Source organism: Pantherophis guttatus, chromosome 7, assembly GCF_059756535.1.
Source record: "Pantherophis guttatus breed Tessera chromosome 7, ASM5975653v1, whole genome shotgun sequence".
Classification (NCBI taxonomy): Eukaryota; Metazoa; Chordata; class Lepidosauria; order Squamata; family Colubridae; genus Pantherophis; species Pantherophis guttatus.
Genome location: NC_142069.1, coordinates 82,391,169 through 82,679,526, shown reverse-complemented (window position 1 = coordinate 82,679,526; position 288,358 = coordinate 82,391,169). Strand labels below are relative to the sequence as shown.

The following is a 288,358-nucleotide window of genomic DNA, read 5'->3' as shown; positions in this document are numbered from 1 at the left end:
TAATTATAGATAGATAGATGATAGATAGATAATTATAGATTGATTGATAAATAGATAGAGAGATATAGATAATGATAGATAGATAGATAATGATAGATAGATAAATATAGATAGATAGATAGATAACTATAGATAGATGATATAGATAGATAGATAGATATAGATAGATAATTATAGATAGATGATAGATAGATAGATAGATAGATAGATAGATAGATAGATAGATTGATTGATAATTATAGATAGATAGATAGATAGATAATTATAGATAGATAGATAGATAGATAGATATAGATAGATAATTATAGATAGATAGATAGATAGATAGATAGATAGATAGACAGAAAAACAGACAGACAGACTGACGCAGAAACTTAACAGGTTCAGCAACCAGCCTTAGAATTAAGATTGATGTAGTTGATAGTTTTTAGGATCAACTATCAACAATTAAGGACTAGCAATGAAGAAATATGCCACAGACTAGCAGCTGGTAGAGCAGCAATGAAGGAAAAGATACACAGGAGCCGTTTTATGCCCCTGTCTGCAAAAAAATATCATAATCGTGCAAGCAGGCATAAGGGGATTTTTTTTTGTTTGTTTGTTTCCTGAGATACCCGATGGAAGCAAATGTCAGGCTTGAAGAAGCAAAATAGAAACAGCATTGACACTTCTGATGGTTGAGTTTGGAGAAGATTCCTGGGCAGGCAGCCCAGAAAATGAACCTTTGAACAAATCAACTCAAAGTTCTCACTCACTTGGATGGCCAGGCTCTCTCTCTCCCTCTCCCTCTCTCTCTCTTCTCTCTCTCCCTCCGTTTCTCTCTCTCCCTCTCTCCTTCCCTTCTTCCCTCCCTCCCTCTCTCCCTCCCTCTCTCTCTCCTTCCCTCCTTCCCTCCCTCTCTCTCCCTCCTCCCTCTCTCTGTCCTTCCCTCCCTCTCTCTCCCTCCCTTTCTCTCCCCTCCCTCCCTCCCTGTCTCTCTTCCTCTCTCGCTCCCTCCCTCTCTCTCCCTCCCTCTCTCTCTTCTTCCCTCCCTCCCTCCCTGTCTCTCTCCCTCTCTCTCTCTCCTTCTCTTCCTCCTCTCCCTCCCTCCCTCTCTCTCTCCCTCTCCCCCCTCTCATTTATTTCCACCTATCTCACAAACAAGGAGCCCTGAGAAGCATAAAAAAGACCAAAAAGCTAAAATTCTGCCAGAACTGATGAAGCTTCCTGGATAAATCATCGGGGGTGGGGGGGAGTCCTCACTCAGTATTGCAGGCTAATTCTGCTACCAGCAGTTCAGCAGTTCAATTCTCACCAGGCTGAAGGTTGACTCAGCCTTCCATCCTTCCGAGTTCGGTAAAATGAGGACTCAGATTGTTGGAGGACAATAAGCTGACTCTGTAAACCGCTTAGAGAGAGCTGTAAAGCGGTATATAAGTCTAAGCACTAGTGCTAGTGCTATTGCAGCAACCCCGTGGACATGTGATCAAACGGAGCAACTGTGTTTATGACGGTTGCAGTGTCCCGGGGTCATGTGATTACCTTTTGTGACCTTCTGACAAAAGCAAGATCAATGGGGAAGAAAGAATTCATTTAACAACCCTGTTACTAAATGTAACAACTGCAGTGATGCATTTAACAACTGTGGCAAGAAAAGTCGTAAAAAGGAGGGGGTAAAAATCACTTGGCAACTGTTTCAGCTAGCGACAGAAATTTTGGGCTCAGTCGTGGTCCTAAATCAAGGGTTTAATTCAGGGGTTGGGTTCTATTTACCTTTACTACCGGTTCGCAATGGGATTGCGCGTGTGCTCTCGCTTTGCTTGTGCGCCTTGATTCTCTGCATGCGCAGATCGCTGATGATGACATCCGGGGCGGTGGGCGGGACCTCCTGCCGGTTTTTACTCCCGGTTCTTGCGAACCGGTCCGAACCGGGGGCAACCCACCACTGGTTTAATAGCAATCTGTTATTGATTAATTTATTAATTAGATAAATTTATATAGCTGCCCAACTCACACACCGTGACTCCGGATGGCATAACCATTAACTAAGCTTCCTTCCGTAAAGCCGTGACAGACTCTTCTTTGGCAATTCCATTGTGTGACCTGCCCGCCATTTTAAGATTTTCACCTCCTCCTCTTACCCTTCCTACTTCTTCCTCCCCAAATATTTTGGAGAACGGCCCTGTCTTTATTCATGTCAGAAAGGATTAAAAAGAAAGAATCTGCTGGGTTTTTTGCTTTGGGTGAGGCATCTGAGTGTACGGATATCAGGGGAATATTTTCTGCTATTCGGTATCTCTATATTTAGCCAGCACAGAATATATTTTACATTTGATGGTTGACTGCCTGACTGACTGCATTTGGCAAAAATACGCATCCTAGTCATTTCTTATCTGAAAACGTATGAACAATAGCTTGAGAGGTTTTATTTAGTTCCTTGCTAAAACTAAATACGTTCAGAGATGTCCAAATCCAAATTAATTGGACTGGATCTATAAAGTACTTTCAAATTTGTGTTATAATAGGCCAAACGGAACTCCTTCTTTAAAGATGGGCACTGAATATGATTGGATTTATTGCCTCTAAATTCCTTTTTTATGATTATTATTATTTCTTGTAAGAGTCTCTTTTGAAAATGATATTGACCATTCAATTCATGAGTGGGCACTAAAAGGTAATGGCTAATTTAATGAAAATATGCCAGGAATTTTATTTAATGAGTTCTAGTAGAATCACTTAAATATAGAATATAGAATAACAGAGTTGGAAGGGACCTTGGAGGTCTTCTAGTCCAACCCCCTGCTTAGGCAGGAAACCCTACATCACTTCAGACAAATGGTTATCCAACATCTTCTTAAAAATTTCCAGTGTTGGAGCATTCACAACTTCTGGAGGCAAGTAGTTCCACTGATTAATTGTTCTCACTGTCAGGAAATTTCTCCTTAGTTCTAAGTTGCTTCTCTCCTTGATTAGTTTCCACCCGTTGCTTCTTGTCCTGCCTTCAGGTGCTTTGGAGAATAGCTTGACTCCCTCTTCTTTGGGGCAGCCCCTGAGATATTGGAACATTGCTATCATGTCTCCCCTAGTCCTTCTCTTCATTAAACTAGACATACCCAGTTCCTGCAACCGTTCTTCATATGTTTTAGCCTCCAGTTCCCAAATCATTGTTGCTCTTCTCTGCACTCTTTCTAGAGTCTCAACATCTTTTTTACATCGTGGCAACCAAAACTAGATGCCGTATTCCAAATGTGGCCTTACCAAGGCATTATAAAGTGGTATTAACACTTCACGTGATCTTGATTCTATCCTTCTGTTTATGCAGCCTAGAACTGTGTTGGTATTTTGGCCGCTGCTGCACACGGCTGGCTGATATTTAAATGGTTGTCCACTAGGACTCCAAGATCCCTCTCACAGTTACTGCTATTGAGCAAGGTACCACATATACTGTACCTGTGCATTTGGTTTTTCTTGCCTAAATGTAGTACCTTATGTTTTTCATCATTGAATTTCATTTTGTTATGAAATTATGAACTATTGTTATGAAATATGAGCCAGGCTTGTGCTGCAGTCACCAAAAAAGCCAATGCAATTCTAGGTTGCAGGAGCCTGGATAGCTCTGCAGACTAAGCACTGTAATTTAACACCAGCTGTCTGCAATTAAAGTAAGTTTGAATCTTGCCAGGCTCAAGGTTGACTCAGCCTTCCATCCTTTCTAAGGTAGGTAAATTGAGGACCCAGTTTGTGGGGGCAATAAGCTGACTTTGTATAAATATACAGAAGGATGAAGGCTATTGCTTAATGCATTGTAAGCCGCCCTGAGTCTCCGGAGAAGGGCGGCATATAAATCAAAATTAAAAAAAGAGAGAGAGAGAGGGAGAGAATCAAGATCATTTAACGTGTTAGTACCATTTTATAAGGCCTTGGTATGGTGACACTGGGAATACTGCATCCAATTTTGGATATAAAAATGCTGTTGAGACTCTGAAAAGGGTGCAAAGAAGAACAATTAAGATGATTAGGGAGATGGAGGCTAAAACATATGAAGAATGGTAGCAGGAATTGGGTATGTCTAGTCTAGTCAAAAGAAGGACTAGGGGTGAGATGATAGCAGTGTTCCAATATTTGAGGGGATGCCACAAAAAAGAGTATTCTCCAAAGCTCCTGAAGGCAAGGCAAGAAGCAATGAATAGAAACTAATCAAGGAGAGAAGCAACCTAGAACTAAGGAGAAATTTCCTGACAGTGAGAACAATCAACCAGTGGAACAGTTTGCCTTCAGAAGTTGTGGGTGCTCCATTGCTGGAGGTTTTCAAGAAAAGACTGGACAGCCTGTCAGCATTTCAACCTGCATTTACTCTAGTGCTGACATAAGAAGGAGAAGAGGGGGCAGCTGGCAAGAGGACGCTTGACATTTCACCTACTTATTTTCCTTGAAGATAATATCCCCTAGGAGATGAGAGGGAGGGGGGGACATTCCTGGGAGCTTAAGTAGTAGATATGGGGAGAGTGATTTGGAAGAAGGCCAATGAGACGCAGAGCTTTGGGGAACGGAAAGGGAGGGTTTGGGGTCAGGAAGTCAGAGTTGGCTACGCCACGATCGGGGGCAGATTGTCGTGCTTAATAAAATGAAAGATTTCTTCAAAGACTATCTGTTTGGAGATGCAATTAATTTTATTTGAGACGATATCGAAACCTGACACAGCCATTTGTCTAGAATGGTATAGGATCTCTTGCTTGAACAGGGGGTGTACTAGATCTCTAAGGCCACTTCCAATGCTATCATTCTATGTTCTGTGATCTGGTAAACCCTGGGCTTCCACTGAGCTGCAATATGGGACAGGGAGACAAGTGTGCAATTTCCCAATCTGCACCAGTTGTATCCTTGTGGTCTACATGTTGCATGTTACAAAAAGAGAAGAGAGTGACGCGTTCCAATTTCATAGAAACTGGAGGGGAGAAAAAGGAAGAGAAATGTATTTCTACATTAGTCCTTCTTTTTTTTTGCTTAGTCTTGTCCTTCCTCCTGCCGGCCTGTCTCTGCTGCTTCCAGAAATTTGGATCTTTGCTTCATCTTTATCCTTCCAATCTTGCCCATTTCTTCCCCATCTCTCCGTCTGGCTCACTTTCTTTTACCAATTCAACTTCACAATTTTCAATCCTTGCTCTCCTCCACCAAACTAGAGTGCAGAGAAGAGCAATCAAGAGCCTGATTCGCCAGTTGCAGCCCTTTCTGGACCGGGATGCCCTGCGCACGGTCACTCACGCCCTTGTCACCTCCCAGCTGGACTATTGTAATGCTCTCTACATGGGGCTCCCCTGGAAGAGCACTCGGAGGCTCCAGCTGGTCCAGAATGCAGCCGCGCGGGTGGTTATGGGCGCAACCCATTGTGCCCACGTGACACCCCTCCTGCGTGAGCTGCACTGGCTCCCAGTGGTCTTCCGGGTGCAATTCAAGGTGTTGGTTACCACCTTTAAAGCGCTCCATGGCATAGGACCCGGGTACCTTCAAGACCGACTTCTGCCACCAACAGCCTCCCACCGGCCAGTTCGCTCCCACAGAGAGGGTCTCCTCAGGGTGCCATCGGCCAAGTTATGTCGGCTGGCGACACCCAGGGGGAGGGCCTTCTCTGTGGGAGCCCCTGCCCTGTGGAATGAACTGCCTCCGAAAATACGTAAGACCTCCGACCTCCGTGTATTTCGCTGTGCCCTCAAGACCCTGCTGTTCTGCCAAGCCGAGCTATCAATGTAATGATTTTTAAATTGGGTTTTAAATTTTGGGGTTTTAAATTTGAGCCGAAATTATGTAATAATTTTAATTATTTTTAACTGATGTTTGTCTTTGTGTTTTTAATAGGTTGTACACTACCCTGAGTCCTTCGGGAGAAGGGCAGTATAGAAATAAAATTATTTATTTATTTATTAGGGGCCTGGAGGCTAAAACTCATGCAGAATGCTTACAAGAACTGGACATGGCTAGTCTAGTGAAGAGAAGGACCATGGGTGACATCATAGCAGTCTTCCAATATTTGAGGGGCTGCCACAGAGAGGAAGGAGTCAAGCTATTTTCCAAAGCACATGAAGGCCAGACAAGGAATAATGGATGGAAACTGATCAAGGAGAAATTCAACCTGGAAATTAGGAAAAATTGAGAACAATCAACCAATGGAACAGAAGTTGCCTTCAGAAGTTGTGGGTCCTTCATCACTGGAGGCTTACAAGAAGAGACTGGACAGCAACCTGTCAGAAATGGTATAGTGATGAGTGACGTCGAGCTGGCCACACCCATCCTGGCCATGGCCACCCCAGTCCCCCAAGATCAAACACAACCCTGATGTGGCCCTCAATGAAATCGAGTTTGACACCCTTGATGTAGGATCTCCTGCCATGGGCAGAGGGTTGGACTAGATGACCTGCAATGTCCTTTCCAACTCTGTTATCCTAAATTCCCAAAATTACTTTTTGAAGATTTAAGTGATTTATCAGTAGGGCAGTTATGTGTAAATGCTTAAACCCTGGGTAGGATCTAAGCAGGCTTGGAAAATTAATTTGGGGCAGCGACGTTTCGGCAGAATCCGATCTGCCATCATCAGGCTTATGCCAGTAGTCATTTGACTACAGTAGTCAAATGACTACTGGCATAAGCCTGATGATGGCAGATCGGATTCTGCCGAAACGTCGCTTCTACCCTTTTAGGGATATATATGTATATATAGATATATACAATTACACGGGAAGAAACCCGAAATATTAACTATACACATATATATATATATGACGAAGTCTCATTCGTCATCTTCAGGCTGGTGTCTTCAGCTTCGTGCTTCTAGGAGCAATTGCTCCTAGAAGCACGAAGCCGAAGTCACCAGCCTGAAGATGACGAATGAGACTTCGTCGAAACGTTACCAAGAAACCTCCAATTTTACGCAGGAGAAAACCCGAATAACCAAAGACCTATATAGATATAGATATAGATATAGATATAGATATAGATATAGATATAGATATAGATATAGATATAGATATAGATATAGATATAGATATAGATATATAGATATATAGATATATAGATATATAGATATATAGATATACAGTGACACTGTGTTTTTTGAAAGTTTGTTTTGGTACAAACGTTTTCATTTAAGCGCGGCCTTCCAAGCGTGCAAAAAGGCTCTGTGAGAACCTACAGATTTGGAATTACTGAACTTCTGCACAGAAGCCATGGTGTGTCTGACATCTGGGAAGGGCCCAAGATGCTATACAGACTTACATTTTCCATGCTGTGGTGAATTTGGAACCTGTACACAGCCAAGGCGGAATAAATGTGGACTTCAACATAAGCCCGTTGATCGTTCCTGTTTCACATGGCGAAAGGAGTTGGGCGAATGTGTGGAGCACATCATAAATCCAGGGATACAGGAACTCAGAAAGCTGCATAAGGCACACACGGCCTGTTATAAAAGAAAGCACTGTGCCTTAATATTATTTTCTGTTTAAAATCTACATGTGTGGTTTGGGACAAAGGCCTTTTGGTGTGGAAATCAGAAGGTTCAGTGTGGTTTCTCCTTCCCTCCCCACTTTTTACCTATTACCCCACCTCCACTTCCAGGACCTGTTAGAACCAGTGAAAAACATATGTAGATAAACGAAATGTGATTCTCTGTGAAAATTTGCGTCCCACTGGAACTATGCATAGGATTGCAGCTTAGGTTAATTTTTTTTAAAAAAGAAAGAAAACAAACTCAAATAAAAACAGAACTTTTCGTATATTCTGTATGTCCTGCTGTTCTTCTCAAATCGATCTTCTGGTCAAGAGTCAACTTTTCAAGCAAAGTGACTAAAATAGTGAATGGCTTGCCTATCAAAACTTTTCTGGTGTCTTGTGTAGTCGTTATTCCTAAATTGGTGTGGCCTGTCAGCAGCCTATGCAGTTAGTAGCTGATTCCAACAGTGAGGAGGCTGGTGTGGTGCTGCACCAGCAGCCTGTGCACTCGAGTCAGACAATGAGGAGGCTGGAGAAGATGTGGTGCCAGAGGCGGGGATTCAGCCAGGGCCTTCAGAACTTCCAGAAGCTCCCTTAAGTGAAGAGAATGAAGAGGAGGAGCCTCTTCTCGATGCACAAGTGCACAGAGCTGCAAAAAGGCAGGAGTGGCTCCTCAGGAGGAGGTCTCCTCGAGAGTAAGGGTTGGGGCTAATTGGCCACTTCCCTAGCCTATTTAAGGAAGGACGAGGACTGATGCAATTTGCAGGAAACAACTTCATTCACACTCCTTCGCGTCTTGATTCCAGAAAACGTTTGATTCGGCTCTTGTTTCTCTCTTATCAGTTTTCCTGCAAATTGCTTCTGGGCATTCTGCCAACCACAGTAAGATTACAGTTATCTGAAATATTGTGCCTCAGAATTGATTTATTATTCTTTGGATTCTTGTCGGCTGTTAATGAAGTTAAATTAACAGCCTTTGTTCAGAAAAGACTGATTTAAATTAGTAAAGTAAGGTTTGTATGGACTTTGGGGTCCGTAGCTGGGGCAGAACATAAATGGATAGACCAGTTGCAGCCTTCCAACTCTTAGCTCAGGTGGCAGTGCCATTGTAAATATCAAACGGTCACTAATTAAATGATCCTGAGTCGAGGAATACCTGTAATCACCACACTGAAAAGAGTGCTTAAAATGACGTTGAAATTGTACAGCATTTTGCATTAGTATGTCTTCTAACTGTTGTCTTATCTGGTGCCAAAATATAGAAGCAAAACCAGAATTCTTTTTACTGGGCATTATAGAGGGCAAATACAACAAGGGTACAATTTATCTAACGTTACATATTCTAACAGCAGCAAGATTGGCTTTTGCACAAAAATGGAAAAATAAAGAGAACCCACACAGAAGAAGAAGTGTTAGCTAAACGATTAATTTGTGTGGAAATGGACAGACTGACTTTGGAACATAAAGATAAGAATGAATCAGAGTATTATGAAATCTGGAACAAATTTTACTATTGGCTGGACAGGAGAAGAAATGCTGGGATAAAGGACTATTGACGAGTTAAATGTTTAGAAGTTTTTATGCTAATTTTCTATGTTAGATACGATTGAATTGGATATCAATGTAACCTTCATAGATGAAAGAATCTATATATTTGAAATGTGATAATTAGTGTAAACTTGTATAGAGATTTATTTATTTATTATTTATTATTCGTATTTCTATGCCGCTCACTCTCCGAGGACTCTGGGTGGCTTACACCAAAGACAGTATACTAAATAGCATACTGCCCCCAATAATCTGGGTCCTCATTTTACCCACCTCAGAAGGATGGAAGGCTGAGTCAACCTTAAGATAAGGAAGTGTATCAATTATAAGGTAAAATTTGATGAAAATGTTTAAACTGGAGACGTCACACTATGTCCACTGTTTTTACTTTGTATTGTTAAGAAAAAAACTTTTTTAAAAAAATTGTACAGCATTTATGCATGCAAATCAGCAGTCGGTTTCATATTATGTTACTACTGGTTTGACGCACATGTGCATCAGTGGTGGGTTGCTCGCGGTTCGCACCGGTTCGCAAGAACCGGTAATAAAAATTTGTAGTAGTTTGGAGAACCGGTAATAACATTGACTGGCCACGCCCCCGAACCAGTCCCCGGCCCAGTCGCTGCTCGCTTACCCAGCCCACCTCATCAGAGGCTTTTTTTATTATTATTTTTAAAAGCATTTTTTCTACAACCTCTTCAGCTGAAGAGGTTATAGGGAAAAAAATGCCTTTAAAAGCCTCTGACAATCCCAGCTGAGTTGCCTGATCGCCAGAGGCTTTTAAAAGCATTTTTTTCTGCAAGCTCTTAAGGTTGTAGAAAAAAAAATGCTTTTAAAAGTTAAAAAAAAAAGTTGGGCATGCCCACCCAGTCACATTACCCTCCACCAAGCCACGCCCACAAAATAAGCCACGCCCACAGAACAGGTAGTAAAAAAATTTAGAACCCACCCCTGATGTGCATGCTCGCTCCATGTGCGTGCACACCCGGTTTCCACATGCGCCTGACTTCTGCGCCTGTGCCTGGCCTCAAAAACGTGCCTAAATAGGATGGCATAGACTGGGTGGCCGATCCGCTACTGGTTCGGGCGAACCCATCCAAACCGGCTGAATACCACCTCTGATGCAAATGGATCACCATCTGTAACACAACATACCATATAGAACAACAATGGAAAGAAAAGGGAGATACGTTTGTAGATGCAGCCCAACCTAAGGACACAATTAAAGAAAGAGAATTATTTTTTAAAAATGTACAATATAACAAGGATAACAGAGTTGGAAGGGACATTGGAGGTCATCTAATGCAATCCCCTGCTCAAGGAGACCTCATACCAGTCCAGTCTCTTCTCGGGCAATATCCTGCAATTAATATCTTGCCTACCAAAGTTGTGGGTATTTCATCATTGGAGATTTTCAAAAAGAGATTGGACAACTGTTGAGGATATTGTTGTGTTACCAACCAGCAGAGTGTAGAACACAGAGAAACGTTGCTGAGAGCAATGAATAAGAGATGTGCAAACTGGTTTATCAAAAGTTTACTTTATAGTGAAAAAACAATCTCATAATCTTTAAATCAATCCAAGTCTTTGCCAGTTAATTCAGTCCAGTGATACAAAAACTCTTCTTACCATGCAAACAGTAGTTGGTTAGAATAACGAGCTCACTCTGGTTCACAAACCACGATGGCAGCAGATCCATCCAACGATGATAGCACAATGGTAGCAACTCCTCACACACTGGTAGCTTATCATCAACTGAATACGTTACAGTACCTTTCTTAAATACGTTTACAACTAGTGATTATCTAATTACAGCATGACTCAGCATTACAATGAATCAGCAGTAAAACTTTAAAGTCACACAATACATATTTATGTTAAAGTCACAGAACACATATATTGCCTGGACAACTTGTTAGGCTCAAATCATATCCTAACAACAACCACTCAACCAGAATAGAATAGAATAACAGAGTTGGAAGGGACCTTGGAGGTCTTCTAGTCCAACCCTCTGCTTAGGCAGGAAACCCTACACCACTTCAGACAAATTGTTATCCAACATCTTCTTAAAAACTTCCTTAAAAGTGTTGGAGCATTCACAACTTCTGGAGGCAAGTTGTTCCACTGATTAATTGTTCTCACTGTCAGGAAATTTCTCCTTAGTTCTAAGTTGTTTCTCTCCTTGATTAGTTTCCACCCATTGTTTCTTGTCCTGCCCTCAGGGGCTTTGGAGAATAGCTTGACTGCCTCTTCTTTGTGGCGGCCCCTGAGATATTGGAACACTCCTATCATGTCTCCCCTAGTCCTTCTTTTCATCAGGCTGGACACAGTATAAGATCTCCTGCCTTCACTATTATTCTATAAGATATGGCCAGGACGCTTAAGTTCCTCTGAAGTTTCCTACAGGAATGTATCTTCCATTGGGTGATGGAGGTGGAACCAGATCCTGTCCATGAATTCAAGAGATTGTTCCTTGAATGTCCTGGTGAGATAACATCACTCCTGATTTCTTTCCTATTTCATGTACTGTATATCTACAAGCATTGTTTTTATGTGCCATTTATAACCACGGAGTATCACTTTGATAATTTCATACGCCCATAAATCAAAATATGTTATGACTTTTTTTTCCTGCCTCACCAAGATATATCATGGCTCATTTATTTTTATCCACCCATAGTAAGGCTTCTAAGAGTGACGTGTCTTCTAATAAAAACAAATAGAAGGTTTCTTCCCAAAATCTAAGATTAGACTTTCCTTCTGCACTTTCTTACAGGATTCTCTCAGAAATAACTTTAATATCAGCTTTTGACTTGGGGGGGAAAAAAAGAAGAATAAATTACTGCTAATACAAAGCAGTGAAATAACCCATATATGTTCCTTATCTGAATCCTCCTTTTTTAAGGAATTCCTACATATCTTTAAAAGTTTAAAAATTCTCTGGCGTGATCAAAATCACACACTAAAAAATGTTTACTTGGTTTCTGCAAATCAGTAATTCATTTGTCCAAGGCTTTTGATTTCAGATTGCCTTCCAATTATACATTTAGGAATTAATACAATGGTGGAATTTAATTTTTTTTTCACTACCGCTTCTGTGGGTGTGGCTTGGTGGGCGTGGCAGAGGAATTTCCATTCCCACCCCACTCCAGGGGAAGGATACTTTAAAATCCCCATTCCCACCCCACTCCAGGGGAAGGATACTGCAAAATCTCTATTCCCACCCCACTCCAGGGGAAGAATACTGCAAAATCCCCATTCCCACCCCACTCCTGGGGTAAGGATATTGCAAAATCTCCATTCCCATCCAACTCTGGGGCCAGCCAGAGGTGGTATTTGCCGATTCTCCAAAGTACTCAAAATTTCCGCTACCAGTTCTCCAGAATCTACTGACTAACAGACCTGAATTAATATCTTACTGAGGAGTCCTTGATGCTCTCTGAGCTTGTTTGTTTTCTTGCAATGTTTTATTAACCAATCTAGGTAACATCATCTGTGCTAGTCAAGACATCATCAAGACTAACACTGATGATGTTACTTAGTTGGGTAATGAAACGTTTGCAAGAAAAGAGAGCACTAAGGACCCCTCATTTTAACTATGCTATGAATATTCTCTTTTACTGGTAGCATCTTCCTTTTCACAAAATAAATACTTTAAAGCTTGAGTACTTTTGCCGGATTCAACAGACTGAAAGAATGTATTTCCAACTGCCTCTTTCCTTATATTCTGGTGGTTGTCTCTGTAACATTATTCATTTTATTCTTTCCCTCTTTTCATTCTTTCATTCTTTACATGCTTGCCCAATTTAGCTCTTTACATAACATGATGTTATATATGTTAATGACATGGCAGGCTTAAAGCCAGCATCTCTCTTACTATTAGCAAGTGACTAACTGCACCGTCCAAACAATTTGCTTTGATATTTTTGTTTTCCAACCAGAAGCTGGATTTATCCCAATACCTCGCTGACTCTTTTGATCTTCTAAGCAGGACATATCATGCTAATTTATGACCGTCCTAATTTATGATGAAAAGCTTCCATACTCTGCAACATTTGATCTATTCCATACCCAGAGCACTGGGCCCAGACCTGAGATATCCATGGAATATATATTATATCTATATTCCAAGTATATATATTGGAATATATATTCTCCAAGATCCTCGACAGAGGATATATCCTCTGTCAAGGACCTTGGAGTACTCATATCAAATGATCTAAGTGCCAAAGCCCACTGCAACAACATCACCAAAAAGGCATTAAGAGTTGTAAACCTAATCTTGCGTAGCTTCTTCTCTGGTAATATTACAGTACTAACCAGAGCATACAAAACATTTGCTAGACCAATTCTCGAATACAGCTCATCTGTCTGGAACCCGCACTGCATATCGGACATCAATACAATTGAGCGCATCCAGAAATATTTCACAAGAAGAGTCCTCCACTCCTCTGCTCGCAACAAAATACCTTATGCCACCAGACTTGAAATTTGGGGCTTAGAAAATTTAGAACTACACCGCCTTCGGTATGACCTAAGCATAGCTCATAAAATCATCTGCTACAATGTCCTACCTGTCAATGACTACTTCAGCTTCAACCACAACAATACACGAGCACACAATAGATAGAAACTTAAAGTGAAACGTTCCAAACTCGATTGCAGAAAATACGACTTCAGCAACAGAGTGGTCAATGCCTGGAATGCACTACAGACTCTGTAGTCTCATCCCAAAACCCCCCAAATTTTAACCTAAGACTGTCTACTGTTGACCTCACCCCATTCCTAAGAGGTCTGTAAGGGGCGTGCATAATTGCACCAGCATGCTTACCGTCCCTGTCCTAATGTTCCCTTTAATTGTACTCATTTTATCTATTCATTTCATGCTTATATATATTATCTAATATGTACTCAACAAAATAAATAAATTAAAATAAAATAAAATAAAATAAATATGGGCAAAAGAATCAGGATGGGGACACAAGATTGTGAACCAAAGCATAAAAAAAATTGGCAAGCTTTGATTGCAATCTCCTTGATTATCATTTGGTGTTCTTTTACCATAACTTGTACTCTGAGTCAGATATAAAAGCTGTCGCTTCAGGATTAAATTCAGGGACACCCAGGACTACAAAGGAATAAATACTTGACTTAATGTACATTTATTCAGTATCCTAAAGCTTCTCCCTTTGCAACCAAAACTAGGATTGCAATTGTCCCAAAGGTGCTTTTTCAGGAGGCCACTGGACTTTATTGTTTTTTCTTTGAAGATGTTTTGCTTCTCATCCAAGAAGCTTCTTCAGCTCTGACAGGATAGTGAGGAATGGAAGGATTTATATTCCTTGCAGACAGCCGGTCATTTCCCTCCTTTTATGCAAGTGAAGCACTTGGAGAAAAAATTGCAAACTATAGGAATCAGGAGCACTAACTCAGGGGACCCTGAGGACAAGGATAAAACCTCCAAGAGCTTCAATGACCCTCTAAAAGGATGCAAATGACCAGCTGTCTGCAAGGAATATAAATCCTTCCATTCCTCCACCGTCCAGTCAGAGTTGAAGAAGCTTCTTGGATGAAAAGGGAAACATCTTCAAAGAAAAAACGAAGAAAGTCCAGTGGCCTCCTGAAAAAGCACCTTTGGGACAATCATGACCCGGATGACTGAGAATCTCTACAGACTTTTAGGATCGTAATTGAAAATAATCAGGATGACCAACGAACATCAATTAAAAGGCAAAGATCCCTGCATGTATGCGTTTATCAGTGTTTACAACCTGTCTTAATCTCAAAAGATTTTTTTTTTTAAATTTGACTTATATGCCGCCCTTCTCCGGAGACTCAGGGCGGCTTACAATGCGTTAAGCAATAGCCTTCATCCTTTTGTATGTTTTATACAAAGTCAGCTTATTGCCCCCACAAACCGGGTCCTCAGTTTACCTACCTTAGAAAGGATGGAAGGCTGAGTCAACCTTGAGCCTGGCGAGATTCGAACTTACAGTAATTGCAGACAGCTGGTGTTAATCACAATGCTATTAGTCTGCTGAGCCACCAGGCCCTTTTTGAGTGACATGCAACTACAGAAAATGACATTCATACTATCAGCTATTCAAATCAGTACTGTACCTTTTATGCTGAAAGGAAAAGGATTTTGAGGGAATGAGGGACCCACAAGAACGCGGTGGGACAGCAGCAACGCTGAATTTGAGCGGGATAATTTTCCGCAGGCGGATTGCGGAAAAAAGCCAAGTTTGCGATCGTAAAGCAGAAAGAGTGGTAGCTTTTCTGCAGGTTTATCCATATCCAAAGAATAGCCAAGGATGTTGGCTTATTTAATGTGAATTAACGCTAACAAACCAAGCCAAGCCATTCGCATTTCTAAGAATGGCCTTGGATCCCGTAAAAAGCAGTGTTTCTCAACCTTGGTAGCTTGAAGATGGGTGGACTTCAATTCCCAGAATCCCCCAGCCAGCGCTGCTGGCTGGGGGATTGTGGGAGTTGAAGTCCACCCATCTTCAAGCTACCAAGGTTGAGAAACACTGCCGTATAGGGTTGGAAGGGATCTTGAAGTTCTTCTAGTCTACTCCTAGGCCGTGGCAGGAGATCCTACACCATTTCAGACTTTCTCTGGGCTTGCTGGGATGGATACACACGATTATAGAAAGAATAGCTGAATAACAGAACAGAATGATAGAGTTGGAAGGGATGGCAGAAATCCTCTGGTCCAACCCCCTGTTCATGCAAGAGATCCTATACCCGTGATGGCGAACCTATGGCACACGTGCCACAAGTGGCACGTGGAGCCATATGGGTGGGCACGCGAGCATTGCCCTAGTTCAGCTCCGGCATGGCAGCTGATTTTCGGGCCTCCTAGGCCCACTGGAAGTCAGGAAACAGGCTGTTTTCAGCCCCCGGAGTACCTCCAGGGGGATGGGGAAGGCCCATTTTTCGCTCTCCCCAGGCTCTAGAGGTTTTCTAGGAGCCTGGGGAGGGTGAAAACTGCCTTCCCCACCCCCCCTGGAGGCCCTCTGTGTTTCCCGACTTCCGGTCCCACTAGAAGTCAGGAAATGGTCTGTTTCCAGCCCCCGGAGGGCCTCCGGGGTGGATGGGTGGGGAAGGCCATTTTCACCCTCCCCAGGCTCCAAAAAAACCTCTGGAGCCTGGGGAGGGCAAAAAACGGGCCTACCGGGCCCACTGTGCCATCATGTGCCAAAAGCAGGGGGAGTGTGAGGGGGGGTCGTGTGCACATTTGCGGGGCACAGGGTGCATTGAATTATGGGTCTGGGCGTGTGAGAGACCACCCACGCCAAGGTTAGCCATCACTGCCCTATACCATTCCAGACAAGTGACTGTCCAGTCGCTTCTTAAAAGCCTCCGGTGAGGGAGCACCCACAACTTCTGAAGACAAACTGTCCCACTGGATAATTGGTTAGGGGTGGGGAATTTTTGGTGGGTGGGAGTGTGTCTGGGGATTGTCATGTGAGTTGGGTCTGGTCTCTGAGTGTTATGTGAATTTCGTTGTATGAATATACTGTGTATACACGTACAATGACACTAAACTTTATTGATTGATTTAATTGTTCTCACTGTGCGGAGGTTTCTCCTTTTTTCTAGGTTTGCTTCTTGTCCTGCCTTCTGGTGCTTTGGAGAACAGGTTGACTCCTTCTTCTTTGTGGCAGCCCCTCCAATATTGGAACACTGCTATCATATCACCCCTAGTCCTTCTTTTCACTAGACTAAGGTAAAGGTAAAGGTTCCCCTCACACATATGTGCTAGTCGTTCCCGACTCTAGAGGGCGGTGCTCATCTCCGTTTCAAAGCCAAAGAGCCAGCGCTGTCTGAAGACATCTCCGTGGTCATGTGGCCAGCATGACTCAACGCCAAAGGCGCATGGAATGCTGTTACCTTCCCACCAAAGGTGGTTCCTATTTTTTCTACTTGCATTTTTTACGTGCTTTCAAACTGCTAGGTTGGCAGAAGCTGGGACAAGTAACAGGAACTGACCCCGTTACGCGGTGCTAGGGATTCGAACCACTGAACTGCCAACCTTTCAATTGACAATCTCAGTGCCTTAGCCACTGAGCCACTCAATTTGCAAGCTACAGTTTAGGCACCTGGAACAAACCAATGAATGGGGCCCTACCAAAAAGCATTTGGAGGTGTTGGAAGAAATATCCCGGTCCAGGTCCAAGCCAGGAGAAAGGCACTGGAGACAAAATGGAGGCCGATATGCTGATTGGAAAGAGGGTCCATTTCTTGATGAAGCAGAAGCACATGGGTGGTTCTGGGCAGCTGGCCACATGGAGTTGAAAGTAGGGGGTATTTATACCTTCTCTTTTCACTTGAACTTACTGTTCAAGAACATGTATTCTATTGGCTGTTGTCAGACTCTCATGGGGCCATGTACAAATTCTAAGAGTTTGTCTGAGCTACGTTTGGTTGAAGTTCGGGCTGCTGATGCAATGAAGGGGCTTGTTGGGCAATTCCAATTGTGGCTGAGGGCTAATCCTACCTTTGTTCAGACCTTGCAGCAGGGAATTTTTGCCTATAAATAGAGTCTGACATCTGCTTTCCAAGAACATGTTTCTCCATTCCTCATCCAGGAGAAATATAATATTCTGTCTTTTTCATATTTCTCAAAATATTTCATTCTTCTAGAAGTGGGGTGGGTGCTAACTTTCTACAGGGGGGAAGGGTTCTAAAGGGGGCGGGGGAGAAAGATCTCCAACTCTCCTGCCCGTGTCTTCTAACGCTGTCATATTTTGAACAACAGGACCTGCCGACGATCAAACGGATCAAGCGGAGCTTCTTGGTCTGCGAGATTCCCACCTCTCGCAGGCTTGGCCCCCACGTTATCGAGGGCCTACCTTGATGACGGATTTTGGAATCCCGAGAGGTGGCATGCCGCAAAGAGGGGGCTGAGGGGTTTTTTAAAATTGTCTTTGTGTAAATTTTTAAGGGGTTTGGGGAGGGGGGTGGGGAGGGAGGCCAGTCTGGCTGTTAATGGTGCCATAGGGGGTACGGACTCTGGGGGAAAGGGGACTGTTAGAATGCCCTCTATTGAGGGCTTTTCCATCAATACGCTGAGTGGGAGGGGCAGGTATGGCGGGAGCAGGGGGCCGCATCATGTGGTGGGGGCACGCGCTCGCTATCTCCGAGCGATTGCGTGCCCCAGTCCCCTTAGCTCTTCCCGTTCCTCAGGCTGCTTAGAGTCTCAGGGCCCGAGTTTCCGGCTGATGTTGTGTAATGCCAGGTCCGTAGTAAATAAAGCCCCCCTCATTTGTGATCTTATTCAGGAGGGGGGAGCGGACCTGGCAGGTATTACGGAGACCTGGTTGGGCCATGAGGGGGGGTTCCCCTCGTGGAGATGTGCCCATCAGGCTTCCGTGCATTTCATCAGCCGAGAGCTCAGGGCAGGGGCGGGGGGGTGGCGGTCATTATAAGAGAGGGTCTTGATCAGAGGGAGACCACTGTGCCTCAGATAGCCGGATGTGAGTCCCTTTTCGTGAAGTGGGGTTGTGGGGTGCAGATAGGTCTGTTGATCACGTACCTGGCTCCCTGCCACGTGGCGACGACCCTGCCCAAACTCCTCAATGTTATAGCCGAGGTGGCGGCTGATACCCCCAGACTTCTGGTCATGGGGGATTTCAACTTGCCATCCACTGGTGAAACTTCTGAGGTAGCTCAGGAGTTCATGGCTTCCATGACGGCCATGGACCTGACCCAAGTAATTCACGGCCCTACTCACATGGGGGGACACACTCTGGACTTAGTTTTTGTCTCTGGTCAGTGGTTGAGTGGCCTTGATATAGGGGATATAGATACTGAACCCTTGTCATGGTCTGACCACTCGCTCCTTCGACTTGACTTTCTGACCGCCGCACCCCGTCGCAGGGAGGCGGAGCCGACCAGGTGGTTCCGCCCCAGGCGCCTGATGGATCCTGATAGGTTCCAGATGGAGCTTGGGCCATTTCCTGAAACTCTAGCTCACGACTCGGCTGATGACCTGGTGGCCGCCTGGGATAGTGCGGCTGCCGGGGCTTTGGACCGGGTCGTGCCTTTGCGGCCTCTGACCCGGCACCGAACTCACTTAGCTCCTTGGTTCTCCGAGGAGCTGAGAGAGATGAAGCGCCGGAAAAGACGCCTAGAGAGCGGTTGGAGGGCCAGTTGTTCCGAATCCGACTTGACACTGGTAAGGTCTCATATTAAGACCTACCTAGTGGCGATAAAAGCGGCGAAATCTAGCTATTTTGCCGCTCTTATCGCGTCATCAGATAACCGCCCAGCCGCCCTGTTCAGGGTGACCCGCTCTCTTCTCCATCTGGGAGCGCGGGAGGACCCCTTGCAGGGCCGAGCTGAGGATTTTGTACAGTATCTGGATGATAAAATAATTCAGATTCGGGAAAACTTGGCCACTGACTGGGTTAGTTCAGACGAGATGACTGAGGCAGGCCTTGAGAATGTTATCTGGGAGGAGTTCGATCCTGTGGCTCCCAAGGACGTGGACAGGATCTTGGGACGGCTGAACGCCACCACATGTTTATTGGACCCGTGTCCCTCCTGGTTGGTGCTGGCTTCCCGGGAGGTTACACGAGGCTGGCTCCAGGGAATTATCAATGCTTCTTTGAGTGAGGGTGTCCTGCCGGCCGCCTTGAAAGAGGCGGTGGTGAGGCCTCTCCTCAAGAAGCCATCCCTGGATCCAGCTGTTTTGGCTAACTATCGTCCAGTCTCCAACCTTCGCTTTATTGCGAAGGTTGTTGAGAGTGTGGTGGCGCGACAGCTTCCACAGTACCTGGATGAAGCTGTCTATTTGGATCCGCTCCAGTCTGGTTTCAGACCTGGGTACAGCACGGAAACGGCATTGGTCGCGTTGGTGGATGATCTCTGGAGGGCTCGGGATAGGGGTTACTCCTCTATCCTGGTCCTGTTAGACCTCTCAGCGGCTTTTGATACCATCGACCATGGTATCATGTTGCGCCGGCTGAAGGGACTGGGAGTGGGGGGCACCGTTTTGCGGTGGTTCTCCTCCTATCTCTCCGACCGGTCGCAATCCGTGTTGACAGGGGGGCAGTGGTCGACCCCGAGGTGCCTTGTTTGTGGGGTGCCACAAGGGTCGGTCCTCTCGCCCCTCCTGTTCAACATTTATGTGAAGCCTCTGGGTGAGATCATCCGTGGTTTTGGGGTGGAGTTCCATCAGTATGCTGATGATACTTAGCTGTACATCTCCACCCCAGACCATCCCAACGATGCCTTGGAAGTGATGTCCCAGTGCCTGGAGGCCGTGCGGGTCTGGATGGGGAGAAACAGGCTTCGACTCAACCCTTCCAAGACCGAGTGGCTGTGGCTGCCGGCGTCCCGGTACAGCCAGCTGACGCCATCACTGGTTATTGGGGGTGAATCATTGGCCCCCACGGAAAGGGCCCGCAACTTGGGCGTCCTCCTGGATGCACGGCTGTCCTTAGAAGGGCATATGACGGCCGTGGCCAGGGGGGCTTTTTATCAGGTTCGCCTGATACGCCAGTTGCGCCCCTTTCTGGATCGGGACTCCCTACGCACAGTCACTCAAGCACTCGTCACTTCTCGTCTGGACTATTGTAACGCTCTCTACATGGGGCTCCCCTTGGGGTACACCCGGAGGCTCCAACTGGTGCAGAATGCGGCCGCGCGGGAGATTATGGGAGCGACTGGGCGCTCCCATGTGACTCCTCTCCTGCGCGAGCTGCATTGGCTTCCGGTGGACTTCCGGGTGCGCTTCAAGGTGTTGGTGATCACCTTTAAAGCGCTCCATGGCTTAGGGCCAGGGTACTTACAGGACCGCCTTCTGCCACCAATAGCCTCCCACCGGCCAGTTCGCTCCCACAGAGAGGGCCTCCTCAGGGTGCCGTCGGCTAGACAATGCCGGCTGGCGACCCCCAGGAGGAGAGCCTTCTCTGTGGTGGCACCTACCCTTTGGAACAATTTACCCCCAGAGATACGAGTGATCTCCGACCTCCGGACCTTTCGTCGAGCCCTAAAAACTCATCTCTTTCAGTTAGCCGGTCTCTCTTGATTTTATGATTTTATGGTTGGTTTTAAATTTTGATATGGATTTTAAATTGATAAATTTTAAACTATGGGCCAAATTTAATTATTTTAAATCTATTTTTAATCGTATTTATGTATAAATGTTTTTATTTTGGCTGTTCACCGCCCTGAGTCCGAAAGGAGAAGGGCGGTATAGAAATTCGAATAATAAATAAATAAATAAATAAACGAACCGAGTACACAATGCGACGTTCATCACAACAGCTTTGTTGTTTCTCGGCTATTAGCGGTAATTCTTGAAGCACCAAATTACACCAGACATAAATGTTTTCTCTGTTTTTTTGTTTTTTCATTTTTGAACCTGAGCTTGTCTAGATGCATGTTAATCTTTGCAAGAACGAACATACAGAAATACCAGACGCGGCTTAGAAGTTTGGTGTTTGGTTTGTGTGTGTGTGTGTTTTTTTAAAGGCCTGTCTTGTAAGCAAGCTTAAATAGACACTTTGGTGCCAAACCGTGTCAGTCAAATTATTATTGGCTCAAGACGTACTTCGCAGAGGCTGTTACATTCTTTACCTGCAGCAGAGTGGCATTTGGGGGGGAAAAAAGGTGCAAAATTCTTCTACAGCTTGGATTTCTTTTTTTGGTCTGTTTTCAAAGAAATTGCCTTCAGTCTCCTCACTGAGCTCTACTGGGAAGGGCCAAGCCTCAAGTCCCCCCGGGAAGCCGATTCCAAAAAAAATTAAAAACTGATCCACCAGAGAGCCTGAATTAAAAAAGCAATTTCAGTGATTCCCAGCAGAATGCAAGCGAAATCCAAAGTAAACAAAAATAGGCCAAAACACAACTGTCTATGAATTTCTGTCTCTCTTACACACTCAGATGCACACAGATGCTCACTCTGTCTGCTCTGCGATGCTGCCCCGTTTTGTATGCTAGAGCCCCTAATCCAGGGGTGAAATCCAGCAGGTTCTAACAGGTTCTGGAGAACCGGTTGCGGGAAATTTTGAGTAGTTTGGAGAACTGGCAAATATTACCTCTGGCTGGCCCCAGAGTAGGATGGGAATGGAGATTTTGCAGTATCCTTCCCCTGGAGTGGGGTGGGAATGGAGATTTTATAGTATTCTTCCCCTGCCATGCCCACCAAGCCACACCAAGCCTCGCCAGGGGTGAAATCCAGCAGGTTCTGACAGGTTCTGGAGAACCAGTAGCGGAAATTTTGAGTAGTTCGGAGAACTGGCAAATATCACCTCTGGCTGGCCCCAGAGTTTTTGTTTGTTTGTTTTGTTTTTTATTAAATTTGTATACCGCCCTACTCCCGAAGGACTCAGGGTGGTGAACAGCCATAAAATAAAACATATAAATACAAAATTTAAAATAGAGATAAAACAAATTAAATAAATTTGGCTGAACCATTTTAAAACCCCAGTGATTTAAAACCAAATTTAAAATTCCCATTTAAAAGAGGAAAAGTTTAGGTCAGGCCGGCTTGCTGGAATAGGAACGTCTTAAGCGTGCGACGGAAGGTACGCAGATCCAGAATCCTCCGTATCTCAAGGGGGAGCTCGTTCCAGATAGTAGGTGCCCCCACAGAGAAGGCTCTCCCCCTGGGGGCCGCCAGTCAACATTGTTTGGCCGACGGCACCCGGAGGAGCCCCTCTCTGTGGGAGCGTACTGGTCGGTGGGAGGCTGTTGGTGGTAGCAGGCGGTCCCGTAAATAACCAGGTCCTAAGCCATGGAGCGCTCTAAAGGTGATGACCAAAACCTTGAAGCGCACTCGGAAGACCACCGGGAGCCAGTGCAGCTCGCGCAGGAGAGGCGTTATATGGGAGCGCCACGTCACTCCCATCACCACCGCGTGGCCGCACTCTGCGCCAGTTGGAGCCTCCAAGTGCTCCTCAAGGGGAGCCCCATGTAGAGAGCGTTACAATAGTCCAGACGGGAGGTGACGAGGGCATGAGTGACCGTGCGTAACGAGTCCCGATCCAGAAAGGGACGCAACTGGCGGATCAGGCGGACCTGATGAAAAATCCTCCCGGTCACGGCTGTCAAGTGCTCTTCTAAAGACAGCCGTGAATCCAGGAGGACACCCAAGTTGCGAGCCCTCTCCGTGGGGGCCAATGCTTCGCCCCCAATAGTCAGCGATGGCACCAGCTGACTATATCGGGACGTCAGAAACCACAGCCACTCAGTCTTGGATAGGTTGAATCTGAGCCTGTTTCTCCCCATCCAGATCCGTACGGCCTCCAGGCACCGGGACATTACTTCAAGGGCATCGTTGGGGTGGTCTGGGGTGGGAATGGAGATTTTGCAGTAGCCTTCCCCCTGGAGTGGGGTGGGAATGTGGATTTTGCAGTATCCTTCCCCCAGGGGTGGGGTGGGAATGGAGATTTTGCAGTAGCCTTCCCCCAGGAGTGGATAGAATGGAGATTTTGCAGTAGCCTTCCCCTGCCACTCCCACCAAGCCACATCAAGCCACGCTCACAGAACCGGTAGTAAAAAAAATTGATTTCCACCACTGCCCTACTCATTAGGGCAAGAATGCCTATGTATGAATAGGTATTAATGAATGCTTTATTGTAAAAATATCTATCAGAAATTCGAAGGAGAGGCTCTAAGCCAGGAGTTTTGGTTGATGCGAGGGATGGGTGCGTGCAGTGGTGGGATTCAAATAATTTAATAACCGGTTCTCTGCCCTAATGATTTCTTCCAACACCCACTTTGCCAAACTGCTCAGAAAGTTAACAACCGGTTCTCCCAAAGTGGTGCGAACCGGCTGAATCCCCCACCAGGTGCGTGCATGTTTGTTTTCCCGATTGTTCTTCTCAACGAACATGAATAGCTTTCATGAAGATACTAGAACTAATTTCAAGGCAGTGCTGAACGCCTCTCTTCCCTCAGTGTCTGCAGCATTGGAAGATGGAGCTGATTCGTTTCTGCTTCACCTGAAAATGTAGGTGCTGGAAGATGGGAAAAACAGATTTTGTTTCTGAACCTCTTCATTTCCTTTCTTAGATAGGGATGTTCTATTTTCCTCCCAGAAACCTACTTACCTACTACCTCCCTCCTACTTACTTACTTACTCCCCCTCCCTCCCATCTTCCTTTCCTCTCCTTCCTTTACTTCTCTGTCTCATTCTCCTTTCTTTCTTTCCCCTCCTTTCCCTTCCCTTTCTTCCACTTTTGTTTCTCATATCTTCCTTCCTTCCTCCCTCCCTCTTCTTTCTCTTGCCTTCCTTCACCTTCTGATATTCCTTCCTTCCTTCCTCCTTCCTCCTTCCTCGCTTCCTTTTCTTTCTCTTCCCTTCCTTCACCTTCTTATTCCTTCCTTCCTCCTTCCTTCCTCCCTCTTCTTTCTCTTCCCTTCCTTCACCTTCTGATATTCCTTCCTTCCTTCCTCCTTCCTCCCTCCCTCCCTTTTCTTTCTCTTCCCTTCCTTCACCTTCTTATTCCTTCCTTCCTCCTTCCTTCCTCTCTTTTCTTTCTCTTCCCTTCCTTCCCCTTCTGATATTCCTTCCTTCCTTCCTCCCTCCCTTTTCTTTCTCTTCCCTTCCTTCACCTTCTTATTCCTTCCTTCCTCCTCTCTCCCTCCCTCTTCTTTCTCTTCCCTTCCTTCCCCTTCTGATATTCCTTCCTTCCTTCCTACTTCCCTTTTCTTTCTCTTCCCTTCCTTCACCTTCTTATTCCTTCCTTCCTACCTCCCTTTTCTTTCTCTTCCCTTCCTTCCCCTTCTGATATTCCCTCCTTCCTCCCTCCCTCCCTTTTCTTTCTCTTCCCTTCCTTCACCTTCTTATTCCTTCCTTCCTCCTCCCTCCCTCCCTCTTCTTTCTCTTCCCTTCCTTCCCCTTCTGATATTCCTTCCTTCCTACCTCCCTTTTCTTTCTTCCCTTCCTTCACCTTCTAATATTCCTTCCTTCCTTCCTTCCTTCCTTCCTTCCTTCCTCCCTCCCTCCCTCCCTCCCTCCCTCCCTCCCTCCACAAAGAGGAGGCTGCCACAAAGAGGAGAGGGTCAATTTATTTCCCAAAGCACCTGAAGGCAGGACAAGAAACAATGGATGGAAACTAATCAAGGACAGAAGCAACCTGGAATTAAGGAGAAACTTCCTAACAGTGAAGACAATTAACCAGTGGAAGGGCTCGCCTCCAGATGTTGTGGGCGCTTCATCACTGGAGATTTTTAAGAAGAAACTAGACAGCCACTTGTCTGAAACGGCACAGGACTGGAAGACCTCCAAGGTCCCTTCCAGCTCGGCTCTGATTCTGATTCTCCCTCCCTCTGAACAACCTGCAGCAGCTGAGAGCATCTATCCTCAGCATGTCAAGTCCGTAGAAGCGAAGATGTTCCCGGATTACTTCTTCCAAACTGCTTCTAAGAATTTGGAGAGGGGAAAATTATAATGGCGGGAATCTGGCACCTATCCAATGCAGCACCCGGGAAGTCAGCCTGTTACCCTCTCCTGCAGTGGGGTGGGGGGGGCACCATTCCATGGGGAGGATCTAGATAAGATCCAACTGGTTTTTGCAGGAGGGACGATGGGGGTTAGTGGTCTGTCATGGCTTCCCTCCAGTAGCAAAACATCTCAGACTGCTCCCAAATGGGTTATCAATCTATCCTTCAGTCCGCTTCAAGTCAACATTCGCCACCACAAATAAAATAAACCAACCCACTTTGCTACCCTCAGTCAGGCAATATATAAAATATTCATTTGCATGTCTAGATCCTCCTGAATACACTGGCTCTTTCTCTCACTTTGAGCTATTCCTCAAAGCAGGGAGTTTATTGATTTATTTAGCCGAAAGGTCATGCAATGACTAAAGCAGGGAGTGAGGACCAAAGAACTGTTGGGCACCTGATCTTCATTCTGCCCTTAGCAGTGGTTCCATGCAGGTTTCATGAGCCAGGTGTCCAGGTAAATTAGGGAAAAGCAGTTTTTTTTAAAATTTGATTTATATGCCACCCTTCTCCGGAGACTCAGGGCGGCTTACAATGCATTAAGCAATAGCCTTCATCCTTTTGTATATTTTATATAAAGTCAGCTTATTGCCCCCACAATCCGGGTCCTCATTTTACCTACCTTAGAAAGGATGGAAGGCTGAGTCAACCTTGAGCCTGGGGAGATTTGAACTTGCAGTAATTGCAGGCAGCTGATGTTAATAACAGTGCTTTAGTCTGCTGCGCCACCAGGGCTCTTATTATTTGGGAATACTACAGTGTTGTTGATTGAAGGCCAATCCGTATGACCGGTTTGATCTGATCCTGACAGTCTGGCGAACCAAGCATTCAATTTTTACGGCACCAAAATCATCAGATTCTTGGCTGAGAGAACCGTATCTTGTGAACGAAAGTGGGAATCCGTCTTTGCTCAAATGACCCTTTTCTAGAGTTCATGTTCAAACAGGGATGCGGTGGCTCAGTGGCTAAGATGCTGAGCTTGTCGATCAAAAGGTTGGCAGTTCAGTGGTTCGAATCCCTAGTGCCGTGTAAAGGGGTGAGCTCCCATTACTTGTCCCAGCTTCTACCAACCTAGCAGTTCGGAAGCATGTAAAAAATGCAAGTAGAAAAATAGGAACCACATAGGGAAAGTAACAGCATTCTGTGCGTCTTTGGCGTTTAGTCATGCCGGCCACATGACCACAGAGATGTCTTCAGACAGTGCTGGCTCTTTGGCTTTGAAACGGAGATGAGCACCGCCCCCTAGAGTCAGGAACGACTAGCACATATATGCAAGGGGAACCTTTACCTTTAGAGTTCATGTGTAAATGAAGCTTCTAAATAACTCAAGTGTTTGTTGGAACTAAGGAGATAATGTGGACTGAAGCAATCATTGATGAAGACTGAAGTGTGCTGAGAACTATGGAATGCAAGATTTCCCAAATTGCAATTAGATTGCAAACCAAGGACAATTACTAAAATGATTTCTAAATAAACTTAACCATCCATGAAAAAGTCATTCCCGGTCATGCATACAATTCTAATTCAATTTCGCTCTCCGAGATTTCACCATAAGTCCCTTCTTTCCAACCATCAAAACCATCAGTCACAAAATCACAAGTCACCAAAACATAAGGGATTTCCAGTCATTGATGAAGGTCAATGACGACTTTCCTCTAATCCAAGAAGTCAGTTTCACCATCTCAGAAAGCTCTGTCAATTTCACCAACTACTCCTCCATGATGAGTAATGAGGAATCTTTCCATTTCAATTAACGGATTAACAGAGTTGGAAGGGACCTTATAGGTCATCTAGTCCAACCTCCCGCTCAAGTAGGAGAGCCTACATCATTTCTGACAAATGGCAGTCCAATCTTTTCTTGAAAGTCTCAAGTGATGAAGCTCCCACAACTTCCGAAGGCAACTTCTGTTCCACGGGTTGATTGTTCTCACTGTTAGAAAGTTCCTCCTCATTTCTAGGTTGAATCTCTCTTTGGTCAGTTTCCATCCATTATTCCTTGTCTGGCCTTCAGGTGCTTTGGAAAATAGCTTTATTTATTTATTTTATTTTATTATTCATATTTCTATGCTGCCCACTCTCCGAGGACTCTGGGCGGCTTACACCAAAGACAGTATACTAAATAGCATATTGTCCCCAAACAATCTGGGTCCTCATTTTACCCACCTCGGAAGGATGGAAGGTTGAGTCAACCTTGAGCCGGTGAGATTTGATCTGCTGATCTGCTGAACTAGCAGTCATCTGAAGTAGCTGCAGTAGTGCACTCTAACCACTGCACCACCTCCGCTCAATGGAAGCTTGACCTCCTCCTTTCTGTGGTAGCCCCTCAAGTATTGGAAGACTGCTATCATGTCTCTCCTGGTCCTTCTCTTCACTAGACTAGCCGTGCCCAGTTCCTGCAACCGTTCATCGTATGTTTTAGCCTCCAGTCTCCTAATCATCCTGGTTGCTCTCTTCTGCACTTTTTCTAGAGTGTCATCTTTGTGGATAAATTCATCTTGTCTGATAATCATGAAACAGTCTTCCATTGCTCTTTTCTAACTCTTTATTCATCAATCCTAAAAGGCTGTAGAGATTCTCAGTCAGCCAGGTCATGGTTATCCCAAAGGTGCTTTTTTCAAGAGGCAACTGGACTTTCTTGGGTTTTTTTCTTTGAAGATGTTTCGCTTCTCATCCAGGAAGCATCTTCAGCTCTGACTGGATGGTGTGGGAATAGAAGGATTTATATTCCTTTATATTTATATCCCTTGCAGACAGCTGTTCATTTTGAGGGTGGTTGAAGCACTTGGAGGTTTATCTGTGTCCTCAGGGTCACCTGAGTAGTGCTAATGGTTCCTGTAGTCTGCAATTTTTCCTCCAGAAGTCAAGAGGTGTCCATCCCAAATTAAATAGCCAAAAGTCTATAGCAGTGATGGCTAACCTTTTTGCCATTGCGTGCCAGGAGAGGGGGGGTGGGGGAGGGTCGCGCACGCGTGTGCCCACACTGATAATTCTATGCACCCTGCCCAGCGCATGCGCGCGCAACCCCCCCCGCTCCTGGCATGCGATGGCCTGATAGAGGGGCTCCTAGAGACTCTCAGAGAGGCTCCTAGAGACTCCTAGAGAGGCTCTGGAGGCTGGGGACAGCAAAATACGTCACTTCCTGTCCCACCGGGAGTTGGGAAATGGGCCGTTTCAGGCCTCCGGAGGGCCTCTGAGGGGGTGGGGAAGGCTGTTTTCACCCTCCCTAGATGCATAGAGAGGATCTGGAGCCAGATAAGAAAGAAAAATGGGCCTTCCCCCCACCTCCAGGCTCTCCGGAGGCAGGAAACAGACTGTTTCTCTACTTTGGGGGGGCCCAGAAGGCCCGAAAATCACCTGGCCAGCACGCCTATGTGTGCCGGAGCTGAGCTGGTGTACCCACTGATATGGCTACGCGTGCCACCTGTGGCACGCATGCCATTGGTTCACCATCACGGGTCTATAGAAACGGCTTCAAAGAGAGACAAGTAAGTCCGTTTGCCTCCTGAAAAAATACCTTTGGGACAATACTAAAAGGAAAAGAGAGTACGATTAGAAGCCACTTGTTTATATCTTTCTACAGATAGTCCTTGACATACGACCACAACTGAGCCCAAAATTTCCTTTGCTAAGTGAAACATTTGTTAAGCGAATTTTGCCTCATTTTAAGACCTTTCCTGCCACCGTTGTTAAGGGAATCACTGTCGTTGTTAAATTAGTGACACATTGTTAATGGAATCTGGCTTCCCCGTTGACATCGCTCGTCAGAAGGTCACAAAAAGGGATCACATGACCCCAGGAGACCTGCAACCGTCATAAAACCATGCCAGTTGCCAAGCATCCACATTTTAATCACGTGAAGATGGGGATGCTGCAACGGTCATGGGAAAAAAGGGTCATAAATCACATTTTTCAGTGGCGCTGTAATTTCAAACAGTCATGAAAGGAGCTGAAGGAGCTTCTTGGATGAGAAGCGAAACGTCTTCAAAGAAAAACCAGAAAGTCCAGTTGCTTTCTGGAAAAAAGCACCTTTGGGACAACCAGGACCTGGATGGACTGAGAATCTCCATAGACACTAAAGAAGTTGTTGTAAGTGAAGGACTTCCTACTTAGATAGATATACAGTAGGGGCCAAAATTGTGGAAACCTTTTGGGAAAAGTGTATTTTCTAAAACTAGCTAATAACATCGCTTTTCTTTGGAGTACCACCATAAAATTATATATCAATGGGAAGATAATTTAATCAAGAATGTAATGCAATAATTCTTTATAATTTTGAAAAAAAACAGGCCAATTGTTTTGTAGATAATTAAAAGAACCTGATTGTATTGAAATGTTTGGTTAGGATGATATTAGTTAATATTAATTGGAGAGTGAGTTTAACTCTCGGTTAGTCATGTTTGTTGTTTTATTTTAGTCTTGTGTTTATGTGTTCCTACATTTCATTTCTTATTTTGTTTTCCAATCATTATTATGTGTTAATTTTACTGTAAATATTTAATAAAGATATTTAAAAAAACAAAGAATGTAATGCAATAACTTTTATGGAGGATTTGCTATTAGAATAGCAGTTACAGTACAAAGAAAAAAAGTGAAACACATAGAAAAAACAAGATATACAAAAATGATCACCGTGTCAGTTAATCCTTAGTTGAGTCACCTTTAGCATGAATTATGGCCTTACAACATCTTCCCATGGAGTGAATCAAGTCTTTGAGTTCTCAGCTGTTCTAACAACAGAACAGTGAAACCAAGATTGAATGGTTGCTTCTATTAACTGGGTTTTATTGCTGGGTCACTTCTAACTAACAAGTTTGTTTCATCGGCTCCCTAGATTTTCAACTGGTGAAGGCCATTCCAGCAGTGGAATAGGATTATCTTGAAACTCAAAAATAAAAAATAAAAAAGTGGTGTTATTAGCCATCAAACCTCAATAATACACTTTCCCCAAAAGGTTTCCACAATTTTGGCCACTACTGTATTTTTCCCATGTTTTCTAGGGATATTTTTTCTTCTTTTCCCTGTCTTCTTTTTTCTGCTTTTTTCCTTCTCTTTTCTTTCTCATATTTGCATTCCTATAGCATTTGCTTTTTTTTAATGATCTTATCATTACCTGGGTACCCTTGGCTTATTTAAAAAAAAAAAAAAAACTCCATAAAATCTTTTAATTGAAACCTATTTCAGAAAAAAGAAAAAATGCATTCCTTATTCAGAAGCATCAAAGAAAAAGTTGCAGCCTTCCTTGCCATCCTCCTCATCATCATCCTCATCAACTTTCAAATGTTTCTGATGCTGATGGAATATATTCTCCCTGCTGACTACCCCAAAGGCCGGCTCCGAGGCTGACCACTTGAACCAAGAAAGCAAATAAACAGATTTCACATGACCTCATGCCAGCACGCCTAACACACCCAACGTGTTACAAAAAAAGGAGCACAAAACTCTTTCAATGAAGCTGAAAGCCTAATCATAAAAAGCAACAATGGACAAACCCCATTTCTCTCCGGGATACGGGTAATTGGAGCTTCCTGTCTCCAGGCGCAAATGACAGATGTCAACTGGCAAGATTGCCATAAGGCGCCACCCCAACAACTTTCATTATCATTTCCTTCTCAGATCTTAAAAGCCGAATTCTATGAACTTTGCACCAAGCAGACTGAGAGAGCCTCTCTGCCAGGGAACGAAGCCAAAAGCCAGCTGGGTCCAAGACGGAGGAGTAATCTGGCCCGGGGAATTTTTGGAAACTTACATTTAAAGTAAGTATTTAAAGAAATTCAACCAATTTCCCATTGGTGTATACTCTTTCATCCCTCACTAGCCTCATGCTTCCTACATGCTCTTCCCAAGCTCTGTCAAAAGACTGTGGTGGGTTGCTACGGGTTCATCCCGGTTCGGGCGAAACGGTAGCAGCAGCGGTGGGAAGCTCCGCCCATCCACCGGGACGTCATCAAATACACTCTGTGCATGCGCAGAAGTGGTGCACACACGTGCGAGCAAACTGGTAGCAAAGGTAAGTGAAATCCACCACTGCTGTTGACCCTAAAAACTGGATGCATGCAGTCCCATCCAGATGTTCGATGCTGCTAGTTCACTAAAATTACAGGTAATCCTCAATTTACGACTGTAACTGAGCCTGGAGCAAAGTGGTCATTAAGTGAGTAGCACCCAAGTTTGCAACATATTTGTTGCGATGGTTAATCGTGAATCGTGTGGTCATGACGTGGAAAGGTGGCCCAAATTTTCCCATTAATGCTGTCATTAAGCGAAGCCAGTTTTCCACATGGACTTTACTTGTCAGAAGCCCCAGGACGGTCACACAATGGAGATTGTGTGATCTTGGATGCAACCAGTGTCAATATATGCTGGTTGCCAAGTGACCAAATTCTGATTATGCAATGGACATAATAGCACTTAGCAGTAGCACTTAGACTTATATACTGCTTCACAGTGCTTTACAGCCCTCTCTAAGTGGTTTACAGAGTCAGCATATTGCCCCCCAACAATCTGGGTCCTCATTTTACCAAACTTGGAAGGATGGAAGCAGTGGTGGGATTCAAATAATTTAACAACTGGTTCTCTGCCCTAATGACCAGCTGGGTAGGCGTGGCTTGGTGGTCATGTGACCGTGTGGGTGTGGCCAACTCAACGTCACTCACATCGATGGGCGCTTCGCCTTAGCTGTTACAATGTAATAAGGGTTAACCAGAGAGGCAGTTTCTGTAAACAGGGCAATAAAAATTAGGCTAGAAACACCACCAGAATGTTCCCTTCCTGCCTTCCTTACAGGATTAGTCCTGTAAAGTGGAAAAAAACAAAATAAGATTTCTTCCAACAACTGATTCGCCAAACTGCTTAGAAAGTTAACAACCGGTTCTCCCGAAAAGGTGCGAACTGACTGAATCCCACCACTGGATGGAAGGCTGATTCAACCTTGAGCCAGTGAGAATCGAACTGCTGAACTGCAGTCAGCTGGCAGTCAGCAGAAATAGCCTGCAATACTGCATTCTCACCACTGCACTACCACGGCTCTTAAGTGCAAGGACCAGTTGCAAGTTGCTTTTTCCAACACAATTATAACTTCAAACAGTGGTTGAAGGAATGGTCCTAAATCAAGGACTCTCTGAATATCAAATTACTTAGGAAGAAGAGAATATAGAGTATTTTGCTATGCCAATCACAAGATCCCATCTAAAGGATAGTGCTAGCAAGCTGATCATAATCCTAGGATGAAGAATCATCTTGATTTCCACAGATCATTTATCTGCAAAAACAAAATCATCTGGGAAGTTTCCTACAGCAAGATATAAGAATGCTTATTTAGATTGACAATTTTACAGGAGCAAAGAAATTTTTGGCAAAGGCCAATAATTATTAGTTATGGGAATGAATAAAGCCCTAATATCTGGCAGCATATTTTTGACGTGATTGAGTGAAGTCATTTATCCATGCTATTAGACTAAAGACAGAAGATAGGATAGAAAATCTGGATCAGGAGTGTCCAACCTTGGAAACTTTAAAACTTGTAGACTTCAACTCCCAGAATTCCTCAGCCGGCCATGCTAGCTGGGGAATTCTAGGAGTTGAAATCCACAGGTCTTAAAAATTGCCGAAGTTGCATACTCCTAATAGAATAACAGAGCTGGAAGGGATTTTGGAAGTCTTATAGTCCAACCCCCTGCTCAGACAGGAAACACTATGTCATTTCAGATAAATGGTTGACTAATCTCTTCTTCAGAAACCTCCAATGTTAGAGCATCCACAACTTCTGGAGGCAAGCTGATCCACGAATTAATTATTCTAACTGTCAGGAAATTTCTCCTTAGTTCTAGGTTGGTTCTCTCCTTGATTAGTTTCCATCCGTTGTTTCTTGTCCTGCCTTCAGGTGCTTTGGAGAATAGTTTCATCCCACTCTTCTTTGTGGCAGCCCCTAAAATACTGGAAGACAGCTATTATGTCACCCCAGTCCTTCTTTTCATTAAACTAAAGGTAAAGGTTCCCCTCGCACATATGTGCTAGTCGTTCCCAACTCTAGGGGGCGGTGCTCATCTCCGTTTCAAAGCTGAAGAGCCAGCGCTGTCCGAAGACGTCTCCATGGACATGTGGCCAGCATGACTCAACGCCAAAGGCGCACGGAACGCTGTTACCTTCCCACCAAAGGTGGTCCCTATTTTTCTACTTGAATTTTTTACGTGCTTTCGAACTGCTAGGTTGGCAGAAGCTGGGACAAGTCACGGGAGCTCACCCCGTTACGCGGCACTAGGGATTCGAACCGCTGAACTGCCGACCTTTCGATCGACAAGCTCAGCGTCTTAGCCACTGAGCATCCCCTTCATTAATCTAGACATAACCAATTCCTACAACCACCGTTCTCAGCCAAACACCTATGAACAATGGTATTAATGCAGATGCTTCTGGATGAGCACAAATCTCTGAGCCACCGATTGTCAGTCACAAGAAATTGTCCACTAACACATGGACAAGAGCCACAGCTGCATCTCCCTGGATGAAACAGTGGCTGGTTTTGCCATAAGGCCAGACTCCTGCCTGGAAAGGTAGCCCAATTTCTCCCATCTCAACTCCACCAATTGCCACTCCCACTTTGCTGCATTCCTGGCTTATTACACGAAGCTCAGTGAGGTTTACCAAGTTGAGCTTGTAATCGGTTTATGCCTTGAAGGCAACATTTCAATCAAAGGCATTTTCCAAGGCCAGGGAAAGAGAGGCTTCCCAATCGGAGGATCTTACTCAATTACTCGCTGCCTGCAGCAGTAAATTCCAGAGGCTGATTAAATGCTATGTCAAGAAGAACATGTTAGTCAGGCTTCCTCCAAACGGGCGCCTTCAGGTGTGTTCCACCATCTCTGGAGAAGGTTGAGTTACCTTTGAAGAACGCCTGCATGATTTGGGCCCCTGGAAGCCAAGCTTAGAAGATTAAACCTGGCTTTGCCCAACAGCCGAGGCTACAATGTTCTTAGCCAGTTTTTATCTCCATGTGCTGTACAAATCCAAGAAAGTAGATTAACTCAGTTAATTTACCATGGTTCTGCAGGTTTTGAAACACGAGTAGATTAACTCAGTCTGGAGACGACCCCAGATGATGGAGGCTACACGATATGATGAACAATTGAGGGAATTAGGTAGGTCTAGTCTTAGTGAAGAGAAGGGTTAGGATTAGGGTGATATTATAGCAGTCTTCTGGTACTTGAGGGGCTGTGACAGAGAAGAAAAGGTTGACCTATTGTCCAAAGCACCTGAGGGCAGGATGAGAAGGAATAGATGGAAGATCATTAAAGATCATTAAAGAGAGAGAGAGAGATCCTACCTAGAATTAAGGAGAAATTTCCCCTCAATGAGAACAATTAATCAGTGGAATGGCTTGCCTTCAGAAGTTGTGGAAGTTCCATCAACAGAGGTTTTCAAGATGACATTGGACAACTATTTGACAAGGATGGTATAGGGCAGAGGTCTTCAAACCTGGCAGCTTTAAGACTTGTGGACTTCAACTCCCAGCATAGCTGGCTGGAGAATTCTGGGAGTTGAAGTCCACAAGTCTTAAAGCTGCCAGGTTTGAAGACCTCTGGTATAGGGTCTCTTCCTTGAGCATGGGATTGGACTAGAACAGGGGTGGGCAAATGTGGCCCTTTTACAACCCGTGGACTTCAACTCCCAGAATTCCTGAGACAGCCAAGCTCAGGAATTCTGGGAGTTGAAGTCCACACGTTGTAAAAGGGCCACATTTGCCCACCGCTGGACTAGAAGATCTCCCAGGTGCCTTCCAACCCTATTATTCCATGTTGAATTAGCTCAGTTAATCTACCATGGTTCTTCGGGTTTTGAAACACAGCTACTGTCATTTCCTGCCCCCTATATGTTAAAAGGCTGCCGGATATATTGCACCTGGCACCCTTGGCTTATTTCATAGAAAAATCAATGAGTCAGGTGTGTCTCATACTTCAATGGAAATCCCAAGACTTTCCAGAAATCCCAAGACTGGAACATTGACAAGCATCCTGGAAGATGGCAATGGCCATTCCACGTCAGTCACGTTGCCAGGGAAATTGTTATTAGATGTTACAAGGAACTAATTTTGACTTGCCCTGTTATGGCTCTTGTTTTTACACCACTTTAGCTCCTCTCAACATGCCTGGTACGTGTTCTTGAGCCATTACTGTCTCTGTGTTTGCCATGCCTGTGATTCCCCCACTCTTTTCTTTTTTGAGAAGTTGTAACTTTAGAACATAGAAGAATAGGGTTGGGAGGGAGGGAGGGAGGGAGGAAGGGTATGAGAAGGAGAAGTATGGGAAGGGAAAGAAGAGGAAGGGAGGAAGGAAGGAAGAGTGAGAAGGAGAAGCATGGGAAGGGAAAGAAGAGGAAGGAAGGAAGGAAGGAAGAGTGAGAAGGAGAAGTATGGGAAGGGAAAGAAGAGGGAGGGAGGAAGGAAGGGTACGAGAAGGAGAAGTATGGAAAGGGAAAGAAGAGGGAGGGAGGAAGAGTATAAGAAGGAGAAGTATGGGAAGGGAAAGAAGAGGGAGGAAGGAAGGAAGGAAGAGTATGAGAAGGAGAAGTATGGGAAGGGAAAGAAGAGGGAGGGAGGGAGGAAGGGTATGAGAAGGAGAAGTATGGGAAGAGAAAGAAGAGGGAGGGAGGGAGGAAGAATATGAGAAGGAGAAGTATGGAAAGGGAAAGAAGATGGAGGGAGGAAGGAAGGAAGAGTATGAGAAGGAGAAGTATGGGAAGGGAAAGAAGAGGGAGAGAGGAAGGAAGGGTATGAGAAGGAGAAGTATGGGAAGGGAAAGAAGAGGGAGGGAGGAAGGAAGGGTACGAGAAGGAGAAGTATGGAAAGGGAAAGAAGAGGGAGGGAGGAAGAGTATAAGAAGGAGAAGTATGGGAAGGGAAAGAAGACGGAGGAAGGAAGGAAGGAAGAGTATGAGAAGGAGAAGTATGGGAAGGGAAAGAAGAGGGAGGGAGGGAGGAAGGGTATGAGAAGGAGAAGTATGGGAAGAGAAAGAAGAGGGAGGGAGGGAGGAAGAATATGAGAAGGAGAAGTATGGAAAGGGAAAGAAGATGGAGGGAGGAAGGAAGGAAGAGTATGAGAAGGAGAAGTATGGGAAGGGAAAGAAGAGGGAGAGAGGAAGGAAGGGTATGAGAAGGAGAAGTATGGGAAGGGAAAGAAGAGGGAGGGAGGAAGGAAGGGTACGAGAAGGAGAAGTATGGAAAGGGAAAGAAGAGGAAGGGAGGAAGAGTATAAGAAGGAGAAGTATGGGAAGGGAAAGAAGAGGGAGGAAGGAAGGAAGGAAGAGTATGAGAAGGAGAAGTATGGGAAGGGAAAGAAGAGGGAGGGAGGGAGGAAGGGTATGAGAAGGAGAAGTATGGGAAGGGAAAGAAGAGGGAGAGAGGAAGGAAGGGTATGAGAAGGAGAAGTATGGGAAGGGAAAGAAGAGGGAGGGAGGAAGAATATGAGAAGGAGAAGTATGGGAAGGGAAAGAAGAGGGAGGGAGGAAGAGTATAAGAAGGAGAAGTATGGGAAGGGAAAGAAGAGGGAGGAAGGAAGGAAGGAAGAGTATGAGAAGGAGAAGTATGGGAAGGGAAAGAAGAGGGAGGGAGGGAGGAAGGGTATGAGAAGGAGAAGTATGGGAAGAGAAAGAAGAGGGAGGGAGGGAGGAAGAATATGAGAAGGAGAAGTATGGAAAGGGAAAGAAGATGGAGGGAGGAAGGAAGGAAGAGTATGAGAAGGAGAAGTATGGGAAGGGAAAGAAGAGGGAGAGAGGAAGGAAGGGTATGAGAAGGAGAAGTATGGGAAGGGAAAGAAGAGGGAGGGAGGAAGGAAGGGTACGAGAAGGAGAAGTATGGAAAGGGAAAGAAGAGGGAGGGAGGAAGAGTATAAGAAGGAGAAGTATGGGAAGGGAAAGAAGAGGGAGGAAGGAAGGAAGGAAGAGTATGAGAAGGAGAAGTATGGGAAGGGAAAGAAGAGGGAGGGAGGGAGGAAGGGTATGAGAAGGAGAAGTATGGGAAGGGAAAGAAGAGGGAGAGAGGAAGGAAGGGTATGAGAAGGAGAAGTATGGGAAGGGAAAGAAGAGGGAGGGAGGAAGGAGAAGTATGGGAAGGGAAAGAAGAGGGAGGGAGGAAGAATATGAGAAGGAGAAGTATGGGAAGGGAAAGAAGAGGGAGGGAGGAAGGAGAAGTATGGGAAGAGAAAGAAGAGGGAGGGAGGAAGAGTATTGGAAGGAGAAGTATGGGAAGGGAAAGAAGAGGGAGGAAGGCATATGAGAAGATGAAGGAAGGGAAGGGAAAAAGGGAGGGAGGGAGGGAGGGAGGGAGGGAGGGAAGGAAGGAAGGAAGGAAGGAAGGAAGGAAGGAAGGAAGGAAGGAAGGAAGGAAGGAAGGAAGCTGTCTCAGATTAAATATTTCTTTGATGAAGTAAATGAAAGTAGATATTTTTCCAAGTGTGTTTCAGGGGTATCTGTGGGGAAGGAGAGTAAAAATAAAATGTTAAGAAGGTAGCCAAAACTGACTGATTTTAAACATGCGCTCCACATGCAACATTAAAAAAAGGGGTGCAGTTTTAATCATGTAATCCATCTTGCCCTTTTTTATTCCCCCTCTGGACACTCCGGTGTTCCTTTTCTGAATTCTCTGCTCCATTTAAGTTCAGTTGGCCAGAGGTTCATTAGGTAGCGAAAGTTTCCGGTTGAAGATGAGGAACCACCCAACTAAAAGTGATGGGTAGAAATGCACCACAAAATAATTTTTCTCTACGAAATGAAGTTCTTGAAAAAAAAAAACAACCCATGATGTGTTTATATCTACAAAGATCAGAATAGAGCAAACAAATGTATTCCCTGTGACGTTCTAGGGAAATGAAAGTTGGACTTGGAATAAGCAAGAATATTGACACTTTAGAACTTCGGGGTTGGAGAAGATTCCGAAGAATATCTCATTCAGAGTTCTCATTCAAGGCACAAATGACCAGGTTCAAATGATCCTACTTGGGTCCAGGGGTGGATTCATAAATTTTAGCAACCGGTTCTCCTCGGCCTCCTGCACCATGGCAGGGGTTTTCACCTTCCCCAAATTCCGGTGGCTTTTCTCGAACCTCTGGGAGGCGAAAACAGCCTCCCCTGGGCTCCAGAGGCCCTCCGGAGGCCGGAAATAAGTCCATTTCCAGACTTCCGGAACTTCTGGGAGATCTGTTTTTTGCCCTCCCAGAGCCTCCGCACAGGCCCTGCACTTACCTGGCATCCAAAACGGGCTGCGTGGAGACTCCTGAGAGGGGAGGGGTTGGGTGGGCAGGGCCAGCCAGTTCTTGCAACTACCAGTTCGGCAAACCAGATGTAAAATTAGCATCCAGTTCGTTCAAACCGGTCCGAGCCAGCTGAATCACACCCCGGCTTGGGACGTATTATGGAAAGTCATAGCTCTTTGGAGAAGGCTCTAATGGTGGGAAATGTGGAAGAGAAGAAAAGATAACCATCTCATCTCATGGGGATTAGCCCGCACTGTTGTGATCTAGGCTTCCTGAGTCATTAAAACATATGAGTAGTTCCAAAAACCTCTTTTATTGCAAGAGCTGTGAATTACGTTCATTCACAGCTGAGTCCCAATTAGTTACAAAAAGTCCTTCGGGAGAAGTCCTTCAGGATAATCACCAACCTTTATCTCCCTTGACATTCTGCCAAAGATCTACTTGGCAAAGCCACACAGAGTCTAGAATCAAACAGAGATGCTGACTGGAAACAGAATTAACAACGTTGCTTTCCTGAAAAGGGCCCACATGCCTTTGCTCCTCTTTTAAGCCTTATGGGAGGGGCCAATCATCTCCAGGCCTTACTCTCAAGTTGTCCCTTTTGTTTTAACTGTTCTTGCCTTCTGGCAGCTCTGCGCATGCGCACATTAGGAACAGGCTGCTCCTGTTCCTCTGCCTCTCTGATGTCTGACACTGGAGGCTCTGGAGTCCGTGCATAACTCCCAGATGGCCCTGGTCCCATCTCTGCCTCCAATGCAGAGCCCTTGTCCGAGCCTTCTCCAGACTCCAGGACTGGCCCAAGTTCCTCCCCAGCCTCCCCACTGTCTGACTCCGCTGCCAGTTCCACAGGCTGCTGGTGGACCACAACACTCTTCACCTGTGCCAGCAGAGGAGGCATGCTGCAGCAGATCCTATTGGCCAGGTAATCCTGGCTGGTGGAAGAGCCTTCTCTGCCATGGCTCCTGTCCTTTGGAACATCTTGTACCACCTCCTAGTGAGGTCAGCTCCCACTCTCTTGACCTTCACCAAGAATTTAATGACCTGGTTCTTCCAGTTGGCTTTGGGGGAGGGGGGGGTCTCATGGATGTGTTTGATAGGTTAAAAAGAGATCCCACCTGCTCAGCCTACTCCCTCCCTCCCCATCTTTTAGTTATAGCCGATCATTTGTATTTCTGTAGTGTTTTATTCTTACTGTATAGATGTTTTTTTTTATTTTGCTTTATTCTTTCTAACACTGTAAGCCACCCAGAATCATCTTGTGGTGGCATGGGCGGCAAACACGTTAAATAAATAAATAAATAAATAAATAAATAAATAAATAAATAAATAAACAAACAAACAAACAAACAAACAAACAAACAAACAAACAAACCAACCAACCAACCAACCAACCAACCAACCAACCAACCAACCAACCAACCAACCAGCCGCAAGGTCTCTCTCTCTCTTGTGTTCCTGGTAGGAGATAGATTGTCCTTCTCCCTTCCCTAATGTCATTAAATTTACAAGGAAGATAAGGAGTCTACTATATTCAGTGGATTAAGCACCTCAGTTTCACCAGGGATAAATATGTTCCAGTGGGCTCAATTACAGTGATGGTGGGTACACCATTGGAAGAGCTAAAGTACCAGATTATGAACAGATCTTAATGGAGATCCCAAAGATGGGATCCCAGAGATCCCTTTTTCAGAAAGCAGATGGACTTTCTTTGTTTTTCCTTGAAGACATTTTGCTTCTCATCCAAGAAACTTCTTCAGTTCTTGAATGAGAAGCCAGACGTCTTGAAAGAAAAAAATAAAGAAAATCCAGTTGCCTTTTGAAAAAGCACCTTTGAGACAACCATGTCCTGAGAATCTCCATAGACATCATCATGGAGAAAATATATCTCTGGGGTCACTACTAGTTGACCCTGACTTGATCAAACAATCAACCTCTAAATCAAGACACATGGACAATAAGATAAACGCAATTATGAAATCGTATATATTTTTGAGTTATACATAATGAAGAGTTCGTCTTCAAGAATATTAAATAGGTTATTGAGAGTGGTGGGATTCAATTTTTTTTACTATTGGTTCTGTAGTAAAAAACTACTGGCTTGGTGGGTGTGGCATGGCTTGGTGGGTGTGGCTTGGTGGGCATGGCAGGGGAAGGATACTGTAAAATCTCCATTACCACCCCCCTCCAGGGGAAGGATACTGTAAAATCTCCAGTACTGCAAAATCCCCGTTTCCTCCTGATCAGCTGGGACTCGGGAGGGAGAGAATAGATGGGGGTGGGGCCAGTTAGAATTTTTACTACTGGTTCTCCAAACTACTCAAAATTTCTGCTACCGGTTCTCCAGAACTGGTCAGAACCTGCTGAAACCCACCTCTGGTTATTGAGTGCTTTTGATTTCTGTATGCAGGAACGATGACATTCATTCATTCATTCATTCATTCATTCATTCATTTATTCAGGGAGGCTTTTCTAACTGACTAGTTCTAAATCAGATTTTGAGCTTCAATTGGCACTCAACACGGCTCCTTCTGAGTAACCTCCCACCAGGGGAGACCCTGTCAGGTTGATGTCAAGTCAAAGCAATCTTTATTATGATCATAAGCCAGCCTAACTCCATGTCAGTATTTCCAGAACAGAGAGAGGGGGGAGGGAAAGAGAGAGAGGCAAAGAGAAGAAAGAAACAGATTTTATCTAATGAGGAACTCTGACAGCCCTTCATCCATTGGGGGATAGGATTAAGGTTTTGCGTTGCTTTTATTCAAACAAAACAAATGGATGGAATTCGAAAAGATATTTAAGCGATAACCATTTCTCCTTTTTTGCCATTACTTTGCAAGTTCAAACACATTTCTGTAGCATACAATGATTATGAGAGCCGACCGAAAGCATTCCAGAAAAGGTGGGAGTGGACCATTGTTTTAAATATATTACAAGTTGAAAACATTTCCGTTTTCTGGGCTGCCAAATGGAAGGAGCTGAAATCCATGACAGCTGAAACCCAGATTTTCTATAGGGGTTTAACCCACCGAGTCTCGTTTTCAGCATCAGAATTCTTCAGGGTTCTTCCTTTCACTTGACTATTTTTATTTTTTATTTTATTTTTTTTGCATTCTGTCTTTTTCATTTTTCTCTGCTTGCACTTTTATTCTGCTCTTTCGCCCATGAGGTGTTCAGAGTGACTTTCATGCAGCAAGGGGAAAAAAAGACCAACCCTGGCCTTAGGCTGGTAACCAAAAAAAACCACGAGGCAAAACGAAAATTGGATGGGGAAGGAAATGGAAGGGGGAAGCAAGTTCAGACACCAAATCTTAAAATTAAAGGTTAGTTCTAAAATCACGACCAGCTGGATTTTGTTCACGGAGAGGTAAAACTGGAGGCCTGGGGGACTGTCTCCTTTCCCTGATTCTTGTTTTGCCTCCAGGGGACAAAATGGACAGTCTGTTTTTCAGATAGTGGTGGAATTTTAGACTGAGAACTTCTGGTGAGCTCCATGACTCCATACCTATATTAATGACTTTGGAGAAATCATTCTTCTTCTTCTTCTTCTTCTTCTTCTTCTTCTTCTTCTTCTTCTTCTTCTTCTTCTTCTTCTTCTTCTTCTTCTTCTTCTTCTTCTTCTTCTTCTTCTTCTTCCTTTTCCTCTTCTTCCTCCTCCTCCTCCGCTTCTTCTTCTTCTTCCTTTTCCTAATCTTCCTCTTCTTCTTCTTCCTTTTCCTCATCTTCCTCTTCCTCCTCCTCCTCTCCTTCTCCTTCTCCTTCTCCTTCTTCTTCTTTTCTTCTTCTTCTTCCTTTTCCTCATCTTCCTCCTCCTCATCATCTTCCTCTTCTTCTTCCTTTTCCTCATCTTCCTCTTCCTCCTCCTCTTCTTCTCCTTCTCCTTCTCCTTCTCCTTCTCCTTCTCCTTCTCCTTCTCCTTCTCCTTCTCCTTCTTCTTCTTCTTCTTCTTCTTCTTCTTCTTCTTCTTCTTCTTCTTCTTCTTCTTCTTCCTTTTCCTCTTCGTCCTCCTCCTCCGCTTCTTCTTCTTCTTCCTTTTCCTCATCTTCTTCTTCTTCTTCTTCTTCTTCTTCTTCTTCTTCTTCTTCTTCTTCTTCTTCTTCTTCTTCTTCTTCCTTTTCCTCTTCTTTCTCTTCCTCTTCTTCTTCTTCTTCCTTTTCCTCCTCTTCCTCCTCCTCCTCTTCTTCTTCTCCACCTCCTCCTCCTCCCCCCTGCCCTCTCCTCCTTTTCCTCCTACCCCTACCCTTACCCTTCCCTTTACCCCTACCTTCTCTCTCCCCCTCCTCCTTCTCCAACTGTAAGATCATACTGCATCCAGTTCTGGTCACCATAGTATAAAAAAGATGTTGCGAAGTCCAGAGAAGAGCAAGAAGAATGATTAAAGGGATGGAGGCTAAAACATATAAAGAACAGTTACAGGAATTGGGTAAGTCTTGTCTAATGAAAAGAAGGACCAAGGGAGACACGATAGCAGTGTTCCAATATTTTAGGGGCTCTTACAAAGATAAGGGAATCAATGTATTTTTCGAAGCACCAAAAGGCAAGGCAAGATGGGAACTAACCAAGGAGAGAAGCAACCTAGAACTAAGAAGTTTCCTAACAATGAGAGTAATCAACTAGTAACATAGCTTGTCTTTAGAAGTTGTAGGTGCTCCATCACTGGAGACTTTCAAAATGTCTCCATCCCATCTTTCAAGATCTGCAGTTTTTGCACACTAATGGCAAAAGTAGGCACCAATGACTGGCTTTTATTATGTGGTGGCTCAGTGGCTAAGATGCTGAGCTTGTCGATCGAAAGGTCAGAAGTTCAGCGGTTCGAATCCCTAGTGCTGCGTAATGGGGTGAGCTCCCGTTACTTGTCCCAGCTTTTGCCAACCTAGCAGTTTGAAAGCACATAAAAAATGCAAGTAGAAAAATAGGAACCACCTTTGGTGGGAAGGTAACAGCGTTCCGGGCACCTTTGGCATTTAGTCATGCCGGCCACATGACCATGGAGACGTCTTCGGACAGCGCTGGCTCTTCGACTTTGAAACTGAGATGAGCACCGCCCCCTAGAGTCGGGAACGACTAGCACATACGCTCGAGGGGAATCTTTACTTTTACTGCTTATTTTAATCCAGAGGTTGTCTTTACTTAGCCATTTTCATTCATACGGATTTCTGAGCAATTTTAGGTGTTTCTACCACAATGTCACTCTTCCTCCTTTCTATCACTTCATTACCTTTGAACAGATCATTTGTGTTATTTCATAGCATCATTTTCTAAAAAAACTTTAGCAATAAAACAAAGGATATCCTTCAACTGCTCCCACCAAGTCTCCCTTATACCTCTTAAATCGTATTTTCTCTCCCTCAAGTTTCTTTTGTTTATTTCCCTTACACTGTATTGAGTTTGAGGGTAGAGGAAATTGAAGACACAGTCTTTGGGAGCCAGCCTTCGTTCTGATTTTATACTGAGTGGTTGAAGAGGCCCCATGTCAGCAAGAGACTCTGCAGTGCACAAACTTGAGATGTTTATGTCAGAATGTTGGTTTCTACTCCCCACAGGCCTCCTCAGCAAAATGCTATGCTTTGGCCAAACATCTCAGCAGTTCCATTATGTAGATAATTCAGCCACAGTTCTAGAAATCAAATCTCTCTCATCATTCACCATTTGCATTCAGTTAAGTCAGTCGCTATCTTAAAACATTTTTCTTTCTCTTTCTGTTTCTCTTCCATGGACTAAAAATAAAGGTTTATGAGCTGAGGTGGCGCAGTGGTTAGAGTGCAGCACTGCAGGCTACTTCAGCTGACTGCTAGCTGCAGTTCGGCAGTTCAAATCTCACCGGCTCAAGGTTGACTCCACCTTCCATCCTTCCGAGGTGGGTAAAATGAGGACCCAGATTGTTGGGGGCAATAGGCTGACTCTGTAAACCGCTTAGAGAGGGCTGTAAAGGACTGTGAAGCGGTATTTAAGTCTAAGTGCTATCGCTATTGATATTTCCCTTGTCCACTCGTGTTCAACTCTAAGGGATGGTTCTCATCTTCATTTCTTAGGCAAGGGGGACAGCATTGTTCAAAGATGCTTCCATGGTCATGTGACCAGCGTGACTTATACACTGAGGCTGTTACCTTCCCACCAAAGTGGCACCTATTAATCTACTCGCTTTTGCATGCTTTTGAAATGCTATGAGCTTTATAGCGAAGGTTGTTGAGTCCGTTGTGGCATACCAACTTCCACGATTCCTGGAGGAAACAGACTATCTAGACCCGTACCAATCGGGCTTCAGGCGCGGACACAGCACAGAAACAGCATTGGTCGCCCTGGTGAATGATCTCTGGTGGGCCCGGGACAGGGGTTATTCCTCTGCTCTGGTCCTACTTGACCTCTCAGCGGCTTTTGATACCATCGACCATGGTATCCTACTGCGACGACTCAGGGGGTTGGTTGTGGAGGGCACTGTCCTACGGTGGTTCTCCTCCTACCTCTCGGGTCGTACGCAGTTTGTTTGGGCGGAGAGACTGAGATCCTCCTCTAGGCCCCTCATTTGTGGGGTGCCTCAGGGTTCGGTTCTCTCCCCCTGCTCTTTAACATTTATATGAAGCCGCTGGGTGAGATCATTCATAGTTTCGGGGTGAGTTACCACCAGTATGCTGATGATACTCAGCTTTACATCTCCACCCAGGACCAATCCAGGGATGTTCTTTCCATGATGTCTCAGTGCCTGGAGGTGGTGCAGGTTTGGATGGGTAGGAACAGGCTCAGACTCAACCCCTCCAAGACGGAGTGGCTGTGGATGCCGGCATCCTAGGATCTAGTGGCCCCATCACTTTTGATGGGGCGGGGGGGTTGCTTGCTCCCTCTGAAAAGGCTCGCAATCTTGGCGTCCTCCTGGAGTCACGGCTGTCCCTAGTTGACCATCTGACGGCCGTGACCAGGTGGGCCTTTGCACAGGTTCACCTGGTGCGCCAGTTGCGACCTTTCCTAGATAGAGATGCCCTCCATACAGTCACTTAGGCTCTCGTTATTTCCCGTCTGGACTACTGCAATGCCCTCTACATGGGGCTGCTCTTGGGGTGCACCCGGAGGCTCCAACTGGTCCAGAATGCGGCCGCGCGGGTTGTTATGGGAGTTTTCTGTTATTCCCATGTTACACCTCTCCTGCACGAGCTGCACTGGTTGCCAGTGGTCCTCTGGATCCACTTCAAGGTGCTGGTATTGACCTATAAAGCCCTTAATGGCATAGGCCCGAGGTACTTGGAGGATCACTTCCTATTAGCCTCCCACCATCCGGTGCCCGCACATAGGATTGCCCTCCTCCGGGTGCCATCGACCAGACAATGCCAGCTGGTGGCGCCCAGGATGAGGGCGTTCTCCGTGGCCACACCGACCCTCTGGAATGAGCTACCCACTGGGCTCCGGACGGCCCCTGACCTCCGTTCCTTCCGCAAGGACCTGAAGACATGGCTTTTTAATCAAATCGCCTGATCTTTTAGGAGTTTTATTTTAATTGTGGGGGTTTTTACTGATTTTTATTGGATATTGATTGTTGTTTTTATCCTGTGAGCTGCCCCGAGTCCTTCAGGAGAAGGACGGCATATAAATATTATAATAAATAAATAAATAAGCATACCGTGTTTCCCCAAAAATAAGACATCCCCTGATAATAAGCCCAATTTTGAGCGGATGCGCTAAAATAAGCCCTCCCTGAAAATATTTAAATGCATGAGCAACTGGTCCCTGCCATTTCCTCTGATTAGGGTTAGGGAGGGAGAGCTGGAAATCATGTAAGATGGCAAGAGGAGCCCCATCTTGCTCCACGCGCCCTAAAATAATAAGACCTCTCCGTAAATAAGACCAAGCACTTATTTCAGGGTTCAAAAAAATATAAGACAGGGTCTTATTTTCAGGGAAACACAGTAGCAGGACACAAAGATTCCCCAATCCTGTTAACCTTCTCGGTTTAATTTCCTTATGTTCAATCTTAACATTTTCTTTTGTGTTCATGTGTCTGCTTTTCCTCGGTAAAGCAGAGGGAGGGATAAAATGAGGCTGACTAGAACGAACTTCAAACTAGTGCAAACTTCATAACTGCCGGCTGTAAATTTCACACAGCAACCTCACTAAGTGTAAAATGCATATCTGAAAACATTTTCTGCTCATTACTGTGTACGATTCCCACATCAAGCCAACTTATTTATATTGCAGCTATCAACATTTCTGTTTCCTCTCTTCTCACCCGATATCGGCTGTCCTGTCTGATATTCTGTAATACCAATAACAAAATAGGCACCATTGCTAACTTCCTTCGTCTGTTATTCCTCAAGCTACTTACATGAGATAACTATAATGAAATATGTCCAGCTGTCAAAAGGAATCAAGGCAAAACAAGGCAGATGGACCAAATCTTTGCTCTTTCACAGAAAATCAAATGGTTAAAAAACTATCTAGATTGAACAGCCAAGAAGTAGATGCAGACAGAGATAAAGATCCAAGAGAGGAATATGGGAGGCAAGTCAAAAAAAGCATAGCAGTTAAAGTACTAAAGTGGGCAAGAGATGATGGATAGATGATTTCTCCTTTTCGTTGTTGTTCTGATTTGCTTTTCTTTTTCTCTCGCTTTCTTTTCTTTTTTTAGGTAGGTGACATGACTAGAAGTTAGGTAGGATAGAAAAAAATGTTATTTTTAATAAAGGATGACATGATTAAAAGTTAGAATAAGAGATAGAAATAAGAGAAGGGGGAATATTAGTATATACACTTTTATATACCGTATTTTTTGGAGTAAAAGGGGGTGAAAATTTAGGTGCATCTTATACACCGAATGTAGCCCCGCCCACCCACTGGCCCCCACCCTTTGGCCTCTGCCTCCCAGCAATTACCTCCTTGCAGCAAGCACCAAGATGAAACAGCTCCTTTCAGCTTCAGCACAGCCTAATTAGCACAAGTTGATTGGATCGGCCTCCCGACTCTCAGCTGTTTTGCTCTCAGCTGTTTTGCATGGGCCTCTGCTGCTTGCTGCAAGGAGGTAAATTGCTGGAGCAGATTTTTTTTTTTCCTCCCTGTGCTAATCAAGCTATGCTGAAAACGAAAACGAAAGTAAAGCAGGCTGTTTGCTGTTTGCTGCAACAAGGCAAAATTGCTGGGAGGCAGAGGCAGATTTCTTTTTTTTTTTTTTTTGTTTTCCTCACCAAAAAAGATAGGTGCGTCTTATAGTCCAGTGCGATTTATACTCCAAAAAATACGGTAATAAAATAAAAGCAATAACAAGAAAACAAGGAATAATTGGATAATGACAGACTGCAACTTAATATAAATGTGTATTATTAATAGAAATATGTAAGTTTATTGAATGTAATAACTACGATTAGTTTTATTCGTATTAGAATGAATGACACTCAGTGCCATACTGTTTATGTATTGATATGTTTGTAAAAAAATAAAAAACTTGGGGGAAAAAACCCTGATCTGTTAAAACTTGTTTAGCATTTTAAACAAGTTAGCTAAAAGAGAGACTGACAGATATCCCTGGTGCAATAGGAAAGGCAGCGGGAGAGGGGTTTCCAAAAGATTGGAAAAGCAAGCTTGATTTTTGCTCAAAATTTAATAAAGGCTTCATGCAATTCAGGCTCGGGCATAAGCTACAGATGTATTTCCACAACCGACTCGTACAAAACAAACACAAATAATTTTATTTTAAACCGAAAAGTATTTCTCTCCTCCCGACATTCTTCGAAAAACCTCCAGTTTTGGGGAAATGAATGCCGATTTACTGTAAAGGCTTGGTTCATTTACGCTCCTTGGGATTACAATTGGCCGCTTTTGTTTGATGCTGTTATTTGTTTGAATGTTTTAATAAATATTGCCTCTCATGGAACATTCTTCTCCGCTCCATACGATATGGCTGAATTCACCCCGCACTGCGAAAAGCAGGAGTGAGTGGTCGCTCCACTGGAAAAAAAAAAATGAGAGAGGAAAATCTCTAAAGGAATACAATTTAAAGCTTTGGCTAGAAAAATTCCTAGAGGTGCCCAAAGGAGGAAGTGAAGGCACCAAGTTATTGTTTTTTTCCCCCTCATTTATAATGCTTAAAACTGCTTATCCAAAGTTTTGCTAAGCAGACCTTTCCTTTGGGGCATTACACTCTATAGGCATGTTTTAAATAAATACTGCGTACTTTAGGAATACTTAGCACTAAGTGTATAAGCTTCTCTGAGGTTTACCCCAGTGGAACCAGAAGGAAGTTAATTCATAATTCAGACATCAGCCCAGCTCCACGCCACAAACCTATAGTTGCCCACGAGACGCCCACTAATACCAAGACTCGTAACATAACCTCAGCGTGGTTACTACATTTACTATACAAACATCCTTTTTCAAGGAGGAACGTGTTTTGCCCATGGAAGCAACCTATCATTTGGAGAAATGAGGTCTTGCAAGATACTTTGGAGAGGAGATTCTTGGGGCTTCGTCTGGCTCGATGCTGGAGACAGGAGGAGGGGGGGTCATTGACAGGGTGAGAAAAGGAACTGGGTTCTGCGAAGTCTTTAGCAATGGGAATCGGCGAATTTCCCACAATGCTTTGCTATGTAAAAGGAGACCGAGTCTGAAGTGGCTTCCTATTTTTGGACTCAGAGAGCTATTCTTTTCTCTTTTTTTTTAACTGTAATTTTATTAGAACACATAATTAGACATTTACACAACATACAACATATAAATAACTTATCATATTTAAGCATTGTTTCTTCGTGGCCTTCCAGTTATTACTTTATTCTTCTTCCCCTTTATCTTAATCTATTACTCCCATCTTATGTATAGTTTATTGAATAGCCCGAAGGCCTTTTCAAACAAAACAGAAAAGAAAAAGGGAAAAAGATAAAACAGTTACAAAAATAGCAATCTAAAAATATATGATAGATGACATCAAAATTTTACCATATCAAATTTCAATAGCAAGGAAGGTTGTAAAATGGGGCAAAACTCACTTAACAAATGTTTCACTTAACAACAGAAAATTTGGGCTCAATTGTGGTCGTAAGTCAATGACTATCTGTATTTACCTAAGAGTAAGGAAGTCCTCAGGAGTATCCTCAGAAGGGGCCAAAGCACTAGGCCTCTTCACATGTATCTGGGATGCCCCTGGATGTCCTGGACAGGCCCTATGAAAATGGGGCATCTCAAAAAACATTTTTTCTCCTTTGCTCTCCCTTCATAAGACTGTTCTAGACCTACATTACCATTTCCATAAGATTCCCATTTCAAACGACGGGGAACAAAGCTCCGTCAAACAGGGCGGGGGAATCAATATTGCCTAACTGTCAGTCCTGCCCCAGCTTGGTCCTTTAAACAAGAAAGACCCTCGACTCCATTCGGATTGAAAGGCGTATTTTACCCAAAGTCAAGTGGAATACACGATAGCAAAGCCAGAACTGATATTCACACGCCAAAGTTTCCCGGTTAACTTTCCCCATCCAGTTCTCTCTCTCTACTGGTCTCTTATTGTTTAATTATATTTGAATAAATTCTTTTGGGAATGGTCTCTTCAACAGCGGACTGGTTGATGAGCTGTTGCATTCCTTTCCCAGGGCTTTGACCTCAAGATGGTGCCTCTGGAAGGTACAATGAATTGTTAGCCTTCCCTCCCCTCCCATCCGGCTCCATCTCGCCATAGTTCTGGCAGTTAGTCAATGCGAAGCTCAAGCATATGATGCAGGGATGCTATTCAGCAGGTTCCAGGTTTCAGCCTGGATAGCTCTGCAGACTAAAAGCACTGTAATTTAACACCAGCTGTCTGCAATTAAAGTAAGTTCGAATCTTGCCAGGCTCAAGGTTGACTCAGCCTTCCATCCTTTCTAAGGTAGGTAAATTGAGGACCCAGTTTGTGTTGGCAATAAACTGACTTTGTATAAAATATACAAAAGTATGAAGGCTATTGCTTAACGCACTGTAAGCCGCCCTGAGTCTCCGGAGAAGGGCAGCATATAAATCAAATTAAAAAAAAAAAAAAAGTTCTGGAGAACCGGTAGCAAAAATTTTGAGTAGTTTGGAGAACCGGCAAATACCACCTCTGCCTGGCCCCAGAGTGGGATGGAAATGGAGATTTTGCAGTATCCTTCCCCTGGAGTGGGGTGGGAATGGAGATTTTGCAGTATCCTTCCCCTGCCACGCCCACCAAGCCACACCACACCCACCAAGCACCTGTAGTAAAAAAAAATTTGAATTCCACCACTGGTATGATGGCAGTTCTGACATTACCCTTCGATCTAGAGGCTCCCAGACACATTATGCAGGAAAAATACAGGGACAATTTGATTCAAGAGTCATACGCAAGCCAGATTTCATTAAACGCTGGTGCCATTAAAAATGAGCCAACTGAACTAATCTTAACATTATCAATTTTCTTTTTTAGTAGATACCAGACAATCCCTACGTCAACGTCCATCTGCCAGATCAGATTGCAGCAGATTTCCTTCCTCCGTCGACACCTTTTCTACTTTGCTCACAACTGCGTACAACCGGGAGAGCTGGGAGTGTGGAAAGCAACTGCCTGGCTTCGGATTAAACCGAACCCTAGAAATATATTTTTTTTTTTTCTGACAGGATTTTAAGTTCGAAAACCACAAGAATGTGTGTTCCCTCTTACGGCAGAGCTTGGCATCCAAGGAGCAATTGGTGTCATCTGGAAAGTTGCAGTATTGGAACGAACGTCCCTCTCTCTCTCTCTTTTTTTTTTGGTGATTTAGGGTTCCTTAAAATAGAAAAAGCTACAAGAGGCATCAATGAAGTCCAAGGAAGCCCCCCGGGGCCATGCCCTCTGACTGCAGACAAAACACAGCGGAGACATTGGTTTAAAATGTTATTCTGAGCGAGAGAGAACAATCTTTTCAAATTAAGCGATGATGGAAAGAGAGAAGAGGGAGGAGGGCTTGCCAAATGGATATCCTGGGTGAATGGGATGGCTGTTCTTTTTATTATTATTATTATTATTATTATTATTATTATTATTATTATTTTCTCAAGCCACAAGGAAGATCAGCTGCCCTCCTTCAGCAGTGGCATTTTGGATTGACGCATTTTCTTGAGAAGGTTCCGAGTTCCGTTTTCTCACAAAGCCTTAATTGTGAGAGTGGCAAGACTTGTGCAAGGTGCTGGTTACCACCTTTAAAGTGCTCCATGGCATCGGACCCGGGTACCTTCGAGACCGACTTCTGCCACCAATAGCCTCCCACCGACCAGTCCGCTCCCACAGAGAGGGTCTCCTCAGGGTGCCATCGGCCAAGTTATGCCGGCTGGCGACACCCAGGGGGAGGGCCTTCTCTGTGGGAGCCCCAGCCCTGTGGAATGAACTGCCCCCGGAAATGCGTAAGATCTCCGACCTCCGGGTGTTTCGCTGCGCTTTGAAGACCCTGTTGTTCCGCCAGGCAGGGCTATCAACATAATAATTTTAAATTGGGGTATTTTAAATTCTTGGGGTTTTAAATCGGCCAAATCCATTTAATTATTTTAATTTTTAATCATTGTTGTGTCCTGTGTTTTTAAATTGGCTGTACACTGCCCTGAGTCCTTCGGGAGAAGGGTGGTATAGAAATAAATTAAAATTAAAATTAAAATTAAAATTAAAATTAAAATTAAAATTAAAATTAAAATTAAAATTAAAATTAAAATTATTATTATTATTATTATTATTATTATTATTATTATTATTATTATTATTATTATTATTATTATTATTAAGATACCAGCCAGCTATTTTGCCTTCATTTCCCCGCCTTAACAAAATAATAGAAAAACACCATTGGAAGGGATCCTGTAGGTCGGTGATGGGTAACCTTTTCCAGATCGAGTGCCCAAAGTGCACGCACATGCGTGAATCCGCATGCACATGCCCGAACCCCCAAAATGCAATGCGTGTCTGCCCTCCTCCGTGCATGCGCCCTGGCCCTCCTGCAGGCATGTGCGACCCCCCACCATGCACCCCACCCTCACACACATGTGTGTACGGCCCCCTGCGTGCACTCTGCGCCCCCATGCATACATGCGTGCCCCCTCACATGCCCCCCACTCACGCAGAGACCCAATGACCAGCTGGCCGGCAGGAGGCATGCACACATGCACAGCGGAGCTGAACTGGGGCAACGGCTCGCGTGCCCACAGAGAATGCGCTGAGTGCCATCTCTGACACGCACGCCATAGGTTCACCATCACGGTTATAGGTCATTGGTCCAACCCTCTGCTCAAGCAGGTGACCCAATACCAGGGGTGAAATGCTCCTGGTTCGGACCGGATCGCCCAATCCGGTAGCGATGGCGGCGTGTAGTTCGGAGAACCGGTAGCAAAAATCCCTGCCCCCCCCATGCCCAGTTGAGCCGCACAATCATCAGAGGTGTTTTTTTTTTTTTACTTTTAAAAGCATTTTTTCTACAACCTCTTCCGACGAAAAAAATACTTTGAAAAGTTAAAAAAAAAAAGCCTCTGATGATCCACGCGACTCAGCTGGGATCATCAGAGGCTTTTCAAAGCATTTTTTTCTGCAACCTCTTGGCTGAAGAGGTGGTAAAAAAAAGGCTTTGAAAAGTCTCTGACGATCCCAGCTGAGTTGCCTGATCGTCAGAGAGGCTTTTTAAAAAATATCTCTCTGCCGATCAGGCAACTCAGCTGGGATCGTCAGAGAGGTATTTTTTTAAAAAAGCCTCTCTGACGATCCCAGCTGAGTTGCCTGATCGGCAGAGGCTTTTCAAAGCATTAGAAAAAATGCTTTGAAAAGTTAAAAAAAAAATAAAGTTGGCCACACCCACCCAGTCACATTACCATCACCAAGCCACGCCCACAGAACCGGTAGTAACAAATTTTACATTTCACCCCTGCCCAATACCATTTCTGATAAGTTGCTGTCCAGTTTCTTCTTGAAAGCCTCCAGTGATGAAGCACCTACAACTTCTGGAGGCAACTTCTGTTCTGTTAGTTGATTGTTCTCACCGTCCAAAAATTTCTCCTTATTTCTAGGTTGAATCTCTCCTTGTTCAGTTTCCACCCATTGTTTCTTGTCTGGCCCTCAGGTGCTTTGGAAAATAGATTGTCCCCGTGTTTTCTGTGACAGCCCCTCAATAATTGGAACCCTGCTATCATGTCACTCCTAGTCCTTCTCTTCATTAGAGTAGCCATGCCCAGTTCCTGCAACGGTTCTTCGTATGTTTTAGCCTCCAGACCCATAACCATTTTTGCCTTCCTCGTTCTCTTTTCCACAGATGGCACCGATCAACAATCTGGGGACAATGAGTGTGTTGAGTCTTCAGTGAACACACAACTATCCATTGCACTGCTGGGTGAGACAGTGAGTTGCGAAGCCTCATTTGGTACTTCCGATTGTTTTGATTTATGCGTGTTTTTACAAACTGCTGATGGAGCCGTCCTAAGGACAGAGGGCATCAGTCTGTGTTGCACACAGTTTTATTGACGATTATTATGTAAAAGATTAGGCTCCTAATCAGCATGGCTGCCATTTGATCTCGCTTGACCTCAGCACAAATGATAGGAGCCTTGAACATGATAAGACTATCTCGCTCACAAACGTGCTGGTGTGATGGTTTTTCTCCTTTATCCAGGCAACTGCTTGTACTAAGCTAGCAATTTTCAGAGCACACACTGGTACCGAGTGAAGAATATTGCTTAAAAGACTTGATCTTGGTGCACGTCAAGGGATCCTTGTTGGGCTGTGATGAAGCAGATTGGAACAGATTGCTTAACGCATTGTAAGCCACCCTGAGTCTCCGGAGAAGGGAGGCATATAAATCGAACCAATTAATTAATTAATTAATTAATTAATAAACAGAACATCTCTAGAAGGAATCTCCTCTGCTGAAGACTAAATGAAATGGGTCCAGGAATTGCAAATAACTATTTTGAAGAATGTTGTTTCTCTGCATGATTTATGGGTCATTCTAGCAACTTTGCTGCATCCAGACTGCTTACCTTCTGCGAAAGCCACCTGTTATGCCCATTTAGTTAGGTCGGGTGTCGGCAACCTGTGGCTGTGGAGCCGCATGCGGCTCTTTCAGCCCTCTGCTGTGGCTCCCGACACCGCTGCTGCCACCACTTCCGTGGCTTGCCCACACAGTGAAAGTTAGCGCGCTTCACAACGGGGGAGACGGTGTCCCCTCCTCCTCCTGGAGGCCATTATGACGCGGAGCCACAATCTGACCCTCCCCACTCACCCCTGGCAACAGCAGTGGTATTGGCTGTGGGGCAGTGTGGGGCAGGCCAGTGTCTCAGGGCGGAGAGCAGGTCGCATGTCCAGCACCAACCAAGGCCGGAAGTAGCCACCCGCCATTTCATGCTGCAATCGGGCAGCGAGAGAGAGACAGAGAGAGAGAGAGAGAGAGAAAGAGAGAGAGAGAGAAATAGAGAGAGGGGAGGGAAAGAGAGAGAGGGAGAGGGAAAGAGAAAGAGACAGAGAGAGAGGGAGGGAGGGAGAGAGCGACGAGAAACACAGAGACAGAGAGAGACAGAGAGAGACAGTCATGTGACTGGGTGGGAGTGAGTGACGTCAAGCTGGCCACGCCCACCCAGTTTTGTGGCTCCCGGTGTTTTCTTTTCTGTGGAAAATGGGTCCAAATGGCTCTTTGGGTGTTTAAGGTTGCAGACCCCTGAGGTAGGTCATAGAACATAGAATAATAGGGTTGGAAGAGACCCCGGGAGCGACAAAACCTAAGTGGGCATGGCCAGCTTGACGTCACTCACTCCTGCTTGTGGCAGGAGATTATGGATTTTCTTTGGGCTTCCAGATATTGCTTTCTAGAGACAAAGCCTCTATAAATGTCAGACAAACAGAATCTCACTCTTTCCCCAAGAAATCATATGAGAGAGATCCTATGAGATTAAAGAGAAACTTGCCCTGCCAATGAAACTAAGGAAAAATTTCCTGACAGTCCGAACAATTTATTTATTTATTTTATTTTATTTCAAATTTATATACAGCACCTTCTCTTCGAAAGACTCAGGGCGGTGTACAGCCAGATAAAAACATACAATACAAACATTAAAAAACAATTAAAAGGATATATATTAATTTGGCCCCAGTTTAAGATAACAAACCAATTAAAAATTAAAAATATGTTAAAAAATATGTTAAGCCAGCCCGGCTTTCTGGAAAAAGAAGGTTTTAAGGGCACGGCGGAAGGCACCAAGGTCTTGGATTCTCCTTATCTCTGGGGGCAGCTGATTCCAGAGGGTAGGTGCCCCCACAGAGAAGGCCCTCCCCCTGGGGGTCACCAGCCTACATTGTTTGGCTGATGGCACCCCGAGGAGGCCCTCTCTGTGGGAGCGCACATGTTGGTGGGAGGTCATCGGTAGCAGCAGGCGGTCTCGAAGATAACTAGGTCCTATGCCATGGAGCGCTTTAAAGGTGGTAACCAACACCTTGAAGCGCACCCGGAAGACCACTGGGAGCCAGTGCAGCTCACGCAGGAGCGGTGTTATGTGGGAGTGCCAGGCGGAATTAAGGAATGGAACAGCTTGCTTCCCAGAATGGTGGTTGCTCCATCACTGGAGGTTTTAAGAAGAGATTGGACAATCCCATTTGTCTGGGATGGTGATAACCAAATCTTTCTTTGGAGAAATTGTGGGTGCTCCATCCCTGGACGTTTTCAAGAAGAGATTGGTGGGTGTCCTGCTTGAACAGGGCATTAATCTAGAAGACTCCAAAGTCCCTTCCAACTCTGTTATTCTCTTAAGTTCCCAGCAACACCACTTGTATCATGAATACCCAGTAGACTTATTTTCCTACTGGTTCCTCTTCCATGGATTGGAAGAATGGATGAGATCCTTGCGTCTTCAGAGTCCATGGTTGTGTTGAAAGTTTGTAGTATTACTTGCCCTGCCTTTCTGCCTTACCTTGACATTGCGGTTGTCATATCTCTTGTCACTTACTCCTGGCAAGCAGCAGAATTGAAGATCTGGCCAGAGAACTCAGTCTGTGTTCTCATTGCTCAACGACCACAGTTCTTCTCTTGGTCTTCTCATAGTCCTTTAGGTGTCCACAGTCAGCTCCAAATCCTTTTTATCTGCAAGAGTTTGAACTCTCTGAGTTCCGGTGAAGCAAAATATCTTTTCTGCCTCTGGTTTCTGGTTGTCTTGTTGTTTATTTACAGTCAATGAGCAGCAAAGTAGTTTACACAATATTTACAACTCTAAAACAACACACTTCTGGTTCTCATTCTCATGGTCTCAGCCGGATTTTCTGTTTGATTCTATTCCTTATGCAGAGTGGTTTTCATCTGTCAGTTTCTGCTGTAGTGCCCTATTTTTTTTTTAATTTTCCTTTTCATCTAATAAATCTTCATTCTTTCTGAAGTGTGGCCACTCTGGGCTCCAGAACTTTGCTTGTTTCTTCAAGTACTGTTTCAAGTGCTGTTACACTTATTGCAAATGTTGTTTTCAGGACATAATCACTGCAGGACATAGCTGTAGACTCACGCCCACTCAACTTTTCTTAAATTCTTAGATGGAGTAATCTTCTCCTTCTCCTTCTCCTTCTCCTTCTCCTTCTCCTTCTCCTTCTCCTTCTCCTTCTCCTTCTCCTTCTCCTTCTCCTTCTCCTTCTTCTTCTTCTTCTTCTTCTTCTTCTTCTTCTTCTTCTTCTTCTCCTCCTCCTCCTCCTCCTCCTCCTCCTCCTCCTCCTCCTCCTCCTTCTCCTCCGTCTCCTTCTCCTTCTCCTTCTCCTTCTCCTTCTCCTCCTTCTAAATACCACCTCTGACTGGCCCCGCCCCCATCTATTCTCTGCCTCCCGAGTCCCAGCTGATCGGGAGGAAATGGGGATTTTGCAGTATCCTTCCCCTGGAATGGGGTGGGAATGTTTACAGTTTCCTTCCCTGCCATGCCCACCAAGCCACGCCCACCAAGCCATGCCACGCCCACCAAGCCACACCCACAGAACTGGTAGTAAAAAAAATTTGAAACCCACCCTGAATTAAGTGTGTAGGTGTGTAATACATGAAAACACCATGACAAAAAAAGAAAAGAAGAAGAAAAGAAATAAGGGAAAATGAAGCAACAACAAAAAATGTTGCATTGTTGAGGACTTCTGATCATGGACCAGTTAATTCACTTCACTTCCACCCAGGGCTCCTGTGGTAATTTTTTTTCCTCCAACAGTTCAGGACTTCATGCCAACTGAGCATCTTAATCCTTTCTTGGCCTCTTTCAGTTTTTTTCCACATCTGAATTTTGGCCAGCATGGTGGCACGATGTAGTGTAATGTGAGCCTAATCACTGTTCTTTTCTAGAAGGGCCAACAGTAGCTGAGAGCAAGGCCTACTACTCAGTGAAGCAGATCAAGATGCCTAGTCTCTGTATCGGCCTAATCCTGAATAAAATGAACAACTGTTGTCGAATTGAAGGTCTTCAGCCATTATTTGATTTGGATTATCTGCTGCTCCAGTCAAATGAGAATCTTATTTCCAGTATATAATCTACTCAGGCAGGGGTGGGTTCTAAATTTTTTTACTACCGGTTCTGTGGGCGTGGCTTATTTTGGGGCATGGTTTGATGGTCATGTGACAATTCTTTAGGATTTAGCAGAGGTACTAGTCTACCAGGCTTTTAACTGCTTGCAGAGCTGTACCGGTCTACCCATTTGTTCTTGGAGCATTCCGGTCTACCCATTTGTTTTTGGAGGCACCGGTCTACTCATTTGTTTTTGGAGGCCCTGGTCTACTCATTTGTTTTTGGAGGCACTGGTCTACCCATTTGTTTTTAGAATCACCGCTCTACCCATTTGTTTTTGGAGGCACCGGTCTACCCATTTGTTTTTAGAATCACCGCTCTACCCATTTGTTTTTGGAGGCACCGGTCTACCCATTTGTTTTTAGAATCACCGCTCTACCCATTTGTTTTTGGAGGCACTGGTCTACCCATTTGTTTTTGGAGGCACCGGTCTACCCATTTGTTTTTGGAGGCACCGGTCTACTCATTTGTTTTTGGAGGCACCGGTCTACCCATTTGTTTTTGGAGGCACCGGTCTACCCATTTGTTTTTGGAGGCACCGGTCTACCCATTTGTTTTTGGAGGCACTGGTCTACTCATTTGTTTTTGGAGGCACCGGTCTACCCATTTGTTTTTGGAGGCACCGGTCTACCCATTTGTTTTTGGAGGCACTGGTCTACTCATTTGTTTTTGGAGGCACCGGTCTACCCATTTGTTTTTGGAGGCACCGGTCTACCCATTTGTTTTTGGAGGCACCGGTCTACTCATTTGTTTTTGGAGGCACCGGTCTACCCATTTGTTTTTGGAGGCACCGGTCTACCCATTTGTTTTTGGAGGCACTGGTCTACCCATTTGTTTTTGGAGGCACTGGTCTACCCATTTGTTTTTGGAGGCACCGGTCTACCCATTTGTTTTTGGAGGCACCGGTCTACCCATTTGTTTTTGGAGGCACCGGTCTACCCATTTGTTTTTGGAGGCACCGGTCTACTCATTTGTTTTTGGAGGCACCGGTCTACCGATTTGTTTTTGGAGGCACCGGTCTACCCATTTGTTTTTGGAGGCACCGGTCTACCCATTTGTTTTTGGAGGCACCGGTCTACCCATTTGTTTTTAGAATCACCGCTCTACCCATTTGTTTTTGGAGGCACCGGTCTACCCATTTGTTTTTAGAATCACCGCTCTACCCATTTGTTTTTGGAGGCACCGGTCTACCCATTTGTTTTTAGAATCACCGCTCTACCCATTTGTTTTTGGAGGCACCGGTCTACCCATTTGTTTTTAGAATCACCGCTCTACCCATTTGTTTTTGGAGGCACCGGTCTACCCATTTGTTTTTAGAATCACCGCTCTACCCATTTGTTTTTGGAGGCACTGGTCTACCCATTTGTTTTTGGAGGCACCGGTTTACTCATTTGTTTTTGAAGGCCCTGGTCTACTCATTTGTTTTTGGAGGCACCGGTCTACCCATTTGTTTTTGGAGGCACTGGTCTACTCATTTGTTTTTGGAGGCACCGGTCTACCCATTTGTTTTTGGAGGCACCGGTCTACCCATTTGTTTTTGGAGGCACCGGTCTACTCATTTGTTTTTGGAGGCACCGGTCTACCCATTTGTTTTTGGAGGCACCGGTCTACCCATTTGTTTTTGGAGGCACCGGTCTACTCATTTGTTTTTGGAGGCACCGGTCTACACATTTATTTTCCGAGCGCACTGGTCTACCACCACACTGCCGTTTAACACTGATCAGCTGTAGGGCGGCCTTTTGAAGCCCCGTGGCAAGAATTTAAACAGTTTTTTTCCTTCTAGCCAATCAGCTGGGACTCAGGAGGCAGCAAATAGATTGGGGGTGGAGCCAAATAAAAGGTAAGAATAACGTGGGGGGGCAGGAGGACCCAGCTCTCAAACAAAGAGAACCAGTTCGGTGACGTCATAATAATAATTCTAGTCTAATACTACACATTTGTCTCAGCTATCCTCCTTTTATTTAACCATTCATAGGATTTTTCCCAGATTTTATAGTACAATGTTTCACTTTTATCCTTGAGTTCCAAGGTGAGTCTATCCATTTCTGTGCAGTTGAAAATTTTTAGTAGTATTTCCTTTTTAGTTGGGGTATTTTTCTCTTTCCACTTCTGTGCAAAGGCTATCCGTGCCGCTGTAAGTATATACAGTAGTAGATAATTTATGTCTTTCTTGTATTTGCCCTCTGTCAATCCCAAAAGGAAAAATTCCAGTTTGATTTCTATGTTTATTAACAAAATTTCTTCCAACCAACTCTTTATCGGATTCCAGTATTTCTTTGCCTTTGGGCATTCCCACCACATATGTTAGAGGTTTTCTGGAGCCACCTCACACTTCCAACATGCTGAAGAATTTCCCTTACTGATTCATGCTAGTCTTGTGGTGGGGAGGTGCCACTTATAAAACATCTTATATAAATTTTCCTTATATGACGTTGCTATTCAGAGATTCAGAGATTCAGAGGATTTAACTGGTCATGATTTCAAGAATTATCTAATAGGTTGAATAAAACTTGGGCACCTTGGGCTTAGTGATCTGAATAACAATTAATATTATGAGTTACAGGTAGTCCTCGATTTATGACCACAAGTGAGTGCAGACTTTCTTTTGCTAAGCAAGAGAGTTAAGTGAATTTTGCCCCCTTTAAGCAAATCACCACAATTGGTCAGTTAGTAATGTGGTTGTTAAGTGAATCTGGCTTCTCCATGGACTGCTCTGCCAGAAGGTCTCAAAAGATGATGACATGACCCCGGGACATTGCAACCGTCATAAATATGAGTCAGTTGCCCAGCGTCTGAATTTGGATCATGTGACCACAGAGATGCTGCAGCAATTCTAAGTGTGAAAAATAGTGATAACTCACTTTTTTCAGTGCTTTTGTAACTTTGATCACTGAAGGAACTATTGTAAGTTGAGGACTGCCTGTACTGTAATCCATTATGTGAACACAGGCAGTGGTAGGATTCAAATGATTTAACAACCGATTTTCTGCCCTAATGACCGGCTGGGTGGGCGTGGCCATGATGGGCGGGTCCATGGGGTATAACAGGCAGCACTCGGCCTCCTGCACCCCCCTGGGAGTAAAAACAGGCCGTGTGGGGGCAGCCCCGCCCCCGGCGCTCTGTTTTGGGCCTAGTAGGCCTCCCGGCAGCCTCCTGGGAGCAAAAATGGGCTGTGAGGGAGCACACCACACCCCCATGCCCTGTTTTGGGCCTAGTAGGCCTCCCTGCAGCCTTCTGGGAGCCAAACTGGGTGCATGGAGACTTCTGGAAGGGGAGGGGGGGCAGCTAGCAATTTAACAACTGGTTCGGCTGAAGTGGTGCGAACCGGTTGAATCCCACCACTGAACACAGGTGTTGTGGCCACTTTATAATGGGCCCTACTTTCCATTACTTGTCCATCTACAAGAACTTTTCCAATTCATTTTAAAACTGCTCGTTTTACACCTTTTTTGTATTTGATTTTGTTCTGGGCTTCCTCAAATACGAAGTTTGATGAGAAGCATTTTTTGTCATGGTGGCCATGGGCATCCAGAGAAGCAAAAGTGACATTCTTTGCACCAGACTGCAAAGGACACGAATTCAATGTTTTGCAACTGAAGCAAATGATAGAATTTGGTATCTTTTGCATGATCTCCTGGAATCAGATCTGGCTCAAAACATCTGACAACTTCCAAGGAGAATGAAACTAATTGTGTACTGCCACCTGGTGGTCAGTGCAATGTAATGCAATACATTCCTCCTGGTGGTCAATGCAATGTAATGCATTACATTGCAGTGCAAGTACATTGGAGTTAAATACAGGTAGTTCGCAACTTACGACCACAATTGAGCTCAGAATTTCTGTTGCTAAGCGAGAGTGAGTTTTGCCCCATTTTTCTACCTTTCTTGCCACAGTTGTTAAGTGAACCACTGCGGCTGTTAAGTTAGTAACCTGGTTGTTAAGTGAATTCGGGCTTCCCCATTAACTTCGCTGGTCACAAAAGGGGATCACATGACCCCAGGACACTGCGACCGTCATAAAGATAAACCAGTTGCCAAAGGTCTGAATTTTGATCACCTGGCTACGGGGATGCTGCAATGGGTCTTAAATGTGAAAAATGGTCATAAAAGTCACTTTTTTCAGTACCATTGTAAGTTTGAATGGTCACTAAATAAATTGGTTGTAAGCCAAGGCAGAGGTGGATTTCAGCAGGTTCTGACCAGTTCTGGAGAATCAGTAGTGGAAATTTTGAGTAGTTTGGAGAACCGGTAAATACCACCTCTGACTGGCCCTGTCCCCATCTATTCTCTGCCTCCCGAATCCCAGCTGATTGGGAGGAAATGGGGATTTAGCAGTAACCTTCCCCTGGAGTGGGGTGGGAATGGAGATTTTACAGTATCTTTCCCCTGCCATGTCCACCAAGCCACACCGACAGAACCGGTAGTAAAAATTTTTGAAACCCACCACTGAGCCAAGGGTGTCAAACTCGCGGCCCGCAGGCTGGATGCGTCACGCACTGGCCATGCCTACACCCGGTTTAGCGAAGGGGGGAAAAGTTGCGATACATCACGTGACGCCACCGTCCCTTCCAGCTCTATTCTATTCTAAGGTGGTTATTTATTATTTATTTATTTATTTATTTATTTATTTATTTATTTATTTATTTATTATTTAGACTTATATGCCGCCCTATCTCCGATAGGACTCAGGGCGGCTCACAACAATAAAACACACAAAGTTCAATTTTTTAAAAAAATACCCAATAAAACTATAACAACCATTAAAATCCCCTCTAAAACCCCTTCAGTCCAAGCCGGCCAGGCAGAATAGCCATGTTTTAAGGCCACGGCGGAAAGAGCGAAGGTCAGGGGCCACCCAGAGCCCCAGGGGGAGCTGATTCCACAGGGTAGGTGCGCCCACAGAGAAGGCCCGCTCCCTAGGGGTCGCCAACTGACATTGTCTGGCCGACGGCACCCCAAGGAGGCCCTCCCTGTAAGAACGCACCAGGCAATGGGAAGCTGTCACTGGCCACAGATGGTCCGCCAAATACTCCGGGCCTAAGCCATGTAGGGAGGGCTTAGCATCCAGAATTGGTTATACCCCAATTCTGGATGCTAATATTCCCTGTGATGAAAATCTTGCTATTTCAAAGTATTTTTCCTCTCATCAAACCCATCCAGACCAAGAGCTCTTTCTTTCTTTCTTTTTTCCCCATCTCCATCTGTTGTTACGAGATTTTATTTTCTAGGAGGGGGCAGAGAAAGTGAGAGAGCACAGAATCCTGTGGACAGTTTTATGACAAATAAAATACTCTGTGGGCATCATTTCACATTTTATCGTGGGAACGCAATATTGCCTCTTCTTTCTGAGCCGCTTAATGTCTGCGACTCTTGATTTTAAGAAAATATAAACTGCATATACGTGAAAGATTCCTACAGGCTCCAAAGAGTCTTTACAAAATTACATATCTTTGAAAAGAGAGGAAATGGAAAAGTTCAGCTTTTCGTGGGACACTAAAGAAACAAAATGCTAATCTCAACAGGGAGAGAGACTTCTGATGAGAAAATAATCCAATGATTTTGATGATTGTTGATAGGTGGGAAAGGAAATGGAAGGCAGGGCAAGTTTAGCAATAACTTTTCAAGGAAGAACACAGGGGAACCCCAAACAAACAATATTTCATTGCTACTCTTTGAGGGGAAAAAAAAAAACAAGCATAAACCTGAAAGGGACACAAAGCCAATATTCCATTTTTAAGACTGCACATTATGGTATAACTCAGTATGTCGATGAAGATTTTCAATTATCCAGCTAAAATTGTCTGAAGGTTGAATTGGTTCTGGTTTGTCTAGGATTAACACCCGTTTCTCCATTCCTCCTTTGACAGCTTTGTGAGTTTGTCTAGGACCATGATGGCAAACCTATGGCACGTGTGCCCAAAGTGGCACGCATGGGCTTGCCTGTTTCGCTTCCGGGTTTCTGGCGCACACACGCAAGGAACAATCAGCTGTCCTTCACACCCGCGGCAGTGCTGAAAACTGGTGTGCGCATGCACGCTGGCCAGCTGATTGTCAGGTGCACATGCGTGCCAGAACCCGGAAGTTCAGCTTTTATGGAGCACAATCCCTTTGCGCACATGGCAGTGTCAAAAACTGGACTGTGCATGCACGCCAACCAGCTGATCATCGGGCGTGCATGTGCGCTAGAATCTAGAAGTTTGGCTTTTCTGGAGTGTGGCCCCGATGAGCGAGTGCGTGCACAACATTTCCGCATGACCTTTTCAGCACTTGGTGCTGAAAAGGTTCGCCATCACTGGTCTAGGAGTAACACCCGTTTCTCCATTCTCCAACATTCTCTTTTGCTTGTTAGTTTGAGACATTTCACTGCTGATCCAACGAGCTTCATCAGTCAGAGTAAGCTAGTTAGGCAGAGAGCCAGTGGTGGGATTCAGCCAGTTCGCACTACTTCGGGAGAACCAGTTGTTAACTTTCTGAACAGTTTGGCAAACTGGTTGTTGGAAGAAATCATTAGGGCAGAGAACCGGTTGTTAAATTACTTGAATCCCACCACTGCAGAGAGGTATTGGAATGTACCAACAACTTCCACATCAACCTCGGGGGTGGGGGATTCCTCCCCAAAATGTGTTGCAATATATCAATGAAGATTGAGTATAGCTTACTGTTTGCCAAATTTGGTAACTTTATGGTGTGTTATACCTTTCCTTTTTATTTGAAATTTAACTCACCAGTTGTTGTTTTGCTATACATTAAAAAAAATTAAAAATACAATAGTCTGGGCATCTTGAGTACTGAAAGCTTGAGTACTGAATGTCTGAAATAAATACAGTCAAAAAGAAACCATGATCTCACATGCATTTGTGGTTCTTGTGTCACACTCCTCACGTAACCAGACTATTTTTCCTCCCAGTTTGGCCGTGGTCAGCAAAATCACACTCCCGTGTGGGGAGTAATTTCCTTAAGATCGTTCACCCAATTTCATATCTGGATGGTCTGACGCTCTTAACTCTTAAGTCCTGTTGTTCCTACTCTTCCCTCAGTAGCTAAAACAAGCTTCTCATTTTTTTTTTTTAATTTGATTTATATGCCGCCCTTCTCCAGAGACTCAGGGCGGCTTACAATGCGTTAAGCAATAGCCTTCATACTTTTGTATATTTATACAAAGTCAGCTTATTGCCCCCACAAACCGGGTCCTCATTTTACCTACCTTAGAAAGGATGGAAGGCTGAGTCAACCTTGAGCCTGGCAAGATTCGAACTTACTTTAATTGCAGGCAGCTGGTCTTACTAACCAGCTTAATAACAGGGTGCCTTAGACCACTGTACTACCAAGGCACTTTTAGTACCAAGGATAGTTTCCTTTTAAAAGTCAACATTGTCCCAAATTCTTCCTCTAATTTAAAGTCCTGACAATACAATTATACATTGCTGAATCTCCCAGCAGGTGCCTGTAACATAAATGAAAGAGTTGCAAATGAAAGAGTCCATTATGCACTCAGTGAATACATAGAGTAAATTGGAGGCCCAGCTGACTGGTTTGACTTTTGTCTGATCCATGAATTTCATCCACTCTTCTTCTGAAATAAGGATATTTTTAAAAGCGCCTAGGTCTAAGAAAGGGTCCTTCCTATCTGCTACTCCTTACAGAGAATGTCTAATGTTGGCATGAGGAGAAGAAAGTCCTACAAGAGTTCCTCAAAGGAGGAAACTAATTAAATGACACTCTAAGGCAGAAGTCTCCAGAAGTTGCAAACGCTCCAACATTGGAAGTTTTTAAGAAGAGGCTGGATAACCATTTGTTTGAAGTGGTGTAGGGTTTCCTGCCTAGGCAGGGGGTTGGACTAGAAGACCTCTAAGGTCCCTTCCAACTCTGTTATTCTATTCTATTCTATTCTATTCTATTCTATTCTATTCTATTCTATTCTATTCTATTCTATTATCAGTGGGGGGCACTGTTCTACAGTGGTTCTCCTCCTATCTCTTGTTTGGGCGGGGGGTCAGAGATCCTCTCCGAAACCCCTCACTTGTGGGGTACCACATGGGTCGGTTCTCTCCCCCCCCTGCTCTTTAACATCTATATGAAGCCGCTGGGTGAGATCATTCATAGTTTCGGGGTGAGGTATCATCAGTACACTGATGATACCCAATTGTACATCTCCACCCCGGATCAACCCAGGGGTGCCCTTTCCATGATGTCTAAGTGCCTGAAGGCGGTACAGGTCTGGATGGGTAGAAACGTATATACCTGCTTAGTTGGACTTTTGGCCCCTCCTAAGCGGTGTTCTTTTTTATACAAAGTCAGCTTATTGCCCCCACAATCTGGGTCCTCATTTTACCTACCTCGAAAGGATGGAAGGCTGAGTCAACCTTGAGCCTGGTGAGATTCGAACTTGCAGTAATTGCAGGCAGCTGGTGCTAGTTAACAGCACTTTAGTCTGCTGCGCCACCAAGGCTCTGCAAAAATACATGCTTGATGAAAATAAAAATAAATAAAATAAATAAAATGTCGTAGAGAAGAATTAAGCCTCTATGCTGGTTTTTGAAGGGCACTTTTTAACCCTGAACGACGGGGTTGATTTCCCTCAACCCCATCATCTATCTGGAGCAAATCAACCCTCCTTTGAAGAAAGAAGTTGCTGGAAGGCTGAAGGTTTCAAGAGAATGGAAAAAGTCGAGGTCTCAGACCTTCCTGTAACCTTAGTGCCAGAAACGAAGACGGCACTAACAATATGAAAGGTCAGGTGCCCTGGCCTACAAGATCTCTGGGGTAGCTGACTCTGGAGGAAGGTCACGGTATGTCAACAGCCTCAACATCATCAATGGTTCACTTTTCCCCCAGTCAAAATATTTCACTGCCATGGAAGATCTCCGACAAGAAGATGCCGAAGGGCAATGAAAACTTCTTGTGTCTCCTGGAATTGCTCTCCACCACAATGGAGTGACAGAAATCAGATTGTCAGACTGGGGCTACTGCAGCTATCACCCCGTTTTTACGTTCAGATGCCTTAAATCTTCCTCAGTCGGTAGCGTTTTTTGGGGGGGGAGCCATCTCCCAGGGGTGTCGAGATGCAAACACAAGCCTAAAAGGCCCCACGTCTCACCCTCCCTGCTGAATTTGGGGTGGGGGGGAGAGAGCCTTGCTTTGAGAATGGATTCATCAGATCCCTTAGCTTGATCGCACCCTCCAAAGGAGCCAAACGCAAGAAAGCTTCGCCTCGCTCAGGAGATCTTCCCCAAACTGAAAGAACAGCCACCTACAGCCTTGGTGGAAAAATTGTGCAATGTACGACAAATGCTGTTGTGTTTGGGAAGATTATAACAAGAGAACTGTGTGGGTCTGTGGTGGCCTAAAGTCTGAGGTTTCTGTAGCATCTATATCTATCTATCTATCTATCTATCTATCTATCTATCTATCTATCTATCTATCATCTATCTATCTATCTATCTATCTATCTATCTATCTATCTATGTTTTTCCTCTAGCCAGCTTTTTCCTACGTAACCAAGGTTTTTCTGCAGCCCTAGCTCAGTAGAATCACATCCGCTCGATTCTGGGCTTTTTTCCTTTTTGGCAGACTTATATAGTTTTTGAGAGACTTATATAGATCTATTTCTGGCTTGTTAGCCTTCATCAGTAAGCCACACCCACATCTCATATATCCTACAGTATATCCTATCTATCTATCTATCTATCTATCTATCTATCCATCTATCCATCCATCATCCATCTTTCTTTCTTTCTTTCTTTCTTTCTCTTTCTTTTCTTTTCTTTTCTTTCTTTCTATCATCTATCTATCTACCTATCTACCTATCATCTATCTATATCTATCATCCATCCATCCATCCATCCATTCATCCATCCATATCTGTCTGTCTGTCTGTCTGTCTGTCTATCTATCTGTTCCACCCCAGCTACGGACCCCAAAGAACGCAGCAACACAAAGTCCGTTCAAACCTTAGTTTACTAAATAAACCAGTTTTTTACAACAATGGCTGTTAATTAACTGCATTAACAGCTGCTAAGAATTCAAAGAATAATACTGAAAGCTTACTGTGATTGGCAGACTGCCCAGGAGCAATTTGCAGAAAGCTGATAAGATAAGCAAGACAAGACACGAAGATATGTCAACGAAGTTGTTCCCTGCAAATTGCTTTAGTCGGCGTTCCTCCTTAAATAGGCTAAGGGAGTTGCCAATGAGCCCCAAGCCTTATTCTCGAGGAGACCTCCTCCTGAGGAGCCACTCCTGCCTTTTGACAGCTCTGCGCGCCTGTGCATCGAGAAGAGGCTCCTCCTCTTCGTCCTCTTCACTTAAGGGAGGTTCTGCAGGTTCTGAAGGCCCTGGCTGAATCCCCGCCTCTGGCACTACATCTTCTCCAGCCTCCTCATTGTCCGATTCGAGTGCCAGCTGCACAGGCTGCTGGTGCAGCCCCACACCAGCCTCCTCGCTGTCTGAATCAGCTACTAGCTGCACAGGCCACGTACGGGCCACAACACTATCTAATAATCGATCTCTATCATCTATCTTAATCTATTTGTCTTGTCTATTTGTCTATATCCATCCATCCATTCTTCCTATCATTTTTCCATCCATCCATCCATTCATCCTATCTGTTATCCATCCATGTCTGTCTCTCCGTCCATCCATCCATCCATCCATCCGTCCATCCATCTAATCTATCTATCTATCTATCTATCTATCTATCTATCTATCTATCTATCTATCTATCATCTATCATCTATATCATCTATCTATATCAATCATCTATCTTTCTATCTATCCATCCATCCATCCATCCATCATCTTTCTTTCTTTCTTTCTTTCTTTCTTTCTTTCTTTCTTTCTTTCTTTCCTTTTCTTTTCTTTTCTTTCCTTTCCTTTTCTTTTCTTTTTCTTTCTTCCTTTCTTTCTATCATCTATCTATCTACCTATCTATCTATCATCTATCTATCTATATCTATTTATCTATCTATCATTATTAAACAAATTTATATAGCTATCCAACTTACATATTGGTGTTTCCAGGCAGCTTACAACATTTAAAAAATCCACCGTATTACAACATTCACTTAACAGTTGTGGCAAGAAAGGTCATAAAATGGAGCAAAGATCACTTAACAAAAGTCTCATTTAGCAATAGAAATTTTACGTCATTGTGGTCATAAGTCAAGGACTACCTGTAATAAATTAGCCAGAGACACACAGAATAAGATACTGCAGGGTCTGATCTATGCTTAACACTTAAAAATGGTATGGTCATCTTTAAGTCCAATACCTGTAAATGAAAGTTCTGATCAATGCAACAAAAAATATTGCTTTATGTAGGCCTGGATAGCATTAAAAGTATAACAGAATAACAAAGATGGAAGGGACCCTGGAGGTCTTCTAGTCCAACCCCCTGCTCAAGAAAGAAACCTATTGTTGTGGCTCCATTACCTGAGCCTGTGTCATTGGCAGGAGAGGACTCCGAGAGTGAAGGAGAGGAGTTGGCAAGGCCTCCCTCTCCAGGACCCTCCTCTCTGGCAATGCCTTTGGTGTCCGCCGAAGGGCAAGAGATAGGGCCGGGGCCAAGCACGTCCATGCAGCCACAGGTGGACAGTGATGAGGGTAATGAGTCTTGGCTGGATCCACGCCAGCATCGCAGAGATAAGCGCGCACAACAGAAGAAAAGGCCCGAGATTAGGGCCTTTTCTTTTAGGCTGAGTCACTGGACCACACCCCACAAGATATAAAAGGGAGCGTGGTGGCCAGTCAAACCTTGTGATGAACAAAGCTGAAAGCTTCCACGCCATTCTGCATTGCTGGACTTTTGCTATAGACTTTGCTGGATTATCTCTGGACTTGATTGACTCTGTAATTATTGAGCTGTTTCCTTTGATGTACCAGAAGTGGGGAGAAGTTATCTCTCCTCTTCGTAAGTAATAAACTCTTGGCAGGCAGCCACTAGGTTGTTGCCAAGTTCCGTTATCGTAAGGAAAAGGATTTTGCCGGCTGGTTTGGTCTTTAACTCTTAAACGTCTGTTGGTGTGTGTGCGTGTGTGACGGGGGCAGAACACCTATACCATTTCAGACAAATGTTTGTCCAATCTCTTCATAAGGGGGAAAAAAACCAATGGTTTGGTTTCCTTGTGCCATATATCGCCCTAATCTCCCATGTTAAATATATTTGTGAAGAACAGTTGGTCAATTTCTTTGGAACTGCGCTGAAAAAATAGCCAGAGGTTAAAGGAAATAGAAGTGGCATGTTCTTACAACTGCAAAAGATTTGCGAGTACATAAATGCACCACAAGGATTGATAGGCACACCTTCTCCACCGATTCTGCCCCAGTCTGAAGGATTTAGTTCTTTCTGTGTTTGAACAAACTTGCTAGCACCAGGTGTTTCAACTGGTGGAATATTTTGAAATGTGATCTGCTTAAACTATTACAGTTTAATTATCTATTTTCCCCATCTTCTAAAGTCAGGTGAACCGGCTTATTTTTATTAAATTTAATTATGATCAATGGCTAGCTAGACAGATCAGCTAACGTAAACATAAATTAAGTGGCTGGCAAGATATGAAGATGCACGTAAAACTTAACTGAGTAATGCCGTAAGTGATGGTGGGGGGGTTGATAACATTTCTCTGTTATTACTTTTTTAAAAAATTGAAAGGGACAATCTGGTTGCAGTGTTCTCTAGGCTGGCAAACTGTATAGTGGGAGTTCTCTAAGAGAGTGGAAATTGGGTGGTTTTGGGCACAAAGAGATACGGCGGCATCTTCTTGAACTCCTTGACTTGATCTCTAGCCTTCCACTTCTTCTGGGGATGGTCAAGGGTCTTGCAAGCCACACAAGAACCTGTGGTATCTGTATGGTCTGACCTCCTGCTCAAGCAGGAGTCCTATAGCGTTTCAAACAAATGGCTGCCCAATCTCTTCTTAAAAACTTCCAGTGTTGGAGCATTCACAACTTCTGAAGGCAAGTCTTTCCACTGATTGATTGTTCTAACAGTCAGGAAATTTCTCCTTGGTTGGTTCTCTCCTTGCTTAGTTTCCATCCATTGCTTCTTGTCCTACCTTCTTGTCCATTGCCTTGTCCACGGTATATATCACTGTATTTTCAATCAATCAGAATTAAAGGGACCTGGAGGTTTCTAGTCCAACTCCCGACTCAAGCAGGAGACCTTATATCATTTTAGATAGGTAGATATCCAGTCTTTGCTTTAAAAGCGCCAGTAATGAAGCACCCACAACTTCTGAAGGCAACTTCTGTTCCACTGGTTAATTGTCCTCACTGTTAGGAAGTTTGTCCTGAATTACAGGTTGCTTCTCTCCTCAGTTAGTTTCCATCCATTGCTTCTTGTCTTGTTTTGGAGAATAGGTTGACCCTTTCTTCTTTGTGACAGCCCCTCTCAAATATTGGAACATGGCTATCGTATCTCCCCTAGTCCTTCTTTTCAGTAGACTAGAATGAAGAAATAGAGAAAGCGGGACAAGTGAAACACATCCTTATTCATTCCTCCAGGCCACATCTATCTATCTATCTATATAAATGGTTGTATGTGTGTGTGTGTTCCAGCATAACTCTGGAACGCCTTGAACAATTTCAACCAAACTTGGTACACAGATGACTTACTCTCTGGAAAGAAATACTGTGGGGGTAAGACACCCCTAACACCAGTCGGGGTGTGTGTTCCGTTAAGATACAGCCTGTTGTGCCTTAAAATGGCTTCTACTGTACTGCCTTAAAATGGCTTCTACAGTGCAGCACAGTGGAGTTGCCATGGTAACGGCTTCACAGTACTCCACAAGGGGGCTCCCTCTGGTAAGGGGGAATTGACGCTTCTGGGGACACAGGGAAAACATTTTTAACTAATTTAATTCTCGCCAAAATCAGGGCTCAAGGTGAAGTTGCTCTTCCTGTCTAATACAGGACTGGGATAAATAAATACCCGGGCAACACCGGGTTATCAGCTAGTGTTACATATGACAGAGGAAGTGAAGAGGGAGCTATTTTTTTTCTTCCTGCAGTTCAAGAAAGATTGTGGAATTATTTATTTCACTTATTGGGTCTCAAGAAAGACTCAGTGATGACCTATCGTTGGGAACAAAGGAATTGAAGCTTCTCCCTTGTACCTCTGCCCTATCCTGGGACAGCTCCTGATTCGTACCCTTGTCTGTGTCCAGCTGATTCAAGTGTTTTACACAGAGAAGAGGCAAGAGGATCTTTCACACTTGCTCACCTCCTCGAGTCGGTAGCAGTTTTCCACAAATGTGGAGATGACTTCATCCAGTGGGGGAAAATCTCAACAGGGTGGGGTGGCAGTTAGTCACTGCCCAGGGATGGAGAACTGTCTGGAAAACGTTCAAGCCTAGGGCTTGTTTGGTTTCATCCATAACGTCTCAATATAGAGATAGGATTTCCCCTCCTGACAGAGGCTCCTCTTCCTTTCATAGCTCTGCATTCCGGTGGCTGTTGGGAAGATTATTTTCAAAAATTAAGAGTCTGTGTTTCACCACCATTTGGAATGTCCCAAAAGTGCTTTTTCTTTTTTTCTTTTTAAACAGTTTTTATTAGTTTATAACAGGGTGGATTTGATTTAAATCGAGTTGATTTAAATCACAATTTAAATCATGATTTAAATCACAATTTAAATCATGATTTAAATCACAATTTAAATCATGATTTAAATCACTAGTAAAAAGGCTTGATTTAAATCAACTTGATTTAAATCATAATTTTTAAAGAGCGACTGTCATCTCTGCTACTCCTTTGACCCGCTGTTGACTCACCGATAGTCCCAGTGTTGCAGAATATACAGCCTCATGCTCCATAACTAAGCTCCATTTCATGCTGAATAAACTAAATTATTTATGTATCTTAAATAGAAAAATATCTTACGGTAGATTTTTACCCCAAAAGTTTTTTATTAAAATAAATTTGATAAAAATCAAAAAAATCCGATTTAAATAAAAAAAAATCCAATTTAAATAAAAAAAATCCGATTTAAATCAAAAAAATCTGGGTTTTTTTTATTTTTATCCACCCTGGTTTATAATGTAGCATACAAAGAAAATACAGAAGTAAATACCCGTACTTTTCAGAATATAAGACACACTTTTTCCCCCCTAAAAGAGAGAACTCTGGGAGATGAAGTCCACAAGTCTTAAAGTTGCCAAGGTTGGAGACCCTTGTTTTAGAAGACCCTTCTCTCTCTCTCTCTTCCCCACCCCCCACCCACTCCGGTCAGTGGTGGCAGCTCATGAAGTTATCAGAAAATAGTTCAACTCAGAGGAAATGTTGCTACTTGTACTTTCTTAAAATGGTTTTAGGTGCAGCAGTGAAATTAAACATGTCCATTGTGGTACTCCCAACTCTCTGCGCTGAAGGAACTTTTTGTAGGTTTTCTACAAAAAGTTCTAGCTCTAGTAAGTTTGAGACTTTATGGCTGAATTTAATAACCGGTTGGGTTCAGGCCCAAGGAAGGACACCTAGATTCAAAACTCAGCTCTGGCCAACAGCACACAGCACCCAACCTTGACTCAGATTTAACAACAAGCGATATTTAAGATTTCCCCTTTCTGGTTTCTTCTCAGCTTCTTCACTGCGCTATCGTGGGGATTGGGAGCCATCTTTTGGATATTGTCGGAACTGCGGGCATCTTAAACCCTTCTTAACTCAGACTAGTGTTTCGTGCGTTGAGTTTCCTTTTTCCAAATCTGCTCTGTGTTAATTTGACACATTTTGGACGGCTTTAAAAGAATCCCCCATCCCCAGGGTACAGCATGGCATAGATAGATAGATAGATAGATAGATAGATAGATAGATAGATAGATAGATAGATAGATAGATAGATAGATAGATAGATAGATGATAGACAGACAGACAGACAAATTAGAGAGAGAGAAATTAGATAGACAAGACAGACAGAAAGAGGGATGGTTGGACAGACGGACGGACAGACAGACAAATAGAGTAATATAAGAGAGAAATTAGAAACAGAGAAATTAGATAGAGAAAAATTAGATAGAGAAATTAGTTAGAGAGAGAAATTAGAGAGAGAAATTAGAGAGAGAGAAATTAGAGAGTAGATAGATAGATAGATAGATAGATAGATAGATAGATAGATAGATAGATAGATAGATAGATAGATAAACAGACCGACAGACAAATTAGAGAGAGAGAAATTAGATAGACAAGACAGACAGAAAGAGGGATGGTTGGGCAGACGGACGGACAGACAGACAAATAGAGTGATATAAGAGAGAAATTAGAAACAGAGACATTAGATAGAGAAAAATTAGATAGAGAAATTAGTTAGAGAGAGAAATTAGAGAGAGAAATTAGAGAGAGAGAAATTAGAGAGTAGATAGATAGATAGATAGATAGATAGATAGATAGAAGAGGGAAATTAGATAGAGAAATTAGAGAAAGATAGATAGATAGATAGATAGATAGATAGATAGATAGATAGATAGATAGATAGATAGATGATAGATAGATAGATAGAAGAGGGAAATTACATGGAGAAATTAGAGATAGACAGACAGACAGACAGACAGACAGACAGACAGACAGACAGACAGATAGATAGATAGATAGGCAGATGAGAGAGAGAGAGAGAGAGAGAGGGAGATGGTTTATATGACATATACTGTATGCCTTGCAAAGAATACTGAGAATGATTAATTATGGCATATTCTCTTTGGGAACTCGTCAAATATAACTGATTCTTAAGTCCCCGCTGCAGTGGCAAAGTTCAATTCTCGATTTAAACCCAGCAAACATTTATTAACCTTCTGTCATTCCGCCTTCTGGGAAAAGTAAACAGCCACTTAACATATGTTAAGAAGAGAATGCCAAAGGCAGCAATCAGTAGCAATCACTAGCTTTAAAACAAGAACCAAACCACACTGGGCAGCTAAGCCCTTCAGTTTTTCCATTGTTCCGCTCCGGGAGAAGAAACCATAAATGGTTTGAGAAGTGGAGCCATTTGCAAGGGAGATCGCGAATTCTTCACACTCTTGGTGTCAGACTGCGATGCTATCTCAAAATTAAATGAATTTCCAAACTGCCAATCTTTAAGGAAATCTTTCTTTAATTGAGCACAGCCACCGGATCATGACTCCACGCGGACAAGACTGACCTTTTGCCCCCCAATCCCTCCCTTTCCGATCCCCAAATCTCTGCTTCTCATTGGCTATCTTTCAAGTCATTCTTCAGACTTCTTTTCCACGTCATTTCCCAGGAATGTGCCCTCTCCCCTCATTTCCACGACAACCCGACTTCAAAGGGATTTAGCAGGCAAAAGTTTCAGAGTTTATCTCTCGCTCTCCTCTGCTCTCTATGCCAGCATTGAAACGCTGACACTTGGCTTTACAGAAAAGAAAGAGTTTTGTGTCCCAACTATATTTTCTGCAACAATGGGATGAATTAGATCACCAAAGTGGCAGGCGAACCTGTAGCGGCAGTGGCGGCGGGAGGCTCCGCCCACCCGCCCAGACATCATCAAATACGATCTGCGCATGCGCAGACGGGGCCCCCACGCGACTGAACCGGTAGCAAAGGTAGGTGAAACCCACGCCTGGATCACCAGAAAAACTCTCTAGCCCAGGGGTGTCAAACTCGTTTTCATTGAGGGCCACATCAGGGTTGTGTTTGACCTCGGGGGGGGGCCAGGGTTAGTATGGCCAGGGTGGGCGTGGCCAGCTCGACATCACTCGTGACGTCACCTTTGAAAAACGGACCTGTTTTTTGCAAAAACGGGACGTGCAGGGGGTTGGGGAGGCCTGCAGAGTGCTCCTGGGGCCTGGGGAGGGCAAAAACCTTTTTTTCCCCCTTGTTTACCTCTTCGAAATCTTGGTGCGTCTTATACTCTGGTACGTCTTATTGTCTGAAAAATACGGTAAATACACAAAAGCCCTCCCACCTCCCACGTTGGTTCTGAGTCAAAGCAATCACAGGGAAGGCCATTCTTGAAAATTCCAAACCCATGGCCACCCTTCCTTCCCGCTGTTGAATTTAATAAAAGCTGAAGAGCAAAAAGACAGCTTCCAGGCTGGAAGAAAAAGGGGAGAAGTTAAGATGTCAAGTTGGGAAGAAACTCAGAAGAGCAACTGACATTATTGCAATGAAAATACAGATAGTCTTTGACTGACGACCCTAATGGAGCAGAGAATTTCCACTGTAGGTCATAATGGTCATAAGTCGAGGCACCCATAAGACCAACCCAATTTTATGGCTCTTTTGTAGCAGTCATTAACTAAATGAGGTGGTTGTTAAGCAAACTCACTCTCCAGAGGGTTTTTTTTTTTTCCAGAAACCAGAAGTAAATATTGGTTTCCAGCAAAAAAAAATAAAAATCATAAATTGTAGTCAATCAGTCAGAATGTGCACCGGGGTGGGTTTAAAATTTTTTACTACCGGTTCTGTGGGCGTGGCTTATTTTATGGGCATGCCTTGATGGTCATGTGACAATTCTTTAGGATTTAGCAGAGGTACTGGTCTACCAGGCTTTTAACTGCTTGCAGAGCTGTACCGGTCTACCCATTTATTTTTGCAGGCACTGGTCTACTCATGCATTTTTGCAGGCACCGGTCTACCACCAAACTGCCTTTTACCACTGATCAGCTGTAGGGCGGCCCTTTGAAGCCCCGCGGCAAGAGTTTAAACAGGTTTTTTCCTTATAGCCCATCAGCTGGGACTCAGGAGGCAGCAATAGATTGGGGGTGGTGCCAAATAAGAGGTAAGAATAACGTGGGGGGTCCGGGGGGGGGGCAGAACCAGTTTGGTGATGTCATATTGTCACCGCTACCGGCTCGGCAGAACCGGGCCGAACCGGGAGGAACCCACCACTGGTGTGCACGCAGGCAGCACCAAGTGCCAAAAAGGGAGCACTTCACGCACTTGTCTGGGCCAAGACCAGGAATAGGAGTTGACCAGGGGCGTGCACACACCGGAGAATGTATTTGCGGTTTCTTCAGGTTACTGCCGGCAAGTCTTCAGGTTTCTGCCATACATGCACACATGCTAATCAGTTGGTGAGCACGCCCAGGAAAATGTACTTCCAGTTTCCGATGTGTGCAGGCGTACCAGCTGGCAAGTCTTCAGGTTACTGCCACGCATGCGCACGCGCCAATCAGCTTGGCCAGCACACATGATCACACCAGAAAATGGAAGACCAGTTCCTCCACTTTCCATCATTGACGCAAGCCAGCCGATTGTCGCATGCGCACGCACAACAGAAACCCGGAAGAGGAACTGGCGACGGCCCGCATACCAGGCAACAAGGCTCCGTGTGCCATTTCGGGCATGCGTGCCATAGGTTGGCCATCACGGCCCTATACTATTTCAGACAAGTGGCTGTCCAGTCTCTTTAAAACTTCCAGTGATGAAGCACCCACAATTTCTGGTGGCAAGCTGTTCCACTGGTTAATTGTTCTCACTGTTAGGAAGTTTCTCGTTCATTCCAGGTTGCTTCTCTTCTTGATTAGTTTCCATCCATTGTTTCTTGTCTTGCCTTTGGTGCTTTGGAAAATAAACTGACCCCCTCCTCTTTGTGGCAGCCCCTCAAATATTGGAATGCTGCTATTATGTCACCCGTAGTCCTTCTTTTCATTAAACTAGATATCCAATTCCTGCAAGTGTTCTTCATATGTTTTAGCCTTCAGTTCCCTAATTATCTTTATTGCTCTTCTCTGTACTCTTTCCAGAGTCTCAACATCTTTTTTTGTAACATGGTGACCAAAACTGAATGCAGTATTCCAGGTGTGGCCTAAGGTATATAGCAGGGGTCTGCAACCTTAAACACTGAAAGAGCGATTTGGACCCGTTTCCCACAGAAAAGAAAACACCGGGAGCCACAAAACCTGGGTGGGCGTGGCCAACTCGATGTCACTCACTTCCATCGGTCACATGATCCCCCGTAGCCACGCCTACTCAGCCGGTCATTAGGGCAGAGAATCAGTTGTTAAAAAACACCGGGAACCACAAAATCCTTTTGACATATCCCTCTCTCCCCTCCCTCTCTCTCCCCCCCTCTCTCCCTCTCTCTCTGTATCTCTCTGTCTCTGGCCTGGCCGCTTCTCCATCCCCCGCCATCGCCCTTACCTTCTCAGACCAGGCGAGGAGTGACTGGGAGGGGAGGGCAAGGGGCGGGGCCAGCCAATGGTGGGATCACCTGACAGGGAGCCACAACAGAGGGCCCAAAGAGCCGCATGCAGCTCTGGAGCCACAGGTTGCTGACCCCTGGTATATAGTCACATATAAAGCAGTACATCTATAAAGCGCTATATAGTCACATTTTTATAAAACAGCGTATAGTCACATGACCGCTGGATGCTGCCAGCAGTCATAAATGCTGACCAGCTGCCAAGCACCCAAAACGTGATCCGGTGTGACTGAAGGAGGCGGGGCAGCCATTGGAACTTTGAATCTGAGTTGTACAGGTAGTCCTCGACTTACAACGGTTCATTTAGTGACCGTTCGAAGTTACAATAGCACCAAAAACAGTGACTTCTGTTTTATACACTGAAGACCTTTGTCACATTATCAAAATTCAAATGCTTGGCAACTGACTCATCCTTATGACCATTGCCATGTTCCAAGGACAAGCAAAGTCGATGGAGAAGCCAGATTCACTTAACAACCGTATTACTAACTGTATCAGCTGCAGAGATTCACTTAGCAACTCTGGCAGGAAAGATCGTAAAAATGGGGCAACACCTTTGGAATAACCGTGACCTGGATGATGGAGAATCACCATAGACAGATGAATATGTTTGTTACACCTCATACGTGAAAATACGCCCAATGCACCACGTGGTTTTACCAGGAGTATTTTATTTCTTAAAACGATGGATAAAGAGGTAGGAAGAGATACGATGCTACAACTGGGGTAAGAGATACGATGCTACGTTTCCAATAACATTCAGACCAGGGGTGAAATGTAAAATTTGTTACTACCGGTTCTGTGGGCGTGGCTTGGTGGTGGTGGGGGTAATGTGACTGGGTGGGCGTGGCCAACTTTTTTTTTTCTTTAAACTTTTCAAAGCATTTTTTCTAATGCTTTGAAAAGCCTCTGCCGCTCAGGAAACTCAGCTGGGATCGTCAGAGACTTTTCAAAGCATTTTTTTTACCACCTCTTCAGCCAAGAGGTTGCAGAAAAAAACGCTTTGAAAAGCCTCTGACGATCCCAGCTGAGCCGTGCAATCATCAGAGGCTTTTTTTTTACTTTTCAAAACATTTTTTCGTCGGAAGAGGTTGTAGAAAAAATGCTTTTAAAAGTAAAAAAAAAAGCCTCTGATGATCCTGCGGCTCAGCCGGACATGGTGGGGAGGGGGGGCACAGGGATTTTTGCTACCGGTTCTCCAAATCACCCGCCATTGCTACCGGATCAGGCGATCCGGTCCGAACCAGGAGCATTTCACCCAATTCAGACCCTGTCTCAAAGGTTATTAGGTTTAAGATCTTGAATCAAGATCAGATGAAGTGTTAATACTGCTTTATAAAGCCTTAGTAAGACCACACTTAGAATACTGCATCCAGTTTTGGTCACCATATTATAAAGGAGATGTCGAGACCCCTGACTTCAGGCATCAAAGGGCAGCACAAATAGTAATGGGTAGAAGTTTGTCAAAAAGAGATATAGCCTAGAAGTAAGGAAACAATTTTTTTGACAGTGAAGACAATTAATCAGTGGAGTAGTTTGCCTCCCGGAGGTGAGAGTGCTCCATCAGTGGATATTTTTTAAAAAAAAATAGACTGGAGAACCATTTGACTGGATGGTATAAGGCTCCTGCCTTGAGCAACGGGTTGGACTAGGAAAAATTGCACACTGGTTTTGCGTTGCATTTTCCGTTCGTGTCAAGAGGATGTGATGTTGGAATTCGTTGGGTTGCATCACCCTTCATTATGGACTATGCCAGGGGTCGGCAACCCATGGCTCTGGAGCCGCATGTGGCTCTTTCATCCGTCTGCTGCAGCTCCATGTTGCCGGTTGGCTCCACAATTGATAGGGCTTTTGGTTAGGACAGGTAGAGGAAAAAGGACGCCGTGCTAGGAGGAGACTCTATGGTGGGGGAACCGGACTTCCCGTCGGCAGAGGAAAAAGGATGTCGTGCTCGGAGGAGTCTCTATGGCGGGAGAACCGGACTTCCGGTCAGCAGAGTAAAAAGGACACTACGCTAGGAGACTCTATGGTGGGGTGGGGTGGGGTAGGGTTAGGGTTGTGGGGAGGGAAACAGGACTTCCGGTCAGCAGAGGAAAAAGGACACTGCACTAGGAGGAGACTCTATGGTGGGGGAACAGTGCTTCCGGTCGGCTCCAAAATTGAACGGGGGGGGGCTTCCAGTTAGGACCTTTGTGGCTCTTTTGAGTGTTTAAGGTTGCCGACCCCTGGACTATGCTGTGAACTCTGACCTTTCAAGAGCAAGAAGCACTTCTGGAATTGACATCAGACTGCAATTTGAAGGAACTTTTTAATGAAAAAACACTGACCGAGTTCTGGAGCCACATTGCAAAACTGTACCCGGAAGTGGGGGTCGGGGGTAGGAAGCTATCACTTTTTGAAAAGAACTGAACTAGAAGACTTCGCAGGTCCCTTCCAGCCTTATGATTCTAATTCACTTTTGAGGTTCACCTCACGATGGCATCTCAAAAGTAAAGCTTCACATAGGTTTATAGTGTACCAAAGTCTAGTCACAATTTTCAGTCCTGAAAATAGGCATTTTGCTTCCGCTCAAATCATGCCATTGTCAAGCTTCGTTGTTATCTCCAAATAAATGAATTTCCAAACGCCTGATCTTTGAGGAAATTTTTCTCTTTATTGAGCATAACGAACTGACCCTGATTCAATGCGCAGTTAGCACTGAACTTTGGCCCCCCCAAAACCTCTCTTTCCGGTTCCCAATTCTCTGCGTCTCATTGGCCATCTTCCAAGCCACTCGTCATCCCATCTCCGTCAGTTCACAGGAATGTCTCCCCTCCCATCCCATCTCCGTGGAGACAGTTCTTCAGGGGAATTAAGTAGGTGAAAGTTCAAGCCTCTTCTCTCCTTCCTTATGGCAGCTTGGAAGCTGACAGCCATCTTCCCGATCACATATTCTTATGAGAGGGTATCCCCTTCTACTTTCAAAGTAATTTCTGTATTTTTCAGAGAATAAGACACACTCCCCCCCCTCCTTAAGAGGGTGAAAATTTGGGTGCATGTTATACACCGAATGTAGCCCTGCCCACCCGCTGGCCCCCACCCTTTAGCCTCTGCCTGCCAGCAATTTGCCTCCTTGCAGCAAACAGCCCGTTTCAGTTTCAGCTTCAGCACAGCCTGATTAACACAAGCAGCTGATTGTCGGTTGGATCGGCCTCCCGACCATCAGCTGTTTCAGGCTGCAGGATTGCCATTGCCTATTGCCGCCTCCGTGCGCAGCCTCCGCAGTTTGCTGCAAGGAGGCAAATTGCTGGTATTTGTTGGGAGGCAGAGGCAGATTTTTTTTTCTTGTGCTAATCAGGCTGTGCTGAAAATGAAACTGAAACTGGCTGTTTGCTGTTGGCTGCAAGGAGGCAAATTGCTGGGAGGCAGAGGCAGATTTTTTTTTCCTTGTTTTTCTCCCCAAAAAAGGAAGATGCCTCATACTCTGAAAAATACAGTATTTTAATTCAACCTCTGTTAGCTTCTCAGAATGTCCAAAAAGTCAAGACATGGACATATAAAGCAGCGTGGCTTTAATTATATCACCAGTCAAAATCATATCCCTGATGAAGCTTATTCAATCTCCCCGGCCAAAATGTTTTTGGAAAAAGCCAGTAGAATATTTCGAGTATGATGTTAAAAGATACAATCAATACGAAACAGTAAATTTATTCATAGTATTTTCCCTGATGTTAAACAAGTTTCTCTTCACCCAACGGCAGAGGCTTGCTAACTTCGACGTGAATAAAGTTCTCGTTTCGGCATCACACCCCTTGTAGCGAAGCCAGACTGATGCACATCAGTTTGCATCTGTACCCATTTATCCTTGGCCTCCTCCCACTTTTATCAATTGCAATAGTAACATTTTGAGTATCGTATCGTAAAACATTCTGTAAAAGCAGAGTTTCCCATCCTTGGATCACAAGACATGTGGACTTCAACTCCCAGAGTTCCATGCTGGGCTGGGGAATTCTGGGAGTTGAAGTTTATGCGTCTTAAAGTGGCCGAAGTTGAGAGCCACTGTGCAAAAACAAAAAACAAAATTGGTCAACAGATGAAGAAATCTCTGTTCTGCCATGAATGGAATTCAGATCAGATTTGGAAAATACAAAGAACAGATCAACATGTTCTGTCCAGGGGTGGGGAAGTTTCTCAGCGACTCCCACCGGTCGGAAAATATATTATATTTTAGAAGAACCCGGTGCTCCAAGCTTGTGGACAAAATAATATCTCTGCTCAGGATGTAAATCCCATCGTTGTGCAAAGTGCAAGTCAAGTTCAGACCCGATTTTGATGTGTTTTCTTTGAGGTAGAGCCACTGTTTGGTAACCACGTTGTAAGACTGCACGGTTAACATATCCTCATTCTGACCAGATCGTTTATCGGAATCCAAGTCGTGGCTGCAGCCGCCAACTATGTAGATGGTCTCTTCCACCGATAACATTTGCTGCTTGCGGATGTGCAATCCACAGGTTTCAAAGTCACTCCACTTGTCAGAGATGGGACAATATTCCCAGATATTCAGATTCCGGTCTGCAATAGAGAAAAGAAGCTTAATGCAAGTAAGTCCTCAACTTACGACCACAATGGAGCCCAAAGTTATGCTGCTAAGTGAGACATTTGTTAAGCGAGTTTTCTCCCCGTTACGACTTTTCTTGCCACATTTGCTAAGTGAATCACTTTTTTGGGGGGGGGGTCATTTAATGACACCGTAATCCCTTGCATGGTGGAGTCTGGGAAACTGAATGGAGCTGAGTGTTTACTGGCCGGATGCCCTTCCTGTAGCCAATGCGGAGTTTTGTTCAGCAGATATATTCTCATAGTGTCTATTCTATTCTATTCTATTCTATTCTATTCTATTCTATTCTATTCTATTCTATTCTGTTCTGTTCTGTTCTGTTCTGTTCTATTATTCTATTCTGTTCTGTTCTATTATTCTATTCTATTCTATTCTATTCTGTTCTATTATTCTGTTCTGTTCTGTTCTATTATTCTATTCTATTCTATTCTATTCTATTCTATTCTATTCTATTCTATTCTATTCTATTCTATTCTATTCTATTCTATTCTATTCTATTCTATTCTATTCTATTCCTGTTCTGACCGTGACCAGGGGGGGCATTTGCCCAGGTTCGCCTGGTGCGCCAATTGCAGCCCTACTTGGACCGAGATGCCCTACGCACGGTCACTCATGCGCTCGTCACCTCTCGTATTGACTACTACAATGCTCTCTACATGGGGCTGCCCCTGAAGACCACTCGGAGGCTTCAGCTGGTGCAGAATGCGGCCGCGCGGGTAGTGATGGGAGTGTCCCGACACTCCTGTGTTACACCTCTCCTGCGCGACTTGCATTGGTTGCCGATTGCCCTCCGGGTGAGATTCAAGGTGCTGGTGATTACCTATAAAGCCCTACATGGCTTAGGCCCGGGATATTTGGCGGACCATCTGCAGCCAGCAACAGCTTCCCATCGCCCGGTGCGCTCCCACAGGGAGGGCCTACTCAGGGTGCCGTCGGCCAGACAGTGTCAGCTGGCGACCCCCAGGGAAAGAGCTTTCTCTGTGGGCGCAACCGTTCCTTGGAATCAACTCCCTCTGGAGCTCCGGGTGGCCCCCGACCTTCGCTCTTTCCGCCATGAGCTGAAAACTTGGCTATTTCACCTGGCCGCCTTGGACTGATGGGGGTTTTAATCTGGGTTTTATTGAATTTCTAAATTTTAACCTGGATTTCTGTTTTAATGGTTTGTCTGTTCTGTTTTAATTGTTGTGAGCCGCCCTGAGTCCTGTGGAGCTAGGGCGGCATACAAGTACCAACAAACAAACAAACAAACAAACAAACAAACAAACCCCGAGGACTACCTGTACAAGAGTGACTGAGTGCATGACTACCTGCAGTCCCTGCTGTTTCTTATTAGGGTGGCCATTAATCCCATTTTGCTTTTGGGTAATTGCACCTTGATTTAGAGAATGGATCGTGACCTTCCCTTGAAGTATACATTAAGAAAATAAACCCGAAGATACGTTTTCTAAGAAAAACTCATTTATTTGTTATAAAGAAAATAAAACATCTCACTAGCTAATTAGTTACATCTTGGCAGCGTTCCCGGCCACCTCTCCTGGCCGGAGAACAAAGAAAGTTTTAGAGAAGAAGAAAAGAACGTAGACATGCGCAGTAGCTACTGATAAGAACTTGGCAAGCTACGGTAAGTCTGAAAGTCCAAAAATAAGAGCTCATCTGGTAAATACAAAAACGCAGTGACATTTCTTACCTCTTGGTGTGTAGCCTCCCATGACATAGATCTTCTCCTTGCATTCACAGGCCGAGAACTCCACAAGGGGAGCTGGTAAAGGTGCCACGAAGGTCCAGCCATCTTGCTCCGGGTTGTAATACTCAACACTGGAGAGGGATTGGCCCCCGACGGCATATAATTTCCCACTCACGGCCAAGAGCTTAAAATTAGCCCTAGGAAAAAAAAGACATTTGGAGAAATTGAAGGTTAAGGCGGAGATATTTCCCGCCCGATGTTTTCTTTCAACAACCAGATTTTCCAACAGCGAGTAATACAAATCTTTTAATTTTATTCAGCCGCCTCCATGCAAGCTTTCCATTTATGTTTCCGTTCACATGCCCATTCACTTCGGTCAATTGTGTTATTGCTGCAGCCTGATTTGGCAGTATTTAAGTGTTTTTAAATTAATTTCCGAGTTTGCTTAAGTATTTATTTTTCAAATCTATTCTTTCTTGAGCTGTCCACGGAACTCGTATAACAATTTCCGCTCTCTTCTCCTTAGGCGGCCAAAGTGTTTGAGCTTCATTATGTGTTCAGGACGGTCAGGGTTGATTTCGAGATGGGATGGGATTGGGGTTGGGATGGAACGGAATGGAAGAACAGAACAGAACAGAACAGAACAGAACAGAACAGAACAGAACAGAACAGAAAATATGGAATGGAATGGAATGGAATGGAATGGAATGGAATGGAATGGAATAGAATAGAATAGAATAGAATAGAATAGAAAATATGGAATGGAATGGAATGGAATGGAATGGAATGGAATGGAATAGAATAGAATAGAATAGAATAGAATAGAATAGAATAGAATAGAATAGAATAGAATAGAATAGAATAGAATAGGAATCTAGAAGGGACCTTGGAGGTCTTCTAGTCCAGCCTCCTGCTCAAGCAAGAGAACCTATACCGTGTGTTTCTACATTGAACTCCAGAAATACACTTGAACAGGAATTTTATTCTCTATATATTCTCTATATAGCCCCACACCTGCTCACTGATATTCTCCACCAAATATTAGAGTGGATGCCCATCAAGTTCAGAATAACAGAGTTGGAAAGGGGCCTTGGAGGTCTTCTAATCCAACCCACTGCTCAGGCAGGAAATCCTACACCATTTCAGACAAATGGTTAATTGTTCGCACTGTCAGGAAATTTCTCCTTAGTTCTAAGTTGCTTCTCTCCTTGATTAGTTTCCATCCGTTGCTTCTTGTCCTGCCCTCAGGTGCTTTGGAGAATAGCTTGACCCCCCCCAACTCTTCTTTGTGGCAGCCCCTGAGATATCGGAAGACTGCTATCATGTCTGCCCTAGTCCTTCTCTTCATTAAACTAGACATAACCTAATTCCAGCAGTCGTTCTTCATATGTTTTAGCCTCCGGTCCCCTAATCCTCTTGGTTGCTCTTCTCTGCACTCTTTCTAGAGTCTCCACTTCTTTTTTTGCATCGTGGCGCCCAAAACTGGATGCGGTATTCCAAGCGTGGCCTTACCAAGGCATTATAAAGTGGTATTGATATACTATTAACCTTCTCAGCGTTCCCACCATCCATCTCCTTCCACTTATGACTGTATGACTGTAATTTTTCTTGCTTGTATCCTTACGATTTATATTGATATTGTTTCCTGATTGCTTATTTGTACACCCTATGACTATCATTAAGTGTTGTACCTTATGATTCTCGATGAACGTATTTTTTCTTTTATGTACACCGAGAGCATATGCACCAAGACAAATTCTTTTATGTACACTGAGAGCATATGCACCAAGACAAATTCCTTGTGTGCCCAATCACACTTGGCCAATAAAGAATTCTACTCTACTCTACTCTAACACTTCACGTGATCTTGATTCTATCTCTCTGTTTATGCAGCCTAGAACTGCGTTGGCTTTTTTTTTGACTTACAGCCGTTTATGTCAGAACACTGCTATCCTGTCACCCCTAGCCTTTCTTTCCATTCACTTGGATCAGGGGTCAGCAACCTGCGGCTCTGGAGCCGCATGTGGCTCTTTCACCCCTCTACTGCGGCTCCTTGTCATTTAATATATGCGTCACAACCTTGCGGCTCCTTGTCATTCAATATATGCGTCACAACCTGCAATGTGCGACACCTGCCAGTACGTGATTTATTGAGTTTTTCAACCCCCGGTAGGCCAACCATGGATAAATCCAAGAAAAGTTTCAGGAGAAAAACAAGAAGGTTTAATTCAACTACATATGCTAGTTTTGTGGCCAAGAAATAGTCAGGCATGGGATGGGTTTTGTGGCTCCCGGTGTTTTCTTTTGTGTGGGAAACGAGTCCAAATGGCTCTTTTGAGTGTTTAAGGTTGCAGAACCCTGACTTAGATAGCCTCACCTCTTCTGGTTCATGGAGGCCAGCTGACGCCACTCGTTCAGCCAGGGGTTGTAACGGTGGGCGGCTGCGATCTCCTGGCTGCTCGGCCGGTAGCCACCTGCCACGAACAGGTAGTTGTCCAAGGTAGCCCAGCCGAAGCCGCGCACCTGGAGCAGGTCGGCGGGAGGTTCGGCGGGCGGCAGAGGCTCCCAGAGCCGCTTCTCCTCCTCGTAGTGCAGCAGCGATGGCCGGTCGGGGAAGCTGCCCAGGAGAAGCAGAGCCGGCCGGCCTCGGTGGCGGCGCTGGCGGAGCTGGTGCGATAGGGCGTCGGGCAGCAGGAAGGGCAGGCGGGCTTCGGGCCGGGCCAGCAGCTGATGCAGACGGCCGGTCATGAAGTCGAGGCAAGCATCGCGCAGCTCGGGGAGCCCGTAGACCTGCGCCAGCTGATGCAGCTCCAGGCAGTTGGGCAGCCGCACCCGGGAGCGCAGCAGGCTGAGCAGCGGCGTCACCTGCAGGAAGGAAGCGGCCTCCACCAGCTCGGCCAGAGCCCCTTCGTCGGGCGGCTCCTCCTGAGCCAGCCGCGCCGTCTCGACGAACTGCAAGACCTGAGCCAAACCGGCTTCGCTCAGCCCGCCGCTCAGCTGTTGCACCGCCACCCCGGAGTCCCCCCCAGCTGCCTCCCGCATGCCCGAGCGGTACAGAGCGCGGAAGTAATCGCTTTGCTCGATCAGACGCTTCTTGCGCACCGGAGGGAAGCGGCGATCGCCCAGGCGGACTTCCACCACCTCCTCCTCCTGATCCGCTTGCGCCCCTTCCTCCCCAGCGGCGCCCTCGCCTTCCTTGCCGGACATCCCTCGGCCGGGAGCAGAGCGCCGGCGCGGGGCGGGGATGATCGCGGAGGCGGACCCGGGTTGGAGCCTCGCCCCCGCAGCTCCGTCCCGCCGGGAAAGCCCTAAAAGGCGAGAGGCTGGAAGCGGCTACAGTTGGGCTGCGGATCGCTGGCTCTCTCCCCCTTGGGCCGATGCGAAGTTCTTTTGCGAACTAAAGCCGGAATAATAATAGTAATAGTAATAATAATAATAATAGTAGTAGTAGTAGTAATAATAGTAATAGTTATAATAAATATATAAATTATTAATATATATATTTAATATAATTTAATTTAATTAATATATATAATTAATATAATAATATAATATAATATAATATAATTAATATAATATAATATAATATAATATAAATATAATAATACAATACAATACTATACTATACTATATATATTAATATAAATAAATAATATATAAATTATACAAATAGTAATAATAATCTTGTTACCATGTCCCAGAATTGTATAAGGTACATCAGCAAATTGCAGCTTCCTGCAATAACACCAGCGGACCTGCAAAAATCTGTGCTACTTGGAACTTCTTACATCTTAAGAAGGAACTTGGTTGATACCTAGGATGCTGGCAGCAACCGTATCAACCATTAGCACCAGTCAATGGTATTTGTGATCCATTTTTGAATGTTCAGTTGACTTGAGTTTCATGTTTAATGAATAAAGTAAACAATAACAATAACAATAAATAGGAGGAGGAGGAGAGGCGGAAGAGATGGTGGTGGAGGTCAAGAAGAAGGGGAGGAGGAGGAGGAGGAGGAGGAGGAGGAGGAGGAGGAGGAGGAGAAGAAGGAGAAGGAGAAGGAGAAGGAGGAGAAGAAGAAGAAGAAGAAGAAGAAGAAGAAGAAGAAGAAGAAGAAGAAGAAGAAGAAGAAGAAGAAGAAGAAGAAGAAGAAGAAGATGATTTCCAGGGGGGGGAAATTGCAGACTACAGGAACCATTTGCACTACTCAGGTGACCCTGAGGACACAGATAAAGCTCCAAGTGCCTTATTTATTATTATTTATTTATTTTATTTATTGAATTTCTATACCGCCCTTCTCCCGAAGGACTCAGGGCGGTGAACAGATTAAGATTTCATATACATATAATATTATTATTATTTTTTTATAGACAGAGAGCCTTCACAACTCTCTAATCTAAAAGGATGCAAATGACCAGCTGTCTGCAAGGAATATAAATCCTTCCGTTCCCCACCATCCGGTCAGAGCTGAAGAAGCTTCTTGGATGAGAAGTGAAATGTCTTCAAAAGAAAAAAAAGTCCTGTTGCCTCCTGAAAAAGCACCTTTAGGTCAACAGTGACCTGGATGACTGAGGCTTTTAGGTTTCCATTCAATCAAATCCTGCCAGAGACGCAACTTCGGTATTTAAATGAATTTTATGGATGCTCATTCGTGACAGGGAATCGAGATCTTGCTCAGCCTTCCTATGTTTAGAATCAAAAAGACAATACAAAAATGGATATGGGTTTCTAAATTTATGGTTGTTTATTTGCATCGACGACCCCAAAATATAATTGCAATAACTAAAAGCCTGTAGAGATTCTCAGTCATCCAGGTCATGGTTGTCCCAACGGTGCTTTTTCGGGAGGCAACTGGACTTCCTTGGTTTTTCTTTCTTTGAAGACATTTTGCTTCTCATCCAAGAATCTTCTTCAACTCTGACAGGACAGTGAGGAATGGAAGGATTTATATTCCTTGCAGACAGCTGGTCATCTGCATCCTTTGAGAGGGTCCTTGAAGCACTTGGAGTTAATCTGTGTCTTCAGAGTCACCTGAGTGGTACTAATGGTTCCTGTAGTCTGCAATTTTTCCTCTGGAAATCCATTCCTACTCCCACACCCCTCAAAAGGTGTTTACTCCAAATTGCACAGCCAAAAGTGTGTAGAGATTCTCAATCCATCCAGGTCATGGTTGTCCCAAAGGTGCTTTTTCAGGAGGCAACTGGACTTTCTTGTTTTTCTTTGAAGTTTTGGGGTGAAGTAAATGTTTCTTTGTGACTTAACAGAGGCCTGGAAAATCACATTTTTACTGTCCTTCCCAACCTCTCCCATTAGGCAGTGTTGTGGCCCGTCAGCAGCCTGTGCAGATTGTAGCTGATTCCGACAACAAGGAGGCTGGTGTGGTGTTGCGCCAACAGCCTGTGCAGCTGGTGTTCGAATCGGACAGTGAGGAGGCTGGAGAAGATGTGGTGCCAGAGGCAGGGATTCAGCCAGGGCCTTCAGAACCTCCAGAAGCTCCTTTAAGTGAAGAGGACGAAGAGGAGGAGCCTCTTCTCAATGCACGGGCACGCAGAGCTGCCAAAAGGCAGGAGTGGCTCCTCAGGGGGAGGTCTCCTTGAGAGTAAGGCTTGGGGCTAATTGACCACTCCCTTAGCCTATTTAAGGAGGAACGCCGATTGCAGCAAGTTGTAGGGAACAACTTTAGTTCACTCTCCTTTGTGTCTGGATTCTCTGCAAAATTACTTCTGGGCTTTCTGCCAACTCTAGTAAGACTGTGATACCTTATCTCAGAATTCTTGTAGACTGTTAAGACAGTTTATTAACAGCCTTTGGTTGATAAAGACTGAGTTATTTGAGTAAAATAAGCTTTGTACAGAGTTTGTGTGTGCTGTGTTCTTTGGGGTCCATAGCTGGGGCAGAACAGGCAGCTACAAAGATGTGCAATAATCTTAAAGGCCCATTCAAGGACATTTTTGCATTTTTACTTTCCAAGAAACAAGTTGCTAATAGCAGCTCTGGAGATTAGTGACAGCCCACTGCAAATGTGCCGATATGGTAACTCAAGCAAAATCAAGATCTTGAATGCTGAGATTTGAGTTCATTGAGTTCCTGTTGAGACTGTAGAAAAAGTGCAGAGAAGAGCAACCAAGATGATTAAGGAATTGGAGGCTAAAACATACGATGAACGGTTGCAGGAACTGGGCATGGCTAGTCTAGTGAAGAGAAGGACCAGCGGAGGCATGATAGCAGTCTTCCAATATTTGAGGGGCTGCCACAGAGAGGAGGGGGTGAAGCTATTTTCCAAAGCACCTGAAGGCCAGACAAGGAATAATGGGTGGAAACTAAACAAGGAGAGATTCAACCTGGAAATAAGGAGAAATTTTCTGACCGCGAGAACAATCAACCCGTGGAACAGAAGTTGCCTTCAGAAGTTGTGAGAGCTTCATCAATTTCAAGGAGAGGCTGGACTGCCATTTGTCGGAAATGGTGTAGGGTCTCCTGCTTGGGCGGGGGGTTGGACTAGATGACCTATAAGGTCCCTTCCAACTCTGTTAATCTGTTAAATTTAAAGAGTTTTGTCCTTCAAACAGCAACTTCCGAAGCTTACTTGATCCTAGGATGGATCTTGGGACTTATAAACTAATAAATCTCATTGCTTTAATCTTCTAAGAAAAGCAAAGATCCTGGAAAAGAGAAAGGAGTTGTTGAAATTAGTTTGGTGGCTGATATCAGTTATGCAATGCGATGATCTGGGCAGGAAAAAAAAAAGGGCTTTGATGAAGCCATTTATTTATTTATTTTATTGGATTTATATACCGCCCTACTCCCGAAGGACTCAGGGCAGTGAACAGCCACAGAATAAAACACATAAATACAAAAAATTAAAATAGAATAAAAACAAATTAAATAATTTGGCTGAGACAAATTTAAAATACCCAATAATTTAAAAACAAATTAAAATTTACATTTAAAAGGGGAGAAGATTTAGGCCAGGCCATTGTGTATTCCAAGTCTTTAAGATATGACAGCCAGCAAACCATCTTTCCTAAATGTCTTTCTTAATCAGATAAACAAACCCCGAATCAACCGTGAGTTCTGCCAAGCTTCACCCCAGCGCTTGGCAATAAGTGTGCAATTCCTCAGTTGTTTCTGCCCATCTGCGGGTATAAAGTTACCCAGCAAAAAAGTTTCAGACATCACTTGTTAGGTTAGTTTAATCTCCTCATTGCTGGCAAGGAGGAAACCTTCCCGGCCCAAAGAATTGGACTTCGGCAATGCAAAAAAAAAACATTAATAATAAAATAAAAAGACCCACTTTATTATTTTTTATTGTACATTTTCCTTCATTTTACATCACAATTTCAATTTTGCAACAACGATATGCTGGTTGCATCAGCACCTTTTAAAATATACATGATGTTATACATCCTAGTTACGACCATTTTTCTCTTGTTTATACAGTATAGTCCCGTGATGGCGAACCTATGGCACGCATGCCACGTGGAGCCATATTGGTGGGCACGCGAGCTCAGCTCTGGCATGCATGCTTGCACTGGCCAACTGATTTTTGGGCCTTCTGGGCCCACCGGAAGTCGGCAAAAAGGCCGTTTCCAGCCTCCGAGGGGGGGAACGTTTTCACCCTCCCCAGGCTCCTAAAGAGGCTCTGGAGCCTGGGGAGAGCAAAGAATGGGCCTTCCGGTCCCACTGGAAGTCAGCAAACGGGCTGTTTCCGGCCTCCAAAGGGCTTCCAGGGGGTGAGGAAGGCCATTTTCGCCCCCCCGGGGTCCTAGAGAGGTTCTAGAGCCTGAGGAGAGCAAAAAACGGGCCTACCGGGCCCACCGTGCCATTGCGTGCCAAAAGCAGGGGGAGCACAGGGGGCCCCTGCACATGTGGGGGGTGGGGCGCATGGCATTATGGGTGTGGGCACATGCACGTGCGCCCCTCCGCTCCCCCCACTTTTGGCACGTGATGGCAAAAAGGTTAGCCATCACGGGTATAGTCCATAGAAAAAAGAATAAAAACTTGATATTATACAACATACTTATATCTATTGTATCCATGGTTATAATATACTTCTCTATATATTTATCACTCTATATATTTTGATTTGCAATTATGTACAATCTAGCACCAATATTACTTACAACACAAGCTATTCTTCTATATAGCTTTATACCTGTATTTGTTTCTAACTTCTTGATCCTCTTTCATTATCCATTTTCTAACCTTTGCATCTATTGTCTAGCTAATTGTACCATAAGTCCCATATTGTTCTGCCCCAGCTACGGACCCCAAAGAACGCAGCACACACAAAGTCCGTTCAAACCTTAGTTTACTGAATAAACCAGACTTTTACAACAACGGCTGTTAATTAATTGCATTAACAGCCGCCAAGAATTCAAAGAATAATAACTGAAAGCTTACTATGGTTGGCAGAATGCCCAGAAGCAATTTGCAGGAAGCTGATAAGATAAGCAAGACAAAACACAAAGATATGTGAACAAAGTTGTTCCCTGCAAACTGCTTCAGTCGGCGTTCCACCTTAAATAGGCTAAGGGAGTGCCAATTAGCCCCAAGCCTTACTCTCGAGGAGACCTCCTCCTGAGGAGCCACTCCTGCCTTTTGGCAGCTCTGTGCACCTGTGCATTGAGAAGAAGCTCCTCTTCGTGCTCTTCACTTAAGGGAGCTTCTGGAGGTTCTGAAGGCCCTGGCTGAATCCCTGCCTCTGGCACCACATCTTCTCCAGCCTCCTCACTGTCTGACTCGAGTGCCAGCTGCACAGGCTGCTGGCACAGCACCACACCAGCCTCCTCGCCGTCTGAATCAGCTACGAGCTGCACAGGCCGCGTACAGGCCACAACACATATCAGGTAGTACTCTGTTTCTCCTTTGTCTTTAATTTCCATCGTTAACCTGTCGATTTCTAATATTTTCTTTATTACCATTTCCTCTGTGGGTATACTTCCATTTTTCCAATTTTGTGCATAGGTAATTCTAGCCGCTGTTATTACATGTCACATTAAATATTGAATTCTTTTATTGTATTTCCCCATTAGTATGCCTAGTAAAAACAGTTCTGGTTTTAGGTCTATTTGTTGTGTTACCATCTCCTGTAACCATTTTTTTATCCTTGGCCAATATTTTTTTCGCTGATGGACAGGTCCACCACATGCGATAATAAGATCCCTGTGTCTGTTTGCATTTCCAACACTCTGGTGACATGTTTGGAAACATTTTTGCCAATCTGGCTGGTGGTAGATGCTTTAAACCCACGGATTTTCCTTCCATCTTTCCAAGAGGATGGATAATTGGTGGTTTGCTTGGCGGCTTTAGAGAGAGAGAGACACAGATTTGTTTACGTAATTGCGTCTGTAGTCTGAGATCTGCTCGTTTGCCGCCTCTCTGGATTCTCCTCTTGCCGGGAGCTTCTCTGAAAGTGGAAATTGGATTTCGTTTAGTCCTCCCCAGAGGCAAGTAATCATGGCCTAGATTTCCCCCAATTAACCCTTCTCCTAACAGTTATGAGTCAGCCCAAAGTCAAGAGGGAGACACAAGGAACTCGTGAACCCAGATTTCTCAACACCGCCAAACCTCAACATAAACCATTTTTCTTTTTTAAAAAACCCAAAATACAGACAGACAAAGGGGCTTTTACCACAATTCACCCACCCAATAATCTTTTTTGCAACAACCCTCCTGTAGCAGTAACACCTAATGGATCCTCTGGAAAAATTAAGAGGATGCATCAGCTATCTAATGAAAGCCTGCAACGCAGAGGTGAAATCCAGCAGGTTCTGACAGGTTCTGGAGAACCGGTAGCAGAAATTTTGAGTAGTTCGGAGAACCAGCAATTACCACCTCTGACTGGCCCCAGAGTGAGGTGGGAATTGTGATTTTGCAGGATTCTTCCCGTGGAGTGGGGTGGGAATGGGGATTTTGTAGTATCCTTCCCCTGGAGTGGGGTGGGAATGGAGATTTTGCAATATCCTTCCCCCAGGAGTGGGGAGGGAATGGAGATTTTGCAAAATCCTTTCCTCCTGGAGTGGGGTGGAAATGGAGATTTTGCAGTATCCTTTCCCTGGAGTAAGGTGGGAATAGAGATTTTGCAATATTCTTCCCCCAGGAGTGGGGAGGGAATGGGGACTTTGCAGCATCCTTACCCTGCCACGCCCACCAAGCCACGCCCTCAGAACCCTCAAATAGCTGTTGCTAGCAATTATTAGCAACAGCTATTTGAGGATTTTTTAAAGAAGAATTCCTTTTTCTTGTCATCCATATTTATACGGTGACGAGATCTGTTTATTGGCTTTGAGATCAATAATACATGAAACATTTGTGACCCATATGGTCTCATTAAATCATAGCAACAAAAATCCTTGGAAAAGGACGGTTACCAATATTAGCAAAAATCCGATTAAGTGGTTAAATGAGGTAATGCTGACATTTTCCAGTCTTGGCGAGGGGGGAAAAAAAAGAGCTGGTGGTATAATAGGATTGTGATTATGGACCAGACACGTATAATGGAGAAAATTAAAACATCTGTGCATTTTCAAAGGGGATTCTTCTTTTCATCTGCATGGTAATAGATTTACAGTGAAAAAATAGAACATGGTTATTTTCTCGAGTAGAATTTGGAAAGCAATGTCTCAGACGACTGGAGACATGCTTCTAAACTGAACTGGAAGGCGCTAAACTGATGGCATCAAATTCATGGTTTCTAGAAGCTGCGGCATCCTGGGGCCATTGCAGAAATGGTTGCAATTATGTTCTTTTCTTATATTCTAAACAATAGTATTGGAAGAAAAAAATTTGATCCGGTTCCAATCCGGGAGAAAGACGCTGGAAATAAAAGGGAGGCTGGCTGCAGGAAATAAGGTCTCAGGTTATTTCGATGTCAAGAAACTTCAGTGACAGCAACATGTTTTTGGGGCAGCTGACCAAAATGGGGTTGAGAGCGGGTGGGTTTTTATACATTCTTTGGGGCTTTGTGATCGAGATGATGCCTGTTCATTGGGAAATGTACTTTTGACCTGTACTTTGAGTGTGCCTTTTTAGTATTTTAATTATTGTTGCCTGACTTTATTTTATTTTATTAGTCATATTTCTATGCCGCCCACTCTCCGAGGACTCTGAGCGGCTTACACCAAAGACAGTATACTAAATAGCATATTGCCCCTCTAACAATCTGGGTCCTCATTTTACCCACCTCGGAAGGATGGAAGGCTGAGTCAACCTTGAGCCGGTGAGATTTGATCCGCTGATCTGCTGAACTAGCAGTCAGCTGAAGTAGCTGCAGTAGTGCACCCTAACCACTGCGCCACCTAGGCTCTGTTCCACTGCGGCTGGGAGGTCATGCGGTGTCCTTGGAGCTGGGCGGGGGAAATGTAGATTTTAGGAGTCTTTGTTTTTCGACCGAGCTGAAGAAGCTTCTTGGAAAAGAAGCGAAACGTCTTCAAACAAAAAAACAAGGAAGTCCAGTTGTCTCTTGATAAAGCATTTTTGGAACATCCATGACCTAGATCAGTGGTCCCCAACCTTTTTATCGCCGCGGCCCGCTGAGCGCGCGCAGGGCTGGGGGCACGGCCCAGGAGCTTTTGCGCACGGCCCATTGCACACAGCCCAGGAGCCTTTGCGCTGCAGCGTTCATGTCCCCCGGCCGCTGCGCGGCCCGGTGCCAGGTACTCCACGGCCCGGCACCGGTCCGCGGACCGGGGGTTGGGGACCACTGACCTAGATGACTGGGAATCTCCACAGTAAATAAAGATTTATATGCCGCCCTGAGTCTTCGGAGAGGGGCGGCATATAAATTGAATTAATTAAATTGAATTAATTAAATAGAATCATAGGGCTGGAAAGGACCTTGGAGGTCTTCTAGTCCAACCTCCTGCTCAAGCAGGGATGGCGAATCTATGCCATGTGTGCCACAAGTGGCACGGAGAGCCTTTTCTGCAGGCACACCAACCGTCGCCCCAGCCCAGCTCCACTGTGTATGAGTGCGCTCCTCCCGCCGGCCAGCTGGTCTTTGGCTCTCTGCCGTGCATGCGCGAGGGGCAGGGAGGATGTGGGTGATGCGCGGGCAAGTGACGTGCATGCAGGTAATGCGTGCGCATGCATGGGGAGTGGGGCCCATGTGCGTGGGGTGCTCGCATTGCATTTTGGGGGTTTGCACATGCAACCCACACCCCGTTTTTGGAAGGCCTCCTGCACCCATCTGGAAGCCAAAAATGGGCGAGGGGGGGTTGGGTGCATGCGCGGGGGCGGGGTGCATGCATGGGGGGCTCGCATTGCATTTTGTGGGTGCATTTTATGTGCGCACACATTCGCATGATTGCGCTTTGGACTCTCAGCAAAAAAAAGGTTTGCCATCGCTGCCCTATACCATTTCAGACAAATGGCTGTCCAATCTCTTCTTTAAAAAAACCCCTCCAATCAGGGATGAAATGCCAAGTTGTTTATTCAGCAGAATGCTTTCAAGATTCAGAATCTAGGAGGCAGGATGCTCCCTACTCTGATTCCTTTATCTATGGGGCCTTATATTCTTGAGTAAAAGTTTCTTCTATATTTTCAAGGATGTGTGAAGCCAAGAACAGAAGCGAGACACAGAAGCGAGATAACAAACTTTGCACTAATGCCGAGTAGTATTAAGGTTACAATTTACTAAGCTAGAATTAATTCCTAACAACTTCTTTCTGACAACATACAATAATATAAGCAGGAGCCAATAACAAAGCTCAGTTCGTAAGAAATTATTTCTAGCAGTATATCGTATCAGAAACAAACAGATAAAAAATGATGTGCATATTCAAATCCTTGGCAATACTTGGAGCCTTGGTAGTACAGTGGTCTAAAGCACCCTGTTATTAAGGCCAGCTGCCTGCAATTACTGCAGGTTCAAATCTCACCAGGCTCAAGGTTGACTCAGCCTTCCATCTTTTCTAAGGTAGGTAAATTGAGGACCCAGTTTGTGGGGGCAATAAGCTGACTTTGTATAAATATACAAAAGGATGAAGGCTATTGCTTAACGCATTGTAAGCCGCCCTGTGTGTCCAGAGAAGGGCGGCATATAAATCAAATTTAAAAAAAAATACTGAAATTAAAATACTTGAAATATTCCTCCCGGCCTTCATTTCTTACAGAGCACGCCACCTATTTCTCATCCTTGTCCTTACGTTGTTCTTGACATTTGTGTTCAAAAGATGTGCAGGTGCCCCTTCTCTAGTGTTACTAGGGGTTGGAAAACAACCCCAGTTCTTTTCCAAGGAAGGGTCTTCCACGGATCACAGATCTCCACCGTCACCACCACATCAGAGAAAGGACTTGTGTTCTCCGATTGTGGCTCTGTTATGCAACCCAACCTCAAGCAGGTGCAATTTCTGCCTGCCTCTCTCAAGGGAAGGGGCCCCGTGACAGCCTCAGTTCGGAGTTAAATTGCTTCTTCTCTCAAGAAATGGCTTCTTTTGCAAGTCTGGTCTTCTGAGAAGGCTGTGATGTTCAGTGTGTGGTGTTTGGTTTGTCTAGGGTGTCTCCCTCCGCACTGGACCATGGCATTCCCAAGGCAGGTGTCATTCTCAACCCTAACTATACCCAGGGGTGGAATTGAAAAATTTCAGCAAGTAGTTCACTGCCTGGTTGCTGGGTGGGCGTGGCAATGGGGGCATGGCCTACTCAGCCTCCTGCACCACAGTTGGGAGGGGGGGCTTTTCGCCCTCCCCAGGCTTCAGAGGCTTTCCTTGAGGCCCTTCAGAGGCTGGAAATAGACCCGTTTCCAGACTTCCGGTAGGCCTGCTTTTTCCCCTCCCCAGGCTCCGGAGGCTTTCCTGGAGCCTCCAGGAGGGCAAAAATGGCCTCCCTGGGGCACCGGAAGCCCTCCGTGGGCCGGAAATGGGCCAATTTCCGGACTTCTGGTGCTTCCAATAGGCCCATTTTTCACCCTCCCCAGGCTCCAGAGGCTTTCCTGGAGCCTCCAGGAGGATGAAAATTGCCTCCCCCGGGCACTAGAGGCCCTTCAGAGGCCGGAAACAGGCCCATTTTCAGACTTTTGGTAGGCCCGTTTTCACCGGTTTGGTGAACCAGATTAAAATTAACATCCGGTTCGCCCGAAACAGTCTGAACTGGCTGAATCCCACCCCTGACTATACCCTTGATTGGGCCCCATCACCATTTCATTGTAAAGAGTGGGGTTCTCTGAGCTTGGCAACTTTTAAGACTTGTGGATTTCAACTCCCAGAATTCCCCAGCCAGCATGACATAGCTGGCTGAGGAATTCTGGGAGTTGAAGTCCACATGTCTTAAAGTTGCCAAGTTTGGCGACAGCTGGTACAGAGTCTACCTAGAGTCTTCCATAAATTCATTTGTAGGGGACGAAGATTTGCTGTGACCTTACATCTCTTCCATTGAACCCAACATCTACCATGTCCAGGGATCTAACTGTGAGAGGAATCTGGGAGTCCTAGTGAACAACCACTTACATATGAGGTGGAAAAAGGTATATAGGCCATCCTTGACTTATGACCACACTTGAGCCAAAATTTCTATTGTTAAACGAGACAGACGTCAAGTGAATTTTGTCCCATTTTATGACCTTCCTTGCCACAGTTGTCGGTGAATCACTGCAGTTGTTAACTTAGTAACATGGTTGTTAAGTGACTCTTGTTACCCCATTGACTTTACTTGTCAGAAGGTGGCATAAGATGATCTCATGGCTCCAGGACACTGCAAACCGTCATAAATACGAGTCGGTTGCCAAGCATCTGAATTATGATCACGTGTGACCAAGGGGATGCTGCAACAGTTGTAGATGTGAAAATTAATCATAAGTCACTTTTTTTCAGTGCCAATGTAACTTACAACGGTCACTACACGAGTGGTTGAAAATCAAGGGTTAAAAAAAAATAATATCCTGTTTTGCTGGGAAGCATTAAAAGTTTAAGGAATTTTGAGAGAAAAATAATCTCCCATAGTTACTGTATTTAGTACGTAGTATAAGTATTAAGGGATGTGGTGGCTCAGTGGGTAAGACGCTGAGCTTGTCGATCGAAAGGTCGGCAGTTCAGCGGTTCGAATCCCTAATGCCGCATAATGGGGTGAGCTCCCGTTAATTGTCTCAGCTTCTGACAACCTAGCAGTTCAAAAGCACATAAAAAATGTGGGGATAGGGACCACCTTTGGTGGGAAGGTAACAACGTTCTGTGCACCTTTGGCGTTGAGTCATGCCAGTCACATGACCACGGAGACGTCTTCGGACAGCGCTGGCTCTTCGGCTTTGAAACGGAGATGAGCACCGCCCCCTAGAGTCGGGAACGACTAGCACATATGTGCGAGGGGAACCTTTACCTTTTACCCTTATAAGTGTAGCCTGAAAGAGATGCAATCTGGTTCTCTCTTCATTTTCTACTATTATTAATTCTGTATTAAACGATAACGTCAGTAAAATGCATGTGTATTTTTACATGTTTTGCAATGGATTTTTCTGCAGTTCCAGCTAAGGTCCTTGGCAGAAAAGGGGTTAAATAACCAGGTATCCAGTGTCAATAGAGAGGAACCTACCATTTTCTCTCCATGCAAAGAGAGAAATTTTCATTCTCCATTCATCTCACCAGCAGGCAAGCAGTCTGTCGACTCACTCTAAAATAAGAGCTTTTATCAAGCCTCAATCAACGCTAACTCAAGCTTCCAACTTGGACTGTGAAATAATATGCCTGCCTTTGCAAATCATTCTTGGGTGTTTCAAAAGCAAAAAAGATAATTTGAGGTTTTTCCCTCAGCGAACTTTATTACAATCCTTTTCCTCGTTGGAGAATAAATAAGGAACATTTCCAGGGGAAAAAAAATCAGGTACGAAACAAATGCACTGTTTGCTTCTGTTGAGTTTTGCAATATCTATATCCTTTCCGCGTGTGTTTAAATTTCTTGGATTTTGCTACCTTTTGCCCACCTATTTTGTAGTAGAATTGCACCGAGTTGTAATTTCGGGAAAATAACAACGTTTTATTCTTGTTCTGAATATCGCCAATGGAGCTTTGAGAACAATGACCATGTACATTTTGTTTCTGTTTTTAACAGGTTGAGAATTATTAATCTAGAGAGAAACAGAATAGGAGTTATCGTTTTATTGTTGGACAAGGTGAAATTGTTTGCAAATCTTAAAACAGGTAAATTTGATTCATAGAAGGAAGATCTAGGAAGGCATATAATAGGTAAATCCACCATTCATTTATTTTTATTTATTTGTTTGACATTTAAATTGCTATATGGCTGCATGAGATCCTAAGTAGCAACCTGTATAGGCAGTACTCCAGGGGTGAGTTCTAATTTTTTTTACTACCGGTTCTGTGGGCGTGGCTTATTTTGTGGGTGTGGCTTGGAGGTCATGTGACTAGGTGGGCGTGGCTAGCTGGTCAGAGTCATTTCTGGAAGGTCCTCGCCCTTACGACCAGTCCTCGCACTTACGACCCGACTCATTTGTTTGCTTTTAACACTGATCAGCTGTAGGACGGCCCTTTGAAGCCCCGCGGCAAGAGTTTAAACAGTTTTTTTCCACTCTAGTCATCAGCTGGGACTCAGGAGGCAGCAATAGATTGGGGGTGGGACCAAATAAAAAGTAAGAATAATGTGGGGGGGTGGGCGGGTGGGAGAACCGGTTCGGTGACGTCATATCGTCACCGCTACCGGCTCGGCCGAACCAGACCGAACCAGGAGGAACTCACCACTGTAGTACTCCACTTATAAACATTCATTTAGTGACTGTACAAAGTTACAATAGCACTGTCTATGGAGATTCTCATCCAGGTCATAGTTGTCCCAAAGGTGCTTTTTTAAGAGGCAACTGTGCTTTCTTGTTTTTCTTTGAAGACATTTCGCTTCTCATCCTAGAAGCTTCTTCAGCTCTGACTGGATGGTGGGGAAAGGAAGGATTTATACTCCTTGCAAACAGCTGGTCATTTGCATTCTTTTAGAGAGTCGCTGAGGTCACTTGGAGGTTTGTCTGTGTCCTCAAGGTCACCTGAGTAGTGCAAATGGGTGTGGAGACTTCTTGGAACTTGATCAGTCCCCGTCCACACACACACACAAACACAGCCAGCCGAGGGTTAAGGAAACACTTTGGCACACACCCAGGTCTTATCTCCAACTTGGCAGCGATTTACACACCGTCTGCCAAGCGCGTTTATTTCCACAAAACAGAAAGATAAGATACTTAGCGTACAAAAAGTCCAATCAGAATAATATTTCTCTCAGCAGTTCCGGACGAGGCTTTAGTGACTATCCAAGGTTAGTTTTGTTCGTCACAGGGATCACTGGCCACCACCCTCTATTATATAGTCTCTGGGGTGTGGCCCAGTGACTCAGTTCTAATCCCTAGCACGCCTCCTGAGCTGCTGCAATCGTTTATCACGCCTTCGGAGGCGTGCGTCCAGGAATGATGTTTCTCCTCCGCTCTCATCCGAGCCACCTGTCTCCCTGCTAATCTCCTCTCCCTCGGCCGGCACCTGAGACAGTGCCAGAGGGGAGGGGCCTGGAGAGGGAGGCCTGGCTGACTCCTCTTCCTCATGCTCGGAGCTTTCTTCCTCCGATGGGACAGGCTCAGAGGGCGGGGCCACAACAGAACTGCTGAAAGGACTGTGTTGTGGAGCTGTGCTTTCTGCGGATGTTTTCTGCAGTGAATGGACACAGGTGACCCTGAGGACACAGATAAACCTCCAAGTGGCCTCAGCAACTCTCTAAAAGGATGCAAATGACCAGCTGTCTGCAAGAACTATAAATCCTTCCATTCCCCCACCATCCGGTCAGAGCTGAAGAAGCTTCTTGGATGTGAAGCGAAACGTCTTCAAAGAAAAACAAGAAAAGTCCAGTTGCTGGACTTTATAGGATTATAATGGCACTGAAAAAAAGGTCAAATGTCACAACATTGGGTCATGTGAGTCAGTGGTCCCCAACCTTTTTATCGCCGTGGACCAATCAGCCTTTGATAATTTTACCGTGGCCCGCTGAGCGCGCGCAGGGGTGGGGGCTTTGGGCCACACGTGCGTACCTGCGCGGGGCTCTCTTCCCTGGAGCCTTTGCGCACGGCCCAGGAGCTTTTGCGCACGGCCCAGGAGCCTTTGCGCTGCAGCGTTCATGTCCCCCGGCCGCTGCGCGGCCCGGTGCCAGGTACTCCACGGCCCGGCACCGGTCCGCGGACCGGGGGTTGGGGACCACTGATGTGAGTGACCCACTTTATGACCGTCACAACTTGCAGCTATGATGGGCCGGCTCCGTTACAGTCACAAGTCAAGGATCATATGTATGGACTTTCCTTAAAATCCCCCTAATGAGGCTGAATATATTCTGAGAAATATTTTCTGAAGAATTCTCTCATGAATTTTCAAAACATTCAGGTAAAATTAGAAACACTATTGTCCACTTGTAATGTGTGCATTGGAAACCAGAAGAACACACTGGGTGGCTGCTCTTCCGGTTTCCGGTGCTCCCACATACATGAAGACCAGCTGGCCGGTGCGCCAGAACCTGGAAGAGCAACGGGCGACGGTTCGCGTGCCCAGAGAGATGGCTCTGCCTGCCACTTCTGGCACGCGTGCCATAGGTTCACCCATCACTGGTATAGGGTATTCTGCTCAACCAGGAGATTGGACTAGAAGACCTCCAAGGCAGGGGTGAAATGCTCCTGGTTCGGACCGGATCACCCGATCCGGTAGCGATGGCAGTGGGTGGTTCAGAGAACTGGTAGCAAAAATCCCTCCCCCCACTCCGTGCCCAGCTGAGCCATGCAATCATCAGAGGCTTTTTTTTTAACTTTTAAAAGCATTTTTTCTACAACCTCTTCGGCCGAAAAATGCTTTTAAAAGTAAAAAAAAAAAGAAAGCCTCTGATGATCGCACGGCTCAGCTGGGATCGTCAGATGCTTTTAAAAGCATTTTTTTCTGCATCCTCTTCGGCCGAAGAGGTTGTAGGAAAAAAAAATGCTTTTAAAAGCCTCTGACGATCCCAGCTGAGTTGCCAGATCGTCAGAGGCTTTTAAAAGCATTTTTTTTCTGCATCCTCTTCGGCTGAAGAGGTTGTAGAAAAAAATGCTTTTAAAAGTAAAAAAAAAGAAAGCCTCTGATGATCGCACGGCTCAGCTGGGATTGTCAGAGGCTTTTAAAAGCATTTTTTTCTGCATCCTCTTCGGCCGAAGAGGTTGTAGGAAAAAAAATGCTTTTAAAAGCCTCTGACGATCCCAGCTGAGTTGCCAGATCGTCAGAGGCTTTTAAAAGCATTTTTTTTCTGCATCCTCTTCGGCTGAAGAGGTTGTAGAAAAAAATGCTTTTAAAAGTAAAAAAAAAAAAAAAAAAGTTGGCCACGCCCACCCAGTCACATTACCCCCACCACCACCAAGCCACGCCCACAGAACCAGTAGTAACAAATTTTACATTTCACCACTGCTCCAAGGTCCCTTCCAACTCTGTTATTGGAAGAAGACAAACAGCGGTCTTTTCTCAGGATACAAAATAAGGATGTTTAGAAAACTAGATTCCAGTTGAGTTTTGGGGATAGTTTTTAATGGGATAGTTCTTGAACGGAGCCACTGCAGAATTTCTAAAGCAAGGAAAATAAGTAGATAAAACAGGACCATTTTTTAATTTATTTATATGCCACCCTTCTCCGGCGACTCAGGGCGGCTTACAATGCATTAAGCAATAGCCTTCATACTTTTGTATATTTTATTATACAAAGTCAACTTATTGCCCCCACAGGTGCAATTTCAAAGTTTCAAAGGTGTCTCAAGGAAAGGTTTTCTAAAGCCTAAACCAAGAAGTTCTAGAATTGTTTTCTAGATCTAAAATACCTTTTTTTTTTAAATCACCAAATGGGGAAATCTGTCCCCCATTAGGATACATCATAGACTTCCTTTCAAGGGAGAAAAACCAGAGGTGGGTTTCAGCAGGTTCTGGCCAGTTCTGGAGAACCGGTAGCGGAAATTTTGAGTAGTTTGGAGAACCGGTAAATACCACCTCTGGCTGGCCCCGCCCCCATCTATTCTCTGCCTCCCAAGTCCTGGCTGATCAGGAGGAAATGGGGATTTTGCAGTATCCTTCCCCTGGAGTGGCATGGGAATGGGGATTTTGCAGTATCCTTTCCCTGGAGTGGGGTGGGAATGGGGATTTTGCAGTAACCTTCCCCTGGAGTGGGAAAGGAATGGAGATTTTACAGTATCCTTCCCCTGCCATGCCCACCAAGCCACGCCCACCAAGTCCCACCCACAGAACCAGTAGTAAAAAAATTTGAAACCCACCACTGGAGAAAGCTGTATGGTTTCTGGCCCAATAGTTAACAGCTGGAAATTCTTTATTCTTCTACCAGGTGTCATTATGCCAACTCAAGATCTACCTCATGAAGTTCAAGCAGCTGTGCAAAGATGGAGAGGGATTATTCTGTATGTTTGCAAATGGCTTCCTAGTTCCACATAAAAATTATAGTCATCAGCTGAAAACAAGTTGTCCTAACAGGCAGCGCTGAGCTTCTCTCGTTCAGCATTTCTTCTGCCTTGGAGAAGAAGACCTTTGCTAAGGAAATGTTTCCGAGATGTTTCTGCTAGTGGCTCTTTCAGAAGTCCTTCTGTTTGGGGCCTGGGTGTGCAGATCAGAAGGTCTTTGCTCACCCACCACGTTTTACAAAAACTGCTGGATCCGACGATTCCCAGGTCTTTCCATTGATCTGGAACATTCCCAGAAGCAAGGAGCTCACATCCTCAACATTTATGCAGCATCCACTGCCGGACAATGCAGCCGAGCCTGTTGTATCCTCAAGGATGGTAAGGATTCATTTTCTTCGGGAAAGATTCAAGGGTCTCCGCATGAAAAGTAAAGTATTAGCCACATGAAATGTCAACATTTAAGATCCTTTTTTTACCTATTCAAAAGCAAGGCAAAACTTTTTTTTCTTTCTTTCTTTCTTTCTTTCTTTTTCTTTCTTTCTTTCTTTCTCTTTCTTTCCTTTCCTTTCTTTCTTTCCTACTTTCCTTTCTTTCTTCCTTCCTTCTTTGCTCCTCCCTCCCTCCCTTCTTTCTCTTCCTTCCTTTTTCTTCCTTTCTTTCTTCTTTTTCTTTTTTCTTTCCTTTTCCTTCCTTCGTCTTTGTCTTTCTTTTTCTTTTCTTTCTTTCTTTTTCTTTCCTTTTCCTTCCTTTTTTCCCTCCCAACCTCCCTCCTTCCTTCCTTCCTTCCTCTTTCTTTCCTTTCCCTTCCTTCCTCCCTCCCTTCCCACTCCCTCCTTCTTCCTTTCCCTTCCTTCCTTCCCTCCCATCCTCCCCTCTTTCTTCTTTATTGCTTTCCCTTTCCTTCCCTTTCTCCCCCTCCCTCCTTCTTTCCTTCCTTCTCCTTCTCCTTCTCCTCCTCCTTCTCCTTTTCTTCTTCTCCTTCTTTTCTTCTCCTTCTTCTCTTTCTCTCTCTCTCTTTCTTTGTATCCCACCTTTATTATTTTCCCTAATAACTCAAGGCAGCAACTATACATCATACTCCTTTCTCCTCCTTTTTCCCCTACAATAGTAACAGCCTTGTGAGGTGAGTGGGGCTCAGAGAGAGTGACTGGCCTAAGGGCATTCAGCTGGCATGGTTAAGGTGGACTTAAACTAACAGCCTTTTCCTTTCCTTTTCCTTCCTAGCCTGTTGCCTTAACCACTAGGCCAAACTGCCTCTATATGTTGCACATCTCACCTAAAGCTGATTCTAGGTGGCTTACAATCAATCAACCACTCTGATGGATTAAAAAAAAAAGCAAAAAAGCATTTTAAAGGTCTTTTCAGCCCCTTCGTTGCATTTCTTCGGGCATTGGTCAACGGCCTCCAGAGCTGAACTTTCAAACAAAGAACAATTCTCCTGCACAATTCTGTCTCTCAGTCCTGCTGTGGACTGGTAGGATAAAGGCACTAACTGAAATGCGAGCTAAAGGACTGAATCTGTCCATTATTGGAATACTGATTTGGCACAAGACAATCCCTGTTTTCATATGGTGAGGGATTGTGACCCATAATCCTGTCAGCATATGACCTGGTCTTGATTCTTAGGCCCCCCCCAAAAAAGTATGAAAACACCAACTCATTAGAAAGATAATCCGCTTAATCCTTCTTTTTGGCTGATTTTTTTAATCAAGATATGGCGGTGGAAAGAGATATGCCTAGAGAATTATACTTTTTAGCAACCTAATTAAGGGATTTTTTTAAAAATTAATATATTCCACAGTCTGATAAAGCTCATCCGGCATCGACAGCATCAGGACTCAGCTTAAAACTTTCCCTTCTCTCTACTTTTTAGTTTCCTGTAACTTGGCTGTTTTCTACTACAAAACCAATATCCATGATATAAACTGCATTCACATGTATTGCCCGGTGCTGGAAAGCTGCATAGTAAAACCTACAACTAGTGCTATCCTCTACAATATTACACCAGGTAAGGCTTCCTTGCTTATTTGTTTGTTTATTACATTTCTGAATTGCCCATTTCCCTCAAACCAATGATGAAATCCATTTTTTTTTACTACCGGTTCTGTGGGCGTGGCTTGGTGGCATGGCTTGGTGGCTGTGGCTTGGTGGGCATGGCAGAGGAAGGATCCTGCAAAATCTCCATTCCCACCTCACTTCAGGGGAAGGATACTGCAAAATACCCATTCCCTCCCCACTCCTGGGGGAAGGATGTTGCAAAATCTCCATTCCCACTGCATTCTGGGGTCAGCCAGAGGTGGTATTTACTGGTTTTCCGAACTACTCAAAATTTCCGCTACTGGTTCTCCAGAACCTGCTGGATTTCACCCCTGCCTCAAAGTATGCATTAGTGCATACTCAGGGGGAAATAGTGATTTGCACATGTGCATAACTAAAATCCAGATTTATTTTTTTAAAAAAACTTATGGTAGAACTTTATAGCAAAGAAGCTAGAAGGAAGTACCAAACATCTAGCTGTCTTCTATTCATACCATGTAGTTAATAATTATTATTATAATAATACCATTTTAGGATGCTTGGATTGCTGAGCTATATGATGTCATAAGTTGTTTTTTTTTACTGTAGAACTTGCTTTTTTAGAAAGTATCCAGATATGAAGTTTGTTTGCTTGATTTTTTTTTTGTTTACCAAACTTTTTCCTGCAATAATCTTTAGTTTATTCAAAGAAAATATAAAACGCCAAAATGGTTTTAATAGAGACAAAAGAAAGAAAGAAAACCACAGGATTTGTAGCATGCCTTCCCTGCCTGAACGAGTGGGATAGATCAGTGGTGAAATCCAATTTTTTTTTACTACCGGTTCTGTGGGCGTGGCTTGGTGGGCGTGGCAGGGGAAGGATACTGCAAAATCTCCATTCCCACCCCACTCTGGGGCCAGCCAGAGGTGGTATTTGCCGGTTCTCCAAACTACTCAAAATTTCCACTACCAGTTCTCCAGAACCTGTCAGAACCTGCTGGATTTCACCCATGAGATAGATTGATGTGATGGGGAGAAGCAGATTTCATAGGTAGCCTGGCCCTAATGCCATGTAGGGCTTTATAGGTAATAGCCAACACCTTGGACTGGACCCAGAAGCAAATTGGCACCCAACGCAGTTTCTGGATCAGAGATATTATATATGCCCATCATTGGGCACCCAACTAGAAAATAAGCCCTACCATGATTTTTCAGGATGCTTGTAATATAAACCCTACCCCCAAAATAAGCCCCAGTTAAGATCATCAGCCAAACGGGCACATTTACTACCATATTTTCCCGAAAATAAGCCTTAATGTGTCTTTTGGAGCAAAAATTAATATAAGACCCGGTCTTATTTTCAGGGATAAAGGGACATGGTGGCTCAGGGGCTAAAACGCTTAATTTGTCGATCAAAAGGTTGGCAGTTTAGCAGTTCGAATCCCTAGTGCCGTGTGACGGGGTGAGCTCCCGTTACTTGTCCCGGCTTCTGTCAACCTAGCAGTTCGAAAGCAGGTAAAAAATGCAACTGGAAAAATAGGGACTACCTTTGGTGGGAAGGTAACAGCATTCTGTGTGCCTTTGGCATTTAGTCATGCCAGCCACATGACCATGGAGCAGCACTTCAGACAGCACTGGCTCTTTGGCTTTGAAACGGAGATGAGCACTGAGTCAGGAACGACTAGCACATATGTGCGAGGAGAACCTTTACCTTTATTTTTGGGGAAACAGGGTAGCTCATGCGGCCGCATTCTGCACCAGTTGAAACTTCTGGATACTTTTCAAGGTTAGACCCATGTACACAATGTTGCAAATAGTCCAGTCGGGAGATGACCAGGGCATGAGTGACCAAGTGGAGGGCCTCCCTTGTCCTGGAAGGGCTGTAACTGGCGCACAACGCGAAGTTGGTGGAGATAAGTCTATAGATCAGATGGCGTTGGACATGAGGAGGGAAATTAAAACTTTATTCTTTCTTGGCTTCTGTTTTCCCAGGCGTTGATCCCGACCTTCTTGTTTTTGAGAAGCTCTCATTCAAAGATATAAACACCAGGTCTTCTTTTAATAAATGGGAGAGGCATGGTGGAGCAAGGGTTGCTGACCTAGAAACAGACCAGGATGAACTATCTTCCCCAAGATTCCTTTTCCTGGAGGCCTCCTCTCCCACAACAGCCCCCAAGCCAGGCATGGACAGGAGTAGCAGGAGCTCAGCGGTAGATGCTACCCTCAAGAACTCACCCATCACATTGACGGCGTCGACTTCAGCGATGGACCATTCAGCGAAAGCTGCTGAGATTCTTCCAGGGATCAACACCTCTACCACCCCTTCAGATAATGTCAAGGCATCCTCTGTCTCTGGGTTTGCACCCATCCAGACGGCGTCGCTATCACCCGGTGGGGTCCTTCCCAATACCAGCAAACCCTTGAACGAAACCAAAGTCTACAGTGGAAGGAACAACAGTTCTGATGATGAAAGCCAGCAGCCCACAGAGGAGATGGCGGGAAGTGGGGCCTGGCTGCCTCTGATTGTACTTTTTTGTTTGTCGACTTTCACGTGCTGTTGCTGCTGCGGTGCGTTTTTGGCAACAGGATGGAAAAAGAGAGGTCGTTATAAACCAAGGCAGAAAGGAAAATCAGCACCCAACCAATTCGTAAAATACGCTGCCATTAAAAGTAGATTTTAATGGTCAAATTCCAAATTCATCAGGAAGGGAAGGGGAGGGGAGGGGAAGGGAAGGGAAGGGGAGAGAAGGGAAGGGAAGGGGAGAGGAGAGGAGAGGAGAAGGGAGGGGAGGAGAGGAGAGGGAAGGGGAAGGGGAAGGGGAAGGAAAGGGGAGGAGAGGACAGGGGAAGGGGAGGGAAGGGGAGAGAAGGGAAGGGGAGAGGAGGAGAGAGGAGAAGGGAGGGGAGGAGAGGAGAGGGAAGGGGAAGGAAAGGAAAGGGGAGGGGAAGGAAAGGAAAGGGGAGGGGACGGGAGGAGAGGAGAGGACGGGGAAGGGGGAGAGGACAGGGGAAGGGGAGGGAAGGGAGGGGAAGGGGAGGGGAAGGGAAGGGGAGAGAAGGGAAGAGGAGAGGAGAGAAGGGAGGGGAGGAGAGGAGAGAGAAGGGGAAGGGAAGGGGAAGGGGAAGGAAAGGAAAGGGGAGGGGACAAGAGGAGAAGACGGGGAAGACGGGGAAGGGGAGGGAAGGGAAGGGAGGAGAAGGGGAGGGGAAGGGAACGGGAGAGGAGGAGAGAAGAGAGGGGAGCAGAGGAGAGGGAAGGGGAAGGAAAGGGGAGGGGACGGGAGGAGAGGACAGGGGAAGGGGAGGGAAGGGAAGGGAAGGGTGCAGAAAAAAGTAATAAAGATGATAAGGGAACTGGAGGCTAAACTGTACCAGAAAAGCCCCAAAAACAGTCCGAAAAAAGGCTGGAAAAGGCCAGAAAAAAGGGAGGCCAAAAACTTTTTTTTTGTTGTTTTCCTCTTCTAAATTTAGGTGCATCTTATAATCCGGAAAAATTATAGTCCGAAAAATACGGTATGTTGTAGTTGGTTGGTTGATTTTTCTGGGTGAAAATGTATTGGGGAGCAGGGGAAGAAGAGGAGGTGAAAGAGGATCGTTTTCCTTTTGCAACTGGATATTATTTTTAAAAAAATTTATTAGGACTATGTCCATCAGTACATATACAGCATCCCACAAAAATAACTGCTTACATTACGAGTCCTGGATGTTTAACAGTCTCTTAACCGAGTTTTTATACGCCAAAAGATTCTTCTCTGTTTCCCCTTCATTTTTCAAGAGAACCATGGACTTCTTGTAATCCTGCATCACCTCAGAGGCGAGAAGCTCTTCTCTGCTGCTTTCTTCAGCTTTGTCAGCTGCTCTTATTTGAAGCAATGTCTTTAAAGCGTTTTTTTCGGAGACACTGTTCTCCCAAACATACTCCAGCATATCTGCTTCTGTGATTTCTTTTTCCCACGGTTCCATTTTCTGAAAAACAAAACGAAAACAAGATCAGTGAGGAAAAACCTGAAAGATCAGAAATGCAGTCCAACTCCAGGTAAAGGTAAAGGTTCCCCTCGCCCATATGTGCTAGTCGTTCCCGACTCTAGGGGGCGGTGCTCATCTCTGTTTCAAAGCCGAAGAGCCAGCGCTGTCCGAAGACGTCTCGTGGTCACGTGGCCGGCATGACTAAACGCCAAAGGCGCACGGAACGCTGTTCCCTTCCCACCAAAGGTGGTCCCTATTTTTCTACTTGCATTTTTTACCTGCTTTTGAACTGCTAGGTTGGCAGAAGCTGGGACAAGGAACGGGAGCTCACTCCATTACGCGGCACTAGGGATTCAAACCGCTGAACTGCCTACCTTTCGATCGACAAGCTCAGCGTCTTAGCCACTGAGTCACCATGGCTCCTCTGAAGCTAAGTAGAAGTTCAATGAAAGGGGACTAAACCTGCTCTGGATGTTGTCCTTCTCAATTTGGCCTGTCAATGGGAAGTCCTGTGTCCCCAACCTGTGTAATGTTCTAAACTTTGGCAGCAGGTATTTTAAAAACTCTTGACTAAATATCCCACCATTAGAAAGCCAGAGATGCTCTCTTCCCTTGGGAAGTACTGAAGAAAAAGAAGACCAAAGCACATTGGTTCCACAATTTGAGTGGGATGTCTTCGCTGCTTAACATGTGATAAAATGCCGTACATTACTATTTAAGGAAGAATAGTGGTGTTTTCTTGCCAAAAGACTTGACAAGCTCCCTTCCACCAGACTATAAGTTGGTTTTCATGAGTTGGGGGTAATGATGGCGGTGCATTTCAGTGGTGGGTTCCTCCCGGTTCGGCCGAGCCGGAAGCGGTGATGATATGACGTCACCAAACAGGTTCTCCCCCCCCCCGCCCTCCCACCCCCCCACGTTATTCTTACCTTTTATTTGGTCCCACCCCCAATCTATTGCTGCCTCCTGAGTCCCAGCTGATGACTAGAGGGAAAAAAACTGTTTAAACTCTTGCCGCGGGGCTTCAAAGGGCCGCCCTACAGCTGATCAGTGTTAAAAGCAAACAAATGAGTCGGGTCGTAGGTGCGAGGACTGGTCGTAAGTGCGAGGACCTTCCAGAAATGACTCTGACCAGCTAGCCACGCCCACCTAGTCACATGACCTCCAAGCCACACCCACAAAATAAGCCACGCCCACAGAACCAGTAGTAAAAAAATTTAGAACCCACCCTGGTGCATTTCCATTCATTTTACTCATCTGGAACTCATAAAGAGTCTCCACTGATATTTAATTCCACCATGACTAACAATCTCTGGTGCTTCAGTTCAGAGCTGAAGAAGCTTCTTGGGTAAGAAGTGAAACATCTTCAAGGAAAAACAAAGCAACAAAGCAGCAAGAAGAAACAGCCGTTGCCTATTGCTGCGCGGTCCTCTGCTGCTTGCTGCAAGGAGGTAAATTGCTGGGAGGCAGATTTTTTTTTTTCTTGTGCTAATCAAGCTATGCTGAAAACGAAAATGAAAGTAATGCAGGCTATTTGCTGTTTGCTGCAATGAAGCAAAATGGCTGGGAGGCAGAGGCAGATTTCTTTTTCTTGTTTTCCTCACCCAAAAAGCTAGGTGCGTCTTATAGTCTGGAGCGTCTTATACTCCGAAAAATACGGTATTTGTCAAAATAGAAACGAAGAGGAAAGTAGAAAGATAGAATTCCTTACTATAGGAATATACTAGAACTTGAATGGTCAAGGAACAATTGGGCCCGATACTCATAGAAATTAACTTCCAGCACGGCCTTTAACCGATGACAATGAAAAGCTGCAGTTCAGCTTTCAAATAAAGAAATTTATGAGTAGCCACAAAGGTGCAACTTCCACTCAAATCCTATTACTCCTACACCAGTATTTTCCTTTACAGATGAAAGTTGTTTAATACGCATCCAAACCAATCTTCCGCCTTTCATTGAGAAAATGTGGCATATGTGTTCCCACTTCCTTTAACATTAATCTCTTATGAATTTAAAGACTTCCAAGCTGCCAGATAATCTGTAGAATAAATGGATTTCTACAAATGTCTGCAAGACCTCTATGCATGCAAAAACTGACCTGTGCCATTTGGGGGCAGTAAATGTTATGTTTTAATGTTCAGGACTTTGAGTCACACTTCAGCCCTTTCAAAAACCACGAAGGTGAATTGTTGTGCAGTTTTCACACAGGATGGTGGTTTATGGTAGAACAGATAAGAATTAAGCTGCTAAATTGAAAAACACGAGCCGTATATACTGCCCTAGTGATGTTTATCTGGACAAAAAAAAAAATCTGCATTGGTCAGGAAGAACCCACTGATGGGGCTAACAACATATTGTTAGGAAGAAGTAACTAAGACTCTAAGACTGAAATTGATTCAAACTGCCTGAATGGGGAAATAACAACTTTCTTACAATCTTTTAATCTGGTTCATTTTGGGTTAGTGGCATATAACTCTCCTTTTTTTAAAGAACCTGAACAGGGTATGGTTGCCAACAGTTCTTAAAACTTTTCAAGTTACATGTAAACAAAGTTCAAGTGAAAATGATTTAAGATACCACCAAAAAATAAAATAATGCATAACTTTCTTGGCTATTCAATAAGCCTCCGATAACTTTGACCGTTCAGTCCTTTTGAGTTGTGAGTTCCTATTAAGATTTTTGAAATCTTTTCTCCAAACTCTCTTAACATCTAAATGGAAGTTTGACATGAAGTCATTGGGAGCAAGAAGTCATCAGCATCCCGGTTGAATTCTCCTTTTCCCCTACCTAAATGAGATCATGTCTGGAACTGGTATCTACCATATTTCCCTGAAAATAAGACTGGGTCTTATATTAATTTTTGCTCCAAAAGACATTAGGGCACTAAGTCTGCTCCAGCCTCCTCATTGTCCGACTCAAGTGCCAGCTGCACAGGCTGCTGGTGCAACACCACATCAGCCTCCTCGCTGTCAAAGTCAGCTACAATCCGCACAGGCCGCTAATGGGCCACAACAGGCCGACGCATTGTGTAACATGTTCACACTGGTGCAATAGGACTGGGTGTTTTGTTAATATGACTTATTGGGTTAGGAATTTTTTGTCTTCACTGTGAGTTGTATTGTGTTGGGGGGGGTGTGCACTGAGGGAGCTCAACCAATCTCATTGTATCTATGTTGTGCACTGACAATAAAGATTTGAATTTGAATTATGTGAACATCTCTAAAATTCAGGGGATTAAAAATTCAGGGGAGTTGCCCAAAGTTATAAAAAAAAATGTGGTTTCTTTTTGAGGGACCGCCAATGAAAAAGGAGAAAGCAGTGTGTTGCAGAAGGTCATTAATTTCTCATGAAATCAAAGACAATTACAACTGATGAGGCCATTAACTATTCATGTGGAGGCTGAAAGGTAATAAAAGGGCAAGGGACTTGGGTGTACTCAATACACATTAAGCACTCACATATCATATACCCGAGTCTTCCATCACTAAGTAATCCTAGAGCCAAGCGCACATGTGCTACTCTGGAATTAGTAACCTCAACTATTGAGTTGCCAGTGTAGAATCAGTGTTTCAATGCTGCAGAAAGGTAAGTAGACTGCCGTGCATTGGTAATGAGGGAAACTTCATTATCTAAAGCTTTGAAAATGCTAAAAGCATTTACTTAGCATGGACTACACAGTAATCCAATCTACGGTTGCAAGCGGCACTGTTGAAGCAATTCTGGCATTTTACAGCAAGGGCTTCTCACACGGCTTTCTAGGTATTTTTTTGCAAATCCAGATTCTTTAAGGACAAGGTTAGCCAAAACACGCAGGAGCAGATCTTTTCATGCAACGTTCAGGCACCGAGAAGGTGATGCGTTCCAAAAGAGCCCATTGGGCTCACAAGCCCTGCTTCCTAATTCCCACTCCCTATCACATTAAAAAGGTAAAGGTTCCCCTCGCACATACGTGTTAGTCGTTCCCGACTCTAGGGGGCGGTGCTCATCTCCATTTCTAAGCCGAAGAGCCAGCGCTGTCCGATGACAATTCCGTGGTCATGTGGCTGGCATGATTAAACGCCGAAGGCGCACAGAACGCTGTTACTTTCACACCAAGGTGGTCCCTATTTTTCTACTTTTACTGCTTTCGAACTGCTAGGTTGGCAGAAGCTGGGACAAGTAACAGGAGCTGACTCCATTATGCGGTGCTAGGATTTCGAACCGCCGACCTCCCGACCTTTCTGATCGACTACCGTGTCCCCCCTACCTCATTAGTCGTGAATAGAATAGAGAATAGTACTAAAAATGAATTGAATAGAAATGAATAGAACAGAACAGAACAAATAGAGAAGATCAATGAAATGAAATGAATGGAAATGGAAATAAGAATGGAACGGAGAAGAGAATAGAGCAGAGCAGAATTTATTGGCCAAGTGTTTGCACCCACAAGGAATTTATCTCCAGTGCATAAACTCTCACTATACATATAAACAACAAGTAATGGATCACAGGTCATAATCATTGTTACAATCATTAATCGTAAGTTACAAACAACAATTGATAAATCATAAGAAACCAATAGGAGAAGATAGTAGGAAAGATGAGATGTTAAAATGTTAAATGTCGCTTGTTAAGACTGAGTAAGATAGGAAAAAGGTAAACAAAGTGAGAATTAAGGGGAAACTAGGAATAAATGGGACACATCCATTCTCTGCATCGCCCCATTTCTACACTGGGATTGTCAAAGAACTTGCAAGCACCTCCCTTTGGCTCTCACGCAGAAAAGACGCTTAGGATGCAGATGTACAAATGGATGCATGTAATCTTTAATTTATGACTGGTTCTTGCATTCTCACATTTACCACTGTTGCAGCAACCCCCATGGTCATATGATCAAAATCCAGGTGCTTGGCAACCGGAATCTCTATATATATATATTTATCTATGATGGTTGCAGCATCCCAGGTTCAAGTGATCACCATCTGAGACATTCCCATCAGGTCCCAACAAGCAAAGTCAACGGGGGAAGTCAGATTTGCTTAATGACCATGTGATTCTGGTCTACAGTGCAGTGATTTGCTTAACCTTGACAAAAATTGAGCATGGCTCATTTAACAACCACCTTGAAATTCTGGCCACAATTGCGGCCTTAAGTCGAGGACTATCTTACATTCACACTTATTAGACATGATGTTTATTTAATTGGAGGACCTACTATTTGCATGATTTGGAAAGGTGTAACTTTCTAAAAGAAAAAGTCGTATTCTTATCATGCACGCTAATGAATCATTCTGATCTCTCAGAATGTAGATAATGCCTGTGATTTCTGGTCTGGGCATTTTAGAAAGATTAAAGCCATTTTACTATATCAAAGTATTGCTATTCTATCTGGCCAAAAAGGAAACAAGAATGCGATTGTTCTGACTTTTTCCCCTGTCAATATGTGGGATCTGTTAAACTAGCAAATACTCAAATAATACATAATTAATAAGCAAATATTCTTACCCACGATTCATGGAATAAAACAGTTAGAAGGTACATTGCATAATCGTAGTTTTGCTTTCTTAGAGGACATCTGAAAAACAAGAAAAATATAGCAATAGCAATAGCACTTATTATATCACAGTGCTTTACAGCCCTCTCTAAGCAGTTTACAAGAGTTTACAAGAGTCAGCATATTGCCCCTAACAATCTGGGTCCTCATTTTATCAACCTCAGACAGAAAGCTGGGCCAACCTTACACTAGCTTGCAATACTGCATTCTAACCACTGCGCCACCACGACTCAAAAAGAAGAAAAATATAACTACACCAAATTCCAGCGTTCCCAACCAAGAACTGGAAAGCACCAAATTGAGCAACCCCATGTTATACCATGTGAATAATACTTTAAAGTTTACTAGTCTTAAAATAAAATTGAATCCGAGAATGGTGAACTGAAATCACATTTGTGCACCTACAACAGGTTAGCTTACAAACTAGGTTACAAACCTGTGATACACAGGAAATGCCTGTTACCCAGAAAATAATTGACAGAGAGTTGAGAGATAAGACAAGAATACAGTTTATTAATTAATTATTTCTTTGCAAAGGTCCCCCTCAAAGTGAGAGAGCAAATTACCATCCTTTCTCGCCGTCTTTTATACAATTTTCAGGTTACATCTTACAGGATACAAGCATGTCCCTTGAGTACAATTTCAGACTTTATATAATAGATGAACACATGATATTCCCATTATGGAAAGTCCCCATAATTCCAGTATATAAAAATACCCTACTTAAAAATATTGCTTACACATGTAATATCAGCATAACAAGTAATATCAGCATATACGCACTTCCCTTTCTTAACGAAGTCAAGCCGACCTGGACATCTCAAGAACACAACTTCCTCTAAAAACACAGGAACCACACATCCTGTTCTCATGCTCCTTAAACTGTCAGCTAAATTATATACTCAGGTTATACAGAGTAAAATAAGGCCTTAACATGATTTTAAAATGGCGTAACTTAGGCTATATTGTTTTACAGGAATAACCCTAATTTCTTTATTTCTCACAAAACCATAAAAAAATATTTTGGAATCTTAGAATTTGGCGGAGCAGTTTTTAAATCCTAGGAAAGCAGTTTGGCTGGGCAGTTACGTTGAACATTGCCGGTTTGGGCCAAGAGAAAGTTTTCCCATTGCATTACCTGTCTGTTGTGATGGTAACGGAATCTGTATTCCCACAATATCGCTCTCCTACAAGTTTGATGAACTTCTTCTTTGCATGGTCATCCAAGTTGAGACTTGACAGTTTAACCTGGAAAGGAGGGGGGGGGGAAATCAAGCTATTAGCAACTTTGATAGTAGAAGGCCAAAAGAGTAACTGCACTGAAACATGAAGTATCTATTTACAAATCAGGTAGGTGCTAGATGGCCCCCCAGAGGCAGACATATTTGCAACCTTCTGACATGCAAAGTCAATGGGAAAGCCAGAATCACTTAAGAATTGTGTTGCTAACTTTTTTTTAAAAAAAAGGTTTTTTTATTTTTTTCTCATAAACATATCTTAAATGAAGTTTCTTATCTAACATACATATTTTCTTTTAACTTTCCTACTAATACAATCTTCATCCTAAACAATTTAAGTATATTCGGGGTTGCTCTTCTACAATTTCATCTCCTTTGTTTTACAACAAACCTTCTTCTCCCTCTCCTCTTTCTTTTCCCTTCCTTCTTCCATCTATTCTTCTACTTTCTTCTTTCCTCCTCTCCTCCTTCTTTACTTCCCCTTCCTTTCCCCCACACCTCTCTTCTTCCTCCCTTCTAACCTTCTCTCCTACTCGTTTCCCCTCTTTCTTCCTCTCCTTTTCCCTTTCTTCTTTCCCTCTCTCCTTCCTCTCTTCTCTCCTCTAACCCTCTCCATTCTCTCTCTATTTTTTTTTTTAATTTGATTTATATGCCGCCCTTCTCCAGAGACTCAGGGCGGCTTACAATGTGCTCAGCAATAGCCTTCATCCTTTTGTATATTTATACAAAGTCAGCTTATTGCCCCCACAAACTGGGTCCTCAATTTACCTACCTTAGAAAGGATGGAAGGCTGAGTCAACCTTGAGCCTTGGCGAGATTCGAACCTGCAGTAATTGCAGGCAGCTGGTCTTAATAACCAGCTTAATAACAGGTGCCTTAGACCACTGTACTACCAAGGCTCTATTGTTGTATTCATTTTCAATTTAGTATTTTCCAAAGTAGTATTAGAGCAATCCCGATTTTTACTTTCTTTCTTTTCAATTACTTTTTCATTTTACTAAATTCACACATATCGTTATAAATGTACATTTATATAATAACATTTTCTTTCCCCCCCCCTTTTCCATTTACACAGGTGTCTTCCGAGTTTCTATTTCTTTTTTGTCTTCTCTCTCATTTACTTGTACCTTATCTAATTTATTTCTCTATAATCTTTTATTCATATTTCTTTTCTAACCATACATAAAATCGTCCCCATGTGTTGCTAACTTAACTGCAGTGATTCACTGAACAACTGTGGGAAAAATGATATAAAATGGGGCAATGTTCACGCAACAATCATCTCACTTAGCAACAGAAACTTTGGGCTCAACTGTGGGCATTAAGTTCAGGTCTACCTGTAACGAAGGAAAGAACCAAAAGAAGGAGGCAGTGAATAGAGGGAGGAAGAAAATAGGTGGGCTCTGAAGGGTTAAAGATGCCACATCTGAATCAGCAAGCGCCTGTGCAGAGGATTTATTTATCTGCTGCAATTACAACCTGCCACTCTGTCTTAGTTAAACATGTTGCCTGTGTTTTATTTGCTTTGCAGCATTTGTAACTTTCTTGGTAGAACAACAGCAACAAAAGATACAAAATTCACATGCTGAAAACCAAATCAAGCACAAATCACAACATTGCTGACCCTGAAAAGATCCAGGAAAGGAAGAAAAGCATCTTAGGGAATAATAAAGACATTCCGCAGGCTTTTTAGATGTGTCTTTTTTCCAGCACACTTTCTGTCTTCCCAAAATATGTATTCTGTATCCCCCCCCCATACATGATTAACACTATCACGTTTTATGCGTCTTACAATCAAAGCAGCTGAGTTCATTTTAGGAAACCTGATCCCCGCCCCCCTTTCACTTACTTTCAGGGTCACCACTCTTGCTTTCGGATTCCGAAGAGATGGCCCTGCTGAAACGTAGTCGCTTGTGCCGATTTCAATGGGGAAGTGCTGCAAACATTTCTCGTCGCTATCCAAGGCAGAGGGCCACTCTGTGCAGAAGTCTGAAGTGCCCGTTTATGGAAGGAAAGCACAGACATAATTTTAGCCATGGTCATTATTACACAGAACCACAGTCTGCAGTCATTGAGAGCTAATGTCATTCCCAATAAACCCTAAAAAATTTTTTAAAAAGAAAACATTAAAAACCCATACACTCCATTCCATGGCCGGGTCTCACAAGATCACCGTAGCAAGATCAACGGCCCCAGGCCTGCCGGAAAAGCCAGGTCTTCACTGCTTTCTGGAAAGCTAATAGGGTGGGGGCAGTCCAAACCTCAGGAGGTAATCCAGAGAGCCGGAACAGCCACAGAGAAGGCCCTCCCCCGCGGGCCTGCCAACTGACATTGTTTAGCTGACGGGACCCGAAGACCAGCTCTGTGGGATCTTACCGGTCGCTGGGAGCTATGCAGTAGAAGGCGGTCTCGAAGATAACCTGGCCCTGAGCCATGTAGGGCTTTAAAGGTAATAACCAACACCTTGAATTGCGTCCAGAGACCGATAGGGAGCCAGTGCAGCTCGCAGAGAATTGGTGTAATGTGGGTGTATCTAGGTGCACCCACAATAGCTCGCGCGGCAGCATTCTGGACCAACTGTAGTCTCCGAACACTTTTCAAGGGTAGCCCATGTAGAGCGCGTTGCAATAATATATAGTTTTTAGGTCTTGCTCAAGGATGCTCTTTGTCAATTGGTACATTTGTCTGTCTATCATCTCTCTCTCTTTTGTTTCTCTCTCACTCTCTGTTTCTCCCTCCCCGCCACCCTCTCTCTCATAACCACATGGTACATATCTCAATCCTGAGTAATGCATGATTTCCGTTCTGACAAAGAGCACTTCATATGTCTACCCAAAAGTCACTTGTTTAAATAGAAGTGTATTATTAAAGATTCGTTTTTTCTTCACATCCTTTGTATAATAAAACCTATTATAACCCTAGAAGTACTGCATTTTATTTAACATAAGTCAGATCTTAAAACAGCTGTTTCCTGGTCTCTCTGCTAAGCTTCATTTTTTAAAAAAAAAATGTTTAAGACTGACCTTTCAGAGCAGCACAGTGTTTCTTGATGGCAACTGGTGTCAGATGCAAGAAATTGGGGATCTGAAACAAGTATGTCTCATTAAAATCAGCCAATGAGCTTGCCATCAGAGGTGTACAGGGGGAGTGGGGTTGAATCCGAGCCTCCTTCAGGCTGCAAGCACAACCCCTACAGCCGTCCCGGAGACTCTGACTGCTCCATTGACTTCTTCCCTCCCACCTCCTACTCTGTTTATAAAACTGAATGGCTCATGTGCATGCCTCTTTGCACACTCTGGGTTTCAGCTAGAGCAATTTTTCTCAACCTCATTTTACCCACCTCGGAAGGATGAAAGGCTGAGTCAACCTTGAGCCTGGTGAGACCTGAACTGCTGAACTGCAGATAGCAGTCAGCTGAAGTAGCCTGCGGCGCAGTGATAGAGTAGCTGACTGCCCTGATCATAACAGAGATGAAGTTGATTGAGTACAGCTGACTCAAAGTAACTTAGATTTAGAGCTGGTTCTTCAGATTAAACTCATGTGATATTAAGCTTTTTTTTTTCTTTCAATGGTGATTCAAGTAGAACCTGTCACAAATGGGAGCCTGAGTGGCGTAGGAGGCTAATGCCTCCTACTAAGGCAGCATTTAACATCCAGCTGCCTGCAATTACTGCGAGTTCAATTCTCACCAGGCTCACGGTTGACTCAGCCTTCCATCCTTTCTAAGGTGGGTAAAATGAGGACCCAGTTTGCAGGGGCAATAAGCTGACTTTGTATAAAATATACAAAAGTATGAAGGCTATTGCTTAACGCATTGTAAGCCGCACTGAGTCTCCGGAGAAGAGCGGCATATAAAAATAAATAAAAATAAAAAAATAAAAATAAAAATAAATCCTCCGAACAATTTAAAGGAACAAGTCTCCAGCTTTTCTCACCCAAGCAGAACTACCCAGTATTTCAGATTACGGCCCAAAATGGTTAGTTCCTAAATCAGTCCTAACAATAAATTTGCAGTTATCTTCAGAGTAGGGTATTTCTGATATATTATAATACTTTGTTCTAAGGACTTGTTCTGCCAAGGTCCCAGTATGCTTCCTAAAAGACCCAGGATATGGAAGTTGATGTAGTCAGCCCTGAATCTCACCTTCAAAAGTTCCAAGTTGCCTTCTTTTGCAAGAGGTACACCTCCTTTGACTGGGTAGCCCATCCGAACGGTAAGCGGCACGGCAGAAGGTTTAAAAGAGGCTGCAGTTGGATAGACGCTGGCCCAATCCTGATGAGGGTCCATCTTCTCAGATCTCTGAGTATTGCCCTAGCGGACAATGCAGAACAAAAAATCTCTGTCAGACACCAATTCAAATTGTCTGCCTCACCTATTTGCACAGGCATTAACCCTGATTTTTAGTTGTACTTTTGAATACTATTTTCTCTTTTCCAGAGGATTCTTCTTCTTCTTCTTTTTTTTTTTTGAACTACACAAAAAATTAATTTTGGGATCATTAATCAAAGGGGTGAAAGAGCCACATGCGGCTGAGTTAGTAACATCGTTGTTAAGCGAATCTCGCTTCCCCACTGACTTTGCTTGTAGATCACAAGCAAAAGTCACAAGCAAACAGGGTGGATTTGATTTAAATCGAGTTGATTTAAATCACAATTTAAATCACGATTTAAATCACTAGTAAAAAGGCTTGATTTAAATCAACTCGATTTAAATCATCATTTTTAAAGAGCAACTGTCATCTCTGCTACTCCTTTGACCTGCTGTTGACTCACCGATAGTCCCAGTGTTGCAGAATATACAGCCTCATGCTCCATAACTAAGCTCCATTTCATGCTGAATAAACTAAATTATTTATGTATCTTAAATAGAAAACTATCTTACAGTAGATTTTTACCCCAAAAGTTTTTTATTAAAATAAATTCGATAAAAATAAAAAAAAAATCCAATTTAAATTAAAAAAAATCTGATTTTTTTGATTTTTTTTTAAAAAAATGATTGATTTTTATCCACTCTGTAAGCAAAGGTCACAGGTCACAAAAGGGGGATCACATGACCGTGGGTACACGGCGACCGTCATAAACACGAATCAGTTGCTAAGCGTCTGTGAATTTTCATCCCATGATCACAGGGATGCTGCAACCGTCGTTAAGTGTGAAAAAAATGGCCGTAGGTCTTTTCCTTTTTCAATGCTGTAACTCAGTGTTTCCCAAACTTGACCCTTTGAAGATGTATGGACTTCAACTCCCAGAATTCCTCAACCAGGCATACTGGTTGGGGAATTCTGGGAATTGAAGTCCATGCATCTTAAAATAGCCAAGTTTGGGAAACACTGCTGTAACTTTTGAACGGTCACTACATGAACTGTCGTATGTCGAGGACTACCTGGAATTTGGGCGGGGGGAGGGGGAGTGTACTGGAACAGCCAGCCCCGCCCCTTTGCGACGTGAGCATCAGCCACGGAGGACAAACCTCCCCCCTCCCCCTCCGCTTACGTAGATCAGCTCCTTCTGGGCTCTGCGTTCAGCCAGGGTCTCTTTCAGGCTGGCTCTTCTCTGCGGCTGCGCAGCGCCTGAAAGACAAACGGACGATATGGGGCGACTTGGGCTTCCTTCCTTCCTTCCTTCCTCGCCACGCCGGGAAGGGAGGAGGGAAACCAGCCCCTGTCTTTCTTTTGGGCCTACCTCGCAAGGTCGCGTAACCGGCCGAGCTCGGCCGCCGCCGCCGCCACAGCACCAAGCATCTCCGCCAGGCCAGCGCCATCTTTTCCCCGGTGGTGACGTAACCGCAGCGCCCGCGCAGAGAGATGACCTCAATTTGCGGGCATTTGCGTGCAGGGCGGGCCCGTAGCGTCACGTACTACGCCTGCGCAGAGGCGAGGGGTTGGGTGTGTCCTCGCCATGATGATGGTGATGTGCAGGGAATTCTGGGAGTTGAAGTCTGTGCGTATCGTCAAGCCGCCGGGCGCTACTCCGGAGATGCGCTCGCTCTTGCTGCAAGTCCAGTGGCCGCTGTGGGCGTTGCACCCGAAGGAGAGCGAGGGGGTGGCGGGCAGGCAGATGCTCACAAGGGCAGCCGAGATTTCCTGCTTGGAGATCAATCAACGTAGAGCTGGAAGGGACCTTAGAGGTCTTCTAGTCCAGCCCTCTGGTCAAGCCGGAGACAAATGGCTATCCATTCATAAAACATTCATAAATAAATCACTCTTTTATGAATAGTTATGACTAAATAAATTCGTTTGAATGTATGAATTGTTTATAAAATATCCATTTTATGAATGCTTTATTTGTCATAAATAGATCCCTTTTTTATGAATTCACTAAAAAATTCATAAATCACTCTTTTATGAATAGTTATGGCTAAATAAATTCGTTTGAATTTATGAATTGTTTATAAAATGTCCATTTTATAAATGCTTTATTTGTGATAAATCACTTTTTTATGAATTCAATAAAAAATTCATAAATCACTCTTTTAGGAATAGTTACTGCTAAATAAATTCGTTTGAATTTATGAATTGTTTATCAAATGTTCATTTTATGAATGCTTTATTTGTGATAAATCACTTTTTTATGAATTCACTAAAAAATTCATAAATCACTCTTTTAGGAATAGTTATGGCTAAATAAATTCGTTTGAATTTATGAATTGTTTATAAAATGTCCATTTTATGAATGCTTTATTTGTCATAAATAGATCCCTTTTTTATGAATTCACTAAAAAATTCATAAAAGGGTGATTTCAAAGAAGGATTGTCATGAGAAGAAAATCGAAGAGCCATGGAATTGCCAGGTCATTATTTAAGGGAGCAGACCAGCGGTGAAATCGACATTTTTTTACTACTGGTTCTGTGGGCATAGCTTGGTGGGCGTGGCAGGGGAAGGATACTGCAAAATCTCCATTCCCACCCCACTCCAGGGGAAGGATACTGCAAAATCCCCATTCCCTCCCCACTCTGGGGCCAGCCAGAGGTGGTATTTGCCGGTTCTCCAAACTACTCAAAATTTCCGCTACCAGTTCTCCAGAACCTGTCAAAACCTGCTGGATTTCACCCCTGGAGCAGACATATGTGGATGGTCAAAGATGACTTTCTTTTAATCCAAGGGATTAAAAATTACTTTATTCTCCACCACCAATCATTTGTACCCAAAAGCACGCCCATTTCCGTCTCAATCCAAGCACCTCCAAAGTCACTGAAAACATTCCTAATGCACTTATCTATAATCACATTAAACAATTCAGGGATTATCATTCGTCCTTGCTTTACTGCCCCCTCAAGTCTGAACTATTTATGAAATGTCCCATTTATAAGATTTCTGACTGAGCCAAAAATTCTGTAAATCAATCAGTGTCTTAATCACTTTCTCTAAATCAGCAGACATACAATAAGCTTAATTTCTTACATATTTTTCAATGTTTTGTATACAGTACTCACCAATCTTAACATAAGGTAAAGATTCCCCTCGCACATATGTGCTAGTCGTTCCCGACTCTAGGGGGCGGTGGTCATCTCCGTTTCAAAGCTGAAGAGCCAGCGCTGTCCGAAGACGTCTCCGTGGTCATATGGCCGGCATGACTAAACGCCAAAGGCGCACGGAACGCTGTTACCTTCCCACCAAAGGTGTTTCCTATTTTTCTACTTGCATTTTTTACATGCTTTCGAACTGCTAGGTTGGCAGAAGCTGGGACAAGTAACGGGAGCTCACCCCGTTATGCGGCACTAGGGATTCGAACCGCTGAACTGCCAACCTTTCGATCGACAAGCTCAGCGTCTTAGCCACTGAGCCACCGCGTCCCTCTAACCCTAACATAAAGGCATACAAAATAGTCCTCAACTTACAACAGTTCATTTAATGGCACTGAAAAAAGGGACTTATTCACACTTAACAACCATTGCAGCATTCCCATGGTCATGTGATCAAAATTCAGATGCTTGGCAAACTGACTCATATTTACGACAGTTGCAGTGTCCCCGGGGGTCATGTGATCCCCTTTTGTGACCTACTGCCAAGCAAAGTCAATGGGGAAGCCAGATTCACTTAACAATCATGTTACTAACTTCCATAGTGATTCACTTAACTGTAGCAAGAAAGACGGGACAAAAATGAGGCGAAACATACTTAACAAGTGTCTCGCTTAGCAACAGAAATGTTGAGCTCAATTGTGTAAGCCAAGGACTACCTGTAGTCCTCTCCTAACAACCCGTTGTTTAGCGACCATTTGAAGTTACAATGCATCCCCCAAAAGGTATTTTCAACCCAGTTCCACAGTTCGGCACCTGCACCCATGGTTACATGAGTACATTTTGAGCTCAGCTCGCGTGCCCACCAATATGGCTTCGCGTGCCACCTATGGCACACGTGCCATAGGTTCGCCATTACGGGTATAGAATCTCTTGCTTGAGCAGGGGGGTGGACTAGAAGACCTCCAAGGTCCCTTCCAGCTCTATTCTGATTCTGATTCTGTACCACTTTGGGAAATTCTATTCCGCAGGATGATTTATCAGCCTTTTAGAGGAATAAATAATAAATATGTTTCCTTTAATTGGAGTGTGAGATGCTTGTAGTAGGAGATATTTTTTTAAAAAAGCGGCTGTTGAATGGGCTTGTTTAGAAAAAAAGGTGGGGTGCCTTTTGTTTCAATGTCCCTGTATAATTCATGATGAGAGTTTACAACCTTCATGTCATCAAAGGTTATGGGGAGCAGGGTATGTGTGTGCCTTTTTTCCAGCGCATTAATAATGATTGAAATTAACCTACCAAGACCATACGAGGGCACTCAGTATAATTGATTGTGGAATCAGGTAACAGTTGCCGGCCAGCATACAAGAATTTATATTGTCTCGTGGCTTGAAACCTTCCCTACGATTGACACTCGATAGCTCTTTGATAAAAATACACCTCATTATGCCACCAGTGATTCTTACCTTCTTTTATCGGGTTCAATGAGGAACAAGTGTTCGGTGTCTTCAATACACCAATGTAGGTACATATTTACTTATTATTATTATTATTATTATTATTATTATTTGCGACTGATGAAATACAGGGTTGTGTGGATTTTTAGAATCTCCATAATGTTAACTCCATTTAACGTCCCATTTTGCAAGTTCAATGGTAGTAGCGAGGAATACAACCAGAAAATATTAAGGGATTTATTGACCTCTAACTTACAATGAGGATGGAGCAAAATCATTGGGTTTAAAATAATCCGAGTAGAATTGTAAAAGTTAGATTGGAAGGATCCACCATCATCTTCTTCTCCTTTTAATGACCCCATAATCCCTTGCGAGGTGGAATCTGGGCAACTGAATGGAGCTGAGTGTTTACTGGCTGGATGCCCTTCCTGTTGCCAATGTGGAGCTTTGTTCAGGAGATATATTGTCATTGTGCCCAGAGAGAGAAATATCTGCCTCTACCTAGGATTGAACTCACAGCCTCCTAATTGTGAGGCTAGAGCTCCACCTCTAAGCCACTGCACCACTTGGAGGGATCCATCAAATACTGATAGAAAGTCCATACAGAGAGTGGTGAGGACAGTGGAGAACATTATAGGAGGCTCGCTTCCTGTTATTAGGGATACTGCTTATAAACGCTTTGTGCTTAGAGCTCAAAACATCATTAGAGACCCCCACACCCACTTCACAGTTTGTTTCTCTAGCCTAGGTTGCTATTTCTTGTGCAGCTGCAGCAGCTGGACCTGAAACACTTTTTCCATATCTGCGTAACAGCGGTAGTGTAAGCGCGAAACAGTTGCTTCTGGGGGAAAAAAAAGTATAGTACTTCATCTACCTGCAATTCTATGGTTTTAAGACTGTGGAGGCCAGATACGGTCTCTAGTGCTTTAGAACATTGACAGATGTGTTTTCCCAAATATATTTTATGCAACGTACATTTTTCAATGTGCATTTTTCAGCTTCAACTCAAATGTTCAGTGTTTGGATTAGTTTGGGGTTTTTCAGGGCAAATTCTTGACTTCTTTGCTTAACCGTAAGAGTAAGATCCCATGTTCTGACCTAGGCTTCCTGAGTCATTAAAACACACGAGTAGTCCCAAAAACCTGTTTTATTTTAACAGCTGTGAATTCTGTTCATTCACAGATGAGTCCCAAATAGTTGTAAAGAGTCCTTCGGGATAAGGCTGATAATTTTTATATTCTACTGTGCAGGGTGGATTTGATTTAAATCGAGTTGATTTAAATCACAATTTAAATCATGATTTAAATCACGATTTAAATCAGTAGTAAAAAGGCTTGATTTAAATCAACTCAATTTAAATCATCATTTTTAAAGAGCAACTGTTATCTCTGCTACTCCTTTGACCCACTGTTGACTCACCGATAGTCCCAGTGTTGCAGAATATACAGCCTCATGCTACATAACTAAGTTCCATTTCATGCTGAATAAACTAAATTATTTATGTATCTTAAATAGAAAACTATCTTACGATAGATTTTTACCCCAAAAGTTTTTATTAAAATAAATTCGATAAAAATAAAAAAAATCCGATTTAAATCAAAAAAATCCCATTTAAATAAAAAAAATCCCATTTAAATCAAAAAAATCTGATTTTTTTAAAAAAATTATTATGATTTTTATCCAGCCTGCTACTGTGTTTACCCGAAAATAAGACTCTGTCTTATATTTTTTTGAACCCCGAAATAAGCGCTTGGCCTTATTTTGGGGAAGGTCTTATTATTTTTTATTTATTATTATTATTATTATTATTATTATTATTATTATTATTATTATTATTATTTTGGGGCGTGTGGAGCAAGACAGGACTCCTCTTGCTGTCTCACCTAATTTCCAGCTCTGTATTTAAATACTTTCAGGGAGGGCTTATTTTCGGGGTGGGGGGGCTTATTTTAGCGCATGCACTCAAAAGCCCGATTATCAGGGGCTGTCTTATTTTCGGGGAAACAAGATATGAACAGGAAACATAATACTTGTAGGATTTTGTCTTTTCTGCAGGACAGAAAAGAAATCTGCATTTTCAAGATCAATTTGATTTTACCAATTCCCTTTCTTCTATCGTAATAGTGCAGCATACAATCAACTATTTCATCAATTGTGCTTTGAAAATGAATAGAATAGAATAAAAACCTTATTGTCACTTTAAATGCGCACTAATCAGCAAACATGAAAATGAAATTAAAATTTTAGTTTCATTAAGTAAAATAAAATTAAATAACATTTAAAAAGTCGTCAAAGTTCTGCTTACATAACAGATTAAAGGAGTTCGAAGGGACTCTGCAGGTCATCTAATCCAACCGCCTTCCCAAACAGGAAACCCTACATCTGCCTCTACCTAGGATCAAACTCACAACCTCCTTTTCAGTAGCTCTCTTAATCCTCAGCCCTTTTGCAGATGGCATCAGCCAGGCTTGGCAGGCACCATATAGGTCTTCAGAGGATGTAAGAAGAAGATGGTATATCGAGTCCACTTGTTCTGAACTTGGTGGGTCAAAAGAGGTGCTAGCAGGAATGCAGAGATAAAACCCCATTTGTCTGGGCAAGTGCCCAGTAGGTCTTGAGCCAAACAAAATCCAGCAAGGGAAACGGAGGGGAGGACTTATGGATGTCCGAGGGTGGGACTCTCTGAGACGGAGAACAAAGCCAGACGGTCTGCATCCAGTCTTGGATGATACCAGATGGAGCAGAGAGAAAATAGCAACATGCAACAGGAGAAGGTATTTTCTAGTCACCCAGGTGCTTTGAGGCTTTGTCTGCATTGATATCTGAAGGGTGAATTTGCAGAAGCTTTTCCTGTGAGAAATTCCGCTGCTCACAAGATAAAGTTTATGAAAAAAATGGTTTGGGGAATAAAGTGAGCCCCTTTGTTCCCTTATAAATTCAGCCCCCCGGGAAGCGATAAATATTAAGTCAAGGGAAGAAAAATTAGCTGCTCTTGTGTTCTTCCCTGAAGAGGAAATCTTGACTTACAAGTGGAGCTGGATGTATTTAGCGGTTGCCGTGAGAATGCGTGACAAAAAGCGTAAGTTGAGTTGCAAGAGGGAACAGTCCAAAACTTCTAAAATATATTTCTTTTTTTAATGCAGAACAAAATCTGGGAGCGTAGCATGCTTTGACAAGGGATTCCAGTTTGAAATGTTGTCTTGAAATTCATCCCATCCCATCCATTTCAGAAAGGAGAGATTGTAACTCAATTGTAATTTAATTCAATTTTTCTCACTCTGGAAAAGATTGCTCACAAGTTTAGGCACCAGTTTTGTATTTTGAGATAAAATGTGTGTTTTGTTGTTATGCTACAGTTAAATATTAATGGATGGGAATATATACAGCAAAATAATTTTCCAAAGAAAGGAAAAAAAATATTCCTTGTAGCTTTGAGGATAGGTGAATATAACAGGAGAAGGTGTTTCATATCTAAGTTTTTGCTGATCTATGAAAGATTAATCGATCATTTTGGATCTTTGGATGTGGGGAAATATTCCTTATTCTAAATAAATTGGATATCAAAAAATCCCACTAATGCAATGAATTGCAATAGCAATTGATTATGCTATCAACTGCTACCAATTGATAGCATAACAATGATGACAATCGTTTTATACACTGAGAGAGAAAAGTGTATATCTTTGCAATAATTAAAACAGGGAGCACATGCTCAGAATATCTTATATAGTTTCAGGTATGCCTAGTTACATTTTTATAAACATTTCAAATATTAGATACTTTTAAATTAAATTGAAAATTAAAATTAAAGTTATTAAAAAATTAATTTTTTAAAAATAACTTTAACTACGGTAGGTGGATCTGAGCACCAGATATACAGTAGCAGCCTGTGTTCCTATGAAATATAAAGTGAAATAGTCAGCATCATTGAAAGATGTCCAAGTTGGTTTCTAAATTTTAAGGCTGTTCACAGGTTAAAAGGTAAAAGTAAAGGTTCCCCTTGCACATATGTGCTAGTCGTTCCCGACTCTAGGGGGCGGTGCTCATCTCTGTTTCAAAGCCGAAAAGCCAGCGCTGTCCGAAGACGTCTCCGTGGTCATGTGGCCGGCATGACTCAACGCCAAAGGCGCATGGAATGCTGTTACCTTCCCGTCAAAGGTGGTCCCTATTTTTCTACTTGCATTTTTTACGTGCTTTTGAACTGCTAGGTTGGCAGAAGCTGGGACAAGTAACGGGAGCTCACCCTGTTATGCGGCACTAGGGATTCGAACCGCTGAACTGCCGACCTTTCGATTGACAAGCTCAGCGTCTTAGCCACTGAGCCAACAGCAATGCCAAATGTATCACAAAAAGGACTCTGAGAAGGAACAGCTGTTTCTGAATGCCTGTTTGCTGCATTAAATTGATATTTTAACTTCTACACTTAAGCATCTGGGCTGTCTAACAAGGAAATATGTGGAACATGGTCTCTGAATCCTTTGGTGCATTTGGAATTAAATCTTACTGGATGTCTATTTATTATTATTTGTTGAGCCACTCCAGGCATTAAGCAATATATTAGTTTGTTGTGAAAGCTTGGTAGATAATGGATGGGAATTTATACATCATGTCTATTTTCCAAAGCACCAGAAGGCAGGACAAGAAACAATGGGTGAAACTAATCAAGGAGAGAAGCAACCTAGAAATAAGGAGAAGTTTCCTAATGGCGAGAATAAGTAACCAGTGGAATGGCTTGCCTTCAGAAGTTGAAGGTGCTTAATCACTGGAAGTTTTTAAGAAGAGACTGGACTACCACTTCTCTGAAATGGCATAGGGCAGTGTTGGCTAACCTTTTAGCCATCGCGTACCAGGAGGGGTGGGATGGGGGGGTGGCGCATGCGTGTGGCCACACCCATAATTCTATGTGCCCTGCCCCCACTCATGCGTGCACGACCCCCCTCCGCTTCCCCCGTTCCTGGCATGCAATGGCCCGGTAACCCTATTTTTCTCTCTCACGAGGCTCCAGAGCAGGGGTGAAATGCTCCTGGTTCAGACCGGATCGCCCGATCCGGTAGCGATGGCGGCGGGTGGTTCGGAGAACCGGTAGCAAAAATCCCTGCCCCCCCCCCATGCCCAGCTGGGCCGCACAATCATCAGAAGTTTTTTTTTTAATTTTTAAAAGCATTTTTTCTACAACCTCTTCGGTGGAAAAAATGCTTTTAAAAGTAAAAAAAAAAGCCTCTGATGATCGCGCGGCTCAGCTGGGATCATCAGAGGCTTTTAAAAGCATTTTTTTTACAACCTCTATGGCCGAAGAGGTTGTAGAAAAAAATCTTTTTAAAAGAAAAAAAAAAGCCTTTGCCGATCAGGCAACTTAGCTGGGATCGTCAGAGGCTTTTAAAAGCATTTTTTTTACAGCCGAAGAGGTTGTAGAAAAAATGGTTTTAAAAGGTTAAAAAAAAAATGGCCACGCCCACCCAGACACATTACCCCCCCACACACACACACACCAAGCCATGCCCACAGAACCAGTAGTAACGAATTTTACATTTCACCACTGCTCCAGAGCCTTTCTAGGAGTCTGGGGAGGGCAAAAATGGCCTCCTCCCCCCGGAGGCCCTCCAGAGGCTGGAAACGGCCTGTTTGCCAACTTCCGGTCCCACCATGTCTATGGAGATTCTCAGTCATCCAGGTCATGGTTGTCCCAAGAGGCAACTGGACTTTCTGGTTTTTCTTTGAAGACGTTCTCATGGATGAGAAACAAAACGTCTTCAAAGAAACAACAGAAAGTCCAATTGGCTCTTGAAAAAAAACCCACACCTTTGGGACATGGTCGTGCAGAGGGTTAAACTAGATCTCCAAGGTCCCTTCCAACTTGGTTATTCTCTTATGTTGTAAATCGTTTTGGCAACTGGGCATCAGTGCTTCTCCGTCTATTGGTTTCAACTTCCAGCATCTAAATATCTTCTCGTGCTTTACTTTCAGCCTCCTGACAACAGGTGATGGATCTTTGGGCGCCGTAGAAGAATTTGATAAGAATGCTTGGTTGGAGTCCTCAAACATTAGCAAGGTTTTACCATGCTTTGATTGTCTTCAATGTTGATCAAGGGATCGAGTCGTGACTTGATTGCAGAATGTCCTATGCTAATGGTGAAACTGGTGGACACCCAAGGCATCACTTGTCCAAGCGTGTCAGTTCTCAGGTGGGAAAGCTAAACGGGCCCCCAAAGGCTTCAAATCGGCTAGAAATGAGGACCAACTTCAACAATATGGAGTATTCTTCTGTGGCTCCTAATCCAGATTCACTGGTGACAAACGGATCGAAGGTTCTTCCAGATACTGAAGAGGACAATTCACCGGATTCTGCTTTCCAAATAAATAGCGAATCTATCAGACGCCATGAGGTTCAGCAAACCTACGTTCCTAAATGTTTTTATGGCCCACGTTTAACAAAAACTAGCATGCAAGGAGACGTGTACAATTTCTTGGAGAGGCCTACAGGATGGAAATGTTTCATTTACCATTTTACCGTGTAAGTACTCAGTTTTTTGTTTTTTTTTAAACTTTCTTATGAATTTGTTATCTTTAGTTTCTAAATTGCAAAGAAAGGGAAGCATTGATCTTACCTTACAAGCAGGGGTGAAATGCTCCCGGTTCGGACCAGATTGCCCAATCCGGTAGCGATGGCGGCGGCTGGTTCGGAGAACCGGTAGCAAAAATCCCTGCCCCCCCCCCATGCCCAGCTGAGTCGCACGATCATCAGAGACTTTTTTTTAACTTTTAAAAGCATTTTTTCTACAACCTCTTCCGACGAAAAAATGCTTTTAAAAGTTAAAAAAAAATTTTAAAAAAGTTTTTAAAAAAGCCTCTGATGATCACGCGGCTCAGCTGGGATCGTCAGAGGCTTTTCAAAGCATTTTTTTCTGCAACCTCTTAGCCAAAGAGGTGGTAAAAAAAAATGCTTTGAAAAGTCTTTGACGATCCCAGTTGAGTTTCCTGATCGGCAGAGGCTTTTCAAAACATTAGAAAAAATGCTCTCCAGAGGGAGAGCCTTCTCTGTGGGGGCACCTACTATCTGGAATGAGCTCCCCCCAGAGATATGGAGGATCCCGGATCTGTGCACGTTTCGTCGTGCTCTCAAAACATTTTTATTTCAGCAGGCTGGCCTGGCCTAACTCTCCCTTTTAAATTTTTAAATCGTTTAACCTGTTTTACAAATTGAGTGTTTTAAATTTGTTTTCGGCCAAAATATTTAATAATTTTAATGGACTTTTAATGTTTGTATTATCTGTGTTTTATCTTGGCTGTTCATCGCCCTGAGTCCCCCAGGAGTAGGGCGGTATAGAAATTTGATAAATAAATAAAATAAAAATAAAAAAATAATAAAAAATTGTTGGCCACGCCCACCCAGTCACATTACCACCCCACCAAGCCACGCCCACAGAACCGGTAGTAACAAATCTTACATTTCACCCCTGCTTACAAGGTATTTTTTTTCTTTAAACATCAATCAAACATCAATCAAAGCAAAAATGTCAATGTTATCTACGTCACAATTATCTTCAAGCATAAATCAAGGTTCATATGTCCACAAACATTTCAATACATAAAGAATACCCAGGTCAACCTCTCAATCTTTCTAGAAAAATCTTACAATTTTAACTCAAATGTTGGCGTGCCTGAATTCTTTCATTTGAAGCTGAATGTTCAAAATTGTGTGGATTTTCTTTTCTGTAAGAGATCTTACCCCGTTACAGCAGTGGCCAAAATTGTGGAAGTCTTTTGGGAAAAGTGTATTTTCTAAAACTAGTTAATAACACCACTTTTTTTTTAGTAGTACCATAAAATTATATATCAATGGAAAGATAATTTAATCAAGAATGGAATGCAATAACTTTTAGGAAGGATTTGCTATTAGAATAGCAGTTACAGGATAAAGAAGAAAAGTGAAACACGTAGAAAAAACGAGATATACAAATATTATCACCACGTCAGTTAATACTTAGTTGGGTAACCTTTAGCATGAATGACGGCCTTACAACGTCTTCCCATGGAGTGAACCAAGTCTTTTAGTTCTGCAGCTGTTCTAATGCGGAACCAAGATTGAATGATGGCTTCTATTAACTGGGTTTTATTGCTGGGTCGCTTCTGACTAACAAGTTTCTTTAGTTGTCTCTATAGATTTTCAATTGGGTGAAGGTATGGGCTCTTCCCAGGCCATTCCAGCAATGGAATAGGATTATCTTGAAACACCAAAAAAAAAAAAAAAAAGTGGTGTTATTAGCCATCAAACCTCAAAAATACACTTTTCCCAAAAGGTTTCCACAATTTTGGCCACTAATGTAGAATCCATCGTCTTTATTTTCTTCCTTTTTAAGGACACCTTAGTGGCTGAAAATATGAAAAATCACGATTGAAAAGATTCCAGATCTTCTTTCAGAGAATTTTCTAAGTGATCTTATTGAAATGTCTGTTGGCATATGAACCTTGATTTATGCATGGAGATAGTTGTGATGTAGAAAACAGGCACCTCTAAGGATTACTAAGAATGGTTCTGAATACAGAAAGTATCCAATGAATACTGAGCGCCTGCCATAATGGTTAAGTACTGACGGCCAAATCTGGTTCTAGATTCGTGCCTCCATATGCCGGACCCAGGGGTGAAACCCAAATTTTTTTAATACCGGTTCTGTGGGCGTGGCTTGGTGGGCATGGTGAGGCTTGGGGGGCGTGGCTTGGGGGGCGTGGCAGGGGAAGAATGCTGCAAAATCCCCATTCCCTTCCCACTCTTGCATAAGCTCTCAGTGTACATAAAAAGACAAGATACATTCGTCAAGAATCATAAGGTTCAACACTTAATGATAGTCATAGGGAACAAATAAGCAATCAAATCATACTAGGAAACAGTCAATATAAATCGTAAGGATACCAGCAACAAGGTTACAGTCATACAGTCATGAGTGGGAGGAGATGGGTGATGGGAACGATGAGAAGATTAATAGTAGTGCAGACTTAGTGAATACCATATTTTTCGGAGTATAAGACGCACCTACCTTTTTTGGTGAGGAAAAGAAGCAAAAGAAATCTCCCTCTGCCTCTCACCAATTTTGCCTCGTTGGAGCAAACAGCAAACAGCCTGCTTTACTTTCAGTTTCGTTTTCAGCATAGCTTGATTAGCACAAGGAAATAAAAACTGCTGTAGCTATTTATCTCTTTGTATCAAGCAGCAGAGCCCTGTACAAAACAGCTGAGAGCAAATCAGCTGAGAGTTGGGAGGCCAATCTAATCAACTTCTGCTAATTAGGCTGTGCTGAAGCTGAAAGGAGCTGTTTTTTCTTGCTGTTTGCTTGCAAGAAGGTAACTGCTGCAGGCAGAGGCCAAAGAGTGAGGGGCAGTGGGTGGGTGGAGCTACATTTGGTGTATAAGATGCACCTAAATTTTCACCCTCTTTTAGGGGGGGAAAAGGTGCGTCTTATACTCTGAAAAATACAGTAGTTTGACAGTGTTGGGGAAATTATTTGTTTAGCAGAGTGATGGCATTCGGGAAAAAACTGTTCTTGTGTCCAGTTGTTCTGGTGGACAGTGCTCTATAGTGTCGTTTTGAGGGTAGGAGTTGAAACAATTTATATCCAGGATATGAGGGGTCTGTAGATATTTTCACAGCCCTCTTTTTGACTCGTGCAGTATACAGGTCCTCAATGGAAGGCAGGTTGGTAGCCATTGTTTTTTCTGCAGTTCTAATTATCCTCTGAAGTCTGTGTCCATCTTGTTGGGTTGCAGAACCAAACCAGACAGTTATAGAGGTGCAGATGAGAGACTCCATCATTCCTCTGTAGAACTGGATCACTGATACAGTTGATTGAGCCCTTCGTGATTGATGTCAGTGTGCTGTGATTTAACAACGAACTTGTTTTGTAGCGTGCATCCTTTTATAAGAGTTAACAATTCTATCACTGAGGGTATTCTGAACTTGTGAAGGGTAATAGTTCCTGTTTGTAAACATAGATGGACGTCAGCAGTTTTCGCTCAGTCTATGGCCTCTGTTGAGAAGTCTGATAATCAGTTTTCTGCAGGTAAAGGGAGTCCTTGATTTAAAACCATTCATTGAGTGATGGTTTGAAGTTACAACAGCACTGAAAAAGTTACGTATATCTAACATGCGTTGCAACATCCCTAAGTGATATGGTCAAAATCTGGGCACTTGGCAACCAGGATGTAATGATGGCAGTTGCAGTGTCCCAGGACGATGGGATCATTGTTTGCCATCTTCTCAGCTGGCTTCCGACAACTGCCATGGCTCACTTCACAACTGTGACAAGTAAAAATTGGGTGTGATTGTTGTAGCTCCATTACCTGAGCCTGTGTCATCGGCAGGAGAGGACTCCGAGAGTGAAGGAGAGGAGTTGGCAAGGCCTCCCTGTCCAGGACCCTCCTCTCTGGCAATGCCTTCGGTGCCTGCTGAAGGGCAAGAGATAGACCCGGGGCCAAGCACGTCCACACAGCAATGATGGTGGACAGTAATGAGGGAGATGAGTCTTGGCTGGATCCTCAGCAGCATCGCAGAGATAAGCGCGCGCAACAGAAGAAGAGGCATGCCAGAGATTAAGCTGAGTCACTGGACCACACCACCACAGGGTATAAAAGGGGGTGAGGTGGCCATTCAGACTCTGTGATGGACAAAACTAACTACTATCGAGTCACATTGCATCTTTGGAAACAACATTCTCTGTCTTGGATTTATTTTACGAACTGGACAATTCTTGAACTGTGTGTATTTTGTTTATGAGTAAAGTTCTTGGCATGCAGCTACTGGGTTGCTGCCAAGCTTCTTATTGGAAGAATTGGTTGTCTGCCAGTTTATTTAACCCCCGGCTGTCTGTTTGTGTGCGTGTGTGAAACGGGGACAGAACAGTGATCCAGTTAACCACTGTCTTGCTTGGCAATGGGAATTCTGCTCTCAACTGTGGTTGAGAGTTGAGGAGTACCTGTACTTACTGGCCACCTAACCTACAATGGAGATGTTGCTCCAACTACCTTGGTTTCTTTCCAGCCTTCCCTGTTGTCCAGCTACCAGCCCTGGATGACATCTTTGAATCTCGCTGTTTGAGAAAATTGCATAACATTCTCAGAGACTCTTCCCATCCTGCTTACAATCTTTTTGGACTGTTGCCTTCTGGCAGAAGATACAGGACAATTAAAACTCGGACCACACGTTTTTCTGAATAGTTTTTATCCCAGAGCTATAATTGAACTCAACAATGAACTAAAGGGCCACCATCAGTGAGCTGTTGGACAGTACTACTTGGTCTGTTGTGTGGAAGTTTGGGTGGTTTAGGGGTAGGGAATTTGTGGTGGCTAGGGGTGTGTTTGGGGAGTGTGTGTGTTGGACCTGGTCTTTGAGTGTTAAGTGAATTTCGTTGTATGGGTATATTGTATATACATGTACAATGACAATAAATTTATTTATTTATTTGTTTGAAAATATTTTTTGGCAACAGATCCTGGAAAGATCCTAATCTCGGTGCCTTGAAAAGCTCTTAGACTTAGCATAACTCTATTGTCACTTTAAAGCAGGGGTGAAATCCAACAGGTTCCGACAGGTTCTGGAGAAGCGGAAATTTTGAGTAGTTCAGAGAATCGGCAAATACCACCTCTGGCTGGCCCCAGAGTGGGGAGGGAATGGGGATTTTGCAGTATCCTTTTTTTTTTAAAATTAGATTTATATGCCACCCTTCTCTGGAGACTCAGGTGGCTTACAATGTGTTAAGCAATAGCCTTCATACTTTTGTATATTTTATACAAAGTCAGCTTATTGCCCCCACAAACTGGGTCCTCAATTTACCTACCTTAGAAAGGATGGAAGGCTGAGTCAACCTTGAGCCTGGGGAGATTCAAACTAGCAGTAATTGCAGGCAGCTGGATGATAATAACAGGCTATTAGTCTGCTGCGCCACCAGGCTTCCATCCTTCCCCTGGAGTGCGGTGGGAATGGAGGTTTTGCCGTATCTTTCCCCTGCCATGCCCACCAAGCCACAACATGCCCACCAAGCCACGCCCACAGAACTGGTAGTAAAAAAAAATCTAGATTTCACCACTGCTTTAAAGGTACATTAAGTGGTATACTTTAAAATGAAATTTTGTTGCATGCAGCTCTCAAAATACACTACATAAACAGAGGTGGTTTTCAGCCGGTTCAGACCAGTTCAGGCGAACCTGTAGGGGCGAGTGGGCCCATCCACCCGCCCCAGCGTAATGCCGTCCTATTTAGCCACGTTTTTGAGGCGGGGCGCATGCACGGAAAGTACACGCGCGAGTAAAGTGCCTGTGCAGAAGGCCAGGTGCATGTGCGGAAGGTGCATGCATGAAGCAAGCGTGCCCGCACGGGGTGAACCAGTGGTAAGAATATTGCTGTGCATAAACATGACAAAATAAATAACAAATACAAAAGTATGCATCTACCCGCGTATATTATATGAAACAGAGAAACAACCCAGTCTGGTTCAGATGTATATATGTACATCTGTATGAGAAAAACAAAATCTTGAGAGTTTAGCAGACGGATGGCATAGGGAGCACAGCTGTTACAGAATCTGGTAATCTGTTCCTATCAGAGCAGATTGGCCTAAGATAGAGATGTTGAACATCAATCAGAATTGAGTTGGAAGGGATCTTGGAGCGGTGGTGGGTTGCCCCCGGTTCGGACCGGTTCGCAAGAACCGGTAGTAAAACCGGAGGGAGGCCCCACCCACCACCCCAGATGTCGTCATCGGCGGTCTGTGCATGCGCAGAAGCTTCTGTTTCGCGCAATCCTGTTGCGAACCGGTAGTAAATGTTAAGTAGAAGGCACCCCTGCCTTGGAGGTCTTCTAGTCCAACTTTCCCAAAGTCGTCCTTGGTACTGTGGAATCCAGAGTGTGTTCAAATATCAGAATCAAATATCGCAAATAAATAAATAAATAATCGTCATTCTTGTTTTTAGCCAAACAGGAAAAAAAAAAATTAGACGAAGAGGGCTTCCTTGGAGCTATCCAAGGTCCTGTTTCTTGTTGCTTTCTGTCTTACGTGTTTGCTGTCACTTTTACGACCCTTTGAGTATTAACTACACAAAGGACAAGGTCGTCTGGCTCATTTAGTAAGATATAAATCATAATAGCCGAAATATCAGTTCTGGTAACTGGAAATAAGGCCTTGAGAAAATACACCTCTTCTCAGGTTCAATTACAAACTTTACAGAATAGAATAACAGAAAAACAGGTTGGAAGGGACCTTAGAAGTTTTCAGTCCAACCCCTTTTACTCTAACTCCAAGCAGGAGACCCCATACCATTCCAGAAAAGTGGCTGTCCAGTTTCTTCTTAAAAGCCTCTAGTGATGAAGCATCCACAACTTCTGGAGGCAAGCTGTTCCACTGGCTAATTATTCTCACTGTTAGGAAGTTTTCTCCTTAATTCCAGGTTGCTTCTCTCCTTGGTTAGTTTCCATCCATTGTTTCTTGTCTTGCTTTCTGGTGCTTTGTAGAATAATTTGACCCCCCTCTTCTTTGTGGCAACCTCTCAAATACTGGGAATACATACTTGGGTAGATACGGAATCTGCCTCCCCACTAGGCAGCACAGTAGAACTGAGATCAGGGTGTCTGTGCTTCATTATTAATGGATTTTTAAATTTTGTTAGATCTTCTTTCAAGGATCATTTTCCTGGAGCATCTCATGCCATATAAAACAATGTAGTTAATCACAAGTAAAGCGACAACATATACAGTGCAAAACAGATAACAAGGGCATTGTATGTTTTTTTTCTGGAAAGCTTGACCAGCAAACACAAAGATCATTAAATGAATCCAAAATATCTACAGAGATTCTCCAGTCATCCAGGTCATGGTTGTCCCAAAGGTGCTTTTTTCAAGAAGCAACTGGATTTTTTGGTTTTTCTTTGAAGACGTTTCGCTTATCATCCCAGAAGCGTCTTCAGCTGTCTCAAAACGATTGAAACTGGTCTAAGTCAAAACATGTCATTCAAGAAGATTTGTGTTTTGTGACATTGAAAGTATAAGAAATCCAGTAAGTCTTTGTGTGATCCTTGGTGCTCTTTGAGCTTGGTTGTTTTTTGGGAGACATTTCATTACCAAACTAGGTAACATCATCCGTGCTGGTAGGAAGTAGGGTTTGTGGAGAGGAGGAGGAGGGCTGTGGGGTCCTTGGTGCTTTTTGAGCTTAGTTGTTTTCTTGCTGATGTTTCATTATCCAAACTAGGTAAGATCATCAGTGCTAGTCAGTAGTCACTAGAACTGATGTTGTTACCTACTTAGGGTAATGAAATGTCTTCATAGAAAACAACCAAGCTCAGAGAGCACCAAGGACCCCTCATTTCAACCCTGAGCTACAAATATTTTCCTTTATCAATAGGAGCTCTGGTGGCTCAGCAGACTAAAGCACTGTTATTAACATCCACTAAGTTCAAATCTCCCCAGGCTCAAGGTTGACTCAGCCTTCCATCCTTTCTAAGGTAGGTAAAATGAGGACCCAGATTATGGGGGCAATAAGCTGACTTTGTATAAATATACAAAAGTATGAAGGCTATTGCTTAACACATTGTAAACTGCCCTGAGTCTCCGGAGAAGGGCGGCATATATATCAAAATTTAAAAATAAATAAATAAATAAGTTTGTTCCTCAACGTAAGCTATTTAGTGCACTAATCAATACGGTTCCCATTCCAATACGAAGACTTAGACCACTGTGTAAGTGTCTGATCTCAGTTGTCCAAGCACTGTACGCATCTTCAGGCTATGCAAGTTGAAACAATAGAATAGAATAGAATAGAATAGAATAGAATAGAATAGAATAGAATAGAATAGAATAGAATAGAATAGAATAGAATAGAATAGAAAATATGGAATGGAATAGAATAGAATAGAAAATATGGAATGGAATAGACTAGACTAGACTAGACTAGACTAGACTAGACTAGACTAGACTAGAATAGACTAGAATAGAATAGAATAGAAAATATGGAATGGAATAGAATAGAATAGAAAATATGGAATGGAATAGACTAGACTAGACTAGACTAGACTAGACTAGACTAGACTAGACTAGACTAGACTAGACTAGAATAGAATAGAATAGAATAGAATAGAATAGAATAGAATAGAATAGAATAGAATAGAATTCTTTATTGGCCAAGTGTGATTGGACACACAAGGAATTTGTCTTTGGTGCATAAGCTCTCAGTGTACCTAAAAAGACAAGATACATTCGTCAAGAATCATAAGGTACAACACTTAATGATAGTCATGGGTTCCAAATAAGCAATCAAATCTTATTAGGAAACAGTCAATATAAATCGTAAGGACACAAGCAACAAAGTTACAGTCATGCAGTCATAAGTGGGAGGAGATGGGCGATAGGAACGGTGGGAAGACTAATAGTAATAGTAATGCAGCCTTAGTGAATAGCTTGACAGTGTTGAGGGAATTATTTGTTTATTTGTTAGATATGTCTAACAACAAGCAGTAGACCTTCGTTCCCCTTCATAGCTCTCAAAACAATGGCGTCTGGTCTGAACGAGGACAGAGATAAGTGGCTTTATCTGCCATATGACTCAAACAATGAGAGCAAGCAGGCTTTTAAGAGGTCAGGTGTGGCATTCCTGGGCCAATTTCCAAGGCGTCCTTCATCACCAATGGGCAACGTTAAGCAGATGCAACCATACCGTATCTGGGATACCATGGATTCAAAAATTTCTTAAATGTATTTGGTTTTTCTTCTTTCATGCCCCACCCCGCATTTCCCCACAATGGTAGGGTTGAGCCAGAGATCTTTCTGTGATGATATTGCCAAGGGATCTGTCATCGTTGTAAGTGGGACCAAGGGCCTTGGCAGAATTCCTGAGTTATTTTGCAAAACAATCTCTAAAATCAATAAAGGAGAATATTCGTAGCTCAGGGTTGCAGTGAAGGGTTGGTGGCCTCTGAGCTTGCTTGTTTTCTTGCAGATGTTTTCATTACCCTAACTAGGCAACATCCTCAGTACTGGAAGGGAGTAGGGTTTGTGGAAAGGAGGAGGAGGAGGAGGAGGAGGAGGACGCCAACTGTTGGGTCCTTGGAGGTCTCTGAGCTTGGTTGTTTTCTTGCAAACATTTCATTACCAAACTAGGTAACATCATCAGTGCTAGAAGGGAGTAGGGTTTGTGGAAAGGAGGAGGAGGAGGAGGAGGAGGAGGAGGAGGAGGAGGGAGGAGGAGGAGGAGGAGGAGGAGGAGGAGGAGGAGGAGGAGGAGGAGGACGCCAACTGTTGGGTCCTTGGAGGTCTCTGAGCTTGGTTGTTTTCTTGCAAACATTTCATTACCAAACTAGGTAACATCATCAGTGCTAGAAGGGAGTAGCGTTTGAGGAAAGGAGGAGGAGGAGGAGGTGGGGATGAGGACCGTGGGGTCCTTGGTGCTCTCATTTTCAAATGAAAATGTGTTGTGGAGATCTCCATCTAAATGAATGATCTTGGTAGTCAAAACAAGTAAAAAAAAATAAAAATTGGATGGAACGTGTCCCCCCAGCCACTCCAATAATTTCCATCACAATTACTGTACTCTTGTGCCCTATTTAATGCCTTCATATCAGTGGTGGGTTCCTCCCGGTTTCGCCCGGTTCCGCCGAGCCGGTAGCGGTGACGATATGACATCACCGAACCGGTTCTGCCCTCCCCGCCCCACCCCCACCCCCCGCGTTATTCTTACCTTTTATTTGGCCCCACCCCCAATCTATTGCTGCCTCCTGAGTCCCAGCTGATGGCTAGAGGGGAAAAAACTGTTTAAACTCTTGCCGCAGGGCTTCAAAGGGCCGCCCAACAGCTGATCAGTGTTAAAAGAAAACAAATGAGTAGACCAGTGCCTGCAAAAATACACAAGTAGATCAGTGCCTGCAAAAATACATGAGTAGATCAGTGCCTGTAGATCGGTACAGCTCTGCAAGCAGTTAAAAGCCTGGTAGACCAGTACCTCTGCTAAATCCTAAAGAATTGTCACATGACCATCAAGCCACACCCACAAAATAAGCCACGCCCACAGAACTGGTAGTAAAAAAATTTGAACTCACCCCTGCTTCATACCTTAACGTATCCTTTAAGGAAATAAGCAGGATCAAATATCGCACAAACTTTCCTAGCGAATCAATTATTCAAAAGGATTTTCTTTTCAGAAATCCAAAGATTGGAGTTACACTACTGATCTCCCTTTATATTTTTGTGTATCGATGTATATGGAGTGTGGAAAAGGAAGCCAAAATTTGCCATTGGTTCTTTCGAAATTCAGTTTCTTTATGAATCCGATTTTGAATCCAAATTAAACAATGTTGCGTTTAGGGAAATAAAATAATTTTTGTTTTGAATAAAAGATAAATTTGTACTGTTGTGCCCTTCCCCCGCTCCCCAAAAAATGATATTCTTGTTATGGTCGAAGGTGTATTTTCCACACCACAGTTCAGAAGCATTACCTTTTTATTAATTTAGCCTTTTTGATACCAGTTTTCACAGCGATATGCAACAATTGGACACTAATGATGCGCTGATAAGGTGCACTGATGATGTTAGCTAGTTGGGTAATTAAATGTCTTCAAGAAAACTTCCAAGTTCAGAGAGCACCAAGGTCCAAGGACCCCACAGTTCAACCCCGAGCTACAAATACAGGTAGTCCTTCACTTACGACCACAATTCAACCCAACATTTCTGTTGTTAAGTGAGACATTTGTTCAGTGAGTTTTGCCCCATTTTACGACCTTTCTTGTTAACCACCGTTGTTAAGTGAATCACTGCAGTTGATAAGTTAGCAACCCGGTTGTTAAGTGAATCTGGTTTCCCCATTGACTTTGCTCATCAGAAGGTCGCAAAAAGGGATCAAACGACCTCGGGACACAGCAACCGTCATAAATAGATGCCTTGGTGGTGCAGTGGACTAAAGTGCTGTTAAGTAGCACTTAGCTGCCAGCTGCCTGCAATTACTGCGAGGTCAAATCTCACCAGGCTCAAGGTTGACTCAGCCTTCCATCCTTTCGAGGTAGGTAAAATGAGGACCCGGATTGTGGGGGCAATAAGCTGACTTTGTATAAAAAAAGAACACCGCTTGGGGGGGCAAAAAAGCCCTACTAAGCAGGTATATACAAAAGTATGAAGGCTATTGCTTAACGCATTGTAAGCCTCCCTGAGTCTCCGGAGAAGAGCGGCATATAAATTGAACCAATAAATAAATAAATAAATAAATAAATAAATAAATAAATAAATAAATAAATAAATAAATAAATAAATAAATTTGCCCTGGTCACATCTGCAAATTTAATGGCTCAATGGAGACATCAACACTTCAAATGGTATCTGGGCTGCAAAAGTTCAAATGAGCAGGGAAAAAAAGGAAAAAATGGACATTTGCAAGCCAGATGGGATGAAGACAGGGCGTTGTGATAAGATATAACCTTGGTTTTGAATTACTTCAAAAAATTCCTACTGTTGCTTTTTGGCCATTGTTAAGTCATTAGTTTGTGGCCAGGCCATATTTTTAATGTGATTTACAGAATTACAAAACACACACACGTATGTTTTAGTTGCTGGGAGGGTGAAGTGTTTTTTTTCATTGCATTGATGTTGGGACTGAAGGAAGTGGGTGCTTAATGCAACCGCTATCTCGGTTACTGATAGCAAACCATTTAGGAAAGAACTTTGCACAATATTGCTCTATGACCGGTACATGTTATCTTTGATAGCAAGACATCCTAAACTGCAATTTGAAATCTTTAATCTTTAGAAACTCTTATTAGAGGAAATGTTGTGGACCCCAATGCGCTATCTGAAAATATATTCTTAAAAAAATATGGATCAACTGCTTGGGGAATGCCAAATTCTCAAGTGGGAGGTATCCAGGAGTGAAATTCAGCAGGTTCTGGAGATTCAGACAGCGAGGAGGCTGGTGTGGTGCTGCGCCAGCAGCCTGTGCAGCTGGCACTCGAGTCGGACAATGAGGAGGCTGGAGAAGATGTGGTGCCAGAGGCGGGGATTCAGCCAGGGCCTTCAGAACCTCCAGAAGCTCCCTTATGTGAAGAGGACGAAGAGGAGGAGCCTCTTCTCGATGCACGGGCATGCAGAGCTGCCAAAAGGCAGGAGTGGCTCCTCAGGAGGAGGTCTCCTCGAGAGTAAGGCTTGGGGCTAATTGGCCACTCCCTTAGCCTATTTAAGGAAGAACACCGACTGAAGCAATTTGCAGGGAACAACTTCGTTCATATACCTCCGTGTCTTGTCTTGCTTATCTTATCAGCTTCCTGCAAATTGCTTCTGGGCATTCTGCCAACCATAGTAAGCTTTCAGTTATTATTTTTTGAATTCTTGGCGGCTGTTAATGCCAATTAATTAACAGCTGTTGTTATAAAAGACTGGTTTATTCAGGAAACTAAGGTTTGAATGGACTTTGTGTGTGCTGTGTTCTTTTGGGTCCGTAGCTGGGGCAGAACATCAGTTGTGGTCAAAGTGTTTCTCAACCTTGGCAGCTTCTAAGACAGGTGGCCTTCAACTCCTGGCTAGGGAATTCTGGGAATTTTGGGAGTTGAAGGCCACCCATCTTAAAGCTGCCACCACACTAGAAAGTATGCATAAGTCAAGGCAGGCATGTTGGGTTGTGAAAGTCCTTTTAGCTTGGTTTTGGGATTGCAAACATTTCATTACCATACTAGATAATTTCATCAGGGCTACAGATGTGGGGAAGTTTGGTCTTTGGGTTGGTAAAGGTTGAGTAGATAAATGCGTCCATTTATAAATTTAGAAATGTCTCCAAATGTCTCAGCCTCCCTCGATTGCTTAAAATAAGCACATTGCTTAAAAGAGGAGAAAACTATATAATTTTAAATGAATTATAGCATTTTGGGTTATTACTCTCTTTTTTTATTATTATTTGTAGATTTCTGCTGGTGCTGGTTTGTTTAATTTTCAGTGTTCTGTCTACTATAGAACATTATGCAGAATTTGCCACCGGAACGCTTTTTTGGATGGTGAGTGATCTATTTTGAAATATTAGATAAATTGCATATAGTGCAGACCCGCTGGGACCTTTCTGTGAAAAAGTGAACAAGTGAAAAGACCAGATTTATTTATTAGATACCGTATAATGTGCTATTTTGACATGTTCTGGTACCTGAGAAAAAATTACTGAAACCAGAGCAAAATTATCATAAGATACAATAATAAATGCACAGGTATAAAATAGGTGGTACCTGGCTCAACAGTAGCAATTATGAGAGGGAACTTGGAGTCTTAGTGGACAACCACTTAAGTATGAGGTAGCAGTGTGTGCAGTGGTGGGGTTCAAATAATTTAACAACTGGTTCTCTGCCCTAATGACCAGATGGGTGGGCGTGGCCATGGTGGGCGTGGCCAGCGGATGTGACAGGCAGCAGTCAGCCTCCTGCACCCCGCTGGGAGCAAAAACGAACCGGGTGGGGGAGTGTGCTGCATTCCTCCATGCCCCATTTTTGGCTTAGCATGCCTCCCTGCAGCCTCCTGGGCCCAAAAACTGGCTGGGGGGCACCCCCGTGCTCTGCCCCCACCCCCCTGCGCAAGTGTGCATGACCCCCACCCCCGCGCATGTGCGTCCTGAAAATCAGCTGGCCGGCAGGAGGTGCGTGCACACATGCGCGGTGCAGCTGTGCTGGGCGACTGCTTGCGTGCCTGCAGAGAGGGCTCTGTGTGCCAGCTGTGGCACCAGTGGCGGGATTCAGCCAGCTCGCACCACTTCGGGAGAACCGGTTGTTAACTTTCTGAACAGTTTGGCGAACTGGTTGTTGGAAGAAATCATTAGGGCAGAGAACCGGTTGTTAAATTATTTGAATCCCACCACTGTGTGGCACGTGTGCCATACGTTCGCCATGATGGCAAACCTATGGCACACGTGCCATAAATGGCACGCGGAGCCATATCTGTGGGCACGCAAGCATTGCCCTAGCTCAGCTCCAACGTGCATGTGCGCGCCGGCTAGCTCATTTTCGGGCCTTCCGGTCCCACCGGAAGTCGGGAAATGGGCTGTTTTTGGCCTGTGGAGGGTCTCTGGGGGAGTGGGGAAGGCCGTTTTTGTCCTCCCCAGGCTCCAAAAAAGCCTTTGGAGCCTGGGGAGGGCAAAAAACAGGCCTATCAGGCCCATTGGTAACCTTTTTGCCATCGCGTGCCAAAAGCGGGGGGAGCGTAGGGGGGGTCACACGGGCATGCATGGGGGGCCGTGGGAGGGCATTGACTTATAGGTGTGGGCACATGTGGGCGTGACCCTCCCTGCATTTCCTCCCCCCCCCCCGCTTTTGGCACGCGACGGCAAAAAGGTTAGCCATCACTGCTCTAGGAATTGTTGGGAGACAGGTGTGTCCTTCAATGTGCCAAGAACAGGTGTGGAAGATGGTGTCTTGGGGCTGGCAAGGAGGCAAGGGGCTGCCCCTGGCATTGTACCACTTTTTTTTAAATATAAAATGCTTTCTGAATGGTTGATGTAAATGCCTTTTTTAAAAGAATGTTAAAAATAAGCATCATTGTTTCCGATTTTAGGAAATAGTCTTGGTGGTGTTTTTTGGTGCTGAATATGTGGTGAGGCTCTGGTCTGCAGGTTGCAGAAGCAAATATGTTGGTATCAAAGGACGAATGCGTTTTGCCAGGAAGCCAATATCGATAATAGGTGAGCCTTACTTTAAAATAATGTTCCAGTTGTCTAATGCTGAGTGTTTCTTAACCTCAGCAACAGCAACATGTGTGAACTTCATCTTCCAGAATTCCTTAGACAAGCATATTGGCTGGGAATTCTGGGTGTCGAAGTCCACAAATATCAGCAAGGGAATTCTGGGAATTGAAGTCCACAGATGCTGGCTGGGAAATTCTGGGAGTTGAAGTCTATACATTTTAAAAGTTGTTGAGGTTGGGAATCACAGATCTAGAGTATCAAGAACTGCAAAGACATTCAGAAACGAGGGATGTTATTGCTAGTCATAACCATTCTTGCTTCACCTCTATTTATCATTATTGTATGAATTTTCCAGAAAGCCTAAGAAAGTTTTCTTCTTTGTGCAATGGAGGTGACCACGTTGCCCACTGTTTAATGCTATTGCTTTCTTACCAAGATGTATAGACGGATGTAAAATCAGAGGCTTGTGTATGTTTCAGCATAACTCTGGAACGCCTCGAGCAATTTCAACCAAACTTGATACACACATGACTTACACTCTGGAAAAAAAATACTGTGGGGGTAAGACACCCCTAATACCCCTCGGTGGGTGGGTGTGTCTGTGTGTCTCTGTTTGTGTGTTCCAGCATAACTCTGAATCACCTGGGCCGCTGAAATGAAAAGGAATGAATTATATCTATAGTGTCAAATCACAGTACTTTTGACAGTGATAGTGTGCAATTTGGATTCAAGTGCTGTTAAGATACAGCCTGTTGTGCCTTAAAATGGCTTCTACTGTACAGCACAGTGGAGTTGCCATGGTAACGGCTTCACAGTACTCCACAAGGGGACTCCCTCTGGTAAGGGAGATTGGTTCTTAAAAAGAAAACACCCTAGGCCCTCAGCTTTAAGCAAAGAGGACAAGTTGTCAGGGGAGGTGCTTGCTAATGCAGATAATCACCTCAAAGGCTGTTCCTTGTAGAATTCTTCCCAGCCTGTTGGCCAGGGCAATGAGGTCTCTAATTCTCACCACAGTGGTTGAGGTAGCTGCATACAATATAGGATTGGGATAAATAAATATCTGGGCAATGCCGAGTTATCAGCTAGTAAATAATAAAATACTGCACTGGAGTAGCTGAGGTAATATCTTTAAGCTGAGATGGCTAATTCAAAACCCGTGTCAGCTTTACATAGTATCAAGCCCTGTTTTGTGGAAGGTTTCTTTTCAAAAACGGTGTTAAGCAGATGTGGAAATACTTCATGTGCTTTATCAACAGATCTCATAGTTGTGATAGCTTCCATTATTGTTCTGAGCGTGGGATCAAATGGACAAGTGTTTGCTACCTCTGCAATAAGGTATGTTGGAACAATTTTGATAAATTATTTAACAATATCTTGCTTCTCAGCTTTGCATCCTGCCTATATGCATATGTTTTTATTGCCGCTACCATAATTGTTGTGATTTTTTTTTAAATGTATGTAAAACTATCAAAGGACGGATTTGAATATTTAGAAATATTTAAAATAACAGTTGGAAGGAACCTTGGAGGTCTTCTAGTCCAACCCCCTGCTTAGGCAGGAAACCCTACACCTGTTGTGGCCCCGCCCTCCGAGCCTATCTCATCGGAGGGAGAAGGCTCCGAACATGAAGGAGAGGAGTCGGCCAGGCCTCCCTCTCCAGGCCCCTCCCCTCTGGCTCTGCCTCAAGTGCCAGCCGAGGAAGAGGAGATTAGCCAGGAGCCAGGTGTCTCCGATGAGAGCGATGGAGGCAATCTGTCGTTCCTGGATCCACGCCAATGAAGGCGTGATAAACGGTTGCAGCAGTTGAGGAGGCGTGCCAGGGATTAGGCTGAGTCACTGGACCACACCCTAGAGACTATATAAGAGAGGGTGGTGGCCATTTAAGACTCTGTGACGGACAAAAACTAACTCTGGCTAGTCACTTTGAACAACGCTTAAATCTGCCGAAGGTTTCTTGTTTTGAACTGGACATTTACAAACTGTGTGTATTTCTGTTTATCTGGTGAAGGGATATTCCGTTTATTGAAGTAAAAGCACTTGGCAATCGGTGCTCGTATTGCTGCCAAGTTTCTGATAAACTAACTGTGCGTGCCAAGTGCTTCCTTTAACCCTCGGCTGGCTGTGTGTGTGTGTGTGTGTGTGGAGATGGGGACAGAACAACACCACTTCAGACAAATGGTTATCCAACCTCTTCTTAAAAACTTCCAGTGATGGAGCGTTCACAACTTCTGGAGGCAAGTTGTTCCACTGATTAATTGTTCTCACTGTCAGGAAATTTCTCCTTAGTTCTAGGTTGCTTCTCTCCCTGATTAGTTTCCACCCATTGCTTCTTGTCCTGCCCTCAGGGGCTTTGGAGAATAGCTGGACTCCCTCTTCTTTGTGGCAGCCCCTGAGATATTGGAACACTGAAAGTGTTAGATAACAATGAAAGTTATCTTAAGTGCCAGCCTCCCCATCACTCTTAATTCCAGACTTTGACACATAAAAAACACTAGTTTCGATCTTCACTCTACATTTTCTCTTCCAATGTTTCTTTTAAGGGGAATCCGGTTTCTGCAGATCCTTCGCATGCTTCATGTAGACCGACAAGGTGGGACTTGGAGACTCTTGGGGTCTGTGGTATTCATACATCGTCAGGTACCGTGTGAAATGTGAAGCACGCTTCTGCTGTTGCAAACACTATCGCTTTTCAACTTGCCAAAGAGCTAAGGGGAGAGGGAAGGGTGAGATGGAATGCAGGCTCCAGACTTCAAGCAGAAGAGCCGTGAGAGCCAAGGACACATCGGCAGGTGTCTGCCAAGCCCAGAGACTTTCCTCATAACAAAATAATGGCACTCAATTGGATAATGTGACCTATACAAATAGGGGGAGGGGGAATTTCATATTGTAACTATATGGGTTAGTATGGGAAATAATCAGAACTGGTTTTGCCTTCTTGAGTGATGAAATGATGTACTCAATATATTTGTACTCAACCTTTCAAAAATCTCAAAGGTGTTTATTTTGGTTGGGTTCATCAGTCAGAACGTTGATATACCGTATGTGAGCAGAATATTATATATACATATACATGTACATATATATATCAAATTTATATTTTGCTGATAAAGAAATAAAGGGAGACTAGTATAGATCTATTTCAAGCTTTTTAGCTTTCATCAGCTAGCCATACCCTTACTTGGATTCGAACTTGGGCTTCCTGCATGTTTGGCAGTTGAATTAACCTTCTGAGCCACAAGTTCTCCTCCCTTCATCAGCTTCATCAACATATATATGTTGTTGTTGTTACTTGCGAAGTCATGTCCGACCCATCGCAACCCCATGGACAACATTCCTCCAGGCCTTCCTATCCTCTACCATCCTCTGGAGTCCATTTAAACTCAAGCCGACTGCTTCAGTGACTCCATCCAGCCACCTCGTTCTCTGCCGTCCCCTTTTTCTTTTGCCCTCAATCGTTCCCAGCATTAGGCTCTTCTCCAGGGAGTCCTTCCTTCTCATTAGGTGACCAAAGTATTTGAGTTTCATCTTCAGGATCTGGCCTTCTAAAGAGCAGTCAGGGTTGATCTCCTCTAGGACTGACCGGTTTGATTGCCTTGCAGTCCAAGGGACTCACAGGAGTCTTCTCCAGCACATCAAGTACCGTATGGCAAAAACAGAAGGGAAGAAGAACTTGTTATGGGGATGTAGTATCCTTGGGACTGAAGCCCAATTTATATACTGTGGCTCCTAAAAGGCATACTATTGTTTATGATTTGTCTTAGCTATAGTCTAATTAGACAGTCGTTGAATAAATTTTCACAGGTATTTCTTGACTTACAACCAAGTTACAACCTATCTGAAAAAGAAGACTTACGACCAGATCTGAAGTTCCAAGACACACTCTCACAGTCAATTGACTATACTTCGGGTCAATACAGTTGCATTTATGGCTGTTTGCAACATCCCATGGTCACGGACCACATTTTTTTCCAAAACCTGGCACTTATTTCTGGGTTTTTGCAAAACCGTGCCCTAGCGAACAATAGGTTCGCACTTACGACCACTACATTCACACAATGATCACTGTAAAAATTTTAGAAAGTCAGATTGGTCCTCTGACCAACCCATTTTATGACTATGACAACTTATGATTGTAATAGGCAGGTTGTAATTCGAGGACTACCTGTATTGTGGTTCACTGGGAGATATCCGTTGCATGAAAATTATGCAATCGGTTTTTTATATACAGAAGGTCAAGAAACAAGAACATTAAATATGAACGATATTATTTAAAAGTATTATACACATGGAATGTTGTGTTTATTTATATTTCATGTTTCTTAACCAGAGAGGGACCCTGCGCAGTGTACAATTTCATCAATAAAATTAAGAGCTGGGGTGGCTCACCAGTATCTGGTTAGAATGCGATATTGCAAACTAATTTTATCCACTGCCGGCAGTTCGATTCTCACCGGTTCAAGGTTGACTCAGCCTTCTATCCTTCTGAGGTCGGTAAAATGAAGACCCAGATCGTTGTGGGCAACAGGCTGACTCTGTAAAACCGCTTAGAGAGTAAAGCCCTGTGAAGTGGTATATAAGTCTAAGTGCTATTGCTATTATGTCCAACCTTTCAAGCTCTAAGAAATTCATTGTTGTTTTCCTTAGGAACTCATAACTACCCTGTACATTGGATTCTTGGGCCTAATCTTCTCATCGTATTTTGTCTACCTTGCTGAGAAAGATGCTGTGGATGAAAAGGGACAAACTGGGTTCTCCAGCTATGCTGATGCTCTGTGGTGGGGAGTGGTAAGTCTAGTTCTCTGGATATCATAGGAACAGGAGTGGGGCTGCTGGGGGTTCGCAAGGGTTCGGGAGAACCTCTAGCTAAGATTCTGTACAGTTCGGAGAACCCCCAAATCCCACTCCTGGCTGGCCCCGTCCACCCTGCCCCACCCCTCCCAGGAGTCCCCACGTGGCCCATTTCGGATGCAGGTAAGTGCAGGATGCACGCGGAGGTGAAAAATGGGCCTACCAAAGGTTCAGGCCCATTTTTGGCCTCCAGAGGGCCTCCGGAGCCTGGGGAGGCTGTTTTTGCCCTCCTGGAGGCTCAAGGAAAGCCTCCGGAGCCTGGGGAGGAAAAAAGCCCCCCCCCTGCCGTGGTGCAGGAGGCCACACCCATCATGGCCACGCCCACCCAGCAACCAGGCAGAGAACTCCTTGCTAAAATTTTTGAAGCCCAGCCCTCGATGCGGCAGCTGTGTGGTCCCTGGAAACTTGATTAAAGAGGGAGATTTTATAGAAACGAGAGCCAGTTTAATTTAGTGGTTAAGTAATCAGGCTAGAAAGTGGACTCCAAGGTCACTTCCAGCACTATGATTCTCTGATTCTTTAGCTCAGATGAGGCTTCTTCTGAACAAGGCAGCTAGTATATCTCCACTTTGGACCTGAATAGCTGTACATCCCTAATGTGCTTTCCTGAGAAATTGTTCTCCCTGAATGAAAACCTTCAAAAGTGAGAAGTCGATTACTTTAAAATGGAAAAATAAACACCAGAGGAGTCCGTATTAAATAGTGTCAGGAGTGAAGGAAGATAAAAAAAATATTTCCAAAAATCATTCAGTTCTATACTTAGGTCTGAAAACTTTGCAATAAGAATTACGATTCCATTACACAAGGATGATTCAGTCTAATGAGATTAACAGGGAAAATAGAACGATTGCTGCAGTTGTTATAACTAAAAATAATTTCCACCTTCAAAAACTACGCGAGTTTCTTAATAGCACTTATGTGCCTGCTATTGGAAAAGGATGAATAGGCAAATCTTTAACTCATTCTTTATAATAACCACTCATGGATTTGGCAAATATAAATTACAATTGATTTATGGCCAATTTCTACTGTTATTCTGATTTTTTGAGTGAGTCAGCTCTCATGACATGACCAAAATATGACAACTTCTGTTTGGCAATCTTGGCTTCAAGTGATATTTTTGGTGAGGCTGAGTCTAGGACTTCTTTGTTTGTTATTTTTTGTTTGTTTGTTATTGTTTGTTATTTTTACGGTCCATGGGATGTGTAATAGTCTCCTCCAGCACCATAGTTCAAAGGCCTCCACCCTTCTCCTATCTTCCTTTTTCAGAGTCCACGTTTGGCAGCCATAAGTAGTCATTGGAGACCAAATCCTAATAGCAATAATAATAGTACTTAGACTTATACACCACTTCACAGTGCTTTCCAACCCTCTCTAAGTGGTGTACAGAGTCAGCATCTTGCCCCTAACAATCTGGTCCTCATTTTACCCACCTTGGAAGGATTGAAGGCAGTGTTGTGGCCCACCAGCGGCCTGCATGGATTGTGGCTGATCCTGACGACGAGGAAGCTGGTGTGGTGTCACGCCAGCAGCCTGTGCAGCCGGCGCTTGAGTCGGACAGCGAGGAGGCTGAAGAGGATGTGGTGCCAGAGGCAGAGATTCAGCCAGGGCCTTCAGAACCTCCAGAGGCTCCTTCAAGTGAAGAGAGTGAAGTGGAGGAGCCTCTTCTCAATGCTGGAGCACGCAGGGCTGCCAAAAGGCAGGAGTGGCTACTCAGGAGTAGGTCTCCTCGAGAGTAAGGCTTGGGGCTAATTGGCCACTCCCTTAGCCTATTTAAGTTCACTCACAGATAACACACGCTGCTGGAAACAATGTTTAATTACTACGCAGAGCATTTTGAGAGTGAGTTTCTTGTTACATCGTGGTTTCTGGGCTGGTTGCCAACCCTTGTCAGACTTTGTTTATTCTCTGTAATTCATAGCAGGCTGATAAGGACATTTGCACTGAAAGCCTGCATTTTGAAAGGGGTCTGTTTGTATTAAATGGAGTTTTTGGAGCTTTGTGTGTGTCACACTCTTTGGGATCCGGAGCTGGGGCAGAACACGCAGTGGTGGGATGCAAATAATTTAACAACTGGTTCTCTGCCCTAATGACTGGCTGGGTGGGCATGGCCATGGTGAGTGTGGCCATGGTGGTCATGGCCAGGGGTGTGTGACAGGCAGCACTTGGCCTCTTGCACCCCTCTGGGAGCAAAAATGAGATGCGGGGGGAAGTGCCAAGTCCCCCATGCCCTGTTTTGGGTCTAGTAGACCTCCCTGCAGCCTCCTGGGAGGAAAAATGGGCCATGGGTGGGTGCTCCCCCCGCACCCAATTTTGGGCCTCGTAGGCCTCTCTGTACTTTCCTGGGAGCCAAAATGGGGCACATGGGGACTCCTGGAAGGGGTGGGGCGGGGAGGGGCAGGGCCAACCAGCAATTTAACTACTGGTTCGCCCAAACCGGCCTGAACTGGCTGAATCCCACCACAGACATTGGAAGGCTGAGTCAACCTTTTAGCCTGGTGAGATTCAAACTGCCAAATATATTCCAGGCAAATGATACCGTTTCTTCTCTCTTTGCGTAGGTGACGGTGACAACAATTGGCTACGGGGATAAAGTGCCACAGACATGGATCGGCAAGACAATCGCCTCCTGTTTCTCTGTGTTTGCAATCTCATTCTTTGCTCTGCCTGCAGTGAGTATATGAGTATTAAGTATGAGCCGAGCAGCGTGCTGCAGCTGCCAAAAAAGCCGATGCGGTCCTAGGTTGCATCATTACAGGGATAGTTTCAAGATCACGTGAAGTGATAGTGCTGCTTTATACTTCACTGGTGAGACCATACTTGGAGTACTGCATCCAGTTTCGGTCACCACGATATTAAAAGAGATACTGAGAACCTAGAAAGAGTTCAGAGACGAGCAACATAAGTGATGAAGGCCCTGGAGACTAAACCCTACAATGAACAATTGAGGGAACTAGGTATGTCTAGTCCAATGAATTAAGGGAGTTGGGGGTACATGATATCAGTTTTCCAGTTTTAAGAGGCTGTCACAGAGAAGAGGGGGTTGACCTATTCTCCAAAGCATCTGAGGGCAAGAAAAGAAGTAATGGATAGAAGCAGTGGTGGGATTCAGCCGGTTCGGGAAAACCAGTAGTTAAATTGCTAGCTGGCTCCCCACCACCACCCCTTCCAGGAGTCCCCACACGTCCAATTTTGGCTCCCAGATAAGTGCAGGGAGGCCTCCTAGGCCCAAAACGGGGCACAGGGTTAGTGCGGCATCCCCCCACCCCAGCAGCCCGTTTTCACTCCCAGGAGGCTTCAGGGAGGCCTCCTAGGCCCAAAATGGGGTGGGGAGGTAGCACGTCATTCCCCCACCCCACCCCACAGCCCATTTTTGCTCCCAGGAGGGTGCAGGAGGCTGAGTCCTGCCTGTCACACCCCTGGCCACGCCTCCGTGGCCCCATCCACCCAGCCGATCATTAGGGGAGAGAACCGGTTGTAAATTATTTGAATCCCACCACTGGATGGAAGGTTATCAAAGAGAGATCCAACCTGGAGCTAAGAAGAAATTTCCTGACAGTGAGAATAATTAATCAATGGAACGGTGTGCCCCAGTGTTCCATTACTGGGGGTATTCAAAAAGAGATTGGACAGCCATTTGCCCAGAATCGTATCAGGTCTCCTGGTTGAGCAGTGGGTTGGACTAGAAGACCTCCAAGGTCCTTTCCAACTCTATTGTTCTATTCTTTATGAGTTGAAATATGATGCAACAAGGCAACCCTTTCTGATTTTGAAGATTGTTTGTCTGCCTAAAGCAGGGGTCTCCAAACTTGGCAACTTTAAGACTTGTGGACTTCAACTCCCAGAATTCCTCAGCCAGCTTTGCTTTGCTGGCTGAGGAATTCTGGGAGTTGAAGTCCACAAGTCTTAAAGTTGCCAAGTTTGGAGACCCCTGGCCTAAAGTATCGGTTTATGCAAGATGATTTAGACTAGGGATGGTGGCCACAAACATTCAAACCAAAGCTCTGTCCCCTTTTTATGAACTTCAAATAAAGACTTGATCATTTCTTTATTTATACTAGTTGCTAGTTGCATAACTACAAAGCATCTGAAGGCAATGTGCAAAAATGTTTTAAAACACTTGAGTAAACTAAGCAAAAAGTAACCGATAATGATAAAGGAACAAAAGAAGACCGTGTCATGATTAAAGACTTTTTTAAAAAAGTAATAGTTTCCTTTGGTTTTTAGGGGATTCTGGGATCAGGATTCGCCCTTAAAGTCCAACAGAAACAGCGCCAGAAACATTTCAACCGGCAGATTCCTGCAGCGGCATCTCTAATTCAGGTAAATACTGAATCGTAAAAAATGAACCGAACCGATAAGATGGAAATGACAGAGAAAGAAGCTGAGCTGAAGTGGTCATTTCCATCTGTGGCCATTAAAGGGAGGGTGGGAAAGAGAGAAGAAGGTTCCAGAGAAATTGTTGCACTCTTGTGTTGGAAAATTAAAAATAAAGAAATGAAAATAAATAAATAAATAAATCGCCGTGTTTGCTATGAAATAGCAAAAGCCTATTTTTACACCCTGTAGACTTTGTGGAGGAGCTACGCAGCAGAGAAACCTCAGGGCTGCCTGGCCACCTGGAAGATCTATATTACTCCAACTCAGAACTCAAAGAAAACAGCATCACCGCCCAGCCCCAATCTCCGAAAACAGGTCAGAAGGCGCTCACCACCCCCAATTATTTACATTTATAAAGCATTTTTCCTCAGGCCAAAACCCCCAATGTTTTATCCTCGCAACTCTATACAGGACAAAAAGTCTGTAGAGATTCTTGGTCATCCAGATCATGGTTGTCCCAAAAGTGTTTTTTTCAGGAGGCAACTGGACTTTCTTGTTTTTTCTTTGAAGATGTTTCACTTCTCATGCAAGAAGCTTCTTCAAATCTGACTGGATGGTGGGGAATGGAAGGGAGCATCCTTTTAGAGAGTCGTTGAAGGACTTGGAGGTTTAATTGTGTCCTCAGGGTCACCTGAGTAGTGCTAATGGTTCATGTACAGTAGTGGCCAAAATTGTGGAAACCTTTTGGGAAAAGTGTATTTTCTAAAACTAGCTAATAACACCACTTTTTCTTTTGGGAGTAGTACCGTGAAATTATATATCAATGGAAAGATAATTTAATCAAGAATGTAATGCAATAACTTTTATGAAGGATTTGCTATTAGAATAGCAGTTACACTATAAAGAAGAAAAGTGAAACACAGAAAAAACGATATATACAAAAATTATCACCATAGAAAAAATGAGATATACAAAAATTATCACCATGTCAGTTAACACTTAGTTGGGTAACCTTTAGCATGAATGACGGCCTTACAACGTCTTCCCATGGAGTGAATCAAGTTTTTTTAGTTCTGCAGCTGTTATAATGTGAAACCAAGATTGAATGATGGCTTCTATTAACTGGGTTTTATTGCTGGATCGCTTCTGACTAACAAGTTTCTTTAGTCAGCTCCATAGATTTTCAATTGGGTTAAGGTCTGGGCTCTTCCCAGGCCATTCCAGCAGTGGAATAGGATTATCTTGAAACTCCAAAAACAAAAGTGATATTATTAGCCATCAAACCTCAAAAATACACTTTTCCCAAAAGGTTTCCACAATTTTGGCCACTACTCTAGTCTGCAATTATTATTATTATTTAATTACATCAGATTTGGGTATTGGCTTTTAACTATCTAATTCGGGGTGTCAAACTCACAGCCTGCGGACCAGATGCATCACATGCTGGCCACGTCCACCCCCGTTTTAGCGAAGGGGAAAGAAGTTGCGATACGTCACGTGACGACGACGTGACACCGCGAGTTTGTCACCCTTGATCTAGTGTAACGTTTTCAAAATTCTGCAAGCATGATTTTCTCCTGTATATGGAGGATCATAAAATTTGAGTGTTCTGTTTTGTTTCAGAGTAAAAGATATAAAAGGAAAGGGAAATCCGGGCGTGATAATGGTTTGACATCTATAAATCCAGGGGACACGGCATTATCCGTTCCTCAGATTACTTACGACTTCATTGATGATCAAGAAGACAAGAAAGAATTGAATTTCTACCTTGATGAACCTGGAGGTAAACTATTGATTGTCTCTTTTTGGCTTGGTACTTTTTAGATTAGTACTTCCTAGATTCAGAAGAGACACAGCTGCTTTAATGAGCTGGAGACTCAATACATCCAGAACTGTCCTGACATCTGGATGTGTTTTGTTAAACAAAAGAGGGAGACCTTCAATGACACCATCAGGGTCATCATTTTAATTATTTGGACCATATTTTATGGACAACCCTGGATGTGACATATTCTTGCATGCCTCAAAGTGTTTTCCTAATTGAATCCTAAGCATGTCACAGTTCATGTGAGCTTTAAGTCTACCAAAAGGTATTTCGTTTTGTTTGCGTACACTGTTCTTTTAAAACCTAAACAAGTCAGCCTGCTTAGGATCTGGCTGGCCCCAGAGTGAGGTGGGAATGGAGATTTTGCAGTATCGTTCCCCTGCCACATCCACCAAGCCACGCCCACCAAGCCACGCCCACAGAACCGGTAGTAAAAAAATTGAATTTCACCACTGCTTCATTCCCCTGATTCTGAGATTTAGATACAACAGAGAAAAAGAAAAGTGAAAAACAATTCTGAAATTTATCAGTTTATGTTAGAATCCTTGGTTGTCTGAAGACGTCTCCGTGGTCATGTGACCGGCATGACTCAATGCCGAAGGCTCACGGAACGCTGTTACCTTCCCACCAAAGGTGGTCCCTATTTTTTCTACTCGCTTTTTCTACGTGCTTTCGAACTGCTAGGTTGGCAGAAGCTGGGACAAGTAATGGGAGCTCACCCCGTTACGCGGCACTAGGGATTCGAACCGCTGAACTGCCGACCTTTTTGATCGACAAGCTCAGCATCTTAGCCACTGAGCCACTGCATCCCTACAGGACCAAAGGAATAACTAAATATCAATGGGTAAACCCACATGTTTCCTGTTCCCTCAATCGCTGAATCTTCATCTCTCGAAATTAAAATGGTGGGGGGAAAAAAAGGAAGACCTGAAAGAGAAGAGTACTAATTCTTGTCCATGTGTTGTTGCAATTCCTTCACTCTTCCATTGAGTCTCCGTGCTGCCCAGACAAATGAATCTCTCTTTCATCTAATATTTCCTATTTAAGATGGTCAGTTGAGCATCTTCTCTTCCAGCAGAAGGACATTTGCTTCACTGGATGTTCACCAACGGGCATCCTACAAAATTATAATAGTGAACCAGATCTGGAGCTGTTCTGAATGAGAAGTGGCTGGGGAAGGGAGGGTACCGCTCATTCCGCAGCTGTTTCTGACCTCTGGCTAATTCTGAATGTGACTTGAGAGATCATTCCTTGGAAAATCTTCCAAGCTTAGATCATGTATAATTTACATTTACCAAAGAAGGTAGCAAACCGATGTGCATTCTTTTAATATTAATCAAGACAGAAAGTGGGTAGTTGAATTGGAGACTGTGACTTATCTATAATGGATGTTCTGCCCCAGCTCCGGATCCCAAGGAGTGTGACACACACCAAGCTCCAAAAACTCCGTTTAATACAAACAGACCCCTTTCAAAATGCAGGCTTTCAGTGCAAATGTCCTTATCAGCCTGCTATGAATTACAGAGAATAAACAAAGTCTGACAAGGGTTGGCAACCAGCCCAGAAACCACGATGTAACAAGAAACTCACTCTCAAAATGCTCTGCGTAGTAATTAAACATTGTTTCCAGCAGCGTGTGCTATCTGTGAGCGAACTTAAATAGGCTAAGGGAGTGGCCAATTAGCCCCAAGCCTTACTCTTGAGGAGATCTCCTCCTCCTGAGTAGCCACTCCTGCCTTTTGGCAGCCCTGAGTGCTCGAGCATTGAGGAGAGGCTCCTCCACTTCACTCTCTTCACTTGAAGGAGCCTTTGGAGGTTCTGAAGGCCCTGGCTGAGTCTCTTCCTCTGGCATCACATCCTCTTCAGCCTCCTCGCTGTCCGACTCAAACGCCGGCTGCACAGGCTGCTGGCGCGACACCACACCAGCCTCCTCATTGTCAGGATCAGCCACAATCCATGCAGGCCGCTGGTGGGCCACAACAATGGGCTGGTTGTGGCAGATTCTACAAAATACAAAATAGAGATAGAGATGGAGATGGAGAGGGAGACAGAGAGAGGGAGGGAGGGAGGGAGGGAGAGAGCGCTAGTGCAAAACATGCAACTTGTGAAAATCTTGAACTTTTCTGATGAACGCTTTATTTTTATTTTTTTTCCCCAAGTGAAGGACACTTTGAAAGTTCTCACACAGGTTGCTCACCTTGTCATAGTTGGGGTCATTTTTAGAACAATGGGATAATCTTCCCACCTAGGATCAATTTAGAAACCGCGAAGAACTATGAGGGGCTCTGTTTGAACACATTTGCATCCTTTTTCCTCCATTAGGTCTTACACGGATTTTCAAGCAAACAGGTAGGTTGTGGGGAAAAAAAAACCACCACTGTGAATATGCGAGTCGTTTTAAACTAATATATATATTTATATATATATTCTTACTTCTTCGTAGGATTTATGTGTGTTTTTCCTCTAGCCAGGTTTTTCCTACATAACCAAGGTTTTTCTGCAGCCCTAGCTCAGTGGAATCACATCCACTCGATTCTGGGCTTTTTTCTTTCTGGCAGTCAGCAAGCTCTTGCTGCCTGGTGAGAGACTTATATAGATCTATTTCTGGCTCGTTAGCCATCATCAGTAAGCCACACCCACATCTCATGTATCCTCCCTGTAAAGGTACAATATCTATTTTCTTACTTCTTCGTAGGATTTATGTGTGTTTTTCCTCTAGCCAGGTTTTTCCTATGTAACCAAGGTTTTTCTGCAGCCCTAGCTCAGTGGAATCACTGAGATACTGAGATAGGACTGAGATGGGGGGGGAGCAAAAGAAGGGGATAACTATAGCTCAAGATTGAACTGTGGAGTCCTTGGTGCTCTCTGAGCTTGGTTGTTGCTTGCAGATGTTTCATTACCTGCCATCATCAGTGTGAAGAAATATGAGGATTGCTCCAGGGGTGGGCTTCAACAAATTTAGCAAGGGGTTCTCTGCCCAGTTGCTGGGTGGGCGTGGCCATGGTGGGCATGGCCTAATTGGCCTCCTGCACCACGCGGGGGGGAGCGTTTTTGCTCTCCCTGGGTTCCGGAAGCTTTCCTCGAGCCTCTGGGAGGGCGAAAATGACCTCCCCAGGCTCCGGAGGCTCTTTGGAGGCTGGAAGCGGGCCCATTTCCAGCCTTCCCGAACTTCTGTAGGCCCATTTTTTGCCCTCCCCGAGCCTCCATGCGCACCCTGCACTTACCTGCATCCAAAACGGGCCGCCTGGGGACTCTTGGGAGGGGTAGGGTGGGTGGGGCCAGCCAGGAGTGGGATTTGGCGATTCTCTGAACTGCACAGAATCTTAGCTAGAGGTTCTCCCGAACCCCCAGCAGCCCATCCCTGGATTGCTCCCATTTATATACAGTAGCTTATTGATATAAGTAGAAAAGGACATGCTGAGGAATTTGGCCTCCCTGGCTAGATTAATGTACATTCCATTTCCCATTTTCACCTTCTAAACTTAGTCAAGAAACATTTGGAAGGCAACAGTGGTGGGATGTCGAGAGCCAGCAGCTTCACTGAAGATGTGGACCTGACAGCTGAAGAGGCCCTTCTGCCTGCTGTAACAGATGTCTCACAGTAAGTCCAATTGTTATATTTTCTTCTTAGGGTAGTTTAATCGGTCTCTGTGGATGTTTTTATCTGAATGCAAAGCTGGATGGTAAGCCTCGGGAAGGGTCTGTGTGCCAAAGGCTCTTTGGCAGTCCGGAGTCCATGCCAACAATTGTCCTGGTCTCGCTTTCAGACCCGATGATTTCGTGTGGAGTAAGTCGGTTAATGGGAGAGCTATCTGAGCAAATGCTGGAATAAACTGCCGATAAAAGTTCGCAAAGCCAAGGAAACTCTGTAATAGTTTCCATTTAGTAGGTGCCTGCCATTCCAGCACCGCACTCACTTTCCTCGGGTCCATTTCCACCCCGTCCCCTGAGATGCGATACCCTAAATAATCCAACTTCGTGCAGTGGAATTCGCACTTCGACAGCTTAACGAAAAGTTTTGCTCGCAGCAGTTTGGATAACACCTGTCACACTAAGCTCGTATGTTCCTCCATTGTCCTGGTGTAGATTAGGATATTGTCCAGATAGACGAGGACACCCCGATATAGGTGCTCATGCAATACCTCATTTATTACTTGCATAAATACAGCTGGAGCACCCTGTAGGCCGAATGGCATCACCTGGAATTTGTAACTACCTAATGGGCAGTTGAATGTGGTCTTCCACCCGTCGCCCGGTTTTGATCTGTGGCAGGAATTGGCTGTGGACACTTGGTTGATAGAACACAGGACTACATTAACTCACCGAGATGGTTTTGCTTGGATGGGAGACAAGTTGTATGTTCCCGGGTCACTGCGGCAGTCAGTGCTACATAGATGTCACGATACGAAAACGGCTGGCCATTTTGGCTTTCTCAAAATATTACACCTAGTAAGACGCCAATTTTGGTGGCCACGCATGAGAAAATTGCTTGTGAGTAGTGAGTAGATGTCTCGGGTGGGCAACTTTTGCAAGAGGGAACATATTTGGAATTTTTGCAGCATGTTGTAGATGCATTCACAACATTGCTTGCACAGAAAGGAGAAATCTTTGGGCGTTTATTAAACAGTTGCCATGTTGGTCAAAAAGCTAAAGTCTCTGAGGCAATCTCATCTCTTGGTTCATCGTCGTCTTTTAATGACCTCTTGTGGGGTAGAGTCTGGACAACTGAATGGAGCTGAGTGTTTACTGACCGGATGTCCTTCTTGTCACCTGACCTGGGGCGCTCACATTGCAGCACTGGTCAAAAGGGCGCAGCAGAGATTATACTACCTGAGACTTCTCAGGAAACAACAATTGAATGGAAAACTGCTGGTGACCTTCTACCGCTGCACCATAGAGAGTATTTTAACTTACTGCACCTGTGTCTGGTTTGCCAATTGCATAGTGGCTGATAGGACAGCGCTCCAGAGGGTCAATGTCATTGCCCAGAGGATCATTGGTTTCCCTCTCCCTTCATTGGAAGAGCTTTATAGCTCCCACTGCCTTAAGAAAGTTCAAAACATTCTTAAAGATCCATCTCATCCTGGGCACCCTTTTTTTTTTTTGAACTATTACCATCTGGCAGACGGTACAGGTCAATAAAAAAGGACCAATAGGCTGAAAAACAGCTTCTATCCCAGGGCAGTAACTATACTGAATTCTACTGTATAGTGCAATATTAATGCAATATCAGTTTTCAATTCAATTGTATAGAATGTGAAGGATGTGTGTTTGTGTTTTATTTTCATAATTATAATGTATGCTGGAGTTGGCATTTAATTTCGTTGTATGAGGTGCAATGACAATAAAGTAAACTAAACTCTACCTAGGATCAAACTCGCAGCCTCCTGGTTGTGAGGCGAGAGCGCCGCCTCTAGGCCACCACACCACTCAATCTCATTTCTGGATTGATGGTCCATAAATGTTCAGACGCAACAATCACATCACAAGTGACCAGAGTGGATCTCGGCAATCCCTTTTGTGACATCCAGAAACATTCCTATTAATGAATACAGTGGCCAACCTCCTAGGTTTTATGGAAGGTGTTAATAGTTCTGTGTGCTTTTATGCTTTCTTCTAAATTACATTTGAAACTCAGAGTTTTAGTATCAGCTTATATGCAATATAACTTAGTCAAACAATAGTAGGCTGGAAATAGAATAGAATAGAATAGAATAGAATAGAATAGAATAGAATAGAAGAGTAGAGTAGAGTAGAGTAGAGTAGAGTAGAGTAGAGTAGAGTAGAGTAGAGTAGAATTTTTTATTGGCCAAGTGTGATTGGACACACAAGGAATTTGTCTTTGGTGCATACATTCTCTGTGTACATAAAAGAAAAGATACATTCATCAAGAATCATAAGGTACAACATTTAATGATAGTCATAGGGAACAAATAAGCAATCAAATCATATTAGGAAACAGTCAATATAAATCTTAAGGATACCAGCAACAAGGTTACAGTCATGCAGTCATCAGTGGAAGGAGATGGGTGGTGGGAACGATGAGAAGATTAATAGTAGTGCAGACTTAGTAAATAGTTTGACAGTGTTGAGGGAATTATTTGTTTAGCAGAGTGATGGCGTTCAGGAAAAAAACTGTCCTTATGTCTAGTTGTTCTGGTGTGCAGTGCTCTATAGCGTTGTTTTGAGGGTAGGAGTTGAAACAGTTTATGTCCAGGACGTGAGGGGAAACGAACTAAATCCAGAGAATCGTACTAATTTATCATGTCTTAATCTCGTGATTTCCAAAATGCCTGCTTCAAAATTAGTTGATGGTTTCCTCCAGTTCACTGTACTGATCTGTTCTGCATTTTGGTCATTCAGCTAGGATTCATTATACAATGTGAAGAACTGATGATTATTTGATAGAACCTCAGTGCTTCTGATTGTCTGGATCATGGCAATCAGCATAATTAGCAATGTTTACAATCTGATTCATAAATGATTGATAGTGGTCTTTTTCTAATCATGATCCTTAGGCCTGAAAGGGTAGCTAATCAAACTATAAATCAGAATTTTCGACCATAGCACCAGTTCTCTAGGAACATGTATTTATTCAATGTATGTGAAGTAATAATCTTTGATTTGGATTTTAGCATTGGGGAGGATGACTTAAGTAAGCAAAAGGGAAAGTAATTCAAGGATTCAGCCCTACAGATTGGAAAATTCCTGTGTCCTAAGATATTTCAGCATCTGTTTTATCTACAAAATAATATAAAGTATATTTTTTGTGTGTGTTTTCTGCATTGGTTGGTTTAAAAAGGCATGAAGGATGTTGCTCTGTTTTGATTGTTGGACATTAGAGGGTGCTCTATCATAATAAAACCTTTCCCTGTTCTCCTGCTGTTCACCTTTCAGCAAATGAGCCAGGACGAAATGTGTATTTTGAGCCAAGAATTTTTAGAATGAGTGAGTGAGGTTATTCTAGCAACCAGATTTAACATTTGGTTAAATCACTCACTTTGTTACCGATGCTGTTTTAATAGAACTAAACTCTCCATTTGGAGTCCTTGACAGGAGCAGATGCAAATGTTAATAAACATTTCAACATTATAATGTATTTGAGGCAGGGGTGGGTTCTAAATATTTTTACTACCAGTTCTGTGGGCGTGGCTTATTTTGTGGGTGTGGCTTGGAGGTCATGTGACTAGGTGGGCGTGGCTAGCTGGTCACAGTCATTTCTGGAAGGTCCTCGCACTTACGACCAGTCCTCGCACTTACGACCCGACTCATTTGTTTGCTTTTAACACTGATCAGCTGTAGGGCGGCCCTTTGAAGCCCCGGGGCAAGAGTTTAAACAGTTTTTCTCCCTCTAGTCATCAGCTGGGACTCAGGAGGCAGCAATAGATTGGGGGTGGGATCAAATAAAAGGTAAGAATAACGTGGGGGGGGGGCGGGGGGGAGAACCAGTTCGGTGATGTCATATCGTCACCGCTACCGGCTCGGCCAAACTGGACCGAACCAGGAGGAACCCACCACTGATTTGAGGCACATAATTAGTTTACTCTGAAAATCAGCCCGCATTGGACAACTAGAGCATAAGGTTCATAAAGGCATCTCTTGTGTCTTTTTTTATAAATGTTTCTCGATTTTAGCAACTTTAAGAGGCTTGGATTTCAACTCCCAGAATTCCCCAGCCAGCCATGCGATCAGTTTTTGAGACCTTCTGAGAAGCAAAGTCAATGGGGAAGCCAGATTCACTTAACAATCGAGTTACTAACTTATCAACTGCTAACTAAGTTACTAACTTACTAACTGCTAACTAAGTTACTAACTTATCAATTCACTTAACAACCGAGGCAAGAAAGATCGTAAAATGGGGCCAGATTCACTTAACAAATGCCTCACTTCACAACAAAAATTTTGGGCTCAATTGTGGTCCTAAGTCAAGGACTACCTGTACTGCTATTCAGTTAGGTCTCTGTTAAAGTCCTGAATTACTTCATTGATTTCTATGGGCAGCTTTCAAGTGCCTGAAGATCTTCTTTATAACTTCAGAAGGGGTTATTTGTGTCTCCTTCCTGCTGTAGTGTTGAGCTAGTCAATATTCATCTATCCATCCAGGGATGGGCTTCAAAAATTTTAGCAAGGGGTTGCTTGCACATTGACTTTAAACCAGAGATATTTTTATTAGGGATTTTACCAGAAATATACAATAGAGAAATGAGATATTTAATTGTGAATATTTTAACGGCAGCTAGAATTGTATTTGCTAAAAACTGGAAAGGAGAGAAAATACCCACGGATGACGACGTTATCAACAAAATTTTGGAGTGTGCTGAAATGACTAAATTGACATTTGAAATTAGGGAACAAGAAGATAAACAATATTATTTGATATGGGATTTATTTTATCAATGGTTAGATAAGAAAGAACGGAAATGAAATATGAAATGGATAAGATAATAAAACATAAAAAGGGTTTTTTCCCCCCCTTATGGAGGATAATTTACTGTTAAATAATTGGTAAATGAGAAAAATAATGTAATAAACTGTTAAATAAGAAAATGTTGGATAGAGGATTAAGCACAAAAGATTTGTAACCGATCAATACACTTTCTGTAATTGTAATGGATGATAATTGTTTTATGTTTTAAATTTTGTTTAAAAATAAAAAAAAATTCCAAAAAAAAAATATTAGCAAGGGATTCTCTGCCCAGTTGCTGGGTGGGTGTGGCCGTGGTGGGCGTGGCCTAGTCGGCCTCCTGCAGCGTGGCAGGGGGGCGGCGTTTTTGCCCTCCCCAGGCTTCGGAGGCTTTTCTTGAGCCATTGGGAGGGTGAAAACAGCCTCCCCAGGATCTGGAGGCCCTCTGGAGGCTGGAAACAGGCCTTCTTGAACTTCCGGTAGGCCTGGTTTTGGCCTTCGTGTGCATCCTGCACTTACCTGCATCCAAAATGGGCTGTGTGAGGACTCCTGGGAGGGGCTGGGTGGGCCAGCCAGGAGTGGGATTTGGGGGTTCTCCGAACTGCACAGAATCTTAGCTAGAGGTTCTCCCGAACCCCTGTGAACCCCCAGCAGCCCCACCCCTGTATCCATCTATCCATCCATCCATCCATCTATCTAAAAATGCAATCTATCTATCTCTGGCTCAGTGGGGCCCAAGTCCTATATCCAAGGGTCTGCATTCCAACAATCTTAGAATGAGTCAAGAGAAAACTGTCTTCTCTAAGTCAGGGAAGCCAATTTCTGAAACGGGAGGGTCTCCTCCATATTTTAAAAGTCAAGTCATTTTGAAAGGGTTGTTAAGTTCCCCATTTAGGGCTCTGAGGTCAAAGGGTCATCTTAAAGAATGCATGGTAAGCATCTGGAAATCAGCACTGGTCTTTCAGTGGATGTTAATCAATGTTTATAGCTCTATTTTTGAATCTTTCCCAAAGTCGTCCTTGGTACCTTGGAATCCAGAGGGTGTTCAAATATCAGAATCAAATATCGCAAATAAATAAATAATCGGCATTCTTGTTTTTAGCCAAACAGGGGGGGGGGAATTAGACGAAGAGGGCTTAATTGGAGCTATCCAAGGTCCTGTTTCTTGTTGCTTTCTGTCTTACAGTGTTTGCGGTCGCTTTTTATGACCCTTTGAGTATTAACTACCCAAAGGACAAGGTCATCTGGCTCATTTAGTAAGATATAAATCATGATAGCCAAAATATCAGTTCTGGTAACGGGAAATAAGGCCTTGAGAAAATACACCTCTTCTCAGGTTCAATTGCAAACTTAACAGAATAGAATAACAGAATAACAGAGTCGGAAGGGAGGTTTTCAGTCCAACCCCTTCTAGTCTAACTCCAAGCAGGAAACCCTATAGCAGGGATGGCTAACCTTTTTGCCATTGCATGTCAGGAGAGGGGAGGGGTGGGGGAGGATCGCGCACACATGTGCCCATGTGCATGCGCACGCAAACCCCCCTCCACCCCCCGCTCCTGGCACATGATGGCCTGGTAGGCCCGTTTTTCTTTCTTACCTGGTTCCAGATCCTCTCTATTTATCTGGGAAGGGCGAAAACAGCCTTTCTCACTCCCTCAGAGGCCTTCCAAAGGCCTGAAACGGCCCATTTCCCAACTCCCGGTGGGGCAGGAAGTGACATTTTTTGCTGTCCCCAGCCTCCAGAGCCTCTCTAGGGGTCTCTAGGAGCCTCTCTAGGAGTCTCTCTAGGACCCAGCCCTGGTCCTGCTGTTATTAGCTGAGATGAATGGAAGAAAAACTGGTTAAGGAGAAATCATGATGTTGTCTAGCCATGGTGGGCCATTAAAGCAGAAACTGTACCCTGAGAGAGAGTCATATTTATTATCTAGTTGTAAAAGACAACACATTTGTGTGTTTAAGTGATAAATGAGCCGGCATAACTGAAAGCATATTGCTCCACGCTTCTTTCTCTTCACGTTTAGTTTTGAATTAGCCATTTTTATCTTCTTTTCTCAATGCAAAGAAGTAGTTGGTGTTTTTTTGTTCAGAAAATGCTAAATTTGGGGAAAATACTGTCCTGTGAATGGTTGTGCAAGGAGGATAGTTGAATTTGCATGATTGATTGATTGGGTGCCATCAAGTTATGGTTGACTCTCAGCAGCCATACAAAATTGTGGAAACCTTTTGGGAAAAGTGTATTTTCTAAAACTAGCTAATAAAACCACTTTTTTTTTTGAATAGTACCATAAAATTATATAAATGGAAAGATAATTTAATCAAGAATGTAATGCAGTAACTTTTAGGAAGGATTTGCTATTAGAATAGCAGTTACACTATAAAGAAGAAAAGTGAAACACGTAGAAAAAATGAGATATACAAAAATTATCACCATAGAAAAAACGAGATATACAAAAATGATCACTGTGTCAGTTAATACTTAGTTGGGTAACCTTTAGCATGAAATTATTTATTTATTTATTTATTTATTTATTAGTTCGATTTATATGCCGCCCTTCTCCAGAGACTCAGGGGGCTTACAATGCGTTAAGCAATAGCCTTCATACTTTTGTATATACCTGCTTAGTAGGGCTTTTGGGCCCCCCTAAGCGGTGTTCTTTTTTATACAAAGTCACCTTATTGCCCCCACAATCCAGGTCCTCATTTTACCTACCTCAAAAGGATGGAAGGCTGAGTCAACCTTGAGCCTGGTGAGATTCGAACTTGCAGTAATTGCAGGCAGCTGATGTTACTTAACAGCATTTTAATCTGCTGGGCCACCAAGGCTCTTCTTCCCTTACAACGTCTTCCCACGGAGGGAGCCAAGTCTTTTAGTTCTGCAGCTGTTATAATGTGCAACCAAGATTGAATGATGGTTTCTATTAACTTGGGTTTTATTGCTGGGTCACTTCTGACTAGCAAGTTTCTTTAGTCGGCTCCATAGATTTTCAATTGGGTGAAGGTCTGGGCTATTCCCAGGCCATTCTAGCAGTGGAATAGGATTATTTTGAAGCTCCAAAAAAAAGGGGGTTTATTAGCCATCAAAAACACACTTTCCCCAAAAGGTTTCCACAATTTTAGCCACTACTGTAAATACTGGTCTGACACTCGTTTTCCAACATGCTCCATATTTACAGAATATTTCTGCTTCCCTTTAGAGAAGGCCACATATCTTGGATTGGTTTTTGCTGATACCTGGCTCAGCACTTCGGTGGTGTTTTTTTCCCCTCTCTCTCACAAAGAGCAGTGAGCCAGATCTTTCTGCATTCTGCCAGGAATGAGGCTAATCCTCTGGAGAATTGCAACAGGGGTCTTTCGTCCTGTCTGTTTCCTTTATTAAGCAACCAAATTAAAAGGACTTATGCCAAGTACAAATATGTGCAAATGTTTACTTGGCTGCCAAGCCATCACTCAATTACTTAATTAACTTGCAAATTAGTAATCCAAAGCTTTTGCCCCAAGCTGGCCTAATTTTGATGAATCCCCTCCTCCAGGATTTATGAGATTACTCCCAGGTATGTATGTTAGTAGGTTGTTTTGTGTGTGTGTCTGCCTCTCTGTATGTTTGTGGGTTCGTTCATTTGATTATAGAATCATCTCTGGACCAGATGGGTGGCACACAAATATAATAAATAAATAAAGGAATACCGGGACCAATCTTATCTCCTGGGATTTGGTCTTTATATTACAGTATTCAAGCCAGAGGTGTCAAATTCAATTTCATTGAGAGCCGCATCAGGGTTGTTTTTGACTTCAGGGGCCGGGCTGGGTGTGGCCAGGATGGGCGTGGCCAGCTTGACATCATTCGTGTCCGGGGCGCCTGTGGTGACCCAAGCGCTCTGCCAGCTGAAAACAGGCTCCTGAGCTCCGTTTTCGGCTGGGACCCTCTGCCAGCAAAAACGGAGCTTGGGAGGGCTGTGCATGGCCCTTGCGAGCTCCATTTTTCGGTGGGATGGCCTCCTGTAATCAGGGGTGGGTTCTACTCACCTCCGTTACCGGTTCGCAACAGGAGCGCGCATGTAGAAGCTTCTGCACATGCACAGATTGTTCATGATGACGTCCGGGCGGGTGGGCGGAGCCTCCCGCTGGCATTACTACTGGTTCGCAAGAACCGGACCGAACCGGGAGCAACCCACCACTGCCTGTAACCCTCTGCCAGCTAAAACTGAGCTCGGGAGGGTGCACATGGCCCTCTCAAGCTCCATTTTTGGGTGGGACAGCCTCCTGTAACCCTCTGCCAGTGAAAACTGAGCTTGGGAAGGCTGTGCACGGCCTGCACGAGCTCTGTTTTTGCCTGGGATGGCCTCCTGTAACCCTCTACCAGTGAAAACAGAGCTCAGGGGTGCCGCATGCAGCCCCCCCTCCTGAGTTCTGTTTTTGTGGTCCTTCACTGTTTCCAGGGCGGCCCTGCGGGCCAGATCTATGCACCCCACAGCCCAGATCTGGCTCATGGGGCCTTGAGTGTGACACCCCTGCACTAAGCCAACTGATCCTCTTGTCTTGCTTCATCCTGAGCCTGACCATTGTCTTCTCTTTGCTCTGAAAGAATCTCTCAAGATCCTTACCACTCAGGCAGCCACTTACTTTTTAAGTCCCTGAGTAATTTCTTCTTTTCCTTCAACCACCTTCTTACCTTCTTTGTCCGCAGAAATCTATTCATCACACACAAACCCGAGTCAAAACTTGAGGCTTCCCTACTTCAGCGTCTGCTGAATCCAGATTTAGATTGTTGTGAACACCTGTGAACATCTCACTTCGGCCTTGAGGGAGGGAGGGGGAAACTCCACAGAGTACACTATCCATTTTGTGTGTGCGTGATGTCACTGCGTTTTTGTATTTACCAGATGAGCTCACATTTTTGGATTTTCAAACTTACCGTAGCTGGCCAAGTTTCTTATCAGTGAGCTAACTGCGCATGTCCACATTCCTTCACTTTCTTCTAACTTTCTTTGTTCTCCTGCCAGGAGAAGTCCAGCTGCAAAGAGGTGGCCGGCAGGAACTTTGCCAAAATGTAATTAATTAGATTAGTGAGATGTTTTATTTTCTTTATAACAAATAAATGAGTTTTTTTTCTTAGAAGATATATCTTCGGGTTTATTTTCTTAAAGTATGCTTCAAGGGAAAAGTCTCGATCCACGTCTCTAAATCAAAGTGCGATTACCCAAAAGCAGAATGGTATTAATTAGCACCCTGATACGTGAATTGCTAATTTTGAGCATGGCCATTAAGAACATTTTTTAATGCTTCCAAAAACCCTCAATTCAGGATAGACTGCTTATTCTACACACTTTACATTCACTGTGCAGATTTTGACATTTTCATAGCTAGTGCATGTAGATGATTTTATGTGATTAACATTGAGAGCAATATCTTTTTTATTAACATGCGTGGAATGAAGCAATGTGTCCCACCTCGTACACAGGGCTTGTGAACTCTTTCTGTGTTCCTCAGTTGCTTTCTCTCACTACTTCTTAAATCCCTAAACTTGCCTTGATGAGCTAAATCAGTCCCACCATCTAATCTGGCTGCCCTTCTCAATGAGAACACAATCATTTAACTCAGTGGTGAAATCCAATTTTTTTTTTACTATCGGTGCTGTGGGCATGGCTTTGGTGGGCATGATGTGGCTTGGTGGGCGTGGCAGGGGAAGGATACTGCAAAATCCCCATTCCCTCCCCACTCCTGGGGGTAGGATATTGCAAAATCTCCATTCCCACCTCACTCTGGGGCCAGCCAGAGGTGGCATTTGCCGGTTCTCTAAACTACTCAAAATTTCCACTACCGGTTCTCCGAACTGCTCAAAATTTCCACTACCGGTTCTCCAGAACCTGTCAGAACCTGCTGGATTTCACTCCTGGAATGAAGGAAAGCTGCCTAACTCCATACTAAGATGTTAAATTATCATCCGGATACAATTTCACAAAGCTTGACTCCATACTGAAATCCCGCAGAGAATCTCAGTTTCATTTCTGTTGGAAATAAGGGCTATTCCACAAACTATAAAATGACTGTGTAAGGAATTCCACAAAGCTCAAATTTGTCATCCCAACACACACACCCCTCTTGTCAATGAAACTATAGGAATATTTCACTATTCTTTTTTATGTTGTGGGCTACTAAAGATCCTAAGTAGGCTGACTTGCTTAGGTTTTAAAAGAACAGTGTACACAAAGAAAACGAAATACCTTTTGGTGGACTTAAAGCTCACATGAACTGTGACATGCGTATGATTCAATTAGGAAAACAATGGGGGAAGGATATTGCAAAATCTCCATTCCCACCCAACTCTGGGGCCAGCCAGAGGTGGCATTTGCTGGTTCTCCAAACTACTCAAAATTTCCGCTACCGGTTCTCCAGAACCTGTCAGAACCTGCTGGATTTCACCCCTGATTTAACTTCTCTGTAATTCTTCCCACTAATTACCTGAACAATAATTTGATGGATTTCTAATTGCTTTTCTGACCGCGCTACCAACTAGACAGAAAATATATATTTTTTATAATTACTGTTACACTTTTATGAGTACAACTTACTGTTAAGTGTCTTGCTCCCTTCCCCGATTTCTTAAAGGCTTTGAGATAGCATTCCTAGTTTCTTTGTTTCCTTAAAAAAAAAAAAAACTATTTCCCCTTTTCATAGAAATGTAATATTCCCAAAGTGAGGATCAAATTAGGATTAAGGCCATTCAGCCATCTGACAAAGGCAAGAATAACAAGCAATAGAGGCTTCATGGATTGTCTGGCCAAATCATTAAGTTTTCTGTTGGCACCGATAGTCAGCCAGGCTGTGTGCCAACCATAACTCAAACAGAAAGGAATTCCAGAGTCGGGCGCTTATCTTAACAATGTCCTTGTTTGGTGGCTGTATGGTGATTTCCTGCCTGTGTGGCATCACCAAGGGGCCATTCCCACCGGATCATAGTGGCCAGACCGGCATCTAAGGAATACACAATCCCGCTGGGGGCCCTCTAAGTTGTGAAGGAGCGCTGAAGGAGTCTCAACAGCAACAATTTCACTTTCATATGCCCACTTTCACAATCAATTGGCTTTTTCAGCCGTTTAGGGGCATTGTTGCCTGCCAATGATAGATTCCATGGCAAGTCTTATGCTGTGCATTATGTTAATCAAATCTTCCGTTTACGAGCGCATGGATCAGTGTGAGTTGTCTGAAGGACGCCACTTTAGAAAGCGTGCCATAGAAAATGGCTCTCTAAACTTTTCTGCAGCTACCATGAATACATCCCAAGCAGTCCTCGACTTATGACCAGAATTGAGCCTAGCATTATGGTCTTAAGGTATTGCAGTCATTAAGCGAGGAACCCGTGTGACTGCCTCGCTCAACGACCGCAATTTCAGCTCTCCCCAGAATCTTGGGAAAAGTACGCAGGCCCGGACTCTATGTCAAGTCCAGATCCACACTGCAGCACAACCTCAGTTTACACAAGGCCTGCGTGGGGGTCTCCCAGGACCTCCCCCCCAGTTCTGAGGCATCCCTTGCACAGCTTCCCATCCCGCCTTGGACCTGCTTCCCGCTCCACTGGGCTCCACAACTTGGGTAGACATTCTCCCTATCCCATCATGACTAGCTCCACTTACCTCTTCCAAAAATTGCCTTTCTGAAAGAGTGTGCAACCAATGTGATCATATGGTCTTGTACTTTGCACCATTCTGGAAGCGGGCACCATTCTCACAATATGTCAGAAAGGCGCAATGGCAGGGGTGAAATCCAGCAGGTTCTGACAGGTTCTGGAGAACCGGTAGCGGAAATTTTGAGCAGTTCGGAGAACCGGCAATACCACCTCTGGCTGGCCCCAGATGCGGTGGGAATGGAGATTTTGCAATATCCTTCCCCCAGGAGTGGGGAGGGAATGGGGATTTTGCAGCATCCTTCCCCTGCCACGTCCCCAAGCCACGTCCCCAAGCTACACCACGCCCACCAAGCCACGCCCACAGAACAAATAGTAAAAAAATTTGGATTTCACCACTGTGCAATGGTATGGCAGAATTTGAAGCAAAAACTATAAAAACTGTATAAATTCAAATTATCAGCCAATCATGGCTATTTGAGAACGAAGGTAGTATAATTCAAAGGGTCCAAAATTTCTCTGGGACATTCTGATTAGAAGAATTTCAGAAAAATCTCTCTCGCCAGATGTATTCGTTCGCTCAGCTTGAAAAAGCAAGAGATATCGTGCCGCTGTGTATATAATGCATAACAAAGCAGAAATATGTTAGACTCTGATTTCAGTGTAGGATGTTACACAATTAAATCTGGTTTTTTTTAAAAAAGATGCTGAATTAAAGGGAGTGAAATCGATCCTATAATTCAGTGTTTTGTTTCCAGGGAAGGTTATCTGTCTAGATCAGTGTTTCACAGCCTTGGCAACATCAGGAAATCTGGACTTCAACTCCCACCACGGCTGGCTGGGAAATTTGGGGAGTTGAAGTCCTGATTTCTTGAAATTGCCAAGATTGAGACACACACTACCGGTAGATGATTTGTGTGTGAAAGAAATGACTCTTCCATTGCTTGATCTGGGTCTAATTTTGCATTTTCCTTTCAGACTTGCTTGTTGTCTTGTCCAGCATTTTCTCTTTAGAGCTATTTATTTATTTGGAACTCAAGGTGGTGAACATATCCAAAACACCTTCCTGCTCCTATTGTCCCCACAATAACAATCCTGTCAGGTGTGTTGGGCTAAGAAGAGTGAGTGGGCCAAGGTCGCCTACCTAGTTTTCATGCCTAAAGCGGGATTAGAACACATAATCTGTTAGTGATTGGTCCAAAGTCATTCAGCTGGCTTTCATGCCTAAGGCGGGACTAAAGCACTCCGTCTGTTAGTGATTGGCCCCAAGTCATTCAGCTGGCTTTCATGCCTAAGGCGGGACTAAAGCACTCCGTCTGTTAGTGATTGGCCCGAAGTCATTCAGCTGGCTTTCATGCCTAAGGCGGGGCTAAAACACTCTGTCTGTTAGTGATTGGCCCGAAGTCATTCAGCTGGCTTTCATGCCTAAGGCGGGACTAAAGCACTCCGTCTGTTAGTGATTGGCCCGAAGTCATTCAGCTGGCTTTCATGCCTAAGGCGGGACTAAAGCACTCCGTCTGTTAGTGATTGGCCCGAAGTCATTCAGCTGGCTTTCATGCCTAAGGCGGGACTAAAGCACTCCGTCTGTTAGTGATTGGTCCTAAGTCATTCAGCTGGCTTTCATGCCTAAAGCAGGATTAGAACACACAATCTGTTAGTGATTGGTCCAAAGCCATTCAGCTGGCTTTCATGCCTAAAGCGGGACTAAAGCACTCCGTCTGTTAGTGATTGGTCCAAAGTCATTCAGCTGGTTTTCATGCCTAAGGCGGGACTAAAACACTCCGTCTGTTAGTGATTGGCCCGAAGTCATTCAGCTGGCTTTCATGCCTAAGGCGGGACTAAAGCACTCCGTCTGTTAGTGATTGGCCTGAAGTCATTCAGCTGGCTTTCATGCCTAAGGCGGGACTAAAGCACTCCATCTGTTAGTGATTGGCTCGAAGTCATTCAGCTGGCTTTCATGCCTAAAGCAGGATTAGAACACACAATCTGTTAGTGATTGGTCCAAAGCCATTCAGCTGGCTTTCATGCCTAAGGCGGGACTAAAACACTCCGTCTGCTGGTGATTGGCCCAAAGTCATTCAATCGACTGTCCTGCCTAAGGCGGGATGAGAACTCATGGCCTCCCGCTGTCTAGTCTGGTGCTTTAACCACTAGACCAAACTGCCTCTCAATGGTATGGAATGCTCTGCTGGCAAGGGACAATGTATTTCTGAAAATTTAGACACAGGGCCCTCCTGCACAGTTACAGAATGCCGGACGACAATTTCCAGTCAACTACATGAGTGGAACTCTGCTTATTCTTCCCAAAATCTGTTTTCCTCTCCCGTCCAGAAGCTGCCTGAGTCGAACGAAACAAAAGGCTTTACTGGGGGCTGAAAAGAGTGCGATGCTTTTTCAGTTCTTACCCCTTTTGGGACAATTTGATAATCACTCTTTTTATTTTCTCCCCTCGTCCGGGGACCCACACATTTTGCCAGCATTTAACAGCCTTGTTAATTCTTGCACCATGCTGTTCCTATCATGCTTCAGTAATTCTGTTGTGATTCGGTCTAAACCCAGGGATTTGTTATTCTTTAAAGTTCTCAGGGCTTGCTCAGTTTCCCTGACCGTGATTATACCCAGGCCTACATTCAAGTCTGTCAGAGTGACTGAAAGCACCGAAATTATATGTTAAGAGTTGAACTTGGGCTGATTTGGCTATTCACCCACTCATGCTTTTTGTTCTTCCTTATTTGAGCAAAATCGTCCCGTTCTTGTCTTTGATAAGAGCACTGGCGTTATTTTTTTTTTGTCAAGTTAATTCTCGAAAATATGACAAGGAACTTCGGTATTGTTTGCCGCTACTCGTGCTTCGGCTCCTTTAATCTTTCAACCATTTTTTTTTAATTTATTTTTTTGGGTGAGCCTGGCAACATCTCTTGAATTTATTGTATTTCCTGTCTCAACATAGCTTCTAATTGGACATTTGGTGACTTGGCTTTTCCCCTTGGGTGTTTCACAGAGTTCCATGCATCTATTATTTTCCAGATTTGGTCTTGAATTCAGAATTATTCTTGTATTTCTCTTCATCCTCTCTTCTTTCCTCCGCACTTTGGGTTACTGTGTGAACTACATGCACTGATCTTCAAGTTATCTCTGCACTGTCATCGTTCAAAACAGTTTTAAGATTTATTTATTTATTTATTTATTTGATCAAATTTGTATACCGCCCTACTCCCGAAGGACTCAGGGCGGTGAACAGGCACAAAATAAAACACATAGATACAAAAGTTAAGAGCAGAATTAAAACCAAATTAAATATTTGAGCCCAAGACAATTTAAAACATCCCAAAAATTTAGAACAAATTTAAAATTTAAATTTAAATTAAAAAATTAAAAAATTAAAAATCAAAAGGGGGGAAAGGTCAGGCCAGGCTGGCTTGCTGAAATAGAAAGGTCTTTAGAGCACGGCGGAAAGTGCGCAGGTCCGGGATCCTACGTATCTCCAGGGGGAGCTCATTCCAGATAGTAGGTGCCCCCACAGAGAAGGCCCTCCCCCTGGGGGCCGCCAGTCGACACTGTTTGGCTGATGGCAAACTTGGCCATCAGTCGACACTGTTTGGCCGATTTGACTTAAACCAGGGGTGGGCTTCAAAAATTTTAGCAAGGGATTCTCTGGCTGGTTGCTGGGTGGGCGCAGCCATGGTGGGCATGGCCTAGTTGGCCTCCTGCACCACAGCGGTGTGTGTGTGTGTGTTTGCCCTCCCTGGGCTCCGGAAGCTTCTCTTGAGCCTTCGGGAGGGCAAAAACAGCATCCCTGGGCTCCGGAGGCCCTCTGTAGGCCAGAAACAGGCCCATTTCTGGCCTTTCCGAACTTCCAGTAGGCCCATTTTTCGCCCTCCCCGAGCCTGTGTGTGTGCCCTGCACTTATCTACATCCAAAACAGGCCATGTGGGGACTCCTGGGAGGGGCAGGGTGGGGTGAGCCGGGGCCAGCCAGGAGTGGAATTTGGGGGTTCTCCGAATTGCACAGAATCTTCGCTAGAGGTTCTCCCGAACCCCTGCGAACCCCCAGCAGTCCACCATTGACTTAAACCCTAAATCATGGTTGTATTCTCCAGCAATAGTTCTTAGCTTCTCAGTAGCATATGGGTGGATCAGGTAATGTTATTTTCTCCTCTTCGATTTGAGTTTAAAGTGATGCCACCTTGAGGTCAGGTTCTATTACATCTAGAAGTGCTAGTCAGCATCGTTGGCTAATGCAGCAATTATCTTACAGATAGTCCTCGACTTACAACCATAATCGAGCCCAAAATTTCTGTTGCTAAATGAGACACTTGTTAAGTGAGTTTTGCCCTATTTTACAACCTTTCTTGCCACGTTGTTGTGACCTAGGCTCACTTAGTCATTACAAGACACAATTAGTCCCAAAGAAAGCTATTTTATTGTAACAGCTGAGAATTACTTCATTCCCAGCTTAGTCCAAATTAATTGCAAAAGTCCTTCAGAAAAAGTCCTTTGGGCTTATCATAAACCTTTATCTTCTTTGGCACCCTGCCAAAGGCCTTTCTCGGCAAAGCCCCACGAAGTTCAGAAACAAGAGATGCCGACTGGAAACAAATTTAGCAACATTGCTTTCCTACAAAGAGGCCAGGAGCCTTTGCTGCTCTTTTAAGCCTTATGGGAGGGGCCAATCATCTCCTGGCCTTACTCCCGAGTCGTCCTTTTTGCTTTAGCTGCTCTTGCCTTCTGGCAGCTCTTCACATGCGTGCACTAGGAACAGGCTCCTCCTGTTCCTCTGCCTCTCTGCTGTCTGACTCTGGAGGCTCCGGAGTCCGCACATCACTCCCAGATGGCCCTGACCCCATCTCTGCCTCCGATGCAGAGCCCTTGTCCAGGCCTTCCCCTGACTCCAGGACTGGCCCATGTTCTTTCCCAGCTCCTCACTCTCCGACTCCACTGCTGGCGAACCACAACACACGTTGTCAAGTCAATCTGGCTTCCCCATTGACTTTGCTTGTCAAAAGGTTGTAAAGAATGATCACATGACCCTACCGGTAGGATAATGCAACTGTCATAACTAAGAGTCAGTTGGGTAATGAAATGTCTGCAAGCAAACAACTAAGCTCAGAGAGCACCTGCCTTCAGAAGTTGTGGGTAATTCCACAACTCACTGGAGGCTTTTAAGAAAAGGGCAACCATTTGTCGGAAATATTATAAGGTCTCCTACTTGAGCAGGGGGTTGGGCTAGAAGACCTCCAAGGTCCCTTCCAACTCTGTTATTCTGTTATTTTGTTATTATTATGTATGCAAGCAAATACCCAAATTCAGACGGCACCAACCACTTCATAGTTCTGCATCTTTAGTTGACTTTTTTTTTTTTAGGAGTTTCGTGGTCTTTCTAGGCCAAGTTGGAAGCTCAGCATTCAACATTCCTCCTTTCTCATCTGGGAATACAACGAACAAGGGTGGGGTTACGTAAAGACATGTTTTCCCTGAATTTTCACCAATTATGCAAACTCATATTTTCTCCAGTGCAAAAATGTTTAAAGCCAGTATAAATATAAAAAACAGTTCATAAAAGCAGTAATCAATAAACCATGATCAAATTGACCATATAAAGAGATCAAAGATATCTACACCATAGCAGCAGGTAACAATATGGCGTAATGTCCACACTGACCACAATCAAGCTCTCCTTAAATACAGTTGCTACAGAGCTCATCCAATCAGGATACAAAATGACTCAGCAATACTCTTAAAGTTATATTATACATATTCATACTATAAACATATAATGTTGGCTTATATATTACCTGGCCAACTAGTGAGGCAATGACCATTTCCTAACATATGGTCAGTGTGGACATTACACCATATTGTTACCTGCTGCTATGTTGTAGATATCTTTGATCTCTTTACATGGTCAATTTGATCATGGTTTATTCATTACTGCTTTTATGAACTGTTTTTATATTGTTCCTGAATGATTCATATATTGTTCTACGAACCGGTAAGAAGTTTTGTATCTCTGGATTGATTATGCATGGCTAAGGCTTGGATTGGTAAAAGACTATGTATTTGCTTTGCACTATGAGTAAACTACTTTAAAAACCAGTTTGAATGCAGTTTATTCACAACTACTCTCAGCACCGTTTCCATGCGCAAAACTCTACGCTCTGCTTCATAACCATTCCTGGTTATCTCACAACTATATCCTTAACAATCTAGTCAAAACTCTGTTCAGAAACAAATAGGTTTGGAGAAATCAGCAAAGCCGATGCAGAGGTGGAAAGACAGATGTCGCTGCTGCGCAGTCAAAATTAATCTCCTCCGATATCCTGGGCCCGGAGGAGGTCTCGTTTCATGTTATGCAAATCGGCCCCCACAAACTCAGCTCAATCAACTTTGCATCACCCAGTCTTGAAATCATTTTGACTTATAGGGGCATTTCTCAATTATTGGCTTAGAGAATAGCACAAAGACAGTATTATGTGTCTAGTCAAAACAGGCTGAAAGAGATTTTGGAATTCATCCAACGGGAGGGGGCGTTGGGTGTTTGAGCTTTTATTTACCGTACGTCCAAAGCTTCAGTTTTTCCTCTTTTATACTAAGCAGCGAATATTGTCCCTCAAACACATGCTGCATTTGTCATTAGGTATGACTTAATTTGTTTGGTTTTTTTCTTCTCATTAACATAACGTATGAATATTCAGTTTCGCATCATTTTATTATTCAAAGAGGAGCATTTCTTTCCTTAACGATGTGCTTCCCTGGGTATATATCTGTTTTGTAAGGAGGATTCTTGGTTTTGGATCCCTACTGTTGCGAATTCAATTCCTTCTCGGATTCTGTCCTGACTCCAAGAACATCTTTAAAAAGTACCGGGCAGCTTTATTTTTTTTAATTTGGATGCATTTTTAGGCATCCTGCAAGGAAATTCGTAGCTCCTCTGGGTAACCATCACTTGTGCATGTGTGAGAATGCAACTTTGGGGTTGTCTTTTACAACATTGATGTGCAATGATGGACAGAAACCACGGCAGGGGAAAAAAAATGTTTTGCATTTTGTGCAAGTGACAGTTATGGAAATAGGCCATGGTTCACCCAGGCTGGCTTTCTGATCAGAATATCATCTGGTAAAAATAAAATTAAATTAAAAAAAAAAACTCAAAGGGCAGATTCGATGAAGCACTAGATCATTTTCTGCTGTCAGTTTTCTATGTTTCTAATCTGGAATATTTTCCCAGTTGCAATGTATGGATGTGAAAGTTGGGCCAGTGGTGGGTTGCCCCCGGTTCGGACTGGTTTGCAAGAACCGGTAGTAAAACCGGCGGGAGGCTCCGCCCACTGACCCGGACATCAGAAGTGATTGCGCATGTGCAGAAGCTTGCGCGTGGGCATGATGTGAACCAATAGTAAAGGTAAGTAGATCCCACCATTGAGTTGGACCATAAGGAAGGCTGAGCGCCTTTGAACTCTGGTGCTGGAGAAGACTCCTGCGAGTCCCTTGGACTATAAGGCGATCAAACCGGTCAGTCCTAGAGGAGATCAACCCTGACTGCTCTTTAGAAGGCCAGATCCTGAAGAGGAAACTCAAATACTTTGGCCGCCTCATGAGAAGGAAGGACTCACTGGAGAAGAGCCTAATGCTGGGAACGATTGAGGGCAAAAGAAGAAGGAGATGGCAGACTGAGGTGGCTGGATGGAGTCACAGAAGCAGTCGGTGTGAGCTTAAATGGACTCCAGAGGATGGTAGAGGACAGGAAGGCCTGGAGGAACGTTGTCCATAGGGTTGCGATGGGTCGGATACAACTTCGCAACTAATAACAACAACAACACACAGACACACACCCACACATCTATATCTATATCTATATCTATATCTATATCTATATCTATATCTATATCTATATCTATATCTATCTGTCTATCTGTCTATCTATCTATCTATCTATCTATCTATCTATCTATCTATCTATCTATCTACAGTATAATATTCTGGTCACATACAGTATATCAATGTTCTGACTGATGAACCCAGCCAAAATAAACACCTTCGAGATTTTTGAAAGGTTGAGTACAAATTTATTGAGTTTAATCACTCAAGAAGGCAAAACCAGCTCTGACTATTTCCCATACTAGCCCATATAGTTACAATATGGAATTCCCCCACCCCCTATTAGTGTAGGTCACATTATCCAATTGAGTGCCATCATTTTGTTTTGAGGAAAGTCTCTAGGTTTGGCAGACACCTGCTGATGTGTCCTTGGCTCTCACGGCTCTTCTACTTGAAGTCTGGAGCTTGAAGGAAGGGCTCACTGGAGAAGAGCCTAATGCTGGGAACGATTGAGGGCAAAAGAAGAAGGGGACGACAGAGAACGAGGTGGCTGGATGGAGTCACTGAAGCAGTCGGCATGAGCTTAAATGGACTCCGGAGGATGGTAGAGGACAGGAAGGCCTGGAGGAACGCTGTCCATGGGGTCATGATGGGTCGGACATGACTTCGCAACTAACAACAACAATATGGAACAGCCATGCCATAGGAATCTTTGTGAAATCTCCCACTACACATAAATTGTGTTGCTTTGCCCATATTTACTTGCCTGCCTTCCCTCCTTCCCTCCCTCCCAATTTCTATACTCCAAAGATAAGACTTTGAACAAAAGTATATACAAGTATATACAACCATTTGGTTCATAACGGTTCAAAAATGAAAAAAATGACTCAGGACTGTTTTCCACAATGACGACCGTTGTAGCATCCCTATTGGTCACATGATCAAAATTAGGCCTCTTGGTTGCCATCTTGTATTTATGACCATTGTAGTGACCTGGAGGGTGGAAGTTGACCTTTTACAAGCCTCCAACAAGCAAAATCAACGGGGAAGGCCAGATTCACTTAAGAACCGTGTTACAAACGTAACCAGTGCAACGATTCGATTAACAACTGTGTCAAGAAAGGTCATAATACAGGGCCAAACTCACCCAACAACTCTCTTAGCCACTGAAATGTTGGGCTCAATTGTGGCCAGAAGTCAAAGGCTCCCTGTATATAAGACGAACATAGAAACCATAAAAATATAAAACCAGTCTCATCGTTCAATACAGGGCAATAACCTCTCTCCTCACCCTATGAATAAGATTAACAGATTAACAGAGTTGGAAGGGACCTTGTAGGTCATCTAGTCCAACCCCCCACCCAAGCAGGAGACCCTACACCATTTCTGACAGATGGCAGTCCAGTCTCTTCTTGAAAGTCTCCAGTGATGAAGTTCCCACAACTTCTGAAGGCAACTTCTGTTCCATTGGTTGATTGCTCTCCCTGTCATAAAAATTTCTCCTTATTTCCAGGTTGAATCTCTCCTTGTTCAGTTTCCATCCATTATTCCTTGTCTGGCCTTCAGGTGCTTTGGAGAATAGCTTGACCACTTCCTCTCTGTGGCAGCCCCTCAAATATTGGAAGACTGCTATCATGTCTCCCCTGCAGTGGTGGGTTCCTCCTGGTTAGGCCCGGTTCGGCCGAGCCAGTAGCGGTGATGATATGATGTCACCGAACCGGTTCTCTTTGTCCGGGAGCTGGGCCCTCCCTCCCGCCCGCCCCCGCATTATTCCTACCTTTTATTTCTTCTTTTTTAGCCCAGCTGATAGGTGCAGCAGAGTGGATTGCCACACTTCAGCTGGGCAGATTCCTAACATGCTTGCACGGAGTGCAAGTTTGACGCGCATGCAAGCAAAGCGTGCATGCACGCGGCGACCATGCGTGAAGCGCGTGCACGAAGAGAACCGATAGTAAAGCCGGTTAGAACCCACCACTGCTCCCCTGGTCCTTCTCTTCACTAGACTAGCCTGTTGTGGCTCCGTTACCGGAGCCTGTGTCATCGGCAGGAGAGGACTCCGAGAGTGAAGTTGGCAAGGCCTCCCTCTCCAGGACTCTCCTCTCTTGCAATGCCTTCGGTGTCCGCCGAAGGGCAAGAGACAGGGCCGGAGCCAAGCACGTCCATGCAGCCACAGATGGACAGTGATGAGGGTAATGAGTCTTGGTTGGATCCACGCCAGCGTCGCAGAGATAAGCGCGCACAACAGAAGAAAAGGCGTGCCTGAGATTAGGCTGAGTCACTGGACCACACCCCATAGGATATAAAAGGGAGCGTGGTGGCCAGTCAAACCTTGTGACGAACAAAGCTGAAAGCTTCCACGCCATTCTGCATTGCCGGACTTTTTGCTATAGACTTTGCTGGATTATCTCTGGACTTGATTGACTCCGTAATTATTGAGCTGTTTCTTTTGATGTACCAGGAGTGGGGAGAAGTTATCTCTCCTCTTTGTAAATAATAAACTCAGCCACTAGGTTGTTGCCAAGTTCCGTTATTATAAGGAAAAGGATTTTGCCGGCTGGTTTGGTCTTTAACTCTTGAACGTCTGTTGGTGTGTGTGCGTGTGGTTGGGGACAGAACATAGCCATGCCCAGTTCCTGCAACTGTTCTTCATATGTTTTAGCCTGAAATTGAAAGGCCCAGCAAAAGAAAAAGAAAAAGAAAAGAAAGAAAGAAAGAAAGAAAGAAAAGGATTGGTCTCCCCCCTCTTGGAACGTGAAAGAGCGGGAGGAGAACAGCCTGCTAAGGAATAAGTTTTTTTGTAAGGCTGAGACAACCACATAAAAGAGAAAAATCTAGTCCCCAGTTTATAAGAATTTCCAATCATCCACATTGAAAATATAGAACAGAAAGACTCTGGATCCAACAAATATAGAGACTGAAGCACCCTGGTGGGATCTGCGTCAATTTGCCTATATATCCTTAATCTTTCTCTCTGACAGGAAAGCTGTAAGGCAGATCACAGGATCTGGCAGGATCTGGCTCCCGTTTTGCTGATGTGCAAAAAGAAAAAAGCAGGATGAGGGTTAAGCTCATCCTGCAGCAGGAAATGGACTTTGTGGTTTCCCAATGTCCCAAAAACAAGAACACACCGGGGGGGGGAACTTCGGAGAAGGATTTAGAGCAGTGTTTCTGGCAGTTTTGTGCTGGCTGGGGAATTCTGGGAGTTGAAGTCCACCCATCTTAAAGTCGCCGAGGTTAAAAAAAAAAAAAAACCCACTGGATTAGAGTTTCCCAAAGGTGCTTTTTCAAGAGGCAAAGTGGACTTCCCGGTTTGTCTTTGAAGACGTTTCACTTCTCATCCAAGAAGCTTCTTCAGCTCTTCAATGAGAAGCGAAATGTCTTCAAAAGAAAAAAAAAAGTCCAGTTGCCTCTTGAAAAAGCACTTTGGGGACCTGGATGACTGGAGAATCTCCGTAGATGATTACAGCCTTCTTTTCAAAGCCCAACTTCGCTGACATCATTCAAACCTGAGGGATTGGATCCAGCAGCCCCTCCCCACAATCAGAATCCATTCCCTGCCCTGCTTATCACCCTTGCTGTAAAATGGCAAAGCTTCAATCATTTCTGATGAAGGATGGTATTACCGTTGCTTTTCTTCCTATCTGTTAATAAGCTTCTGTTTCCAGTATGTGCCCTTTGAGCAGAGCACTTAAAAAAACATTTGTCTGATGAGTCATAAATTGGTTCTGGTGCCAAGGGGCCTCTGAGGTGGTACAGAAGCTATTCAGTCTGATACCGTGGCTGCCACACAGAATATTTTATTATTTATTGTTTATTTATTTATTGGTTCGATTTATATGCTGCCCTTTTCCGGAGGCTCAGGGCAGCTTACAATGCGTTAAGCAATAGCCTTCATACTTTTGTATATACCTGCTTAGTAGGGGTCTTTTTTATACAAAGTCAGTTTATTGCCCCCACAAACCGGGTCCTCATTTTACCTACCTCGAAAGGATGGAAGGCTGAGTCAACCTTGAGCCTGGTGAGATCTGAACTTGCAGTAATTGCAGGCAGCTGGTGTTACTTAACAGTGCTTTAGTCTGCTGCGCCACCAAGGCTCTTCATAGAATAGAATAGAATAGAATAGAATAGAATAGAATAGAATAGAATAGAATAGAATAGAATAGAATAGAGCTGGAAGGGACCTTGGAGGTCTTCTAGTCCAGCCCCCTGTTCAAGCAGGAGATCCTATACCATTTCTGACAAGTGGCTGTCCAGTCTTTTCTTAAAAACCTCCAGGGATGAAGCACCTACAACATCTGGAGGTAAGTGTTACCACTGATTGATTGTTCTCACTCTTAGGAAGTTTCTCCTTAATTCCAGGCTGCTTCTCTCCTTGATCAGTCCTTCTCTTCCCTTCTCTTCCCTCTGTAAAGGTAAAGGTAAAGGTTCCCCTCACACATATGTGCTAGTCGTTCCCGACTCTAGGGGGCGGTGCTCAAAGACGTCAAAGAGACAGCGTTGTCTGAAGACGTCTCCGTGGTCATGTGGCCGGCATGACTCAACGCCAAAGGCGCACGGAACGCTGTTACCTTCCCACCAAAGGTGGTCCCTATTTTTCTACTTGCATTTTTTAAGTGCTTTCGAACTGCTAGGTTGGTAGAATTTGAGACAAGTAAGAGGAGCTCACCCCGTTACGCGGCACTAGGGATTCGAACCGCTGAACTGCCAACCTTTCGATCGACAAGCTCAGTGTCTTAGCCAATGAGCCACCGCGTCCCTCTTCCCTCTGATCATTTGCCATCCAAGAATGCCTATTGATGTTGCTTCAGTGATCAAGGATGACGAAGTAACTGCACCCACAGTGATCTTTTTTTCGTCTTTCCTAGACATGGATGAAGTGTTAGCAGTGGATCAGTTGTGATCCTGAGAAATAATCGGGGAGATTTCCCCAAGGGCTGCCTCTATTGCCTTGCTTGTTTGATAGACACCTGTCTAAATGTAGTCACTCAGCTCTAAAACACAAGCGAAAGGAGAGCCTTGATGCTAGCAGTTATACAACTTAGCAAATTGATAAACATTGGTCTAGTCCAGGCCTGTCAAACTGGCAGCCTGCAGGCCAGTTGCGTCACTTGCAGGCCACGCCAGCGTTGGCTCCACAAAGGCAAAAAACCGTCGCGCTACATCGCAATACATCACGTGACGCAATCGAGTTTGACACCCATGGTCTAGTGGTTAGGGCACTACGGCTGAAACCAGGGGACTGTGAGTTCTAGTCACAGGTGTGAAAGCCAGTTCTAGTCCCACCTAATGCATGAAAGTCAGCTGGGAGACTTTGGGCCAATCACCAGGAGACTGTGAGTTCTAATCCCACCTTAGGCGTGAAAGTCCACTGGGTGAATTTGGGCCAATCACCAGGAGACTGTGAGTTCTAGTCCCACCTTAGGCATGAAAGTCAGCTGGGTGACTTTGGGCCAGTCACCAGGAGACTGTGAGTTCTAGTCCCGCTTTAGGCATGAAAGTCAGCTGGGTGACTTTGGGCCAGTCACCAGGAGACTGTGAGTTCTAGTCCCACCTTAGGCATGAAAGTCAGCTGGGTGACTTTGGGCCAGTCACCAGGAGACTGTGAGTTCTAGTCCCGCTTTAGGCATGAAAGTCAGCTGGGTGACTTTGGGCCAGTCACCAGGAGACTGTGAGTTCTAGTCCCACCTTAGGCATGAAAGTCAGCTGGGTGAATTTGGGTCAATCACCAGGAGACTGTGAGTTCTAGTCCCGCTTTAGGCATGAAAGTCAGCTGGGTGACTTTGGGCCAGTCACCAGGAGACTGTGAGTTCTAGTCCCACCTTAGGCATGAAAGTCAGCTGGGTGACTTTGGGCCACTCTTTCTCTCTTAGCCTAACTCACCTCAGAGAGTTATTGTTGTGATGAAAATAGAAGGAGGAAAAAGTATTGGCCATGTTCGCCACCTTAAGTTATTTATAAGAAATAATAAATGCAGGATATAAATAAATACATATCGGTAAATGAATAAATAAATAAATATATAAGTACATAAGTAAGTAAGTAAGTAAGTAAGTAAGTAAGTAAGTAAGTAAATAAATAAATAAATAAATAAAATCTGTTTATTCCTGTCTCACATCCACTCAAAAGCAAAATGGGCGGGATATTACTTTGGGAGAAAACGAGCCAACTGCAGAAAAACAATTAGCTTGAGGGCTACGAACAGGGCAACGAAGCAAGGCCAAATATAAAAAAAAGCAACTGATTAATTCTAAATGATACAAATCCCCATCCAGAAGCTGGATTTAGAAGCATGAAAGCGAAGCCAGAACTCTTTTGAGTGCTTCGAGAATGGCAGCTTGACAAGGACTGTCAGCAGATCAAATTAAGGTCACCCAAGGTAAGGTTCTTAAGGTTGATGGAAAGAAAGGGGGGAAGAAAAAAAAACCCCGTATTTTAATGAGGGAGATTAAGAATTTTGCTCTCTCTCCAGCTATGCTATTGAATGATGTTGCCGTGTCCAAACTAGATGGGTTCGGGCGAGTAAAAGAGAGCCCAAAGTAAATATTGAAATCTCAAGCACTTGTAAAGGTGCCATTTCCTGTCTTTTTTCAGTTCACCTCACGGGTTCGGTATCAATTCTAATTGAGTAAGAAGTTTTTGAGGCACCTGGTAAAACAGAGGACTCTGCCTGGAATTTGAAATAATTCCAGGCAGAATGTAGGGAGGTCTGGGGTGGGGTGGTGGGGAAAGAAATTGGGTTGTAGGGTTATTTTTATTTTATTGATTTATTGGTATCCCATCTTTATTAGTTCACAAATATCTCAAGATGGCAAACATATCCAAACTCACATTCTTCCTCCCCTTTTCTCCACAATGATAACCCTGTGAGGTAAGAGAGAGAGAGAGATTGGCTCCGGGTCAGTCAGCTGGCTTTTAGGACTAAGCCGAGACTAGAACTCACGGCCTCCTGCTTTCTAGTCTGATACCTTAACCACTAGCCCAAAATGGCTCTAACCTAAAGAGATGGTGCTAAAGCAGCGGTGCTATTCAGCAGGTTCTGACAGGTTCTGGAGAACCGGTAGCGGAAAGTTTGAGTAGTTCAGAGAACCGGCAAATATTACTTCTGGCTGGCCCCAGAGTAGGATGGGAATGGAGATTTTGCAGTATCCTTCCCCCAGGAGTGGGGGTGGGAATGGGGATTTTGCAGTATCCTTCCCATGGAATGGGGTGGTAATGGGGATTTTGCAGTATCCTTCTCCCAGGAGTGGGGAGGGAATGGAGATTTTGCAATATCCTTCCCTCAGGAGTGGGGAGGGAATGGAGTTTTTGCAGTATCCTTCCCCCAGGAGTGGGGACGGAATGGAGATTTTGCAATATCCTTCCTTCAGGAGTGGGGACGGAATGGAGATTTTGCAATATCCTTCCTTCAGGAGTGGGGAGAGAATGGAGATTTTGCAGTATCCTTCCCCCAGGAGTGGGGATGGAATGGAGATTTTGCAATATCCTTCCTTCAGAAGTGGGGAGAGAATGGAGATTTTGCAATATCCTTCCCCCAGGAGTGGGGACGGAATGGAGATTTTGCAATATCCTTCCTTCAGGAGTGGGGAGAGAATGGAGATTTTGCAGTATCCTTCCCTCAGGAGTGGGGATGGAATGGAGATTTTGCAATATCCTTCCTTCAGGAGTGAGGAGAGAATAGAGATTTTACAGTATCCTTCCCCCAGGAGTGGGGAGGGAATGGGGATTTTACAGTATCAGTCAAGATTTATATTCATTCCACTTACATTTACACATCAATAATATTGAACGTTGAATAATATCGGAAAACAAACTCCAGAAATGAAGGATAAGGAATGTTTTCTGAGGTGTCCATTCAACCAGAGGTTTTCTACCTTTTTCAAAGTCACAGAGAGTGCTAGGAGGAGACTATGGTTGGGGAACCGGACTTCCAGTCAGCAGAGGAAAAAGGACTCCACGTTAGGAGGAGACTATGATGGGGGAACTGGACTTCCGGTCGGCTCCAGAATTGAATGGGGGATTCCGATTAGGACCTTTGTGGCTCTTTGAGTGTTTAAGGTTGCCAACCCCAGGAATAGACCAATCAACTTTGGAACATAATACCTCTCAGATCTCAGCTTGGCCAGAAAACAGACTCGACAAGAAGACCAGAAGTAGATTCTACTGAGATAGGCTTTCATAACAAAGCTGATAGTATTGTCCCTTCCTTCCACCTTCTACTCGAGTCTCTTCCTAATATTTTCCCTGTTTCTTGTGGTCAAAACATCTGAAAAGATTCTCCAAGGTCATCTCCATGCATCATTAAAATATCAGGCTCTTGGAAGCTCAAGCAGAACAGAATAGACAAGAATAACAGAAGGCTCTTGGAGATCTCCCCATCCAATCCTCACTCGTGCAGGAGACCTTATACCATTATTAGACAAATGGCTGTCCAATCTCTTAAAACTCTCCAGTGATGGAGTGCCTACAACTTTGGTCTTATGCCCTCGGATGTCAAACCGCCTAGTAGGGCTGTATTACTATTGTCCTTCACATTTTTCCTATTGCCTATTTCCTCAGCTATAACTTTGTTGTTTGTATCTTATGATGTATGTTGATGACTTTTATTTATATCCTGTTATGATTTATGTGATGGCATATTTAGCATCCTATGGCTGTCTATCACTGTTGTATCTTATGATTTATGATGATTGTTGTTAAGGATATTCTTGGCTCATAACCGATGATTGTGGGTTATTGAGCAGAGTACCCTTTGAGTAAACGCATGAAAAGCAACTGGGAGTGGTTGTGAACAATCACAGTTAACATACAAACACACTGAGTTGTGGTAGTCATTTTACTTTTAGAAAAAGTAAAGCAAAGTCCAAAAACAATCCAAGTCATACACAGATAAGACGAGAGTTAAAGGATCAGTCCAGGGATATTTCAAGTACAAAGTCTTTTTACCAGTTGTAGTCATACACAATAAAACAGTTCTTCTTGAGTTTCAAAACAGGAACGAGTTCAATATAAAACATTCAATAAATAGTAGAAAGCAACATGTAGCTATGATCAAACAGTGATCATGCAGAGAGATCAGATAGAGAGTTACAGCAAATAAGCAGGTAAAATGGTGTAGTATCCATACAAGCCATGATCCTGACTTCCCTTAAGTACATTGGCTACAGAGCTTAGTCAATCAGGATACAGGATGATGCAATACAGTCTTAAAGCAATATAATACCTTTCTGACTGCAAACATACATTGTTGGTTTATATATTGCCTGACCGACTAGTTAGACAAATAACCATTTCCTAACATTTGTATTTTATGATTATGATCATGGCTTATCACTTGTTGCTTGTATGTACACTGAGAGCTTATGCACTGGGACAAATTCCTTGTGTGTCCAATCACACTTGACCAATTAATTCTTCCTCCTCCTCCTCCTCCTCCTCCTCCTCCTCCTCCTCCTCCTCCTCCTCCTCTCAAACCCTTCCACTGGTTAATTGTTCTCACTGTCAGGAAATTCCTCCTTAGTTCTAGCTAGCTTCTCTCCTTGATTAGTTTTGATCCATTGCTTCCTGTCCCACCTTCAAGTGCTTTGGGAAATTGGTTGACACACAAACACACACCCATTCTTTGTGGCAGCCCTTCAGATATTGGAACACTGTTATTTCTCTTTTTATACTAAGGAAAATCAAGATAGAACAATCTTGACTGTTTTCAAAGCTCTATCTATGCATCTCCACATTACCTCCTTCTGAGGTCGGTAAAATGAGGACCCAGATTGTTGGGGGCAATAGGCTGACTCTGTAAACCGCTTAGAGGGGGCTGTAAAACACTGTGAAGCGGTATATAAGTCTATTGCTATTGCTATTACCTGGAGAATCATAACTGCCCCGAAATTATCCTTAGGATCAAAATTGCTGAGTGTTTTAAGATGAGTGGGTGTGTCATTGGGCAAGATTGTGACTCTTAATGAGATATGCAGGTTATGATTAAGTATTGTAAACCCCTCCTATTTATGTAATTTATTTAGCCATAGCAGAAAGCACAGTGGCCCCTTATCTTCATTAAATAATGCTAGAGAGCATTTTGTTCTCCGCAGAGGTTAGGCAAAATCTTTTCACAGTATGGAAAACCGTTGCTTCATACATCTGGCCTCTTCAGCTCTCTCTATAGTGAATATATACTCTCTTGTTTCTGCTCTATAATGAAGACTTCAAAGATGAAGGATTATGTCTAGGGTGGTTAGATATTTAGAGCTGAGGATCTACTTAATAAGGTTTAGTTGCCTTTCAGTACAAGGGATTTCAAATCCTCTACTTGGTACAAATACATCATTTTATTTTTAATCTTCTGTGGCAACACATACCTTCGCACTGTATTGTGCCATGAAAGACTAGCCTCAGTTGCTAACTCAGATTTTACACATTATTTTTCTTTTTATTGAAGATTTTCTTCCCTCTGCATTTCTTGTTCGGTTTTTCTATTCCAAATTATCTGCTTTTGTTCCTGGAGTTGGTTCAGTGCATTAGCGGTTTCTTCTTGCTTTTTTTCTTCATATTATGTTGTACTGAATGTTCAATTTTTAAATTTTTTTTTGTAGTTTTCAATTGGGTTTTTTTTCTCCCCTTCCTTGTTCCTGCAGATTACCAATATCCAAAGCGATTCTGTACATCTAAAGCATTAAAAAAAAGCATAAAGATCAAATTTTGATACTGCTGCAAACTTTTCACTGTTTGTTTTTGAACTGAAATCAAACATTTCAATACTTGAAATGGAAATAAGAAAAAGGGCAAATAAAGTCCTGATAGATGGAATGTTCAACCTATCAAGCAAGCACAGAAAAAAAATATAAATCTAATTATTCCTTATTTTTAGGTAGATTGGGTGGAGCAGCAAGACATTTGATATTATTTCTTGAAAGAAAGCTGTTTATTTATTTTTTCTTCTATGACAAAAATGAGATGTATATAATAACTTCTTCTATGACAATAAATAAAACTTTCACAAACACGCAGCTGCCATGATCCAGAATTGTCCTGAAGTTGACTAAAACTAATGAAATAACTTAAATGTGTTAGGAGAATTCTGTTCCTTTTTGAAAGATGGAATGAACACAATAGATGAATTAGTATGAAGTACATTTTCCTTCAAAATAATCCATCAGATCTTTAGTGGGAGCCTAATAAATTTTATATTTTGAGGTTTAATTTTATGTGGAATCTTAATTTCTTTACACAATTGCGTAAATAGTATTTAGAATAGTGAAAGGCCTACCCTGCAATTAATTAATTAAGAGCATGTGAACGTGCAGGGAGGATGAAATTTATGCAATACATACTCATGAAACTAATCATCATGAAAATAAAGTTGTTATGAGGCATTAAATGTGTTGTTAGTTTTCAACAAGAATTAATTTAAACTAAAAATAACTCTTAACAGCGTAAAAAAAAATACAGTATTAAGAAAACTCAAGATGTTACACGATACACCATTTCTTTCTGACTCACACAAGGTTCTAATTAATTTTACATACTTTAAATATTGTCTTTGAATGATAAAACTGTATGTAACTGGGACTTCAAGATCATTCACAAAAGCCTTTTTTTTAGCATTCCTTCATCCTGAATAATAACGAACAGGATTTTTTTTTAGTGCTGTTTTTGTTGAGAATAAATCATTTCGTGTTTGCTTTTTTCCCCTTAACTTTTATTTATTTATTTATTTTATTTATTATATTTCTATACCGCCTTTCTCCCGTAGGACTCAAGGTGGTGTACAGTCAAGAAAAATATAGACACACAAACATCATAAAATTGCTAATTAAAATTATTACTTAGTTTGGTCAATTAAATAAAACCCAGAATTAGATAACATTTAAAAAATCATTCACATGTTTGTATGTTTAGCCCTGCCTGTTGGAACATCAGGGTTTTGAGGGCACGGCGGAAAGCACGGAGATCAGGGATATTCCGTATCTCCGGGGGCAGTTCATTCCAAAGGGTTGGAGCCCCCACAGAGAAGGCCCTCCCCCTGGGAGTTGCCAGTCGACATAATTTGACTGACGGTACCTTGAGTAGTCCCTCCCTGTGAGAACGAACTGATCGGTGGGAGGCTATTGGTGGCAAAAGACGGTCTCGTAGGTACCCAGGTCCTAAGCCATGGAGCGCTTTAAAGGTGATAACTAACACCTTGAATCACACCCGGAAGACCACCGGGAGCCAATGCAGCTCGCGTAGGAGAGGTGTTACATGGGCGTAACGAGCTGCGCCCATAATCACCCGCGCGGCTACGTTCTGGACCAGTTGGAGCCTCCGGGTGCTTTTCAAGGGGAGCCCCATGTAGAGAGCACTACAGTAATCCAACTTTGAAAGGCATGAATCTATTCCATGTTACCTCAACATCAGTGGTCACCAACTGGTGGTCTGCGGACCACTGGTGGTCCACGAGAAATTTTTGGTGGTCTGCAGAGAAATTTTCGTATTTTTGCATTTTTGCAGGTGGTGCAATACGGAAAAAGAAGCGCAGCCCTCACCGTCTGGAATGAATGGTGCTGTTGTGGCGGTGGGGGAGGGGGCGGCACAAGTGGGAAGAAGCGGTGTTTGCGATGGCTGGAAGCTGCGGGAGCAAAGCACTATTTTCATTTACACGGCCACAGCATTCCGCCTTGGTATATTTGCGCCAGCCAGTGGTGCAAGGCAGCCCTCCTCTCCTGCCGCTTGGGACTCGGAGCGGTAAATGGCGTCTGGTCCGGGGAGCAGACGGATTTTGTTCTCCGTTGCAGACGCCAGATCGGCCCCCTGCAAGCTCTCGTCTCTCGAGGAGCGCTCCCTGAAGCAGCACTGGAAACTTTGGTCAGGCTCCTTGAGAGACGAGAGCTTGCAGTGGGCTGATCTGGTGTCTGCAATGGAGAGCTTTTCTCTCTGCTGTAAGTGCAGCATCAGGATTCCACCTTGGTATATTTGTGGTGCAAAGCAGCCCTCATCTCCTGCCGCTTGGGACTTAGAATGGTAAATGGTGACTGGTCTGGGGAGCAGCCGGATTATGCTCTCCATTGCGGATGCCAGATCGGCCCCCTGCAAGCTCTCGTCTCTCGAGGAGCGCTCCCTGAAGTGGTGCGGGAAGCTTTGGTTGGGCTCCAAAAAATGCATTAAACCTGGATAGCAAAATATCTGTGAACGAACCAAAAAAAAGATATGTTTGATTATACAAGATGGCAGGATCAGCGGTACATCACTTTCTGAGTTGCTTGGCTCTAGGCCATGTAACGCTTTATCCACAGTGAGCATGTTCTATTGGCCTCAAAAGGCACTTTCTTGTCACGCTTCATGCTGACCCATCCCAGATTAGTTGCAATTTCCAAGGATGATCCCACAAAGAGCACATTACAGTGATTCAACCTGAAGGGATGAAATCTCTCTCCCCCACGTTAAGACGCATTTGGTGTATGAGCTCTAAATGAGAAGAGGGTATCTCTGCCCATACAGTGGTCATCAACGTTCAACCATTTGAATTTACAACGGCACTGAAAAAAGGTGATTTATGACTGTTCCATACAATGGCATCCCCAAGTCACATGATCAATGTTGGAAGAAATATCCTTCTGGGTCGGGGTGAAATCCTACCGGTTCGGACCGGTTCGGCCGAACCTCTAGGATTATGGGCATCAGTTCGCCAAACCGGTAGTAATTACCCCTCCTTGGTCCCACCCACACCCGGCCGGTCGCCGCTCACCTCTTTCGGCCACTCGATATTCCACGGAATTCAATGTTAAATGCAGCAGAGAGAATGCTAACTTTTCTCCCTCCATTCAGAACGGAGTTGCTGCAGCCTGTCTCTTTAAGGTAGTCCCCAGGAAGGAAGGGGACGGAGGGGTGGGGGAGCAGCTGGAATGGAGCCATTTTTGTGAAAGGCAGGAAAATGGGGAAGGGGATTTTCCTGCGTCATCCATTCCTCAATCTCAGTACAGACTGAGGGAAGGATGGTAGGCAGGAATATTCCCCTCCCCATTTTCCTGCCATTCGCGACAAGGGGTGGCTGGGAGGGGAGGAGCCTGTGAGGAGCCCCTCGATGTGAGTGATGTCAAGTTGGCCACGCCCACACAGTCACATGACCTCCCCCCAACAAGCCAACAATCCTTCTGTGTGTCATCTCGGTGTTTCTTCAGTAACTTCTTCTTTTTGATTACTCCTCCTGTCTTCGCTTCTTCCCTTATAATTTCCCCCCAAATACAATACATTTAATATAATATGATTTCCGGCATCCTGTCATAGTCAGTTGGTTCCATCACTGACTATAGGGGGTGAGATCTTGGTCCCCTCAGAGAGGGTTTGCGCACGGTCACTCATGCCCTCATCACTTCCCGTCTGGACTACTGTAACACTCTCTACATGGGGCTCCCCTTGAAGAGCACCCGGAGGCTCCAGCTGGTCCAGAATGCGGCCGCGTGGGTGATTATGGGGGTGACTCAATGCTCCCATGTAACACCGTTCCTGCACGAGCTGCACTGGCTCCTGGTGGTCTTCCTGGTGCGATTCAAGGTGTTGGTTGCCACCTTTAAAGTGCTCCATGGCATAACTTCTGAAGGCAAGCTGTTCCACTGGTTGATTGTTCACACTATCAGGAAATTTCTCCTTAGTTCTAGGTTGCATCTCTCTTTGATTAGTTTCTACAGGTTTTTCCTTGTCTTGCCTTTGGGTGCTTTGGAGAATAGGTTGACTCCCTCTTCTTTCTGACAGCCCTTGAAACACTGGTATCATGTCTCCCCTAGTCCTTCTTTTCACTAAACTAAGGTAAAAGTAAAGGTTCCCCTCGTACATATGTGCTAGTCGTTCCCGACTCTAGGGGGCGGTGCTCATTTCCGTTTCAAAGCCAAAGATCCAGCGCTGTCTGAAGACATCTCCGTGGTCATGTGGCCGGCATGACTAAACACCAAAGGAGCATAGAACGCTGTTACCTTCCCACCAAAGGTGGTCCCTATTTTTCTACTTGCATTTTTTACGTGCTTTCGAATTGCTAGGTTGGCAGAAGCTGGGATAAGTAACGGGAGCTCACGAGAGGTGGGTTCTAAATATTTTTACTACCGGTTCTGTGGGCGTGGCTTATTTTGTGGGTGTGGCTTGGAGTTCATGTGACTAGGTGGGCGTGGCTAGCTGGTCAGAGTCATTCCTCGCACTTACGACCAGTCCTCGCACTTGCGACCCGACTCATTTGTTTGCTTTTAACACTGATCAGCTGTAGGACGGCCCTTTGAAGCCCCGCGGCAAGAGTTTAAACAGTTTTTTTTCCCTCTAGTCATCAGCTGGGACTCAGGAGGCAGCAATAGATTGGGGGTGGGACCAAATAAAAGGTAAGAATAACGTGGGGGGTGGGGGGGAGGGCGGGGGGGAGAGAACCGGTTCGGTGACGTCATATCGTCACCGCTACCGGCTCGGCCGAACCGGACCGATCCGGGAGGAACCCACCACTGGAGCTCACCCTGTTACGCAGCACTAGGGATTCGAACTGCTGAACCGCCGACCTTTCGATCGACAAGCTCAACGTCTTAGCCACTGAGCCACCACATCCCATTACACTAAAGTAGACGTACCCAATTCCTGCAACCGTTCTTCATATGTTTCAGTCTGCAGGGCTCCTAATCATAATAAAATGATCCTGTTTTATCCAACCTATACTTAGATAATCAACAAGATTTCCGTCCGCGTACTGTAAAACAATAGAATTCCCTGAAACTTTCTGAACCGGTTTGAATGTGGTCGAGTCGATGTGGTGGGAAATTATCCCAACAGACTTTAACAGAAGGCAACGTAACGTCAAACGCTCCTTTTTTCTGGAAAAAAAAAAAAAAGATTATAAGCTTTTCGGAATTTATTTTACCTGCATTGACAGAAGTGGGGGATTGAAGGGAAGGGGGAAGGAAATAAAGAGGAGGAGGAGGAGGAGGAGGTGGCGGGTGGATTTGTAAGCCTAATCTTAAATGTCATGCAATAAAAAAGTGCTCATCGGCATGATGTCAAGGAGTGATTTATCTTTCAGCTCACAGCTGTCTCCGTTGCTGCCTTCATCTGATCCTAAAACCATAAATGACTTCCACGGCTTTGATGTGGAAGGTTCAGAATTCAGCGAGCTTTGATGTTTGTTTGAAGTCGTTCACATGAAAGGGACAGTTGTATTGTGTCCTTTTTCATTCATGGGTTCAGATGGAGCATGTGGAAGGAAGGACAGAAGTTCCTGGGACTGTTTTCTGCAAGTGCAAAACCAGGAAGGGTATTTTGGAAATCCCGGGCTGGTCATACCAAAAATTCAACCCTTACTGAAAAGCAGCTGAATCTGTTTTGCTTTTCAAAATCTCTCTCTCTCTCTCTCTCTCTCTCTCTCTCTCTCTCTCTCTCTCTCTCTCTCTCTCTCTCCCTCCCTCCCTCCCTCCCTCTCTCCCTCCCTCCCTCCCTCCCTCTCTCTCTCTCTTTCTCTCTCTCTCTCTCCCCTCTCTCTTTCTCTCCCTCCCTCTCTCTCTCTCTCCCTCCCTCCCTCCCTCTCTCTCTCTCTCTTTCTCTCTCTCTCTCTCCCTCCCTCTCTCTCCCTCCCTCCCTCCCTCCTTCCCTCTCTCTCTCTCTCTCTTTCTTTCTCTCTCTCTCTCTCCCTCCCTCTCTCTCCCCTCTCTCTTTCTCTCTCTCTCTCTCTCGCCCCTCTCTCTTTCTCTCCCTCCTTCTCTCTCTCTCCCTCCCTCCCTCCCTCTCTCTCCCTCCCTCCCTCTCTCTCTCTCTCTCTCTTTCTTTCTCTCTCTCTCTCTCTCTCCCTCCCTCCCTCTCTCTCTCTCTCGCTCTCTCTCTCTCACTCTCTTTGTATTTTATTTTATTGAAAAGACAGTGCCATGCCAGGATAACAATGCACATAAAACAGAGCCAGAGAGAAATCAATGGTAAATCTTAATATACAACCTAATAACTATAACTATACTATGTTAGCAGTAATTACAGTAATACAACCAAAAAAGAGAGAGAAAAAATAAAAGACAACTTCAACTAAATTTCTACTTACATTAGCTTATTTCCAAATTTTTCCATATTCTATCCATAGTTTTATTTATTTATTTATTTATTACATGTATTTATATGCCGCCATTCTCCCGAAGGACTCAGGGCGGCGAACACAAGTTAAGAAACAAGTACAATAAAATCCCATTTTAAACCAAATAACTAATTAATAGTAAATAATAAAGCCCGGAATCAGAGTCAGCCTATTTGATTGAATAGCCAAGTCTTCAGGTCCCGATGGAAGGAACGGAGATCAGGAGCCGTCCAACATTTATATATCTTTGTTGTCAACACTAACAATTATTGACGTTTATAAACTTCCCTCTCATTTCTATCTCTTGTCTCTATCCATTCCTAAAATTTATTCCATGTCCTATAATATTTCGAGTCTTCTCTATCTTTAATTTTTAAAGTTAATCTATCCATTTCAGCACAATCCCAAATTTTCCTAATTATGTCATCATCTGATGGGGTGTTTGCATTTTTCCAATATTTAGCATATGTAATTCTAGATGCCATCAATATATGTAACACTAAGCAAATGGTTGCTTTGTCATAACTTTCCGACAACAACAACAACAACAACAACAACAACAACAACAACAACAACAATAATAATAATAATAATAATAATAATAATAATAATAATAATAATAATAATTTTATTTCTATACCGCCCTTCTCCCGAAGGACTGAGGCCGGTGTACAGCCAATTTAAAAACACAAGACAAACAATGATTAAAAATTAAAATAATTACATAGATTTGGCCCGATTTAAAACCCCGAAAATTTAAAATACCCCAATTTAAAATTATTATGTTGATAGCCCGGCCCGACAATATATCTAAAAGGCACGTTTCTGGTTTGAACTCAATATGTTGCTCAGTTATCATTTCTAACCAATTATGAATTTTCTCCCAGTAACTCCTTGCTTTCTTACATGTCCACCAGATGTAATTTCTTTCTCAAGTGATAGCACCGTAAATATCCACAGACGAGAAAAAAAAAAAAAAAAAGCATTTGGAGCCACTGTAAAATGGATGGGTTTGTTACCATTAAAAAAAAACCCTTTACTAATTATTTCGCTGTATAATTCCATGGCATTCTCCTTGCAGTGAAGGGTTAAAAAAAAATCTTTCTTTAAAACTTGACAGTTCTCAAGGATTTTCCAAACTATTTAGCTTCAGGGAATTGTTTCCAACTCACGTTGACTTGTCTGCTAAAAAAATCCCCAAGGAGATGCAGTGGAAAGTTTGTGCGTTGTAGACTTTTCGGGGATGTTCAGGGGCCTCGCTTAGTGGTGTGTGACCTACTGACCTGAGGTAGAACTTTTTTTTTTTAATGGAATATTTTCCATGTTATTCTTTTAAAGGATCCCCCTCCCCCGCTTTCAAATTAACTTGTAATATAATAAGTGAAGGAAAATTAGGAAACAGGGGACAGATAAAACAAGGCTCAAATCTAAAATGAAAGCTGAAGCTAGGAAGCCCATCTGGATTCACATAGAGCTAAGTAATATATGTTTTGGAGAACCTTGAAGTAGTATAAATATTGTCAGATGCTTGTATATGTTCATTATTTGTTTTAGCTTTCCTTATAGAATCTATGGGACATTTGCCAAATAAACAAGCACTTGGTTGGTTGTATGGCCAGAGAACAAAGCCAAATGCGAATACCGCACATTCTTGGTATATGGACAGTCCGTTGTGACGGTTGTAATCAATCAAAAGAAAAAATAAACAACTAAGACATGTCTAGTCTGCTCCAAGGATTTATTAGGCAAAGCAATGTTTTGATTCAGTGTTATTTTTGTTGTCATTGTTGTTAAGTGTCGGTGTTAACTTATTTGTAGTGCAAAAGGAAACTTGAAATGATGGACAATTTAGCTTTCCTACACAGTTTGGAAACACAAAGGAAAAGTAAATGTTTAGTGACGCGCTTTGTTCCATAATTATATGAATATAACCCATCAAATAATGACTTCTTATTCAGAAATTATAATTTTTTAAATCAAGAACGGAGCAGAAATGGTACAAGAAGCTGTTTTCAATTTGGTCTAAAGGGAAGACACTATTTTTAGGAACAGGGCTATTTTTTTTTGTATTTTTTTTTAAAAATGCTGCTTTTATTACCAGAAAAATCAGTTCCTGGTTGGGAGCAAAACAAAGCTCATAGCCACGATGTGGCCGTTTTGATATTCTGGTAACTTCTGTTTTTATTTCAAACATGGTTTTGTCTGACACCGATCCTATAGAAGCCGATAGCAATATTACAAAGCGATATTTTTCCAGTTCGTAATCCTAAACTCTTCTAATAGGATTTTAATAGGGTACCGAGTGCCCCGATGACAATGGGTATCACATGTTGTTGTTGCTGTAACAGTGATACCCATTGTCATTGGGGCACTTGGTACCATGTCCAAGAATTCTGTAACACACATCAGCAAATTGCAGCTTCCTGCAATAACACCAGCAGAACTGCAAAAAACTGTGCTACTTGGAACATCATACATTATTATTATTATTATTATTATTATTATTATTATTATTATTAGTTAATCTTTAGTGAGATTCATAGCCTTTGAGGCTGGTTAATAGCTCAGCAGCTCGAGTTCTAACCAAGGACCTAGGAACTGTTGTTGTTGTTGTTGTTGTTGTTGTTGTTGTTGTTGTTGTTATTATTATTATTATTATTATTATTATTATTATTATTATTATTATTGGTTAATCTTTAGTGAGATTCACAGCCTTTGAGGCTGGTTAATAGCTCAGCAGCTCGAGTCCTAACCAAGGACCTAGGAACTGTTAAGGTATTGTCGGAGGATGTAAGCTGTTCCGAGTAAGGTGGTTTTTTGTAGAGTCAAAATGTTCAAGTCCAGCAAATTTAGAATTTCTAAATAGCGGGGTAGCCCTTTGGGTATTGCTCCAAGGGCTCCAATTACAATCGGGACAACACACGATTTCTTTTTCCACAGTCACTCAACTTCAATTTGCAAATCCCGGTACTTTGTGATTTTTTTCTTGCTGCTTATCTTCAATCCGTGCATCACTAGGTATTGCAATGTCAATGAACCATACTTTTTTCTTTTCAACTATTGTTATGTCAGGTGTGTTGTGGACCAAGTGCCTGTCAGTCTGAATCCTAAAGTCCCACAAGATCTTGAATTTCTCATTCTCTAAAACTTTCTCAACCTGATGTTCCCAGTGGTTTTTGCTGTACTCAAATCCAAACTTCTGGCACAATTTCCAGTGAATGATCTTAGCAATGCGGTCATGGCGTTGTAGGTAGTCAGTTTGTGAAATTTTGCTGCACCCACTGATCAGGTGGTCGACTTCTCATCTTTCTCATTGCAGAGGCGGCATTTGCTGTTGGTGTGTTGAATGTTGAATTTTTGCCTTCATGCAGTTTGTGGCTAGGGCTTGTTCTTGAGCTGCCAAAATAAAGCTTTCTGTTTCTTTTTTCAGTACTCCTGATCTTAACCAGTTCCAAGTTAGTTTCTGGTCAGCTTTGCCTTCAATACTTTTCAAGTATTGGCCATGCAGAACTTTGCTTTTCCAATTTTCAGCTCGCTGCTCAATTACTTCTTTCTTCTTCTTCTTCTTCTTCTTCTTCTTCTTCTTCTTCTTCTTCTTCTTCTTCTTCTTCTTCTTCTTATTATTATTATTATTATTATTATTATTACTATTATTATTATTATTATTATTATTATTATTATTATTATTATTATTTTCCTAACTTAAAACTTGAAATGCAGCCTTTCTCATAAGAGAGTATCATTTATATGGCCTGTTTTGCTTTTGCAGTTTTCCCGGCTCCATTTTATGTGTATTTGGCACGGAGAGGCGAGAAATTAAAGTAAAGCAAAGCAACAAAAGTCAGCCAATTCAAGAGGGCATCTTAGTTCCCTCCACCCCACCCACACCCTTCATGTCTAACAAACACATTGGCCTCCCACAGGTTTTTTTTGGGGGGGGGTTTAAAGTTCATTCTGGATTTGTATTTATGTTTTTGGATTAGGAGTCATATGTTGACACACATGGAGTAGCGACTCAAAATTAATGCTAACATAATACAGACCACCCAGTTAATGCCAGGATTCCTGGGTGGCCTTACTTGACACTGTTTCTTTCTTTCTGGTAATCCCCCCATTCTTAAAATTGCTACCAAGGAGCTTCTCAAGAGATTCTGGTCAAGATGACCCAGGAGAAAAAAAAGCTGAGGTTTCCATTTGAAAGCCATCCCAGGGTGTGTCTAATAAGGAAGGAACGTAGCAAACGGCTCTGAACCCCTGCCCTGTTCACCTCTCATCTGTCAAAGTGAAGCGGACTTTTGAGTTTTGAAAAAAAAAAAGAAAGAAAGAAAGAAAAGGGTACGGATAATCATTTTCCAGCCTCGGAAGCAACGCCGCCTTCTGTTTTGTTCTTCTAAATTGCAACCTTCCTGCGAAACCTCTAAAAAAGTTGCAACCGTACAAGGTTCTAGGGTAGAATGATTTGACTGCAGGTCGTCCTCCACTTGCAACCATCCATTTAGTGATGGTTTGAAGTTAAATGGCACGGGGGGGGAAGTGATTTATTACCATTTTTCACCCTTATGACCGTTGCAGCATCCCAGTGGTCATGTGATCAAAATTCAGATACTTGGCAACTGGTTCATATTTATGACAATAGAGTAGAGTAGAGTAGAGTAGAGTAGAGTAGAGTAGAGTAGGGTAGGGTAGGGTAGGGTAGGGTAGGGTAGGGTAGGGTAGGGTAGGAATAGAATAGAATAGAATAGAATAGAATAGAATAGAATAGAATAGAATAGAATAGAACAGAACACAACACAACACAACACAACACAACACAACACAACACAACACAACACAACAGAATAGAAAATATGGAATGGAATGGAATGGAATGGAATGGAACACAACACAACAGAATAGAAAATATGGAATGGAATGGAATGGAACACAACATAACACAACACAACAGAATAGAAAATATGGAATGGAATGGAATGGAATGGAATGGAACACAACACAACACAACACAACAGAATAGAAAATATGGAATGGAATGGAATGGAATGGAATAGAACACAACACAACACAACAGAATAGAAAATATGGAATGGAATGGAATGGAATAGAATAGAATAGAAGCTGGAAGGGACCTTGGAGGTCTTCTAGTCCAGCTCCCTGCTCAAGCAGGAGAACCTCTACCATTTCAGACAAGTGACTGCCTAGTCTCTTCTAGACAGTGTCCTGGGGGTCATGTGATCTCCTTTTATGACCTCTTGACAAGCAAAGTCAACGGGGCAGCCAGATTCCCTTAACAACCGTGTTACTAACTTTACAATCGCAGTCGTTCACTTAAAACAGCTGTCAGAAGAAAGGTCGCAAAACGGGGCAAAACCCACTTAGCAACTGTCTCACTTAGCAACATAAACTTTGGGCTCAGTTGTGGTCATAAGTCGAGGACTGCCTGTATCCCAATACTTTTGCCTTAACTACTAAAGAGCCGGGCACACTTTTAACACCCTCTGAGAATTTTCATCAATACTATTTTACTCTGTTTTTAACAAGAGAAAAGTAAAGTGCACCAACTTAGATTAATGGCTGCTCCAAATTTCTTTGGGAACAGTGAAGGTTGGGTCAGGGTATGGGGAGCAACCAAGTTAGATATTTAGAACAGGAAAGAAAAGAATGAACAGATATGGAATAAAAATAGCAGGCCAAAAAATTAAAGACTTGAAAAATAAAATAAAATAAAAAATAATAGAAAATAAAATAATAAAATAAAATATAGCCAAGGTTTGTTTATACCAATATCTTTCACTCTTTTTGTTCTTGGAAACTGTTATTGCTTCTACCACCTTCATCCCTTTCTTCTTCTTCTTCTTCTTCTTTTTTTTTGTAAATATTTTTTTATTTTTTTTTTCCAAACTTAAACATAAAATATAACTTTCAAGAGCAGAGTCTCGATCCAGTCCATAGATGGTTACCACGCTTACATTTCTTTAACAAGCTCCATTCACAATTTCCCATTACATCTTTTACAAATAAAAATTCAAAACATAAAAAAGCAAGTTTTAACATAAATTCTAACATCTTCATCTAAGCAAATCCATTATATCAATACACTTTTAATTTCAAATTAACTTTCACTCATTTTTATATCTATATATCAAACTTAATGATATCTTGTTCTTCTTTTACCATCAGCATCAAAAAAATTTTTTTAACAATATTCTAACCTCCTATTCTAATTATTTACCCTACAATTTTATCACCACAAATCTTAATTTCAAATTCCATACCACTCCATTTTATTACACTTTATAAGATAAAATTCCATCTAATTCTTAATCTCTTGACCCTTTCTTCGATTCTTAATGTCTTAAACTTTATCAATTTATCTTTGATTTTATCCAACTTATCATCTATTACACTTTTCATGCTACACATCCCTTTCTTCTAACATGCCTTTAGTTGGTCAGACTTTCTCATCTTAGGCTTTGCAATATCTCCTTGTCACAACTTTTTGTAGTTTCTCTGTTCCTCTTAACTCATTCACTCTTCCATATATTCCTTTTCATCTCTTTGATCATAATTCATTCTGTCTACTGTGATCAAAGCTTCATTCATTCCGGCATTCAACCGTAGTTCTTCATCAACCCTTCAGCCATGAACTCTATCTCTTCTGCCTTCATCAGACACACTTGCACAATTCATACTGCATCCAACTTACTTTTGTGGTTCTCCTACTGTAGAGAATTTTCACTTCCCCAGGAGAAAGTGGTCAAAACCAGACTTCTATTTTTTTCAATAATTGTTCCTTCAGCCTTTTACCAGCATTTACACATCTAAAATTCCTCCTTTAGTAGAGTTGAGGTTTATTTTAATTCCAACTGTTCATCGTTTATATATATATAATCTGCACAACTGCATTGGTCTTTAAAACTAGTTCTTTCTTTCATAGCACAGGTACAGTATATGTGGTACCTTGCTCAATAGTAGTAACTGTGAGAGGGATCTTGGAGTTCTAGTGGAGAACCATTTAAATAGGAGCCAGCAGTGTGCAGCAGCTGCCAAAAAAAGCCAACACAGTTCTAGGCTGCATCAACAGAGAGGAAGAATCAAGATCACGTGAAGTATTAATACCACTTTATAATGCCGTGGTAAAGCCACACTTGGAATAGTGCATCCAGTTTTGGTCACCACGATCTAAAAAAGATGTGGAGACTCTAGAAATAGTGCAGAGAAGAGCAACAAAGATGATTAGGGGACTGGAGGTTAAACATAGGAAGAACGGTTGCAGGAACTGGATATGTCTAGTTTAATGAAGAGAAGGACTAGGGGGTGACAGGATAGCAGTGTTCCAATATCTCAGGGGCCGCCACAAAGAAGAGGGAGTCAAGCTAGTCTCCAAAGCACCTGAGGGTAGAAAAAGAAGCAACGGGTGGAAACTAATCAAGGAGAGAAGCAACCTAGAACTAAGGAGAAATTTCCTGACGGTTAGTACAATTAATCAGTGGAACAACTTGCCTCCAGAAGTTGTCAATGTTCCAACGCTGGAAGTTTTTAAGAAGATGTTGGATAACCATTTGTCTGAAGTGATGTAGGTTTTCCTGCCTAAGCAGGGGGTTGGGCTAGAAGACCTCCAAGGTCCCTTCCAACTCTGTTATTCTATTCTGTTCTGTTCTGTTCTGTTCTATTCTGTTCATTGATTGATTGTATGCTATCAAATCAGCACCGACTGTTAGTAACCACATAGAACATTTTCTCTCCAGCCAGATCCTTCGAATCATCCAATATTGTGCCCATTATCACTGTAACCAAACCAGATATCTACAGAGATTCTCAGTCATCTGCAGAAGTGAGACATCTTCAAGGGGAAAAAAAGTCCATGTAGAAAAAGCACCTTTAGGACAAGTAAACTAGATCCATCCACCTTCCTCTGCAGATCCTTTTTTGTTTCCTTCCACCTTTCCCAGCATTATGAACTTCTCAGGACATCTAGGTCTTCATATAACAGATCTAAAATATAATTGAAGCTGATCATTTGTGCTCCCATCATTTGATGGGCCATTCGTTTGTTTTCTTTGGTCTCAGGAGACTTCTCCATCACCCATCTCCTCCCACTTATGACTCTATGACTGTAACCTTGTTGCTGGTATCCTCACGATTTATATTGATTGTTTCCTAGTATGATTTGATTGCTTATTTGTACCCTACGATTATCATTAAGTGTTGTACCTTATGATTCTTGATGAATGTATCTTTTTCTTTTATGTACACGGAGAGCATATGCACCAAAGGCAAATTCCTTGTGTGTCCAATCACACTTGGCCAATAAAGAATTCTATTCTATTCTATTCAAAGTACAAAAGAAGTACATAACTTCTTCAAACTCTTTCATTGCATCGCTAAATGTCTATAGAGATTCTCATGTCATGGTTGTCCCAAAGGTGCTTTTTCAGGAGGCAACTGGAATTACTTGTTTTTTTTTTAAAGATGTTTTGCTTCTCATCCAAGAAACTTCACATCTTGAGAATCGAAAAGTCAGTTTGAATCCCTAGTGCCGCGTAACAGGGTGAGCTCCCATTACTTGTCCCAGCTTCTGCCAACCTAGCACTTCGAAAGCATGTAAAAAATGCAAGTAGAAAAATAAGGACCACCTTTGGTGGGAAGGTAACAGCGTTCCGTGCCCTTTGATGTTTAGTCATGCCGGCCACATGACCATGGAGATGTCTTCGGGCAGCTCTGGCTCTTCAGCTTTCAAACGGAGATGAGCACTGCCCCCTAGAGTCGGGAACGACTAGCACATATGTGCAAGGGGAACCTTTATCTTTATACTTCCGGTATTTAAAAATCCCACACTTTCTACATCCACAGCAATGGGATATTCATGAAATTTTCCCCGAGGCTTGCTCGTTGGTTACCTCCTTGTCCAATTTGATTCCCTAGACCAGATGCTAATTTTTATCAATGTGACTTGTCAAAAAGCATCAAGGGATGTAAGCAAAGAAAAATAAGCAACGTGGTTAGAAGGAAGCGGCTGAGAATGAAATAGCTGTGAATGAGATGAATGAATTTAGGCGGGCAAAAGGACTGGGAAAGAACCGTGTAACTTAAAACGGAAAGACCAGAACGCAACTTAGTGGCTGGCTGCAGCAAGGCATATATCTATCAATGCCACATTCATTGGGACACCATATGGTTAATTGCATTACGGAAAGCTTGCCGAACCCTCTGGTACGTGGCACCCCTTGAAAATAGATGCTGCTACTTGTTATTAGAAAGCTAATATTACAACATCCTTTTTCGTCTGGCGACCCTGGGAGTTAGGTTACTGCAGCTTTTCTGCTCTTGTCTGAGTCATTTAAATATATCAGCACGGAACTTTTAATGCTGCGTTTTATGCTTTTGTGTCTGCCCTAAAGGCATAATGATATTTTACGTTCTTCTTGATTTTTTTTTTAAATCAACCACAGATGCTTAATTCTTGAACAAACACTAGAGAGGAAATAAATTTATCCAGTGTCTTGTATGATTTGAGCCTAGGAAAGCTGAACTGACCTTCCTGTTAAACCGTGAAAACTTGATGATTCTTTGTTTTTTTACTGGCCCGAATTAGATAGAGCACTATAGAAATGAAGTACTTTAAGATATTTGTGTTCTGTCCCCAACCACACGCACACACACCAACAGACGTTCAGGAGTTAAAGACCAAACCAGCCAGCAAAATCCTTTTCCTTAAGATAACGGAACTTGGCAACAACCTAGTGGCTGCCTGCCAAGAGTTTATTATTTACAAAGAGGAGAGGTAACTTCTCCCCACTTCTGATACATCAAAAGAAACAGCTCAATAATTACGGAGTTAATCAAGTCCAGCTAAGTCTTATAGCAAAAGTCCGGCAATGCAGAATGGCGTGGAAGCTTTCAGCTTTGTTCATCACAAGGTTTGACTGGCCACCACGCTCCCTTTTATATCCTGTGGGGTGTGGTCCAGTGACTCAGCCTAATCTCGGGCACGCCTTTTCTTCTGTTGCATGCGCTTATCTCTGCGACGCTTGCGTGGATCCAGCCAAGACTCATTACCCTCATCACTGTCTATCTGTGGCTGCGTGGACGTGCTTGGCCCCAGCCCTATCTCTTGCCCTTCGGCGAACACCGAAGGCATTGCCAGAGAGGAGGGTCCTGGAGAGGGAGGCCTTGTCAACTCCTCCCCTTCACTCTCAGAGTCCTCTCCTGCCGATGACACAGGCTCTGGTAATGGAGCCACAACAATTTGTCCTGAATACAGGTACTATAGATCTCAATTTACAACCACTGTTGGGACCAGTATTTCTGCACTAAGCAAGGCAGGAGTTGAGTGAATCATGCCCAATTTTACAGCATTTGTTGTTGTTTTTTTACCATGGTTGTTAAGCAACGTGAATCACACCATCATTCAGTGAATCCAGCTTCTCCTGCCAGACATTGCTTGTCAGAAGTTAGCTTGGAAGGTCACAAACAGTGAACGCGTGACCCTGAGACACCGCAACCATCGTAAATACATACACCACTCAGTGCACCACTTCAGATGCTTTAGACATTATAAATGATGAAACGGGTAACCGGATATTTGCAACGGACAAAGGGGCAAAAAAAGCATCCCAAGCAAATTCACGAAGAGGGAGGGCGTATTTATTTATTTGATATATTTGCCGCCCATCGTGTTTCTGAGTGGCTTGCAGCGTTAGATTAAAAATATTTAGCTTCTTATTTAGCTTCTGCTTCTGAAATGCTCAATTTGGACCCCCTTGAACTTGCTTAGCTGCCTTTCAGAGAAATTTGTTGTGCAACCACAAAATTGACCTCCCACCACCTGTTACAGCTCGGTTGGTGTCTGGTTACTAGGATGACCCCTAAAAACATCTGGTAGGCCTGTTCTCATTTTTTTTTCTCCCCTGGTGCATACGTGTCATATCACAATTATTCTTTGTGAAACGTTACCCAGTCATAAAGGGATGGGCACCTTTTGTTGCAGTTTATGAAACGAGTTGTGCCAGATTTTCATCCAGGTCCCTTTTCTTAATGGGTTTTCTTGGGTTTTGGGCTTTCTGTTCTCCTATACAGGTAGTCCTCGACTTACGGCAAGTCGTTCCACTGATTAATTGCTCTCGCTGTCAGGAAATTTCTCCTAAGTTGTTCTTGTCCTGCCCTCAGGTGCTTTGGAGAATAGCTTGACTCACTGTCAGAAAAGAAGGACTAGGGGAGACATGATAGCAGTGTTCCAATATCTCAGGGGCTGCCACAAAGAAGAGGGAGTCAAGCTATTCTCCAACGCATCTGAGGGTAGGACAAGAAGCAATGGGTGGAAACTAATGCAGGAGAGAAGCAACTTAGAACTAAGGAGAAATTTCCTGACAGAACAATTAATCAGTGGAACGACTTGCCTCCAGAAGTTGTGGATGCTACAACATTGGAAGTTTTTAAGAAGATGTTGGATAACCATTTCTCTGAAGTGGTGTAGGGTTTCCTGCCTAGGCAGGGGGTTGGACTAGAAGACCTCCAAGGTCCCTTCCAACTCTGTTATTCTATTCTATTCTATTCTATTCTATTCTATTCTATTCTATTCTATTCTATTCTATTCTATTCCAGTTGTCCTGAGAAAATTGAAAAATAAAGTTTGAAGGAGAAAGCCTTTATCAATCCTCTATGTTGATGGTATGGTTTACCCTTTTTATTGATTCCAGCTTCTCCCTAAAATCATTATATATGGAAGCATGACTTTGCAGAAAATAAATTGGGAAGCTGACAACTTTCCTTTTAATGACTGTAAATCTATCTTTAATTCCCCACAGTAAAGTGCCAAAAAAAAAGAAAAGAAAAAAAGTTAACTGAGGTCAGGACAAGAAGTAACAGGTGGAAGATCATTCAAAAGATCCAATCTAGAAATAAGGATAAATTTTCTGACAGTGAGTCAAGCTATTCTCCAAAGCACCTGAGGGTAGAACAAGAAGCAATGGGTGGAAACTAATCAGGGAGAGAAGCAACCTAGAACTAAGAAGAAATTTCCTGACAGTGAGAACAATTAATCAGTGGAACGACTTGCCTCCAGAAATTGTGAATGCTCCAACACTGGAAGTTTTTAAGAACATGCTGGATAACCATTTGTCTGAAATGGTGTAGGGTTTCCTGCCTAGGCAGGGGATTGGACTAGAAGACCTCCAAGGTCCCTTCCAACTCTGTTATTCTATCTCTATTTCAATATAATTTGATCACAAAGGTCGTTGATATAAAGCAGAAAGAGTGTTGGACCTAAAACGCTGCCTTGGGGAACACTGCTGTTAACAGGTGCAGGATTTGATAGGGCACTGCCTATTTTGACCTATTTTGATATAAGTTAAGTCTTTTGTAGAGAACATTGAAACCTGGCATAAGCCAATGTTTCTCAACCACAGCATCTTTTAAGATGGATGGATGGACTCCAACTCCCAGAATTCCCCAGTCAGAAAGACACACCACCTATGCCATCTGGGGATGGCATAGTTTTATTGGGGTTTTTTTCTTTTCTCCTCTCCCACCTTCACTCACATCTTTCTTTTTCTTTTTTTTTTTGAACAGAGTGTTGGTCATTTCTTATCTTATACAATTAGTCAAATTCAAATACATTTTACTCAATTACAATTTTTGTCAATATTGTCTTCCTCCCTTTCCTTTTTTTTATTTTTTGAATATACCTCAGTATTTCTATACTTGCATACATAAACACCTTCTTCATTTATCCCTAAATTCTAACTTTACTATTTGTACATATTTATCCTCTTTTATTCTTAAACAATTCATTCTTTTTCTTAATATATTTATATTTGTTTGTTCAGAGCTGCCTTCCTTCCACTTCATCTTTTTTTTTATTGAAAAGTTTTATAAGAAATACAAACATTTTCTCCCCTCCCCCCTTCCCCCCTTCCCCCCTCAACCCCTCCCACCCCCCTACCTCCCCCCTTCCCTTCCTTTCCCCCCACCCCCCTCCCTAGACTTTGAACAAACACAGGTATAGCATTCACAAACATAAAGCTAAAATATGCTAACAAATTATAACATTCATATTCTCCCTAAGTCTTTAACTCCTTATAACCCAACAAACTATAAACATGAACTACTTAAAAATAATTCATTCATAAGCTATATGTATCTTCTTGTTCGGATACTTTTTTTGTATATAGTCAATCCATCTTCTCCATTCCGATATGTATCTTTCATTTGAATGGTCTTTAAGGTATGATGAAATTTTTGCCATCTCTGCCAAATGCACAACTTTTAGTGTCCATTCCACAATAGTGGGTGGATCTTCCTTCTTCCAGTACTGTGCCACCAGTAACCTGGCAGCCATTATTAAGTTCAAAACCAATTTAGTCTCTATTATAGTACAATCCGTGACTATTCCCAGCAGAAAAAACTGTGGTGTAAATTTAATTTTTTTCCTTAAAATATTTTGAATAATCCACCATATTTTTATCCAAAACGCCTTAATTTTTTTACATCTTTTTTTTTTATTGTACAGCAATCTTTCTCCTCATACCTAGCCTCTCCCTCTTCTCCTTCCAACTTTCTTTCCCCACCTTCTTCTTCTCTTCTCTACTTCCCCTCCATCTGGGGAATTTTGAGAGTCAGAGTCCACCTATCTTACAGGTGCTGAGGTTGAGAAATAATGAAGTCAGCTATAACCATGGCATTTACAAGTTGTTTATTTAATTTACAGTCAAGGCCAAAATAAAACATAGGTGCGGTATAAAATAATAAGGTGAAATGAATGAAGAATTCAAAGTTGGTGTCTTCAGCATGCTTCAGATTTGGTATTTTATGCTGGCCTGCAGCCGAGTGGAACCTGGAATACATCTTAGAAAAGGAGATTTGGACATTAGTCAAGTTCTTTGGCCAAGGACTATCCGAACATCCCCAATGAATATCAAATCTTTCCAGAAAAGACTCAACCAGAGGTTCCAATTTGGAAGTGATTCAGAAGACATAAATACCGTCTCTGTAGCATCTCTTTGAAATAATTCTTTATCTATATAACTACCACTTTTATCTGCTGGTTAACACGCCCTGTAAAATCCAAGCCACGAGTTGATTCCCTTGTTCCCATGTTGCGTTATCCGGTTTTTCACCAAAAGACACCGAGACACAACGTGATAATTGACTGCAGAAGGGAGTCATTCTGGCACCTCTTTCCATCGGGAGGGAGGGAAATGAGGAAATCGCCCCCATCTAGAGAAATAGTTGGATTTCTTTTCTTTTTTTTCTTTAAAGTTGATTAAAAGCGGTGGGCAGGATCCACTGAAGGTCACTTCATCAGGATCAAAGGAAGCTTTTAATTGTTTAATGAATATATTTCTCACGACATCGTTAATAGTTTTTTTTTCTCTCTCACAGCAGACCGATTGGAAATTACCCCGCTAAAAGAATTCATTGCTAGGACTCCACTCCATCCCCCCATTCTGTCTCTGTCTAGCTTCTTTTAATTTGTTGTTTTAACCTTCTGTCCTTGAGCGAAAGCCATGTAGCATCCTTTGTTAGCAGAAGACTAACAGAAGTTACATTCTGTATGGCAACTGTATTGCCACAGGCTTCATTTATTTTTTTTTCACACTGGTGTCTGCTGAGGTAAGGCATCTGTCCTGCAATGAGAAAGCAATGAACATAGCATAGAGATGACCTAATTATATTGCCGAAACTCTGATGATTAGTGTCTTAGCCCATGTTCATTTAACTAAACCTCTGTTTTTCCTGCTATATAGTCATCACACAAGAGAACTTCCGGTGAGTTGTAACCTTGACTCTGGGATTGAATTGAATTGACAGCCCTTGTTTAGAATAGAATTCTTTATTGGCCAAGTGTGATTGGATACAGAAGGAATTTGTCTTTGGTGCATATGCTCTCAGTGTACATAAAAAGTCAAGATACATTCATTAAGAATCATAAGGTACAACACTTAATGATAGTCGTAGGGTACAAATAAGAATAGAATAGAATAGAATAGAATAGAATAGAATAGAATAGAATAGAATAGAATAGAACAGAACAGAACAGAACAGAACAGAATAGAATAGAATAGAATAGAATTCTTTATTGGCCAAGTGTGATTGGACACAGAAGGAATTTGTCTTTGGCGCGTATGCTCTCAGTGTACATAAAAAGTCAAGATACATTCATCAAGAATCATAAGGTACAACACTTAATGATAGTCATAGGGTACAAATAAGAATAGAATAGAATAAATAGAATAGAATAGAATAGAATTCTTTATTGGCCAAGTGTGATTGGACACAGAAGGAATTTGTCTTTGGCGCGTATGCTCTCAGTGTACATAAAAAGTCAAGATACATTCATCAAGAATCATAAGGTACAACACTTAATGATAGTCATAGGGTACAAATAAGAATAGAATAGAATAGAATAGAATAGAATAGAATAGAATAGAATAGAATAGAATAGAATAGAATAGAATAGAATAGAATAGAATTCTTTATTGGCCAAGTGTGATTGGACACAGAAGGAATTTATCTTTGGCGCATATGCTCTCAGTGTACATAAAAAGTCAAGATACATTCATCAAGAATCATAAGGTACAACACAATGATAGTCATAGGGTACAAATAGGAATAGAATAGAATAGAATAGAATAGAATAGAATAGAATAGAATAGAATAGAATAGAATAGAATAGAATTCTTTATCGGCCAAGTTGATTGGACACAAAAGGAATTTGTCTTTGGTGCATATGCTCTCAGTGTACATAAAAAGTCAAGATACATTTGTCAGGAATCATAAGATACAACACAATGATAGTCATAGGGTACAAATAGGAATAGAAATAGAATAGAATAGAATAGAATAGAATAGAATAGAATAGAATAGAATAGAATAGAATAGAACAGAACAGAACAGAACAGAACAGAACAGAATAGAATAGAATTCTTTATTGGCCAAGTGTGATTGGACACAGAAGGAATTTGTCTTTGGCGCGTATGCTCTCAGTGTACATAAAAAGTCAAGATACATTCATCAAGAATCATAAGGTACAACACTTAATGATAGTCATAGGGTACAAATAAGAATAGAATAGAATAAATAGAATAGAATAGAATAGAATTCTTTATTGGCCAAGTGTGATTGGACACAGAAGGAATTTGTCTTTGGTGCATATGCTCTCAGTGTACATAAAAAGTCAAGATACATTCATCAAGAATCATAAGGTACAACACTTAATGATAGTCATAGGGTACAAATAAGAATAGAATAGAATAGAATAGAATAGAATAGAATAGAATAGAATAGAATAGAATAGAATAGAATAGAATAGAATTCTTTATTGGCCAAGTGTGATTGGACACAGAAGGAATTTATCTTTGGCGCATATGCTCTCAGTGTACATAAAAAGTCAAGATACATTCATCAAGAATCATAAGGTACAACACAATGATAGTCATAGGGTACAAATAGGAATAGAATAGAATAGAATAGAATAGAATAGAATAGAATAGAATAGAATAGAATAGAATAGAATAGAATTCTTTATCGGCCAAGTTGATTGGACACAAAAGGAATTTGTCTTTGGAGCATATGCTCTCAGTGTACATAAAAAGTCAAGATACATTTGTCAGGAATCATAAGATACAACACAATGATAGTCATAGGGTACAAATAGGAATAGAAATAGAAATAGAAATAGAAATAGAAATAGAATAGAATAGAATAGAATAGAATAGAATAGAATAGAATAGAATAGAATAGAATAGAATAGAATAGAATTCTTTATTGGCCAAGTGTGATTGGACACAGAAGGAATTTGTCTTTGGCGCATATGCTCTCAGTGTACATAAAAAGTCAAGATACATTCATCAAGAATCATAAGGTACAACACTTAATGATAGTCATAGGGTACAAATAAGAATAGAATAGAATAGAATAGAATAGAATAGAATAGAATAGAATAGAATAGAATAGAATAGAATAGAATAGAATAGAATAGAATTCTTTATCGGCCAAGTGTGATTGGACACAGAAGGAATTTGTCTTTGGTGCATATGCTCTCAGTGTACATAAAAAGATACATTTGTCAGGAATCATAAGATACAACACAATGATAGTCATAGGGTACAAATAGGAATAGAATAGAAATAGAATAGAATAGAATAGAATAGAATAGAATAGAATAGAATAGAATAGAATAGAATAGAATATCGTGTTTCCCCAAAAATAAGACCCTGTCTTATATTTTTTTGAACCCTGAAATAAGCGCTTGGCCTTATTGGCATGTGCTCAAAAGCCCAATTGGGTTTATTGTCAGGGGATGTCTTATTTTGGGGAAAACAGAATGGAATGGAATGGAATGGAATGGAATGGAATAGAATGGAATAGAATAGAATAGAATAGAATAGAATAGAATAGAATAGAATAGAATAGAATAGAATAGAATAGAATAGAATAGAATAGAATAGAATTCTTTATTGGCCAAGTGTGATTGGACACACAAGGAATTTGTCTTCGGTGCATAAGCTCTCAGTGTACATAAAAGATGCAAGTGATAAACCATGATCATAAAGATGTCCACCCAAGCCAGAAAGACAGGAAAAAAGGAGCAAAGTTGGTAAAGCAGCCCAAGAAGATACAAGGGACGACAGACAGTAACTTCATCAGTTTAACTTGGTGTGCATGAGTATTTTCTGATTGGCCACCCCCATTGTGGCTGCTCTTTTATGCTCTTCCTGGTGGCTTAAAATTCCAGATATGCCCATCAAGCAAAAACCCTGAGCTTGCAGGATATAACTTAGCATTATTATAACAGCACAAACGCTTCGAAACTGCATGCTTGTTCTAGGCAGATGTTGTGTCTTGTGTGTGTGTTTAATTCAAAAAACCTGGGTAGGGTCCCAGAATAAGTTTGCTGCCTTGAGTAGTTTTAACTACAGAGAAATCTTGGCATCAAAATAAGGACAGAATGACAGTGGAACGAAGGCAACTACAGGCAGAGCTAGTAAATCTTACCTTTTTTTTTGACAACACTCTGTAGTATAAAACCAGTGATCCAGAAATTCCTACTTCTTGGATATATGTTCAAATAGTATCTAATATATTCCAGGGAAACTTTAATCTGGATTAAAGGAGATGGGATCTATGGCTTCAATGTCCCTCTTCCTACTTAAGGGTTGTTAGAAATTGAGAGATGGAGCAAAAACTACGCTACCCCCTATTTTAGTGGCGGGATTCAAAAATTTTTACTACCAGTTCTGCTGTTTTCAGGCCATTTTCAGGCTGTTTTTCGGTGGTTTTCAGGGCCATTTTTCAGCCCCCAAAATGGCCTGAAGACAGCCCAAAAATGGTGTGAAACAGCCCAAAAACCGGCCTGGAAAAGGCCTGGAAAATGACCAAAAAACAGGCTGTTTTCAGGCCGTTTTTTGAGCCGTTTTCAGGCCGTTTTTTGAGCCATTTCCAAGCCATTTTTCAGGCTGTTTTTAGGGAACGTTGGAAACCAGAAGAGCAGCTGGCAATGGGGCGCATGCCCACAGAGAAGGCTTTGTGTCTGCGTGCCACCTCTGGTACGTGTGCCATCTCTGTAGGGGTACCTACTATCTGGAACGAGCTCCCCCCGGAGATACGGAGGATCCCGGATCTACGCACCTTCCGCCACGCTCTTAAAACCTTTTTATTTCACCAGGCTGGTCTGGCCTAACCTTTCCCATTCTTTTTTAATGTAAATTATAATGTAAATTTTAATTCGTTCTTAACCTAGGGTTTTAAATTTGTCTTGGGCTAAATTGATTTAATTCGATTTTACTTCTGTTCTTAATTTTTGTATTTTATGTGTTTTATTCTGTGCCTGTTCACCGCCCTGAGTCCTTCGGGAGTAGGGCGGTATACAAATTAAATAAAATGAAAAAATGAAAATGAAAATAGGTTCGCCATCACAGTTCTAGAGCTTTCCAGCCCAACAATTCATGGAATGTTGGACAAGGGAAATGATATGAAGATTCCCTGTGTGCGACCCCACAATTTCCATCTCCAAGTGATCTTGGATCTTGGAGTCCTAGTGGACGACGATCACTTAAACATGAGCCAGCGGTGTGTAGTAGCTGCTAATACAATCCTGGGTTGTATAAACAGAGGCATAGAATCAAAATCACGTGAAGCCTTAGTACTGCTTTATAAAGCCTTAGTAAGACCACACCTCGAATACTGCATCCAGTTTTGGTCATCCCGTTATAAAAAAGATGTTGAGATCAGTGGTGGGTTCCTTCCGGTTCGGCCAAACCGGTAGCGGTGACCATATGACGTCACCGAACCGGTTCTCTTTGTTCGGGAGCTGGGCCCTCCCACCCCACCCCACCCCCCATTATTCTTACCTTTTATTTGGCCCTGCCTCCAATTTTTCACTGCCTCCCGAGTCCCAGCTGATTGGCTGGAAGGAAAAAACCTGTTTAAACTCTTGCCGCGGGGCTTCAAAGGGCCACCCTACAGCTGATCAGTGTTAAAAGGCAGTGTGGTGGTAGACCAGGACGTTCGAAAAAGAAATGGGAAGACCAGGACGCTCCAAGAACAAATGGGTAGACCGGTACAGCTCTACAAGCAGTTAAAAGCCTGGTAAACCAGTACCTCTGATAAATCCTAAAGAATTGTCACATGACCATCAAACCACGCCTATAAAATAAGCCACGCCCACAGAACCGGTAGTAAAAAAATTTAGAACCCACCCCTGGTTGAGACGTTGGAAAAAGTGCAAAGAAGAGCAACTAAGATGCCTTCCGTCGTTCCCTGAAAACCTATTTTTTTCAGCAAGCCGGGTTGGCTTAGAAGAAATTTTTAAATTCTTTTAATTAGTTTGTGATTCTTAACTTTCGGGCCAAAATTTATATATATTTTTAAATGTTTTAATATTTGTATTCTATGTTTTTTATCTTGGCTGTACACCGCCCTGAGTCCTCAGGGAGAAGGGCGGTATATAAATTGGAAATTAAATTAAATTTAAATTAAATTAAAGGCCTGGAGGCTAAAACAAAACGATTGCAGGATTTTGGTTTCGCTAGTCTAGAGAAAAGAAGGACTAGTAGGGGACATGATAGCAGTAGTCCAGTATTTAGGGGGGCTGCTACAAAGAGGAGGGGGGGGTCAACTTATTTTTCAAAGCACCAGAAGGCAGGACAAGAAACAATGGATGGAAACTAATCAAGGAGGGAAGCAACCTAAAACTGAGGAGAAACTCCCTAACAGTGAAGACAATTAACCATTGGAACAGCTTCCTTCCAGAAGTTGTGGGTCCGTCATCACTGGACGTTTTGAAGAAGAGACTGTCACTTGTCTGAAATGGTATAGGGTCTCCTACTTGAGCAGAGGGCTGGACTAGAAGGCCTCCAAGATCCCTTCCAGCTCTATTCTGATTCTGAAAGTCATACATTCTGTTGTAATAAGGGAAGAATTCATCCAATTATTAGAGTATCAGATTTAATTCTGTGCCCAAAGATCAGGCAAGCAAATTCTACTCTTGCTAGTAAGGATCGTGGAACAGCTCAGGAAGACTGCCTGAGAAGTTACTAACACTGTATGAACAGAAAGACAACAATATTTGCCAGACATTAATCTGACTGAACAGTCAATTACATGTTCTATGCTGTTTGTTTAAACACTTCACATCTACAAGAATAACTCTCCGAGGTTGATAGCAACTTCATCAAAGATACTCTGTTTAAACTCTTTCTTCCACTTTTTAGGGAAATCACAATACTGATGCGTGGGGTTGGTTAACAGTTATTTAGTTTGTGATTTCACACAGTTAGTGTAGCCTTTTTTTTTTTCCTTTGCCGAGTTCAGACTTTCCCATGGGAATGTTACATCAGCTCTTTCAAAGTTTTATGTGTTTATCCTGGGTGGGAGAAATATTGCAAAACACCGACTTGAGAAATATGCGGGATGCGATTATAGATGTTGTTTTCAAATAATAATGATCATTTGACACCAGGCAAAACCGTAGTGAGAAATCTGTTTTAGCGTTCAGCTTTCTGTGCTTCCCCCCCCCCCAAGTTTTATTTCTTCTCTCTCTCTTTTTAAAGAAACAATAAAGTAGTAAGTAAAGTAGTATTTAGAGCCAGTTTAGCCTAGTGGTTAAAGCACCAGTCTAGAAAGCAGATTGTGAGTTCAGGTCCCACTTCAGTCATGAAAACCAGCTGGGTGACTTTGGGCCAGTCTCTCTCAGCCTAATTCACCTCACAGAGTTGTTGTTGTGAGGAAAATAAGAGGAGGAAGGATATTAGTTGTGTTCTCTGCCTTGAGATGTTTATAAAAATAATAAAGGTTCTATAATAATCTGGATGGGGAGGAACAGGCTCCGGCTCAACCCATCCAAGACCGAGTGGCTGTGGTTTCCGACGTCCCGATATAGTCAGTTGATGCCATCACTGACTATTGGGGGGGAATCATTGGCCCCCACGGAGAGGGCTCACAACTTGGGCGTCCTTCTGGATTCACGGCTGTCTTTAGAAGAGCACTTGACGGCCGTGACCGGGAGGATTTTTCATCAGGTTCGCCTGATTCGCCAGTTGCGTCCCTTTCTGGATCGGGACTCGTTACGCACGGTCACTCATGCCCTTGTCACCTCCCGCCTGGACTATTGTAATGCTCTCTACATGGGGCTCCCCTTGAGGAGCACCCGGAGGCTCCAACTGGCGCAGAGTGCGGCCGCGCGGGTGGTAATGGGAGCGACATGGCGCTCCCATGTGACACCTCTCCTGCGCGAGCTGCACTAGCTCCCGGTGGTCTTCCGGGTGCGCTTCAAGGTTTTGGTTACCACCTTTAAAGTGCTCCATGGCTTAGGACCTGGTTATCTACGGGACCGCCTACTACCACCAATAGCCTCCCACCGGCCAGTACGCTCTCATAGAGAGGGGCTCCTCCGGGTGCCGTCAGCCAAACAATGTCGGCTGGCGACCCCTAGGGGGAGAGCCTTCTCTGTGGGGGCACCTACCATCTGGAATGAGCTCCCCCCAGAGATACGGAGGATCCCGGATCTGCGCACCTTCCGCCGCGCTGTGAAGACCTTTTTATTCCATCAGGCGGGCTTGGCCTAATCTCTTCCCTTTTTAAACATGTAAATTTTAATCTGTTTTTAAATTATTGGGGTGTTTTAAATTTGTCTGGGCCAAAATGATTTAATTTGATTTTATCTGGTTTTTTAAATTTTTTGTATCTATGTTATTTTATTGTTTGGCTGTTCACCGCCCTGAGTCCTTCGGGAGTAGGGCGGTATACAAATCAAATAAAACATAAAACATAAAACAAAACATAAACAATAATATAGAACCGGTAGTAAAACCGGCAGGAGGCTACGCCCACGGCCCTGACTTCATCGAAACGCTTCTGTGCATGCACAGAAGAGCACTCGCACGCGTGCGGCCCCGCTGCAAATCGGTAGTAAAAGTAAGTGGAACCCACCCCTGTTCCAGACCTTCCTGTCCTTTATCATCCTCTGGAGACTATTTAAGCTCACGCCGACTGCTTCAGTGACTCCATCCAGGCACCTCGTTCTCTGTCGTCCCCGTCTTCTTTTGCCCTCAATCTTTCCCAGCATTAGGCTCTTCTCCAGTGAGTCCTTCCTTCTCATTAGGTGGCCAAAGTATTTGAGTTTCCTCTTCAGGATCTGGCCTTCTAAAGAGCAGTCAGGGTTGATCTCCTATGGTACAACTATTAACAACTATGGTAACTTTATTAAAAAGCTCATGAAAGTCTATGCCTTTTTAAAATAGGAGCCTGGATAGCTCTGCGGACAAGGCACTGTAATTTAACACCAGCCGTCTGCAATTAAAGTAAGTTCGAATCTTGCCAGGCTCAAGGTTGACTCAGCCTTCCATCCTTTCTAAGGTAGGTAAATTGAGGACCCAGTTTGTGGGGGCAATAAGCTGACTTTGTATAAATATATACAAAAGTGTGAAGGCTATTGCTTAATGCATTGTAAGCCGCCCTGAGTCTCCGGAGAAGGGCGGCATATAAATCAAATTTTTTAAAAAAATTGTTAGCCAGCCAGATGGTATTATAGCCCTCCTGATTTTTTTTGCACAACATTTCTCAACTTTTTCTAGAGGAAAACCTAACTGCGACTAGCCTGAGCACGGCTGAGAGAGTACAAGAATATCCTCACAAGGTGAAATGATGTTTTAGTTCCATCATTTTGTAAAACTGTCTGAAGACCTTCTGCTAGATCTCAGCGGTGGGTTTTTCAAAACTTGGCGTGTGATGAAGAATCCTGTGGGTTGAAAATTTTGCTGTGAAGCAAATCGGAAGTTAGTTATTTCTTCGAGAGTAGGATAAGTTATCAATCAGGGTGTGCCCAATGCTGATTTCTTCAGTATTTTGACCAATAGAGTCTCGTTTGATCCTCACGGATCTGAAAAATTTAAACTAAATTAATTTTAATGTGGATATTGCCTTATACCGTATTTTTCAGAGTATAAGATGCACCTTAATTTTTGGGGAGGAAAATAAGAAAAAAGTTGATTGGCAGGTGGATCTGCCTCCTGGAATACCCCCAATCAGCTGTTCCCAGAAGGTGAATTTTAGCAACAGGTTCCTTGGCTGTGAGCTCTGTGCCTTGCTTTTTTTTTTTTTTTTTTTTGCTTTTTTTTTCAGCCTCTGAAACTTCTGAAACTCTGTTTCAGAAAAAACTTTTTTTCCTGCCTCTGAAAGCCTCCGAAATAGAGCTTCAGAAAAAAAGCCTCTGAAGCTCTGTTTGGGGGCTTCTTTTCTGAAGCTTCGTTTCTGATGCTTTTTTCAGCCTCTGAAACCTCAGTTTGAGAAACTGGGCGGGGCTACATTCAGAGTATAAGACGCACCCAGATTTTCACCCTCTTTTTGGGGGGGGAAAGGTGGGTCTTATACGCCGAAAAATACGGTAGTAATGTTTCTCAGCCTGGCTAGCTTTAAGATGGGTGGACTTCAACTCTCAGAATTGTGAAAGTTGAAATCTACCCATCTTAAAGCAGCTGAGAAACCTTTGGCCTTACTGTCGAATTTTATGAGTTCTGCTCATATTGAGAGCTAACTATGATTTCATTGCAACTTTTTTAAAATTCTATTTTTTCTTTTTAGGTTTAGCTATTTTATTTTTTTGAAAACATCCTCCAGGGCTAAGCTCAAGATTGACCTAAAGACTAATCTCTTCAGCCCTTCAGTCTTTGCCTATTCGGATTTTTAACTGGCATATGCTTTATTTAATAATAATGTTTCATTTCAGTCTTAATCTGTTGGCAGCAGCTGCCTTTTGATCTGCTTATATAGCTTTGCAAAAACTTACTGCTTATTCAGTGAAGAATACAGTTATTTCCCTGTGCTGCTCTTTTAGCCACACACAAAAAACCCACAAATAAATATCCTTTAAAAATCCCATGGAATAAGCCAAGACAACACATTCCAACTTGCGATAATTATTTCTTACTAAGAGCTTATTCAGTGTTAAACCCAATTAAGTCTTAGCTAAAAAAGAACATTGTAGATGTCTAAAAAGTTAACCATTAGAGCCAAATACATCACAATTTTCAGCATCAGTTTTACAATTGATCGCTTATGGATAGCAAGCAGGTCAATGGAAGATATGATTGGACTGATATGGGTAGTCCTTGATTTATGACCACAACTGAGCTCAGAATGTATGTTGCTAAGCGAGACCTTTGTTAAGTGCGTTTTGCCGCATTTTACATCTTTTCTGGCCACGTTTGTTAAGTGAATCTCTGCAGTTGTTCAATTAGTAACACGGCTGTTAAGTAAATCTTAACTTTGCTTGTCAGGAGGTCGCAAAAGATGATCACATGACCTCAGGACAATGCAACTGTCGTAAGTATGAACTAATTGTCAAGCATTGAATTTAAATTGCATGACCTTGGGGATGCTGCAATGGTCATAAGTGCCTTTGTAACTTTGAATGGTCACTAAATGAACTGCTCTAAGTCGAGGATTGCCTGTACTTCTTTGTGCCTATAGAAAAATAATTTTGGGGATCCTGGGAGATCTGATGACAAAAAAAGTGTGCCAGAAAAGTGAAAAGGATTTTTTTTTCTCTCTTAGATTGTAAATTCTTTATACGATTCAAGAAGAATTAACCATCCACATATTCCAGTTTATTTCCTCACTATTACACAATGCTAATTTACAACTACAAGGGATGTGGTGGCTCAGTGGCTAAGACGCTTGTTGAGTTTGTTGATCAAAAGGTTGGCAATTCAGCGGTTTGAATCCCACTAACAGGATGAGCTCCCATTACTTGTCCCAGCTTCTGCCAACCTAGCCGTTTGAAAGCACATAAAAAATGCAAGTAGAAAAATAGGGGCCACCTTTGGTGGGAAGGTAACAGCGCTCCGTGCGCCTTTGGCATTTAGTCATGCTGGCCACATGACCACAGAGACGTCTTCGGACAGCGCTGGCTCTTCGGCTTTGAAACGGAGATGAGCACCGCCCCCTAGAGTCGGGAACGACTAGCTCATATGTGCGAGGGGAACCTTTACCTTTAATTCACAACTGTAATAATGTACAGTAGTCCTCGATTTACAACCATTCGTTTAGTGACCGCTCAAAGTTACAAAGGCACTGAAAAAAGTGACTTACGACCGGTTTTCACACTTACAACTATTGTAGCATGGTGAGGTGATCAAAATTCAGATGCTTGGCAACTGGTTCATATTTATGACGGTTGCAGCGTCCCGGGGTCATATGATCTCCTTTTGTGACCTTCTGTCAAGCAAAGCCAATGGGGGATCCAGGACAGAGAAAATGAAGAATGGAGAAGGCCAATTCCATCCAGGACTAGATAGATCTAGGAATAGGGACCACATGATAGCAGTCTTCCAATATCCGAGGGGCTGCCACAACGAAGAAGAGGGGATTGAACGTATTCCACTGTTCTTCTTAGAATTCTTTTTCTTCCTAGCTAAATGTCTGTCAAGATTCTCTTCCTAGCCTTTTCCTACAAGTGCAGGAGGTTCTGCTTTTTTGGGGGGGGGGATCCACTGAGTGTTCATCCATTTGGGCGTGACAAGAACTGACCAATCAGACTATCCCCCAAGCTTGTCATTGCTTCTTAGAATTGTCCTCAGGAATTTTAAGTCTGGAGAAAAGATTTGAAGCGAGCCTTTTAAAAATAGAACGGACAACATGTTTGTCGCTGTAACAGGAACATTTTTCATGCATTGTTAGTAAAGCCATGACTGCAAGTCAGAGGAACCAAAACAGTTCTCGACCTCATATTTACTTGCCGTTAGTTGTGTGTATTAGGAGTGGTGTATTCTCTATTACCAACAAAAGTGCGTATAGTCAAGGCTATGGTTTTCCCAGTTGCAATGAATGGCTGTGAAAATTGGACCATAAGGAAGGCTGAGTGCCAAAGAATTGAGGCCTTTGAACTCTGGTGCTGGAGAAGACTCCTGCGAGTCCCTTGGACTGCAAGGCGATCAAACCGGTCAGTCCTAGAGGAGATCAACCCTGACTGCTCTTTAGAAGGCCAGATCCTGAAGATGAAACTCAAATACTTTGGCCACCTAATGAGAAGGAAGGACTCACTGGAGGAGAGCCTAATGCTGGGAAAGATTGAGGGCAAAAGAAGAAGGGGACAGCAGAGAACGAGGTGGCTGGATGGAGTCACTGAAGCAATCGGTGTGAGCTTAAATGGACTCCAGAGGATGGTAGAGGACAGGAAGGCCTGGAGGAACGTTGTCCATGGGGTCGCAATGGGTCAGACATGACTTATGCAACTAACAGCAACAACAATTCTCTAGTATATGTTCCAAAAGTAATGTTTTTAAGATGACGCTCAAAGTGCCAGCAGTTTTAATTTAAAGTGTGGGAGAAAAAGGACGCTCAGTTGTCAGCGTTTGAAAAGATTGCTTTGATGGATCTTCATTTATTCATTCATTTCATTTCATTTATTGGATTTATATACCGCCGTACTCCCGAAGGACTCAGGGCGGTGAACAGCCACAGAATAAAACACATAAATACAAAATTTAAAAACAGAGTTTTTGAGTGTATTCCAGAAATTGCCTCTTTTTGTAAACTCACCTACAATCTGACCTGTTTCGTCTAGAAAGCTGAAACGTGCAGCACATTCAGACAAACGAGCTAACCTTAAATCGTTATTCTTCCAGATTTAAAAAAAATAAAATAAAACTCCAATTCATTCCACATTTTTACTAATTTAGCTTTCAAGACCCCCAAGTCCTTATTCATAAAGATTCGCTTTTTGCTCCGCAGGGAGTTGAGACAGAACCCAATCTCAGAGACTTCAAACAAGCGGTGGGCAATTTACCACAGTCTGTTCTGCTGTCTCACTTCCCTTCCTTTATCTTACATTGTTATTCCCCCCTACCCAGATGTACGGGGAGGGGAGATCTGTCAGGCACACACTCAGCAGGCAACGGGAAAGCAGAGACCCCAGCCCATCAGAGTCCTTAAGCCCGAGCACGCGGCCACAGATAGCAAGACATGTACCGCTTGGCTGCACTCGTTTTCATCCTTCCTTTGATAGATTCCAACTGTTTTGTGACGCTTTCGTTGGGCACAGCTTTGCAAGGTGCCATAGCACCATTTTCTTGAAAATAAATCTCTTGGTAGCCCAGGCATTTCCTGGAAAAATATGCAGAGGGCGGCAGTTTTTAGGAATAGAATTCAATCATGACCTCTTCCCTCCGTAGCTATGGATATTTACTCCTACCCAGAGGTGAAATCTAAAATTTTTCCCTACCGGTTCTGTGAGAGTGGCTTGGTGGATGCGGCAGGGGAAGGATACTGCAAAATGCCCATTCCCTCACCACTCCTGGGAGAAGGATACTGCAAAATCCTCATTCCCTCCCCACTCCTGGAGGAAGGATATTGCAAAATCTCCATTCCCACCCCCCTCTGGGGCCAGCCAAAGGTGGCATTTGCCGGTTCTCCGAACTGCTCAAAATTTCCGCTACCGGTTCTCCAGAACCTGTCAGAACCTGCTGGATTTCACCCCTGCTCCTATCCCAAAGGGTCAAAGACATCCATGCAGTAGGATAGTAAAGTCAAACTGGCTAATTTAATTCATACTTTAAGTAGCATGCATGGTTTCAGTCAATGCCAATTTATGGTACTGTAAAGTGTGAAATGGAACGCGGTGGCTCAGTGGCTAAGATGCTGAGCTTGTCAATCGAAAGGTCGGCAGTTCAGCGGTTCAAATCCCTAGTGCCGCGTAATGGGGTGAGCTCCCGTTACTTGTCCCAGCTTCTGCCAACCGAGCTGTTCGAAAGCACGTAAAAAAATGCAAGTAAAAAAATAGGGACCACCTTTGATGGGAAGGTAACAGCGTTCCGTGCACCTTTGGCATTTAGTCATGCCGGCCACATGACCACGGAGACGTCTTCGGACAGCGCTGGCTCTTCGGCTTTGAAACGGAGATGAGCACCGCCCCCTAGAGTCGGGAAGGACTAGCGAGGGGAACCTTTACCTTTTAAAGTGTGAAATTGTCCCTACAGGTAATTTTTGACTTTCAACCGTTCATTTAGTGACTGCTCAAAGTTACAACAGCCCTGAAAATAGTGGCTTTGGATCGTTTTTCACACATATGACTGTTGTAGCATCCTTGTGGTCACTTGATCAAAATTCTGACACTTTTGGAACTGGCATGTATTTATGAAGGTTGCAGTGTCCCTCCCGGGGTCATGTTAAATCACTTTTTTGCGAGTTTCTAACAAGCAACGTCAACAGGGAAGCAAGATTCTCTTAAACAACCACGTTGTCACTGCGTTTTTGTATTTACCAGATGAGCTCTTATTTTTGAACTCTAAGACTTACCGTAGCTTGCCAAGTTCTTATCTCTAAGCTAACTGCGCATGTCCACATTCTTTCACTTTCTTCTTCTCTTTCTTTGTTCTCCGGCCAAGAGAGGTCCGGCAGGAACGTTGCCAAGATGTAATTAATTAGCTAGTAAGATGTTTTTACTTCTTTATAATAAAATGGGTTTATTAGAATATATCTCGGGTTTATTTTCTTAAAGTATACTTCAAGGAAAGGTCACGATCCATTCTCTAATCAAGGTGCAATTACCCAAAAGCAGAATGGGATTAATTGCCACCCTGACACACGTTACCATCTTAACAACTGCAGTGATTCCCTTAACAACTGCGGCAAGGAAAGGTTGCAAAACGAGGCAAAGTACACTTTGCCAACCGTCTCACTTTGCAAAGGAAAATTTGGGCTCAATTGGGGTTGTACGCCGAGGACAACCTGTATTAGTGCAGCTGGAGGCACACAGAGCATATTCCACATGGAGAACATCCCGGTTCAGTTTATGGCTATGTTTTGCCTATTTATATCCTTTTATTTTTGTCAATTTTTTTTCATGTGTCCATGTCTATGTCTATACTGTTACTTGTTTCCTTATACTTGTTGACCAGGGGTGGGTTCTAAATTTTTTTACTACCGGTTCTGTGGGCGTGGCTTATTTTGTGGGTGTGGCTTGGAGATCATGTGACTAGGTGGGCGTGGCTAGCTGGTCAGAGTCATTTCTGGAAGGTCCTCGCACTTACGACCAGTCCTCGCACTTACGACCCAACTCATTTGTTTGCTTTTAACACTGATCAGCTGTAGGGCGGCCCTTTGAAGCCCCGCGGCAAGAGTTTAAACAGTTTTTTTCCCTCTAGTCATCAGCTGGGACTCAGGAGGCAGCAATAGATTGGGGGTGGGACCAAATAAAAAGTAAGAATAACGTGGGTGGGTGGGTGGATGGGTGGGTAGGAGGGCGGGGAGGGGAGAACTGGTTCAGTGACGTCATATCATCACCGCTACCGGCTCGGCCGAACCGGACCGAACCGGGAGGAACCCACCACTGTTGTTGACAAACAAACAAACAAACAAATAAATAATTCCTTGCAGGGTGGAGTCTGGGAAACTGAATGGAGCTGAGTGTTTACTGGCCGGATGCCCTTCCTGTCGCCAATGCTGAGCTTTGTCCAGCAGATGTGAGGCGAGAGCTCCACCTCTAGGCCACCGCACCACTCTTTTAAATCTCTACCAGGGGTGAAATGCTCCCGGTTCGGACTGGATCACCCGATCTGGTAGTGATGGAGACGGGTGGTTCGGAGAACCGGTAGCAAAAATCCCTGCCCCTCCCCCTCATTGCCCAGTTGAGCCGCGCAATCATCCGAGGCTTTTTATTTTATTTTTAAAAGCATTTTTTCTACAACTTCTTTGGCCGAAAAAAATGCTTTTAAAAGTTTAAAAAAAAAGCCTCTGATGATCACGCGCTCAGCTGGGATCATCAGAGGCTTTTAAAAGCATTTTTTCGACAACCTCTTCAGCCGAACAGGTTATAGAAAAAATGTTTTTAAAAGGAAAAAAAAGCCTCTGCAGATCAGGCAAGTCAGCTGGGATCGTCAGAGGCTTTAAAAGCATTTTTTTACAGCCAAAGAGGTTGTAGAAAAAATGGTTTTAAAAGTAAAAAAAAAAAAAAGTTGGCCCCGCCCACTCAGTCATATTACCCCCCCACCAAGCCACACCCACAGAACCGGTAGTAACAAATTTTACATTTCACCAATGACCACTACTATAACACAGAAAAATCTTAGAAAGGGGAAAGCAACTATGCTGTCATAATTCACCATTCTAAGTCTTCCCCAGGTTGCCTTTCTAAAAAAATTTGCAAATGAATCTTGAACTTCCTCTTTTTAAAAAAAAAAATTACCCAGGTCTCCCCCCCTCCCCCCTCCCCCCCTCCGTATTTGCACAGTTAAGCATGATGGGCATTGTTCAAAGTCTGTCCCGATTCTGGAAGACATTGATGGGTTGAGCTTAATTAGCATTTGCTTTGCATGATTAGCCAGTTTGAGGAGCCTCTCGATTGACCTCTTGGGTACTTTGAAGCTTATGAATAAATGGTAGAATGGGAATGTTTATGGAACATCACTCATGTTTTTCTATTTTCTTTCGCTATTTGGTTTACCGTATTTTCCGGTGTATAAGACGACTGGGCGTATAAGACAACCCCTCTTCCAACGCACACCGAATAAAAATTAAAAAACATCAACTGGCTCACCCACAATGTAAAAGCAGCTGTGCTAGACCCAAAATGGCCCCTGCAACAAGCAGAAACCTCACACAGCCACAAAAAGCCCCAAAAAACAACTTTTACACTTTACACACACACAACACAACACAACACAACTGGCTCACCCACAATGTAAAAGCAGCTGTGCTAGACCCAAAATGGCCCCTGCAACAAGCAGGAACCGCACACAGCCACAAAAAGCCCAAAACCCCAACTTTCACACTTTACACGCACACTGCTTGATTACAGGCAGGGAGTTGCTTGCTGATGGAATGGATTCAGGCAAGCGAAGCAAGGCAAGTGTTGCGATTAGCAGCTAAGGTAAGCAAGCTGGAGGGGGAAAACTTTTTTTCCTTTTACATGGCTCTGGCGATCCCAGCTGAGTTGCCTGATTAGCAGGCAACTCAGCTGGGATCGTCAGAGCTTGGATCGCCAGAGCCATGTAAAAGAAAAAAAGTTTTTTTTCCTTTTAAATGGTTCTGGCGATCCCAGCTGAGTTGCCTGATTAGCAGGCAACTCAGCTGGGATGGTCAGAGCTTGGATCGCCAGAGCCATTTAAGGCTCGTCAAAGCCTTTCGGGCCGGTCTGCCTGGTTACAGGAGAACGACACCCGGTGTATAAGACGACCCCCGACTTTTGAGAAGATTTTCATGTGTTAAAAAGTCGTCTTATACGCCGGAAAATACGGTATTTTAATTTCAGTTTTGACCACGCAAATGGTCGGATTTGTTTTATAGGTGTATAGAATCAAAAGCAGCCAAAGAAGAATCTTTAAAGTTTAAGGTGTGCTTACCAGTGGTAGGTTTCAAATTTTTTTACTACCGGTTCTGTGGGCGTGGCCTGGTGACCATGGCTTGGTGGGTGTGGCAGGGGAAGGACACTGTAAAATCTCCATTCCCTCCCCACTCCTGGGGAAGGTTACTGCAAGATCCCCATTTCCTCCCGATCAGCTGGGACATGGGAGGCAGAGAATAGATGGGGGCAGGGCCAGTCAGAATTTTTACTACCGGTTCTCCGAACTACTCAAAATTTCCACTACCGGTTCTCCGGAATTGGTCAGAACCTGCTGAAACCCACCTCTGGTGCACACAAATATAGAGTGTTTCTTTGATTTGGAGGTAGCAGTAGCATAGCATAGCATTTAGACTTACATACTGCTTCACAGTGTCCAATCTCTTCTTTAAAAATTCCAGTGTTGGAGCATTCACAACTTGCAAGTCATTCTAGTAATTAATTGTCCTGACTGTCAGGAAATTTCTCCTTAGTTCTAGGTTGCTTCTCTCCTCGATTAATTTCCATCCTTTGCTTCTTGTCCTGCCCTCAAGTGCTTTGGAGAATAGGCTGATCCTCCTCTTCTTTGTGACATCTCTCAAATATTGGAAGACTGCTATCTATCTTTTATTCTTACTTAGCGTTGTCTAGGAATTAGAAGTAGGGGCCCTTTGATGCAGGGGTGGGTGTCACATAATGTAACCACCGGTTCACACAGCACCGAAAATGTGAGTGCTTGCTTCGCTTGTGCCCTTCCGTACATGCACACCAGTGGTGGGATTCAAAATTTTTTACTACCGGTTGTGGGGTGTGGCATGGCTTGGTGGGCATGGCAGGGGAAGGATACTGTAAAATCTCCATTCCCTCCCCACTCCAGGGGAAGGTTACTGCAAAATCCCCATTTCCTCCCGATCAGCTGGAACTCGGGAGGCAGAGAATAGGTGGGGGCGGGGCCAGTCAGAGGTGGTATTTACTGGTTCTCTGAACTACTCAAAATTTCCGCTACCGGTTCTCCAGAACTGGTCAGAACCTGCTGAAACCCACCTCTGTACACAATCAAGCAGGTAGATAATTGGAGAAGTTTGGACAACTTACAGAACTGAAAGCTCAAGGAAGCAGACCATTTCACAGTATGAATTGGAGGAGGAGGAGGAGGAGGAGGAGGAGGAGGAGGAGGAGGAGGAGGAGGAAGAAGAAGAAGAAGAAGAAGAAGAAGAAGAAGAAGAAGAAGAAGAAGAAGAAGAAGAAGAAGAAGAAGAAGAAGAAGAAGAAGAAGAAGAAGAAGAAGAAAGAGCCGAGGTGGCGCAGTGGTTAGGGTGCAGTACTGCAGCTACTTCAGCTGACTGCTAGTTCAGCAGATCAGCGGATCAAATCTCACCGGCTCAAGGTTGACTCAGCCTTCCATCCTTCCGAGGTGGGTAAAATGAGGACCCAGATTGTTGGGGGCAATATGCTATTTAGTATACTGTCTTTGGTGTAAGCCACCTAGAGTCCTCGGAGAGTGGGTGGCATGGAAATATGAATAATAAAATAATAAAATAAGAGGAGGAGGAGGAGGAGGAGAGGAGAGGAGGAGGAGGAGGAGGAGGAGGAGGAAGAAGAAGAAGAAGAAGAAGAAGAAGAAGAAGAAGAAGAAGAAGAAGAAGAAGAAGAAGAAGAAGAAGAAGAAGAAGAAATGGATTTCTGCTAAGTCAGAAGTGCATTGCTGTACTAAATGCAAGGTTGGGATCTTGGCACTCCAAGAGGAGGAGGAGGAGGAGGAAGAGGAGGAGGGGAAGAAGGAGGAGGAGGTCAGAGGTTTTAGGCTTTAACCCAAAGAGCAAAGGGCCACTAACATCCTCATGAGATTCTTCAAGTGTCTCTCTAGAATTCCAGACCTCATTTCTTCTGCTCGGTAGCTATTTTGATCAGTGGGTTTGTCTGCTGCCTCTTGAAATTAGATAAATCAAGTAACCAGCCAGATAAGTTGGCATTCCACATGGTGGCTTGCATTACTCTTTCCTGTCTACAGTTCTGCTGAAATTGGCAATTCTGAAGGCATATCCAAGGCAGAAATAGCATGGCAGCCCGACAGGAAGGTCAGTGTTATGGTTATAGGTTCCTCGCCATTCTGAACACTCACCTCCTGAAGGATATATGTCCTGGGTCATTGACAGAAGAGCAATCCCTGTGTCCAAGACTAAGGCTTTGGATGTGCAGGTAGTGGAACTTGGCTGCTTCAAAACCTGTTGGTTTAAAAAAAAAATTAAATGCTTAATTTTAATTCCAAAGGTGCTTTTTTTCAAGAGGCAACTGGACCTTCTGGTTTTTATTTGAAGACATTTCACTTCTCTTGAAAAGTTGCCTCTTGGAAAAAAAAAGCTTTGGGATAACCATGACCTAGATGACTGAGAATCTCCATAGACATTTACTTAATTTTAAAAAAATATTTAAATTACAAGAGCATTCTAGCACCACAGTGAACTGATTTAATGTTTACTACCATTGTGAAAATTCCCATCTGTGCGAGATAATTGTGATAAATCAGTGTCTGTAAGCTCAAAATACAAACTCATTCATTTACTTTGCTGAAAGTTTAAGAAAAAGATAACCAAATGCTCTCAAAATAGACTAAATTCAGACAGCCACTAGATGGCAGCAGAGGTTAGACCGCGTCTATCCCTGTTCCTGCCACTTATTGGTCATCTGGAGCTTTGCAACAGAGGGTAGGAGAGTGGCAGAACCTGGGCAGGGGTGGGCTTCAAAAATTTTAGCAAGGAGTTCTCTGCCCAGTTGCTGGGTGGGGATGGGCATGTCCATGGTGGGTGTGGCCTAGTCAGCCTCCTGCACCATGCGTGGGGGTATTTTTGCCCTCCCTAGGCTTTGGAGGCTTTCCTCGAGCCTCCAGGAGGGCAAAAATGGCCTCCCCAGACTCCGGAGGCCCTCTGGAGGCTGGAAATGGGCCCGTTTCCGGCCTTCCTGAAGTTCCAGTAGGCCCGTTTTTCACCCTCCCCAAGCCCTACACTTACCTGCATCCAAAACAGGCTGTGGACTCAGGGGAGGGGAGGGGTGGACAGGGAGTGGGATTTGGGGGTTCTCCGTGTCAGGATTCAGTGTTATCTCAAATAAACTTCATTCTCAAACGCAAAGTCTTTGATGAAACTTTTCTTTATTTAAGAATTAACTACGTCATTCCTGAACTCTTGGTGCAGCCAGAACTGGCATCTCCTTCCAAACTCCTCCCTTTCCGCTCTTTATTCCCCAATGTCTCATTGGCCATCCGAACTTCACAGAATCTTAGCTAGAGGTTCTCCCGAACCCCTGCGAACCCTCAGCAGTCCAGCCGTGAACCTGGGAGCAGAGTTAAAAGATGAATCAGCCTAGAATCCCTACGTAGACACAAGTGGATTAAGTCCAACCCCCTTTGAATTCGCTGGACACTTACCTGACTCCAAGTAGGAGTCTTAACTGATCCCAAGGTCCTCCCAAGGTTGGTAAAATGAATAAATATATTTATTTGTATATAAAAATGTTTGGAATAGATAGATAGATAGATAGATAGATAGATAGATAGATAGATAGATAGATATAGAGATATAGAGATATAGATATATATCTGATTGTCTCTCTTTGGAGAGAGAGAAGCAAAGAGACAGGGAGAGGGAGAACTGCCACTCGTGGATTAAAATACAATTAGTACAATTAGCACTTCACATCTACATAATGATTTTCCTTCTTTTAAAAATTGCAGTTCTGCAGATGCATTAGGAAGATTCTGAGGGCCATAGTCAACATTTTCAAAGGATCTCAGCAATTGTGCTCTGCTTCCCAGTAAAATTTCCCTGGGCTAAAGGATGAGTCAATGCAAGAGTTGAAAGGCATGGAAATTTAGAGGTTTATTTATTTATCTTGGTGTCCAGCCAGATAATTTGTTTAAAAGCTGGGTTGAAATGCCCAGGGGGGCCATGACCTAAAGCTGAGTTGGCCTACAGACTGACCTGCAGTTAAGATTCACTTTCTGAAGAAAGGGGACAGGATTCAGAAGTCCAGTTGCTAAACCAAGGTCAGCTGTCAATGTTTTGACTTGGTTACTGGTTGTAAGCTTGAGAAGGAGGGTGTTAAAAAGAAGACAGAGAGGCATAACAGAGTTGGAAGGGACTTTGGAGGTCTTCTAGTCCAACTGTCTGCTCAAGCAGGAGACCCTCTACCATTCCAGACAAATGGCTGCCCAGTCTTTTCTGAAAAGCCTCCAGTGATGGAGCATCCCACAACTTCTGAAGGCAAGCTGTTCCACTGGTTGATTGTCCTCACTGTTGGGAAATTTCTCCTTAGTTCTAGATTGGTTCTCACCTTGATTAGCTTCCACCCATTCTTTCTAGTCCTGCCCTCAGGTGCTTTGGAGAATAGTTTGACTCCCTCTTCTTTGTGGCAGCCCCTGAGATATTGGAACACTGCTGTTAAGGATATTGTTGTTGTGTTACCAACCAGTAGAGCACAGAGAAATGTTGCTGAGAGCAATGAATAAGAGATATGCAAACTGGTTTATCAAAAGTTTACTTTATAGTGAAAAAACAATCTCATAGTCTTTAAATCAATCCAAGTCTTTGCCAGTTAAATCAGTCCAGTGATACAGAAACTCTTCTTACCACACAAACAGTAGTTGGTTAGAATAACAAACTCACTCTGGTAACAAACCACGATGGTAGCAGATCCATCCAATGATGATAGCACAATGGATAGCAACTCCACACACTATGGTAGCTTATCATCAACTGAATACGGTACAGTACCTTTCTTAAATACGTTCACAACTAATTACAGCATGACTCAGCATTACAATGAATCAGCAGGAAAACTTTAAAGTCACACAATACATATTCATATTAAAGTCACAGAACACATATATTGACTGGACAACTTGTTAGGCTCAAACCATATCCTAACAACTGCTATTATGTCTCCCCTACTCCTTCTTTTCAGTAGACTAGATATAGTTCAGCAGAAGAAAAGCATATGGATTTGGAGGCTTAATAAATATAGTTTGGGGTCATATCACTTCCTTCTCGAACACTAAAGCAAGGGACTTTCCATTTAGATTCCTTCCTTCTGGTTGTGGCTTGGGTACAGTGAATTTAGTACATGATCTTTCTGGAAATTCCACTCATCTCTTTTCTCCTTGCCTCACTGGGTACAGGAATAATAAACTCATTGTTTGGTATCCACAATGGCACTGTTCACACTCCAGGAGGGAGGTATCAGTAGACTTGGAATAATCCCAAAGATTGCACGAGTACAAAAGTATTTAGAAAAGGAAAAGTCTTAAGGGTAGAGAATCTTGGAGAATACAGAGAATGATTAATGACAGCTGACAGTGGCCCTTCAGGTGCCATGAAAATGACCTTACCCAATTGGTATAGAATAGAGTAGAGTAGAGTAGAGTAGAAATGGAATGGATTGGAATAGAATAGAATAGAATAGAATAGAATAGAATAGAATAGAATAGAATAGAATAGAATAGAATAGAATAGAATAGAATAGAATAGAATAGAACAGAACAGAACAGAACAGAACAGAACAGGAATTCTTTATTGGCCAAGTGTGATTGGACACACAAGGAATTTGCCTTTGGTGCATACGCTCTCAGTGTACATAAAAAGACAAGATACATTCATCAAGAATCATAAGGTGCAACACTTAATGATAGTCACAGGCATCAAATCATACTAGGAAACAAAGGAGATCAGAAGAGATAAAGAAATAAAAGGTCTGAAAATCAAAGGGGAAGAATACAAACTCCAAGCCTTCGCCGATGGCATGGTATTCATCATAGAACAACCGATAACAACTGGCACTAAATTATTAGACAAAATAGAAAAATACGGGAGTGTAGCGGGACTCAAAGTCAATAAACAAAAAACAAAGATACTAACAAAAAATCTTACTAATCAACAAGAAAAAGAATTAGAAGACCAATTAGATATACAAACGACAAAGAAGGTAAAATACCTAGGAATATGGCTCGCCAATAAAAACTCATCAATTAGAGAAGATAATTATGATAAATTGGCAAGACAAATTAAAAAAGATTTAGAAATTTGGAAAAAAACTACAATTATCTCTTTTGGGAAAAGTCGTCTCAATTAAAATGAATGTTCTACCTAGAATTTTATACTTATTCCAAGTGATTCCAATAAAACCGGGAAAGAACTTCTTTAAGGATTTTAATAAATTAATAGCAGATTACATATGGCAAGGGAAGAAAGCAAGAATTAAAGTAAAACATCTACAGGATACAAGAGAAAGAGGAGGACTGGCACTACCGGACTGGGAGACATATTATAAAGCATCAGCACTAATTTGGATCAAGGACTGGATGGAACTCAAAAATAAAAGATTATTGACTTTGGAAGGATTTGACCTACAACGAGGATGGCATGCATTTCTGTGGGAGGGCACCGATAAACAGCATGGATATTTTCAGAGACACATCGTCAGACAAGCACTATATCACACTACACTACACTATACACTACAATAAGATCCCAGAATGGCTATCAACTATGGAAGCCCAGATCTATCCCAATGCTATGGACATCACCAAAATGAGAACTTACAAAGATTTACTAAATAACCGAGGGGAATTAAGAACAAGAAAAGAATTGAAGGAGATGGGTATGGATATCGACTGGTGGCCATATCTACAAATAAAATCAAAATATAAGAAAGATTTGGCTCAATTTGGATTCCAAAAAGGCCAATACGAATTAGATAAAATTTTACAAGGATCACAGGATAAATTGATTTAAAAAGTCTATAATTATTTACGAGGATACAAATTAGAAGAAGAGGTGGTCAAAGAAAACATGATAACTTGGGCAAAGAATTTTGGCTACAATATTCAATTAGATAATTGAGAAAAACTATGGACAATAAATTATAAATTAACAATGTCGGTACCATATAAGGAGAATCTGTACAAAATGTTCTACAGATGGCACCTCCCACCGGCCAGACTGGCAAGAATGTTTCCCAACACCTCTCCAACATACTGGAAATGTAAACTTTATAAAGGAACCTACTATCACATGTGGTGGACCTGCCCAAAAACAAAACAATACTGGCAAATGATCAAAACACAAGTAGAAGAAATCACACAACGAAGATTAGAAATGAAGCCGGAAACCTTTCTATTAGGTATAATAAATGGACAATATGAAAAGGAAATAAAATACTTAATCATTCATATAACAACAGCAGCATGAATAATTTTTGCACAAAATTGGAAGAGTAGTGACACACCAACAGAAGATAGAGTAATTAGTAAAATCATGGAATGTGCAGAAATGGACAGACTCACAAAGGAACTACAAGATAAAGAAGAACACGACTACTATCTAGTATGAGAAAAGTGGTACACTTGGTTAGAAAATAGAAAAAGGAAAAAAGAATAGGGAGCAACTGGAGTTACACAAACAGGAACATAAATCACTAACATAAGTTAACAGTGAATCATAAAAATAGATAGATGAGTAAGAACAAACAAGGAAGAGTCAAAACACAAATAAGAACATGTATTACAGTTTGTTTATTTATTTATTTATTTATTTATTTATTTATTTATTTATTTATTTTATTTGATTTCTATACCACCCTACTCCCGAAGGACTCAGGGCGGTGCACAGCCAAACAATAAAACACATACATACAAAATTTAAAAATAGAATTAAAAACAAATTAAATAATTTTGGCCCGGACAAATTAAAACCCCAAACTATTTAAACCAATTTTTAAAAATTGAATATATAAAATACTAAAAAATATTTAAAAATTAAATATTGAGATACCTTTGACAAAATGTATACTCGAACTCTTTGTTTACATGTTTTGTATGTTTTGTTGTTACTCGTTTTGTCTTGTTTGTACTTTTAAACAAAAAAAAAAGAATCATAAGGTGCAACACTTAATGATAGTCACAGGCATCAAATCATACTAGGAAACAATCAATATAAATCATAAGGATATAAGCAACAAAGTTACAGTCATGCAGTCATAAGTGGGAGGAGATGGGTGATAGGAACGATGAGAAGATTAATAGTAATGCAGACTTAGTGAATAGTTTGACAGTGTCGAGGGAATTATTTGTTTAAGCAGAGTGATGGCGTTCGGGGGGAAAACTGTTCTTGTGTCTAGTTGTTTTGGTGTGCAGTGCTCTATAGTGCTCTATATCTAGAGATGATCAAGAAACTGGAGTGAGTTCACACCCAGAGGCCTTGAACCCTACATCCTCAAAGCCCCCTCTCTTTCTCTTCAAGCCCATGCTTTCGTGAGGAGAGTTAGTCAAATCCCAGTCGCTTGCTGAACATTGAGTAGATGGTTTCAATTGAAGGGATTGAGATAAGCATGTCATCAGCCTGTGGATTTATGGAAAAGTACATGTTGGACTTACTACTCCGGAGGTCTGAAAATATACTGTGGTTTAAAGGCGGCCAGACCAGAGCAGAAAAATAATGGAATCTTGATCAGTATGAAACAAAAGTACTAAAACGAAAAGGTAGTTTTGAGCATAAATTACAGTCAAAACACAGAAGCCAGAGCCTGTTTTTTTTTTTCAGAAAAATTGGGCCGAAAAAAGCCTCGAAAACAGGCCCAAAAAAGGCTGGAAAAGGGCCCAAAGAATGGCTCGAAAATAGGGTGCGTGGAGGCCAAAAACCTTTTTTTGTTGTTTTCCTCTTCTAAATTTAGGTGCGTCTTATAGTCAGGTGCATCTTATAATCCGAAAAATATGGTAATCCTATGGAGATAGAAATTGCCTTTGACTTGTCTGCACCGTAGGGTTCAGCCGCAATATTTATGTAAGCGGAGAGGCCTTTGCTAATTTGAGATTCATCGACTCAAGGTGAAAGTTTTATCTCTTTTAAATCAATCTAAGATTCACTTCCCTGCTGCATATTTTGAGAAGGCATCAATGAGAACCTTGTTCTCTGCCCTGCATAGGAAGATATTTCGCTATAAATGTATTTGTTTGAACAAGTCTTTACAGTCTTCTGTAAAGAAGTAAAACTGACCCTTTAATTACACGGGCTAATATTTATAGATATATGGTCCCAGGTAGTTGAAAATTCTTCTACGGTGAATCCATAGGACAGTGTTCCTTTACTCTCAAGCAAGGAGGGAACCTTGTGGTATCTGGCAGAAAATAAGCTTAACATTTTTTGGAAGGTACAACAACTATGGTGATGATGCAGAGGAGATAGACCATACCAATTGAAGCAGCCTGAGATTGCTCTACGCTTTAATTTAATTTAAGGCACTTCAGGGTTTCCCTTGTTTTTAATCTGTGAAGAATGAAGAATTGGGAAGCATCGTCCTTCGAGGTGGACCAGATCAGGAATCAACATGAACAGCTGGAACATCATTGTTCAAGGATATAACCAGGGGTGGGTTTCAAAAATTTTAGCAAGGGGTTCTCTGCTCGGTGGCCATGGTGGGTGTAGTCTAATCGGCCTCCTGCACCATGGCCGGGGGGGCGTTTTTGCCCTCCCCAGGCTCTGGAGGCTTTCCTCGAGCCTCCGGGAGGGCAAAAACAGCCTCCTCAGGCTCCGGAGGCCCTCTGGAGGCCAGAAACGGGCCTTCCCAAACTTCCGGTAGGCCCGTTTTTCATCCTCCCCGAGCCTCCACATGCTCCCTGCATCCAAAACAGGCCGCGGAGGACTCCTGAGAGGGGCAGGGCGGGGTGGGCAGGGCCAGCAAGGAGTGGGATTTGGGGGTTGTCCAAACTGCACAGAATCTTAGCTAGAGGTTTTCCTGAACCCCTGCGAACCCCCAGCAGCCCCACCCCGGGATATAACAGAATCTTGAAAGTCTGAACGATTCTTTACTTCTTACACTAAAGACAATCAAGGCAGGGTAAACATTGAGGGTTTTTTTCTTTTTCTTCCTATCGGACTAGGCACCTGCAACTTCTGGAGGCAAGTCGTTCCACTGATTAATTGTTCTCACTGACTGGAGATTCCTTCTGAGTTCTAGGTTGGATCTCTCTTTGATAAGTTTCCATCCGTTGCTTCTTGTCCTGCCCTCAGGCGCTTTGGAGAATAGTTTGATCCCCACTTCTTTGTGGCAGCCCCTCCAATATTGGAAGATTGCTATCATGTCACCTCTAACCCTTCTCTTCGTTAGACTAGACATACCCACAATAATTCCTCCACCTGTTCACGGTTAGCCTCCAGTCTCCTAAGCATCTTTGTTGCTCTTTCTGCATGCTTTCTAGAGTCTCGACATCTTTTTTGTATCATGGGTGACCACAACTGATACTCACCCTGATACTGTCCCTCTGTTCAGTGGTGGGTTTCCAATATTCTTACCAGTGTACCACGGCACACTGGTTCGCCGTGTGCAGGCTCACTTCGCGTGTCCATGCCGTCCGCACATGTGCCTGGCCTTCCGTGCATGCTGGCATGCACGTCTTCCACGCATGCGCCCAGCCTTGAAAACATGGCTAAATCAGACGGCATTATGTCCGGGCGAATGGGTGGCAGTTGCCACTACCGGTTTGACCGAACTGGTATGAACTGGTTAGATACTACCTCTGCCTCTGTTGATGCAGCCTCGAATGACATTGGCTAGTTTGGTAGCTGCAGCACACTGCTGCTCATATTTAAGTGGTGGTCCACTAGGACTCCTAGATCCCTCTAATAGTTGCTGTTGTAGAGCTAGGTATCACCTATTCTATACATGTGTGTTTGCTTTGTCTTGCTTAAGTGTAAAACCTTATTTTTCTTGTCAACTGAATTGCATTTTCTTGGATAGGGCCAGTGGTGGGATTCAGCCAGTTCACACCTATTTGGGAGAACTGCTTGTTAACTTTCTAAGCAGTTCGTAGAACTGGTTGTTGGAAGAAATCTTATTTTGTTTTTTGTTTTTTTCACTTTACAGGGCTAATCCTGTAAGGAATGCAGGAAGGAAATATTCTGGTGTTGTTTCTAGCTTAATCCAGGGGTGGGTTCTAATTTTTTTTACTATCGGTTCTGTGGGCATGGCTTATTTTGTGGGTGTGGCTTTGAGGTCATGTGACTAGGTGGGCGTGGCTAGCTGGTCAGAGTCATTTCTGGAAGGTCCTCGCACTTACGACCAGTCCTCGCACTTACGACCCAACTCATTTGTTTGCTTTTAACACTGATCAGCTGTAGGACGGCCCTTTGAAGCCCCGCGGCAAGATTTTAAACAGTTTTTTTCCCTCTAGTCATCAGCTGGGACTCAGGAGGCAGCAATAGATTGGGGGTAGGACCAAATAAAAGGTAAGAATAACGTGGGGGGGTGGGGGGTGGGGGGTGGGAGGGCAGGGGGAAAGAACCGGTTCGGTGACTTCATATTGTCACCGCTACCGGCTCGGCCGAACCGGACCGAACCGGGAGGAACCCACCACTGGCTTAATCGCACCACTGGATAGGGCCCAGCTGAAGTAGTCATTGACAGGTCGGACGTTGTAGCAGACAATTTCATGTACTATGCTTAGTAGGTCAGACCAGAGGTTGCATCGTTCTGCAAAATGTCCAAGCCCAAAATGTCAAGCCTGGTGGCATAAGGGATTCTATTGTGAGCAGAGGAGTGGAGGACTCTTCTAGTGAAATACCTCTGGACTTGTTCAATTGTATTAATGTCCGATGTACAGTGTGGATTCCAGACAGATGAGCCGTATTCGAGAATTGGTCTGGCAAAGGTTTTGTATGCCCTAGTTTGCAGTACAATGTTACCAGAGAAGAAGCTTTGCAAAATTAGGTTAACAACTCTTAATGCCTTTTTGGCAATGTGGTTACAGTGGCGCTTAGATCATTAGAGATGGGTACTCCAAGGTCCTTGACAGAGTGAGAGTTGTCTACGAGGTCATATCCGCCCAGCTTGTATTTAGTGTTCTGATTTTTGTTGCCAATGTGTAAGACAGAGCATTTGTTGGTTGAGATTTGGAGTTGCCATTCTGACACATAGTCATGGTCCCTTTGTAGGGCTGCAGCATTATCAGTGGTGTTGAATAGTTTTACGTCCTCAGCAAAGAGGACGCAGTTGCTTATAATGCGATTGCAAAGGTCATTTATGTAAAGCAGAAAGAATGTGGGTCCTAATGTTAATAAATTTATAATAAATAAATAAATAAATTTAATAAAATTGAGAGTCGAAGGTGATTCAAGAGAGATTTTACCTTTACGGCATGAAATTGAGGACCCAGTTGTGGGGGCAATAAGCTGACTTTGTATAAATATACAAAAGGATGAAGGCTATTGCTTAACGCATTGTAAGCCGCCCTGAGTCTCCGGAGAAGGGCGGCATATAAATCAAATAAAAAAAAAAAAATGACTGCTAACTACTGCCATATGTTATGGTTTGCAAAACACAAGTGTTGGGATTCACACAGGGGGTTAAATCGTAACCAAACAAACCCAACTTCAGTAATCAAAATTCAGTAATCTTAGAGATGAAATCCAGAAGTCCAGAAACGCTCTTTCTTCTTATGTGTCCCAACCAGGGGTGAAATCCAGCAGGTTCTGACAGGTTCTGGAGAACTGGTAGCAGAAATTTTGAGTAGTTCGGAGAACCAGCAAATACCACCTCTGGCTGGCCCCAGAGTGGGGAATGGGGATTTCGCAGTATCCTTCCCCTGGAGTGGAGAGGGAATGGAGATTTTGCAGTATCCTTCCCCTGCCACGCCCACCAAGCCATGGCCACAGAACCGGTAGTAAAAAAATTTGGATTTCACCACTGGTCCCAACCAGGGGTGGGTTCTACTTACCTTTATTACTGGTTCGCATCGCACCTGCGTGCGCTCTTCTGCACATGTGCAGAAGCTGGGCAGAGCCTCCTCCCGCCGGTTTTACTACCGGTTCTTGCGAATCGGTCCGAACCGGGGGCAACCCACCACTGTTCCCAACATGTTAACAGATACTGGCTTACTTCTATTAAAAATAGTGAATTTTCAGAAACACCCCCACCGCAAACGTTATTAGGGTGCAAGTACTGCATATAACTTGCATTCATGGCGACCTCTCCTCCTTTCCAGGGCATGCAGAGATAACGAAAAGATTTGGCTTAATCGAAAGGAAGGGCTACCTTGAGTTGCAAACACTAATCCATGGGGGAGCCTGTTCATCGAATTCATGGGCTGGAGAACTCTTCCCTTGGTTGCTTAGTTTAGAGGGAGTAGTAAGCGTAGGGTAAGAGTTCATAGAACGTAGAGTTGGAAGGGACCTTGGAGGTCTTGTAATCCAACCCCCTGCTGAAGCAGGAGAGCCTATACCATTTCAGACAAGTGGTTGTCCAGCCTCTTTTTGAAAGTTATTTACGGGACCGCCTACTACCACAAGCAGCCTCCCACTGGCCGGTACGCTCTCATACAGAGGGGCTCCTCCGGGTGCCGTCAGCTAAACAATGTCGACTGGCGGCCCCCAGGGGGAGGGCCTTCTCTGTGGGGGCACCCACTATCTGGAACGAGCTCCCCCCAGAGATACGGAGGATCCCGGATCTACGCACTTTCCGCCGTGCTCTTAAGATTCTTCTATTCCAGCAAGCCGGCCTGGCCTAATTTTCTCCCCCGTTTTAAAATTCTTTTACATCAAAATTGTAATTTGTTTTAAATTATTGGGATTTTTTAAATTGTCTTGGGCTAAATTATTTAATCTGGTTTTAATTATATCTTTTAACTTTTGTATTTATGTATTTTATTTTGTGCCTGTTCACCGCCCTGAGTCCTTCGGGAGTAGGGCGGTATATAAATCTAATAAAAGAAAAAGAAAGAATGTGCCGAGATGAATAAATTAACGCTAGAAATTAATGATAGAGAAGATTCTGATTATTATAGCGTGTGGGACAAGTGGTACAGGTGGTTAGAGAAGAGGAAAATGAAATAAAAAATGAAAGAGACCAGAGTGAGTACAAGAAATAGTTAAATGAAATAGAAAGAGAAGATGTACTGTAGATGGTAGAAAATATAACGAGGTAAGGAAAGGTTACATAGGTAAGCCAAAGATATGACTTATGTATTTATTAATTTACCTTTAAAGACCCATTATATATATATATACATTAAGAATGATATAAGTATACATTTTTATACCATGTAACCGTGTAGCAAAGATTATCTACATGTACAAACATTTGTATTTTTATTTATTTCCTTTTCCTACACCATGTAACCGGATGGATAAAAAATTGTATTATTATAATTTCTTAACAATAAAACATTTAAAACCAAAAAGAAAAAAAAGAAAAGAAAGAAAGAAAAGAAAGCCTCCAATGAAGGAGCACCCACAACTTCTGGAGGCAAGCTATTCCTTTGGTTGATTGCTCTGATCATTAGGAATTTTCTCCTTAGTTCTAGGTTGCTTCTCTCCTTGGTTATTTTCCATTGTTTCTAATCTTGCTTTTTGGTGCTCTGGAAAATAATCTGACCCACTCATCTTTGTAGGACCCTCTCAAATATTGGAACACTGCTATCATGTCACTCTTCTTTTCACTAGACTAGACATACCCAGTGTCCAAGTAATACACCCATAGCAAACAGCTTCAGGGTTGACACCCAATTTCTGTTCCTATGTGTGAGAGAAAACTTCTCTCACCGTTTGCCGTGCCTATTGATTGGCTTCTGGTTTGGATATTTGAATCGGCCAATCAGAGCGCAGCTCCTGATTTTGAATTTCCAAGGCTTTTTTAACCGACACTAACATGGTATATAAGGAACTGCTCTCCAGCGGGAAAAATGCTTCCCAGGTCAGAGACAAGAGCTGAAGTCACCGAAGCCTCCTTCTGAGGAAGGAAGACCCGGGCTCCAATCGCATGGAGCGACTCCAAAAAGAGCTGAATGGACATTGCTGAAAGGGAGATGACTACTGATATTCTTTTATAGATTTTCTTTTGTTTGTTTTATTAAATTAGTTTGTTTTAAACTCCTCTGGCTTGTTTGTTTGACGCATTTTGTAAGCAGATAAGGTTGAGGTCTACAAAACCTCCACAATGCTATGTTTTAGCCTCCAGTGCCCGATCACACTTGTCGCTCTTCTCTGCACTCTTTCCAGAGCCTCGACGTCTTTTTTATAATGGGGTGACCAAAACTAGATGCTCTATTCCAAGTGTGGTCTTACTAAGGCTTTGTAAAGCGGTACTAGAACTTCACGTGATTTTTTTATTTTATTTATTTATTTATTTTTATTTGATTTATATGCCGCCCTTCTCCGGAGACTCAGGGCGGCTTACAATGCGTTAAGCAATAGCCTTCATACTTTTGTATATTTATACAAAGTCAGCTTATTGCCCCCACAAACTGGGTCCTCATTTAACCTACCTTAGAAAGGATGGAAGGCTGAGTCAACCTTGAGCCTGGTAAGATTCGAACCTGCAGAAATTGCAGGCAGCTGTGTTAATAACAGGGTGCATTAAACCACTGTACTACCAAGGCTCTTTTGATTCTATCCCTCTATTAAAGCAGCCTGGGATTGCACTGGCTTTTTTAGCTGCTGCCGCAGTAAATACTTCTGAGCACAGAATTACTTCTGCTTCTCACCTTAACAGATTTTCAATATGAACCATAGATGTATTGATTCTGAACTCAGTGGATGCAGCTGGCAGAAATTGAGAAATACTGTCCAAAAATGATTTCAAAAATGAGAAAAATATAAAGAGGTAGACATACTATAGCTAGAGATGTAGATATAGGCATAGATACACGGACACATACATCCACACGCAGCCACTTGTTGGAGAAAATGGGAGGGATTTTTTTTAAATTTAAAAACATTTTAAAGTGTGTGCATTCTTTATTTTTTTTCCCCAGGTTAACAGAAACCCATCGTGCGGCTGTCAAGGTCATAAGGAGGATGCAGTATTTTGTAGCTCGAAGGAAATTTCAGGTAATGTAGGCCAGAATGAGCAGAATGAGTCAGAATCATAGAGCCATACAACCAGAATTAGCAGAATGAGTCAAAATCAGGGGTGAAATCCAGCAGGTTCTGACAGGTTCTGGAGAACTGGTAGCAGAAATTTTGAGTAGTTCGGAGAACCGGTAGCGGAAATTTTGAATAGTTCGGAGAACCGGCAAACACCACCTCTGGCTGGCCCCAGAGTGGGGTGAGAATGGAGATTTTGCAATATCCTTCCCCCAGGAGTGGGGAGGGAATGGGGATTTTGCAGTATCCTTCCCCTGGAGTGGGGTGGGAATGGAGATTTTGCAGTATCCTTCCCCTGCCACACCCACCAAGCCACACCACGGCCACCAAGCCACACCCACAGAACCGGTAGTAAAAATCTTTGAATTTCATCACTGGTCAAAATCATAGGGTCATGTGGTTGGAAGGAACCTTGGAGGTCTTCAAGGCAGGAGTTCTCGTACCATCTTGGACAAGTGCAAAGATGGCGCTAACAAATCTAGACTGAATGGTTTCAAGGGTGCCAAAGTTCCCACTGAGAAAAGCCCTGATAGCTTTCCCTACCAGATCACCTCCCGGATCCTTTCCATGTCCAATTTGTTTTTGTTTTTCAGAAGCCTTCCCACTAAGAAAGTAGACATGATCTCAGTTTGATGATCTTGCTGAGGTTGCGGGACAGATCTGATTAACAGGGATAGAAATCTCCAAGATTAAAAACTGTAGGATTATGGAAGAATATGAAAGAAGAGGTGTGGGTTTTATAGTTGTAGTCACCATCTTGACTCTTTTGACACCTCACACCCGGGCAACACTTGTAGACGTTTTCTAACTTGTAGATGTTTTCTAAGTTTAGACTCTTTCATCCTGAAATAAAGTCACACTAAGATTAACCAACACCTCAGATTTAAATGATTTCTTGCCACGTTCTTCTCCCTGGAATCTTTAGCTGATATTTTTGCTTTAAAAAATAGGGTTTTCTACCTTATTCTTTACCTTGCCAAATTATTGACTTAGAGGAAGGGAAGGAGGGAGAGAGGAGAAGGGAAGGAAGGAATGAGGAGGGAGGGGAAGGGAAGGGAAGGGAAGGGAAGAATGAGGAGGGAGGGGGAAGAAGGAAAGAAGGGAGGGAGGGAGGGAGGAGAAGGGAAGGGAAGAATGAGATGGGGAAGAGAGGGAGGAGAAGGGAAGGAAGAAATGAGGGAGAGGAAAGAAGGAAAGGGGAGAAGAGAAGAGAAGAGAAGAGAAGAGAAGAGAAGAGAAGAGAAGAGAAGAGAAGAGAAGAGAAGAGAAGAGAAGAGAAGAGAAGAGAAGAGAAGGAATGAGGTGGGGGAAGGAAGGGAGGGAGGGAGGAGAAGGGAAGGAAGGAATGAGGAGGGAGGGAGGGGAAGGGAAAGGAGGAATGAGGTGGGAGGGAAGAGAAGGGAAGGGAAGGAAGGAATGAGGAGGGAGGGGAAAGAAGGAAAGAGGGGAGGGGGAGAAGAGAAGAGAAGGAAGAAATGAGGAAGGGAGGGAGGGAGGAAAAGGGAAGGGAAGGAAGGAATGAGGTGGAGGAAGGAAGGGAGGGAGAGAGGAGAAGGGAAGGAAGGAAGGAACGAGGAGGGAGGGGGAAAGAAGGAAAGAAGGGAGGGGGAGAAGAGAAGAAAGGCATGAGGAAGGGAGGGAGGGAAGGGAAGGGAAGGGAAGGAAGGAATGAGGAGGGAGGGGAAAGAAGGAAAGAAGGAAGGGGGAGAAGAGAAGGAAGGAATGAGGAAGGGAGGGAGCAAAAGGGAAGGGAAGGAAGGAATGAGGTGAGGGAAGGGAGGGAGGGAGGGAGGAGAAGGGAAGGAAGGAATGAGGAGGGAAGAGGAAAGAAAGAAAGAAGGGAGGAGAAGAGAAGAGAAGAGAAGGGAGGACTGAGGAGGGAGGAAAGGAGGGAGGGATTGTTTACTTGTTCCAAAACACCACCAAAATACATATTGTGATCTCTCTGTCAAAGAAAGCTGATAGCGAGCAGGTCCTCCCTATTTTTCAAATCCTAGACAGGGCTTTTCCCTCATGGGAATCACCTGCAGTCGGGCCTTCACCTTGAACTGCGACTGACTTCAGTCGCCATCTGGTTTTTGCTGTAGCCCTCGGTTTTTCCTGATGTTTATGCTTTTAAAAAAGAGCTACTCGGAAAACGAGCCGAGAGGAGAGGTGCCAACTTCATGCCCTCTCCTCTCCTCTGTGGCTTTCATTCCCCGTTATTTATGGGTTGACTAATTCTAAGCCTTTGCTTGGGCCCGGCCACTTTTCATTTTGCATTACTTAACTGCATAAATCTTTAATTCTGCACCAACAAAGGGAGGTTTGGAAAATTAAAGTTTATTGGGAAAGGAGAAAATTAATTATGCATTTGGATAGCCCACCCCTCCCGCCTTTTTTTTTTCTTTTTCTTTTCTTCCCCCTGTTTTGTTTTCAAAAGCTTTGTAAACATCTAGGCTCTGAGCCATCGCGATTCAATAGCAAGAAAAACCCTCCCCTCAAAACACACACACACACACACACACACACAAACCAAGTCCAGATCTGGAGCGTAAGGGGTGCCCCCCGAAACAAAGTGCTCTCAAAAAAACCCCTGCCAGTCAATCCAGAGGCATCCTGGCAGAACTGCCCCTGCCACGGAAACAATGGCTGGCTGTTTTGCTGGCCAGAAGTAAGGATGTGTCAGCGTCTGTCAGCAGTGAAGGAAGAAATAAAAAAAGGACAGAAAATGTAATCATTTTTAAGCTTTTAAAAATGGAAAGTATAACAAACCCGTTTCCAAGCGCTCTCTTAATTTCACCAGATTGGAGTGCTGCTATAAAGACCCACTGCTAAAAGCTATTCTTTTTCCTTTCCTTTCCTTTCCTTTCCTTTCCTTTCCTTTCCTTTCCTTTCCTTTCCTTTCCTTCCTTTCCTTTCCTTTCCTTTCCTTCCCTTCCCTTCCCTTCCCTTCCCTTCCCTTCCCTTCCTTTCTTTCCCTTCCCTCCCTTTCCTTTCCTTTCCTTTCCTTTCCTTTCCTTCCCTTTCCTTTCCTTTCCTTTCCTTTCCTTTCCTTCCCTTTCCTTCCCTTCCCTTCCTTTCTTTCCCTTCCCTCCCTTTCTTTCCCTTCCCTCCCTTTCCTTTCCTTTCCTTTCCTTTCCTTTCCTTTCCTTCCCTTCCCTTCCCTTCCCTTCCTTTCCTTTCCTTTCCTTCCCTTCCCTTCCTTTCTTTCCCTTCCCTCCCTTTCTTTCCCTTCCCTCCCTTTCCTTTCCTTTCCTTTCCTTTCCTTCCCTTCCCTTCCCTTCCCTTCCCTTCCCTTCCTTTCTTTCCCTTCCCTCCCTTTCCTTTCCTTTCCTTCCCTTTCCTTTCCTTTCCTTTCCTTCCCTTCCCTTCCCTTCCCTCCCTTCCCTTCCCTTCCTTTCTTTCCCTTCCCTCCCTTTCCTTTCCTTTCCTTTCCTTCCCTTCCCTCCCTCCCTTCCCTTCCTTTCCCTTCCCTTCCCTTCCTTTCTTTCCCTTCCCTCCCTTTCCTTTCCTTTCCTTTCCTTTCCTTTCCTTTCCTTCCCTTCCCTTCCCTCCCTTCCTTTCTTTCCCTTCCCTCCCTTTCCTTTCCTTTCCTTTCCTTTCCTTTCCTTCCCTTCCCTTCCCTTCCCTCCCTTCCTTTCTTTCCCTTCCCTCCCTTTCCTTTCCTTCCCTTTCCTTTCCTTTCCTTCCCTTCCCTTCCCTTCCCTCCCTTCCTTTCTTTCCCTTCCCTCCCTTTCCTTTCCTTTCCTTTCCTTTCCTTTCCTTTCCTTTCCTTTCCTTTCCTTCCCTTTCCTTTCCTTTCCTTTCCTTCCCTTCCCTTCCCTTCCCTCCCTTCCCTTCCTTTCCCTTCCCTTCCCTTCCTTCCCTTCCCTTCCCTCCCTTTCCTTTCCTTTCCTTTCCTTCCTTTCCTTTCCTTCCCTCCCTTCCCTTCCCTTCCTTTCTTTCCCTTCCCTCCCTTTCCTTTCCTTTCCTTCCCTTCCCTTCCCTTCCCTCCCTTCCCTTCCCTTCCTTTCTTTCCCTTCCCTCCCTTTCCTTTCCTTTCCTTTCCTTCCCTTCCCTTCCCTCCCTTCCCTTCCTTTCCCTTCCCTTCCCTTCCTTTCTTTCCCTTCCCTCCCTTTCCTTTCCTTTCCTTTCCTTTCCTTTCCTTCCCTTCCCTTCCCTCCCTTCCTTTCTTTCCCTTCCCTCCCTTTCCTTTCCTTTCCTTTCCTTTCCTTTCCTTCCCTTCCCTTCCCTTCCCTCCCTTCCTTTCTTTCCCTTCCCTCCCTTTCCTTTCCTTCCCTTTCCTTTCCTTTCCTTCCCTTCCCTTCCCTTCCCTCCCTTCCTTTCTTTCCCTTCCCTCCCTTTCCTTTCCTTTCCTTTCCTTTCCTTTCCTTTCCTTTCCTTTCCTTCCCTTTCCTTTCCTTTCCTTTCCTTTCCTTTCCTTTCCTTTCCTTTCCTTCCCTTTCCTTTCCTTTCCTTTCCTTCCCTTCCCTTCCCTTCCCTCCCTTCCCTTCCTTTCCCTTCCCTTCCCTTCCCTTCCCTTCCCTTCCCTTCCCTCCCTTTCCTTTCCTTTCCTTTCCTTCCTTTCCTTTCCTTCCCTTTCCTTTCCTTCCCTTCCCTTCCTTTCTTTCCCTTCCCTCCCTTTCCTTTCCTTTCCTTCCCTTCCCTTCCCTTCCCTCCCTTCCCTTCCCTTCCCTTCCCTTCCTTTCTTTCCCTTCCCTCCCTTTCCTTTCCTTTCCCTTTCCTTCCCTTCCCTTCCATTTCCTTTCCTTCCCTTCCCTTCCTTCCCTTCCCTTCCCTTCCCTTCCCTTCCCTTCCCTTCCCTTCCCTCCCTTTCCTTTCCTTCCCTTTCCTTCCTTTCCTTTCCTTCCCTTTCCTTTCCTTCCCTTCCCTTCCTTTCTTTCCCTTCCCTCCCTTTCCTTTTCTTCCTTCCCTTCCCTTCCCTTCCTTTCTTTCCCTTCCCTCCCTTTCCTTTCCTTTCCTTTCCTTCCCTTCCCTTCCCTTCCCTTCCCTTCCCTTCCCTCCCTTTCCTGTCCTTCCCTTCCCTCCCTTCCCTTTCCTTTCCTTTCCTTCCCTTTCCTTTCCTTTTCTTCCCTTCCTTTCTGTTCCTCTCCTCTCCTCCCCTCCCCTCCCCTCCTTTCCTTTCTTCTTTCTTTCTTTCTCTTTCTCTCTCTCCTGATTTGTTTTCTCCCGCCCCCCTTCTCTCCTTTCATCTACCATTTCTAGGATCCCATGGCTGAACTCCAAGCATGGTCCCATCGCACACTGGAGGTGCTTAATGCATGCTAATAGTTAGCCCAGTCTCTGGCAGAGTGGAAACAAACAATCCGGCTAATGAGCTGTTGTTAGTTATTTTTCAATTACCGAGTTTTCCCGGGTACCTTCTCCTCCTCCCCCCCCACCCCTCTTTTTTTTTTTCTTCTTCTCTCTTGAACCCTAGCCAAAAGAAGGGAGACCTAACTCGCCCCAGATTCCCTACTGAGCTTATGCAGATTCCCAACCACCAAAAGCCCAAGGGTTACTTTTCCCACTCACCATGCCTTTCCTATGTTTACTCCATTAATAGTATCATTGTTATGGAAATTTACCAGGTTTAGTTTTCTCTCTTCTTCTTCTTCTTCTTCTTTCTTTTTTTTTTTTTAGTGCTCAGTCTCAGCCAACCCCGCTGGTCCTTGAAGTCTGAGCCAGTCCGATTGAAGCAAATGAAAATTAGGAGTTTTGTTTTTAAAACTGTTTTGGCCCCTACCCCCCACCATCCCCCCCACCCCCCCACCCCCACCAGACGTGTTTGCTTCCATTTGGCCTGTCCCAAATTCTATACAGATGGAAAATCTTTTGTTTTTGTTTTACTTACTTATTTATTTATATTTTTGAAAAGTCTGCAAGTTGGCCATCAACCGAGACATTTTTAATACGTGCTAAATACTAAAAGAGTAATTTATTTTAAAAAAAAACCTTGTCTTTGGATAAATAGAATAGAATAATAGAATAGAATAAAATTCTTTATCGGCCAAGTGTGATTGGACACGCAAGGAATTTGTCTTCGATGTATATCAATGGTGAAATCCAATTTTTTTTTCACTACAGGTTCTGTGGGCGTGGCTTGGTGTGGCTTGGTGGGCGTGGCTTGGTGGGCATGGCGGGGGAAGGATACTGCAAAATCTCCATTCCCTCCCCACTCCTGGAGGAAGGATATTGCAAAATTTCCATTCCCACCCCACTCTGGGGCCTGCCAGATGTGGTATTGCCAGTTCTCTGAACTACTTAAAATTTCTGCTACCAGTTCTCCGAACTACTCAAAGTTTCCGTTACCGGTTCTCCAGAACCTGTCAGAACCTGATGGATTTCACCCCTGGGGTATATGCTCTCAGTGTACATAAGGAGAATAAACTACATTCATCAAGAATAAAAAGATACAACACTTGGTGATAGTCAAGGTTACTAATAAGCTATCAAAGCTTATCAAAAACAATATAAATTGAAAGATACAAGAAACATGGTTATAGTCATAAGTGGGAAGAGATAGATACGAGTAAGGAAGAGAAGAATAATAGTAATACTCTTAGTAAATTATTTGACAGTGTTGTGTCAAATCCAGGCATCTGCCTGGATGCTCATGGATCTGTCCATCCCCTCCAGGAATTTCTTGATGTCCTGAGGAAAAGATGGGTCCTTTTGCTTCTAAGCCAGGGATGGAAATGGTTATTCCTCTAGGTCACACATTTTAATTCTTTGTTTGCAGCCCCACAGGGCTTTGGATGGCAATGCAGTGACATCACTTGGAAGGAAGAGAGCCAATTTCCCCCCCTTACCCTTGGGGAAAAAAAATGTGCACCAAGATTCCTTCTGTTCCACCTCAAAAATGTGGTGAATAATCAGAAATTCAGCAATATGCCACTTATTTTCTTACTGGGCTTCAGGAGAGTGCAGAAGGGGACACGGGACAATCCTGTGGACTGGGATTTGGGATACCCACCCCGATCTAAAGCAAAAAGAGCCTGGTGGCAGCACAGTGGACTAAACTACTGTTAAAGTAGCACTTAGCTGCCAGCTGCCTGCAATTACTGCGAGTTCAAATCTCACCAGGCTCAAGGTTGACTCAGCCTTCCATCCTTCCGAGGTAGGTAAAATGAGGACCCGGACTGTGGGGCAATAAGCTGACTTTGTATAAAAAAGAACACCGCTAAGGGGGGGGGCCAAAAAGACCTACTAAGCAGGTATATACAAAAGTATGAAGGCTATTGCTTAAAAGCATTGTAAGCCGCCCTGAGTCTCCAAAGAAAGCATATAAATAAATAAATGTGATACAGGTAGTCCTCGATTTATGACCACATTTGCCCCATTTTACGATTTTTCTTGCCACTGTTTTTTTTTTATCAAAAGTTTTTTTTATTAATAATAAAAATTAAAAACATTGGACATGGCGTGACATCTCCGGTTTAAACATTTTTGTCAAGTTTTACCTTGCAATCGATATAATTCCTTTTCTCTATACAAGTTTTACACTATCGCATTTTAAACATGTTGATTCTTTCATCTGTGAAGGTTACATCAATACCAACTCCGTTCCTTTCTATCACAGAAAACTAACATAAAAACTTCTATACATTCAACTCGTCAACAGTCCTTTATCCCAGCATTCCTCCTCCTGTCCGGCCAATAATAAAATTTGTTCCAGATTTCGTAATACTCTGTTTCATTCTTATCTTTAAGTTCCAGAGTCAACCTGCCCGTTTCCGCACAAGTTAATGTTTTAGCTAATATTTCTTCTCTTTATTTTTTCCATTTTTGTGCAAAGGCCAATCTTGCTGCTGTTAGAATATGTAACATTTTCTTGCCACTGTTGTTAAGTGAATCACTGCAGTTGTTAAATTTGGAACACAGTTGTTAAGTGAGTCTGGTTTCTCCATTGACTTTGCTGGTCAGGAGGTCGCATTAGGGGATCACGTGACACCCCGCCCCCCCCCGGGACGCTGCAACTGTCATAAATATGAACCAGTTGCCAAGTGGCTGAATTTTGGCTGAATTTTGATCGTGTGACCCAGTGGTGGGTTCCACCCGGTTCGGCCGAGCCAGTAGCAGTGACAATATGACGTCACCGAACCGGCTCTCTTTGTTCGGGAGCTGCCCACCCCCCCTGCATTATTCTTACCTTTTATTTGGCCCCGCCCCCAATCTATTGCTGCCTCCTGAGTCCCAGCTGATCGGTTAGAAGGAAAAAAACTGTTTAAACTCTTGCCGCGGGGCTTCAAAGGGCTGCCCTATAGCTAATCAGTGTTAAACGACAGTGTGGTGGTAGACCGGTGTGCTCGAAAAACAAATGAGTAGACCAGTGCCTCCAAAAACAAATGAGTAGACCAGTGCCTCCAAAAACAAATGAGTAGACCAGTGCCTCCAAAAACAAATGAGTAGACCAGTGCCTCCAAAAACAAATGAGTAGACCAGTGCCTCCAAAAACAAATGAGTAGACCGATGCCTCCAAGAACAAATGAGTAGACCAGTACAGTTCTGCAAGCAGTTAAAAGCCTGGTAGACCAATACCTCTGCTAAATCCTAAAGAATTTTCACATGACCATCAAACCACGCCCACAAAATAAGCCATGCCCACAGAACCGGTAGTAAAAAAATTTAGAACCCACTCCTGATGTGACCATTGTGGATGCTGCAACGGTCGTAAATAAAAGGAATAGATCAGACATCCAGCCCTTGCTTATCAATGGAGACCGAGTGGAGCAAGTGGGCAGTTTTAAGTTTCATGGGTGTTATCCTAAAAGAGGACCTGACCTGGGGCGCTCAAATTGCAGTACTGGTCAAAAGGGCCCAGCAGAGATTATACTACCTGAGACTTCTCAGCAAACAACAGTTGAATGGAAAACTGCTGGTGACCTTCTACCGCTGCAACATAGAGAGTATTTTAACTTACTGCACCTGTGTATGATTTGCCAATTGCACATTGGCAGATAGGACAGCGCTCCACAGGGTTAACATCAATGCCCAGAGGATCATTGGTTACCCTCTCCCTTCCTTGGAAGAGCTTTATAGCTCCCGCTGCCTTAAGAAAGTTCAAAACATTCTTAAAGATCCATCTCATCCTGGCCACCCTTTTTTTTTTTTTTGAACTATTACCATCTGGCAGACGGCACAGGGCAGTGGTGGGTTTCAAATTTTTTTACTACCGGTTCTGTGGATGTGGCTTGATGGGCGTGGCATGGCTGGGTGGGCATGGCTTGGTGGGCGTGGCAGGGGATGGCTACTGTAAAATCTCCATTCCCTCCCCACTCCAGGGGAACGTTATTGCAAAATCCCCATTTCCTCCTGATCAGCTGGGACTTGGGAGGCAGAGAATAGATGGGGGCGGGGCCAGTCGGAATTTTTACTACCGGTTCTCTGAACTACTCAAAATTTCCACTACCGGTTCTCCAGAACTGGTCAGAACCTGCTGAAACCCACCTCTGGTACAGGGCAATAAAAACAAAGACAAATAGGCTGAAAAACAGCTATCCCAGGGCAGTAACCATATTGAATTCTACTGTATAGTGCAATATTAATGCAGTGTCAGGGGTTTTCAATCCAATTGTGTAGAATGCGAAGGCTGTGTGCTTGTGTTTTATTCTTATTGTTACAATATACACTGAAAATGGTATTTAATTTTGTTGTATGAGTTGCAATGGCAATAAAGTAAACTAAACTAAACTAAATGTGAAAAATGGTCATAAGCCACTTTTTCCAGTGCTGCTGTCATTTCAAACAGTCACTAAATGAATGGTTTTAAATCAAGGGCTACGTGTAATATTAATATGCTGTATGATTTTTAAGCTTATTTTTTTTCCCATTTTTTTTTTCCCTCTAGCAAGCTCGGAAGCCTTACGACGTCCGTGACGTCATTGAACAATACTCTCAAGGACACCTCAATATGATGGTTAGGATAAAAGAACTCCAGAGAAGGTTAGTTACATTCTTCATTCATCCCAGAATTCTTCCTGGGATCCTTCAGATGTTGTGGTTTTTTGTTTTGTTTTTTTGGACTACGGCTGTCACGGTCTCCTATCCTTGACCAAGCTAAGGATGATGGGCAAGGAAATCCTGGATATCAGAGAATATGAATCAGCTTCATCTTCTCAGCCCAAAGGAGTGGCCTTCTGAGTGAATTTAACGCAGGTCCCAAAATAGGGGTGGAGAGAAGAAATGGGAATCCAACAGTGAGAAAGTTTCTTGAATCTTCCTTCCGGTTGGCAAGGCATTAGAATGTGGGCACATCAGAACCAGGAACCATTGAAACAACAGATCTGATGTCACTTTACTAGAATATATATTTATTTATTGATTAGCTTATAGGCCATATCAACATACAGGTTCAAACACATATCTATATATATTAAAATGGCTGTGTGTGTATGTTCCAGCATAACTCTGGAATGCCTTGAGCAATTTCAAGCAAACTTTATATACAGATGACTTACTCTCTGGAAAGAAATACTGTGGGATTAAGATACCCCTAACACCCCTCGGGGGGGGGGGTGTTCTGTTAAGATACAGCCTGTTGTGCCTTAAAATGGCTTCTACTGTACTCCTTAAAATGGCTTCTACTGTGCAACACAGTGGAGTTGTCATGGTAACAGTACTCCACAAGGGGGTTCCCTCTGGTAAGGAGGAAAATCCAACATTAAAAGTTACGTTTGGTCTGGACATTTTCAACAAGGCTTTGATTATTTTTGAGGACAAATGTATGGCCACGATCAATAAAACCAAGATCAGAAAAAAGCATACCAAATGATCATGGATCAGCTAGCAAAACAACAAGATGGTATCATTTTACTTGATGCTTCTGGGGGCAGAGGGAAAATATTTTTAACTAATTTAATTCTTGCCGAAATCAGGGCTCAGGGTGAAGTTGCTCTTCCTGTCTAATACAGGATTGGGATAAATAAATACTCGGGCAACGCCAGGTTATCAGCTAGTTACCAATAAAATTCTAAACAAACAATTTAAAGTGAGAGTAGGGTAAAATAGAATAGTTATAGGATACAATAATTTAATACATATATATATATATGTAAAATAGAATAAAATGACATAAACTTATATTTATGTATCACCCCTGCAATCTACCCAGTGGTGGGTTTCAAAAATTTTTACTACTGGTTCTGTGGGCATGGCGTGATGGGCGTGGCTTGGTGGGTGTGGCAGGGGAAGGTTACTGAAAAATCCCCATTTCCTCCCAATCAGCTGGGACTTGGGAGGCAGAGAATAGATGGGGGTGGAGCCAGTCAGAATTTATACTACCGGTTCTCCGAACTACTCAAAATTTCCGCTACCGGTTCTCCAGAATTGGTCAGAACCTGCTGAAACCCACCCCTGTATGAAACGTTTACTAGTACCGTAAGTATTCCAGGTGTGGCCTTACTAAGGCATTATAAAGTGGTATGACCAGAGTCAAATTAAGCAGAGTTATGATCGCAGCCAAATAAATGTATCTGGTTATTATAATCCATGGGAAGAAATTCAGATTAAATCTGTCTCCTGGATCAGAGTGAGTTCGCTTAGAATATGATTGAAGTCTTTTCTTTAAAAAAAAAAAAAAAAGTCTCAAATCTATTTGAACTCTGCTGAATTAAAATCTCCCTTCTCTTCTTTTTCTAGGCTGGATCATTCCCTGGGAAAGCCCGGCCTGTTTCTTCCAGGTACAGAACTAACTCTTACATCAGCTATTGAGTTTTTTTAGAAGGGGAGTCGGTCTTAGATTAAAAGTTAAACTGGAAACTGCTCTGACGATCCCAGCTGACTTCCCTGATCAGCAGAGGCTTTTTTTCCTTTTAAAAACATTTTTTCTATGACCTCTTTGGCGGAAGAGGTTGTAGAAAAATTCTTTTAAAAGCCTCTGATGATCCCAGCTGAGCCGCGCGATCATCATAGGCTTTTTTTTTTTTACTTTTAAAAGCATTTTTTCAGCCAAAGAGGTTGTAGAAAAAATGCTTTTAAAAATTAAAAAAAAAGCCTCTGATGATTGCGCGGCTCAGCTGGGCATGGGGGGGGCAGGGATTTTTGCTACCAGTTCTCCGAACCACCCGCCTCCATTGCTATCCGATCGGGCGATATGGTCCAAACCGGGAGCATTTCACCTCTGGGCGGAGCCTCCCCCTGGTTTTACTACCGGTTCGCAAGAACCGGACCGAACCGGGGGCAACCCACCACTGCAGAGGCTCAAGGTTGACTCATCCTTTCATCCTTCCAGGGTTGGTAAAATGAGGATCCAGATGATTGGGGGCCTAACTCTAACCCTAACTCTGTAAACCGCTTAGAGAGGGCTGTAAAAGCACCGTGAAGCGGTATATAAGTCTAAGTGCTATTGCTATTTGCTTATACTAGAATATATCCGCATATCTTTTTCACAGAAAATATTCTAACTGTAACAATATCGGCAATGAGCTTTTTGTAAACTTCACATTACTGCATTTCACAGTCGGTTGCAATTCAAGCACAAATCCTCTTCTATTTTTTTCCCCCTTTCGTTTCTTTTCTTTCTTTTTAGAAAAGGGGGTAGACAAAGGCTACTACACAATGGGAGCCAGACTGATTAGACTGGAGGATAAGGTAAGGTCTTTTGAAAATAAAAATAAAAATACTATTTTTGCTGGCCAATTTCCAGCCATGTTCTTCTGATCAGCGGGACTGTCAGTCTGCATCCTTTACTCAACATCTAAGCCAAAGAAATGTACTGGTCGTGAGAAATGTGTCAACGAAATACGGGTTACATTGGGATAGCTTTTCATTGAAACGAATTTCATTCTCAATCTAAATGTGTCTCCGAGCAGGGAATGTCCCTTTGTGTGATGCAAAGATACGTTCAGAGTTTGCTTATTCTGAAACTCAAAGCACTGAATAAACCATAATTCTCTTTTTGCTTCCAAGGTGACCACTTTTGTCGTGTCCTAATTAGCTGTGGTGGTGGTGGTGCTGTTTTGAGAGTTGATTTTAATTAATCTGTGGAAAATATGATCATGTATTCCAGGGGTCTCCAAACATGGCGACTTTAAGACTTGTGGACTTCAGCTCCCAGAATTCCCCAGCCAGCATAGCTGGCTGGGGAATTCTGGGAGCTGAAGTCCACAAGTCTTAAAGTCGCCATGTTTGGAGGCCCCTGATGTATTCAATTTAATTGTTTAAAATAATTTTTGAATTATTTTATTTTTTGTCATTCACATTTCATTTTGTCCCTCCTTTTACATCCTTTCTTTAATGATTTTATTCCGCCATTTCCTGGAGATTAGTGTAAATTTTGTCCGGTGGTGAGTTATCCTGTGGCGTGTTGGCTGTGGCGAGTTGGCCGTGGCAAGCAGCCCCCAAATGTTGATGGAACGATCCAATGGATTGATAATTGATCGGGGAGAAAGGGGGTCAGTAGGTGGTGGATAAATAATGGAAAGTCAATTAAACTTTTGGAGTCTCAGCAGAATTCCATACCAGTCAAATAAATTAATCGAGTTGGAAGGGACCTTGCAGGTCATCTAGTCCAACCCCGTACCCAAGCAGGAGACCCTAAATCTGCCTCCACCTAGGATAGAACTCACAACCTCCTGATTCTGAGGCAAGAGCTCCAGTCCTTTATGACTAGGGCTAAGACAACATTATCTAAGGTTGGATTGTCAACCAGCAGAAAGAATAGCTTTGTGTTGTGGCTCCGTTGCCTGAGCCTGGGCTATCGACAGATGCAGACTCTGAGAGTGAGGGAGAGGAGTTGGCAAGGCCTCCCTCTCCAGGACCCTCCTCTCTGGCAATGCCTCCAGAGGACACCGAAGGCCAAGAGATAGGTCCAGAGCCAAGCACGTCCCCGCAGCCACAGGTGGACAGCGACAAAGAAGATAAGTGCTGGCTGGACCCTCGGCAGAGGCGCAGGGAGAAGCATGTGCAGCAGAGGGGAAGGCCTGCCAGACATTACTGAGTCACTGGGCCACACCCCACAGGGTATAAATGTGGGTGTGGTGGCCGGTTCAGTTTGTGACAAGCAAAAACTGGAAATAATCCATGATCTCTGCGTTACTGGACTTTGCCTGCTTTATCGGACTACATTTGGATTAATCCTTGTATTGTTGAAACTCTGCCTGCTTTATCGGAATGCTTGCAGTCTAATCTTTGTTTTTTGTGAGTAAAGTCTGAATTGGCAGCTAGCCACTGGGTTGCTGCCAGCTTTATCTTCAAAGAGTTTTGTCGTGTGGCTTATTAACTCCGGGCTGTCTGTGGGGGTGCGTGTGTGGTACGGGGACAGAACACTTTGAGTTGTCTCTAAGTAGTAGTAGTAGCAGCAGTAGTAGTAGCGGAAGTATGTTAAATAGTAGCGGAAGTAGTTTAAATAGTATTTATTACATTATTTTCATATAATAAATGTTTGAGGGGTGGACGAAGAATCTGAAAGTTCATGTAAGAGTCAATGAGCTGAAGTGTTTGAGGATCTTTGTTCTAAACCAGGTATGTCAAACTCAGATCTGGCCCGTGGGGCGTTTAGATCTGACCCGCAGGGCCACCCTGGAAACAGCAGACTGGCCTTTTAATATTTCCTAAAATATTTCATTTTTCCAGGAGAGGGGTGGGTGCTAACTTCCTACACCTACATTCTTTTTTAGGCCTTGTTAATAATTGTATTGTACAGTAAAGTGGAGCTTAATCTAATTTAGCCTCCTGCCATAATCACTGGGTTCTTACCATGACAATACTTGTATGTTAATAGTAGAGATGCATTCAGATTGCAGAAAGATGTTTTTTTTAGGGGGGGGGGTTACCTTTACAATTCCATTAAGGATCCATTGAAACCTACAGGTTATTAGGATTTTGCCTTGCAAAATCTCCACTTCCGTTTTGTTTCATTCTACTAAAACGGTATTCCTGCACTTTCTATCAAATATCATTGATTTGCATTGATTTCCAATGGAAAGGTTTTCGTTTTTATTTTCTAATGTCCTTGGGAAAACAGCTTCTTTGATTGAAGTTTCCTTGAATAAAACCTGTCAGTTTTGATCAGTGTAGAGAATGTTTCCAAGATCTGTTGGTATTAAAATTTACTTATGAAGTTGCCTTCTGTTACTGCTTTATAATTTAAACTGGAATTGGAAGTGCCCACTTCCAATTTTTCCATTGGAATGGAAAAGCAGTGTGCTCCAGAGCAAGGGAAACACTGAAACGAAAAAATAAATTCTAATTCTAAGAGAAATGGAAAGCGATAAATGGATAATGTATATCAGTGGTGAAATCCAAATTTTTTTACTACCGGTTCTGTGGGCGTGGCTTGGTGGGCATAGTGTGACTTGGTGGGTGTGGCAGGGGAAGGATACTGCAAAATCTCCATTCCCACCCCACTCCAGGGGAAGGATACTGCAAAATCCCCATTCCCTCCGCACTCTGGGGCCAGCCAGAGGTGGTATTTGCCAGTTCTCCGAACTACTCAAAATTTCCGCTACCGGTTCTCCAGAACCTGTCAGAACCTGCTGGATTTCACCCCTGATGTTATTAGTATATGCTAATAACTTGGATGAAAAATACCTATTGTTTTTCATAATTCTACAGCAATCTCTTCTGCTATATATAGTTATAACTGACATGCCTGTAATAAAGTTTCAAGTGTACAGATTGTGTAAACATGATGGGGCTACGCGGTAGCATTTAAAATGAGCAAAAATGCTGAGAAATGCAGAGGAGTAAATTTTGTAGCCTTGAGGACATGAGCACAGTTTCAGGGCAAGTCACAGCAAAATAACTTACATAAATATACACTTCACTGCTGGGTGAATTCATTTAGTTTTATTTTTAGTAAAAGGTAGTCGAACTGGAAAAGTAAAGTAGTTGAGAAAATTACAAATACATTCTCTTTTTTTTTTTTTTTTTGGTCAGTGTTGCCCGGGGCATTTTATAATATTAAAACTAAGTATATCTTAAGATAAAAATAACAATGCCCCATTTTCTACATAGCTGGTAATTTTCAACTTCTCAACTTTGGCTCATAGTTTTCTACAGTAAGATGCTGATTTATGCGATGGCCATAATTATGATCACATCGGATGTCTATGGAGATTCTCAGTCATCCAGGTCAGGTTTGTCCCAAAAGTGCTAGAAGAAGCTTCTTGGAAAAGAAGCGAAACAGCTTTAAAGAAAAAGCAGTCCAGTTGTCTTTGAAAAAACACCTTTCGGATCAGATGGGATCTACTTTAGCAGGAGCAAATTTTCTATGGTGGGGAAGAAGAATGAGCTTGAAGTTTCTTTATTTAAAAATTTGTTTGTTTGTTTGTTATTTTATGCCACCCATCTTCCCACAAGGTGCTTACAAGTTATAAAATAAGAAAAAAAAATAATTAAAACATTAAAAACTACACAGATTAGAATCACGCTAAAAAAAAAACTCCTGTACTAAAACCAAAACTAAGTGAGCTAAGAGACAGACAGGATAGGGATGAGGTCTTCTTAACCTGTCAGCCACCTCCAACGATGGCCACCCTCCTTGGGGTCCCAAGCCAAGTGGCAAAGCCAGGTTTTGATACTCTTCTTGGATGGAGGGGAGCAGTTCCCACCACCAGTGGTAAGAATGTTCCTGTTGTGATCTAGGCTTCCTGAGTCATTAAAACATATGAGTAGTTCCAAAAACCTCTTTTATTGCAAGAGCTGTGAATTACGTTCATTCACAGCTGAGTCCCAATTAGTTGCAAAAAGTCCTTCGGGAGAAGTCCTTCAGGATACTCACCAACCTTTATCTCCCTTGACACTCTGCCAAAGACCTACTTGGCAAAGCCACACGGAGTCCAGAATCAAACAGAGATGTCGACTGGGAACAGAATTAACAACGTTGCTTTCTTGCAAAGAGCCCATGTGCCTTTCCTCACGCTCTTATGCCAAATGCAGGGCTAACGAAGAAAGAAAACTCATATATTCCTCTGGGGGCGATTGTTTAAATTAAATTGCTGTTAAGTATGAGAAATTTTGGAAAGAAAACAATAGTAATGCTGGTTGTTTTGTCCTCACACCTCATTCTGTACAAAACTGATCATTGACCTAAACCAGCAGGAGAAACCTAATAACCTTCCGCAGCATTGAATTTTCATCTTTTGTAAGTGTATCCTGTGTCAGCATGTGTATTCTTCACATTATTATTATTATTATTATTATTATTATTATTATTATTATTATTAATCAAATTTCTATACCGCCCTACTCCCGAAGGACTCAGGGATGCAGTGGTTCAGTGGCTAAGACGCTGAGCTTGTCGATCGAAAGGTCGGCAGTTCAGCGGTTCAAATCCCTAGTGCCGCGTAACGGGGTGAGCTCCCATTACTTGTCCCAGATTCTGCCAACCTAGCAATTCAAAAGCACGTAAAAAATGCAAGTAGAAAAATAGGGACCACCTTTGGTGGGAAGGGAACAGCATTCCATGCACCTTTGGCGTTTAGTCATGCCGGCCACATGACCATGGAGACGTCTTCGGACAGCGCTGGCTCTATGTCTTTGAAATGGAGATGAGCACCGCTCCCTAGAGTCGGGAATGACTAGCACATATGTGCGAGGGAAACCTTTACATTTACTATTCTTCACATATAGAAGTGGGAATGTTTTCATCCAAGAAATAGGCATTGGGGATTTAGTCAGTCCCAATGGTGTTCAAGTGGGGGCACAGTTGCTTTGAGAATTGCACCCACGTTGCCTATTGTAGAGCAGGCTGAGCTACAAGGCGGGATTAAATGTGTCATTAGCTTGGAATCATTGAGCTGCCATTAGAGACCCAAGTCCAGTTCCCCTTGAATTCCATTGAAACTTATCTAGCGCCAATTTGGCTTTAACCGTTACTTGACTAGATTCTTGTGAATAGATAGCAACAATACACTCTCCTGTGCTTTGAACTCAACAAATGCTCCTGGTTATTTTCACCTACTGTGACATTACTATTGGTAGTACCTTTGTTTTCTCTTCTGCTTCTATTTGCAGGTCTTTGTATTTTATGATTTTCTCCGGCTCTTAATCTTCTCATCTGCTGTCTCCAGGTACTGCAATGTCCACTATTCAGATATTTTTGTCTTTCTTATCAACAATTGTTGTCGTTACTATTAAACTAAAAAAAAAAAATCACCTACTTTTTTCCTACTGTGCAGATCATTAAACATTAAAAAAAAGTATAAAGTTAGCATAACTTTTTCATGATTTACAATATAAAACCACAATTAACCACCATCCTGCCTTCGTAAAATGGAAGTCCTATCATGTTCTTTTAAAACAGAAATAAAGAGCTAGATATAGTATGTTTAGGGACGCGGTGACTCAGTGGCTAAGACGCTGAGCTTGTCGATCAAAAGGTCGCCAGTTCAGCGGTTTGAATCCCTAGTGCCGCGTAATGGGGGTGAGCTCCCGTTACTTGTCCCAGCTTCTGCCAACCTAGCAGTTCGAAACCACGTAAAACATGCAAGTAGAAAAATAGGGACCATCTTTGGTGGGAAGGCAACCGCGTTCTGTGAGCCTTTGGCATCTAGTCATGCCAGCCACATGACCATGGAGACGTCTTCGGACAGCGCTGGCTCTTCGGCTTGGAAACGGAGATGAGCACTGCCCCCTAGAGTCGGGAACGACTAGCACATATGTGCGAGGCAGGGGTGGGTTCTACTTACCTTTACTACCGGTTCGCAATGGGATTGCCCGCACGAGCAAAGCAGATCACCGATGACAACATCCAGGGCAGTGGGCGGGGCCTCCCGGCGGTTTTATTACTGGTTCTTGCGAACCGGTCCGAACCGGGGGGCAACCTACCACTGCTGCAAGGGGAACCTTTACCTTTATCTATCGTATGTCTACTTTGAAAAATCCACGACTGGGATGATAAATTGTTGACATAAATAGTACTGTGGGTCAGAAGAAGCTGTCTTAGAAATCCAGTTCAGGAATGATTTCATTAATATTATTATCAAAGGTATTCCAAACAACCAAACTTTATTGGTACACTTGTAGAGTCTTATATAAATACCATAGATAAGGATTATTTTATTAGCGGAGAAGGATGAATGCAGTTCACTTCCATCTCCTACAAGCATTGGCTATAATGAGCCTTTGCTTACATTAAGGCAAAACCATGGAAAGGCATTAAAATGTTGGGATTAAAATGTCCATTCATGCTGAAGGCAGCTTTTCGCTTTCAGTGACAGCCCAGAAATAGCTCAGAAATTACACTGCTCATTCATGAATTTTAGACTTAAGTGGCTGTTTCTAAAAATGTCCCAACGGGTGGAGAGGTGAGTCGGTTCTGCTTGGCTGAGACTCTGGAGCGGCCCTGCGTTCATTTGGTTTGGCTCCCTTCACGAAATGCTACAGACTGAAATAAGTTCTTATACATTGACATCTGCCTAGGGCCGGGAGAAGAAAGAAAGAAGTGAGCCAAGACTCTGCACCTCTAGTAGAGTAAGGTGATAAAATGAAATTGGGGGGGGGGAGGTTTCCATGGGGAAGGGGTCTCACAGCACCATTTCCCACCCGTGTACAAGTAGTCCTCAACTTTATTTATTTATTTAGCTTTGCTGGCTGGGGAATTCTGGGAGTTGAAGTCCTCCAGACTTAAAGTTGTCAAGGTTTAGACCAGTGGTGAAATCTAAAATTTGTTACTACCGGTTCTGTGGGCGTGGCTTGGTGGTGGTGGGGTAATGTGACTGGGTGGGGGTGGCCATTTTTTTTTTTTTTTTACTTTTAAAAGCATTTTTTCTACAACCTCTTTGGCCAAAGAGGTTGTAAAAAAATGCTTTCAAAAGGCTCTGACGACCCCAGCTGAGTTGCCTGATAGGCAGAGGCTTTTTTTTCTTTTAAATGCCTCTGACGATCAGGCAACTCAGCTTGAATCGTCAGAAGCATTTAAAAGGGTTTTTTTTTTCTTTTAAAAGCCTTTGACGATCCCAGCTCAGCAGCGCGATCATCAGAAGCTTTTTTTTTTAAAGCATTTTTTCGGCTTTTAAATATTTTAAAGTAAAAAAAAAAAAGCCTCTGATGATTGTGCAGCTCAGCTGGGCAATGGGGGGTGAGCAGGGATTTTTGCTACCGGTTCTCCGAACCACCCGCCTCCATCACTACCGGATCGGCCGATTGGGTCTGAACTGGGAGCATTTCACCCCTGGTTTAGACCGTAAACATGGACACTCCTGAGCTGATCAGTATTGTAAAGGTTTGGGTGAGGCTTTGAATAAACTAAGGGTTAAAAATGTTCACGCCTATATTGGGCCAAACAGGCCAGGAAATAGGAATATTATTGGTATATATTTCCTTGTAACTCATGGCCATGCAACCTTTCTGGACAACTTATTATATAGCGGGTACCACTGACTTTCACCAGGAGGGGGTGGTAGATATACCAAGATGGTACAACTGTGAAATTGGCGTCCTGCCAATTTAAATGAATGACCTGTGTGGTTCACGTAAAACGGAGAGAGGGGTCCAATCCTGGTTGAGATGATCATCTTGACTCTTTTGACAGACACATCCAGGTGAAGCCCCATTATTTGACACAATGAAGTCCTTTAACAAGATGGTGGGACGTCCTTCTCTCCGATAAACGCACAAACCACAGAGACATATACTGTATTTTTCGGACCTTTTTCCCCCAAAAAAGAAGGTGAAAATCTGGGTGTGTCTTATACTCCGAATGTAGCCCCGCCCAGTTTCTTAAACGGAGGTTTCAGAGGCTGAAAAAAGCATCAGAAACGAAGCTTCAGAAAAGAAGCCTCCAAACAGAGCTTCAGAAAAAAAGCCTCTAAACAGAGCTTCAGAGGCTTTTTTTCTGAAGCTCTGTTTCGGAGGCTTTCAGAGGCAGAATATAAAGTTTTTTCTGAAACAGAGTTTCAGAAGTTTCAGAGGCAGAAAAAAAAGCAAGGCACAGAACCACCAAACAACCAACAAACCTGTTGCTAAAATTCACCTCTGGGAACAGCTGATTGGGGGTATTCCGGGAGGCTGATCTACCTGCCAATCAGCTTTTTTCTTATTTCCCCCCCCAAAAAACTAAGGTGCGTCTTATACTCCGATGCGTCTTATACTCTGAAAAATATGGTATTTGTTGCACATTTAAGAAAATAAATAAAATAAATATTTGATTCCTTTTTTTGTTTAAACCAATGCTGTTTCAATTAAGAAAGTGTTAATTGCAATTGAATTTTACCTATTTGGATTAACGTTTGCTTCGGTTCCTGACATCAGTTTTAATCTATTTTCTTCCAGCACATCCCTATGTTTGATCACTTTCTTGTTCAAGATAATGCTGCTATTATATAGAGAATTTACAACAGCACTTCTGAATTTTTTGGTGAATTAATTGTCATTTTTTAATAGACATGTTTTTGCATTGGAATAGGAAACAGAGACTGCCTTAAAGTATGGCAGTGTTATTTCTTATACAGTAGTGGCCAAAATTGTGGAAACCTTTTGGGAAAAGTGTCTTTTCTAAAACTAGCTAATAACACCACTTTTTTTTGGAGTAGTACCATAAAATTCTATATCAATGGAAAGATAATTTAATCAAGAATGTAATGCAATAACTTTTATGAAGGATTTGCTATTAGAATAGCAGTTACAGTATAAAGAAGAAAAGTGAAACAGGTAGAAAAAAACAAGATATAAGAAAATTATCATCATAGAAAAAACAAGATATACAAAAATTATCAGTTAATTCTTAGTTGGGTAACCTTTAGCATGAATTACGGCCTTACAACATCTTCCCATGGAGTGAACCAAGTCTTTTAGTTCTGCAGCTGTTATAATGTGAAACCAAGATTGAATTATGGCTTCTAATAACTGGGTTTTATTGCTGGGTCACTTCTGACTAACAAGTTTCTTTAGTCAGCTCCTTAGATTTTCAATTGAGTTAAGGTCTGGACTATTCCCAAGCCATTCCAGCAGTGGAATAGGATTATCTTGAAACTCCAAAAAAATGTGCTGTTATTAGCCATCAAACCTCAAAAATACACTTTTCCCAAAAAGTTTCCACAATTTTGGGCACTACTGTATGAAATGTATAATACACAACTGGGTTTTCATTTCACTCTGGGAGAATATCCAGTTTTTGAAAGCTTCTTAGATCAGTGATAGTAAATAAGACCCAGTTCTAAGTTTAACAGCTGTAATGCAAACTTGTGGCTTTAAACCAAAAATATCCAGCCATAAGATGCATGGGAATGTTGGTGCAAATATGTTTGTAATACGTGTGGCTTTGCGTCCTCTGCTTCGAACAAAATTCCACCACCAGAATCGTAACATAAAATTAAGGACAGCAGAAATGGAAAAACCCAAGTTGGTGGCCATGAGCCGCAGTGCCGCAGTGGGTAGAATGCAGTACTGCAGGCTATTTCTGCTGATCACTGGCTGCCAGCAGTCTGGCAGATCGAATCTCACCAGGTTCAAGGTTGAGTCAGCCTTCCATCCTTCCAAGGTGGGTAAAATGAGGACCCAGATTGTTGGGGGCAATAGGCTGACTCTGTAAACCGCTTAGAGAGAGCTGTAAAGCACTGTGAAGCAGTATGTCAGGTTTCGAGGTCATCTCAAATAAATTGCATTTCAAACAAAGTCTTTGATGAAAAACTTCCATTTATTAAGCACGACATTCTACTCCGACTCCATCGCAGCCAACACTGACTTCCAGACTCAAAACCCTCCCTTTCCGTTCCCTACTCCTCTGCACTCATTGGCCATCTTCCAAGTCACTCTACCCCTAATCTACTGCTCCCGCTCAAAGGAATTTCCCCCCTCCCATCCCATCTCCTAGGGGATATTATCTCCAGGGAAAATAAGTAGGTGAAAAGTCAAACGTCCCTTTCCAGACACCTCCGCTTCTCCTTCTTATGTCAGCACTAGAGTAAATGCAGATTGAAGTGCTGACACGGTATATAAGTCTAAGTGCTATTGCTGTTGCTTGACCATAGAATTACACTTTACCTCTTAGCATGCAGGCATTATACAACATATTGCAAAAAAGGGGGGGGGCAGAGTTTGATCATACCCATCACAACCATCACCTTGGCTTTATGGAAAGACACACAACCATGGATGCCCTTCTGTGCCATAGAGCATGTATGTGTGTGTATGAGCATCTGTAGGTGTCATAGGTCAAATTAAGAGCATCCCTTAATTTATTTAACCTCTTGAAGGGGGCTGGACTAGAAGACCTCCAAGACCTCCTTTCCAACTCTGTTATTCTGTTATGTCCTGATCCTTCACCCCTAAAGAGAAAAAAGATGGCCGAACTGAGATGATCTGCCTTAGAGGTATACTAGGTAATTGTGTCTAGCTTAGTCGTGTCTTGAAATGGAGTGAAAAGAATGAAGATGTGAAAGGGGTATTATTCGGTTATTGGGTCAGGAAATGTATATTGCGGGTACTCCTCAACTTATGACCACAGTTGTGTCCCAAAACATTTGCTGCTAAGTGAGACAGTTGTTAAGTGTATTTTGCCCTATTTGTGACCTTTCTTGACCCAGTTGTTAAATGAATCACTGTCGTTGTTAAGCTAGTAACACCATTGTTAAGTGAATTTAGATTCCCCATTGATTTTGCTTGTCCGAAAATGGCAAGTGGTATTCAGCCGGTTCGGACCAGTTCAGGCAAACCGGTAGCGCCGATGATCAGTTGGCCCCGCCTACCCGCCCCTGCTCTATGCTGTCCTTTATTTCCTGCTTTCTAGCTCATCTCAATCGCATGGCACATCTGATTCCCCCCCCCATTGCTGTTCTACTTATTGTTGCTGACTTGGAAGGTAAGCAGCTGAGCTTCTAAATGCTCCATTCTCAGCGCTGGGCACAAGCACCTTAGGCATGGGCGCAGGTAAAGTATGCGTGTGCATGCAAAGCGCACGCTCACCGTACCGGTTGTTAAACCAGCAGCATTCCACCCCTGCACTGCAATCGTCATAACTATGCTCAATTGCCAAGCATCTAAATTTTAATCACATAACCATGGGGATGCTGCCATAGTCATAAGTGTGAAACACGGTCATAAGTTACTTTTTTTAGTCCTGCTGTAACTTTGAACAGTCACTAAATGAACTGTTGTAAGTTGAGAACTACCTGTGTTACCCCAGCAAGCAATTCTAAAGATATACCGTATTAATCCCACCAAGGATCACTCTGGATACAGAGCAGAGTTGGGATTCACATAATTTACCTACCGGTTCATCCAGCACTGAAAATGTGATGTGCGCGCCACCTCCACGCATGTACCCGGCTTTCCATGCATGTGCTCTGCTCACACGCAAGTCTTCCCCGCATGCACCCAGCCTCAAATACGTTCTTAAATAGGACAGTATACACCTACAATTTCCGCTACCGGTTCACACGAACTGGTCTGAACCGGCTGAATTACAACCTCTGGTTGTTGTGGCCCATCAGTGGCCTGTGCGGATTGTAGCTGATTCTGACAGTGAGGAGGCTGTGTTGCACCAGCAGCCTGTGCAGCTGGCCCTCGAGTCAGACAATGAGGAGGCTGGAGAAGATGTGGTGCCAGAGGCAGGGATTCAGCCAGGGCCTTCAGAACCTCCAGAGGCTCCTTTAAGTGAAGAGGACGAAGAGGAGGAGCCTCTTCTCGATGCAAAGGGGCGTGCAGAGCGGCCAAAAAGCAGGAGTGGCTCCTCAGGAGGAGGTCTCCTCGAGAGTAAGGCTTGGGGCTAATTGGCCACTCCCTTAGTCTATTTAAGGAGGAACACCGACTGAAGCAATTTGTAGAGAACAACTTTAGTTCACTCTACTCCGCGTCTGGATTCTCTGCAAATTGCTTCTGGGCTTTCTGCCAATCTTAGTAAGATTGTGATTACTTTATCTTTGGTTTCTTGTAGGCTGTTAAGAAAGTTTATTAACAGCCTTTGTTTTGAAAAAGACTGAGTTATTTTAGTAAATTAAGTTTTGTACAAACTTTGTGTGTGCTGTGTTCTTTAGGGTCCGTAGCTGGGGCAGAACACTGGTACAGAGGGGCAACCCCAGCGGATTGGAGGAGTAAAATACATCCTTGGCTGAGATATGTAAAGCAGTAACATGGGTGACTCCCTAAATCCGTGATGGCGAACTTATGCCACACGTGCCATCGCCAGCTGCTCTTGTGGTTTCCGGCACGCTGATCTTCGCGGGCGCTGGAAAATGGCCTGAAAACGACCAAAAAACAGGCCGTTTTCTGGGCCTTTTTTCGGGCCATTTTTGGCACACCGGCTAGCTGGTCTTCAGGTTTCCGGCATTCTGGCATGCGCACATGCACACACATGTATGCGCGTTCCAGTTTGGGCACTCGGTGCCGAAAAGGTTCACCATCATTGCCCTAAATATTCATTTCTTCTGCCGTTGGTTATACAAAGACTGTACAAATGATATTTCTTGTGCAATTTTTTTTTTTCCTCTTAGCCCTGACTCTCTGTTAACTGTGAACAGAAAATAGCAACTTAATATGAGAGTGGACTTGATCTATTTCTGGTTGTTTTAGGGTGGAGTTTTGTTTGCCTTAACTCATTTGCATTAGTTAATTAGAGCCTAGTTTGAGCTGTTCTTATGTCTGTTTTAAATCCTGTATTTTTTCGTCCAATTATTGGATGAAGTTCTGCTGCTGAATAAGCCCTCTTTTCAAGTTGGATTAAAAGATTGTGGGTTTTTTTTTCCATAGAAATAAGAGGTAATCCTTTCCTGGATCCATTCTCCACTGACTGCAAAACATGTCACAATAAGCTTACCTTTTCATTCAACTTTAAGATAATTAATGATATGACAAAACTATACGGGAGAAGTATTGCTACAACGAGAGTGGTGTCATTATGTCACTATGCTTCACAGCCTCTTGGTACTATTACAATTAGCCACTTGCTTCCTGCATAAGCAATACAGTAGTGGCCAAAATTGTGGAAACCTTTTGGGAAAAGTGTATTTTTGAAGTTTGATGGCTAATAACACCACTTTTTTTTTTTTTTTGGAGTTTCAAGATAATCCTATTCCATTGCTGGAATGTCCTGGGAATAGCCCAGACCTTCACCCAATTGAAAATCTATGGAGCAGACTAAAGAAACTTGCTAGTCACAAGCGACCCAGCGATAAAACCCAGTTAATAGAAGCCATCATTCAATCTTGGTTTTACATTAGAACAGCAGCAGAACTAAAAGACTTAGTTCACTCCATGGGAAGACGTTGTAAGGCCGTGCTAAAGGTTACCCAACTAAGTATTAACTAATAATTTTTGTATATCTCATTTTTTCTATGGTGATCATTTTCGTATAACTTGTTTTTTCTACCTGTTTCACTTTTCTTCTTTATGCTGTAACTGCTATTCTAATAGCAAATCCTCCATAAAAGTTATTGCATTACATTCTTGATTAAATTATCTTTCCATTGATATATAAGTTTATGGTACTACTCCCCCAAAAAGTGGTGTTATTAGCTAGTTTTAGAAAAGACACTTTTCCCAAAAGGTTTCCACAATTTTGGCCACTACTTTACGTTAGTGGAGAAACATCTCTCCAAGCTACAAAATGTAATGATAAACTTTGAAAGGATACAATGGCCAAGTTTCCTACCACAATCACTATTGTCCCTTCTGCCTCCAGTGCTTAAAGCCTCTTGATAGCCATTCCCAAATTTTACCAAGAATTTGCCTGAAGGCTAATTCTTTGAACATATTGCAAAAGTCTAACCGCAGGAAGGTGAGATAAAATCTTCTGGAGTCTTCATCTATGGTCAAAATGTATGCCTCTCAAGAATATATAACAATATGCTTTATTCTGCTCCCTGGACTAATTGTGGTGTGTGAATCCATTCTTTTAAGGCAGGAGTAACTTTAAGACTCATGGACTTCAACTCCATGCTGTCTGGGGAATTCTGGGAGTTGAAGTCCACAGGTCTTAAAGTTGCAAAGGTTGGACATCTCTGCTTTAGAGCAAAGGCTAACACCGTGTAGTCTTCTCTGATCAGGAGGACCACTGATGAATTCCTCCCTACATCTGGATCATTCATTGTAAAGGTAAAGGTTCCCCTTGCACAATGGTGGGTTCCTCCAGGTTCGGTCCGGTTAGGCCGAGCCGGTAGTGGTGATGATATGACATCACCAAACCGGTTCTTCCCCCCCGCCCTCCTACCCCGCCACCCCCCACGTTATTCTTACCTTTTATTTGGTCCCACCCCCAATCTATTGCTGCCTCCTGAGTCCCAGCTGATGACTAGAGGGAAAAAAACTGTTTAAACTCTTGCCGCGGGGCTTCAAAGGGCCGTCCTACAGCTGATCAGTGTTAAAAGCAAACAAATGAGTCGGGTCGTAAGCGCGAGGACTGGTCGTAAGTGTGAGGACCTTCCAGAAATGACTCTGACCAGCTAGCCACGCCCACCTAGTCACATGACTTCCAAGCCACACCCACAAAATAAGCCACGCCCACAGAACCGGTAGTAAAAAAAATTAGAACCCACCCCTGCCCTTGCACATATGTGCTAGTTGTTCCTGACTCTAGGTGGTGGTGCTCATCTCTGTGTCAAAGCCGAAGAGACAGTGCTGTCTGAAAACGTCTCCATGGTCATGTGGCCAGCATGACTAAACGCCAAAGGTGCACGGAATGCATTTTTTACATGCTTTCGAACTGCTAGGTTGGCAGAAGCTGGGACAAGGAACAGGAGCTCACCCCATTACGCGGCACTAGGGATTTGAATCGCTGAACTGCCGACCTTTCGATCGACAAGCTCAGCATCTTAGCCGCTGAGCCACCGCGTCCCTGATCACTCATTGTAGTGGACCTTAATGAATCGTCAATAAGACATTGACAATAGAACCGCGGTGGCACAGTGGTTAGAATGCAGGAATTCTGCTGACTGCCAACTGCCAGCAGTTCAGCAATTCAATCTTGACAGGCTCAAGGTTGACCCAGCCTTCCATCCTTTCAAGATCGGTAAAATGAGGATCCAGATTGTTGGGGGCAATAGGCTGACTCTCTAAATCGCTTAGAAATAGCTGTCAAGCACTGTGAATCATCACAAATATATGACAAGTATATTAAGAGCGATGGGAGTATAGTGGTTAGAATACAGTATTGCAGGCTAATCCTGCTGACTGCCAGCAGTTCGATCCTGACCTGCTCAAGATTGACTCAGCCTTCCATCCTTCCGAGGTCAGTAAAATGAAGACCCAGATTGTTGGGGGAAATATGCTGACTCTCTAGATGCTTAGAGAGGGCTGTAAAGCACTGTGAAGTGGTATATACTGTAAGTCTATTGCTAAGACATCCATATTAGTGAAAGAATAGTCCTATTTCTATTTTGCGGGACTTCTGGAGGTGCCACCACCTTCTCCTCAGAGCAACTCATCCTCGTACAAAACCACTACCTTCTGCCGAATGAGTTTTGTAAAGAAGTGGAAACCTTGCTCTGAGTAGGAACATTTGAAGTTTTAGGTCCTATACCTGTCCTTAGCGCCCTGTGACAAGTACCGTGTTTCCCTGAAAATAAGACCCTGTCTTATATTTTTTTGAACCCTGAAATAAGCACCTGGCCTTATTGCCATGCACTCAAAAGCCTGCTTGGGCTTATTATCAGGGGATGTCTTATTTTGGGGGGAACAGGGTAGTCCTGGAGTTACAATCACAACTGGGTTCAGAATTTCTGCGGCTGCTCTTAAGTGAGTGGTGCCCAATTTTATAACCTTTCTCCCAGGGTTGTTAAGGAAATTACTGCAGTTGCACAGTGAATCATGGTTTCCGCTGTTAACTTTGCTTATCCAAAGCTGGCTGGGAAGATTGCAGATGTTGATTATGTGAGCCCAGGATGCTGCATGTCAGGGTGCTAATTAATCCCATTCTGCTTTTGGGTAATCGCACCTTGATTCAGAGGATGAATCGAGGCTTTACCTTGAAGCATACTTTTGCAAGAAAATAAACCCCGAAGATATATCTTCTAAGAAAAAAACTCATTTATTTGTTATAAAGAAAATAAAACATCTCACTATCTAAATTAATTACATTTTGGCAAAGCTTCTGCCGGCCACCTCTCTGCAGCCGGACCTCTTGGCAGGAGAACAAAGAAAGTTAGAAGGAAAGTGAAAAAATGCGGACATGCGTAGTGGATCAGAGATAAGGAGTTGGCAAGCTACGGAAAATCTGACAGTCCAAAAATATGAGCTCCTCTGGTAAATACAAAAACGCAGTGACACTGCAATTGTTATAAATACGTGCCAGTTGCCAAGCCCTTGAATTTTGATCTCATGACGGTGGGGACGCTGCAACCGGTTATAAGTACGAGGACCAGTCAGTCGTAAGTCACTTTTTTTTCTGTGTCATTGTAACTTTGAACTGTTGCTGAACAAATGATCATAACTCGAGGACTACCTGAACTTAATGCCGTTTCCTTTCCGTACAACCTGCCTAACTTCTTAAAGTCATTTCGGTTTTTCTAACCTCTCTCTAAAATCCAAAGAGTGCTTTAATATTGGGTAGACGCAAATCAAAAGGGATGCGGTGGCTCAGAGGCTAAAACACTGAGCTTGTCGATCGAAAGGTCGGCAGTTCAGCGGTTCGAATCCCTAGTGCCGCCTAACGGGGTGAGCTCCCGTTACTTGTCCCAGCTTCTGCCAATCTAGCAGTTTGAAAGCAGGTAAAAAATGCAAGTAGAAAAAATAGGGACCACCTTTGATGGGAAGGTAACAGTGTTCCATGCACCTTTGGTGTTGAGTAATGCCGGCCACATGACCACAGAGACATCTTCAGACAGCGCTGGCTCTTCGGCTTTGAAATGGAGATGAGCACCGCCCCTAGAGTCGGGAACGACTAGCACATATGTGCAAGGGGAACCTTTACCTTTTATCTTAGACTCAAATCAAGGAGGAAGAAAGATTTCAAAACCTTTTCTTCCTCCGGGCTAGGGAAATGAAATCCCTGTTGGCATCAAACCTTGGAGAAAGCCAAATTTAGCTCCGGTGGTGTGTGGGTGAGGTAGCACATGAGCTGTTTTTCCTCCAACTCAGTTTAATTTCCTGGTCGGGCTCCATTTCTAAATATAGCCTTTCACATTTCATATAGGAATGTTTCCCTATACAAGGTAAACACCTTCTTGTAAGCCTCCTTTTAATGGGTAATTATTGACTTTCGAAATATATTTAGTTTCTTTTTATTTATCAGCATGAATGAGGTGGGGAAAAAATTAACTGCGGCTATTCCTTTTTGGCACTCTCACTTTACTTTTCACGAGAGACGGTTGAAGTGGCGCACGGCTTTTAACGCTGCGGGAAAACTGATGAAGATTTTAAATTTGAATGAAACAAAATGTTAAAAAGTTATATTTACCGTATGCAGTTAATTACCAAGCACATCTAGCTTATATTAAAGTAACCAAAATATCTTTTACAATCCCCAAGGCTTGTCACAGGTTTTAAACACCCCTAATGCTTTGAAATTGAAAGTTGAAAAATTTGACAGTGCAAATGTTACCAATTCTCTGTTTTAAAAATGCAAAAGAATAACAGAATATCAGAGTTAGAAGGGATCTTGGAGCATGGGCCAGGGTACTTACGAGACCGCCTGCTGCTACCGATAACCTCCCACCGGCCAATACACTCTCACAGAGAGGGCCTCCTCAGGATGCCGTCGGTCAGGCAATGTCGGCTGGCGGCCCCCAGGGGGAGAGCCTTCTCTGTGGGGGCACCCGCCCTGTGGAATGAGCTACCTCCTGGAATACGACTGATCCCGGACCTCCGCACCTTCCGTAAGGCCCTGAAGACTTATTTATTCCACCAAACCGGCCTAGCCTAAATGATTTTTAATGGGTTTTTTAAATTTTATAGACTCGGGGTTTTAAATTGGGAGGCCGATTGATTTAATCTCTTTTAATTATCTTAACTTTTGTATTGTATGTATTTTAATTTTGGCTGTTCACCGCCCTGAGTCCCTCTTGGGAGAAGGGCGGTATACAAATTAAATTAATAAATGAAATAAATAAATAATAAAACAGCGTTATGGGCCCCAGGCAAAACAGTGTACTGGGGCCAACTACTCACAGGAATAAAAATGTAAATGATCGATAAAATTGAACATATATTTATTTTATTGGCACTTCCAACAAAATCGGTGTCGAAACATTAAAAAGATGCTGTGCAGCGACAACTAATCAACATGATAAGCATTTGAACAATACACAAGGTGTGAAAAACACAATAATACTCAGTAAGCCATACAGTTGCTATATTTATCCTCCCACTTATGACTGTATGACTGTAACCTTGTTGCTGGTATCCTTAAGATTTATATTGACTGTTTCCCTATGACTATCATTAAGTGTTGTACCTTATGATTCTTGACGAATGTATCTTGTCTTTTATGTATACCGAGAGCGTATGTACCAAGATAAATTCCTTGAGTGTCCAATCACACTTGGCCAATAAAAAATTGTATTCTATACAAGGTGCATTGAAAGGTTAATATATACACAGATTAGTATGGGGCCCCTATGCTCGTGGGGCCCACGGGCAAGTGCCCATCAGGCCCATGCATTAAGACAACCCTGTCTTGGAGGTCTTCTAGTCCAGGGGTCTCCAACTTGGCAATTTTAAGACTTGTGGACTTCTGGCAGGCTGAGGAACTCTGGGAGTTGAAGTCCACAAGTCTTAAAGTTGCCAAGGTTGGAGACCCCTGTTCTAGTCCAACCCCCTGCTCATACCATTTCAAACAAATAGTTGTCCATTCTTTTTTTTAAAACCTCCAGTGTTGGAGCATCCACAACTTCTGGAGGCAAGTGACAGATGTAGATTGCGGCTTCAACCTCTAGTGACTGGGAAAAGTGGAAGATTTATTTATTATATTTATTTGCCACCCATCTCGTTTTGAAATGACTCTGTAGGTTTTGCTCTACTCTAGAGATTGTTGCATGCTCTCAATGAACAGATAAGCGCAGTTAAATTGAGCACTTAAAAATACAACAAGCCAGCAACATAAACAGAGAATAACACTAAGATTTTATTTTATTTTATTTTATTTTATTTGATTTATATGCCGCCCTTCTCCGAAGACTCAGGGCAGCTTACAATGCGTTAAGCAATAGCCTTCATCCTTTTGTATATTTATACAAAGTCAGCTTATTGCCCCCACAAACTGGGTCCTCATTTCACCTACCTTAGAAAGGATGGAAGGCTGAGTCAACCTTGAGCCTTGGCGAGATTCGAACCCTGCAGTAATTGCAGGCAGCTGGTCTTAATAAGCTTAATAACAGGGTGCCTTAAACCCCTGTACTACAAAGGCTCTACCAAGATTAACACTAGACCAGGGGTCTGCAACCTTAAACATTCAAAGAGCCATTTGGACCTATTTCCCACAGAAAAGAAAACACCGGGAGCCACAAAACCCTTCCCGTGCCTGACTATTTCTTGAGCAGCCACAAAACTAGCATATGTAGTTGAATTAAACATTCTGTTTTCTTCTGAAACTTTTCTTTTCTTGGATTTATCCATGGTTGGCCTACCAGGGGTTGAAAAGCTCAATAAATCGTGTGCCGGCGGGTGTTGCACATTGGCGGTTGTGACGCATATTTTGAGTGACAGGGAGCCGCAGCAGAGGAATGAAAGAGCCACATGCGGCTCCAGAGCCGCAGGTTGCTGACCTCTGCACTAGACCAACAACCAAACCGTAAACAACCCCCCAACCAAAGAACTACCAACTCAGACAAACAATCAAACAGTAAAAAAACAGCCTGATCAAGGAACCAGCAAGAAGAGTACCCAATCTTCAATAGAAACTGATTCAGCTGGTAAAAGTTAATTTACCAAAAAAAGTCAAGCACATCTTTGTTGTATCCAAGTTTGTTCCAATATATATACCAAACCATCTTGAAATTTTGATGACATTGTTTGTAGGACAGCAGCATCCCCTTGCCATGAATAGGATTAGATCCTTGACTTGCAACCACAATTGTGCCCAAAATTTCTGTCTGCTAAAGCGAGACAGTTGTTAAAGTGAGCTTTTGTCCCATTTTACGACCTTTCTTACCACAGTTGTTAAGCGAATCACGGCGGATGTTAAGTTAGCAACACGATTGTTAAGTGAATCTGGCCTCCCCACTGACTTTGCTTGTCAGAAGGCCACAAAGGGGGATCACACAACACCCCCACGCACAGGACACCGCAACCGTCATAGATATGAACCAGTTGCCAAACGTCAGAATTTTGATCATGTGATCGTGGGGATGCTGCAACGGTTGTAAGTGTGAAAAACGGTCATAAGTCACTATTTTCAGTGCCGTTGTAATTTCTAATTAAATTAATCAAATTAAAATGAACTGTCGTAAGTTGAGGATTGCTCTGTATTGGAAGACAGGATTGATATTTTGCCTGAACGGTTGTGAGATTTTGGGATGCCTACCACAAGAAACTGACCTAACCAGAAATGCATCAGATTAAAAGATGGCTATCCCTGATTTCTTCCCCTAAAATCATTCCCGGCTCTCGCCAATTCTCCAGATTTGAGATTAATCTCTCCGCAACATGGCCAGGCTTTCAGAGTGGAATTACCGGTAGTTAAGAAGCGTGAGCTTAAATGGACTCCAGAGGATGGTAGAGCACAGGAAGGCCTGGAGGAACGTTGTCCATGGGGTCGCAATGGGTCGGACACGACTTCGCAACTAACAACAACAAAAAAGACTGGCTGTTAAGAGGACTCAGCTGGGTCCAGTTTAGAAGAGAAGAGAAGAGAAGAGAAGAGAAGAGAAGAGAAGAGAAGAGAAGAGAAGAGAAGAGAAGAGAAGAGAAGAGAAGAGAAGAGAAGAGAAGAGAAGAGTTGGAAGGGACCTTGGAGGTCTTCTAGTCCAAACCCTGCTTAGGCAGGAAACCCTACACCACTTCAGACAAATGGTTTTCCAACATCTTCTTAAAAACTTCCAGTGTTGGAGCATTCACAACTTCTGGAGGCAAGTCGTTCCACTGGTTAATTGTTCTCACTGTCAGGAAATTTCTCCTTAGTTCTAGGTTGCTTCTCTCCTTGATTAGTTTCCATCCATTGCTTCTTGTCCTGCCCTCAGGTGCTTTGGAGAATAGCTTGACTCCCTCTTCTTTGTGGCAGCCCCTGAGATATTGGAACACTGCTATCCTGTCTCCCCTAGACCTTCTTTTCATTAAACTAGACATACCCAGTTCCTGCAACCGTTCTTCATATGCTTTAGCCTCCAGTCCCCTCATCATCTTTGTTGCTCTTCTTTGCACTCTTTCCAGAGTCTCCACATCTTTTTTACATCGTGGCGACCAAAACTGAATGCAGCAATTCCAAGTGTGGCCTTACCAAGGCAGGATAAAGTGGTATTAACACTTCACATGATCTTGATTCTATCCCAGTTTGCTCCAGTCACACATAACATACATAACAGTTTGCTCCAGTCACACATAACAGGCTGCTTTTTCTCTCCTTTTAGGACCTGTGGTCTTAGCAGTGACATTTCCCCCCCCCCACACACACACACACACTGTGGGAGATAAGATCATTTCTACCATGTCATTGACCAGAGGCAGCCACAGAACATTAGAAGGGCTCCTCACTGTCGAAGCTGGGCTGTTTTAAAAGCCTACGGTCAGCCTAGTCCCAAGTAGACTGATATTATCTCATTAGTGGTGGCATTTTCGGCAGACGGAAGAACAAGGCCATCATTAACACAAGAGAGAAAACGTTGACTGCGGATTTGGGTTTTCTGTCTTATTATACGACACATCTCGAATCCGTATTAAGGAACCGCCTTGGTTAGAATCCGGGTTTTAGAAGGCTGGGAAGTTGAGAATATATTCAAGCATTCTTCACACGGCAAGGCGGTTTTTAGGACATCAAGAACGAAGCAGAGAGGGAAAACATGGCTGGGTGTTTCTTTCATGGCTACACAGGTTGCAGTCCTGGAAAAGATTTCCCAATTTTTTAGAAGGCGGAGGCAAAAATAAAAACATATTGTCCACTGGTGAAACGTAAAATTTGTTACTACCGGTTCTGTGGGCGTGGCTTGGTGCGAGGGGGGTAATGTGACTGAGTGGGCATGGCAACTTTTTTTTTTTTAACTTTTAAAACCATTTTTTCTACAACCTCTTCGGCCAAAGAGGTTGTAAAAAAAATGCTTTTAAAAGCCTCTGACGATCAGGCAACTCAGCTGGAATCGTCAGAGGCTTTTTTTCTACAACCTCTTCGGCTGAAGAGGATGTAGAAAAAAATGCTTTTAAAAGCTTCTGACGATCCCAGTTGAGCCGCGCGATCATCAGAGGCTTTTTTTTTTACTTTTAAAAGCATTTTTTCGGCCGAAGAGGTTGTAGAATAAATGCTTTTAAAAAAAAAAAAAAGCCTCTGATGATCGCACAGCTCAGCTGGGCATGGGGGAAGGCAGGGATTTTTGCTACTGATTCTCCGAACCACCCGCTGCCCTCGCTACCGGATCGGGCGATCCGGTCCGAACCGGGAGCATTTCACCCCTGATATTGTCCCTCCCCAGTTTGTAACCTGTGTCCATTTCTATACACTTCTTTGGCATGTGAAAATCCCATCCCAACTAAGTTGTCTTTCAGAGAACTGGTTAAAAAAGAATGGAAGCCCAGCGCGCGGAGTCTCGGGGAGGGCAAAAAACAGGCCTACCGGAAGTTCGGGAAGGCCGGGCCCGTTTCCGGTTTCCAGAGGGCCTCTGGAGTCTGGGGAGCCCATTTTCACCCTCCCAGAGGCTCAAGGAAAGCCTCTGGAGCCCTGGGAGGGCAAAAATGCCCCCCCTCCCCACCGTGGTGCAGGAGGCCGGCTAGGCCACGCCCACTCAGCAACTGGGCAGAGAACCCCTTGCTAAAATTTTTGAAGCCCACCCCTGATTAAATGGTGCTATTCTACCAACACCGGTGAGCAAAAGGAAACAAGATCCTACCTGTTCAAGATAACAATTAATTGGTCTGAGAAGACAAACCCTCTATTTTATGTTCCTCTGGTAAATTTGGTGATTTTGGAAAGGGGTTCTTGGTTGGATTCTGTGCAAAATCCTCTCCTTTTAATCCCTACCCAAACAGATGGTTATATCTGATAACTAGCAGCTATTCACAAACCATTAGCCCTCAATCAAACAAGTATCTTCATGCACTTGGATTTTGTAGACTAAACATTCGGTCGCTCAGACAAGGAGTGGTAATCTGCAATCCAGGTGCATCCATGTCTGTACCTTTTTTTTTTTTTAAAGAAAAAAATTGCCATCTGGAGCCTTCCAAGATTGTGATACAGAAATATTTTGGCAAAAAAGTAGGAACCAGCGTGCAGTAGGAGATAAAAGATAATAGGTGAGTTAACTCTTTTTTTTAAAAAACAACCATCATTCAATACAATCACAGAAAGTGTGTCGATCGGTTAAGATTCTTTTGTGCTTAATCTCAAATCCAAGATTACAAGTCATTTAATTTCTCTTATTTGACAATTTTTTATATCCCTTTATATTATTATTCTCATTTAGCAATTATTTAACAAAGGCTTATCTCCCATAAGAAAACACTACATATATTTTATCATTACCTTAATTTCATATTTCATACTTCATCTCCATGTTTTATTATCTAGCCATTGATAAAACAAACCCCATATCAAATAGTATTGTTTATCTTCCTGTTCTCTAATTTCAAATGTCAATTTACTCATTTCAGCGCAGTCCATAATTTTCTTAATAACTTCATCATCAATAGGTATTTTCTCTTTTTTCCAATTTTTAACAAATAGAATTCTAGCCACCGTTAAAACATTCACAATTAAATATCTCAATTCTTTATTATACATTTCTGGTAAAACCCCTAATATAAATATCTCTGGTTTAAAGTCAATTTGTTTCTTTGTCATTTTTTCCAACCATGTGTGGATTTTAGTCCAATATCTTTTAGCTTCTGCATATGTCCACCACATATGGTAAAATGATCCTGGAGTCTGATGACATTTCCAATATTTCTCCGATTTGTTCTTGAACATTCTGGCTATTCTCATCGGGGGTAGATTGATTGATTGATTGATTGATTGATTGATTGATTGATTGATTGATTGATTTATTTATTTATTTATTTATTTATTTATATTATTCATATTTCTATGCCGCCCACTCTCTGAGGACTCTGGGTGGCTTACACCAAAGACAGTATACTAAATAGCATATTGTCCCCAAACAATCTGGGTCCTCATTTTACCCACCTCGGAAGGATGGAAGGCTGAGTCAACCTTGAGCCGGTGAGATTTGATCCGCTGATCTGCTGAACTAGCAGTCAGCTGAAGTAGCTGCAGTACTGCACTCTAACCACTGCGCCACCTCGGCTCATAGATGCCACCTGTAAAACATCTTAGGTGAGTTAATTCTTAAATAATCTACAGATAGTCCTCGACTTACAACCACAATTGAGCCCCAAATTTCTGTTGCTAAGTGAGACAGTTGTTAAGTGAGTTTTGCCCCATTTTATGACCTTTCACACCGCAGTTGTTAAGTGAATCGTTGCCTTTGTTAAGGAACACGGTTATTCAGTGAATCTGGCCTTCCCCGGTGACTTTGCTCGTCAGAAGGTCACAAAAGGGAATCACATGACCCCAGGATCGTCATAAATATGAGTCAGTTGCCAAGCACCTGAATTTTGATCACGTGACCCTGGGGATGCTGCAACGGTCGTAAATGTGAGAAACAATCATAATTGATTTTCAGTGCATTGTAACTTTATACGGTCCCTAAATGAACTGTCGTAAGTAGAAGACAACCTGTACTTAAATTTTCAAAACCCCTCTCTCTAAAACAGAGTGGGGAAATCCTGTGCCTCCCAATCATCATTATAATGTAGGACATCAAAACAGTTTATAGTGGCTGTGTCATTTTTTTAAAAAAAAATAAATGAAGTCCTTAGTTACCAAAATATTGCCTCCCCCCCCCGCCCCCTCCCCCTTCCCGGAACTAAAACTTGAATCGGAACGAAGAAGTAATAGAAGTAGCTGCTGTTTCTTTTTTTTATTATTATTAAAAAGTTTTATCAAATATTACAACAATTTTTCCCCGTCCCTCCTCCCCCCCTTCCCTCCTCCCCCCACCACCCTTCCCCCCTTCCCCCTCTCCCTCCAATCCCCCTCCCCCCACCCCGGACTTCCCAGAGCAAATACAGGATATAACATTTAACAAACATAAACTAAAATATGCTAACTTTCTGTAGGCTCTTAATTCCCTCTTGCTCTTTAACTCCCCTTTCAACGAACAAAACATAATTAAAAAAGAAAACGTCGATTTCATTCATAAGCTATTGGAAGCTTTTTAGTCCGATATTTGTTTTGAATATAGTCAATCCATCTTCTCCATTCCAATGTATATCTTTCATTCGAATGGTCCTTCAAATACGCTGAAATTTTGGCCATCTCTGCTAAATTCACTACTTTTAATGTCCATTCTTCAATAGTAGGCAAGTCTTCCTTCTTCCAATACTGCGCCACCAAAAGTCTGGTGGCTACAGTAGTAGCTGCTGTTTCATGATCATCAAGAAATTGGGGATTAAGCTGAAAATTAACCTTCCGGAAATAATTATGGATTTTAGATTCATCATCTAGATCAGGGATGTCAAACTCGATTTCATTGAGGGCCGCATCAGAGGGCTGGGTGGGTGTGGCCAAGGTGGGCGTGGCCAGCTCGACATTACTCATGTTGGGGGCACCTGTGGTGGCCCAGGAGGGGCTGGGGGGGGACCCACTTTTGCTAGTAGTTTGTTTTGCTAGCACTCTGCCAGCAAAAATGGAGCTCAAGGAGACAGTGTGCAGCCCCCCCCCCAGGCTCCATTTTTGGCTGTGACGGCCTCCTGCAGACCTCTGCCAACAAAAAGGGCCACCACGCACAGCCCTCACGAACTCAGTTTTCACTAGCAGATGCACCGCGGGCCAGTCCTTCATTGTTTCCAGGGCGGCGCCAAGGGCCAGATTTAAGCACCCCATGGGCCAGATCTGGCCCCCGGGCCTTGAGTTTGACACCCCTGATCTAGATGATTTTTTAAAGATCCCCTCCTACTCTCTCTCAATCTTGAGAACTAAATCTTCTGGAATAGTACCAGAGGTGGGTTTCAGCAGGTTCTGATCAGTTCTGGAGAACCGGTAGCGGAAATTTTGAGTAGTTCGGAGAACGGCCCTAATCTATTCTCTGCCTCCCAAGTCCCAGCTGATTGGGAGGAAATGGGGATTTTGCAGTAACCTTTCCCTGGATTGAGGAGGGAATGGAGATTTTGCAGTATCCTTCCCCTGCCATGCCCACCAAGCCACACCCACAGAACCAGTAGTAAAAAATTTTGAAACCCACCACTGAATAGTACCCTGAGGTAAAACGAGAGTAATGTTTTCAGATTCATTGGCCTGGGAAGATTTAATCAGATCTTTCTTGAACTTTTTTGGTTCTTTCGTGATACTGTACTAGGCCAAGAGAAGTTTCTTAGTATGGGATATCAGCTGTGGCAGTCTGCGGCCGCCCAAAACACAAAGTCTGAGAGTCCCTTTCCCAGCTAACAAATTTTATGAAAAGTCACGAGCTTTTGTGAGTTAAAGAGCCCTTTTGAAGTGGGCTAACCAGATTTCTTCTGATTTTAGGTCAGAAGAGAAGAGAGCTGTCCTAGCTTGTCCTATTTTAAATTTCCTCTGCTAGATCCAGGTAGCTCTCGCCTTATAACAGTTCATTTAGTGCAGGGGTGAGTTCTAAATTTTTTTACTACCGGTTCTGTGGGCATGGCTTATTTTGTGGGTGTGGTTTGATGGTCATGTGACAATTCTTTAGTATTTAGCAGAGGTATTGGTCTACCAGGCTTTTAACTGCTTGCAGAGCTGTACTGGTCTACTCATTCGTTTTTGGAGGCACCGGTCTACTCATTCGTTTTTGGAGGCACCGGTCTACCACCACACTGCCTTTTAACACTGATCAGCTGTAGGGCGGCCCTTTGAAGACTCGGGAGGCAGCAATAGATTGGGGGTGGGGCCAAATAAAAGGTAAGAATAACGGGGGCGGGGGGACAGCTCCTGAACAAAGAGAACCAGTTCGGTGACGTCATATCGTCACCGCTACCAGCTCGGCCGAACCGGGAGGAACCCACCACTGATTTAGTGACTGTCAAGGTTACAACAGCTGTGAAAAAAGTGACTTATGGCCGTTTTTCACACTTAACGACCATTGCACTATTCCCATGGTCACGGGATCAAAATATGGATGCTTGGCAATTGACTCAGTATGATGGTTTCAGTGACCCAGTGTGTGTGTTGTCACGGGAAGACATTCTGGCAAGCAAAGTCACTGAGGAAGCCAGATCCCCTTAACAATCGTGTTGCTAGCTCAACAACTGCAATGATTCACAACAGCTATGGCAAGAAAGATCATAAAATGGGGCAAAACTCACTTAACTGTCTCACTTAGCAACTGAAATTTCGGGGCTCAGTTGCAGACTACCTAAATAAGGAAAGGAAAGGAGCAAAGGGCTAGTAGCGCTCTCTCTTAAGACTGGGGTGTCAAACTCGATT

The 288,358-nt window shown here is 43.3% G+C and overlaps 4 protein-coding genes and 1 long non-coding RNA gene across 5 annotated transcripts; 2 read left to right on the top strand and 3 right to left on the bottom strand.

Moving 5' to 3' along the window:
* Positions 1 to 82,006: 82,006 nt before the first annotated feature.
* KLHL42 (kelch like family member 42) lies at positions 82,007 to 87,862 on the bottom strand. The gene is made up of 3 exons (XM_087873311.1): positions 86,994 to 87,862; positions 84,620 to 84,813; positions 82,007 to 82,886 (listed from the first exon to the last, which is right to left on the bottom strand). The coding sequence occupies exons 1-3, from the start codon at positions 87,821 to 87,823 to the stop codon at positions 82,441 to 82,443; spliced, it is 1,470 nt and encodes a 489-aa protein (XP_087729437.1). The 5' UTR covers positions 87,824 to 87,862; the 3' UTR covers positions 82,007 to 82,440.
* Positions 87,863 to 105,062: 17,200 nt separating this feature from the next.
* Positions 105,063 to 109,722, top strand: MANSC4 (MANSC domain containing 4). Its single transcript, XM_034440387.3, has 3 exons — positions 105,063 to 105,380; positions 106,876 to 107,010; positions 109,011 to 109,722. Exons 1-3 carry the CDS (start codon positions 105,152 to 105,154, stop codon positions 109,697 to 109,699), a joined length of 1,053 nt encoding a protein of 350 aa, XP_034296278.2. The 5' UTR covers positions 105,063 to 105,151; the 3' UTR covers positions 109,700 to 109,722.
* Positions 109,723 to 110,634: 912 nt separating this feature from the next.
* Positions 110,635 to 123,568, bottom strand: MRPS35 (mitochondrial ribosomal protein S35). Its single transcript, XM_034440385.3, has 8 exons — positions 123,438 to 123,568; positions 123,249 to 123,325; positions 121,900 to 122,067; positions 120,779 to 120,839; positions 119,605 to 119,744; positions 117,656 to 117,765; positions 116,469 to 116,538; positions 110,635 to 110,984 (listed from the first exon to the last, which is right to left on the bottom strand). Exons 1-8 carry the CDS (start codon positions 123,514 to 123,516, stop codon positions 110,709 to 110,711), a joined length of 981 nt encoding a protein of 326 aa, XP_034296276.2. The 5' UTR covers positions 123,517 to 123,568; the 3' UTR covers positions 110,635 to 110,708.
* Positions 123,569 to 132,783: 9,215 nt separating this feature from the next.
* On the top strand, positions 132,784 to 260,835 carry LOC117678907 (potassium voltage-gated channel subfamily KQT member 1-like). Its single transcript, XM_087874332.1, has 17 exons — positions 132,784 to 133,181; positions 146,578 to 146,668; positions 148,206 to 148,332; positions 149,592 to 149,670; positions 150,876 to 150,972; positions 152,980 to 153,120; positions 155,745 to 155,855; positions 157,411 to 157,506; positions 157,753 to 157,878; positions 159,127 to 159,286; positions 161,651 to 161,677; positions 162,815 to 162,929; positions 247,830 to 247,905; positions 257,753 to 257,847; positions 259,543 to 259,583; positions 260,432 to 260,493; positions 260,812 to 260,835. Exons 1-17 carry the CDS (start codon positions 132,784 to 132,786, stop codon positions 260,833 to 260,835), a joined length of 1,866 nt encoding a protein of 621 aa, XP_087730458.1.
* On the bottom strand, positions 213,899 to 219,847 carry LOC117678920 (uncharacterized). The gene is made up of 2 exons (XR_004595182.3): positions 219,573 to 219,847; positions 213,899 to 214,847 (listed from the first exon to the last, which is right to left on the bottom strand). It is a non-coding gene; the product is annotated as an uncharacterized LOC117678920 (long non-coding RNA).
* Positions 260,836 to 288,358: the final 27,523 nt, after the last annotated feature.

What these genes read in the sequence shown, in the direction of transcription:
- KLHL42 (XM_087873311.1), bottom strand. Translation starts at nt 87,823, where the DNA reads ATGTCCGGCAAGGAAGGCGAGGGCGCCGCTGGGGAGGAAGGGGCGCAA. An exon ending in GCCTCCATGAACCAGAAGAG is followed by an intron (nt 84,814 to 86,993) that starts GTGAGGCTATCT and finishes TTTTTTTCCTAG; the next exon opens with GGCTAATTTTAAGCTCTTGG. An exon ending in GGGAGGCTACACACCAAGAG is followed by an intron (nt 82,887 to 84,619) that starts GTAAGAAATGTC and finishes TCTCTATTGCAG; the next exon opens with ACCGGAATCTGAATATCTGG.
- MANSC4 (XM_034440387.3), top strand. Translation starts at nt 105,152, where the DNA reads ATGTTTCTGCTAGTGGCTCTTTCAGAAGTCCTTCTGTTTGGGGCCTGG. An exon ending in CTGTTGTATCCTCAAGGATG is followed by an intron (nt 105,381 to 106,875) that starts GTAAGGATTCAT and finishes TCTACTTTTTAG; the next exon opens with TTTCCTGTAACTTGGCTGTT. An exon ending in CCTCTACAATATTACACCAG is followed by an intron (nt 107,011 to 109,010) that starts GTAAGGCTTCCT and finishes CTGTTTTCCCAG; the next exon opens with GCGTTGATCCCGACCTTCTT.
- MRPS35 (XM_034440385.3), bottom strand. Translation starts at nt 123,516, where the DNA reads ATGGCGCTGGCCTGGCGGAGATGCTTGGTGCTGTGGCGGCGGCGGCGG. An exon ending in CGGTTACGCGACCTTGCGAG is followed by an intron (nt 123,326 to 123,437) that starts GTAGGCCCAAAA and finishes TTTGTCTTTCAG; the next exon opens with GCGCTGCGCAGCCGCAGAGA. An exon ending in GTTACCATCACAACAGACAG is followed by an intron (nt 116,539 to 117,655) that starts GTAATGCAATGG and finishes CTTGTTTTTCAG; the next exon opens with ATGTCCTCTAAGAAAGCAAA.
- LOC117678907 (XM_087874332.1), top strand. Translation starts at nt 132,784, where the DNA reads ATGTCCTATGCTAATGGTGAAACTGGTGGACACCCAAGGCATCACTTG. An exon ending in GCCCCAATCTCCGAAAACAG is followed by an intron (nt 157,879 to 159,126) that starts GTCAGAAGGCGC and finishes GTTTTGTTTCAG; the next exon opens with AGTAAAAGATATAAAAGGAA. An exon ending in GCTGTAACAGATGTCTCACA is followed by an intron (nt 162,930 to 247,829) that starts GTAAGTCCAATT and finishes TTTTTTCCCCAG; the next exon opens with GTTAACAGAAACCCATCGTG.